At 45.3% G+C, this 281,973-nt stretch overlaps 22 protein-coding genes across 31 annotated transcripts; 12 read left to right on the forward strand and 10 right to left on the reverse strand.

Moving 5' to 3' along the window:
• Positions 1-6,632: 6,632 nt before the first annotated feature.
• tesk1b (testis associated actin remodelling kinase 1b) lies at positions 6,633-30,944 on the reverse strand. 2 transcript variants are annotated; one of them, XM_079185117.1, is made up of 11 exons: positions 30,881-30,944; positions 25,027-25,731; positions 15,432-15,553; positions 15,233-15,281; positions 14,253-14,399; positions 13,267-13,349; positions 10,552-10,642; positions 9,965-10,048; positions 9,048-9,134; positions 8,700-8,796; positions 6,633-8,597 (listed from the first exon to the last, which is right to left on the reverse strand). In XM_079185117.1, exons 2-11 carry the CDS (start codon positions 25,258-25,260, stop codon positions 7,468-7,470), a joined length of 2,124 nt encoding a protein of 707 aa, XP_079041243.1. In that variant the 5' UTR covers positions 25,261-25,731; positions 30,881-30,944; the 3' UTR covers positions 6,633-7,467. The 2 variants fall into 2 exon arrangements, with proteins under 2 accessions (XP_079041243.1, XP_079041242.1); XM_079185116.1 differs by lacking the exon at positions 30,881-30,944 and adding an exon at positions 26,595-26,822.
• Positions 30,945-33,885: 2,941 nt separating this feature from the next.
• On the forward strand, positions 33,886-38,849 carry faah2b (fatty acid amide hydrolase 2b). Of its 2 annotated transcripts, none has more exons than XM_079185118.1 (11): positions 33,886-34,173; positions 34,727-34,809; positions 35,243-35,379; positions 35,497-35,706; positions 35,897-36,016; positions 36,159-36,294; positions 36,502-36,619; positions 36,706-36,825; positions 37,362-37,479; positions 37,738-37,926; positions 38,027-38,849. In XM_079185118.1, the coding sequence occupies exons 1-11, from the start codon at positions 33,979-33,981 to the stop codon at positions 38,200-38,202; spliced, it is 1,602 nt and encodes a 533-aa protein (XP_079041244.1). In that variant the 5' UTR covers positions 33,886-33,978; the 3' UTR covers positions 38,203-38,849. The 2 variants fall into 2 exon arrangements, with proteins under 2 accessions (XP_079041244.1, XP_079041245.1); XM_079185119.1 differs by having other exon boundaries at positions 37,362-37,473.
• Positions 38,850-39,017: 168 nt separating this feature from the next.
• nelfa (negative elongation factor complex member A) lies at positions 39,018-44,503 on the reverse strand. Its single transcript, XM_079184736.1, has 11 exons — positions 44,036-44,503; positions 42,889-43,060; positions 42,540-42,701; positions 42,331-42,420; positions 42,075-42,199; positions 41,909-41,978; positions 41,714-41,814; positions 41,464-41,572; positions 40,979-41,310; positions 40,320-40,419; positions 39,018-39,860 (listed from the first exon to the last, which is right to left on the reverse strand). Exons 1-11 carry the CDS (start codon positions 44,243-44,245, stop codon positions 39,676-39,678), a joined length of 1,656 nt encoding a protein of 551 aa, XP_079040862.1. The 5' UTR covers positions 44,246-44,503; the 3' UTR covers positions 39,018-39,675.
• A 146-nt stretch (positions 44,504-44,649) lies between these two features.
• On the forward strand, positions 44,650-47,318 carry nicol1 (NELL2 interacting cell ontogeny regulator 1). The gene is made up of 4 exons (XM_079184429.1): positions 44,650-44,873; positions 45,088-45,220; positions 45,714-45,802; positions 46,458-47,318. The coding sequence occupies exons 1-4, from the start codon at positions 44,763-44,765 to the stop codon at positions 46,527-46,529; spliced, it is 405 nt and encodes a 134-aa protein (XP_079040555.1). The 5' UTR covers positions 44,650-44,762; the 3' UTR covers positions 46,530-47,318.
• A 7,456-nt stretch (positions 47,319-54,774) lies between these two features.
• On the forward strand, positions 54,775-66,353 carry nat8l (N-acetyltransferase 8-like; the record flags this gene model as incomplete). Its single annotated transcript, XM_079184999.1, has 3 exons — positions 54,775-55,078; positions 56,293-56,457; positions 65,986-66,353. 3 exons carry the CDS (start codon positions 54,775-54,777, stop codon positions 66,351-66,353), a joined length of 837 nt encoding a protein of 278 aa, XP_079041125.1.
• Positions 66,354-74,876: 8,523 nt separating this feature from the next.
• poln (polymerase (DNA directed) nu) lies at positions 74,877-100,974 on the reverse strand (the record flags this gene model as incomplete). The annotated part of the gene is made up of 22 exons (XM_079184592.1): positions 74,877-74,969; positions 75,337-75,398; positions 75,694-75,761; positions 76,162-76,240; positions 76,408-76,518; positions 80,101-80,232; positions 82,154-82,236; positions 84,038-84,149; positions 87,381-87,453; positions 89,315-89,377; positions 94,504-94,569; positions 95,473-95,529; positions 95,782-95,838; positions 96,075-96,170; positions 96,347-96,430; positions 99,170-99,234; positions 99,389-99,449; positions 99,545-99,613; positions 99,799-99,935; positions 100,076-100,188; positions 100,299-100,468; positions 100,573-100,974. The coding sequence occupies 22 exons, from the start codon at positions 100,972-100,974 to the stop codon at positions 74,877-74,879; spliced, it is 2,253 nt and encodes a 750-aa protein (XP_079040718.1).
• Positions 100,975-106,166: 5,192 nt separating this feature from the next.
• haus3 (HAUS augmin-like complex, subunit 3) lies at positions 106,167-110,227 on the reverse strand. Of its 2 annotated transcripts, none has more exons than XM_079184419.1 (6): positions 110,163-110,227; positions 108,110-109,128; positions 107,768-107,977; positions 107,439-107,671; positions 106,921-107,206; positions 106,167-106,664 (listed from the first exon to the last, which is right to left on the reverse strand). In XM_079184419.1, the coding sequence occupies exons 2-6, from the start codon at positions 109,112-109,114 to the stop codon at positions 106,437-106,439; spliced, it is 1,962 nt and encodes a 653-aa protein (XP_079040545.1). In that variant the 5' UTR covers positions 109,115-109,128; positions 110,163-110,227; the 3' UTR covers positions 106,167-106,436. The 2 variants fall into 2 exon arrangements, with proteins under 2 accessions (XP_079040545.1, XP_079040544.1); XM_079184418.1 differs by having other exon boundaries at positions 108,110-109,133; positions 110,163-110,214.
• Positions 110,228-110,327: 100 nt separating this feature from the next.
• On the forward strand, positions 110,328-114,049 carry LOC306714450 (prostaglandin reductase 1-like). Its single transcript, XM_079184484.1, has 9 exons — positions 110,328-110,446; positions 111,028-111,154; positions 111,242-111,287; positions 111,378-111,437; positions 111,844-112,011; positions 112,460-112,733; positions 113,068-113,173; positions 113,477-113,595; positions 113,714-114,049. The coding sequence occupies exons 2-9, from the start codon at positions 111,049-111,051 to the stop codon at positions 113,822-113,824; spliced, it is 990 nt and encodes a 329-aa protein (XP_079040610.1). The 5' UTR covers positions 110,328-110,446; positions 111,028-111,048; the 3' UTR covers positions 113,825-114,049.
• Positions 114,050-115,168: 1,119 nt separating this feature from the next.
• LOC306714857 (thioredoxin-like) lies at positions 115,169-117,542 on the forward strand. The gene is made up of 5 exons (XM_079185017.1): positions 115,169-115,307; positions 116,238-116,342; positions 116,505-116,570; positions 116,920-116,985; positions 117,150-117,542. Exons 1-5 carry the CDS (start codon positions 115,275-115,277, stop codon positions 117,213-117,215), a joined length of 336 nt encoding a protein of 111 aa, XP_079041143.1. The 5' UTR covers positions 115,169-115,274; the 3' UTR covers positions 117,216-117,542.
• A 539-nt stretch (positions 117,543-118,081) lies between these two features.
• Positions 118,082-120,349, forward strand: LOC306714909 (thioredoxin-like). The gene is made up of 5 exons (XM_079185087.1): positions 118,082-118,228; positions 119,147-119,251; positions 119,444-119,509; positions 119,758-119,823; positions 119,995-120,349. Exons 1-5 carry the CDS (start codon positions 118,202-118,204, stop codon positions 120,058-120,060), a joined length of 330 nt encoding a protein of 109 aa, XP_079041213.1. The 5' UTR covers positions 118,082-118,201; the 3' UTR covers positions 120,061-120,349.
• A 137-nt stretch (positions 120,350-120,486) lies between these two features.
• svep1 (sushi, von Willebrand factor type A, EGF and pentraxin domain containing 1) lies at positions 120,487-191,164 on the reverse strand (the record flags this gene model as incomplete). Its single annotated transcript, XM_079185067.1, has 49 exons — positions 120,487-120,710; positions 122,308-122,401; positions 122,566-122,661; positions 123,482-123,577; positions 124,698-124,868; positions 126,173-126,355; positions 127,130-127,306; positions 127,432-127,605; positions 128,047-128,110; positions 128,571-128,726; positions 129,022-129,256; positions 129,420-132,148; positions 132,306-132,978; positions 133,089-133,256; positions 133,438-133,629; positions 133,776-133,860; positions 135,189-135,365; positions 135,491-135,610; positions 135,740-135,913; positions 136,189-136,359; positions 136,447-136,576; positions 136,679-136,803; positions 136,968-137,143; positions 137,280-137,478; positions 137,597-137,754; positions 137,915-138,116; positions 138,300-138,413; positions 138,873-138,986; positions 139,217-139,313; positions 139,501-139,589; positions 140,642-140,803; positions 141,200-141,361; positions 141,598-141,759; positions 141,875-142,108; positions 142,239-142,430; positions 142,536-142,641; positions 142,731-142,852; positions 142,960-143,151; positions 143,342-143,473; positions 145,395-145,502; positions 146,882-147,011; positions 147,470-147,588; positions 149,905-150,099; positions 151,944-152,123; positions 153,929-154,108; positions 155,097-155,255; positions 170,612-170,788; positions 171,882-172,137; positions 190,628-191,164. 49 exons carry the CDS (start codon positions 191,162-191,164, stop codon positions 120,680-120,682), a joined length of 10,875 nt encoding a protein of 3,624 aa, XP_079041193.1. The 3' UTR covers positions 120,487-120,679.
• Positions 191,165-207,612: 16,448 nt separating this feature from the next.
• Positions 207,613-223,393, forward strand: slc7a8a (solute carrier family 7 member 8a). The gene is made up of 11 exons (XM_079185079.1): positions 207,613-208,195; positions 212,877-213,081; positions 215,407-215,558; positions 218,383-218,508; positions 219,138-219,291; positions 219,665-219,788; positions 220,007-220,110; positions 220,366-220,462; positions 220,584-220,733; positions 220,837-221,014; positions 221,435-223,393. Exons 1-11 carry the CDS (start codon positions 208,063-208,065, stop codon positions 221,587-221,589), a joined length of 1,578 nt encoding a protein of 525 aa, XP_079041205.1. The 5' UTR covers positions 207,613-208,062; the 3' UTR covers positions 221,590-223,393.
• Positions 223,394-223,949: 556 nt separating this feature from the next.
• Positions 223,950-225,444, reverse strand: nedd8 (NEDD8 ubiquitin like modifier). The gene is made up of 4 exons (XM_079185088.1): positions 225,308-225,444; positions 225,154-225,201; positions 224,972-225,054; positions 223,950-224,497 (listed from the first exon to the last, which is right to left on the reverse strand). Exons 1-4 carry the CDS (start codon positions 225,323-225,325, stop codon positions 224,371-224,373), a joined length of 276 nt encoding a protein of 91 aa, XP_079041214.1. The 5' UTR covers positions 225,326-225,444; the 3' UTR covers positions 223,950-224,370.
• A 358-nt stretch (positions 225,445-225,802) lies between these two features.
• Positions 225,803-229,800, forward strand: gmpr2 (guanosine monophosphate reductase 2). Of its 2 annotated transcripts, none has more exons than XM_079185081.1 (9): positions 225,803-225,845; positions 226,348-226,477; positions 226,681-226,800; positions 226,889-226,972; positions 227,061-227,234; positions 227,343-227,424; positions 227,983-228,089; positions 228,401-228,603; positions 228,713-229,800. In XM_079185081.1, the coding sequence occupies exons 2-9, from the start codon at positions 226,391-226,393 to the stop codon at positions 228,900-228,902; spliced, it is 1,047 nt and encodes a 348-aa protein (XP_079041207.1). In that variant the 5' UTR covers positions 225,803-225,845; positions 226,348-226,390; the 3' UTR covers positions 228,903-229,800. The 2 variants fall into 2 exon arrangements, with proteins under 2 accessions (XP_079041207.1, XP_079041208.1); XM_079185082.1 differs by having other exon boundaries at positions 225,812-225,849.
• A 21-nt stretch (positions 229,801-229,821) lies between these two features.
• Positions 229,822-231,856, reverse strand: LOC306714903 (uncharacterized protein). The gene has a single exon (XM_079185080.1). It carries the CDS (start codon positions 231,700-231,702, stop codon positions 230,188-230,190), a length of 1,515 nt encoding a protein of 504 aa, XP_079041206.1. The 5' UTR covers positions 231,703-231,856; the 3' UTR covers positions 229,822-230,187.
• Positions 231,857-233,543: 1,687 nt separating this feature from the next.
• On the forward strand, positions 233,544-235,088 carry homezb (homeobox and leucine zipper encoding b). The gene has a single exon (XM_079184593.1). It carries the CDS (start codon positions 233,566-233,568, stop codon positions 234,847-234,849), a length of 1,284 nt encoding a protein of 427 aa, XP_079040719.1. The 5' UTR covers positions 233,544-233,565; the 3' UTR covers positions 234,850-235,088.
• Positions 234,879-237,208, reverse strand: cideb (cell death inducing DFFA like effector b). The gene is made up of 5 exons (XM_079185084.1): positions 237,060-237,208; positions 236,652-236,766; positions 236,203-236,361; positions 235,874-236,064; positions 234,879-235,658 (listed from the first exon to the last, which is right to left on the reverse strand). The coding sequence occupies exons 1-5, from the start codon at positions 237,083-237,085 to the stop codon at positions 235,514-235,516; spliced, it is 636 nt and encodes a 211-aa protein (XP_079041210.1). The 5' UTR covers positions 237,086-237,208; the 3' UTR covers positions 234,879-235,513.
• A 782-nt stretch (positions 237,209-237,990) lies between these two features.
• Positions 237,991-242,147, forward strand: tinf2 (TERF1 (TRF1)-interacting nuclear factor 2). Its single transcript, XM_079185077.1, has 10 exons — positions 237,991-238,306; positions 238,560-238,762; positions 238,892-238,999; positions 239,181-239,276; positions 239,416-239,526; positions 239,621-239,744; positions 239,833-240,661; positions 241,091-241,149; positions 241,259-241,338; positions 241,714-242,147. Exons 1-10 carry the CDS (start codon positions 238,279-238,281, stop codon positions 241,831-241,833), a joined length of 1,758 nt encoding a protein of 585 aa, XP_079041203.1. The 5' UTR covers positions 237,991-238,278; the 3' UTR covers positions 241,834-242,147.
• Positions 242,148-242,287: 140 nt separating this feature from the next.
• On the reverse strand, positions 242,288-244,719 carry dhrs4 (dehydrogenase/reductase (SDR family) member 4). The gene is made up of 9 exons (XM_079185083.1): positions 244,536-244,719; positions 244,099-244,214; positions 243,621-243,798; positions 243,423-243,524; positions 243,257-243,327; positions 243,111-243,162; positions 242,882-243,016; positions 242,710-242,765; positions 242,288-242,627 (listed from the first exon to the last, which is right to left on the reverse strand). The coding sequence occupies exons 1-9, from the start codon at positions 244,545-244,547 to the stop codon at positions 242,513-242,515; spliced, it is 837 nt and encodes a 278-aa protein (XP_079041209.1). The 5' UTR covers positions 244,548-244,719; the 3' UTR covers positions 242,288-242,512.
• Positions 244,720-245,040: 321 nt separating this feature from the next.
• On the forward strand, positions 245,041-253,614 carry efs (embryonal Fyn-associated substrate). Of its 2 annotated transcripts, XM_079185073.1 has the most exons (8): positions 245,041-245,148; positions 245,659-245,879; positions 246,653-247,933; positions 248,102-248,236; positions 249,174-250,097; positions 250,274-250,345; positions 251,134-251,391; positions 251,509-253,614. In XM_079185073.1, exons 2-8 carry the CDS (start codon positions 245,868-245,870, stop codon positions 251,692-251,694), a joined length of 2,868 nt encoding a protein of 955 aa, XP_079041199.1. In that variant the 5' UTR covers positions 245,041-245,148; positions 245,659-245,867; the 3' UTR covers positions 251,695-253,614. The 2 variants fall into 2 exon arrangements, with proteins under 2 accessions (XP_079041199.1, XP_079041200.1); XM_079185074.1 differs by lacking the exon at positions 245,041-245,148 and having other exon boundaries at positions 245,603-245,879.
• Positions 253,615-253,949: 335 nt separating this feature from the next.
• Positions 253,950-271,589, forward strand: acin1b (apoptotic chromatin condensation inducer 1b). 5 transcript variants are annotated; one of them, XM_079185071.1, is made up of 18 exons: positions 253,950-254,111; positions 255,527-255,592; positions 255,903-256,014; positions 256,171-256,244; positions 256,519-257,094; positions 257,185-258,030; positions 258,139-258,212; positions 262,132-262,252; positions 266,384-266,429; positions 266,651-266,796; positions 267,309-267,455; positions 267,546-267,717; positions 267,855-268,000; positions 268,893-269,000; positions 269,147-269,254; positions 269,398-269,755; positions 269,860-269,960; positions 270,054-271,589. In XM_079185071.1, exons 1-18 carry the CDS (start codon positions 253,977-253,979, stop codon positions 270,408-270,410), a joined length of 3,693 nt encoding a protein of 1,230 aa, XP_079041197.1. In that variant the 5' UTR covers positions 253,950-253,976; the 3' UTR covers positions 270,411-271,589. The 5 variants fall into 5 exon arrangements, with proteins under 5 accessions (XP_079041197.1, XP_079041194.1, XP_079041195.1 ...); XM_079185068.1 differs by having other exon boundaries at positions 256,519-258,030; XM_079185069.1 differs by having other exon boundaries at positions 256,519-258,030; positions 269,863-269,960.
• A 135-nt stretch (positions 271,590-271,724) lies between these two features.
• On the reverse strand, positions 271,725-277,746 carry ajuba (ajuba LIM protein). The gene is made up of 8 exons (XM_079185076.1): positions 276,154-277,746; positions 273,953-274,054; positions 273,719-273,786; positions 273,554-273,616; positions 272,685-272,815; positions 272,479-272,530; positions 272,334-272,402; positions 271,725-272,224 (listed from the first exon to the last, which is right to left on the reverse strand). The coding sequence occupies exons 1-8, from the start codon at positions 277,706-277,708 to the stop codon at positions 272,093-272,095; spliced, it is 2,172 nt and encodes a 723-aa protein (XP_079041202.1). The 5' UTR covers positions 277,709-277,746; the 3' UTR covers positions 271,725-272,092.
• Between the last annotated feature and the right edge of the window lie 4,227 nt (positions 277,747-281,973).

Genomic DNA, 281,973 nt, shown 5'->3' on the forward strand with positions numbered 1-281,973 from the left:
ATCTACAATTATAACAAGACTTGAAACAAGCCTAACAAAGTCACATCAGAAAACACACACAAAAGTTCAGCTAAATTAAATCCACATCAGTGGATATTTTCAGAGAATCTACTGCAAATAGCAGAAATGAAAAGAAAAAAGGGCCGACCATGTATCAGCTCCGCTGTTGTGTAGTCAGGTGCTCGTTTTGCACAAGCCAGCTTTCTTGCGTCATACATTAATCATCTCTCCACAAGCAAAATAAGCACTAAGCTTATAAATAAAAGCCATACACACTGGCTTATACATGGAGCTTTGGATGACCCCCAAGGTCTCTGTGGACTCTGGAAAAGGTAGAGAGGGGAAACAAACAACGCCGGATGGCCAAAAACCCAGATGCTCCCCAATGTTGCGGAAAGAATGCAACACCAGCAAAACAGAAGGCAGAAAAGCGAGATGTCAAGATGTTTCTTGATGTCATGCGGGAGGGCAGGATGAGGCGTCGGTCACGGGTAAGAGGCAGCGAAGCTCCAATGGGGCAACTGTGAGTCAGAAAGACCAACGAATGATAGAAAAAAAAACATTCTCTGTTATCTCCTTGGGGGACGAAGGAGCTGTTTGCGGCACGTGGGGGGTCAGACGTTCTTGTTTATGAAGCTTATGGTTTGGACGGGCCAATTGAGAGTCACTGGACCTCAGCACAAGGAGGCAGAGGGGGAAGAACCGCAACCAGATTTAGATTCTTCACTGAATCAGTTGTACATACACAGAAAAACAGCTCCTTTTGGACATGTAAACTACAATAAACTATTTCTGCTTCATTGGTGACTCTCACTCACCAGTCGATTTCTCTGACCCTCTTCGTGCAGCACTCTGACTCATATCGGACAAGCAGTCAGGGGAACGTGCTTACACGTTTGAAACGGGGAGCCACATTTCTATCACTCGATGGCAGACGCCACTAAACAGAATTACAAGAGAGAGAGGTCATCCGGTGGCTCTCAATACGGAATTCAATATTGGGTCGTGACCTTCTATCTGGCTGGTAATGGACCCTCAAGAAATGTCAGAGGTCAGGGGTCAAGTACAGAACAGCATCTTCAGAGCTGGAAGGGATCCATTAACTTGCTCAAAGACATTTCAGCACGGCAAGCGTTTTCTGTAATGGGGTTTTGAACTTTACAGAGCGACACAGTGGCCCACTGAAGCTCGAGATATGGAATCAGCCATCATCAGAATTGGTGGAATAAACTCCACTGATTGTTTTGGATGAAGCAAGACCATTGCTAGATTTGTTAGGCAGATGTGATGTTGATATTTGAAAGTAGCTCAGGAAGTCAGCAAATGCACCCTTCTTCTTCCGAGCCCCATCCTTTAACTCTTCCTGGTGAATCCCGAGACATCCCAGGCCAGATGGGATATGAATTCTTCCAGCGGCATCCAAATAACTTCCAGGACCCAACTCAACTGTCTCCCTTCAACACAAAAAAAATTATTTGGGCCGCTTAATTGGCTTTACCCAAAGTTTATGACCATGGGTAAAAAAAAAATAACATCCACTTAAATTTAAAAAGAATGACCATGATATGTTCTGAGCGAGACATTTTTGGTTGAAAAATAAACTTGTCCATACATGTACTTGTGTTCTTAATCACGCATTTCAAGTGGACTAAATTTAATAACAGTAATGTGGTGAAACCCGGCCCTTCAGACGCCCACTGGCACATACCTTTAAAGAGCAACACTCACAGTAATTTGGCTCTCAGTCTTTAAATCTCTCAGTCTCCATTTGTCGGGTCCTTGCTCCAGCTCAAGCTTCATCCCTCCGCTGTCCCAGTACGCTGCACCCGAGCCGGGCTCTTGATGGAGGGGATCGCTGGTGTGTGTCGAGGTCTGCTCTTGTTTAGAGGATTCTATGGAGATTTGATCGTCGGGAAATTCCAGGTGGATGTCACATGGGTCGATGGGGACCGAGGCGAGGGGGAGCAAAGATACTGGATCGTGAACGGGCGCCTCAATGAAAGAAAATAAAAAAATGAAGATGAAAAATCGGTCATTATAGGCAGTGGACTTTGTATTAAAAACACAAAATAAAACGTACCGGAATCTTGGGTTGACTTTCAGTGGTTGGTTCAGTTTCGCTTGGTCTTCTCAGAAACACAGTGAGAAGTGGAAAAAGCAGCAGAGACGTCAGCCCGATTCCCAGAAACAACGCCGGCAGCAGTCCTGAGGAGAAAACACAGTACAGGTTGAACAAATCGCTGCCCCAACAAACATGCAATACTGCAGAATTTCACACACACACACACACACACACACACACACACACACAGGGTGAAAAAGATGAATCCACAGTGAGGCTGCAGAATGAGCCAGAGCCCTTTGGACTCTGCACAAAGTCCTGAACATTGCTCAGCATCATCTGAACCGACCGCACTGCAGTGGTGAGCACACAAAGAATGATTGTCCCTTTATTGAGTTTGAATTATAAACTAAAACTTGACCAGTAATTCACAAGAAAAAGGTCAGATCTTTAAATAGTCTGTGGGAGTGTTCAAGGACAAATGTTTTGATTATTTCATTTTAGGGTATTTGTGTAAGGCCTAGATTATTTTCCCTTAATATCTTTCCAGCAGAATGTAGGTTAAGCTATGGAAGCCCATTGCCGCCAGCAAAAAAAAAAAAGAAATCCACCCAAAAAAAAAAATTATGATGTTTTTTTTTTTTATTTTTATTTTATTTAACCGGAAAAAAGTAAAAAAGAAAAAGAAAAAGATCATGAAGTTTTTTAAATTTTTTAATTTTATTTAACCGGAAAAAAAGTAAAAAAAAAAAAGAAAAGATCATGATGTTTTTTTTTTTATTTTATTTTATTTAACCGGAAAAAAGTAAAAAAAATAAATAAAAGATCATGATGTTTTTTGGGGGGGGGTTTTTTGGGGGGGGGGGGGGTGAAAAAAAAAAAATAGAGATTAGAAGTGCGCATGCACTTCAGTGACGATCTCCTCACAGGTCCCTTCATCCCCTCGCCAGTCTTTCCATGAAAACAACATGCAATTCTACACAAAGTAAGTATTACTGGTGACTTTTGTAAATGTTAGATGTTATATATCATTATAAAGTCTTTCAATCAGTCCACTGTTGCAGCTAAACACATTACAGGATTGCTGTTAATTTGACAATAATGAATGGGCTTCCATATTAAGCAGATAGTTATGCAATGAGCAAAACCATTTAGGTGTAATATCGTGTGTCTGACTGAGTGTTGTGATACAAGGATCTGAACAACGCAAATTATTATCTTGTGTTTACTGCAAACAAAACACACCTTTTAGAAAGCTGAGCTGAAAAAGATTTAAGATTAATGGAAATCACTCACACCTTTAAGAAGATGTTGAACGCCTTTATAGAGCGAGAAATTCAGATATAGTTTTTAAATTTAAGGCCTGAACGGTTTTGAAAAAAAGACCTTAATTGCGATTAATTGGAGTGATATTACAATTACGATACGATCTGCAATATTAGAGGGTATCATCACTTTTACAACATCATTCTGTGAGCAACAATGATCTATCAGGTGCTCGTTTGTTGCCCTCTTAAGGTTAAATTGTGCTCAAACTTGAGGGCGCTTCAGGTAGATACTAAAGGTCATGACGGGATTTAACGGCTTTAAAGCTTCAAAAGTTAAAATGTGATTCGTCTTCAGTTTTCCTCCCACCTGACTTGGAAACGGTCTCGACACACTGAGGGGCAGATTTCGGGGAAGCAGCCATGGAGAAGGTCGGGAAGGAGAAGTTGGCCACAGCACAGTAGTTCTGACCCGGAGCCAAACCAGAGAACTCCACGTGGGACACCACCTCCTGGGTCCAGACCGTGCGGCTCTGCAGGATCACAGAAATGTAGAAGCAATTCACCGTCACACTGGAGCAGCATCCAATTCTGTTTGTTTGCTCAATGAGAACTCTAACTTGTAATTAGATATGCCGGTTATTGATAACTTTACATGTAAATATCAACATAACAAAAAGCATGTCAGACCTGGTACTCGGATTGATTGAGCTTGTTGTACACAGTTACTGTGGTCCACGGGTCGATCAGTTCAGAGATGGGACAGCACCTCCCCAGAGAGCACCTCCTGTTGGCCGCACAGGGGAACTGCACCTTCACCAGGAGCTGGTCGTCTTTCAAAGAGGCCGAGACAGACGGAGGACTGAAAGCTGGAGTGGGATAATTTACATATTTAACATTTTTTAAAAAAGAGGTTATTGTACTTTTAAAAGAAACAATTTCAAACCAGGTGCAACAGAGAGAGGGGGACCTGCAGGCTCTCTGTACACAGGCTTATTAAACAGGAACTGCAGACTCTCACTGACTGAAGTCACTGTAGTCAAACTTGCGTGGCTTCATCCAGACGGTGGAGATGGGGCTGAGGTGGACGCCCAGACGAACCATGTTGTACAGCTCAAAGTTTGAGAAGGCGTGCGAGACGTCACAGCTGTGGGACGAGACCCAAACACACCACGGTACGTCCTGCCAGGGGTCCCTGTATACACACAATACACACAAGAGTACACACAGTCCTATATGTAAAAGTATGCGCATGAAATATACTATCCTCCAATCACAGGCTTTCACACGCACATGTCTGATCAATGTAATGCATTCAGCAAAGAACAATATGAGAGACGTTTTCTTTAAGACTGATTTTCTTATCAGGAGTTTTTGTCGAAATAATGTTGATTTTTTTCAGCTGTTATGCTCGTTATTGAAATGTCTTCACCTTCCAATATGGAATTTTACTTGAAAAATACTTGCATATTGCTTGCTTATTCTAATCAGCATTTGATCTAGAGGAATGTAAAACGTGCAAATAATACTACAAAACCTTGTTTGTCCCCGTTTAAAGAAAGTATCCCTGTGCACCTACAGTATCTATGCATCTATGTCGATATAATAGCAATTTATTTCCCTTCCTGTGTGAAAAGCACATTGCTTCTTGCTTTAAAAGTAAAATAGAATTTCTTATCAAACTTCATAGTCTTATTATAATCAGTACTAAATCTAAAGTAGTGTACACATTTAATGATCTAACGCACAAATAAAATGTACTGTTATTGATCCCACACAGAGGTTTTTAGCAACAAAATGAAAACGTAAGAACTAACAGGATTGTCTCGCTCTCTTTCACACACACACACACACACACACACACACACACACAGTCAGAAGGACTTACCCTTGAGTCTTTGTCTGCACGGTATAGGTGGTATTAGGACTAGCATGGGGACAATCCCACTGCAGGAGGCATCCTAAGTCCAGTGATTCCACAGCAGTGTAGCAGACTGATCCAGTCGACCCTGGGAGGTTGACACGAACCACATACACCAAAATAGCACCGTTACGTCTGATTGTCTCAACTTTAACACTTGCAAGCACGAGCTCTTGCAGAGGAAGGAATGACTTACAGAAACACAGGAAATATAAATCAAATAAAAACACTTTTACCGATATTAACTTCAGTGCTCACCAGTGATCAGCAGGGCAACGGCGACACACAACCCCAATCCCACCGTGATGACGCCTGGTGTCTTCATGGCAACTTGGTGATCTGGATCAAGGGAGATTGTGAGGGTCTTAAACGCAGCCTGTACTGCACAGCGCTGTAGGTGACGGACTCCTTTCAAAAGGCAAGACAACGTGTAAAGCCCCACTGAGGAGGAGATGCAGTAAGCTGCAGGGAGAGTGATAGACTGAAGTTAGCAGGGAGGTGGAAGGGGTGGAGAGATAAGGATTCAATTGAAGGCCGGTGATTTTGTCAAGAGAGCTGGAAGGCTGTAATCTACTTAGAGGACGAGGAGAAGTTTGAGAGACTGAGACGGTGACAGGCCGAACACAAACTTGTTTCATGATTTAAATATATATTTAGTTATAGACATTGTTTTTTCAATTCATGTTTTACTGTCCCCGTTTTAACTTTTACCATTTCTCTTACCAGAAAATGTTTATTTTTTTAACTCGTCAAATTGGGATACATGCACAGAAATAACTCAAATTGCTGAAATCTATCTGGTGTGGGGGGGGTTTGTACGTTTTTCCCTCTAAAGTTAGTATATGTTGAGGCAAACGCTGTCTTTGTTGCATCAGCTAACCAAATGTTAAAAACGTCAACATACTCACATTGACAATGTTAACACGCTGAGCGAGTAGAAGGTTTACGACAACCAGCGTCTTTGTTTAGCATGTTAGCATGTAGATAACACAGCTGGGGCTAGTGGACACGTCATTGCTGTTGCAGGTAGTTTGGTCATAAACCAAAGTATGAGACAAATACAAATTCTGATGTGATGGAGGAAATAGGCACAATTAAGTTATTACAATTAATCCAAAGGGGAACGGGAGCTTCCTAATTAAATTTCATGGCAATCCGACCCAAAGGTTGCCGAGATATTTCCCTTAAAACCGCAAAATGTGAACCTCACGGTGAGGAAAAGTCACGAGATAATCACCACAGTCCTCACAATTCATCATCCGGGCACCACGGGGTGTCTCAATGGTTTCATACTAAATCCATTAAACAGTTGAGATCTCAGTCTGGATCGCTCACAGCCATTCAAATATAAAAAGCGGATACAAGTCAGGAGAACTGCATTCTATCATTTTATTCAATGCCATCTTTAAATAATAAGAATCTGTACATCTCTTAAGTCGGTCTTTGACCATTCATTCCAAAAAGTAATAATAATAATAATAAACAGTTTCCTTATTAACAGTAATACAGTTGAAGTGCTTAACCAGGCGACCCAAAGGGCCAATAGAGATCATACAGCAACAAAATGGTCAAAAGAACGGTGTACAGCACACTCTCTTGCCTTTCCACACACACACACACACACACACACACACACACACACACACACACACACACACACACACACACACACACACACTCGAGCAGTGCACCATACACCCTCTTGATAATTAAATACATTAAAGCAAAACAGCCTGTTCATTCAATAACAGCACCAAACATCAAATATCATTGCAGCAGTAATAATACTAAGCTTAACATTCCTCATTTTCAGCATCATCATCATCATCAGTCATGAGAATCTTAACATCTGTGAATAATATACAGGGTCCAACCCACTGGGCCCCAAAGTGGAGTGTTTACATGCTGAACGGTTCTGGACATTGTCAATCATCAGTCGGGTCGGCTCGTCGCCCTCAGCCCAGCAGAGGGCGACGAGCAACAATGTGCCGGCAAAGACACCGGTTCTTTGTCCCACAGCTTTCATGGAGAAAGTCAGCCTGGAGTGTGTTTTAGTGAACCGATCTGCACCAAAACGTGTGTCTGGAAAATAAGCAGGGTATTGCTGCGTTAAAATCTGTGCAACTTCTAAGACGACCCACTTATTAATGTCCAAGGGAAGAGGTTCCGGTGCAGAGCTTCCTCGCCATCTTTTCTGTGTGTATTTGGTGTTTAGAGGTTTATGTCTGCGCCACCGGTAAGGCGAGTCCCGGCTCCAGCCTGATGGTGGTGGTGGTGGTGGTGGTGGTGGGGGGGGTAGGAGAGGGCGCCAGGCCCTTGGGTGCCGGACAAAGCAGCCCACGTGAGGCTGCATGGTCCCCGTTCAAGTTCTTGTAAGGGTTTCTGCGCGGCGGAGGTCTGAAACACACCGAGGGGAAGCGAAGGCCCGCGAGGCAGCAGCCGGGACAGGAGATCACCTCCTCCTGGTCCAGAGAGTGTCTGCTCCCGGAGCCGAACGGGGACGAGCCGGCGGGGTCGCTGGGAGGGGAGTGGTAACCGTTGTCGTTCGTTGTGGTGGCGCTCCATCCCGCGGGTCGACTCACGACCACGTTGTTGTTGTCCAAATGGGAGAGGGGAGGCAGGCACGGGGGCCCGTTGGAGATGGCCGAGCCCCAGCCGTTTGAGATGGGAGGGGTGGAGGACTGGAGGGGAGTCGAGGAGTGGGCCGGAGTAGGGGAGAGCTTGGAGTAAGGAGATGAGGTGCCGTCTTGTGTGTTCGGGGAGCTGGTGCAGTCCATGGGCTCTTCCTCCCCCCCACCTTCCTCCTCCTCCTCCTCTTCATCCAGCAGGTCCAGCGACAGGGGCTCAAGGGACAGAGGAAGACCAGAATCAGTCTCACTCCCCTCCCTGATCACATTCTCTTCTTCTTCTTCTTCTAACAGCCTCTCTTCTTCACTCATTCCGTTAGTCTCGCCATCCAGCTCAGTCGTGGACTCCTCGGTGAGGACCGTCTTCGGCGCCGACGTGAGGTATGGAGGAGGCGTACACGGTAGCGAGTGGCAGCGCCGGTGCCTCCTCGGTAGCTCACAGCTGTCGATCTCGGACCCGGAGGGGTCCTCGCAGTCTGGCAGAGGGGGCAGGGTGAAGGTGAGGGAGATGACGGACTTGCTGGGCGTGTCGAACAGCTTGGTCTTGCCACCCTTGAGGTCCTCCCTCTGAGAGAAGGGGTTGATGCGAGCGGGAACTGCCGTGGTAACAGAGGGGGGCGTGTCCGGAGGGTGGAGCATGTCAGATTTGCTGCGGGAGAGGCGAGGGTCTGACAGGATGCAGAGGGAGCGCCTCCGCAAAGGGCCAATTGCTGGAGAAACCGCTTTAAAGAAAAAAAAAAAAAGAGTGAGTGAAGCTTATTAATCTGCAGGATCAAACACGTTCAGCATTTGGCGCCTACAATCACACAGAACTGATGACTCACCTTTGACTGTTTGTTCGGCCTTCTGTTTCTTCTCAGCCTGTCTCCTCTCCAGCTCCACCACGATTTGGGAGAAGGACGGACGGAGCGTTGAATTCATCTGAAAGAAACAAAGTCGACAGATTGATCAAGAGCATGAAGGAAAGACACCGTGTACACCGATCTAAAACCAAAACAGTAATATACAAGAGTCCTGCAATAAATGTGTGTGTGTGTGTGTGTGTGTGTGTGTGTGTGTGTGTGTGTGTGTGTGTGTGTGTGTGTGTGTGTGTGTGTGTGTGTGTGTGTGTGTGTGTGTGTGTGTGTGTGTGTGTGTGTGTGTGTGTGTGTGTGTGTGTGTGTGTGCCTTACATTACAGCAGGTGAAGGCCAATTCCAGGAAGTCAGGAGGACAGTCTCCCACCATCTCCTGAAAGGTCGCCTCGTCCAAACCAAAGTCCTGTACAAAAACACAAATGTTTTAAAAAAAAATACACAATTTACATTCATGTCCGTGTGTGTGACCTTTGAAAGAAACGGTCCCATTACACCCAACGGTTACGCCACCATCTGTTTAATGTTTAGGTGAGCGCGTAGTGACAGACAGCTGAGTGTAGTACTATCAAATGGCCACCAGGGGGACAATGCTCTTGTCTTAACTTTAAAGGCTTTCAGTTTGGGTTAACTGACGCGTTGTCCTAAATATATGCTGTTGCACAAAGAGAAAGCTAAATGTTTGGTTTGTTGAATTTAATACTTTTGTTTTATTTCTGGAGCCGTTTCTCCACAATTAAAATGTATTTGCAGCTTTTTTTGAATATGCATTGTGGGACAACAGCATACTAAAAAATAAAGCAGTTTTTATACCAACAGTTTTGAATTTACTAAGTTTTGTTGCTTATACAATGTGTTTAAAATACACAGATCATAAAGTACTATGTGTATTTTGAGAACAAACATTTTTAGGACATGCAAACTTGTCAAGATAAGAAAGTCAGCTTCCTGTTTGTTCAAGATGACAATCAGCAGTTAGATTACAAAAGGAAAAGATTCTTTAAAGTCATCTCTGAAATGGTGAAACTGTTGCTGCTTTCACAACATTTTACAATTCTGACAGACTTCAGGCTGTAATTGAATACAGGAGCTGTCCTTGACTGGTACATTATCAATAATGGTTTCATTATTCACGCAATGATGTATTAAAGGGCTCTATGACATGAGACGTGCATGAGAGGATGAGAATGTGATGATAAGGGAACAGAGGAAATATTAATGATGATAACTTGGTACCACAGTGCGGGGCAGGAAGTCTGGGTCGGCTTGTATCCTCGCAATAGTCTCACACAGGATGATCCCGTATGCAAACACATCCACCTGCAGAGAGGAAGACGAGTCGATCACAGAGCGCTACACATCCAAGTCATTCAATCATTTTACATTTTTTGATAAAACAAATCTAAATCTATTTATCTTGTAAGTTACAATTGTTTATGTTTTTTATTGTAGACAAGAATGTCTGAAAATGATGTACATTTGTTGTATAATTCACTACATTCTGGATCTGGTTTATACTAATTTGTAGTTGCACATGCAGGCTGCATAACAGAGAATGTCATCATCAACTTTGAAATGCAACCCTAACAGGCAATACGGATGTCCATCCCAGGAAGAGGAAAAACACAGGCCAAGCACCTCTTATATAACTACATTCCTGTTTGCCTTCTACATAATAACTGATTTATTAAATATTTATTGCTCGACTTAAATTCCCGGGAACTGGCTTTTATTTGATTGGCTTTCATCACACCCACTGTGGACCTTGAACTCTGGCAACAACCTGCAGCTGAAAGGTACCGAAGACAGCGTTCTGTCAGTACCTTCTCATTATACACCTCCCCTCTGAGAACCTCCGGGGCCATCCAGTAGGGGGAGCCGACGACAGCCAGAGGCTCCTGGTCCTCTTCGTCACTGCAGAGACGGAAGAGGAGAGAGAGAGAGAAGCTTCATGTTAAACCAGCACTTACTGGAGGCTCTCATGTACGTTTTGAGATTTCTGCCCTGATCTTGTGATAATTTGGAGAATAATGTTACTTTAAATAATAATAATATAAAAAGAATCATGCCTTGGGATAAGGCAATAAAGCTGAAACAATAGATTAAGCAATTGCCCAGTCAACAGAAAGCTTTAATGATCAACAGGCTCAACAGCTTTATCAGATATGCAGATACGCGTTCGCTCGTTTTCAGACTTCACCGAGATGACGACAACAGATAAGCAAACGGTCGGACGAGAACATCAGGTAAAGCAGGCGTCACGCTCCACTTCGTTGACTCAGAGCCCAATCAAGAGGCAGAGAGAGGTTTCATGAGGTCAAACACGGCTCTGTGAGGGTGGCTGTGTGCAAAGAAGCAGTTCTGTGGAGATATCGTTGAGCAACTTTAGCTGAATAAAAAAAAAAAGGAAGGAACATAAGAATGTGCAAGTGCGCACACACACACACACACAGCTTGCAGATACTTCCTTTCTGTGCTATTTCCATCTGCTACTGTGGGTTATGATAAAAAAACAGAGCGAGGGAAGTGATGGCAGAGGGAAAGATGAGGAGCCGAGACGGCCGTGGCTCCCAACGTAAACACCATTTGGAGAAGTAGAACGACAGAAATGAGAAAACAGAGCGAGTGCAGAAGGCAACGGAGGGAAAACGGCTCAACAGAAAACAGTAAGGACACCAGAGGAAGGACAGGAAGGACTTGTTATACGAGGGGCAGCAGAGATCCAGGAAGAGCAAAAAGGACTGGAATAGTTTGACCTTATTTGGAGTGCTTCTCCTAATCCCCCTTCCCTCCCCTCCACCACACGGACAGCAATCCAACACAAACTTTTCAAAAGGGTTGTCAACATCACTCATTCGCTGTCAGCGCTCCGCTACAGGATACAACAGTGTTTGACTAAAATATAAACGCAAACATGACCTTGAAGAGGAAGGAAGCGCAACTCACCAGCTGCTGTTGAAACAGACGCTAAAGCAAACAGAGGCTTCATGTTTGAAAGCTGCAGGCATGCAAACAAACACACACACTGACACACTAACACCCAGGTGGAAGGTGTAAAATATCAACTTCTTAGCTTTGTTTTTAGCTGAACGGACATGCACGCAACTCATTTAGTCAGAAGCAGTGACAAAGACTTGTGTAAACACGAAAGGTGGCCGGCACAAACTGAGCCAGCGGGGGGGGACACACACACACACACACACACACACACACACACACACACACACACACACACACACACACACACACACACACACACACACACACACACACACACACACACACACACACACACACACACACACACAGAGAGAGAAAAGGGCAGGCCAGGTTACAGTGGCAGCTGTCTCATGTCAGCGAGACTCGTGTGTTTACTAAACGACTTCAGAGAGAGGAGGACAGGATGGAGGAGCTAACGGGACGTAACTGTGTGTCGAGTGTGTGTCCACACGTGTGTGTGTGTGTGTGTGTGTCTTTGACTTACTGTCTGTCGATGCTCTGTATTGTTATCATTTCACTGTTTGACTGTTCATTAAGAAGACAAACTGTCTCATTTGAGTCGTGGACTTAAATTGACGTTGAGGAGAAGTGATATCAAGGAGAGGATGAACTGGGGACAAGAAAAAGTTAGTTTACTGAAGTCATGTAGTGAATTATAGTTTGACCTTAGTGGTACTTAAATGGAATATTTCCATTTCTGCATTTTGGGAATTACACTTATTCTCTTTCTTGCAGAGAGATCGATGAGAAGAGTGATACCAGCCTCCTTTCTATTCATGAAAGTGGCTCAAATCAATATTTAAGGGCATGAAAGTCCAAAGTCCGGAACTAGAGAAGCATTATTTACATACTGGAGCTGATAAACTTTATATTTTCCAATTTTGGAGATCTTTGTTATTTCCCCATTTAAAATGTTGGTCACAATGAACGCTGCTACTTTATATTCTACCATTTCCTTCTTCGCCTTTAAGAATTCGACCACGCATCGTTAAGGGAGACATGATGTCACTGGAGAACCAGCTGAAGAAAATAAAACTTGATCGCCGTAAAACTCCGCTGGTCATTTACAGTCGGCACGAGCACAGTATTGAATTGATGGCGGTGAATAAAATGCGCCACATAAATGTCAAAGCAGATTAAAAAAAAACAACGCACAGCTGCGAACACAGTCCGCGGCCGCCTTGAAATGAGGCGTCACGATGTTAATAAAAAGTTCCCCAAACAGTGAGTGGTGGTGGAAAAGAGAGGGGGGGGGCATGACATTCGATGAGGAGGCGTCATGTGTCTTATGCAAACTTTGGAAAAACCTGGCCGTGCTGATGTGTGTGAGTAATGCGTCTCTTTCTGTGTGTGTGACCGTGTCTCGTCGGAGGGAAAAAGAGAAGCTGTGGGAGACATTTCGCGAACACTCATCTCAGACAGATACGGCCCGAGGGAAACGTACGACCAAAAGGGGAGAGAAGTGGAGGAGCGTGATTTATTGAGCGCGACTTATCTCATCACAGAGCGTTGATAGACGTTCTGATGAACGGACTGACCTGTAATCTGGGATTTTCTCCGCCAGGCCCAAGTCTCCCACCACGGCCGAGCACACGCAGCCCTCCCAGCGCACCAGGCAGTTCTGCACAGAGGGGTCAGAGGTCACACATCACCATTACTGCTGTTAAATGTGCGTGTGAGCGTTCCTATATACAGTGTATATATATGGCTGCCTGTGGTCCCTTGTTTGCATTTCCACAGTGATTGAAGTGCTTTTTCATTTGCTGTGAAAGCTTTTTAGGAGACCATATTAAAAGAGGCAGAACTGCTGATGTTTCCACCTCGCTTGAGATGAACAGAAACGGTTTCTGAGCCGTTTTCCTCTATGAAGTGATTATTTCACCACAATGTCTCAAGTCTGATTTGCTAATAGCCAACAGTTTCCAGCATGTCAACATTTCCTTTTGTAGACTTTGTAAATTGAGATTTCAGACACTCGATCTATAAAATATAAACAATAGATGGCATCATCTTTTTTTCCTCTGGCTTTCTTAATGTTAATGTTTCATCTCCATGTTTTTGTTCTTCACTGTCATCAGGCTGATTTCTAACTTTCCTCTCCTTTCTCTGACGTCTACCTGCGAGCCAGGACCTCATCTTCTCAGCATTAGCCGTCTGCTGCTAAAGACCACGCTGGTTTTGGTCAATTTACCTGGAAGCAGATTTTAGAGTTTAGTCTGTTTCAGTAGTCTAACGTGAACTCGGATCCTTTAAATGTAGCTGCATCCACGACGCAACATTTCCCACAGATCCTTTTTTGTTGACGTAGTTGTGACGCACCGGCAAAGCCTTTAAATCTGCAGTTACACGACTCTCATTGTTGGAACAACATCTATGTATCCGAGTCTTTGTGTGCATCCATAAGTAATTGCAGTGCGTGTTGTAATACACACGCATCGCTACATTACGAGCAGACTCCCTGATGTTCAGTGATGTGTGTGTTCTGTAAACGGGCACAGACACGTGTGTGTGTGTGTGTCGTTACCTTGGAGGTGAGGTCCCTGTGGAAGATGCCCTTGCTGTGCAGGTACTGCAGTCCCCGGGCGATGTCCAGGGCCAGGATGATCCGCACGCTCCACGACAGATACACGTCGCTGCCCAACAGCTGCTCCAAGTTACCGCCGTTTATGTACTGGGTCATCGGGATAAACAAAAAGAGTTCATTATTAACTCACAAATCAACGCACAGGGAGTTCATTCCATTTTGTAATTGCTTCAATATTAATACAACCGGGACATAAAGTCTCTCATTTATGGGCAGCAGTAATTAACTGTAGGATTGTGCCACATGAATGTTACCGTCAGTCATTAATAAATATCGAGTCTCTCATCAGCTTTTATCGCCTCGTTTCATTGATCGGTCCAAAGTATACTTTAACGCTCCTTCTGAAGGCGACATGACGATTACAAAAGTTCATCATTTGTGGCGTCTTTGTTCAAATTATTTTTAGGACGCCGCTTCTAAAATGTGAGGATTTATAATCACTGTGAATTGAAGATGTCACCTTATTTTGGGGGGACAGTGACAGAAGAGATAGAAACAGGAAACACAGGCGTCCCCTTTTCTAACATTGTATCGGCTAAAAGATACAGAGAAGTGCATTCGTGGACCATAATGGTGATTTCACCCTCTATCAGCTAAAACACTTCCTTTTGAATCCCTCTATAAACCCGATGACCCTTTTAAATAAATGCAACACAATGACGTGTCACACAGATTTACATAAGGAGTCCTCTTAACGGAGCCATGTTTCTACAGGAGCCCAGAGCGGACAAACCAAACACTAGTGCTAGATAGGGCCGCCGTAGTTCTCTTAAATGCTTTACAACCTGTCCCGTGTCAAGATTTGCTTTAAATTACTGTGTTGTATTTATGGAGAGCTGTTTGTCTGGCGTGCAGTTGGCCGTTCTAATATACACAATGTGTGCTTCTCCTCCTCCTCCGCAGGTTAATGAGCGTCTCACCTCTGTGAGGGCGTGGAGCTGCCCCTCGTGGACACACACTCCTATAAACCTGGAAACAGAGCACACAAGCAATTAGCAACAGAAGGAGAACAACAGTCGAGGCTTTTTGGAAGAACGTTATACACAATAGAAACAATAGGCGAGGTAGAAGAGAGAGAGAGAAAGGACAGCATGTCGTGAATCAAAAGGTTTTAGTGACCTGAGTATGTTGGGGTGCGATAGTCGGTTCATGAGCTGGACCTCCCGGAGCATGTTGGCTCTGTTGCTGGCCAGGATGTTCATCTTCAGAGCCATCACCTGCCCGGACACACGATGCTGCACCTGGACCAGACAACAACAACAATAAAACATTTTATTTTGGTTCACTAATGTCAGAGAAAGGATTTCAAAGCTGTGGCTGTAACGCGTGTAGAAACAGAAACCCCAGGAAACGACGCAGCAACAAAAAATGCACTTTTATCACAAACCGATCGGAAGTAAAATATTAAAAACATCCGACGTACACATGAGCACATATAACAGAAGAGGCCTTCAGCACGGTACCTGTGAAGATAAATCATTACAAATACATAAATCACATCAGTCAACACACATCTGAAGTAGTGAAGCGATGCTGTAACTCAGCATTCTGCTGCAGTAACACTCTGGTACTTTTGGAAACTGGCCATAAAAAAAATGTGCAGGTCAGCAGAGCTTCTGAGATCATTTCGGCTGCTTCTGTTCCTCGACCTGCTGCTATGGCATTAGCGTCGTCTGGTATGGTAACCATAGTGACGCGACATGCCCCCCCCCCCCCCCAATATTTGCTTGGCGAGTAGTTTGACTTCCAAAAGAAAATAAACAGAAGCAGCAGACGAGCACTAACATCTCTGGCAGTATGTAGAGAAGAAGAAGTCAGAGGTGTTTCTGAGTCTGTCTGACTGTGTGTGTGATAATAGTGTTAGTGTGTGTGTGTGTGTGAGTTAATAGTGTGAGAGTGTGTGTGGAGTGAGAAAGCTCAGTACTGCATGTGCTGATTACCAGCGTTAGATACTGTAGAAGTCAGGGAAGGCGAGACCGTTGGCATTATGCAACAACAAGAAAGGACTGCTGCTGTTTATTTTACTTTTTTAATAATTGTATATATTCTACAAATGCTTTATAGAGCATCTATAGCAGTGGTGCAGTTTGTGTGATTTGGCAGCTTTAAGGGCCTGTAATTGTTAAGTTTTTGAATATATAACTTAAAACCCTAAATATATATTTTAGATCAAGGGATCAAAAAGGAATAATTTGTTATCGCTACCAAAAACCTCACCCTACTTAAATGTCAATACACTCGGGAATAATAGCAGGTTGCAAACCATGTGTTTTGCGTTTCGGTCGTTGGGGCCTCGCTCATGTTTGCATTTAGGATCTGCAATCAGCCTTTCAATGCCCGACTGCAAACCACATTTCCTTCGAGCTAATAATAAAGTTGAACCGGCTCGGGAGGGTTTCAGGTTGGGACTTCATTAGTGGCATGAGTGTGCAATGAAATAATGAAGGGGTGAGGCGAGGGGGAGGGGGGGGGGGGGGTGTGTGTGAAGGGTCAAAGTCTGGAAGTAAGAAGTGTTGAGCTGAAGTCACACTGGCCTGAATGCGAGCTGGGCTCTGGATCAGAGTGGTGATGGAAACAGACGACAAAGCCTATTAGAGACGAGACTATAGTGCAGCGAGCAATGCTATTAATACACACAAAACGCACACTCTTCCTCCTAACGGCCGGTCAATGAGAGTCAATCTCTGCTGCTACAGAGCCACTTGAGGACTTCAGCCTGTGGCACACATGTAAATCACACACACACACACGTGTAATCGTGTACAGTCGTTGCTTCTCCTTGCAAAGAGGACGTTGGAGCAGATATTCAAACAAGCAGCAGGAGTGTGGAGAGACTGCAGGATTTATCTTGATCTACTAACAGCACTTAGAGGATGAGGCAGACTCCTGTCGGCTGGTGGATGGAGCTCTGTGGCCGATTAGAAGGTTTCTTTACACACACACACACACACACACACACACACACACACACACACACACACACACACACACACACACACACACACACACACACACACACACACACACACACTCCTCCTCCAGCTTCCATTAGTGCAGATTTATCTGGCAAGCAGGACTGTGGGGCTCGGCGTAGCTGTGGATTTACATCACACTTTACATCACACGCTTTTTCCCCCGCACACATCTGCCTTCTCACTTAGTTGAAGAAACTCTTGCGTGCTCGTCTGGTATCCCGAGACTCTGAACAGTGACACAACACAAACTGTATTTTAGGAATGTTACAGTGCGCAAACGCGAGCCAACTGCTGATGCCGCAGTGGTGGGAATTGCAACGCTGCTTCACTGTTGTCCCGGCGGTTTTAAGCCTCCAAATAAATCTCACTCATCATTTTTAAAGGGCTGAGAGTCTGTCTGCAACTTGGACAGCATTATCTCAGGTTTGTGTGTGTGTGTGTGTGTGTGTTTGGCATCGGAGAGGATTAACACTGCAAAGACAACAAGAGGGAAATGTGTGGTGTTTTTTTCAAAACTTCTTTATGCCAACCACTTTACTGGTCATCTCCATGGACTCGCCACTGGAATGCCAATGTCCACGCCTTCATCAAGATATGGAGCTCTCTCTCACTCACACACACACAACAGACTTTCATGCATGCGGCCAGACACACCCTAAAGCTCTCCTTCAAAAACACACTCGGCCTTGTAAAGTGCTGCAGTCAGCAGAGGAAAGGTCGCCAGCATCTTTCGCTCTGTGCCGCCAACATGTGCAGTAATGTCTGTCATTAGCCGGCGGCCCGACGGGGCCGACTGATGCAGAGCGAGACCAGAGAGGAGGAGCAGGAGGAGCAGGAGGAGGTGTCAGAGACTGCAGACGGAGGACGCACACAGGGGCAAAAAAGAGATGAGTTAGACCTTTTAAAGAGCTGTGGTTTTAGGCTACTAAGATAGAAAATATGAGGAATATAATAGAGAAATTGCAAGAAAATGTGCTTCAGTCTCACACAGTCCAAACCAGTAGTTTAATGGATGAAATTAACTAATATAAACTAATATAAAGTATGTGAACTTCCTCAATGGGAGCTACAACCCTGGGTTTGTTCCATGTAGGTGATGACTGATACTGGAGTGTTGCAGATGTGGAGCGTTGTTGGATGACTTTGCCTCTGGGTCGACTCTAAAAACCTCTTTTCTCTTGTGGATTTCAAGGTTAATTCACAACTTCCCAATGTTATAACTGAGGGGCACCAAATAACCGATGGACTCTGCAAAGCAAAACACTAACGTATAAAAGTTAAGTTGCGTTATTGTGGCATATGCGTGATAAAGCATCTTTACAGCCCTACTGGTCTGTAGCCAGGCACATTAAAACAGAATCTACCCGTCAAAAACAGAAGAATCATCATTTAATGTGCAACTTCTGCAGCATTTTTTTTAACCAGACTAAAGCAAACATTTGCCTGGAGGGTCAGCTTTCCAAGCAATCGCTTGAAGACAAAAAACAAACAAGCTTCAACCAATTTGACAAGTGAGCTTTGAGCTGAAGTGTGATAACGGAGAGTGAAAAGTCCCTGAGGGGGTGAACTCCACTCACTCTGTACGTGCGTTGGAGAATTGAGAAAATGAGTTTCTCCTACAGAACAACTCGAGGCTTAAGCCGCCGCCCGAGGCTCTGCTCTCAGTTATGGCGTGAAGAAGCAAAAAAAAGAAGAAAGAAAGAAAGAAAGAAAGCGTGAATGCATGTGTGAGGGCGACTGAAACGAGGCACTCAGCCATGCCGGGTCCATCAGTGAGCACGCAGGGAGGTCCCCCCCCTCCCCCCCCTCCTCACCCTCTCTGTGTGTGGACGAGCCGGGCTCAGAAACACAACCTGATCCAGGAGGCGAACAGTCCAGGTAGCAGACAAGCTGACACGCACCGGCTCACTCTGTCTGTTGCACAACAGCAACACGGCGCTGACCACGCCCCCCCCCCCCCACCTCACCTCTTCTTCCACATGCATAGCCCTAAACATGAGGAGTCACTCAAGACATGCATGCAGAAATACACATGTTACATCACTGACCGGATGTCCATCAATCACCTGTTCTTTATCTTTTGAATGAATTAAAAAGTGAGTAAAAGGTCAGTGGAGGTCCTGCAGGAGCAGGTTAAAGGCTCAGAAAGCCCACATTACAAAGTTTGAGACTGGGTGTTTGAATACGTGGGCATTTACCAGACAGAGAGGGTATAACAACAGACTGCATTGTGGGAAATGTAGGATGCAGTATTGTTGGAGCTTGAAGACTTATCTCGGCCTCTGCCGTCACTTAAGTGCTCCTTTAATGCTCCGGCTTTGGGAGATGAGTCTATTAAAAAACATCTCGTAACCTGAGAAGAGGTCTTCGTTAGAAAGAAGCAGAAACAGGGACACGGCTTCTGGGAAGAGATGGTCCCGTTCAAGCCTTAAAAGAGGTAATTCCAAAACCACAACTAGAGATAACACAGTTCATAACGTATACAGACTCCTTAGGAAACATGATGTCACAGGGAAGTGCCGATAAAAATCAACAGAGTTCTGCTGCGCCACAAAAACATTTCACCATTTCTGCGATAACGACTTGACACACACACGCATGCAAACACCGAGTGTGTTTACCTTCTTACAAGGGGAGCGGCCTTCCTCGAGGTTTTTAAAATCGACCACAGTGCCAACATGTGGACGGGAGGAAACGCTCATTGTGCGCTGATGTAAACACACACGCACTCTTGAGATGAACTCATAAAAACATTGGGAACCATAACCGGAAAGGAGGAGGGATCTGAAAACAGTTAATTGCGAAACTCTTGCCCAACACTTCTCCATTTCAACCTGAAATACTTTTAAGCAATCAACATGGTGGGCCGAGTGAAGATGGGCACGCTCAGCGCTTTTTCGTGTTTGTGCGGCCGTGCGGAACATAAACAATGCTAAGCACTTGTGCGGAGAGTGGCAGCATGCGAGCAGGCCCAGACTGGAGCGAGGGAGGAGAGGAATAATAAAGGGAAGAGTGCTGCACTAAGCTGCTGATGTTCAAGTCTGCACTGGCTCCGCCATACCAACATTCAATAGAAACACAAGACACACACAGACACACGGAGCCTCCTAAACCCAAACACTGAAACCGATCACAAGCACAGGTGACAGCCGATGATGGATCGTGGTTTGTGCGCGCATTGCAACTTCTTTGTTGTCGTTTTATCTTTCAGGAGCCGCCATTGTTCAGGCAGCAAGGCTTTACTGAGTCACATCCCAACACGTCCTGGCGGGAGAGTCCCACCATCAGTATCTCTTTCTCTCATGCACGTCGTTGCTCTTTCAAGGGGAGCCATGGCGGAAAATTACCAGGAGATGAGAGAAGAGATCCCGTCTCGTTCAGAGAGATCATGTACGAGATAACCAACGTAGTCCAAAGGAAGAGGACGAGGGTTGCAACCAACGCTTCTAATTATTTTTGGTTTAGTCTTTAAAGCCCAAAGTGACGTCCCTGGTGGCCTAGGGGTCTGCTGCAATTTTGATAATGAAATGTTGACATTAAAAAGTTATTCTGCTGCAAAATAATGGCAAAGATTTGAATATTTCCTGGTTGTTTCAGGTTTCTATAATATTAAATGGGAGATTTTGGGGCTTTTGGACTGTTGGTTGGAGAGTGAATAAGTTATATTTGGTTCTGGGAAATGACATGCACTATACACTTTATTCTGGACTTATTGTTTTCATATAAACCGAATGATTAATCAAGACAATAATGGTCCGGTTGATTGACAGGCGATACGGCAAAGTATGCAAAATTACATAAATAATATTATGAGGGTTGTAGGTTATATTTTAGAGACAAATATATTCACACATGTAAAATAAAACTTCAATGACCAAATTTGTTATGTTTTTTTAACTGCAATTTAAATACATGCAAACCTTAAATTGCATTTTTTCTAATGATACAATTTTACTGAAAGTCAATAAATGATAATTCTGAACTTTTCTCCGAAATGAAAACTGGACACACACACACACACACACACACACACACACACACACACACACACACACACACACACACACACACACACACACACACACACACACACACACACACACACACACACACACACACACACACACACACACACACACACACACACACACACACACACACACACACACACACACACACACACACACACACAGCAGTGTTTGGCAACCCATTTCCTTCACATTAGCGCCGTCACAAGCAGCTGCCACACACTCACAACACCATCATCTTCACTCAGGTTGACAGTATTTGTCCTTTGGAGACTCCAGTCTGTTTCAAATCCCCTCTTTATGCAATTACTCTCCATCTTATTATCATCATCATCATATGTGAGCATACAGCCACTCTAGGCGCACACACACACACACACACACACACACACACACACACACCTCCAGACTGTAATCTTGCTAAATCACAGCCGTTATGATAATTACCATGATGACTGGTTTTGTAATGGGGAAATTCTCACGTGACTCATGTTAATGTATTTGTATTTCAGTTTTACCTCCCACATTTCGCAACCATTACCAAGACAAACATTTGTCATCCGACCTGAAATTATCAAGAAAATTGAGCTACAAGCCAATCAGACTCTCTCGACCTGTGCAGTACGCTGTTGAGCTAAGCACACAAGCCAGGGTGTGCCCCGGCTAACAGACGCTTCAGGACCGAAGCAACAGAAACATTTATTTCTAAAAAGTATTAAAAGATCTTAGTATGTCACTAAATACATTTGATCCCGGGAAAAAACTCTGCACGAAATAAGTGTTTTTCCCCAAACTGCTTTGAAAGCAGTAAAAGCCTGCTGGTGTGGTAACAGTACTGATCCAAACATACAGGACTTCTACAAGAAGTCACAAACTGGGATGCTGAGGAAGCTTTTGAAAACACTGTTGTGAGATTTCCATGTCTCATGTAAATTGTGGAGAATGTAATGAGAACCAAATCTGATAAGAAGCCTACGTTTCCTCGTTCTTAGACAGCTGTGCATTAGCAAATATACAAATCCATTATCAGAACGGAAACAGCTGGAAGACGTCACAGTAATCCAATTAGAAATCAATCCAACTTGTTCGTTAAAAAAACAAAAAAACAAACAAACTGCAGCCTGGAGAAACACACAGAATACATTCATGATTACTTCCTGTCGTTAAAGAAGCGTTGAGTGACGATGCAACGTCTTTGTGAGTGAGGGGCTTCATCGCTTTCATGTTTTTAAGAGTTTGAGGCTGATGGGGAAAGAAAGGACAAAAAACAGAAGCGGGAGTCTTGCACAAGGCCACACACACAACAGGAACTCTCCTTTGAAGATTATTAAAACAGAAGATGAAAAACATTTTTTACAGGTTACACCATTACACAATGGAGAGGTGATTGGCTGCCTGTCTGCAACCTCCATTGATCTGCACTGAGGACTGCACACACACAACAGGAGGTCAGGAGCCTTTGTAGCAAAGTGCAGGAGATCCATTTTCAAAGCCTCAACTCAAGTAAATGCACCATACGCATTTTAGCGACAGCTATATTCAAGAGCAATTCAAACAAAACATCCAAGAGAGTGTTTTTCCTGCAGGACATCAAGGACCTGAACTGAACCAGGATACAGGAACAATCGCAAAGTTTTTAATGCGACCGATAGCCGTGGAAACAATTTAGCATTTATACGGCGCTATCAAAAAAGGGCAAGCTGATCCAAACCTAAGTGGCAATTTGACAAGCGCGCAGTAAACACGCTGACATTTGCATGCTCATTGGCCATTCAAAGGGCAAAGCTGAGGGAGTGACTTGATAGACTGAGCGGAGCACAAAGCAGTAAGAGTGAAGTCGCAACACAAAGAGACTTATTCAATGAGGCGAGGGTCGACTTGGCCGTGCAGTTTTAAGACCGGACGGTTCAGAGTTTTTGACTTTAAGTTGATGAAATGTCAACGTCTCAGTACTACCAGGCTTAACTATGGTAGCATGAATCCTTGAGGTTGTGTTAGTGACTCCACAATGTCCATTTTTATGTTTTTTAACCTCGGACGGTGACGGTGGATGTTTATTTACTCGTCATGCCAAACATTTAGCCCATCCCACACAAGAAGCCCAAGCATTTCAGATCTCTCAGTCATGCATTTCACAAAGTAGAGCTGAAACAGTTCGTCGATACATCTATTAGCTGATGAACAGAAGATCAATCTGCATCCATTTTGGTGGATTACTTGTGATTTTTCACATGTGTAAATGTGGCTACTTGCACATGAGCACAATAGAACCAGAGTCACTCCTAGCAACTACCTTTACATGCAACGGGTGATTATAGGAAGTATTGTACTATTATTTTAAGGGCCGCAAATAATCATCTTCATTATGGATCAACAATCCAAAACCAGTAAAAGTAAATCAATTTACAGTGCAATAATACGAAAACACAGAAGAGCCGTAAATCCGCACACTTGAGAAGCAGGAAACAGTAAATATTTACGATTAACTGATTATCAAAACTGTTGATTCATGTCTGTCGATTGGTTAACTGATTAATAGTTTCAACACTTTACGTGACGTTCAATACAGTCATTTAAAAAAGGTTGATACGTGTTCTGACTCATCTACAGTAAACTTATGTTGGTGGACTAATCACACCAACATCACCACTGTGGTGTCCAGTGATCCTGCCTGACATAAAACATGTGTAAATGTAAGTTTGGTGGGAATATTATATGATCAAATAATGGTTTTAGTCACGTAGTCAAGCAAAAATCCCAAAACATGCTCCGTTTCCTGGATTTGATGATTTTCTTTCTTTCTTTCTTTCTTTCTTTCTTTCTTTCTCTCTCATATATGATTATAAACTAAATATTTGTAGACAAAATGATTAAAAGAGGAAATAATCGACACATTAATCTTGAATGCTCAAGATAAAGCAAGTTAAACAATGTCTTCCTTTAACGCATTCCGCATACCTAGAAATCTAATTAATACCAATGTTTTTCTTCATTAAAAACAAACCTTATCACACAAGTTAAATTCTCAAATTCTCAGTTTGCTCCCTGACAAACCTGTCCTTGTATCCTGACATCTCTCACACCATCACACTGTTCTGGTAGAGCCTTCAGTAATGAGGCGATTGTCAAAATTAGCCTCTATGGAAGTGAACAGTGTGACAAACAGGGGGGGGGGGGTGCTGCTGGTCTGAACAGAGATGGACAGCATAGAGTTACCTACACGTGTGCCAGATCTACCTGTCCTGACCGTATCCACTTACACCCCAAAAACGCGTGTTCACGTGGGTCACTGCACATGTGGAGAGGAGAGCCTCATTGGACGGCACAGTGAGGTGTACATGTCCACCATAACATCATACTTTGCAAAAAATAAAATATAACATCGCCAACTTCCTCCTGTGATTATTCAGCGTCTTGGTATTTGGGTTAAGGATGCACCGGTTGCCATAGATACTACTAATCTTAGAGATCAAGCAAGTCAACAGGAAGTCAACAACTCACTCAGAGCTGTCAAACAAAGTTTGGTTCAGTTCACACTCTTGTCTAATCATCTTAAATCAACAAAAACTGGACATAAACTTTTTTTTGTATAGTCAAGATTTTGTGTAACCATGGAGACCTGCAGGATGCGCACGTTAAACCTCGCGAGTGTCCTCAACGAGACGCCAAACACAACTTAAAAAGGAAGTCATAAAAAACACGTTCTCTCACCTTGAACACCTCGGAGAAAAACCCCGCGCCGATCTTCTCGCAGCTGAAGTCGTCTAGGCGGGCCAGGCTGGACACGGCGCTGCGCAGGGCCCGGTACGAGGACGGTCTGGTCCGGTTGGTTCCGTGGACGCTGTGCATGGGCGGCTCTGCCTCTCCCTCATGCTCAGACTCGACCCTCTCCGTCTCCATCTCGGACGCCCCGGGAAGAGGAGGGACGTGTGCGTAGTTTAACATCCAGCCCGACTACTGTTTACATTTCCCATGTCCGCCACAAGGCCACGGCGCAGGGCTCCCCGGAGGGGAGGAGTGACAAACTCTCGGTGGGGAAAAACAAATGCCGCAGCTGCGGTCAGCGACCGGGTTGGTTCCAATTCCTCCTGTTAAATTCCTGCACACCTCCGGGACAGGCTTGTTTCTGCCTGAGTCTACCAAACTACGCTGCTGCAGGGCTGCATCCTGCAGAGTCGGTGCGCAGTTTGGGTGAAGTCCCTCGTGCCGTGCAGCAGAGGAGGCTGTGCCGTTTTCTAAACTGCGCAGGCTGCTACTGCTGCTGCTGTCTTGGCAGCGGCGTCTCTTTTTCGGTTTCCTTAACTCTGCTCCTCCTGCAGTGGAAAAGGCCGGGGCTCCCCTTCCCGGTTCCACCAATTGAATCCCGGGTTTCCAGTGCGCACAGAGCTGCCTCAGTGACGCTGCAGCCTATTAAAACTGAAGAGCGAGAGAGAGCGAGAGAGAGAGAGAGAGCGAGAGAGAGAGAGAGTGAAGAGAGGGGGGCGGAAACAGGGGCGTTAATTCGCGAAATCATAAAGTGTGTGCATCGTATGAGACTGATATGACACTAAAACTCCTGCTCGCACTGACTGAGCTACAAGAGTCTGGCAACAACACGCAACACATGCTGATCACAAAAAGCGATCTGACGCACGCACACTGCTCGGAGGCGTGATTAAGCTCGTTTGCTGCCTCTCAAATAGTGTTTTATCTGCATTACCATGAAGACGAACGGGATCGCGTTTGATCTCAATGAACACATGATGCAAACAATGACGGGATGAAGAAGAAAACAGATTCCATCAGAGAGTTGAACGTAAATGAGTTCGCTTGACGCGTTATCTGCTCGCAGATAACAGCCGTGGATGCATCGCCTCTGCTGGTTTTTGCCTGCACTTTGCACACATACACACACACACACACTCACACAGGCGCGCTTTACTACTGACCCGATCACTCGGGCAGTATTCGTGGATGCACTAATGGACGCTCGGTCACATTGGGGGTCTCTGGACACGCGCATGCCCGCCTGCATGGAGCCTCCTGACGCTCTGCAGGGAACCAGCGTCTCGCGGAGATCCCCAGCCTGACTGCGGCTTGTAAATTATGGATGCCAAACTGTGCCGAGTTTGTGAGCTCGTCTGTCACGGACTCAAGTCGCCTCCGGATACGGATGAACGAACGCACGCACATTTCAGCTTCATGATTCAAACTGGAGGAAGAAAAAAAAAAAAAAAACGCTGACGCACAACTGCACCGACAGGCACGCGTGTCCTCCTGCGGAGGAGGATCGGACTTACCTGGCCTTCTTCTTAAAACGTAACCTCCACATGTATGCGCCGGTGTCCTCTGCAGAGCCCCGATCAGCCCGGTAACCGGAGCTTTATTTTTACTAATTAATCATCTTTGTGCGCCGCATTCACACACACACAGACAGACACACACACAGAGACAGACAGACAAACACACACTCACGGGCTTCAGTGGTTTCGGTTTACGTCCCCGCGCTGCCTGCCTCGCTGTGGGTTTGGTTGCATGTAGGAAGGGGAGCGGTGACTTTTGCTGTGCTTTATTGGAGGCGGCGAGGCGGGGCGGGTCCACACGTGATCACCGCAAAAATGCACCTGTGGGGGCGTTTGAGGCGGCCCAGTTCTCACCTTTAGGGGATGTCTGGTTGTGTATCTAAACTATCTCTATCAGAGATAAGCCATGTACTTCAATAGTAATGTGTCATATGTATGCCAAATGAATGGTGAGACTTTTAGGAACCGTTATACTGTGTATGTATATTATTATCATCATTATTATTATTGAATACATCTTCCCTGAATATTAATTCAGTGATTGTTTTAGTCTGGTTCATGAGGATTTAAATGATGTTCTTGAATGGTCGGGGTCACACGGGACAGATTAGCTCGTGGGCACCATGTTTACCTCTGCCTCAGTTAATGGTTGTAATTTACAACATATTCATGATTATTAAAATAACATGATATGCATATAGAACCTGCCCAGTTGGTCATCCCAGGGGTCGCAAAATAAATCTGAGTGGTCAAAAGATGACATCAGAAAACACTTCTATTTACAAGAGTTTGACCTCTTGCAACACGTGAAAGGCTGTGAAGGGTCACAGGCTAAAAAGGTTTGACACCAGTTTACCACATGATGTGTTGATAAATAGTTTGGCTAAAGTGGGATATATTCATTCGAAGGCTCCTAACTCCCCACCCGACTGTCTATAAACCTGCTGAGTGTATGTAGCTGCTGTATATTGCACTTTTATACATTTTTTTTGCCAAAGAAGAAAATTATAAATGGAGATTTAGGTTACAAGACACTGGACCAGAATGAAATAAGTCAAACCAAATCCTGTACTACTAGCTTAAAGAAATAAAGACAATCCCAGTAAAACTCTCAGATGAAGCTATGTTTTGAGGAGAGATCACAAAGATGATACTCAGAGGTGGATATTTATGCTCTCGGCAGCTGATCATGAACATTGCGTGGGGAACCCAAAAGGTGCTGTGTGCCAAAGAGCCATAAAAAAGTGTGTCGTACAGCGTGAAGCCATCTCACACCTCCCCGCCACATTCTCAGAGAGATGACACACCGTTAACACATTCAGCTGGAGGTGTGGAATGAGCTTTAAGTCGTCCTTGCTGCTGTCTCTCACTGCATTATTTATCAATCAGTGTATTGGCTCCGTCCTAAAGCCAAAGGGAAATCACTAAAGTCACACTATTGTTGCCGATAATAATGTGTACAATGTATTATTTAGAGCTGTTGATCACTTATTCATCACACTGACTGTTATATCTGTCCAGGTTTGGCTTCATTGAGCATGCGTGTGAGGATTATGTGGAAACATTCATGCATGGGTGTGCGACAGGAGATTATGTTGACTCCTGCTGACCTTTCAGACTAGTCTCAGGGTTAATTTATCACCCGGCAGGGGCTATATAGTGTTGGGCAGAGATTTTCCTCTGATGGCTTTCTGTTGTCTTTATTGACTTACTGCTCAAATAACTAAACTATGTGTGTGAAGAGCAAACAACCAAACTCTCCTAACTTTATGGACTCCAATGGCTAGATAGTACTCCAGATATAATGTGGGCATTTTAATTGGAATTTAGTGTTCACTTTTTCTATTAATTGATATTTGCAAATAATGTTCCCTTCAGCCTCAGCTGTAATTTGTGTTTAGTGCTAATAACTAAATGTTAGCATGCTAACCCGCTAAACTAAGATGGCGAACATGGAGGTCATTTAGCTATAACCATGGCTGAGACTACACGTTTTTCGTGTCGGTAACCGTGGTCCTCCTACATGCTTGGCACGTGGGAGAAGTTTTAGTTAGTTGCAATCTGCAACCTCACCACTAGATGCCACCAAATACCACACACTGCACCTTTAAAACACCCGGGACAGTGATGGGACTAAATGATGCGTTGCCAATGAATCAAACCAAGCCAAAAACCCTCAAAGAAACCAATTCACATAATTAAAAGACTCAACTCAAAACCTGATTTCAACAGTCCCGTATCTGTCTTCTACCAACTGAAGGGCTGATTAGTATTTATCTAAGCCGGTCATCTAGGAAAACAGTAGAGATCTTAACTACAAAATCCTCTATTACTAATAATATTGTTCCCATCATAGTAAAACTGGGCTTAAAATCAATGTGAGTCCATCTTTCCTTCTGGTCTCATGAGGGACAAAAATGTATTTTAATGAGGCTGGCTCTCGTTCAGATCCCCGGGCAGGAAGGGAATCAATAACTCCTGCTGCATCCAACACCTGAGCTGTTCAGATCCCCTTCGCGAGACAGATCAATCCCCATACGGAGCACAATAGCAAATGTTGGACTAGAACTGATCCAGGAGCTGTTAGTTACAGTGATTGAGAGGACGCTCTGCTCAGGCCCCCTGCTCTCGATACGGTGTACAATGTAAATAAAACATACAAGCCCCTCCTGCATCTGAAATTCCAATTTCCACCTATACATCCAGGTCTGGACAGTAAAATCTATATCCTGAGCCTGCTGTGTCCCGATGGTGCAGCCCCACATTAAGACTCATCTGTGGGTGCTAACGAACACGCTCTCCCCCTGCTCGGCCCTAACAGGCAGCCAGGCGGGGGGCCAGGGGCCTTTATAATTGTTTTTTAGAGGACACCAGCTGTTTCATGTGCCTGCACGCCTGTCTCCAAAGGAGGAGCAGAGGGGTGAGCGGGGTGAAGGGGAGGGGTGAGGTAGTGGAGTTGCCACATGGCCCGCCTCTCCATCCCTTCAACCTCCCCCCTCCTCCTGTGCTGGATGAAAGACTACTGCTGAGTAGACAAGAAGAGGTGCTGCTGCATTATAAAGCACTTTGTTTTTTTTATTTATTATCAGGAACAATAATGGTTTTATTAAAACATGTCCTCGTGATACATTCTTACACAGCGGATGGGAGTCAACTTGCATTACTAAGCAGCTAAACACCCCTTAAAGAAAAAACGTATGAAACGTGATTTATGGTGAAAAAATCCCATTAAATTGTACCTGCTTCTTCCGCCCTGCAAATAATATTGTGGGTAAATCATTTTCACTAATGAAAATGGTCACTTAGGTGCACAGACAACCACAGAGACACATACACACACACAAACACACACACACACACACACATGCAGTCAGCTTTTCCACCTCAAGGGACAGACATATCAGCCTACATTGGTCTCCAGGGCAGAGTGGAGGCGCTGGAAAGTGGATCCCGTCCAAGTAAAGTAAATTACTGTCCACTCAGAGATGACTGGAACCAGAGGGGGGGGGGGGGGGGGGGGGGGGGGATCTCATTAGGAAGATGAAATGCCTGGATAATACTTTATTGTTTCCAAGGAGAACGGAGTTTAAAATGACCCGAGAGTCACAATAATGAGCTATAGGTAGATGGCATGTGGCGTATATATCCCGAGACAACAGAGGCAAGAAAAAAAAGATGTAAATCAATACAAAGGAGCCCGAAGCCATCCTCCTGTTGTTCACTGACCCCGTATCATTTTACCCTGAAGGGCTGCTTTCACAAAGGCTTTACGGTTCCCATAAAACACGCAGGGTTTTTCAATGCTAAAGACACGACATAATCTCAAAATAATGGGCAGTTAATGAAGTGCAGTTACATTTGCTTCGTGCACTTTTCCCAGACAGCAGCGTTTGTCCTGCAGCTTCACACAGAGATACAAACACTGCAAATTGTGTGTTTTTCCTCTGGTTTTCCCCTCCTGTCTCAACATGCCCGGTAGTTTTCTGAGCCTCGGGTTTCACCTCACAGGTAAGGAATGATTTGTTTTTCTTGTCTTGGTTTGGAATGTGATATGTTTGTGTGATGTTTTTTTTCCTCCTCGAGGAGTATATAAATATCTTTTAACTCTGTGACCGTCACTGTATTTTGTCGACAGATGACGCTGTTTGTTTGCTCAAGCATTGCCTCTCAGCGACGTGTTAATGGGTTAATGGGCTGTAGGTTAACGTCCGTGAGCAAAAGGTTGCAGAAAGACATCCCCCCCCCCTCCTGTATTCCTTTGACAGAATATAAAGTGCACTCACCTCGTCCTGGTAGAAACTTCCTGCCTCTGAGCGTCATCTCTTCATCTCAAAACAGGCCGTGAAATTAGGTCCCTCCTGAAAAAAAAGAGGATCAATAAATAGCTCAGCAGGGAGTTGCCGCCATTCTGTGGATAACACTGATTTCACATTTCTTTTATTCAAAGCCATAATGGGAAGTTGTCAACTAATAAGATGAATGCACACACCTCCTCTCGTTACACACACTTATCAGGCCAATTAAGCAGCTTTTTAAACATTGAAATAAAAGACAGGAGCTAATATTTAACATGTGAATACCATCAATACCATCAAGCTGCAGAATAATCTGCAGTGTAACTACAGCTGTCAGGTATTGGAGTGAGATTATTTATCACTAAAAATGTAGCTGAGTAGAAGTCAGGAGTAACATAACATGTACATATTCAGGTACAAGTACCTCAGATTTGTACTAAATGTACACATGTAAGGGTCTTTTATTTTCACAGTACAGGACAGCTGTAGAGAAATGAAGCAACATATACCAAATAGATAAAAGGCATCAGAGGTTGTTTTAAATAAAGTATCACAAGCTTACAGCAAGGTGTGTGCAGGGTGTTCATTGTGTTGGTGGTGCAGTGTAACTCACTATGGATTCTCCACTAACCCACTGACCTGCATTGCAGAGGCAGGTTTTTTTTTTGTGCTACGTGCTCTGTTTGTTCAATGACAAATGAAAGCAGTGAACATTACAGCCTTTAGCAATGCTGCCCTCTAGTGTTGACAGAGCATTACTTCACTGGAGCTTATTTGATCCGTGTGGGACAAGAAATACTCCTTTCTGACATGAAGTCAAACGGCCCATTTCAGAATAGTAATATTATATTATTAGAAAAAAATGAAGAGTAACGAATACCTAAAAGTGTCAAATATTAAAAAGTACAATATGTCCCTCTATGGGTGTGGAACGATGCCGGACTCTGCGCTCCAGCTGGCAGGCTTCCAGCTGTGCAGCGCTCTCCGGTAAATCGAAGGGTGGAGGAATCTGTTTCCAGATGTGACAGTGCTTCTGCAGCACTGCTCTCCTCGTATGGAATCTTTCATAATAAACTCTACTGTACTGGTCGGTGTTTACATTCCACCGCAGGCCAACGTGCTCACCGACCAGACACAGTGTGTGGAGCGGACTCTTTGGTTGTTGTCCTCGGTGACTTTAACAGAGGAAACCTCAGCCATGAACTCCCCCAAATACGGACAGGTTATTCAATGCTCAACCAGAGAGGCTGTGACGTCATACATCAGCTTCTGTGAAGACAGCTGATGTACAATCATTCACCAGGGTGAGTTATAAACAATGACAAACCCTGGTTCACAGCTTAACCCAGACAGCTACGGTTGCATAAGGATCGGGCGGTGAGAGAAGCTAAACGACTGTACAAGTGACTCTGCTTCTGTCTGGAGAGGTCTGGGACAGATCACCAGCTACAAGCCTAAAGCCCCCCCCACACACACACACTCCATGAAGGGCCCCCGCCTGGCAAACAAGCTGAACGAGTTTTACTGTCGCGTTGAAAGACAATGGGACACGCCTGACCCCATCCCCCATCCACCAGCTCAGCAGGGGCCCATGCCTCTCAAACACCTATCCCAGTGCCCCCCCCCCCCCCCCCCCCCCCCCCCCCCCCCCCCCCATCATCATGTGGCTCCATCATAACCCAGGACCTCAAGCTGAACATCAGCTCCCACATTATTGCACATATTAATATTTCTCTATTATTAAATTATGTCTTGATTATTGCACTGTGTTTATTTTTAAGCACCATTCACCTGCCAGATTCCTTGTATGCGTCACGTACTTGGCAATAAACAGTTCCGATTCAGATTCTAATAAAGCAGAAGTAGCACAAAATGGAAATACTCGAGTAAAGAACAAATACCACAAATTGTACTGAAGTACAATACTTGAGAAAATGTTGCTGCGGTTTCTTTGTTTGTTTATATTTTTATATCATTAATCTGAATATGGTATGTAATTATAATAACTAAAGCTGTCAATGTAATGGGGTAGAAGTATATAGTCCATAAAATGGAAGTATCTTGTATATTATACTTAAATAGTACTTGAGTAAACATTCTCAGAAACCTTTACTTGATGTAGATGATCAGAAGAAAACATAGTTAAAGTAATATATATAATGTGAGGTTCTTAATGTCTAGTAACACATTTTTTGGGATGGTGGGGTTGAGCTGCAGTATATTATATATTATAGTATTTCTTGATCCTGGGGGGAAAAATCATGGGAATTTTCTGTGAATTTGATTTTACATAATTTTGCAATAAATGGCCGACTCAGCATGTTAATGACTCTGGAAAAAAGAGCTACTCACAAAACCAAACTAAATCACTTGTTAATCCGGAGGTAAAAATGAACTTTGATACCTCGGAGGACGATATAGGTCATCATCAAGCTAGACAAAATAAAGGCTCTATTCCGGTCATTGTTTTCAAAATAAAAGCTCGTATTTGAAAGTCTTACAAGTTCAGATTTAACTTGAAGGGTAATTCTGGATCCTCATAATAATGACCAATAGGTGAATAAATACATGAAAATCTTAATTTAAGATCGACTTACTATGTTTTTTGGGCTCTTTTCAACCCATCTCATGGTCTTCTTCTAGTTCTACTGATGGAGATTGTGACAGTTTTAACACTGTAATTTAACAATATAGAACACAAAGCAGCAATGCAATACGTATACGAGGCCTACTAATTACTGAATACATGATAGACCTATGGCCAACATTGTGCAGGGCTTGCAGTAAAAAAAAAAATATATATATATATATATATATATATATATATATTTGTTTTTATTAGAAATATTTCTTCGCTAGTGAACATTAAAAAAAAACACTCATAATAGTACAGAGATTATTTAAAATGTGTAGATAGAAAAAAAAAGAAGCAAAACGTGAACTTCCGGTTCTGTCCTTACTAACCTGTGTCAAAGTGATGTAGCAGGTTTGTGTTCTCACTGTATCAGCCGCCGTCAGCTGGGAGGAGTTCAGTCCGGCGTGACCACCACAGCCGAGCGACCACCGACCACCTCCGTCCTGCAAACATGGCACTGACCCGTCTGGAAAAGGCTCAGGTATGGCTCGCCAAGGCGGTCATGGGGGTCTTCTACATGCTGTTTCGGCTCCTGTCCCCTCGCGGAGCAGCAGAGGAGTCGTTGAAGAGGAAGCTGCCGCGCGTCATGAACCCTCTGCTCCTCGTGTCAGCGACGCAGCTCGCGAGGAAGATCCGGAGAAAAGAGGTGTGTACCCGGGTCAAACTACCAGACAAGCGCCGCTGGACGGGACGAGATTTAGCCTGGTTAATTGGCTTATAAATGGTCAGATCTCGTCAGTACGATTATTTAATGTCTCACATCCCTGGAGCTCGCTTTTAGCCTTATTACAGCCAATAAGACAGCAGCACCTGTGGAATAAGAACAAGTGTGGCTATTAATACACATTATAAAGTGGACACGATGGTAACAGCTGCTCTATAATGTCCCTGCAGCAGTGTCTTCGGAAAGTTATGTTGAAATGTGAATATCTTCAGTTTTACATATTATAAACAGGTTAATAAAAGGTTAATAAAGAAAACAACCAGCACAATAATGTATAATGCAAAATGCAACCCAGCTGTACGGCCGTGCCTTAACACATGTTAGCAGAGGAACACAACAAGTAACATTATCACTATAAAGGGTCTTCTTTCCCTCTCTTGTCATGAGCTCACCTGGAGGAATGCGCTGTAATAGTTGTATCTAATCCTGACAGCATGTACAGCACCTGTGTAGTCTACCTGTGGTGTTTCTGCAGGTGTCGAGTGTCGAGGTGGTGCGAGCTTACATTGACAGGATCCAGGAAGTCAACCCTTTTCTGAACGCCTTTACTAAAGACAGGCAAGAAAGAATCTTCTGTCATCTGATATGTTTATTGTGCTATAGAGCTGCAACTTTTGAATACAAAAAGTGCTCTTTTTTCCCCACTATTGTAGGACAATGCATAGACAATGAATCTAGAATCAGATAATAAAACAATAGTTTGTTCCAGCCATATTGTGCTCCCATGTTTGTTTTATTAATACATATTCCTCTTTGTTTGGAGCTAAATTATCATTTATCTTTAACTTTTTACCTTTACCCCTCTACAATATGTACTCCATCATCTGTCATATTTGCACTGAAAAGCTGTAATTTGCCACTGTGAATTGTTTCATAATTAAATGGTAAGACCTGCCATGTTTACAGCTTCCACTATGATGCATAATCTTAAAATGAAGACCCCCTTTAAACAGTTATTAAACATAATTGGGTGAAATAATCCTCTGCCCAGGTTCGACAGCGCCCTCCAGGAGGCGACGCAGGTCGACAAGCTGATCGAGGAGGAAACCGGCGGAGAGGAGGTGCTGGAGGATCGCCTGCCTTTACTGGGAGTCCCACTCTCTGTCAAAGAGTCCTTCGCCCTCCAGGGTAACTCCCACAAACACTTTACTTTACTTCACATACATCCAATCACTAGTATCATTTGTACGTAACATGTTGAGGCAGCTTTCTTGACTCTCTTTAGCTTTGATTTCCATCTCGCAGGTATGCCCCTCACCGTCGGTTTGGTCTCCAGGAAAGGAGTCGTGGCCACCGTCGACGCCGCTCCGGTGGCCCAGCTGAAGCGAGCGGGTGCCATCCCGATGGGCGTCACCAACACCAGTGAGCTGTGCATGTGGTGGGAGTCCAACAACCACCTCTACGGCATCACCAACAACCCGTACGACTTCGAGAGGATACCGGGAGGAAGTTCAGGTTAGAAACTGTTCAAACTAAACTGTGAGTTTAAGGCTGCACCACTTTTACACACAGAATCAAAATCTGTTTACATGTTTTGGAGGTAATACTGCTACATGGGAGAAAGTTGAACAAGATCAAGCAGATCCACTCACTTACCTCTCCTCCCTCTCTATTTACGTCCTCTTTCCCCCCCGGCCGGCCTCAGGTGGGGAGGGCAGCATACTGGGAGGAGCAGGCGCAGTCATAGGCATCGGCTCAGACATCGGCGGCAGCATCCGCATGCCCTCTTTCTTCAACGGAATATTTGGCCATAAAACCACACCTGGTAAGAGAAACTAAACGTGAAATGCTTAGTTGTACCTAAATACTAATACTTGTGTTTACAGCTTGTTTTCCGCTGCACCTTTTTATAGTTTAAAGAACACATTACCCCACCGTACTTCACCGTGACTGATGTGTGTCTGTAGGTGTCGTGTCTATTGTGAACCACTACCCTGCTTGCTCCGGCAGACAAGAAGAGTACTGCAGCAGTGGTCCCATGTGCCGCTACGCCGAGGACCTGCTGCCAATGCTGAGGATCATGGCGGGACCCAACGCTCACATGTAGGAGCTCTTATTCGCAGCAGATGCGTCTCTCTTTGCATGTGCAGTTATGATATTGACATAAGAGGCTTTCTGGCATGCAGCCGGTTTTATCAAATTGCTGAGATGCAAATATGGCAATCATCAGGAGACACACACACACAGATCAAATGTCTGAGGTGCCACGTTTGTCTGATTTGCAGTATTTCTTCACACATCTGTATTCAGGTTGTCCTTAGACACAAAGGTTGACCTGAAGAAGCTGCGGTTCTTCACCATCCCCCACGATGGCGGCTCTCCAGCAACGTACCCAGTCAGCAAAGAGCTCATAGAGGTTCAGAGGAAGGTGCGTCTTAACACAGCTTCCTGTCTTTAGCCTGTAACAGGAAAAGGGTTTTCTCAGAGTTCAAATCCTGCCGTGATGTTCTCCAGGTGGTGGAGCGCCTGGAGGCCGACCTCGGCGTGAACGTCCAAGAAGTGCGTTTCCCTGAGCTCCGCTACGGCTTCCAGATCTGGGACGCCTACATGGGTCTTCCTGACAAGGAGGGCAAGGTAGCTCCTCCTCATCCACGTGTGTCTGCACAGAGCAGTGTGTGTGTTTTTAATCATTTTTCAGGTCGTAGAATGAAGGATAACAGAAGATCTAATCAGTGAAAGAAAGCAGGCAGAATAACGGCACCTATTGTCGTCTGCTGCCAAGAAATGCTTCACTAATCTGTTCAGCTGCACAGGCACAGCATGACACACACACACAGGGGCAAACCCGCTTTACTCTTCTAACTGAAAATAAGAAATCCACAGCATGTACACATGTGGTATTACTGCAATTGACAAAACCCTGTGAGATTTATCAGAGGCAGATTATAGTGACACAATGACGTCTGTATTCTGGCTGCTTTCTTCAGATGCACGTCTCTCTTAATATGTTGTGTGTATTAGCTGTTCGCTACTGTTTGAAGTCACTAATGCAGGTTAGTGTCAGCAGCCTGAACCACACGTCTGTTGCTAGGTAGCACTAGCTGCAGCGCTGCTTTGTGTGACTTTGTGAAAGACAACATAACCAAGTGTAAAATGTGTCCTTTCCTTAGCCTCCGCAGCCGTTCGCTGAGCTGATGGGGGAACCAGGACAACCCGCGTGGCCTTTTTGGGAGCTGCTGAAATGGACGATGGGAAAATCAGAGCATACCATAGCTGCTATCGGTAAGAGTGGGTAAAAATACAGTTTATTTTAACTTTAATCACCACCCAAAGACTGCAAAAATCATCAGTTATATGTTAAAACAAAACAAAGAATGAGAAGATAATCCTATTGGCAGTCATGAAGTCTGAAACTGCCGTCATTAGACACATTTTAAACAATAGTGTACTTATGTGTAGCTGTACAACTCATGAGATATGTAGATGTCTTAAATATGCAGCTGCACAAGTTTCCATGAACTCTGTGTGTGTGTGTGTTGTGTTCAGGTTTGGCCCTGATGGAGATGGTCCGCGTTGCCAAACCCTCCGCCTTCCTCACGCAGCAGAAGGAGAAGCTGCAGAAGGAGATGGACGAGCTGCTGGGCACCGACGGGGTTTTTCTTTACCCGTCTCACCCCAGAGTGGCTCCCAAACACCACCACCCGCTCTTCAGGCTGAGCGACTGCGCCTACACAGGTCAGTCCTCGTCAAGAGTGCACACAGGCCGGCCTCGAGTGTTCAGCGCAGCTGTGAAAGAAAGTGCTTCAGTCTTATTTCCTTCCTTCCTTACCTCCAGCTATAATCAACACCCTCGGGCTGCCGGTCACCCAGTGCCCTCTGGGTCTGGGCGAGGAGGGTCTGCCCCTGGGGGTGCAGGTCGGTGCCGGGAAGCTGCAGGACCGCCTGACCCTGGAGGTGGCTCTCTACCTGGAGAAGACGTTCGGAGGCTGGAGGGACCCCGGGGCCAACTAAAAAAAACACACAAAAAAAAACACAACCAAACACTCATATGCAGACAGCGATTACCAAAACCTCCGGACTGGATCGTGGTAATCTGTTCCCTGCCTGGCTGCTTGCCGTAGTACACAAAGAGGCACAATCAGTTTAAATGGAAGAGATGTTTGCACTAATGAGTTGTTCCAATAATATGTTTATGATTTACTCTGTTCAGAGACGATTGCATCATGAGCACAAGCTTTAAAAGAGAGATTTTATATATAAGTGGAAATTGAGCATTAACACACATAACAAGGCTTTTTGTGACTGAATAATCTTAACATGGTGCTAGTGACGGTCAGCTGGGTCCTGTTGTTCTAAGACGTGCGCTCAGTGGAGCGGATGTTTACCTGACTCCATATACACTAAACTAAGTGTGGTCAGAATAATGAAACACCTGTGTGGCTGTGGAGGGTTTAACTACGCAGGAACAACAGTAGACAGATGACACAACCCTAGTTGTGTTTTAATGTGAATGCTGCAGAACAGCAGTTAATCAATAGTGGAGTCTGCTTTATGTTTAATTTCATTAAAAAAAAAAAAAAGTGTGCGAATACTTTCTCTCATTTATGACTTCTCATAACAAAACACTATTTCTGCAGCAGGTCAGGTCAACACTTGGTTGTTCCTTTTTTGGGGGAAATGGAAAAACACAACCTGGCTATTGTTTAACTACAGACTAAAGTTAAACCAGTTCTCACTAAACAAACAGTGTATGTGTATGAAGCGTACACAAACAGGAAATCCGGATAAATTCCCTTAAAGTGAGTAAGACAGAAACATCTCACTGGAATCTGGTGTCACTTTATTTTCTTCCCTTCTTTGAAAAAAAAAAGGATGAAAAAGGGATAAAACATCCACCAGAAGGCTCCAAACAGAACTTGTCAGCATTGAGAACTCAGCGCTTCTTCTTTATTTTTTTGGTCACCTCTACGTCGACATTATTGTTCTTTTGTTAATGTCACAAACCCTCATTCTGTTCTGAAGGGTAGAAGATAGCCTGCGAATGTGACGTTCATACAGAACTCTACAGACGGCCCCGTCCTCCGTTTAGACATGCTTGTAGCTCAAGAGCACAAAATGCTGGAAGGTGACCTGCCGTGAGAATAACTCCTCTGATCAGACTCGTATGAATCTCTGACCACAGCGTTACTCGGGGGGCCGGCGGTGACCTAAAAACTGAAACAATAAAAAGGGGAAACAACCGAACAGAAAGTACAGAACTATTCTTCAAAGACTCCTGCAGTCTGGCGGTGCAGGAACAGGGAGGATCGTTCTCTCCTTGACGACTTCTCGACCGCCGGGTGCTCGATTTGGCCCAAATGTGAATGCAAATACTTTGTAAGCGTGTAAACGTGGGTTCTTTGAAGTGGATAAGAAATTTTGGGTGTGTGTGTACGCGTGTGTGTGTGTGTGTGAGATTATTTTTTGTTGAGAAAGTGAAGCGCCTCAGGAGGTGTTGGTGATGGGTTTGTATTTCTTGAGGCGGGTCCACTGTCCCGTGGAGTAGTTCATTTCAAAGACGGTGTCCACCAGCATGGTGGTGCTGCCGGTGCCGTCGGCTTTGGGCAGGACCTCCGTGTGCTCGCTCAGTTTGATCTGGATGATGTCCCCCTGCTCCGGGCACGGGTTCTCTGCAAGACAGAACGCGGTTGTTATCTGGGAGGATTAGTGTCTCGTCATGCAGGGCGATGTGGTTGTTAACGCCTGACGAGCTGTCCAACTGCACCGACAATCGACGCACAAACTAAAAAACTAAACCCACGTGGCGGACGTCCACTGAGAGTTTGTAATACTGAAATGTCTACGACACAACCTGACCTGCTGTTTAAAGTGAACGCGGTTAGCTCAGGCTCACTTAAGGTGGACCAGCGCCGACAAGCTGCTCCTGAGTTTCGCTCAGTTTTTCTTAATTTTCAAGATTTCTCGGTTAATTATTAACATCCCGAGGGACAAGATGGATTACTTATGCTTGCACATTTTGACAATGTGTGTTAGTCACTCAGTATCAGAAGGGCGTTGTGAGAAAGAGGAGATCAAGTTTACTGGGACAGAAAAAGGCGGTTCTTCTTCTAGTGAGATTACTGCTGTACCTCTGGATCCAGCCATGAAGCCCAGGATCAGGGCCTTCTCTGGTCTGGTGACCTTGTTGGCCGTCTTGAACATCTCCTGGGCCGCGTACATCTGGTCTCTCTGAGGAGCAGTAACAGCAGTAACAGAATTTAGCTAGCTGAGAGGAACACTGAGGAGCTTACATACAGTTACAGTCATACAGAGGAGGAGCTTAAGATAAGATAGACTTTATTGTCCCGAAGGAAATTTGTCTTGGAAACATACATACAGTGTCTGCTGTTAAAACAATACAAGTAACATATTGCATACATACATTACATACACAGACTGTCTGCAGTCCACATACCCGCACACACAGTACCTACTGTACATGCAAAAGACTACCACCAGCCAACAAATACATTTCACACCTGTAGTGTATAGTTAAGATAATAAAAATACAAAAATGAATTTAAGAAAGAAAAAAAAAATCTGTGTTACAGGGGTTAAGCTCTGGCTAGCTTGCCATTTAGGGCTTTGATGGACAAGGGGACAAAGGAGTTCTTAAAGCGGTTGAGCCTGCACTTGGGGACTCTGAAGCGTCTGCCTGAGGGAAGAAGCTGATATTCAGGGTGGAGGACATGAGTGGGGTCTGAGATGATCAAAGACGAAGATTAAACGCTCTCTGTTTCCATCTTACCGTGAGTGATAGATTCTTTTTGGGCTGGGGCTGTGCCGGCATAGGGGTGGGCGTCGTGGTGGGGGTCTGAGGTGTGCTGGGGGGCTGGGTGGGGGTCTCCGGCTGGCTGGCCGTCGCAGCTGCCGGGGGCCCGTTGCTGGCCGGGGTGGAGACCGGCGTGCTGGGGGACGTGGGGGTTGCGGGGTTGGCCGTGTTGCCTGCGTTGTACATGGGCGTTCTCTGTTTGTACTGGCCCGGTAAGGTGGCGGTGGCGCCGGCGCCGGCCGTTGCAGACTCCTCCGGTTGGCGAGCAGACGACTGCAGCGTGTCCCGTCCAGAACCACCGGCGTTGGCTTCAGAGGAGGTTGGTGAAGAAAAGACATTGTGAGTTTGACATGAGGCTCTGCTGACGTTCTCTCTGCCTCTTTGAACTAATAAATGCATGAAAGCATTGCGCCCTGGCTGCATGCCAGCCAACAATACGAAGCTTTGTGGCTTTGTCTCACCTGGCTGGGCCTCGGAGCTGGGAATGTAAGAGGAGGAGGGGACCATGCTGGGTGTGGCGGGGAGGTAGCTCGTCGACGGCAGAGGATTCTCGTTCAACGCCCCGAGTTTCTGAAAAACCAAAAACAGCATTTGTTACGATAGACCCAGAGAAAAGCAGAGCGGGACAGCGAGGAGGGGGGGGGGTGATATGAGAGGAAACGGGAGAAATCCAGAACGTTTGAGTGACGTCAACAATGTGGAGTCAGGCACCTGTGCAGAGACGAGGCCGGCGGCGTAGTCGGGCGTCGTGTTTTCCACCACCGCTGCGGCTGCGGCTTCTTCTTTGGCTGCTTTCTCGACAGCCTCCGTTTCTAAAGCAGAAGAAAACATGAACACACGGACACTCATACATTTCATGGTGGAGCTCTGACACTTGGGCGGATGGAGGGATGGAAATGCATTTACCCAAAGTCTTTCTTCTCCTCTTAGCCTCTCTTCCAGCTCCGACCATATCCAGCTCGGAAATATCTAAAAGCTGAAAAGGACCAAAAAGAAAAAAGCACAATTGTAAGAAAAATTCAAACCTCAAGCACATCAATTATACAAATAACTGTGTGAAATGAAAAATTACCTTGACCCCCCTCTCTTTACGCAGGGGCGTCCGTGCTGGGGCGATAGGCGTGCGGTTACTGGGGGGGAATATACTGGGGGCAGTGGGACTGCGGAACGGGGCCTTGGGAATCCCCTTGAGAGGAGCTGTGACGCAAATATTGACACGCGTATCAGCAATGGTGACACAAGTCAGAATACAAGGTTTCCTGGCCACAGCTGGAATAAGCGATGATGTATGGTACATGGTACATGTGTGTGATGCATCTTTAACTCACTAGTAGTGTCAATCTTTTTGACCAATCCTCTCCCTTTGGCATGAAAAGGCACTCCGGCTGTCTTTTTGAGCTGTTGGGCCGTCTCTGTGGCTGGAAAATAAAAGATAAAGAATGCACCATTGAAGATTCTTGAATTTTACTTTAAGGGGAAACTCAACTACCTCCATGGGAGAGTAAAACTTTTGTAATAATTGAAGTTTCTAACTTACATTTCTGCAGCAGCTCTGCTCTGAGGGTTGCACTCTTGGGCTTCCTCTTCAGCTGGAAATGTTTGACGGGGGGTGTGAGGGGTCCCACCAGAGTGGTTAACGCACTCTTGTTCAGGTACTGGCACTCCAGAGGAAGCATGGCAGAGGCCTCGCACTCGCCCACTGGGGAGGGGAGGAGAGGAGATTAACCGGCTATTTACCACAGGACAGATTACTACAGAGTACGTCATATCTCCGTCTGTGGCTGCTTCAACACTCACTTCACAACCCGACAATCAGCATATATGTAATGTTCGGGAAATACATCACTTGCTAACGGTATATGCACCACAGAGACGCATCCTCCTACCTTTCTCCCTGAGCTCTCCAAGAATATCCTGCACATTTGGATTCTGCTCCTCCAGGTCCAGATTGAGAGAGCCGGTCTCTGGGAAGGACTTGAGGATGTCGGCGACCATCAGCACCCACGGCTCTGAATCCACCGTAGCCAGCTGGATGATCTCCGACAGCGCCTCCTTCATCTGGGGAGAAGAAGACGACGGTGTTAGTGAAACCACTTTAAGTAACAAAAGAGAACGTCTTATGCTGCCTGAGAACAACTTATGACTGTTTAACTAACTATGTTTGTCCCATTTGCTTATTTTCTTTTAATATTTTTTATCTTTAAGTTCAGTTGTTTGCAATTTGAAGGTGTCACCTTCATCTCTGTGATGGACCTTACAGGTTTAATAGTGAAGAGACTAATTAGCAGAATAATCAACAATGAAAACAACTATTTATTGCTGCCCTCATGTCAAGTAGTTTAAATTAGCTCCACTTTGAGCAGCTACAACACAGTAAATAATCAGTAATACATAAAACAATATATATAACTCTCCGATTAGGAACAAGTCAAGTTGTTTTATCTTTATTATTAATATACATACATTTCTGTGTAACACTTGTGCACTGTGCAGAGCTTTTACTTGTAATTACAACGAGGTTCTACTGCTTTAACTAATTACAGACTAATAACATCTCAGAGCAGATAAGACTTTAGTTTGTTTATAACAAACTGTCTGAATATGCATGAATATTACGATAAGATAATCGTGATATCTACATACAGTGTATTCGTTGTGTTGCACAGTGTATTTATATTGCACAATGTTGCGTGTGGTCTACTGGGAGCAGTTGTGCATTATGACGGGTTTTAGATATGCTGGTACCGCCCTCCAGCTCAGTCAGCTAGCTGTGCCCATCCCACCATAATGTCTGCGGGAGAACCTAGAGGCTAATGTTTCCTGGTGTACACCGCCGCTGAGAAAACGTCTGTGTGTTAACCTCAAGTAGTTAGTCGTATAGCTACATATATATAATTCGTATAGATGCTGTTCTCCACAAACCGAGGTAAAAAAAAGCCAGGACCAGTCGCAGGAATAACAGCGGCTTTGTGTTTCTTGTATTTGAGGTATTAGCCTTTTTTAGCTGTCGTGCTAACAGCTAAGCTAACCCACCTCGTCAACGGTCCGCCGGGGGAGATGCAGCATCCCGAGCAGAAGCTTCAGCTTCACCGGCGGCGATAAGCTGGAGAAGCACAGCCGTATGTTGTCTATCACCGACACGGTGAGGAGGGAAGCGATGCTGGGAGGCGTCCACAGCTCGTCCGTGGATCCCAATTTGTTGTGAAGCCACAGTCCCGTGTCGCTGTCCTTCATCGACGCCATCTTGGAAAAAGAAGTGTTTTTTTAGTTCGGGCATTTTAACGGGCTACCTAAAGACAACAGTTAGGACCCCGCCCAGTATGCAGAAGGTCGGGTCATTTGAAAACATTGAGCCATAATAAAAGAAATGTAAAAAAAAAAAAAAATAGGTATAATTCACATTTTATGTTTTGTTTGTCCATATGTTTTATGTTTTGTTTGTCCATATGTTTGTTTTTAATAAAGTGAAAGAAGGGTGAATTTGACTTTACAAATGTAACTGCGTGGGTAAATTAACTGACAGAAAGATGCACTTTATAAACTGATCCTATGTTTGGTATGTTAAATCATCAAGTACACTATTTGACAGCAAATGGAAATACAAAAGCAAAGTACAGCACTTGATTAAATGTACTTATTTACTTCCCACATTTGATAATAAGCTGGTCACAAATCCATAGTCTGTTTTAGTTTCACTTTTGTCGAGGCCTTTATTTTGAACGTTTAAACCGGAAGTCTTGACTCTGGTCCCCGAAAGCAAATGTTACGCGAGCCACACGCATGCGCACTGCCTTACACTACATTAAACAATCCTAGGTGGGCATCTTGCGCTGATCTGCGCGTACGGAAAAATATCATCGACCGATTCACGGTAGGTTGACATGCAGCTTGTAAAATAAACTAATTAGCCTCCTTCAAATGTATTTTGAAATAAAATACACATTTTTAACAATACAAACGGGAGTGTTTTCTGAACAAAGCCTGTGGGATTCTGTTATTCCTTTAATTTGCGGTCGACTCGGACATTTTTCCGTTGTTGTGTTTAAACACACACATCCGCACATTTTGTTTCTAATTCCTCAAAGGTAATTGACCGCATCACCACCATGGCGTCCGGTGCATATCTCCAGGCAGCGGTGCTCCTTCTGGCGGTGCAGCTCCTCTGTCTCCGTGCAGCCGATGCGGATCAGGACGCTGGGACTGTCATCCCTGCAGAAAGTAGGTGGATTTAAATGTGACATTTGTTTTTTTTTGCATGTTCAGTGCAGTGTTTTTTTCTGCCACAGTAGATGTGTTCCTAGTCTAATGATAGCAGGTCCCCACAGAGATAGTGGGAATTGTAGGTCACCCTAACTGGGTGTATGCATCACAACATGAAAAATGGGCCCGCTCTGCTGCTGTGCGACCCATTTTATCATCTCCACTGGGTTCAAACAATGTGAAGGAGTAAAGGACACATCCGTATGATTTGGTACTGCAGCCACCATTGGTGAAGATTGGAAATTTGACCAGGGACAGTTTTAATTACTTTTATCAAGATGGAAATATGACATATTAGTAGATCTCCCTTAAAATGAATACAAATCTATAAATAGCTCCTTAAAGCAAGACTTTGCACATTTAAAAAAAAAAGAGAGAAATGACACAATAATAGCAACGTATTCAAGATGTCACTGACTTAATGACCTGATGTGAGTCTCTTTATGTCCAGGTCGCCCATGCGTGGACTGTCATGCGTTTGAGTTTATGCAGAGGGCACTGCAAGATCTAAAGAAGACCGCGTTCAACCTCGATGCCCGGGTAGGTGACGTCTTCTTCTCCTTGTGTTATTCCCTTCTCGTGGTTCAAGCTGGAGAGACTTTTCACCTCCAAGGCTTTAAGTGTTAAAACGCTCATGATGAGTGTTTCATAGAACAATAAGTCTGCGATAATGATCATTGTTTTTTTTAAGATGATGGCTGGTTATTGGAGTCGTTTTACATACATGGTATTTAACGTGATCTTATGTGGGAGGTTTCACAAGGAAGTTAGGTTCTTCACAAAAGTATTACGAGTTATAAAAAGTGTTATTTTCTTTATTTATATAAATGTATCTAGCAAATAATAAATTAATAACAAAAAAAGCAACATAAGTGTCTCCATTGTAACAGACCCAGTAATCATTATAGAAATTAATTTCCTTATTAATAGAGACCTGATACTTTGTTGATTAATATTATATTACATTAACTGTTCAATGTCAACAATGAACCTTTAAAGTCAATAATGTTTTATTGCATCTTTACCACTAAGAGCACTGCATTTTACTGCATCATCTTTCACTGATGATTAGATTTGAATTATCTGCAAATAAAAACAGCTAAATAATTGTACTACCCCAAAAATACAGCCTTGAGTCGTGTCTGCTGTGTTACTTGTGAGCTGTTTGAACATGTTGTTGTTGTTGTTGTTGCAGACGGAGACGCTGGTGCTGAGGGCCGAGAGGAGGGCTCTGTGTGACTGTATGCCCACCAACTCACTGCGCTGATCACCCCCCCCCCCGACACAGAACCCCGATCCAAACCTCTACTCGTGTGCAGCGATTGTCATCTTAACTTATTCAACGCATTAGGCACTTTATTTTACTTTCTCTCATATCACTGTTTGAGTGACGCTTTGGGTTTGGACGTCACGCATCAGGCGATTGTTGTTTTAGCCTTATTCAAGACGACTTTTATACCACTGATGTCTGATTGTTTTCATCGCCAACGGGGAGTCGGGTCGGTCCTCATCCGTCTCCCATTTTAAGCATAAACTATTTTTTTGTACTTTTTAGTATTTGACTGTATAATGTAGATACAGTAGAATGCATCGATACATTTCCTTGTTGTATGAGATTAATGTTTACAACGATTATACACATCAAACTGTAGCATCACATGGGATTTATTTCACTGCTCAGAATATTTAACCGTTTTAAACTGATTTTCAGGCTTCTTTCTCCAAAAGTAAAAAAAAAAAAAAGCGTTGGGTAACTTATTAAAGATTATTTTCTTTGTGATAACCGTAAAGACTTTTCCTTGTAAACAAATCAGCAGAAAGAAATTCAAACAAATATTTTAATAGTTTTCTTTTAAGGCGGAAAAAGCCTTACTTGTAGATCTTGATTTAGCGCAGCACTGTAGCATGAATTTACAGCACTTTTTGTTAACCTACCGTTCACGTAGACTGTATGTATAGATTCTGTAAATGTGCACAGGTCGTATCTGTCTGACGGAGGTGTGTATGCAAGAAGATAGATGAACGATTTAGTATCCAATGAAGCGAAGGGGGGGGGGGGGGGGTTGAGAGAATGCTGGCTGCAGCAGGGGACACGGAGATAGAAATAATAATCGTCTTATTGTTGCTCGTTCATGAACAGTGTTCTCTGTTAACAATATGTCACACAACACCCAGATTATTGTCTTAATGTTGTTCCGATCAATAAAAACAATGAATGATCTGCAGTGTGTGTTATTTTCTCTGGCTGGGATCATTCTCACAGATCATGAACTGGAATAAAGATGCAGGTTGTGGGTTTGTGTTAATAAAGACACAAATTCATAAATTCAAACAGTGTTTACGTCGGTCTGCTGGTGTAGCAACTAGAGATTCATCTGCATATTATTATTCTTGATTCATCTATTTAATGGCTTGTTCCATAAAATAGACAAAGATATTTAGTTCATTCACTGTTATGAATCTTATTTCCTCGTGTTATCAATGATAATATTACGACCTGCGCCCATACACACAAACACAATATATTAAAACCTCACAACCTACATGTATGTTGACATATATAAGTGTATGAGTTGTAGATAAAAAACTAAAATCCAATTAATCATTTAAGTCATTTTTTGAAAAGCATTAAATACTCTCTGGTCCCAGCTGTGTGAGAATTTGCTAAATGATAAATCTTTTGAGTTTTGGACAAAACAAAACCTCTTAAAATGTCACATTGACTTTTTTTCTCTTCCTTGACATTCGATACTAAAACATTCATCCAATAAACAAATCTGACGGATTCATTGACGAGGAAAACAACACATTCGTACACTAAAATAAAGTATCAAGTGTTATTTAAAGAGTTGGGAATGAAAGCAGGTTGTATACTGAGAAGGTAGGGCTCCTCTTCTGTTCATATTTGACACAGGTTATGTTTTAATATGTGTCCAACACTCTGTAAGAGCAACACCTTGAATAACACCGTTCATTTATTGAAGGAGCTCGCCTGCAGAGTGTGTGTGTGTGTGTGTGCTGCGAGTTACATAAGTGATGTTTTGCTGTTTTAGCTGACCTCATCCCCTTCCACACATACACACACATTTATTTACAACAGGGATTACAGCATGGGTGGGGGGGGGGGGGGGGGGGGGGGAATAAAAAAACCTGCACTACCCGTATCTACACCAGCAGGAGGAGCCCAAAGTAAAGGCATGCAGCCAGCTGTGTCGCAGCAATGCAGCACTCTCCACACTCCGAACTTCCCCCGTGGCTGTAAATGCAGAATGGGGTGAAATACTGAAGGGAAGCTGAGGCGCTACATTGGCCGCTGAAGCGCCTGCAGTGACCTGGCAGGGATCTGAGCCCCCAGAGGCTCCGCCGTGTACCGCCAGAGCTGGAGAGGCAAAGCCCCTCATACTGCACCACAAGTGCACAAAGCAACCTGATTACACGGGACACTACAGTGCTGTTTGCTGAGGCAGCTTTAATAAACCGACCAGACTTTTTACTGGTGTTGAGGTGGGACGGAGAGGGTTGAGTATGCCGGGACACCGAGTATACGCTGAATCACTCTGAAGAATCCTTGTTGTCAAGCAGCCTCCACTTTCTTCCTCCCTCACTCCCTCTCCCACTCACTCACTCACTCACTGGCTCCTTCTCTCTACAGACGCCTTTCCACTTTCCTTTCATCTGCTCCTGGAGAAGCTCACTGAATCGGCTCACCCGACTGTGGGACTTATTTGACACCGCAGAAGGCAAACCCCCCAAGCCATTTACACTCTTATTTTGAGTTTTAGTTAACTATTTGAACTCTTCATAGAGGACCTTTATCTAATTGAACTGTTTGTTGATGACCTTTAGCCAACTACAACAGTTCAGACTTCTCTGTATGCTTGTTTCTGACCTCAGCGTGAAAGAGCAGAGCAGACGGGGATGGAGCCGGCTATGTGATACCAACATGTCGTACTGAGGGTGACCTTGTGGTATTTCGACAAATAATCCACCAAGTGGCCACCTGATGGCTCAAGTAACATCCCTTTTGGGATAATGTGTAGAATGGTCCCCCGAGACTCGATGCCAGACGACCTATGTCGACCGTAACCGCTTGACGTCAACGCCTAACCTCAACCAACCTGCGAGAGTTTAGCAAAATCCAGGGCCGCCATCTAGACCTGCATCAGACATCTTGATATTGTCCCATATTAGTGGACGGGATACCTCAGATCCTGAGCTCTGGTTATTTCTTTCAGTCAAGATATTTAGATGTAGCTGCCGATTCACGGACCGTCTTTTTGGTCTGTGAAGGAAAACAAACGTAAAGTACGAGCAAATAACGCAAGTTGTAGCAGAGATTAGTCCTAACATTGGTCATCGCAAAACGAGATGCTAAAAAATGAGATGCTAAAAAACAAAGACCAGCAGCTGGTGTGAGATGAAACTGTGAAAGAAATAAAGCTGTTCACCAGCTGGTGACGCCTCCGATGAGGAAATAACACTAAAAACAAACCCCACACGATTCAGTCACCACTGGATGACGATTAGATCAACACGTCACCCCTTCGGCCTGGGAGATGTCCACTATCAGGAATTAATGGGAGGCCTGACGCACATGCTAATTCATGCACTTACCGGTATATGATTCAGAAATTGTCAAAACGTGACTCAATCCCCTGCAGATGTTAATGCGAGTTAGTCTCAGAGTTTGAGGAACTTCCTGAGCTGTGAATATTCTCAGTCTTCTTCATATATTTGTATTAACAAAGTACTGAGTCTTAAACACATCTGGAGTCACAGCTAATATTCCGGTATTCGCCCCTTGTTCTAATTATGTGCTGAGAATTTAAACTCTGTGTGTGAGAGATGCACACATTTAAAAGTTGTGTAACCGCTTTCATTCAGTGCATCTCGGTGTCGATGGCCTGCAGCTCCATACCGGCGCTCTGTTCAGTGGGAGGCAACAAGAGGACGCTAGAGAATTTGCCAATGTTAGCAGGGCACCATGAATAAGTGATGCGCGTGATAATACATTCATTATGGAGATGAATATATTTGAGCTGGCCCACTATAGATAACTGATTACCTATAGATCACAAAGGTTAACAATTAAGAATGTTACGGACTTCATTTGGGGAGAAATACGTGTTGGGAAAAGATTCACAAACACTTTTCTGACAAAGTGTCACGAAAAGCTGAATGTTTTAAGCTGTTAAAATAAGATATATTACAGGGCCATTGTATTGTATTGCGTTTAATGTAAACTCAATACTGTAATAACTCTATAATAACGTTATTTACTTATAGTACAGCTCTCATCCGTGTTTAAAACCACAGCAGTCTCGACCCAACGCTCAGGGCGAAGAGGTGAACTTCTTTTATTTTAGTGCTTCTGCAGAAGTCATTATTACTTCTAGTGAAACTTCTGCTGCTACTTCTTTTAGTGCATCTATAACTGGTTGTAAACTGCTGTTCATAAAGCCTTTAACTGGTTGTATTGCTTTGTGAACACTACTAAATCCCTTCCTTTAAAATCACAGTATTAAAAGAAGTCTGTGCCAGATAGTAACTGTAGTGGTGCCTACAACTATTCCATTTTTGTGTTTCCTGTATCTAAACTCTGTGTAAACTCTGAGTTAAACCTCCTTTCCCACCCTAAAGGCAAGAAACTCCTCATCCTTTAACAACAGGCCGTATTCATGAGACATCTTGATGCTGACATCATCCATCGCAACGAGGTCAAAGGGAGTTCCTCCCATTAGTCAGGGTTCTAGCTTCATGTGTGGGTCTAGAGAGAAAAACGATTAACCGTGAACTAGAGAGCCTATTGGTGGAATAACTGGTGGTAGAAAAACAACTCATGAACGGCCTCAGATCTAACGCCTCCATTTCGTTGGAAACCACTTCAGGTTCCAGTTTTGTGCTTCAGACCTGCGACCACAAGAGGGAGACAGACCTCACACACACACACACACACACACACACACACACACACACACACACACACACACACACACACACACACACACACACACACACACACACACACACACACACACACACAAGCACGCACGCACGCACACACACTTCGTCTCTCTTCCACATCTGAATCTGTGCCTAAATGTGGAAGAAGAGAGATCTAAATAAGCTATTTAGTAAAGACTAAATAGCTTATTGCCTCGAGGCCTTTACACAGCGGGCGTAAAATACTCGCCTGTGAGTATTAAATGTTTGTGGCTTTTACTGTGAAAGGTAAGAACATAAGTGGTGGTTGTGGTCTGCTGCATTTGTCAAGGTTAAAGGAGTAATAAAGTTTCACTTCAACTCGCTCCACACGACATAGTTGGAAAAATCAACAGTGTTCCGGAAAAAATAAATGTTGCTCTTTCGCTGCTTAATATTCGCGTTCTGTGTATTCATGACACAAACGGTTGGAAAAAATATATCGACGTGTAAATCACTATTATAATTTCTGAGGAAACTGTACTTGCAATTGTATATACAAAATAAACTGTATGATCAGTTGTTACAGATTAAACTATTATTAGTTCCACTCTCTGATCAGCTGCAACAAGGCATTAGTAATAATAAGACTATTTAACACACGTAATAATGGAGTACCGTGCATGAGTATTTTGACTTTTTTTGGATATCTTTCTGGTAATATCTCTATACTTTTACTTACTACTTTTTGTATACTTTTACTTGTAATGGAGTAATGTTTCTTTTATCAAGGAGAGTACTTCTTCCACTACTGTGTACAACACTGTAGCAATGCAAGTGAAACTAAACATTATGACTACAGCATTATGATGTATAATAAAAGAGGAACCGAATGAATGTAATATCTATATATCTTGCATTAGAGACGGTATCTTGCCGCCCAGTCGCTGAAAAGGGTCGAGAGGTCACGGCAGGAGCAGAGGAAGGAGAGTAAACAGTGGCATGATGAACTTTAGAGAGAAGGGGGGGGGGGGGGTCCCTCTACTGCAGGAAATCTCAAAGTGTCAGAGGTCACGCTAAAGTTTAATAGAACAATATGTGGGGCTCTGTTCATGTGGAGAATAACTGATGTACACTGAGCAACTAGAGTATTAAATACTGTAGTACACAAGACTTCTGGACTCATTTACGCATGTTGTGTAATTATTTTCTCGGGTGAAGAAAGAACATAACTGCTGGTGTAATTTGTTTTCCCTTGTAATTTATATAACATACTGTGATTTACCTACACTGTAGAAAAATACATCAGCCACGATGCTTTAAGCTGAATTATTAGCAGACACAGAGCGAGCAACACCACGCCGACATTGGACGGCACCATCTCGGCAGACATGACGGACGAGTGTGTGTCATGTGTCGATGCCAGCTCTGCACAAATAACACAATAAGACTGCCAACGCTGCACTTTTAAGCTTGACATCTTTTGGCATCCTTGTCATCTGCAAACCCCATGTGACCAATCTATGGAGACCTTCTCAGACTGCCAAGTCTCCCAATTGGAGAGAATATATATATATATAGATAATTTCTTTAATAATTCTATTATTTGCTTTTCATCCTCGAAAATGAGATGTTTTTAAAACTTTGCCGTTTGTGTTCTCTTGGTTGCGACATTACCGACAGCACCTGAAGGCTGCACTGCCAGGAGTCAATCACAAAGTGAACACTGCGCATGCTCCCGGAGCATCTTCCCACTGCTCGGCATGGTGAGATCCGCTGCAGAGCAGGTGCTGACGCGCAGAAAACAGTCTTTTCGACGCATTTTTGCAGAGCAAATGTCCGGGCTGAGCAGAGTGTGTGATGACTTTTCAACTCTGCAGGTTATCACCTGACCTCCCCCTCCTCCTCCCCCGACGGCGGCCCTATGGTGGGAGGAAGAGGAGGAGGAGGAGGGAGTGGGGGTGGATGCAGCCTTATCAATAGCAGGTTGCCTCAGAAGATCCGGTTCGAACTAGTTCTGCTCGGCTACGTATGCGACTGTGGCTCTGCCCGGTGATCCACACTTCCACAAAGAATCACAAAATATGCTTTTAAATGTTTCGGACTTAATATTAAAAACATGAACTCTTGTTTTCTTAATTACGCTGCCAATGACATATTTATTGCATAACATTGAAGGGATTTCACCATGTGGCAGTGCGTAATAACGAGGCTGCAGACGTTATTGGAATAATTGTATTTGTTACTAATATGAACACATGGTCTAACCATTGCATCCTTATGTATATTATCACCGTCTTTGACTGGTGGTGAAACTATTGACATTACCTGTAAATGTCAACAGTTGCCTCGTCATTATATCGAAGCTGTCACAAATCACAGCAGCACTTTTGTTCATGAGACCTTAAATGTATAACAGTCGCGGTTGATTACAGGGAGTGTCGGGGGGGGGGGACACAACAACAACAAAGGGTCGGATGCAGCATCATATCGCCGCCACGGTCGCGCGTAAAAGCCGCTATTGTCGTCGCTGGAGCTCCAGCGAACGGTGCAGGTCGCCGAACAAATGGGCTAAATGTGGGGGGGCTGAAGATGCGCAGCAAAAGGCGAGATATAATCTCCATGTGGAGACTGGCGTGGGACGGGAGCAGGGTGACAAAGCATAGGGAAGCCGCGGAGGAATCACTGCAGTGCAGCAGAGACTGTCAGTCAACACGCAGAGGAGGCTGCCCACCAGACCGCTGGTGCGCCCCGCAGACATTAGCGCAACTACCAGCTGAATTTAACCAAAAAAAAACTCGTTTTAATGTCGATTCATATCAGGGTATGCATCTTGATGTCTGGATCTTTTCCACCCACTCATTGTCTCAGTCTGCGCATCGATGGGACGCATCTCAAGGCACACAATCAAACCTTAAATGTAATTATAAACCCACATTACGAGCTTCGATTTTGGTTATGAGCAGCGCGAGACGTCCCGCATCGTCCCCCGATTTACCTTGCGCGCACCTTTTGTGCATGTGTCCTTGGGTATACCTCAACAAACCGGTGGATCCTCCTCACTAGAAAGACACTATGGAGACAAACCTGTTTCAGAAACAACCACCCCACGCAAATCTCGCAATCACACCCCCTCCTCGTGGGGCTGAACGTCCCCACAATGCACTATACTTCGCCGGGCACGCATCACGCCTGCTCAGATGCAGAGAGAGAGAGGGAGAGAGAGAGAAAGAGAGAGAGAGAGAGAGCGGCCGTGTCCGTCTCTCCCTCCTCCCTCGTCCATCAGCATTTAACGGCGCACCGCGTCCACCAATCTGTGCAGTGAGAGGACCACCCCAACCCCTGAACCTGAATCCACCCAACCCTGCCTGCTTATAAATACTGCTTGAATCACGCCGGCAAGTCTTGGTCGTCAGAAACGCTCAGGGTTGCGGCAGAACATCCCCCTTTCGTCTTAACCCCCCCCTTTCATCGTTTCTCTGTTTTTTAAGACAATCTCACGCATCATCCATTTTCACTCCCACACTCTCCCCCACTTTTTTTTGGTTTCTTCTCCCCCCGATCTGTAGTGGTTTTTGCGGCCAGTTTGCATGCATTTTTCGTCTCCCAAAATGGTTTGCGAGACTAAAATTGTTGCGGACGAACACGATGCTATACCTGGGACCAAAAAAGAGTCGATGATGTGGAGCTCTCCTCCGTCCAGCGCGGCTATGAACGCCGCCGAGGCGAAGGATGTGAGGAAAGACGCGGTTTTTATCCGCGAGTTCGAGTGCGGGGATCAGGAGGAGGTGCAGCGCATCTTTTATGAGGGTATAATGGAGAGGATACCCAATTCGGCGTTTAGGGCGATCAGGCAGCAGCCCAAGACCCAGTTTTTATATGCTCTTCTGACAGGTAAGTGCCCTCATCTCCTTGCATCGCGCATCCTACACCGGCTGCTTTATTCCCACGTTCTAGCTTTCAAACCCACTTTTCCAACGCTGAAGAAAACTTCAACTTAAGCCCGAACATGAGTTATGTATATACGAGTTGTTATAGGAGTCTCTGTTGCGCTTTCATTTGATGGTTTGCATCCTAATGTGATTTATTTGAGGTCTTAAATCCCACCAAAAATAAAATCCAACGTTGTCTCTGCACTATCCGGCCCTGTAGGCGACGCACAGTTAAGTTGAAATCCGTGACTTTGAACAATCTGCCGGCGCACACCGGCATGTTGCTCATCGTGCAACAAAAGGCATGGCCAGCTCGCATGGTGCACGTGTATAACCGGCCGGCCCCGCGCTGATGATGTGATGACATGCCGGTGTGCCGTGAATGAACGAGTGAATGAATGTGAGGATTGGCCCACGGGGTGCGCGCACGTACCCAAAAAAGCACTCCCCTCCGCGCAACCCCACGACCCCTCCGCCTCTGCGCCAGTCATGCACTGATCTCGTTCGGCTTGTGTTGACGTGGTCCGCCGCTGATTATTAAAGCCACCGTGCAATCGTGACCGGTTTGCCGTTACTGCACGTTCAAAAATCAAACAAGCTCGAGATCCTTTGGGCATTAAAAAAAAAAAACTTACTGTGGCTTACTGTGTTCATTTGGCGTTAATTAGCCCGCAAGAGCCAAAACACGAGAGTCCTGCCTGTAAACCGCCCAAAACTAATTATATTCAATGAGTCGTAAGTCTCCATCTTCTACATTTCAGGCTGATGTTTCTCACGCGCTGGAGTAAACTAACTGTGTTATTGCATGCACACGCAACAACACGCTATGCAGCATCCAGCCTGCTTGTGTGTGTGTGTGCGTGTTCCACTGTGCGCCCCCCAGCGTTACATCCCGCTAATGACACTAATGTCACTTTCCTGCTCTGATGAATTCTATTCTAACGTGTACTCTCTGGTGAAAGTTCCTACATGTTGTGTTCCCGCAGCTACACTAATGTGCCTTACTTCACAGTTTGTTTATTACAGATTTTGTTTCACTTATTGATGAATACAAATGTCATGTTGCCTCTTTTTTTTTTATTTCTGTGTCTGTGTGGGTGTCAAATTCCGCCAAAATCAAACATGTGATTCTCTTTTCTGACAGGTTTCGTTTATTTTTCTTCCATTTCTCCATAGTAATGTGCTTTTTCGTGACCAAATCCGTCACGCTGACCTGTTGTGCGCCCCTCATTCTCATGGGCACGCGCTTCTACTACAGCAGGACAGTTATCCACAGCTATCTGGACTGTGCCCTGCACACGGACATGGCTGACATAGAGGCTTATTACATGACACCCACAGGTAAGACGAGGGAGAGACGCTGTTCTCCCCTGTAGTGTGACTAAAGAGATAAACTGTCTGGTTTGTCGGTCGGCAACGCTCCACCACCGGTGTTTATATTAAAAAGGGAATCACGATGAGGTCTAAAAACTTTGCTGCAGCTCAAAAGATAAAAGACAACAAAACACCCGAATAACTATGTGACTTACTACTTGAAACAGTAAAAGTAGCTGAGTCTAGAGCAGGCAAACCAGAGGCAACTCATCAAATATGCAGGTCCTCTCTCTGCTTTCCTTCTCCTCCACCCTGCCCCTTTCTCCTCTCCTTCCCCCACTTGCATCCTCTCTGAGCTCCACTTGGTCACGGGCAGGGAGGAGGAGGAGGAGGAGGAGGAGGAGGAGGAAGAGGGCGAGGAGGAGGAGGAGGAGGAGGAGGAGGAGGAGGGCGAGGAGGAGGAGGGGTTGCATCGCAGGGCTATTGATCGCACGGAGGAAACTGCTGATACATTTTCTGCAGTACACTCGGTGTCGGCGAGGCTCATTTCCTCCACTGAAGCTTCGAATTGAAAAAATAAATAAAATCAATCCACCTCTGGTGTCATCTCAAACTATTCGTTCTCTCCAAGAAGTCGACTTTTGGATGTGAGCGACTTCCAGTCCATAAAACCACACGACGCACTGCCCCGTAGCTTCTTGGACACATGTATCCCCTGTTAACCTAAACCACGTGGCCAATATATAAAAAGCAGGTGTTAGTTAAGCCAGTCAAACCCCCCCCCCTCACCTCCCCCCATTGTCTCTCTCTCTCTCTCTCTCTCTGACATTGTGCCCTCTGGCCTGGTAGTCCACTGGCCTACACAATTGCAATTTAGCATTCCCATTATTGCTGCATGGCCGAGATGGTTTAGAGGGGGTCAGGCACCACCGCTCCTGGACAATGCTCATGATTATATCCGTGCAAACTGAATGGGCCCCCCCGGGGGACCGACACCTGGGCACCGGCACCGCCGTCCTGATGGGAGAGGCATCGCTCACGTCACCGCCGTTTATCGCGCTGTGTGATGAGTGGACTGTGTACACGTAGGGGTGTTTCATTAGGTCGGGGTCCCACACGAACACACGGTTTTCTACCCAAAATTAGAACAGTTTTGGTTATTTTCTTCATTTGAGATTGCTGGTTTTCCTCTGCGCTCTTCTCAAATGTAAACGTTGCAAACTACGGCAAAAGTGCGGACAGTGTTTACCTGAGGGGGGAACCGGAGGGTGGGCGCTACGCTTGTGCATCAACGCTGTGACGGCACACTCACTTTGTAATCGTATATATTTAAAGCAGAGAGAAAAATCGTATTTGAAACCAAGCTTTCAGAGCCTTTAAGCTTGTCAGAGGAAAAAAAAACAACTAAAAAAAGGCTACTCTGGGTATCGGCTTTGCAAACAAGCTTCCATTACAACAAGTAGCTAAGTTAGCTAACCAGCTAGTACAGACCGTCTATTTAAAGGTGTGTGTGTGTGTGTGTGTGTGTGTGACAGGGAACATCTGGGAGTTTGTGCATGAAAAAGTTTTTGCGAGGAAGCAAAATAAGGACTGTGTGTAGGGTGTGAATGTGTGTGTGGCATTGTTTCTTTTAATCAGTGTTTAATAACCGAGATGTCTTGGTGCGGTGGATGATCAATACTATTACAGAGTATGAATGTTGTACAGCTGCAACCCTGCAGTTAATCAACTGGAAGCTTCTTTAAATGCAGAGAGGAAGAGAGATTTATAGACGGGGAGGAAGGGAGGGAAAGAGAGGACCCTTGTGTGGCCGCTCTTTACATGTTTGACGGTTAAACAGAATGTGAATTGAATAAACGTTAGTTTAATAAGTGGACACTGACCACAGACTGCTTTGGTAACAGAAGAGGTCCAACTGAGCTGACTGGAGCTACCGTATCCTCGTACACATGGAACGACTGCACCGATCAATACTCTTATCTCCTCTCTCTCTCTCTGTGTGTGTGTTGTGATCACTCACTCTGCTGCCACTTACGACCAGCTGTCACCTCTTTCATTTGCCACATTATAAAGTGTGTGTGTGTGTGTGTGTGTGTGTGTGTGTGTGTGTGTGTGTGTGTGTGTGTGTGTGTGTAGGCAGAGAGGCTGTAAGGCAAACTGAACAAACAATGGCTGGAAGTATAAATGTACGTGGCTGTTGAAGAAAAGATAAAGCTTGTGTCTTTAACAAAAACAGGCGCTGCAATGGTTTAATTGATTCATATTGAATTTAACTTTCAAAGCTCAAGTCCATTATTCAACTTCAACAGTTCAATAAGTGTTTGACGAATTCAAACTGATGCAATTAAAACACAACATCTGCTGGCACGAACCTCTTCGTCCACTCTGACTCCTCCTGCTTTCCGTCCATCTTGTCGCTGTCCTTCCTCGGTCGAGATGAACCAACGATGACTCAGTCGGGCAGTCGATACGTCCTCCAACAACTACAGCGCAAGAAACCGTAAATACAGATAAAATACTTTTCAACTGAAGGTCTTTTATTCTCATTTAGGAAACTAAAGCAAAAAGTCTCTGAACGTATTTTATCTGTGAGCCTCTGACCACACATGTACACGTGTATTAATCCATGTGGATGTGTTATCAGACAAACGTCTCACTTTACTACACTAAAACTGCTACTGAGTCACACTCAAGCTAGTTTTATCAGATGCTGGTCTTTGGCTTTGTGCCAAACTCGACCCCCCATCTGGAGGATTGGAGTTAGTGGTTGTGATAAAACATGATTTAGGGTTTTTAATCTGAAGAAGCTCGGGCGGACGAGCGAGCGAAGCTGAAATATTGAAGCCTGTCTTTGGTTCAGACACTTTCCAGGCAACAGTAACAAACTCCAGCTTCGCTTACGGCACCTTTACGCTCTCGTTCATCTGCACCAGCGGGTTTCTCACTGTGTCACCAGGCCTGGTTCATGTCAGCGCTCATCGCATCAAACCGTGTTCACAGTGAATGTCGGGGGTAACAGCCACCATTACCAAAACCCTCAATCACTGAAGCCCATAAGGGCCAGAGGCTTTTAAAAACAGCTCTCCCCTCATGTTCCTACCTCCCTCCCTCACACTCTTTCCTTGCTCAGTCACCATAAGTCACTCTGAAGCAGCTTAGTGCCTAAAAAGTGAATGTAACATAATGAGGGCGACACCAGACTCTGAGACAAATCCTCCCCGGATTTGATACCCACTCAGTAATACTGTCTGTTTAATGAGGCGCCGCGACCACTGCAGGGTCTCATCAAGGCAGGCGACACTATCAAACCTGCCGGCCAGTCTCATTGTGGGTCTGTGTGTGTGTGTGTGTGTGTGTGGGTGTGTGTGTGTGTGTGTGTGTGGGTGTGTGGGTGGAATGAGTTTGAGCTCGCTCTGTTCCAGGGGAGCGAGCAGCTTCCTCCACCGGTACCTGCTGTGCTTATTTTAGAACGACAGAGAGAAAGAGAGAGAGAGACAGAGAGAGAGACAGAGAGAGATGGAAATGTGTGGAGGGAGGGAAAGAGATGAGTGTTAGATAGAAAACGGGGGCATAAACAGTATATATATATATATATATATATATATATATATATATATATATATATATATTTTCGTGTGTGTGTGATGAAGAAAGACACATAAACAGTTTGCAGTTTAGCACAAACACACACAAAGGGATTTCCTGGGAATATTTCTGACTCCTCAACACCTGCCTTAATAATAAGGCATCCTTCTTTCCTTTCCTTTCCTCTCCTCTCCCTCCCTGCTGTTTGAGCCACAGCCCTATCTTTCTCTCTCCCACCTGTATCGCTCCTCCTCTTCCTTCTCCTCTTCCTCTCCGTTTCTCATCTACACTGAAGGCGCTGCAGTGGCCAACCGGGTTATCCATCATCCTGGCACAGAGGAAGTGATGCTTCCTCCCAGCCAAGGAAACAGCCTTCAGTCTCCTACAAGAACTGAGAGAAATAACAGAAAACTTTACTTTTCATTCAGTGGCAGCAAACTATCACACCACTAATGTTTACACTGTAGGTACAAAAGGTTAAATTAACACACATATTATTGTACACACACACAAACTATTTCATTCACAAAAAACTACAATTAAGGGCTGAAACAATAAGTCAATTAGACTCATAAAAACCCTTTATCAGCTTTTATAATAATCAATTAATCGTAATTTTTGTGTACCGCTTTTCTCAGTTTTATACCATTGTGAATTGTTGGACAAAACAATGAATTGTTAAATAATCAACATATTATTCAACAGAGAAAGTTAGTTGGAGACACAATATTAGAGGATCGACATCCCCGTGGTGTTTGCAGTCAGTTAGCTTTGCTTAGCATCACGACTGGAAACAGGAGGAAACAGCTAGCCGCGTTGTCTTTCACGTCACCGGTTGAGTCTTCTGTTCCCAGTCTGTACATTCTGAGGAACCGGAGAACTCAGCCGTCCATCACTTTAACGGTCCGCTGCCAGAACACGAACACGTGTACCTCCCTCGTCTATTCAGCGTTTTTTCGACGAAGTGGAGCCGATCATTAATAATGCATCGCAGTGTCACATCCCTCTGCCTTTGTTTTCTCGTTCTGCTTAAATCAATACCGTAACAAAGACATCCGCCAGAAAGAGCAGATGACGCGTCAACGGGCAGCGGCATTAATTGCGGCATTGTGCATTTTCTCACTACCGTGACGGACCAATCAGCGAGCCGGACTACTTGTGTGCGCTCTATGGATTAGAAACGATTCCTGCAGTTCGAGCGCAAACCTGCTCAGTCTTGATTTACACAGGGAGTCTGGATGTAATAGGTTAGAGTCACATTTTGCATGTTGGTGTTGAGGCCCAGCCTGATTGATGGGCCTGAAGGGGATGGGGGGGGGGGGGGGGGGGGGGCTCAGGCTGTAGCAGCCATGTGAACAATAACATGCACACAGTAAAGTGTAGCATGTGTGTAAAATGTGGCCATGCACATGCCTGCTTGCATACAAAACAAGCGAACGTGCGTGGACGCGTTGATGGGCAGGAAGGCAGTAAAACCAGTAAAGGGTCAGATAATGAGTTCCTTCCCAGCTAATGGAAGCACAACAGCGCGCGAGTTAAGTGTGACGACACACAGGTCAATGCGTCGATGCTGCAGCTTGAAGGCCAAGTTGTTGGTAAAGGCTTCTTCTCCTGTCAACGCGGGCTTTGATGCACATGAATTATTCATTCTGCTACGAGTCTGCGTGTACGTCTCCTCTCAGCCTCATTCGTCCGTGACGGAGGAAGAAAACCGCTGATGCGCAGGTTACGCATGAGAGGCTAATCCATACTCCCAGCATGCACTCTGACCCGAGGAGAAGGGTGTGTCCGTGTGTGTGTGTGTATGGGAGGGAACAAGGCCTTTACTACCTGTTAAAGTATCACTTAAGGATATATTATAAAAGAAATATATGAATGATACATACATTTATTTGTGTCTATTGATTCCATTTGAAAGCCAGCCCCAGAAAAGCACAACACACGTGTCTATTTAGTGAATGAAGACCCAAATCTGTGGTCAAAAGTGATCTCTGGGATATAAAATCAAGCTTCACTCGTCTGATGTTGCGCCACATGTATACTAGGTGGAAATATCAACACTAGCAGCGATGCCTACTCGCCATTTAACGCCTGGCAGGGTCAGATTATTCATGCAGCGATGCAACAGCGTTTGACTCAGAGCCACGACTGAAACGAATCACCGGCGCGCTTCACGTGCCCCGCGACGACGACGACACATAAAAATGACCCTAAATTCAGTTTTGAATTATTAGAAACACACGAGAGACGCAAAACACAAGAGGGTAGATTGAAGCCACTTTTGAGCTTTTGTCAGGGCTTAAGCCCTCAGACGGCCCCAGTGAGGCGGCGTCTAGACTGAACGCCTATCGAATGAATTATCCCTCTAGGTTTCATCTGAAGGAAAAGAGAATAATCTTATTAGACACCATAAAAACTATTCCTGTGTGTGTGTGTGTGTGTGCGCTCCTGTTTGATTTTGGGAAGGCATATTAACATCCCTGGGAAGTAGAAATGAGATCTGTCGCATTAAGAATAATCCGATTTTTCGCTCGTGTGAGAATCGTTATGCTCTTCTCTCTCCGCTTTGATTTATTTCTTGTCTTGAGATCATCTTCAGGTCCCCTCCCCCCTCTGTAATAATGGGAGATTTTCTGCCCCCCCCCCGTGTTAGTATGACCAAGCAGCAATAATGGATCCTTTCAGGAGGCTCATCGCTATTACTGTTAACACAGATGCCTCCCTCTGCTCACTCACTCTCTTTCAGAAAGAACAGCTGAATGACTTCTTCTTCTTCTTCATCATTGTCCCTCTTTCCTCTCTTTTTCTGACTGAGTAAGCTCATTCATGGCTCTTTCCAGCCTCAGTAACACACACACCCAAACATGAGCAGCGCATTGTGCACACGTCGGTATATTAAGCTGAACTCTTTAGCGACGAGCTGCTGCGTTGGAGCAACAGGAGGGTCGGTGCCTTCCTCGAGGAGCACAACAGGAACGTGTTTTGGGAAACAGTGTCGTATTCATTCGCTCTCTCTGGACTAAGCTAGTCGCTTAAAGTTGCTAATAAACTCTAAACTCAAAGTACAGCTGAGGCTGATGGGAATCACGTTGGTTTTGCAGGTTTTTGATCATAAAAGTCTAAATTAGGAACTGAGGATGAATCTATATAGAACGTAATAACATCTGTTTGTGTATCGTGGTAATCCATACAATAGCTGATGAGACTTTTCACTCCCAAATGTCAACCCGCTGGTGTCACCGGAGGAAAGGAAATCCGGGGATCACCGAAGACATTTAGATTCATCTTCTGGACAACATGAATGAAATGCAGCTCATGATCGGTCTGAATGACATCTCCATCCCCAGAGCCGTGCCGCTAGCGTGCTAAAAAGCTTTAATTAATCCATTCCATATTCCAGAGTATCGCACACAGCTTCACTGAGACGGTTCGGAGTTAAGGGCCTCGCCCCCAAAAAAGTGAGCGTCACTCCTTCGCTGTCCTCACAATTTTCCAAGTCAGCCTTTTTTGGATGAAACGTAACGTTTCAGTTGCGGATCTGCAGACTCGATGAGAGTCAAGAACCTCGTAATCGTGGAGCCTCCTCCTCCTAACGGTCTCTCCCTTTAGTTGCTTCCATTTCTCCGCTGCTTAGCTTTCACGGGAAGAGTCAGAGGGTCAAGGGGAGATGTAATATATCCCTGCAGCTCATTGTCCCGCGTGGTCCGAGTGTTTTCTGAGACACACACAGTAATACACACAGTCTGACAGGCGGAGGGGAGGTTGGTGTGCGTGCTTTCCTGCGCTGTCCTCGTTCCTGGCACAGGCTCAGTTCAGACAGATGGTCAGGAGGACTTTATGGAAACGTATTCCCCCCCCTCCGAGTCCAACACACACACACACACACACACACACACACACACACACACACACACACACACAGAACCATAATAATGCCGGCAGAGTGCTACAGGAGTTGACACTGTAGCGTTAGCATCTGCCTATAATAAAACGTAATTCGTTAGTATTAGCGAGGGCCGCGTTGCACCACTTAAATCTGAGTCGTACAGAGAATCATCCATCAAAGCTCCCCAATAGCAGCAAGAGATGGCAAACTGAAGGTTGTTTTATGATGTAATGTTAGTAAACTTGATGCCTCTTACGTGTTGATTATCCAGGATGTTTAGCACTTCAAGGAGCTCGGAATCTTCCCCACATAATTCAAAATCTCAGCTCCCCGATGGGATTAGTGAACAGCGGTTGCAGAGTCTCCTGGTGATGCAATACCCCCCCCCCCCCCCCCCTCCCCCAGCTATGAGGGTGGGCAGCACTCGGGGTTCTCCTGTTGACGCAGCAGCCTACGTATGCAGTTGTTTGATTCAGCAACAGAAGCCTCCGGGTGAGCTTACCGCGGACCTGCAGGGGCATCAGATCACTCCGAAACACACGGGACTCCAGCAGAGGCATCGTGTTAACGTCACGGCCCGTTTGAGGGTGTGTGTGTGTGTGTGTGTGTGTACGAGTGGGAGATTCAGCAGAGATAGAGGAGAGAGGAGGCAAGGAAAGAGAGAGGAAGGAGGACAGGGAGAGAGACTTAGGATTGAGAGCTCATGGACAGACTGGTTTTTTGTTTTTACTGTCTGCAGGTCCGCCGCTGCCAGTCAGGGAGATTTATCTGTAACAAACAGATGGCATTTTAGTACAAAACCATGTAACCACTGCCAACACATGCCATAAATACAGCTGACATTGATGGAGAGGCGGTTTGAGCATGGTTACGTAATAAAAAAAAACAGTTGAGGCTCGTTTTCTTTGAAAGATTACGATCGGTACAGGAAATGAAGCGAGCGCATGCACCGAAGCGTTTTTATAAACTGCCTGATTAAGATTCAAAGAACGCGTTTCAGAAGAAACACGCGCGTCAGGTTTTTAACACCCGGTGAACGAGGGATTCTTCCAGCACAACGGACTATGAACTGAAGATTTCAAACGCGTTGAAGCTGTTGTCGCTCTGAAGCTTTAAGTAAATAAGAGAAATCTAGACTTACTAGATAACTTACTAGTAACTGCTGAAAACGCCACTCAAAAGCAAAAAGCTAAAATAATTCACAAGCATAATCACTGTGTGTCATGAAGAGCTTAGAACCTGCAGCACAAATATAGATCGATACTAAAAACGGGCTGATATTGGAGCTCTTAGCGGTACTCTGATGGAGGAGCATTGTCTGCTGACATTTTTATCTGCATTGGTCTAACCTTTGTCTCTCTATGTGTGTGTGTGTGTGTGTGACCAGTGTCTGATGAATAAACTCTGGGACACAACAAGTCCCTACGAGCTGCTGTAAAAATGCCAAAGTTATTTTTCTAATCCAACAAAACCTGTCAATCAATGTCTCTGCTCCACTACTCTGTGAGCCCCGAGTGACCTTTAAATCAGCAGCGTCCCACCGAGTGGCTGATGCCATTAAGCACCAGTCAGACACTGGTCAATGTCCTCCTCATTCATCTACTCCCTGCATCTCTTCTTCTACTCTCTCCCCTCTCGCCGTTATGACACGATGCAACACGCTGCTAATGGAAACACAAGACGTTCATTTTTTTATCTCTGGTTATTCCTTTCATCCATCATGATGCATATTTTGTTAAATAACCCGAGTGTGAATGTAAGAGCATGAATTTCTCTCCAGAAAGTAACAAACGTTTCACTATAGAGTCAGTGTAACCTTTAACACCTCTACATTAAACATATATTTCATTCATCGCAACAAGACTGAACCAGTGCAGTGATGAAACTACTCGACAAACTTTACCTTCGTAACTTAAAGGAATAGTCTGACATTTTGGGAAATATGCCTATTCACTTTTCTATATTAAACAATATATAGGTAAGCTTTAGAGGTGCAGGTAGCCCGATTGGGCAGATTCAGATGCCTGTAAGTGATGTAAACTAACCCTAATTTAATCAAAGGTATTGTGTCTCGTGTCTGCCAGGCTCCTGTTTCTGGGTGGCGGTGCTGGACGGGCGCGTGGTGGGGATCGTGGCGGCGCAGGGCCACGAGGAAGACAACACGGTGGAGCTGCGGCGCATGTCGGTGGACTCTCGGTACCGCGGCAAGGGCATCGCGAAGGCACTGGGCCGGCGCGTTCTGGAGTTCGCCGTGCGCAACAACTACGCCGCCGTGGTCCTCGGCACGACGGCCGTCAAGTTGGCCGCCCACAAGCTGTACGAGTCGCTGGGCTTCCGCCGAACGGGCCAGAGCGAGGACTACAGGCTCCCCGGGATGAGCCGCTCGCCGCTGGAGAGGCTCTTCTTCCAGATCCGCTACAGCCGCTACCGCCTGCAGCTCCGTGAGGAGTGAGAGTTGACAGGGAGAGAGAGAGAGAGATGGAGAGATGGAGAAAGAGAGGGACAGAGAGAGAGAGAGAGAGAGAGAGCAACAACCCTCCTTCACCCGAGCGCCCCGACTGCGTCCTCTCCTCTGACGGCTTTTATTTATTTCATGTCATTAGAGATACCTTTGAGTACAACGTAACACTTCTACTACTTCATCTTTAAAGTCACTAACGATTTCATCACTACTAGGCTTTTGTTGCTGTTGTTTTTGTATTATACTTTCACATTTTTAAATAAGAGTTTGTTTCTTTCCCTCTATTTTATTAAGCTATTTTTTTGTACCTCTACCCCTCCCTTTTAATTATGGGAGGAAAAACAAGTCTTTCACAGAAGACATCTGACTGGCACCCCAACTAGGAACCCTCCCTGCCCCCCTTTTTCGGTTTAAAGATCATGTGACTGATCAATACTCCCCTTCATTACGACTCCACAATGCCCTCTTTACCCCTCCCCCATTACCTCCAGCACTCCCTTCCCTCCCCGCATTGAACTTCCCCAGCAGCAGACGTGCGTGGCGCTGCGGAGTGCACTGAGACATTTGCATTCTGTGCCATTGGATGGGGTTGGGAGGGGCAATTACGGCTTCCTGGAGAGCAAAACACACACAAAAAGAAAAAGTGGTGGTGGTGAGGGTGTGGTACACACTCTCTTTTACAAAAGCTCTTCAATGTGACATTTTGTGTGTGCATTTGTGGACAGAGCGTGTTTGTCACGCACACACAAACCCAAGTCATTTGGCTTTTAGCCCCGTCTCTCATGACACCATATTGAAGCACAGAGTGTGTTACTGACCCCCCCCCCCCGTAGTGAGGGAGGAGGAGGACAGGATGGCCGCAGGAATACGCGCTGTGTATCCTGGTACCTAGACGGGCACGGATCAGCGCGGTGCATCTTCCTCACATCCCCTCCTCTTCACTCTCTCCTCACCGGTGATTTCGATTGGATCTCTCCTTCCTTTCTATTCTTTCTTTTTCTTTCTTTCAAATCACTGCTTTTCTCACTTGGAGCTGTGGAGAGGGTCTCTGATTGGTTGAGGTGACAGGAGGGTGGAGCTTTCTCGCTGACAGACCCCATGATACACTACAGCTGCATGTCCGAGCTTGTGCGTGCGTGTGTGATTGTTGAGAGTATGTGAGTGTGTGTGTGTGTGTGTGTGTGTGTGTGATGAGGTCATGGTCAGACATTACAGACTATATGCCTCAACGTGTGTGATGAATTACATTTTGCGTGGACAGACGCGCACCGTTTCTTGCTATGAGTCAAGTATTATCTAAGTAACTTTCTATGTGTACTTATAAACTGTTTACAGATTGAAGAAATATACAGTCTAACATTTTGAGTTTAGTATATGACTGGTAGTTAGTCATTTTATAACTTTAAACACATGTTACCACATTGTAATATGCAAATTGTACTGTCAAAACGACGACAGTTACAAAGTAGCTGCAGACTACACTCCACGTACGTAATCCAGGTTATTTGGGGAACAACTTGGGTAAAACATGACTACTAGCAATACTTGCAGACCTGCAGAACATAACTGAGCACAAACAGCAAATAACTATTTAAACCAATATATTGGCATTAGTATTCCCCCCCCTCCCCCATGTATTTATATCGTGTATACAGCCAAAAACTCCTGTAGCGAACCCCACACTCCATCTCTCTCCATCTGCATCCTGTGACCGTACAACCAGCAGTAGATTCAGCCATCCTCGACTCTGAGCCTCAGTTACGTCATCGTACCATTTGTAAAAAGTAAATTATAAAGCGAAATATAACAAAAAAAAAAAAAAATCACATAAGATTAAAAAAAAAAAAAAAAAAAATTGAATACAAAGTGTAATCGTCATGAAGTTAGCAATGACCCTCCTTTGCCTTGCCACCCCCCCCCCCCCCCCCCCCCCCACAAACTCTCCCGACTCCCCCATTCATGAATCTGTCTGCAACCCTGGGCTAGACCCCACAGCTTCCATCTGAACCCTCCACTGACCTTTCACCTTTCCCCCCCTGGCCACACCCATTCCCCCCCGCCCCAATCTCTGCATGCGCCACAGAGCCTTGCTGCACTGCTTTTATTATTCCATTTGAAGCTTGTTGGACCAGCCCGCCCCCCCCTTACTCTGATGTCATCTGGGCAGTGTGACTGCTCCGCGAGAGGGGACGGGTGATGCATGGTTGAGTTAGTATGGATGCAGAAGACGCAGAAAGTGAGAGAGAAAGTGTGTGTGTGTGTGTGTGTGTGTGCAGATACACTCACCAACTGCAGCACTGTCTGGATGACATCACGCCTGCCAGCCAACCAACTGTAGAATGCAAAAAGCAATGCAAGTGTGGCATGCCTCTGTACCCGGTGTGTGTACGGTGCCTGCCCTGGAAAAATATAGGAAAAAAAACAACTAATTTATATATATGTATATATATATACATATATATAATATAAAGAAAATAAGCTTCTTTTTAAATGAACATGTAAAAGAAATGTGTTTCTTTGTTTGGAAAAAAACTAAAACTGTATCATTTGCATGAAATGTGTCTTTGAATGCAAAAAAAAAAGAACATTTAGGGAAGAAACTACTAGCACATGGCATACAGTGGAACCACAGACTTTGTTGTATTTTAAATGATCTTAATTCTCTAGGAGTGAAATTAATACCAGCCACGAGCCAGTGCTCATGAATCCCGCTCTAAGAGCCTTGAGGGCGGCTGTTGATAGTCAGATTTATCCGCCGCTGGCTGGAGGACGAGAAAAAGTTAGTTTCCATCCTTGATCTCAGTGGGAGTGAGTGGTGTACATGACGGAAAGCATCAGACGGCTTCTCTTATTGAACCAGCTTCTGTTAAGACTTTGCAGGACTAAGATCATCGACGGGCGTTTGACGAATGATGAAAGAGATAAACACGTATTCCCATGGCGTACATAGTGCAAACATCCTTCATCCATCAAGTCCTTTGCCAAGTTTATCTTATGCAGATGAAGGCAACACAGGCGGCAAGATAGTGTGATGCAAGACACAAAGGCACTGAGAGCATCGAACGGCACTGTTTGATGAGATGTTTTCTTGTGGGGGATGCCTCACACCGCTTTGATGCATCTCGCTTTGAACATTAGTTGTAGCCGGAGAGTGCAAAGAGGATAAGACGGCGTTTTGTGACAGTTCTGGAGCAACTGCTGGCCCTCATACAGTACTTACAAACCTCCTACTAAAATATTAGGTAACGGGATACAAACAGGCAGCCAAAATAAACAGGAACACTGATTTTTTCTCTCCAGTTGTCTATAGAGTCAGGCTATAGAGCAGACAAGTCAAATCTGATACCCTCCCCCTTCTTTATAAGACGTGGGCGTTTCGCTCTGGATTTTGTGGGAGAACGTGAAGTCTGTCGATGCTGAGCCATTTCTGCCAATCTCAAATTTTTATCCACACCGATACACATTCTGAACGAAGGTAAGATCCTTCTAAACGCCTTCGCCAAGGCCTTATGCACTGAAATCAAACGCTGGAGTTCAAATATGTGTTGGACTGCTTTGCTTAAGGTAGTCTTCTACTTCATGTGAATGCTACGCCCTGTGAAGTCTCACCTCCCATTTAAAACCGCTAACGCGTAGTTCATGTTGGAAAGTAGTATTTAAAAACTGTATGCAACTTCTACCAGAGTGTACATTTAGTTACAAACCATTCCTCTGCTGATGTACAATCCAAAAACAACCTCACACTTTTTTTTTTTTTTTGTTATTTGGTTTTCTGTGATTTCTTTGGGTGCGAGTGTCCTACTTGGTTGAGGTTTGAGAAGGTATGCTGCATTTAAAGGCCTCTCCTGCTGTTATTTAGAGCGCTTTAGAACCCAAAAATGACCATCAAGCTCCAGCAGTGTTTAGAAATCCTAACCAAACGGTTCAAAAGACCAGTATTCGTCACCATCAATATATTTAATTCGGTTCCTCGACTGGTGAAGGAGCGTAGAATTCAAAACTGCACAAATGTACAGATCCTGTGGGTGTGTTGTGTCGCTCTGATGGTGTGTGTCCATGCTCGACAGCCTTGTGGGGGGGTGAACACTCACGGGCATGAATGTAAACTGCCAACATGTTAAGGTCTTAGAAAGATTTTTATGTTTTAAATCTTTGCCGGTTGCTTTTTTACTTTACGATAGAGAGGAACAGGAGGAAAAGCAGCGATTGGTTCCTCTCATTTCTTGACTACACCACTTCATTAGATGTTTTGTGTGATTGTAAATAGCCTTATCTTTTTTTTTCTTTATGTATTATTGACGGCAACGTGTCATCCGTGCTGGTTTGAACCAATCCTGGTGGAGTTCATTTCTTTTTTGTCTCAGAAGATGGCTGTCGCTTGGAATGTTCCACCTAACGAGGAGGGCGAGGGGTGAGGGAGGAATGTGCCACATTGGCAGTTGAATGGGGGAGGAGGGGTGGTGGGAGGAGGTCTGCAGCAACAGAGCTCCACAGCATGGACTCCCTCTCTCTCTCTCTACCTCCGCTGTGGCAAATACAGAAGGACTCACTCTGGACTGAGGCCACAGGTGCCAAGAACACATAAAGCACTTGTAGCACAACTGTGTCTTGTTTTGCTATTACAGTACAGATAGTTTTGATTTTTTACATTTCCTATGAAGAATATGGATAAAGTTTCTCTTTCTCCTGTGTTGTCGACTGTATGTATCGCCAGCGTATATACAGGACACGACACTGTAATTCGTACTACGACCCCGTGGCTCATTTTTGAGGTGGAAATTTGCCAAAGGTGACGGTAATTGCTGCATTTGTATTCCTCATGTGGCGACATTATGTTCAACACAACCCTGTACTTACTTGGTTTTATCTGGAGAAAACAAAATCCCGCCCACGTGCCATCTAATCAAGCAATAAATACAAAGAAACCACAACAATTACATACTATCAACAATGATTTTATCAAAAACATGAAATGCTGCATTGTCGTTTTATCCCTTATACTGCACCAGTTAGTGGCAGAGACCACTCATCACATGGAAGCCTGAAGAATGGTGATTGATTGTAAACTGTTTCTGTTTTTTGTATTTTTCTTTACAAAGAGGTGTCCAAGACGTGTTTTTGTTTTTTTTAAACTCAAAGTACACAGGTGTACCTCTGCATATTTGTACAGATGTCAATAAGGAAAGTGGGGGGAAATGACAATAGGGGGGGTGGGGGGGCTAATGGATGCTGAAGAATGAGCAGTTCAAGCAGACAGGAAAAAAAGATGGCGTCGCCACACTCTGAAAGTGCAATCTGCTGTAAGTCTCTTTCACTTGACCGCAAAGACTCGTACCACGGAGACATGCACTACAACTTCACTACCCCCGCTCCGTCAGTACAAAGTGAATATAATCAATCATAAAAAACAAAAAACAACACGCCGCAGCTGCCAGAATCTCAACTCTCAATCATGTTGACTTTTCTCACAAGTGAGATTCAGAGTCTTTTCTTTGAATCTGCTAGTTACTTACTGTAAAGTTGTAAAGTATATTTTACTGTAAATAGCCTCTGGGGGTTCATTTTTACTCCTTTTGTAACAGAAACTGTGGATTTAAGATATTTAAAAAAAGAAAGATATATTTTAGAGATATTTACAGCACTAATATAAAGAGATTCTACAGCGGCGCAGGTGTCTGCATCTGGATCGCCTCATAACGCTCCCGCGCTGACTAAAGGCTGCAGCTTTCAGAGGGCGACACAGCGCGCCATCTTCTCCACGGTGTCTCTGTCCCACTCTGACGGGTTCAGACACAGCCTTTCCTTGTCCCGCCTGTCTGCTTGGACTCTTCAAGTCACCAGAAGAGAGCCTTAAAAAAACAGCTCTGTTAGCTTAGCATAGCACACACACACGCACACCAGCTTTGGGTACCAGTGGCTCTGGACTGAGCTATATGGAGCCGTAGCGAGCTGCTTTAAACGCAAAAGGCTGCTCTCTCTGCCCTGGAGCCCTGTCATGGCTGTTGTCTGTTGCCAAGAAACCGACCCCGCACAAAGCACAGCAGGGGGTTGATATGCAGCCACACTGTGGGGAGGCGAGGCAGGTCACCATAGAGGATGGAAGGAGGGATTGATAGATACATGGATGGATGAGGTGGATGGGTTGGGGGGGTTGAGGAGAAGGGTGCTTTGGCTACGGTGAGGAATTTGGGAAAAGAGGCCCTCGGGCTTGTAAAAGAAAGGCAGTGGGGGAAATAGTGGGAAAGAGAGGTTACAGTGAAAGAAGGAGAGGAAACGCAGGGTCCGAATTAAAGACAAGACACTGATGTAGCAGATTTAGTGACGGTACTTAAAATGAGTCCGTCGGTCCGGCCTCAGTGAGACTGCAGTGACTTCAGTTCCCTTTCTGCCATTCCTCTGAGACAGACTGCTGTATTCCCACAACAGGATCACTATTATTACGCGATTATTAACCTTTTCTTTTTATACTGACAAACACCTGGTACACTGTATAGATGTAAAGATGGGGTTTCCTGCATTATGACGATGATTGAAACATGGATGTACATATGTTGTTATCAATTAAACATGATGATGCATTTAAGCTTTTATATGTCGCAACAGGAAACTGATTTCTTCTTCCTACTAGAGAAGCGATACACACACACACACACACACATACACATGGGTAACTTGAGATAAATATTGGATTTGAAGAGACAATCACAGTCTACTTACACATCTCACAGTCGCCATGGCAGCTAGGGGAAGCTCATGCTGTTGCCCTTGACAACTGGAGTCTTCGGAGGGACCAGGCTCCTGTTAATGGTACGGGTCATTAGAGTCAAATTAACTCAATCATGAGCTCATTCGTCTTTAAAACAACACCAACATTCAAGAAAAACATACATTCTCCATCATGTTTTTAATTAGTTTAGTAAACTAGAAGACAACTAAATCAGTAAGTCACGTCTTGACCATTTTAACGGCTAAAATATATAAAAAAAAGAAGCTGGAGGTGGAGCTAAAGTGCAGTGTGAGCATCCTGTATGTAGTAAACAACTAAACAAGAGTTTAAAAAGCACTAAAAACAGCTTTATTCATGGTTTTACGTCCACACCTATACACTCCAAAAGAGCAGAGTGCCCTCTCTTGCACATACCAGTCTCACGCTCCCCTCTCAGGGGGGGGGGGGGCCTTGCACCCTTAAACCAGGGACAATGAGAGAATAGAGGGGCAGATTTCCATAACACTGTCCCATCCGCTCTGGCACTGAACTGCTTCACAGCGACCTGGTGAGAATAGCTGCACTCGCATTCATGGTCAGTGGGTTCAACAGGCAAGGTGAAGGTCTGCTCCACTGTAAAGAGACAGGAATGTAAATACAGGACAGGACAGATGACAACCTTTGTACCAACCTTAAAAAAGGTGGCAACTCCGTTAATTAGCGGCCAGCATGAGATGAGGTTTTAAATAGGTAATGGGGGTGAGGCTTTGTTAAAAGACCCTTTTTGCAGGCTTAAGGGGTCTTAATTGGAGGACAGTATGAAAGGGGCCAGAAGAGTGTCGCTGTGGCTGCCAGAGACCAGGAAACTCGGTCAGTGTGCCTGGAAGCCGGTGGCTGTGAGTGTGCGCTGGGCGTTTCTTAAATGTGTGTTTGCTTGTGTACGAGCATTCGTGGAATGTATGTGTATGTATGTGTGTGTGTGTGTGTGTGTGTGACAGAGGCACCAACAAGACAAAGGGGAGAGCGGGGTAGAGCCGAGGGAGCGGATAAAAGATGAGCTGCTGGATGCACACGGCTGAGCAAAATTAGATCGTCTGCTTTCAATCAGCTGAATGAAAAAAAAAGGTGACGCTTATTAGAGACTCTATGGCATTACCATACTAGAATATCTGCTAAATACGCCTGACTTTTTAAAAATGTAGTTAATAAGGATTAAGGATTGATAAAGTTGCATGAGAAAATGAAAGTGGGTGAGAAAGGTCAGCTGGTTTAAGATCCTGTAACAAGACGATTTATTCAGCACGAACAAAGCATGAAGACAATAAATACATGAAGTCTTTCTATAGAACACAGTACACCATATCACAGGTATATGTATATATATATATATGTATATATATGTATATACACATCAGCTCAACGCCTTTGATAGAACAACAAATATCATGCTCTCAATTTCTTAAGAAACAAGGCAGAGAAAACAGCGTTGGTCTTAACAGGAGAGTGTGAAAACGGAGGAGGAGGAGGAGGGATCAGGATGGAGGAGAGTGATTTAGTCTGTGGCTCCTGCCGTTGCCCCCGGATACGGATGGAGTGAAAGCAAAAGGAAGCTGCAGCTGCCTGGGTTTCCATGGCAATAAGGATGCAGGACAAGCGAAGTGAACGAGGGAGAGAGAGAGAGAGAGAGAGAGATGGGATGAGAATATGAGAAGGTAACGAGGAATAAAATGAGAACAAGAGGGAGAGAGAGAGAGCAGAGGAGGTGAAGGGGGGGGGGGTAGAGAGAGAGAAAGAGAGGGAGGAAGGACTCAATGAGAGGGACAAGGAGACATTGTGGGGATATTTAGCTCAGACATGGATCCCCAAGACTTGCCACTGGAGACCGCCACCTTCAGGGGGACCTGTAAAACACACACACACACACACACACACACACACACACACACACACACACACACACACACACACACACACACACACACACACACACACACACACACACACACACACACACACACACACGTATACACACACACACATATACACACACACACACAGGGAAAGGTGTCAGTGTGTCGTTCATAATGACCTACATTGATTTTCACTCACATAACTTGCCGATCAGAAGAGCAGCAACAAAACTGACGGTGATTTAAAATCACGAATTAAAATGAAAGCTATTATTTTGAAAATCTTAAAAAAATAAAATAAAAAAACTGACATTAATATACGACTGAATCACTTTAACTTCTGGTTCCCTTTACACACCTGAAGACGGACTCCTAGGTGGTCTACGTGCTGAAGGGACTCCATGGTGCTCCTCACCAGACCTGCACACCAAACAACATGTATGAATTATCATAGCAGTGACCATGGCCGATGCATTGTGGGTAATGTAGGCACGGGTAAGCAAGCAAGAAGAACGTGTGAAATAAAAAATGTATCCATCATGAGTCAGACTTATACGAGTGCAAAACAAGCTCTAATGTCCAAAACAAATGTACTTCTTTTTAATATACAGTATTCTTCACTGTACAAATACACGGTGTCATAGCTACAGAAGATTAGTGTCTTTGATATGAGTGAAATAGTATTGGAAACTAATATTGGAAATTGCAAATTCACCTGCAAACTGATCGAGCTGGGAGTCCTCCACCTCGTACAGGAGCTCATCGTGGAGCTGTGCTACCAGCCTGCAGTTACAAAACACATTCAGAGACACATCACACATCAACCACTGCTCGACGATTCCTTCAACTGCTACTGAAAATGTGGCATCTTCATTCGTCCCTCCCTTTGGCTCCTGGCTTCGAGTGTGTTTACGCGAGCTAAATGTTTGGCGTGTAACAGCAGCGATCATTTGAGAAAACTCAACGCTACAAATGGAGTTGGCTGGGAGAACAGTGAATGTGGTTCACGTGCTGCTCTGGCATGACAGACTCAGTCAGCTCCTCTTCATTACGACAGCACTGTGCCGGTGTGTTTTCAGAAGGGACTACAGTGTGAAGAGCAAGGTGTGTACTTTGTAGTGAAGGAGACGGTGTTTGTAATGTGAGCGTCTTCAGTAAGTAGCGGCACGTTTAGAGGCTGTACCTGGCAGAGAGCGAGCTGGAGGAGGACACCAGGTTGAAGATCCTGATCATGGCCATCTTACAGAGGTCAGCAGCAGAACCTGCACACACAAACAAAAGGATGAATGGAGTCAATGGATGAGATGCATGTTAAAATGATTTACAATGATTGATTTTATCCACAAACGGATCATTTCTATCGACTCTACTCCACTTCCTGATCATCAGAAGTAAAATATTTCGGTCACAGACCTGTCGGTCGTCCTACCTTGGACCACAAAGTTGACTGCTTGCCTCTCCGCCTGCATGCGGACGCTCCAATCGGATGAGTGGATGTTAGGGAGGGTCCGCCGACGGCCCATGATGGAGAGCACGTAACCTAAAGAAAAGGTTAACAAAAACAAAATCAATAATCATCATTCTGAACACAATACATGTTCAAGTTTGATCAAATCTGTCCATAAGCGCAACCAAGCTTGAACTACAGCTATGCCACTATATAATACTGTATATATATATATTTATAAAATATTTTTTTTATTTAGAATCAAACAGAAGCCAAATACAAGTTTGAATCTGAGGTGTCACAAGATAATTAACAGGTATGTTTACATTTTTAGACATTTTTCAGTTTAAAGGAGGATGCTTGTTCAAAGCCAAGACAAGTCCAGGTCAAGAATAAGTAATAAAACAAGTAGAGAAACTGTGTTGGCCTTTGTACTACTTCTACGACTACGTTTCTGAACCATCTCACTCCTTCCAGTCAGTGTGAGTCATCCACAACGACACGCTGAGAGCAACTAAAGCCACAGAGTGACGAGAGGAGAAGAGTTTCATGAAAAGCCGTTCGTTGATACAGCGTTATAGGTGGTAACAGCAGGTTTACGATGACACAAGCGTACACACACACACACACACACACACACACACACACACACACACACACACCCTGTTATCCCCATGATTCACATACAAAAGCAAAGAGAAACACCCCTCACATTCCCAGTACAGTCAAACAAACACACACTGGAAGGCAACACAAGAATGTGCAGTGACGTGATATGCACATTATACACACACATGATCAAATGCAGGTATGCCCCCCCCCCCCCCCCACACACACACAGTGGACCAGTACATTCCAGTAGCTGGACAATGGAGCGGGCTTTGCAGCTAAATCCCTCTAGTGTCCCTCACGATGAGGAAAGCCAACTAGGGCACGAATCCTGAATGACCCTCTTCCCCAGAATACACACATATACAATCACGCACACAAGCATTAAATGCATAGGAAATGAGCGCACAACAGATAAGTGACAAAGACAAAAACATTTCTGCTCGCTGTGAAGTGACCCATGACACATGCGTGTGACCTTTTCACCAGGAATGTGACCTTTGTTCTGGGGCCCAGTGACAGGGATGTGAGGTCTACAACGTGCTCTCCAGCTATTGACAGGTATGTGAATCACACACTGCGTGTGTGTGTGGGTGTGTGTGTGTTTCAAACATACATCGGTGACACGGTGGTGTGAAGGCCGGTGTTATAGTGGTCGTACATGTGACGGGCAGCAGCACTAGAAACTAGGACGGGGAAAAACTATTCAACAGCACATCATTTATAAATGTTCGGTTGTGGCGAATTGATGAGATTGTTTTAGTTTATTAAGTTTTACAAGCAACAGCTTGGTGCGGAGTAGTGTGCAGTTGGGCTTGAGAGCTTTTTTCACTGGAAATAGCTGCCTGCTTGCAGCTGAAAACGATACTATGAGAGAAGAGAGAGTGAACACCTGAGCAGTGGCAGCTAAACGATGACTGAAATGACTGGCTACAAAGCCAAGGGGAGCCGCAGATTCAGGCGTTATTGTAGGAAAATCGATCAAAGTCGTCCACGTAGCTCAGTTCCATATGTGCCGACCGTTATCCATGACACGGCATAATTGTATTGTAACAGCTGAACAGCAAATCCCCTTTTCTTTTATAAATGACAGGCCTTTGCCAGCTCCACTGTGTGCAAAAGAAACATCTGCATGTGCACGGACGATTTGACAGTGCATGAGAGCCAGGGTCTGTGAGTGTGAGCACAGCAGGGTGTGTGCAGATCTAAGCTTCCCCGTGTCTGCTGTGGCCTTCAGAAGACCTGTTCTCATCACTGTGATTCCCCCTGTAATATCCTCCTTCGATCCTGGTCCTTTTTATCTCAGGCAGTCTTTACAAGTGAAGGTACGGTATTCATCTCCAGAGAGAGGCTTACCCAGAGCGGTATCAAGGACTGCGGGTGTGGATCATTCAGAGAAGTGCGGCCATGGCTGCTACGTCTATGAGGGGATTTTTTTTCTAGTTTATATAATATAAACCATCACAATAATCTGGTTTCAGTCCTCATCTTTGTCCCATTCCTTCTGGGTAGTTTCATTTGTATTCTCCTTCCTCCCTTAAATCTACAGACGTTTTCCTCTTTTTCTCCTCTCTCTGCGATTACACCCACACTGTGATACTGACCTCTCCTTCCTCAGCCTTTCCAATTAATTTCCTACAAATATGACAGTAGCTGAGGCTGCACTGTTCACCTCAGCCTGCCAAGCATCCAGCACAAAATATCGCCGTATCAAATACCAATCAACTACAGACTCAGGGAGGTGCAGAGCGGACATTAATCTCTGCTCCCTGAGTCACAGTACAGATAAAACAGCCAGAGAGTCTGGTGTGCTACTGCAAGTCTCCAGAGGACTACTTTAATCTGTCAGCTACTCTACGTTTCTGCTGTGGAATGAAGGGAGAGCCGAAAGGAAAAGAGGTTTAAACAAGAAACAAAGAGAACGAGTGAGACAGACAAAAAGAGAGTTGGGACGAGCGGGGCGGATGAATCCCGGCACCGTGTCAGATGGGAGGAGCTGAATTAAACCCGACTGTGTGGCGCAGCATCACTTCCGCGGCAATCTGTGCGCAGCATTTTGGAGGAATGAGTCCATGACGGCAATGACTAAGCAGCTGTACCTTCCTTATTATGGGCAACAAGTGGCTCCTTCTCACAGATTTCAGGAAGGCTACACAGCGACTAATTGGATTGGGGTGTAATCGGTTTATACTTAAACTGTTGTCTCTTTAAGTGCTTTTATTAGGATGGGAAAAGCAGATACAGAACACATAAGATAAAGTTCAGATGGGCATTGTAGATTTTACCTTTAAGTTACTTTAAGTAAAACCGTTCTTTGTTCTTTGTCAGGCTATAAACTTGTTGATTTCTGCTGTATTTTAACATGGAGGTGTGTCGGGATAGACTCAAGTGGCCATTTGAAGAACTGCAGTTTTTGGTGCTTCCACGTTGGCTTAATTTCTCCGAACCTAAAGCTTTGCGGCTTGGTCTTCACCCAAACACGGGCCTCCAGGGCTGAAGGTTGGAGGATCTGTTTTGGCGCAGACTGACCTCATCACTCGGCCTGTCGACACTGGCCTCATGTACGGTGTGCAATGAGGGTTAAAGTGCAGACTTTACACTATTTTGTGTGAGCTTGTTTAAGTCTCAGGTGTGCTGTGTTGGCTGTTCGGTCCGAATATAAATAGTGTCCTGTCTGAACTATCAGCCCTGAAACCCCCCAACACACATACATCTACCTCGTCACCCTCAAGTATTGACCCACGGCAGTTTGTCTCATTCCTGCCAATGCAAGCACATCTTCTTCTTCTTCCTCAGCCAAACACACACAGGAACACAAACCCATAGAGAGCGTGGGTGCAGGCCCAAACAACAGACACACACACACACACACACACATTTTCGCTATATTTGTGGGAACATTTAGCTGACTTCTGTTTGTAATCCTTAACATTAACCCCTAACTTCCCTTATCTTAACTTTGACCCTAATCTATAATCCTATAAATAAACATGTTGCTAGCTAGTCTAGATAACCTTGAGGTAATGCTTCATGGGGGAGTCAAAGGGAATTTGAATGTACGCAGACCTTGCTTGTGGCACTGCTGGATGGTCCTCTGGATGAAGGCCTGGACGTCTCTGTAGGTCTGCAGGAAGCTGTCCTGGAACCGGCTGGCCTGCTCAGCACTCACCCCGAGGATCCCCGACAGACGCTCGCGACCTGCAGAGAGCAAAATGTGACTCACTTGTATTGAACTATGCAAGCCGACATCATGGAGAGAAGTTACAAAGGACACATTGATCAAACAAATGTGATATAACTTAGTTAATTAGCGAGTTTCGGAGGTGGCCTTCGGACAGAACCAGGCTAGCTGTTTCCACCTGTTTCCACTTTGTGCTAAGCTAAGCTAGCCGGCTGCTAGCGGTATCTTTAAATTCCTCATACAGATACGAGGGTGGCATCAATTTTCTCATTTACCTCTTAATCTGCATTGTGAATGACCTCATTGCTCAAGACCTTGAGCTGACAAATGAGCAACCAGCGAATCTAAATGGAGCAAAACTTCCTTCATCACGACTGATTGAAGAGTGTGAAGAGAGATGGGAGAGGCTGGAGGAAGAGAAGGAAAGTTGAAAGGGGGAAAGTGAACAGAGGACAGACTTCACCAGAGGGTACAAGAAAGGAAGAGAACCAAGAGCCAAATGAAGGGTGAAGGAGAGAGGAGACAGAAGAGGACAAGATAAAAGGAGGGGGGACAAGGATCAGGGCAAGACTGCAAGAGCTGTGTCTATGTGTGTGTGTGTGTGTGTGTGTGTGGTTTGGAGCTCTGAGGGGTGTGTGTGTTCATGATGTGTGGTTGGTGAAGAGTATTGTCATGCCAAATAGTCGAGAGCTGGTGGGAGGGTTAGCAGTACTGTGTGTGAGTATGTTTCTGTGTGTGTGTGTGTGTGTGAGTGCCCCCCTCCCTGGCCTGATTATTGTCTCACAAAGAAAGCTTCCTTTTAGTATCTGGTATCCATGGCAATGCATCCTTTCCATGAAGAGCTGTCTGTCTCTGCTGATCAGGAGGCCCCCCCCCCATTACTCTCTGCTCCACCACCTCCCCCGTTCTTCTTTGCTTCTAGCCCACGTTTCCTCTCTCACTCCCTCGCTCTCCTTTACTTACTCCATATTTTCTCTGCATGTTTAGCTCTGACCCCCCCCCCCCCCCCCTCAAATGAATAGCTTGTACACATTTGCCTCATTGGCTGTTGAAGGTTCATTGAGTTTCCTAGGACCGACTCATTCATCAGTGTGTATGTTTGTTTTTCTCCCGCTGAGCTGTAGAAACACCACAGAGCACATCACCAGCTTGAGAACATCACATTTCTGTTGAGCTCTTGAACGCACACACTCGACCCACAGGGAGCGATGGCCGCTGCGCTTTGTGCTCAGAAGAAGCTGTAGCTCCACATAAACCGGCCACTGGCAATAAAACCTGATGAAGAGTGCAGACTGCCCGTAAAACCCTCTCTTCATCACACAGGTGAAAGCACGAACGCACATCTAAACACACGGCCAAACACACGTCCACATCTGGAACATCTTAAACCCACCACCAATGTCTACTCCACTAGCTGGCCCAGATATCTACCGTGTGTGTGTGTGTGTGTGTGTGTGTGTGTGTGTGTGTGTGTGTGTTCACCACAATATGCACATACATGTGTGAGAAACATAAATGGGTCACCGAGAAGTATCTTTATGGGCCACATGGGCGTAGTATACATTCATCTTCTCCGCTCTGTTTTTCTATTTTTATCTTCTCCCGCCCCCCCCCCCCTCGGAATCAGGAATGAGATCAAAGCGGGAAAGAAATGCTGTCCCCAGCAGAAATCACCGGGGCGTCTTTGCGTGCGATAACCTCAATCTTGTGGAGGAAATTCTGTTTGTTTAATCTCTGAATTATCTCCTCTGATAATGCATTTACCCTCTTCACACAATGAACCACTTGTGGATCTGAACCAGGTGCTAAATGACACTTAGACCCATTGGTTTGTCATTCTGAAACAATACAGGTCAATTGTCCTTCTGACTGATGAATATCTGTGTCTCCATTACGGTAAATCAATTACTAAATGCCGGTGTGTGCGTTTGTGCTCACCTGCCCCGTACACAACAGAGTAGACGATGCGTTTGGCGTGTTCCCGATCCTCGGACGTCACCTCGCCCTCACTCACCCCCTTCCTGAGTGATGAAGATGAACACAATGAGAGAGACAGTGTGTGACTCTATGCTAAAGGCAAATATACAAACATACAGTAGTTTATAGTGGGCCACAAAGTGGTGTAGAGGTCCCAGTACAATCCAAAATTAAGGTGTTTTAAAGGGAAACGTGCAATTAAGGTCCTTGCTTCATAAAATTTTAACATTTTCACTCATCTGATTAATATTTTCGACCCTTAGGGAAGGATTTCCACAGAGAGTTGAGACAGAATAGTGTGGAAACAGTTGCAAATGCAAGTATGATGAATGTGCATGTACGATAATGTTACTCCCCTTTGATTGCTGTCTGGTGGGACAAAGAGAAGCTAAAATGTGACACAGAGGAGGCCGAAGAGGACAGCAGGGATGTGGAGGTTAAAAGGACACGAAGTAATAACTGCATTCAGAGACAAGAGTAGAGAGACAGAGGCCGGGATGGACGGGCGGAGACAGTTACGTAATGTGACTGGTAGTACAGGGTGGGATGGAGCGTCTGCAAAGTGGCATTTCTAGAGGGGCTGACTGGGAGCTGCCACTGCTGATCAGTGTTGAGAGAATCTCCTGAGCATGTGGTTGATGGATGTCCACACTGGATGTTCACTGCCCCCTGCTGGAGAGGCATTCATCCACTGGAGACGTGTTTAATTGCCTGACCTCTAAATGTCATCAGGTACACTAACGTTCAAGAGTTTGGAGTCTATATTTCTGAATGATCTTCCATGCTTTTATTTTGTGGAATGTCGTCTTTACAAACAGATGTTATTTTGTATGAAGGGAGTGTTTTGTACATGGAGAACATACAACGCTGTACAATGGTTCAACCAGACTGACGATTGAAGGGACAGAAGCCTAAATGTCACATTTTGGACATGAAACAAGCTTCTACATTTGTCTTTGGCTTCCATACAATTGGCTTGTTGCTGTTATGTGTTAGCGATTGCTACTGACACCAGTTTACTACAATGTAGGAGTCTGTTTTTAATCAAAACAAATGATATTCAGTGTAACAAAGAATATATTTTGAAGATGGCAGAATGCCTCTGGCAACACAGATCATGAATAAAAAGCTTTTTACGGAGTGAAATGAACATGTTAAAAGAGGAATATGATGGGAAATGGGAGTAAGAGGGGAGATGAATTGTTCGAGGAAGTACAGAGAGGGCAAGAAAAAGACCAAATGGCAGCGATGAAAGGAAGGAAGGAAATAGGAGACTAGGAACAGAAGGTCCAAAGGAAGAGAGGAAGTCACGGTGATCCCAGCAGAGCTGCAGCGACGCCACTTAATCTGTTTAAAAGGTGAAAGAAATAATGAAAGAGAGACCATGTAGAGCCTCAGAGGAGCTGTTAATGTGGTCTGTGTGTGACCAGGTGATCTGTTTAACCGGCCGCCCTCTGACGCACACACACTGACGCACACTGACACACACACACACACGAAGAGACAGAGCTGTGTGTAAACACCGACACACACTGGTAGCCAGAGAGAAGGAGAATAACACCCAGGGGTGCTCTGCCTGTGAAAAAGAGAGAGAGAGAGAGAGAGGATGAGGCAGTTGGCATGGTAGTCATGGCAACAAGGTTATTAGCATTTGAAATGGGGGGGGGGGGGGGGGGGGGGGGGGTTGAGGGGAGGAGGACTGGGGGAGTGAGAGGGGAGAGAAAAACCCTGTGGAGCGTCAACACTCACCTTTGCATGGCGATCAGGGAAGAATCAGAGAGTGTGTGTGTCTGTGTGTGGTGTGTAGGTGTGTGTGTGTGAGGTGTGTGTGTAGGTGTGACCTACCACTGAGAGGCCAACATGGTAAAGACGTCCGCCTGTGGGTTGATGAAAATGCGGAGCAGCTCAGGGTCAGAGGAGAGGTGAGCCAGCAGACGCAGCTCCACCTGGCAGAAGTCTGACACGTACAAACACACACACACATGTACACACACACACACACACCTTAATGACGCACAACTCTAATGTCCCCTCCAAACTCATCACGACACTGGCATTTTGGGAAAGAGGCTTATTCGCTTTCTTGCCCGAGAATTATGTTGGTTTGGTCAATATGTAGCTAGAGTCAGCAGCCAGTTAGCATAGCTTAGCATAAAGACTGGAAACATGTGACCTCCAGGCAGTGACACAGGAAACACACTATAATGAATCTAAGACATTTGGGTCATGTTTTGCGACTACAGTTTGGTTGCGCTCGCTGTTCCCTGAACCTGCTATCTTCACTTAATGTAGTGACTTCCAACATTCGCCAGGATTCCACAGAATGACCCACAGAGAGCGGGTGAGAAATAAAGTAGCATTCAGTTGTAAGTAATACATGAAGGTGGGGAGAGCAATGGCAAACAGCGATAGTAAGAGCTTCCAGTAAAGGAAGAAAGATGACAGAAACGGTCTCTGCCTCCTACATGTTCCTGTCTCCATCATCAAAGAACAAGATAAAAAAGGGTTTTTTAAACCCCTTCCTGGTTGAATTACATTGAAAAGAACATGAATTATATCTTGAATCCTTGTTAACGTCGACATGACTGTACTGATTTTAGTTTGTCAAAAAGCTCACAATAGAAGCTGACCCTGGATCACCGAAGTGACGCAGGTTACAACCACGTCACTGCCTCTCCTCCACATTATCCTCCATCTTCTCCTTCTGCTGTGGAAAATTGCCGTGATTTGTATCTAATAGGCGACATCCGTCTTGCAGTAAGCGAACGCTGCTCACACATAAATCCATGTAGAGCTGAGTTATTAAGGAAAAGTCGTGTAGCTGTTATTAAACCGTGTGACTATTCAGATTGAGATAGGACAGGAACTACAGGACAGACAGTTTGAGGACAGACAGAAAAACACCGGCTCTAAAAAGGCCTCGGAGACCAAATATTCTCATAAGTTTTCCGAGGCCCGTACATAAGGAGAGAGACAACCAGACGCTCTGACAGACACGCAGCCAAGCATCTTGGAAACAGGCAGACAGAAACGGTGTCTCACCTCACTGCACACTATGATACGCCTGCGTTTACAGACGACTCTGTCAACAGGAATATGGACGGACACATCGAGAGAGAGAAGACACTGACGGAGTGTCCTGAACTGAAACATCTCTGAAGACGTAGTCACACACACACACACACTTGTATCCGCACTCACAAAGCAACTGCAGTACATTCTATTACTTTCCATTTCACACATCTCTTCCTCCGCTCGGCAGCTTCAGAATCCAATTAAACCCGGAAAAGAACGACTTGAAACGGACGGCGGGACAATTAAGAGATTTTCCTCTCTGTGAGGATGAAGCAACCCGGCTGTAATAGGTTTCTCCTCGTGTGGGAAGCGAGAGGACGACTGGCTAAATCGGGACATTTTTTACAGACCATTCAGATCATTGAGCTCTACTGAGAAGACGAAGGAAACCAGAGTCTGTTCGGTTCACAGCGCAGGTTAACACCAGCTACCGTTAAACCCAGGCAAGCCAAGGATTGCAGAGGGAGGAGATGAAAGGGACAGGGAGAGGGAGGAACGAGAGAAAAGAAAGCAGAGTGGAGGGTGATGGGGAGGGAAAAAGTCTGGTTTTTGGTTGAGATGAGGTGAGGAAAGGGAGCTTCTAAAGATATCCTCCCATCAATGTTTTATGAGTCAGATCACATTTCCTCCAGGCATGGCCGGCAGCTCCAGAAACATATTGCTGACCAGGGTGTGTGTGTGTGTGTGTGTGTGTGTGTGTGAGAGAGAGGGAGAGAAACAGCGTGTGACTGAAATTGAAAAGGAAGAGAGGAAGAAAGAAAATGTGTGTTTGAAACAGAGTATGAATATGAGACTACACATGAGAAGGTGTGATCTTGAGTTTGAGAGTGTGTGTGTGTGTGTGTGTGTGTGTGTGTGTGTGTGTGTGTGTGTGCTCCTTGCATTGATCCATACAGGAATAACTGTGACCAACAGTCACCTCCTCTACAGATTAACCCTTAAACCGGATCAGTTCACTGCCATTAATGCTCTTGCTTGAGACTGGACTAGAGCCATCAGAAACAGTTGGTTCTGGCTCCTGCAGTTCTTTGGACAGCGCGCTAAGACACCGAGGGGACTAAGCCGTGCCTCATGCATATTTAATGCAGCCACCCACAGCACCCCGAGCAGCCCTCACATGCATAAACATACTGTACGGCAAAGCATGACGCTCACGAGCGCGACTAAGACCTGTGCATTGAGAATGTGAAATGTGGGATGTGGTTGGTCTACAGAGGCTTCCAGGAAGGAGGGTTTAGATTTAGGTTAAACTGGACTGTGAGAGTCAGGTCTACCATGAGCAATGTATGCTGCATGTATTTTTTTTGTATTGTCTGTTATGGACTAAATGAAAAACATTGAACTAAAACAAACTGGTTTTGAGTAAATTAGGTCTGCGTTTGTTCTCATTTTGGCTCGACTCTCTGTTTCCTCTTTTCAGCTCCAGCCTCCACACGAAGCACACGTCTCCCAAAAGAAAACAACATTGACTATTGCAAATATTTAAAAAAACACACACACACACGCACACACACACACACACGCACACGCACACGCACACGCACACACACCAGGCACACGCAGGTTGCTTGAGGAGAGGGAGGCTGTTCAAAATGCACTGTAAAGAGTTTTATCTTTGGTAAAACAGACTCGACAGCCGTGAAGGTTTTACTAAGCCTTGAATTGGATTCTTTTGAGGGTAGTATTGATAAACAAGACACACACACACACACACACACAGCAGGTCCAGTTTGGGAAGGACATCGAAGGACATGACTTGGCGATCGCTCCCTAGGAGGGGCTGTTTTCATGACAGCCCGGCCTGAGTGCAGGTGTGGTTGTGTGGGCCTGCGTTGGTGAATCTCTGACATGTTGTGTGTGTGTGTGTGTGTATATTTGGGATCCTTGCTCTCCCGTCCTGCTGCTGTCCTCCCACTAACCCTGGTTTGTCTGCCTGGTTACGTAAGTGACACACACACACACTGTCACACACTGTCAGGGCCAGCAGACACTCCCAGGCTGACAGTGTCCCAGCTCTCCACTCGGTCTGTACAGCATGGCCCCGCGTTAAGAGGGATCTTTAAGATTCAAACTGTTAACATGTTAAGCCAGACAGTCTGCCTGATTGTGTTACCTGCAGCGAGAAAAGTCCATCCATCCTGAGGGATGAACATGGCTCGAGGATGAACAGTCACCACCTCCTCCTCCTTTCCTGCGGGGACCAAACACAACCTCAGTCGACGCTATTTCAAAACCATCATATGAAAAGCTTGTGATTGTGTCTCCATCACTTCTCGCTTCTGTTATTAGAAGCGCTGGATAGAGGCCGCGCAGGGCTGACGGTAAATTAAATTGACCTTCCACAAATAAGCAGCATACGGACGTCTTTCACAGCACATTTTAAAACTAATTTACAGACCAGACGTGCAGCGTAGCGCAGTGATGTAGCTCTGATATCCTGAGCGTGTCTGACGGAGGGAAAGAAACACAGACAGCGAAGCTGTGGGGGCCGTGAGCAGCAATAAAGAGAGATAACACCGACATCTGACTTAATGAGGAGTTAAGTTATGAAGCCACAACGCCTCATTTAGAGGCAAATCACAATCCAATCAGGATCAGTCCGTGGCTGCACTCTCTACTATGAACAATGAACCGTTCACACGTGCACTCGGTGTAATCAGTTGTGACGAGGGCCTCTCACCTCAAGACACAGAGTGATAACTAATACAGGCAAGACAGAGAGAGAGAGAGAGAGAAGGAGGGAAAGAAGGGAGGGTAGAAGGGATGGAGCCGGGACAGAGAGAGAAGATTTGATGACGAGGAGCTTTGGGGATGTGAGTGAAGAGCACAGCCTGTATAAAATACAAATGTATTCAGAAATAGAGCCATAAAGCCTGAGTGTGGCACCACCTGGCTGTGACCGACAGCAGAGTCAACGTGGCCCCGGACGTGCCGACAGACTTGTTTTGATGTTTTATTCACCCCCACCCCAAAAAAAGGAGGAAATGTAGTTTTTGTGTCCTGTGAATGGGACACACTGCCAGTGAGACCATGACAAAGCATTCCTCATCAGAGGCCGCGACGGACTCAAATGAGTCACAACGTTGTCGTCGTATAACTGAGGCGGAGCTCTCAAGCAACTGGCCCACAAAACGACGAGTCAGGCTGTTTTTATCAAAGTGTCCGCGTGGCAGTTTTTTATCAAATGATGACTGTGTGCAACAAGGGCCAGCAGAGGTAATTAAAACTTTATTCAAAAAGGAGGAAGGATGACAAGAGAACAGAGAAGAAGCGGTGGGGAAATTATCATATCTAAGATTGCCAAATTGATGCTCCATATGGATAATGTTCTCCCCAAGCTGTAGAAAACCTTCTTCCTCATGAAAGTAAACAGAGATGTTTGCTTTTGCATGTTTTGGTACTTTGCTGTTACATACATGATCAAGGAAGAACAGCTGTTCTATAACGGCTCATTTTCACAATGAATCTTGGGACTTCCGTGATCATTCATCCTCCCCGCCTCTTTTTTTCCCTGTCTTTTTCAAACTGGCATAAGCTTATAGCAGCTTCCGGTTCTAATTTAAAACACATTATGTCCCGCTTTAATCTCTTTAATCCAGCTTTAAGTGTCATCTTCACATGTAAAATTGTTTTGAGTGCAAAGGCAAAAAAATGGTTGATTGATGGTTCGTTATTTAATCTTGCATAAGCAGGCTGAGCAGTAGGCCAAATGTAACATATTTCATGACGTTTTTATAGCTATACACGCTCAAATGGGTGCAACCTAAATAAAGTACATGAAAGAAGAAGCCACAGTAGATATGGAGGAGACCCTTTTAGTGACCGGCCCTTTGCCGCTGCACACTTTTATGCTCCTCATAAAGCCTCTTTTACTAGCTCGCTCCTCATCACTTTTTGTTTGCCCTGAGAGACGTCTCCCTCGCCCACACACACCACGACATTTATCACTGCCTCATTCTCTGCAATGCGTGGGAGGAGTGTGTGTGTGTGTGTGTGTTAATGAGTGCGTGTGTATGTGTGTTAATGAGTGTGCGTGTTTGTGTGCACATTACCTTGGACGTACTGCTTCCTGGTGATTTGAAGTGGCTGTCTCGGCAGAGCCTGGAAGTTCTAGTTAAGGAGAAAACACATTTTGAAAGCCTGCTGGAGTACAGCGTGTAGTTTTACATAGTTGTACTGCAACAGTGTCTCATTACTCTACAGAAGCGGGTCTTCCCTCAATGTAGTGTTTCGTACAGATACACTACTCCCTACTGCATGGAAACCTAAATAAACTAAAGGTCAGATGTATTTATCTGCAGCTACTCCCAAAACAACATATCATCTTTGTCCTCATTGCACCTCTGGAAATTGCCCAATATATATGTATATATGTGACATTTACTGTAAATGGCAATAGCTACTTTGGAGAAAGCCACCCCCAGATATACACCTTAAAATAGGAGCAGCCTGATGCTCACAGGGCTCCTGGCTCAGCCTGCATCGACCAACTGAGTAATCCAATACGTTTCTTATATAGACACACACACACACACACACACACACACGCACAGAAAATTACACGTATACAGCATTTTTCTGCCTGAAGGAGGAAAAACAGGAAAGGTGATAAGGCACACCAGCTCTCTCTCACACACACACACACACACACACACACACATTATAACAGAGGGAAGACAAAAATGGTTCACACTCAGCGGTTCCATTTTAATCCCCGTTAATCCCACTGTATCCACCCTTTCAAACACACATGCACACTCAACAACTCAAGGTCTGTGTGTGTGTGTGTTTAAGGATGTTAAAGGTTACTATCAAGGACTTCCAGGATCCATTAATCACTGTGTACATAAAAACACACACGCACGCATTTTGCCTCATGGTCAGAATTGAAACACGCATGTGTTCGATTTGACCCTACAGTGGGTGTGTATGCTCGTGTGTGATCCAGAGAGAGAAAACAGCTCTCTGCTTTCACCACTCATTCATTATTCAGCAGAGGGAGGGAGGGGAGGATGAAAAGGACAGGACTGCAGTGGCAGGGTGTGAACATCAGGGACCAGGCGCGCACACACACACGCACAACTACAGTACATGAGATGTGCGTTTGGGGCGGAGTGAATGAGAAAAGATGGGGGTGTGTTGCCCTGTGATGTGACAGGTGATTCAGTGTGTCAGAAGCGAATGCTCAGCCTTCCCATCATGCACAGGGTTGCAGTGACGACAGCATAAATCAGTACGAACGAACGAACACACACACACACACACACACACACACACACACACACAGAGCATTACAGAAGGTCCACAGACAATACATTTAGTTGCCAGCTCTCTAATTATTGTCAACAGCTTCTGTTGATCACTGTTAGGCATCAGTGAGTGTTGCCCTGTGTTTTGATACGCAATCAAAACCTCCAGAAGCTTCTAAAGAGAAAAGTCAGATGTGAGCATGTGAAAGGAGAGATGGGGAGAAGGGAAAAGACAAAAACAATCAAAGAGATGAAAAGGAAAACAAAAGAAAGACGGAGATCAAAAGAAAAGAGGAGCAGGAAGAGAGTCAAGAGAATGGAATAGAGATGTAGACGACAGTACGTGCGTCACTGCAGCTTGAGAGAGAGTGAGGATGAATGAGGAAAATTTAAAACATGAAATAGTCCGGGTCAGCTTGCTCGGTTCACTGCTGACTGTACAGTTTAATACACACACACACACACACACACACACACACACACACACACACACACACACACACTGTATATAGCCATAATAACGCTCATGGTCAATACACATAAAAATCTCAACGCTTCAATGCACACACACACCAACGCAGAGCACCAATGTCAACAAATATACCCAGCATGGCTAATAATCAATAATTAACCTTTAAGTATACACACACACACATTGCACTTTGACGTTGTCTGTATTTAAAATGAATTAGTATTAATGAGCAGAAGTGTAACTACAGACTGATGAAATGTCGCTCAATGATCTGTTAACACAGCACTTCCTGTGATGGCATCATCTACTGCACTGAAACATTCACGGCATCTTATATAACCGAAGCATGTTAGCGTGCATGTTAGCAGCACGATAGCGTGTCAAACGAACCACTAAATGAAAAATAACATCAGCTGTGAGTTACAACCCTACGACCTTGTGGGAGTCACACAGAGAGTCTGGTTCAAAGAACAAACCCACGAATGTTCCTGCATTTCATTTATTCTGCTCTCGAAATGTCAGACTCACTTGTCAAATCTGGGAGAGGAGTTCCAACACTACAGGTACCAAACACAGACGACAAGATAGCACTCACACTGTGTGTGTGTGTGTGTGTATGGCAAATGCACAGACATATATATATATACACACATATACATGAGCACCGGCACAGGACGGGCTCCATTAAATGGCGGCTGATGTTGTTGTTGTTCCTCCCCTAATTACATCATCGTGTGTGAATTATAGAGACACAAATGCTTGCATTGCCCTCTTTTGCACACACACACACACACACACCACACACACTTGCACACACACACACACACCATACTTGAAACTATGCCAGAGCCCTCGACAGCCGACCACACATGCTTGTGTTTTCCTCTCCCGGGCTCATTGACTCTGAGGGGGCCACTTCATCATGCAGATGTGCGTGTTGTCTTTCCACTCCTGACTATTATTCTACATAACAACCTGATGCTTGTATTCCTTAATGCCCCCCCCCCCCCCCCCCCCAATGTGTCTCACAAAGGCCTGATAATGAACCTGCAGCGGGGCTGTACGGACCCCACAAGACCCAAACCACCTGTTAGCACGGTTGACCCACGGATTCATGTTTCGGACTCGCATTGGTTGAAACATTCATGAGGGCTTGGGTTAAGGCTACTTCATTTGCAGGTCACCACACAATCATTTAAAGTATCAATTAAAGGGCAGGGTTTTTTTTTTTGCACACGCATCGTCAGATCAAATTGAATAAAAGGCACAGTGTGTGTCGTCACACACATAACTCTGTCCCAGCGAGAGACGGAGCGACAGCCTCAGAGGAGACGCCGCCTCGTTAAAACAGATGGGGACGACTGAAGCACTGCGCCGGTGCCGGTTAATTTAATCACACTGCGCCAATTTAACAACTCCAAACACAATGCACACAATACAGACACACACACACACACACACACGCATGTCTGTATGCACACTGCAGCTACAAACAAGTGTGTGTGTGTGTGTGTGTGTACTACACTGCCAGGGAGTCAGCACGGAGGATGACACACACTTCAGAGAAGTGCTTAGTTCAGCCTTGGGAGGACTTTCTGTGGCTGCAAAACATTTAACGACTGAATGCAGAGCAGTCTTAAAGGAACATTAAAGTCCGAAAGGAAACATAGTTTGGGAACAGACACGGCTGTGACAAAACACACACAAACCTGACATCGATAATGTAATAAGGCGGTGTTCTCATATATTGCTATGTCAGCTTTTTTAGAAAAATGTGATCAGTCTAGAGTAGGAATTGTGCAACGTCATTGTAACCTGCTGCAGGCACTGAGTCAATCATGATAAGAGGGATTAATGGGCACAATTTATGAGGAAAATTGCTCAGTTGAATTTTAATTTTAAAGATTTTCTATCTTGCTGTGGGAGGAAGTACACACAGAAAAAAGTAAGAGAGGGAGAGAGAGAGAGACAGAGACAGAGAGAGAGAGAGACAAGAGGAAGTTCAATATTATTTGTCCTCTTTGGTTGCACTGCGACACTATTAAGGGGGTAAATGTGAGGAAAAGAAATAAAGCATCATGTAGAGAAGGGAAGAAAGACCAAGAGAATGAAAATGAAACTTGAGAATGAAACCAGAGATAGAAGCTGCAGTAGATGGAGAGCAGGAAGCTGATATTGTTGCTCCTTGCAGGTATAAGAACGGATGAGGCAAAGCTGCACCTCCAAACTCAGCACCGGTTTAGCTTTAATCCAGGCTCCCCTTTGTTGCTGCAGCCTGGCTTCACCTCAAATGAACCCACAACAGATGAAAGCTAAAACCCTCTGCAGCACTCCTCATTTCAATATGTGTGTGTGTGTGTGTGTGAACTGTACCTGTGTGTGAACTGTATGTGTGTGTGTGTGTGTGTGTGTGTGAACTGTATGTGTGTGTGTGCAGAGTGGTGAGTGCAGCTTTAAGCGGTGGGATGCGACATGTTAGCGATCACTGAGTGAGTCGGCACATTGTGATGAGAATAATTATGAACTTGTGAACTTAACGTAATAAAAACACAATTCATGATTTACATTCTGTCAATCCACGAATCAAATATGTATTTCAGCTCGGTACAACATTTACCTGCTACATTTATTTTCCTTTGTTGTCATACTTGTTAAACACCCAAACAAGCTACTTGTTTGTTTGTTGTTGTTTCTCGGCCACTAAAGTTCAGTCAAAGGTATTGTGTAAGTAAAACAATCCAACAAATCCACAACCACATAATTCAGTTTTAACACGAGGGACGCACTTGGCAGACAATGGCAGTGAAGAAGCAGTGAACGTGAATGCTACGAGAGATTCGAAAAGTTCAATGTCTCCACAGTTATGTGTGTGTGTGTGTGTGTGTGTCAGAGTAGTGCTCAGTGACAGATCCACTGGACCCTGACAGCTAGGTAATGTCCAAATGAGCTATCGACCGCCCCATACTGAGGAGACAGAGACAGAGAGACAGAGACAGAGACAGAGAGAGAGAGAGGATCTGTTTTTTGATTAATGTTTTTTGCAGTAGCCTCACATTGTTCTGCACGCTTGTAAAATGTGATGAGTCATTGTGAGCTTAATAGGATCCACGACCTCAGAGACACACTGTATCCTGGAGTAGACCTGCTATCCTTCTCTCTTACTTCAGGGATGAACTTCAGCAGATTGATTTTACACATACGCGTAGAAACACACCCACATGGCAGAGAACGTAAAAACCTTCTGTCAGACACGAAACAGGACAGCCTGCTTCTGTTGTGTGGTATTCTCCTATCAGACGTTACTCATCACAGTACATTTAGTTTTACTTAGTTACTTTAAAGCAGTGTTTTTGAACACTTGTGTCCACTTTCCACACAGCCTGAGGTTCAGCACCACGGATAGCTCCGCTGAGTGAACCGTGTTGTCCTGCTGACTCATTATGAGATCACAGAAATAATGAGAAATAGAAGAAGACAGAGGGAGATGTGTCGGACGGAGGGCGGGTCATACTTACTGGGTGCTTGGCTGAAATCCTCCCCGTCACCGCGCTCGTCTGGTTCCATGTAGAGGAAACGTAGCTCTGATGCGTTGTTGACAGAGACAGAAAGAGAGTCAGAATAATCAGAGAATCACGATTAGATACTTTCATCAGATAATATACACGTTTCCACGAGTCAGCTATGTGATCAGTAATGTTTCTATATAGGCGATTCCTATGAAAACAACAGCTGTGCTCCTCATCGCCGTCGTCGCTCCGATTCTGCTTTTGGACCGACGGCCGTCAACAACGCCGCGCGACAGCTTGACGCCCGATTTGAACAAGCTGTTTGTAGAACGTGGTGCCGGGTTGAGTTGGTGCAATAAGCAGGACATGCACCCACACTGCTGCTGCTCTATTGTGCACTAGAGCACGAGTGCAATCCAGCTGGGATTGTTGTCTAAAAGACCATCAAATAAATCACCTAAATCACCACCACCAGAAGCCAAACCAGCTCTAGAGACAGACGGACTCAGAGACCGCAGAGTTGAGTCAGCACAGGTTTGACAAACACACGCTGCTTCTTCAACACAGAGGCTAACAGAGCCCATGTGGAGGGACAGGTGCATCGTCAGTACAGCAGTGGAGAGAAACCGGTGAGATGTTCCTCTATTACGTCACTACAGTGGGAGCATCCAGGCCTGAGAGTGTTCTCTGCTGCAGGGGTAATGCAATCACACCTTTTGAGGCAACATGTACCTGTGTGTGTGTGCGTGTGTTGTAGCTGTGCTAAACAAGTATGAATAGCCCACAGCATCACCCTGCTGTTCGCTATTGTAGTGCTGAATAACAGCAGGAGAATGGATGACATTCCCACCAGCAGGAGCAACGCAACCTTTAAGGAGAAAAGTCTTGAAAAAATCCATATTTCAGTGTGAGGTCTTGTTTGCAAGACATTCTTGTTTGTACTGTGAATACGTTTACATTCTACTGCTGTAGGCTCACCTTGCTCGCCATGCATGAGAGAATCCCGTCAACAAAAGTGGACTTGATTTTGTGAACCTGGGGGTTACAATGCAGACAGTAATTAAGGCGCTCTACGAGTGCACACTTTAGACGAGGCTTCAAAAGGCAGAGCTACACACTGTTCCTCTTAAACAGATTATATATGACATGTACTGACTATACAACTCTCACCGTAACATTGGATGTTCAGGCATCTTCAGGCATTGATAAGTAAAGCAAACATTTTGCTAAACAGTGATTTTCACCATCATGGCGCGTGATTAAAAAGCAGCTGAGAACATGACGGACCTGCCTGTACTCTAGAATGATCTTTGGCAGCGGGTGCAGGTCCTGAAGCTGCAACAACTGGAACAAATAATACATTTACATAATAATTTGGCAACATGCGTGTCTACTCATTGCTTTGGATGAACTTGGCAACTGTTCATTAAATACTGAGACTCAACGATGAGCCGTGATATGAATTGGATGAGCAGGTGTTTGTATTTATGCGTGTGCCTCTGAAACTTTGATTAGCAATGAGCTGTTTCTTCTTGGATTAAAAGATTAAATCAACATATGTGTGTGTGTTTGTGCCGTACTGCAGCTTCTGACGTTGACTGCTGTTGTTTGTTGACGGTCTTTGGAAGTTTCTTGTTCTCGCAGCGCTCATGGAGGCACAGCTTCTCAAACAGGACCTTCAAACATTGTAAAACCCACGATATATCCACAAAACATTGAAACAGACACGCAGTGCAGAGAAGTACACATAGAAACGTGTGCATACACACACAAGCACAGGCACGATATGGAAAGATGAAAAGCATACACACGCATGCTTTGACACACAGATGTACACATAAAAGCTACACACTGTTCGTAGTTGAGTGTTGCTGGTGACCAGGAAGATCTGTCCTGCTGCTCGGTGAGCCTCCTGCTCCAACTGCTTCATCTTGGTCTGACAGAGAGTGAGAGAAGATCAAGGTTTATAAAATATATACTTTCAAAGGTTCGTTTTAGCCATGGTACCAGTACTTTCTTACTATTCAAAAGGTCTACACCTCAACTTTTTAAATAATGTCAAAAGAATTCCACAAGGTGCGTTTCATTCCATCACGATATTTCATATCTTTGTCAGACCTTCTGCAGATTGGCCAGTCTATCACTCAGCGGATGTGGAGCCAAATTAAATGTTGGGAGACAGCGGAGTCTATTTATGCCAATATGATGAGATAACTCACTTCTGTAGCCTGGTGACTGTTAGCTTGCCAACAACTTTTCAGGCAAAGTAAATTACTGCACACATTTTGTCAGGCCTGGGTGTGAACCCTGCTGTGAAGACGGGAGGTTATTTGAGGAGAGAACTGTTAATATGTGTAAGACAGAACTCGTTTCTCCTTCCTGTCAATGGCCAACGGCAAAGCACCCTGTAATCAGTCACACAGACAAACTAACACACACACACACACTTTCTGTCACATTCTAAGTCCTTAACACACGCAGAGAGTGAAACAGGGTTTATTTAACGACTGCTGTGATAATCCAGTCTCTCAGGATGGTCGACACAGGCCGCATGATGAACCCAGCGAGGGAGACACAGCATGGCAGAGGGCGGGACAAGGGAAGAGAAAGCATGATCACAGGAAGGAGAGTAGATGAAGAGGAGGCAGACAGATAAAAGAATTCCTGCTCATACATTATTCAGCCTAAACATGAACATTTTGGGGGGGTTTTTTCCTCCCACTGGGGTGAGAGTCACACACCAGCAGCTCATTACAAGTCTGACTGAAGTAGAAAACACTTCTTAACAACTTGAGAGGCGAAGAAGAGAACGAGGGAAGAGGAACAGGGGCAAGAAGAGAGAAGGGAGGGGAGGGCATGGGGGTGATGAAACGAGAGAGAGAGAGAGAGAGAGAGAGAGAGAGAGAGAGAGAGAGAGAGACCACAGGCAGAAAGCAACAGAGAGAGGAAAAGAGTGAGAGATTTGTGGAAGGGAGAGAGAAAATTAAAGGGTGCAAAGAGTTGATGATGAAAGTATGGCAGCAATAGATGAGGACTCGGCGGCCGCAGGGGAGAGCCGTGGCTGGACCGTAATAGAAAATAGCATTTGAAACATTTGCGGCAGGGACGGGCGTTAGAAGGGCAGGAAGAGCGATGAAGGAGAGAAAAAGAAATGAAAGAGGAAAAAAAAAGGTGGAGGAGCTCAAGGCTGACATGTACCAAAACTCCAAAAATGTGTACTTCTCACTCTCAGCCCAGAGCAGCCCCCAGACTGCCTCATCAATATTGGATGCTAGCCCTTTGGTACTGTGTTTGACACACAAACAAACACACACACACACTGCAATATTTTGGATGAATCGCGGCATCAAAGTGTGGACTTCTCATCCTGACGCGGTAGTTGTGCACAGAAGGACGTCTGCCTGTCTGATCTGAATAGCGATGTCTTAAAAGCACAGACAGAATGCGAAAGAGGTTTATTAAGCGACGTTTGGCCGACTGAATTGTAAATAATGCTGACTGACAAGACAAAAAGAAGGAGCTCGTTTGTGAGATGCAGGTTGACAGACGGGAAGGGATCCTCTACTCGCTGTTCAGACGCGTGCACTTGACAGCTCTGATAGAAGAAGAATTCAACAGGACATGCGTGAGTGCACTCACAGGTACGTATCACAAAAACACAAGCACACACACACACATAACTCTGCCGCAGTCCGTAAAAAAGTCAGTGCCTCAGTATGTGTGTGTGTGTGTGTTGTCAGACAGTGATGCTCCTTCCTGCAGCTAAGCCTCCTGAAGGAAAAAAGACAGACTCTCCATCCTATTTATAGTAACCCGGCAAGATACCAACACTTCCTCTACACAACAACACCCCTCCTGGCAACTTGCAAGAAGTTGTAATTGGGTTTACGAGTGTGTGTGTGTGTGTGTTTGCGAAACTGATTAGGAACGTGTGCGTATTCCCCGAGCATGCACGTGTTCACAACATCTGTATGTCTGTCTTTGTGTGTCTCCAGGATTGGTTTTTATCTGTATGTAAACAGGACAGGTCCCGGAGGATGTCCACCCATCACATCACTAATCCGACCCACCAGAAGGAAAAGAGACATTATATTTTCCTTTCCGTTTTTTCCAGAGATCTCTCCTGTTCCTCACATATCCTCCCACTGTTTTCTATCGCAAAGAGGCTTTATTTCCTGGGTTCCGGTGTAGACATCGGATATCCAGGCCATGGCTTTCCTCTGTATAGAATCTGATTAGCAACTTGAGAAGCGAGACTGCAGTTGAGAGTTGAGAGACGACGTGCAGATTCTTTCACAAGTTGCCGGTTTACAAGCTGCTTTTAGACCAATTACAGTTCGATCAATGCGTTTCGCCTCTTTTCGTGTCTCCACTCAGACAAAAAATGGAAACCAGAACGCTTCAGATCCCAGAATCTTCTCCCTTTGCCTACAGAATGTGAATGCAGGATCTGTTGATGGAGATTACCTCTAGTGGGAAATCAACATTCACCGTGAGGCGAACGTTGATAACTCCTGGCTGAGAGAGATAAGTCGACTCTGCCGTCAGCCTAATGAAAAAACTGTTTTAATCAAACTGTTCCGCTCTATTTATTAATAACAATCACAGGGAAACTATAAAATACAGTAGCCGTGACATTTAATGCCCCACAAAGGTTGTTGACGTTGTGCCTCACCCCCAGCAGGTCTGACGTCCTCTTAAGAGCTTCTTTGTCCACGTGGATGCGATGGCTCTCCATGGCTGAAACAAACAACAAACTCCAAGTTTATTTTGCTTATTTCGGCATATTTCTTCAAGAAGATGGCGCTGCACAAGGCTGACAACTAAAAAGGTTCATAGTATCCCAAAAAAAGTGCTCAGTGACTACTGGAAAGAAAAGAAAAATGGTTCCCACCTGCCAGAACAGAGATCATGTTGAGCTCCATGCCGGAGTACAGCTCCCACAGCCCTTGGCTCTAGGCACACAAAGAGTCGGTCGGGTGACGTGCTGCGTGTCTATACGGTGTGTACAGGTGTGTGTGTGTGTGTACAGGTGTGTGCATCAACTGACCTGTAGTTTAAAGCATAGCTCCTTGTTCAGCCAGTAGAGCGAATAGAGACCTGAGATGACCTGAGAAACCTGAGAGAGTGAGACACAGACATGGATTTACATCTTCCTCGAGTTCAGGGCTTCGAGGCGTACCAGACAACGTGCTGCCCTTCAAGACAATTTAACCAAACCAGCTCCAAGAATGTGTTCTGTAGGTCACCCTGACGTCTTAGGAGGGGATTTGACCTACTTGGATCCAGTATACCTTCACTCACCTTCTTGGTTCCCAGGCTGGGTGTCGTATGGGGTCTTTTGCTGTGTTTGCAGAGAAGGTCCGGGTAAGAGGAGGAGGGATTTGCAGGATCCAGTAGCCACCCTGACACCTGTGGGTCCTGGATGCGACAGCCTGCCACTGGAGAGAGAGAGAGCACAGCTCGTTAGGCTGTTGAGCAGTATTCAATATGCTGTGCTGTGCACTGATGAGAGGAAACATCTGGAGATGCTGCTGCAACTATTGGAATTTAGACATGTTTCTAAGTGTGTGAGTTCTACCTTGTTTACAGCTGAGCTCTAGTCTGTAAAACTGCAGAGCTGTACGAAGCAAATCCTTGGCTTTATAACACACCACCAGTTGAGATCTCGATAGCACCTGTAGCAGCATATCTCTACGGAACACACACACACACACTTATGTACTCAGTACAAGAAATCAGTACGAACCCCTAAGCTTCTTTTTTGATGGAAGCAAATGCATAACACACACACACACACACACCTAGTAAAGAGCTCCTGGCTCTGGTGTGTGTGTTGCTGGGCCCATGCAGGTGTGTGCTCTAGTTTTAAGTAGACCAGACTGTCGCTCGGCTCGAGAGAGTCCGCCGGTGTGCCGCCGTCAGGATTGTTCTTCATCAGTACGAGGAGGCCACACACCTCTGGAGCGAGCTTCTATGTTAAGGATCAGAGAGGGAAATTAACACGAGCAGCAAACAGTTAATAAGAGCAGTGAGCCACAAGAGTGAACGGTTTACAGATACCTGAGCTCCGCTCACCTGTTCTGGGTCTAACTGAGTCGTTCCATCTCGGTACACCAAGGTGAGCACCAGCGCCTCGGTCTTCGCCGCCCTCTCAAGCGTTTGCATTTTCTCGTCTGGGTTCATCTTCCCAGAATCCTTCACTCTGGGGTCAGAAGTCAGGGTTGCGGTCAGAGAGACAGCTTTAGATTGGTTCTGGGGCTCGTTACCACCGGCCTCCTCGTGAGATATCTTTGGCCCATTTATTTCCCGGTCAGGCCCACATTTGGCCCGCTTGTGCTTGAGTGGTTTGCCAGTTACAGGCGATGGGGTCCGTTTGGAAGCTTTCCTAGCTGATTCATGGCAGCTGTGTTCCACCTTTCTCTGCCGAATTTGTCGAGTTTGCTTTGGGGCAAACGAGTCTTCATGCATCTCTGACATTATTCCTGATTTATGTGAAGGACTGACTTCATTCTGTGGCTCTGGGGGTTCAGGGATACAGGTCTTGGACCTGGCTCTCCTCAGCTCATCGACTCCTCCTTCCCTCGCCTTTTCTTGAGAAGAACGAGGTGCTTCCCATTTCGGATGCCGCCTGGTGAGGTAGATTTTAGGAGGACGGTCTGCATACTGGCGCTGAGGTACTTCATGCTTCCTCTTTAAGGGGAAGGAGGGGATGAGGGGAGGATGACGTGAATGAGTTAGGGAAGTAAGGAGCTGGCTGTTTGCTATCTCTTTGCTTGGTTTTGTGGCAGGTGAAGCCAAGTCCTGTACCGAGGAGGAGTTCTGTCCAGCAGCATCAGCGCTTGCTCGGCCGAGCACCCCACTTAAGCTTCTTCCATTAGCGGCCTGCAGAAAAGCAGAAGTCAAATGTTCCGGTTGCACATAATCAGCACAGAAATGAACGCATGTCTTATCTAATCGTTCACGTGTAGAGGATACACAATATGTGAGAGAGAGTGAAAGCTGAGAAATGAAGCAGAAGGGACACTGTGCAGTGGGAGCATGAGAAAAGAGATCGACAAGTTTGAGGCCCGTCTCCCAGAAGTATACCCTCACCTCCCTGTAAACCGTCCCAGCATCTTAAACACATCCATTATTCATACCTGGAACTCCCATCTCTGTTTATGCAAAAGCACCGAGCGTGTGCACAGGTGAGAGTTGAGAAGTTGTGTATTCTGAGGGTTTTCTAAGACTACGTGTGAGTTTATGGATGCACAGGATTCTGTATGTCAGCAGCGGGCTGAGGGATGGAGGAATTCCTGTGATTCAGCTCCCCGAGGAGAGTCTTCCTCGTTTGGATGTAAACACAACACGCTTTCCTGCTGACAAAGTCATGAACCCCCCCCAGGGTGCTGTGCTACAGGATATAGATAGAAAACAGAGGCCGGCCATGGCCCGCAGCCCAGTACTGGGTGCAGGAGGGAGGGAGGGAGGGAGAGAGACAGAAAGAGAGAATGGATCGGTGTGTTTGCTGCTGATTGTAGCAGTAAAGGTAAACCCTCTTTCTATCCCTCCTCTTCTTCTCCATCTTTCAGCTTCTCCCCCTGCATCCTTCCTCTATCGCTCTCTCCCACACCTTCCCTCCATCTCTCCAGCTCCCTTTACGGTCCTTTGTCTCTGCTGCTCTCTCTTCTTTTCTTCCAATATGTATCGTGGGCTCCTTTGTCAGGACTTTTTTTAGGTTTTTATTTTACTTTACGACTCACTGGGGAGCTATCACTTGTCACACAAGCCAGATTGCTTTCTCTGTGCATCGGGGGAAACAGAAAGCTAATCCCTTTGAAAGCAGCTATTCTACATTTCAGAACTTTTTGGTGTGTTGCTGCTGTGCACACGCTGCTGCCTCTGCTTACAGGGATTACAGAGTGAGAGACAGATGAAAAAAAGGAAACATAAGGATTTCTGAACTAAAAGATAAGTCAACTAAATCCCAGCAAGCGAGGCAAACTTTCCCCCCCAATTAAAGTGTCTGAACTTTACTCATATTGCTGCCTTTATGTATCTGAGGCATGCTTTATGTAACGTTTAAAGTATAGCCGTCATGTACTGGTACACACTCGCTCCATAGACTCACTTGGTCGAGACAGGGAGCTCTGAACCTCGACCTTTTGGTCCTGCACTCCTGGGACAACGTTGCCGTGGAACGACTTCCTCTACCTGAGTCCTCTAGAGGGGGGAGATGAGACGAGAGCATTTCTATCACGTCATCACTTTTCAGACACATCCTCCATCAACGACCCCCCCCCCCCCCCCCCAGCTCTCTTATGTAAGCATGAGTTTGACAAAGCATGGGTGGACGCTGACACAGTGAGACCTCAGCAGTGTGTGACAGGACAAGGACATTTTTTGTTACGACACAACAACTTGTGTTTGTAGCTGCGTGGTGAGTCGACTCAGCGTTGTCTCAGCAGCTGAGACTCAAGTTTTCCTTCCTGCGGCTGTAACGCGAGCCGTCACACAACATCCCTCGTCGGTGCTGCGGCGGCTCCGTCGTCGCCACTCCGATGAAAGAAAGATGGCTGAAAGCCACCGGCATTTGTTTGACACAACATCAAACGCTTTTGCTCCTCCGGCATCAAAGAAAGTCTTCACACTTTGAACTGAACTGACTGTAAGTGTAGTTTTATAGACTCTAATGCTGTAGTCGCTGTAAGTACGTTTTCTGGTAACATAAATTAATCTGCTCCTCATTAATATAACACAGCCCCAACACTCCGACGAGTATCATTCTAATGGTTCTTTGAGTCGCTCTCCTCTTTAATTAGGGAGCGTTAATAGTCCTTGAGTTGTTTAACGAGACCCAGCAGCTTTGGGAACTCTTAGAGCGACAAGTTGACAACAAAAATAAAACATGCTGTTTGTATTGGAGTGCATTGACTCCAACAGTTATGCACCTAAATAGAAAAGTATTCTAGCCCACTCTAGTGGTGATTAATAGAACTATACATGTGGGAAAAAAGGTGACATTCATTCTAAACTTGACATACTGCAAACTTTTCTACTATTTTCTGAAATATTCTAAAAGCTAAAACTACTTTCTACCATCTCAGCCACCTCGAATACTCTCTGGCAGAGTAGAATTACATTACAACAAGTTGTAAATGGAATATAAATACTACAGAAACCATTCTAAGATGATCACCTTGTACAAACTGAGAACAGCATCAATAATCCTGCCCTTACCTGTAGCCGTGCTCTCATTTTCTTTGTCCACAGGTGTCCTCCCAGACTCGTGTCGGTCTGCCCCCCTCTCTTCTGGCTCTGTGTCTCCTCCGGGTACCTCAGTGACCGCTCTACAAAGGTGCTGCTCTGTCTCCATCTTATCTTCAGTGCTTGCATCAATGTCTGCGCTGCTCTCCCTCAAATCTGTTCTTTCCTCGGTGCTTCTCTCCGGGTTATCTGCGGCGGCGTCGCCCGGGACTAATTCGGTGGGCTCGCGCTTCATCAGTGGGTTTTCTGTGGGGAGCTCCTCTGCTGGTTCGGTCACAGTGTGACTCATATCCTGAGGGTTTGCAGCGTGGCTCACCTCGTCTTGTCCCCTTTCTACAGATACTGAGACTTTTTGGGGACTGCCAGTATGAGATATCTCTTTATCCTCAATGCTAGGTGGATGTTCAGGTGTATTAAGTCTGTACTCAAAGTCAATAACCTCCTTCTGCTCAGACTTTGCAACCTCAGAATAACAATAGAAGCTTTTGTCCACATCACTTGTAAGTATGGAGTTCAAATTCCTCTCTAAACTAGTGTTCTCATTGGTTCCCAAAAGCAGAAGTCCCTCCATTTCATTGGCTGGTCTTTTCTCATTTGACATCTGTGCTGTACCAGCCTGCATCATATTTTCTGAATCCACTATCTGCTGTCCCTCTTCCTCTGACTGTATGCCTCCATCTTTTCCTCCACCACTGACCTCTTCAGTAGGGTTCAATAGAGGAAGCCTCCACTCAGTGGTGTTTAGCTTCTCTCCGGGGATACTCCAGCAATCTCTGTTTTCTTTCTGTGCATCAGCTGTCTCTTCACTTGTTTTAAGGCAAGAAGAAACTCTGTAACAAGCCAATGCATGCCCCTCTTTGCGGGCACTACGGTGCCCGCTTGTGGGGACCAAAACATCATCAGGGCCCTCCTCGTCTGGAGAAAGATGGATGAAAGGCGGCCTGATTTCTTCAGTTGAGCTATGGAAGTAATAGAGTGCCAAATTTATAATGCATGCTTTTCACTCACAAAACCAGCAACAGATCATTAATGCATGCTAAACTTCACAATGCTTTCTGTTACATACATAAAATACTCTCAAGCATGTTCTATGCATACACAAATGAAGACACTTTGTCTTCGCTACGTACTCTCTCCATGGTGTAGCTTGTTCAAAGATTCTCTCTGGTATTTGGAGGGACAGGGCGGTGCATCTGTTTCTATGGGAGGACGATGCTTCCCTCTCCTCCTGCTGAGTGAATGACACGGTCTGACTGGACCGGCCAGCCGGGGGATCGGAGTACTTTCTGTGGGACTGAACCTGTGAGCCCCAATAACGAGACGTCTGCCTTTGGAGTGAGGGACCCCAGCAGGAGGAGGTCTGGGATGACGGGGAGCGGTCGGGCGTCTGCGAGTACCGATAACAGGCCGAGGTCTGAGAGCTCTGCCGCTGGTCGGAGGCGTCGTGGTAAGAAGTGGGCGAGGACGACACCTGGAGGCTGGACCACGGTCTGAGCCATACAAGGGATTTATTTTACTTTTTCTGTTTTACACTTGCATTAAGTACATTAGGGATTATATTATGGCACCAGTATATAAAATCATGTCTCATTTATAAACATGAACTCGTGACTATTACATTCAAAATCCAGTGTGAGGTCCTTTTACTAATATACATTAAACTGCTGCAGATTACACCGCAGGCCGAGATGCTTATGTTCCAATCTGCTCACGTTAATGACTACAGCATTGCTGCTACTTAACCCGACGCACCGGTCTGTGTCTCTCTCTCTGCTCTCCTCCTGACTCGTGCTCATGCCGCTCTGAGCCCACGGCTCCCTCTGGCTGCCATTACTCCTCTCCACTACATACCAAACAAAGGAGATAGCGATGAACTCTCTGGTTAACTCAATATATATTAAGTATTAAATGACTTTATGCTCTATGCTTGCCCCCTGACTGACTTTGCCTGTGATCGTAGGAGAAGTTGTGGTTGCGTCTGGCTACATGGAGACTCTGGGCCCGAAGAACAGCCAGGATCTTCTGGGCCGCCTGGGACAGAGGTCCTGAGTACAAGCTGCTGCGAGACTGCTCCATCTCTCCCCTGTCAGAAAGCCTGCTACTCTCTCTCTCTCTCTAGCTCAGGATATCCGACTCTTCAACTGTCAACGGCCTAAACAGGACAAAGGGGAGAGGTCAGTTACACACAGATCTGGTTTAAACTGGCACCTCAAAAACACACATCCCACTACAGAAATAGACTTTAATCGTCTCAAATAAAACAAAACTTTCACAATTAAACCTCCACAAAGACAACATTTTACTTTATTTATCCGATGACAAAAAGAAAACAAAGACAAGTATTTACAGGACAAAACAAGACACTAAATTCTCTGATTAGTTCATGTAAAAAAACATTTAATCTCAATCACCATATGCAGCATTTCTCATATACAACCACACTTTTGTCCCAAAAATGAAGACTCAAGGGATTGATCTCCGTCTCTTGCACAAACCAAGTGAAGGTGCAGATTTTGAGGAAGTTCATACTTGTACAAACTGTACCAGGGCCAGGCTTACTAAGTAAACCTCCTTACAGCACAGTGTACTTATCAGACATCCTCAAGCTTTATACCACAGGTTGACTCGCTTAGCGCAACTGTACGTTGAAGTTGAAGCCATCTATAAGCGCTCCTCGTTCCTTCTGGCAGGCTTCACTGTTGCCCTCTCTTCGCAGTCATTTTGCCCTCCAGATCTTCCACCACTTTCTTCAGCAGCCGGGCATCCAAGTGGAAGTAGACGTACAACTCCCTCTCCCGCCTGAGGAGGGCGTTGCGCTCCAGCTGAGAACGCTTGACTTTAACCTCCGCCATGATTTCTTGCATTACCTGCTGCAAACTCTGCAGCTGAGACTCTGCTTCCACGAGCTTCACCGTCAGCTCCTGTAGAGACACGGGAAGAGGGAAGAGAAATGAACAAAGAAACAAAAACTTGAATCACACAGTGCTTTCATACCCAACGTGAGGCCTAACATTGTGATATTTAAGAATAATGTGCAAAAGAAAAACCATATGGTGCTACCAGCTTCCCTCACCAATAGTGACGTCATTTCAAATTCAACTGACTCACATTAAGGACTGCTTCTGAAAGGTTGGCCGAGCATGACTGTGCATAAAACCGAAAAGGAATCAAACCCACCTGTGCATTGGGGCAAAGCAGCTCCTGGTCAGTGATGGCCGTCGGACGTACCTGCGGCCCTAAGATCAGCTGCTGGAGCTCTGTGTACGTCGCCCCGCGGAGCGCCTCACAGTCGCCGTAAAGACGAGCGGCCGTGTAGTCCTGCTGGCGGCCGGCGCCAGCGAGAGCGTCTCGGGTCACCTGGAGGTTGCCCGCGAGGTCGCGAGCGGCGTGGTCCAACGCTTCATATGTCCGGAAAGGCTCCGATCGACCGTGGTCTGAGTCGTGGTCGAGGATCTGGACCAGCCTGAGCAGAGAGGTGCAGACTGAATTACACTCTGAAGGGAGATAGCCAGCTTTTAAATAAGGACAAAGAGTGTCATGGGCACAAAGCAAGCAACATAGCACCACAGTATACAGAACAGCTAGGCGCTGCAGCTGCAGCAGCTCTGAATATTCACTGCTGATTACTACCGAAGCTCCAGAGCCATTGATATTTGGGACAGCCCCAGTCTACAGTACAGCTCGAGTCTTCTTACCTGCTGAAGGCTGCATCCTTGCAGCTGATGATAGGGTTAGGCCTGGGGTTGATAGCCAGGTCCGGGTGTGCCAGGGACTCCATTCTGAGGGTTGCCGCTTCGCCTTCCTTTACAAGTCTGCTATTTACGTCTTCCAACTGCTGAAGACACTTCCTCCACCTCCTCAACTCCATCTCCTGACCCAGGAGCACCAGGTCAAAGGACGCCTTTTGGCGGAGTAGGTGGTCTCTAATCTAAAACAATAAAAGTACAGTTTGTTTTAATATGGCTGCTGATTCATATTTCCACAAAAAGCAAATGGGATGAAATGGGTGATGACGCCATCTAACCTGATCCTGTCTGGAGGTGTAGTAGTCCTGCCTGGCTAGTTGCAGATCCAGGTCTCCCCTCACTACCGGCACATTGAGCAGCCTGGCTGACTCTCTCAGGGCAGCAGGTACTGGTCCATGCAGCAGAGCCTCCAGCTCAGCCTCCACCGCCTGCAGCTCCTTCCTGGACACGGCCTCGCGGACATGCAGCGAGGAGGACATGGAGATGCTCTGGTGGAGTGAAGAGATAGTTAAGAAGGAGAGCTCAACACGGGAACGGAATAACAACTGAACACACTGTGAGAGCGGCGATACTGTTTGTAGGAGATAATAAAATTCCCAGTTTCTGTCTGCTTGCTTTACCTTGGTATGAGAGGACTTCTCAGAGAGCCAATCCAGTCCAGCCATGACGCTCTTCTCCTCTGCCATGGCCTGCATCAGTTGGTGCTGGGCCACAATATGTGACCACTGAAGTCTGGCCATCTCTGTCCTCCTGCCATCCACCATTTGCTTCTCACTCCCTCTCCCCTCGTGTTCAATCTCTTCGCCCTCTCCCGCTTCACAAGAACTGAGGTCGAGGAGCTGGAAGCGCTCGGAGCAAGAAGTCTCAACAATGTCAGAGATGCCCTGGAAGAAGTGCTTCTGGGTGAAGACAGACAGTGTTTTAGTGTTGAGCTCCTCCTGGTGCAGGTAGGGATCCAAGGGCAGCTGCGAGAGGAGGACAGCGGGGCTTTTGGGGATAGAAGGGTTTAATGAGGTCACAGGGTCTGGCTGAACCGGGAGATATGAAGCAAGCGTTCTCACCTCATCCGTTAGGTTTTGAAAGAGAGCGTTTGTGTCAGCATTCTCAGCTGCAATGGAAGCACTGGCCTCCTTTAGCTTACATGCAGCGCTCTCCAGCTCCGCAGTAAGTCGGAGGTCAACATCTGCACGGGAGGTGGCCGCAACCTGCAACCGGTTATACCGCCGTTGCTTCAGGTCTTTTTCTTTACGCAGTGCCTGGAGCTCCGCCTCCAAGTCCTCTACGGCCACATCCCCCTCGGCCGCAAACACGGAGGATGAAGATGAAGCAGAGGGCCCCAAGATGCTTGCACAGCTCCCATCCGAAGGTCCGATGGTTTTAAGGACCTCGCCCAAGGCCGCTTCGTCCAGACACGGCTTGCCGGACTTCCGTAGCTCCCGGAAGGCACGTGCCTCCTCCGCGGTGAGGACGTTGCTCTGGTTGAGGGTCCGACAGACAAAGCGCAAGAAGTGAAGGTTCTCCGGGGCGCAGTCAAACAGCCAGTCGAAGTCGGAGCCCTTCAGTGATGACGCACCGGGATAACCTAGACGGCCCAAGGCCTCCACAAACTGGCCACCGTTTAACATGTTGGTTCAGAGCTCTGTGCTATTCAGTCACAAAGCAGCACAGTGTGGATTGTGGAGGATGAGGTGGAGACCAATACAAAGAGAGTGAGAGCATATAAAGCACAGCATATTCAGGGGTAATCCAGACACTCGGAAATCTAAGATCACAGCTACGTAGAGTCACATCTGCTCTTTTTGTTGGTTTCAGGCACTCCAATTGTTATAAACACCCTATTGAACTCTATTAAGACACTGGAATAATTTCCGAACATGCAACATAGTGAGAGAAACACAAACCACACAAAATAAACAGCAGCAGATACAATTAAGGGTACCTCAGAACACATTTGCTCTCATCTTCAATAAGGTTATAATGATTTTATACACACAGTTATGAAGAGAAAGGGTTTATGGTCATTTAGGGAAATGTAGTTTGTGGTGCTGTTGGATTGTATTGTGTTTCTTACGTATTGACCACTCCATTCATATCGATTAGACTTAATATTAGAAAGAAACACCATTCAGTCAGTAAAACATAACATAATTCAACAGGACCAAAATAATAGCCTCCTTTTATAGTCAAAAATGTCCCATCACAACAGTGACATTTATTTCTCGATAGATTATGTCAACACTAAAGGAAGTAAACAATACATTACAGGGAACACTTACTTTCTTAATACAGAACTATCAAACATTTTTTTAAATGCTTACTTACTTTAATATGAACATTTAGACTAAGTATGTAGTTGCCTAATGTAGGAAACAGTTCAGGACATTCCTGTTTGTCCAGTGTATTGATAAATCTCTATTACAAATGGTAGGAATACAGTTAATTCTAACCGAGATGACGTAACGCTGTAACGTCTTGTGTGTTGCATGCAAACAGGTCCGTCACAACAGTTAGCTTTACTTAAATTAGCTATCTTAAGCTAGCTAGCTAACTAGCCGGCTACCGTTAAACGCTAGAAAGTAGATAAAGTTAGCCTGCTAACTGCCACGGCTCGTGTCAAAAGCAATGTATTCGCTTAGCAAAAAAAAGTGAAACAACTGTCACTCCGATACTTACATTTATATTCAGGAACCCCGTTATGTTAGCATCCAGTCTTGGGCGTTCGTCCGCTCGCGCCAAACATCTAAACTGACGCAGGGACGACGTGACGTGCTCCGTCATAACGCTAGAAGCCACGTTGACCTCCCGACCAATCAGGTTGAAGGGTTGAAGCATGGTTCCCGCCTTGTTTTGACTCGACTTGTTCAAGAAGACCCTCCGCTGCCTGCTCCCATCCTCACGCTGCTCTGTGCTCAGTGACTTCACGACTTCTTCCATTTCTTTGTGGATAACGAGAACAGGTAAGTCCTACAGATACAGTTGATGTTGATGATGTAAAATAACGAACTAGGTCACCTGCTAATGTGTAGGAGAGGTGGCATCAGTAAACATACGGGCGACTGGGAGTTCACGTCCCACTCATGACTTTGTAATTGTATACTCTTTGCTCTTTAAAACTATTAACTCGTGTTGTCTTACTTGCAGTTATATTTATACCATCACATAGTAGACGTGTACTTACTGTCACGTGCATAGCCCGTATTTAGAACCATTGAATCATTGTTTTCCAGAGAGAAACGTCTTTTAAATGTGTGTGTGGTGAATATCTATATTCCTCTTTAATTACAGTTTTGCATTGTAGATTTTCGATGCACTTCAACAATGCACATACAATTGTTATAACTAGTACAGCTGACTTCACTCTGTGCTGCTTTAATAAGCACTTATATTGCACTCCCCTTCATGATTCAAGCGGGCTTTGATGAATAAGTGATTGTAACCTTCACTTGAATCCACTTTTTAGTACGTGGTTAATACATCTAAATGTGTTGTGGTGCCACTCTCAGTTTAATTCTCGGAACAACTGCTCCGTCTCCCACAGCTGCCCCCGAAACAAAGAACCATGGTCCAAGCTAAGACCTGGATCCTGACCAAGTACTTTGACGGCTTCCCGAAGGACAGCGACTTTGAGCTCAAGTTGGAGGAGCTCCCAGCGCCCAAACATGGGGGTAAGCTCTTTTATTACAGAAGAGGAAACGGTCTGTTCGTGTGTAGAGTCCACTTGTTTTGCACTGACTGTCTCCTTTTTGTTGCAGAGGTGCTTTTGGAAGCGGTGTTTCTCACTGTCGACCCATACATGAGGTGAGTGAAGAGCAGCAGCATCGTCGGAGTTATTATTGTGAACGCTCTCTTGAACGAATCATTATAAAGTAGTACTGTTTGTCTTTACAGGCCGTTTAGCAGGGTTCGCATGAATGAAGGCGATGTCATGATTGGATCTCAAGTGGCCAAGTAAAGAACACACACACACACACACACACACACACACACACACACAGAGGAAAGTCTTTACCGACGTGCATGCACTGATGTTTTAAACAAAAACCCGTCCTGCACCTGCTATTAATTACCAAAAGCCTTTGATTCACAGCGACTGGAGCGTCTGAACACTCAGCCAAGAACATTTCAATCTGTTTCAGTGGGAACGTTCTTGACGATAAACATGCAGGATAAATCTCTCCGTGACCAAACTTTACAAACAACCTCAAAGTGGTCCATTCGAAACGCACATGTTTCGTATTTTCTTAACTCTGTCGTGAGCCAAAAGTGAACAATGCACATCTGCCACATGGTTTGACATCATACTGTTGACATTACTTTTCTTCTTATGTGTGTGTGTGTGTGTGTTGTCCTGTAGAGTGATTCAAAGCAACAATCCAGCATTTCCCGTTGGGAGCCATGTTGTTGGTCGCTGTGGCTGGAGAAGCCACACAGTCTGTGACGGGACGGACCTCGTCCCCATCATGCTTGACTGGCCGCAGGACGTCTCGTTGTCCCTGGCTCTGGGCGGCATCGGCATGCCCGGGTAGGACCGATGTTTGGTGGCCTCCATAGGTAGAAATTGAGTGCAGAGGAGTTATATCTGCTATCTGTAAAAGTACAGTTAATTTCCCTCAAAGACAATTAACTGTGACTTGTTTTTCTACCTTTTAACAACAGTGACGGACATGAAGCTGTCTGAGCTGCTTGAAAAGTAGATGGTTGTTTTTGGGCTAATCCTATGTTTAAACTACTATGCAGAAAGGGAATAACTTACCCTCCCTGAGTAACGTGTTTCCATTTCCCTGCTTATGTTTAAGGGACAGAGTTGTTTCCCTCAGCAGAGCAGAACAGCTGACTTCTGTCTTTCTTTGAGTAAATAAACGAGCGAGGTTCCAGATGTTTTGTCCTGCCGGAGAGTTGAAGTCATCGTACAAACACTGATAACCTCGTCGTGCTTTTTTGTTAGATTTGACTCTCTTTTTCCTCTCCAGACTGACGGCACTGTACGGGATAGAAGAGGTCTTGGGGCTCCAGAAGGGCGAGACCCTGCTGGTGAATGCTGCAGCGGGGGCCGTGGGCTCCGTGGTGGGCCAGCTGGCCAAGATCAAGGGCTGTAAGGTGGTGGGTTCGGCGGGCTCCGACGCCAAAGTGGCCTTCCTCAAAGAACTGGGCTTCGACGAGGCCTTCAACTACAAGACTGTTGGTTCCCTGGAGGAGGCCCTGAAGAAGGCCTCTCCAGACGGATACGACTGCTTCTTCGAGAATGTAAGCACATGTGGTGGAGCTCCAAGCCCGTGAATAAATAAAATAAAATTAATGAAATAGAATAAAATTAATGAAATAAATTAATGAAATAATAATAAAATTAATGAAATAAAATTAATGAAATAAAATGAAATGAATAAAATATTAAAAATTAAGCAGTAATGCGAGCTGGCTTATAAGGGGTTAACATTTATTCTATATATATATATATATATATATGTTGGGGCCAGACCCATACGTACTTTTTTTTGATCAGTGTGGGCTAAATGTGTAAACTTGATTATTGCTCTCATTTGAAGTGGTTTAACTGACGATTGTTTTTAATTTATTTTAGGTGGGAGGCCCTTTTTCCAGTGTGGCCATACATCAGATGAAGAACTTTGGAAGAATAGCCGTGTGTGGATCTATTTCCACATACAATGACACCACGCCCCAAACAGGTGTGTACATCCCGACTTAATCTTTTAATGTTTATTTGTCTGCTTTGACTTCATACATGCTTGTGAAAGAAATGTATTGAAATGCGGTTAAAACTGCGTGTAAACAAGTTCTTCACCCTTTTACAACTTCACATGTTCAGATGATTTTAATTTATTTCTTCACTAGAGGGCGACGTTGTGTTGCTGGAATGTTGGAGTAGACTATAAACAGACCTTTGTGTCTTTGTCAGAATGTTTTCTTGGACCACCATTGAAAGTCTCTCTCTCTCTCTCTCTCTCTCTCTCTCTCTCTCTCTCTCTTAGGCCCATACCCTCACCTCACCATGATCTTTAAGCAGCTTAAGATGGAGGGTTTCATGCAGACCAGGTGGGAGCACAAGCACCCCGAGTCCCTCAAGAGGCTGATGGGATGGTTGAAAGAGGTTAGTGACTACTAAAGAATTTTTGTGTGTTTTCTTCAGGAAAGATTTAATCTCATTTAGTAGAGTTGCCCCACGGTCCTGCTTCAGCTTCATTTCTGTGGTTTTATTCCTTCTGCAGGGCAAACTGCAGTGTCGGGAGCACATCACCAGAGGCTTTGAAAAGATGCCGGCTGCTTTCATGGGGTTGCTGCTGGGAGAAAACGTCGGCAAGGCTATTGTCGCAGTCTGATGTGGATCGACGGAGAAGAATCAGTATTATTAATAACCTACACGTAATTACAGAATTCATACATGAAGGACTTAACCATAGAGACTAATAACTAACCTGTTTTCAAAAATAAACATGTGATTTATAATGTTTAGCATTAGTTCAGGGGTTATTGTACGACGGTCCCATTTATTCTTTAATATTGGATTTTCCCTCATGGTAAGGAACATTTAATAAATAAACAAATGGACAAATCAATTGTGTCTGAGTGTACGGTGCATCGTCTGGTAGAGATCAGAGCGATGGTCGTGTTACTCTAAGAGGACAACACAAGACAGTCGGTCTGCTTTGCCATCGAGTACTTGGATGAGATGTGTGGATCTGCTGCTCATACATTCGTACATAATTCACTGAAACTAAATGAACCATTGTGCTTTGCATTTAGTGACAGCTTTTGTAAAGGTAATAAAGTTTGGGGCATTCTTTCACATTTTCAGTTGAAATCATGGCAAAGCCTAATGCCCCAGTGACCAAAATGGTGTTATTGTGACGCTGTTATAGCAAAGTATCAAAACATTGGGTTCAGTTTTTTCTTTTAATTTAAAATATAAGGTTGGAAATTTCAGAAAACCGTTAATTTTATTGAGCAAGAATATATACATTTAGTTAGTGTAGACTTCATTACGTTTGGAAATAGTCACGGAACCTAAATGTGAAGGTTAAAAGGCAGATAAACAAATCGATGGGGATGACGTAATGACGGCATGTGTAATACTACACGGACGGGAATTGAGCTGCGCCGACTCAGTCGTTTACGGTAAACCAAGAATTTGTCAAGTCATTGTGACTTGAATTAACTTTTTTCTCTGCAAGTATCGAAATAATAATATGTTTTAGTGAATACATAAATACACAGAACAAAGTGTCATACAAGACGATATAGGCCTAATTGGTTATTAAAATACTAGTAATCATCGCCATGTGTGAAGTCAGCTTTTTCTCTAACGGATGTTCATCCAAACGATCAGAAAACCAATAAAATGACGTAAATAAATTCACCGAGACACAACATTTTACATGAGCAAATTCACGCACCATCTATTTGGGTTGCTGGATGGAAAAACCCCGTCAAAACCGAAAAATATTACCTTACTGAAAACCTTCAAAATAAAGGTGTTTATTAGAAAACGCTTTGCACTGCAAAATACAGAAATAAAGCAAATAGGATATTAATTGTGGAATCTGTAGGAAATAGAAATGCAATTAAAGTGCTTTTCACAGCCACAGCATAGACCCATTGGCGTAACAATTACAACAGCTTTTATTTTTTAAAGTACACTGATTTCCGCTGTGGTTCGGACTGAGGTTGAGTAGCTTGATGCAGCTGCCATATAAAACGCGGCGTGTCGTCCACTTCAAGTGATTCACAAAGCTTGGTTACTTTTTGTCCACCTCGAGATACCCAAACAAAATGGCCAACGATATTCTAGAACCGACAAATTTGGTAAGTTGTTCATTCTGCAGCGTTTATCAGTGATCGTTGTTGAAAGCCGCCATTGTAAGACGTTAATGATGTTTTCCACTAACGGTCGATTCTTCGCTTGCACTGACGACACCGGGCAGCCGCGCGCGTGTCCGCGTGACACGTTCTCCACATTAGGAGTTTATCTTCTATTTTTCAAGCAGTAGTTGTAGAGTAGTAGGTGGAGAGTTGGATAAATATGACTTGAGTAAAGCAATAGGCTCCGATTTTCACCTGAATGCTACACGACTGGGTGATTCAGCATGAAACCCGCTATCTTCCACCACACGGGTGTGTTACATAGGACTATTACCCACAAACCACCACGGGTGTGTTACTGAGGACTTTTACCCACAAACCATCAGTGTTACGCTGTCCGGGCAACGCTGGTTTGATCGCGTGCCAGCCATCAACAGTAGGCCATATGTGCGTCAGTTTACCTACGTAACTATTCGAAAACCATAATTACGTAGTTTACGTCTAAAAGCTGTTGCGCACAGTCCTGGCTTTATAGGACCGTGGTTTTGGGCCTCTTTGGGCCTGCATTGTCTTTAAACGTAGCTGACTGCTAGATCTAAATGGAGACTGTCTAGCACCCTGATAAAGTCATTTAAAAACATAATCACAATTCTACCTCTGGTGTTAAAGGCTATGGGATATGGGAGAACTTCAGGAAGGGCGTCAATGGATCTTCCATAATGCAATATGTCTATTTTTAATACAGACTAAAAGGGAAAGTGATAGAATGAGCTACAATGCGCAGACTGTGTCTAAGTTGCACATACTGAAAGGGAAAGCTTTCAGATTTAATGAATGAAATATTGGTTTTGCAGTGACTGTAATATCTGACTTCAGGTTAGTTACTACATCACAGCTTGCTCATGTCTTGTTTGTTTGTTTCATTTTCTGTAGGCGGAGTTCAAGCAGATGCTGAAGGATGCTGGAGACAAGCTGGTTGTGGTGGACTTCACAGCCACCTGGTGTGGCCCCTGTAAAATGATCGCCCCCAAATTCCATGTAAGTGTACAATTAGGCCGTTCGGGTGTTGTTAAAACCATAGTTGAATGGTTGGGAAAAGATCATGTTTGTTGTTTTCAGCCTTAGTGAAATCACAGATACAGAGAAAGCGCAGGCACGTTTATTTTGATCATTAATGCTCGTCGATCGACTCTCTTTCAGGCTCTGGTGTCAAAGCCTGAGAACAAGAACGTGGTGTTCATGAAGGTGGACGTGGATGAAGCTGATGTAAGTGTGTTTTCTGTTTTAAGTCTGAAGCACAAAGACCTTCTCATGTACAAAATATCAACAAACTCATCTTTTGGGAGTCTTAAAGGAATGTCTGGTGTTGTGTGAGAGAAGGATTAAAGTGTGTGTGTGTGTGTGTTCGTTAATTCTCAAAGCAATGTGGACTATTCATGAAATCCATTTCAGCCGGCTCATGTGACCGATGTGCAACGTTTTTCTGTCCATTCTCAAACATGAACCGAGTCATATCGTCTTGAATCCCTTTGTTCACACATGTAGGGGTCTCATCCCACTTCTGACTCCGCCCATTCATCTCACTGTTCTCTTTTTTTCTGTTGCTCTTTTTCAGGACGTCAGTAAAGACTGCGAGGTCACCTGCATGCCCACCTTCCACTTTTACCAAAATGGAAAAAAGGTGAGCATGACAATAGACCGCAGAGCTGTAAACGGTTGCTCATCTACACGCTCCAGCAGACACGGAGCAACAACAAAGATGTTGGTCGTTGTGTCTTGGTGTCAACTCCTGAAGGGAACTCTCTTCATGCCGTCTTTAACTCTCCGGTCTGCGTTGTCTTTCAGGTGGACGAGTTCTCCGGCGCTAACATGGACACGCTGCTCGCCAAACTGGACGCTTTGAGAACATAAAATCCCGCCGACCGATCCACTGCCCCTCATCGTATTAACGCCGCCGTCTCCCTCTGTACATGTATAAGAAACTCCAGTTACTAGTGGTGTAACCATCAGATCTCCTATTCCACACAGGCTACGGTCATTACTTCCACTCATCACGTGTTGGTGACATGCTCTTCGTCTTGTTCAGTGTGCGTCTTCACCGGCTGAAATTAGGATTGAAACCCGACGACCACTTTTAATTCTGTTTTTATATGAGATTGGCTTTGCTCCTGACTCCCTCCTGATCTTTCTTTTGTACGTTCAACACGGTGGGTTTAATAAAAAGATGAGTTACTGGAACTGTGTACTCTTCTCATTCACATTTTTACATTCACTGTTGAGTCTCTATATGAAAAAATACAGCTTTATTTTACAAAATGGTTCTTGCGTTGCCTTCTGCGGAGATGAGAATGAATGGTCTACAAGTGTGTCACGAAGTAAATTAGACTTTATTACTAAAGAGTCTTATTTGTGCTACAGATTCAAAACTCGATACTGTCTCCTACCTCTAACCTTTATTACGCAACATTTAAGATCACAGGTTTTTCTACATTCTCAAATATGCTCGTTTTCCAAGTAAAGATGACTCATCACTGATTACCCAGAATGTTCTAACATGCACGCTAGTATCCAGGTTGTGAGTCCTACCCTGGGTTTGGTGACGTTCAAGACAGGAAGTGCACACTACATAATGCTCCCTCTTAAGTTTTCTGTGTTTAACACACTTTTCTGTCCAGCACCTAGCACTTATCGTGTGTATCCTGTCCTAAGAAGTTCAACAGGAAACCTGTTTTATAGTTCGCATGTAAACCAGTCAAAGGTATGAATGCAATGTGTGGGTGTGTCTGTGATCACTCCTGAATTTACATGCAGCTGCCGTATAAAACGCGGCGTCTCGTCCTCTTCAAGTGAGTCACAAACTTGGATACTTTCTGTTCACCTCGAGAGACGCTCACAGAATGGCTATTCAAGAACCGACGGATTTGGTAAGTTGTACTTTGTTCGTTGTTTAGAGTTCATAGTCACTGCAAGAAGCCATTATAGTGTTAATCGGGATCCGCTTTATTGGCCAGGTATGTGCACGTATACAAGGAATTTGACTCCGGTTTCCGCGTTGCTCTTAAAACGTGCAATAGAATATACAAATAAACAAGAACAAAGAACAGCAACTGAGCACAAACTTTTAATTACTATATACAATATGAATATATATATATATCGAAGAATATATATGAGCATAAAGAACAATGGATTTGGGATATTAGTTTAAATGGAGGGGCAGTTTTGTCTGAGTTATTGTTCATGAGAGACGCTCCTGTGTCCGGTGGTTTTGGCGTACAGCGCCTACCGGAGGGGAGGAGTTGGAACAGGGTGTGAAGGGTCTGCAGTGGTCGTTTCTGCCAGTTTCCTGACTCTTGACAGTCCGCTGTAGTCTGTTCCTGTCCCGTTTTAGTGGCCGATCCAAACCACACAGTTGTGGAGGAACAGAGAGCAGATGATGGGTGGAGCAAAACCGGATCAGCAGCTCCTGAGGCAGGTTGTACTCCCTGAGCTGGCGCCTTTGGAAATTGTTTTCGTTTCGTTATTACATCATCATCAGCCAATCCTTCTGCTCCCGAGTCTCTCTGCGCGTGTGTCCACCCCCGACCAGTTTCTCCACCAAAACCCTGACCTACTGAAAGTGAAAGCTTTCCCATATAATGAACGAAATGTTGGTTTTTGCAGTGACTGAAGCCATTGACCACTGACCAAATAAATAACTGCAGCAAGAAGTTAAACAAATTGCATATCAACGATATATATATGTATTTTTTTTACTTTCCAAATATAAGCTGCAATAACTGACTTCAGGTTAGTTAATACATCACAGCTTGCTCATGTCTTGTTTGTTTCATTTTCTGTAGGCGGAGTTCAAGCAGATGCTGAAGGATGCTGGAGACAAGCTGGTTGTGGTGGACTTCACAGCCACCTGGTGTGGCCCCTGTAAAATGATCGCCCCCAAATTCCATGTAAGTGTACAATTAGGCCGTTCGGGTGTTGTTAAAACCATAGTTGAATGGTTGGGAAAAGATCAAGTCTGGATGTGAGGTTTATTTCGTGGCACAGTCGTTGCAGCCTTTGTGAAAACAAATGCATCGGTACGGGCGTCATGCACATTCATTCTTTATCATTAAATGCTCCGTCGATCGACTCTCTTTCAGGATATGGCGTCACTGCCTGAGAACAAGAACGTGGTGTTCCTGAAGGTGGACGTGGATGAAGCTGATGTAAGTGTGTTTTCTGTTTTTATTTCACTTGTCATGTTTTAAGTCTGAAGCACCAGTTGGTTTACTACGACCGCCGTAAGTACGAAGACCCTCGCATGTCCAAAATATCAACAAACTATCTTTTGGGAGTAGTAAAGGAATTGGGGGTGGTTGGGGGTGGGGTGGGGGGTGTTATCCCAGTCAGGAGGTAGCAGTGTTTCTGACTCCGCCCATCCATCTTACTGTTGTTCCTTTTTGCTCCTTTTCAGGAAGTCAGTAAAGACTGCAATATCCAAAGCATGCCCACTTTCCAATTTTACAAAAATGGAAAAAAGGTAAGCATGAAAAATGGGGGGGGGGGGGGGGGGGGGGGTGCTTTTAGGAGTCTCTGTGGCATTCACCAGTTTTCTTGGATTTCTATTTTTTTTCCTTGTATGAAAATCTAATGCTTTTAATGTGAATGAGTTGGTGCCGTCTGTAACTCTCCGGTCTGCGTTGTCTTTCAGGTGGACGAGTTCTCCGGCGCCAGCGAGACAAAGCTGCTTGAAACAGTGGCAAAGTGGAGATCATAAAAACCCGCCGACCGATCCACCGTCTCCCTCTGTACATGTATATGAAACTCCAGTTACTAGTGGTGTAACCATCAGATCTCCTATTCCACACAGGCTACCATCATTACTTCCACTCATCGAGTGTTGGTGACATGCTCTTCGTCCTGTTCAGTGTGCGTCTTCACCGGCTGAAATTAGGATTGAAACCCGACGACCACTTTTAATTCTGTTTTTATATGAGATTGGCTTTGCTCCTGACTCCCTCGTACGTTGTGTTCAAGGTGGATTTAATAAATGAAGATGAGTTACAGGAACTGTGTACTCGTCTTATTCACATTTTAAGGGCAAAGAATCAGATATTTAAAGGAAGAGCGTTAAATGGTATTTTATGCTTTAATACAAATGTGAGAATAGTTTACACATATACATTGGGACAATCACATCAATCGTTTTTACACATCGTACAAGTATATAGCAGCATATGTTTAATACTGTCGAGTCTCTATATGAAAAAATACAGCTTTATTTTACAAAATGGTTCTTGCGTTGCCTTCTGCGGAGATGAGAATGATGAATGGTCTACAAGTGTGTCACTTAACTATACAAGAGTTCCCTTCATGAGACGATTCACACGGAGCCTTCAGAAGTGATAGTATCCCGATTTCCTTTTCCTGCAGAGAGAAGAAACTAGTCAGGCTTAGTCTGTAGCCCTGTTTATGAAACGGTTGACTAAATACGAGCAAGGAAATACAACTAACTAAAAACTCCTGAGGAAGTAAATTAAACTTTATTACTAAAGAGTCTTATTTGTGCTACAGATTCAAAACTCGATACTGTCTCCTACCTCTAACCTTTATTACTCATCAACCTTTAAGATCACAGGTTTTTTTCCATTCTCAAATATGCTCGTTTTGCAAGTAAAGATGACTCATCACTGCTCTAACATGCACACTACGTTCACGCGAGATAATGCTCCGTCTAATTTTTGTGTTTAACATGCTTTTCTGTCCAGCACCTAGTACTTATCGTCTGGTAACAAAAGGAAACCTGTTTTTTAACTTGCATGTATACATAAAGGGTTGGGTGGTTGGTGGATGACTCATGGGACGTCCTGTAAAGCTCATTTGTTTAGTGTAAAAAAGAGGAGCGCAGAGGGAAGATTCTGCACGTGTGACTGCAGTGTGCAAGATGGAAGCCTAAAAATGTAAATGATCTGATAAATGTTTAAATAGAAGCCAGAAGGATTTAGATTTATCAGTACATGTGTGTCTGCCGATACGTGTTTTCATGTCAGCCTTATTATCAAGTCTAAGCAGCTGTCGTACAACTGGCCATTTCATTTGTACGACAGCGTATCAGGGCCAGACAGAAGAATTGTTTTTTACATTTTTCGAGATTAAAGTGGTACATTTATCAGAAGAAATGTCAAATTTACAAGATAAAAAAATCAAATGAGTATCTAGTTTTCTTCTGCAAAGGCCCAATTCACTGCAATGTCTCTTTAAAGTCTGCATGCTAATGATAACCGGGTGATTCAATACTTCCTTATTGCTAAATTTGTGTATTTTTCTCGAAATTTTACATCTTACATCTCAGAGTATACAGGACTGTCTCAGAAAATTAGAATATTGTGATAAAGTTCTTTATTTTGTGTAATGCAATTAAAAAAACAAAAATGTCATGCATTCTGGATTCATTACAAATCAACTGAAATATTGCAAGCCTTTTATTCTTTTAATATTGCTGATTATGGCTTACAGCTTAAGAAAACTCAAATATCCTATCTCTAAATATTAGAATATCATGAAAAAGTATACTAGTAGGGTATTCAACTAATCACTTGAATCGTCTAATTAACTCGAAACACCTGCAAGGGTTTCCTGAGCCTTGAAAAACACTCAGCTTGGTTCAGTAAACTAAATCACACGTATGGGGATTATCACAATATTCTAATTTTCTGAGACAGTCCTGTATATGATTTTGTTTCTCGTAAATTTACGACTTTAATCTAAGTTATTTCTCAGAATATGATCCCCCCTCCCCCAGCTCCTTAAATATATATATATATATATATTCCCCACAATGGCCCTTAGACGTTAGTGTATGCAGTGTATATATGCAATTATATTAAAATCAAATCTCAGAGTATGAACTAAATGAGTCCCTGATTTCCTTGTAAGAAATACACATTATAATACAATAACAGTTACCGTGTGTCTTTTAACACATGTCATTAAAGAACGTTTTTGTTTGTTCGTCTCTAATCACCTGGAGCAGTCGTGTCCGCTCCAGCCGGGACTGCAGTGACATCTGTTCGGCCTGATGCATCGGCCTCCGTTCAGACAAGGTGATGAACACACAGCTGTGGACACAAAACACAGCACGGTCAGCGTCCCCGTTTCTGCTCATGAAGTGCCAGGAAGAAGGAAATATGATGCTGGTGTTACTACATTCCCTCAGGACACATCGGCCTAAACGAGTGAAACCATCGCTGACACACACACACGCACACACACGTGAACTCACCGCTGTGACAGCGTGTGCCGCTCCACCCGGTGGGACACTCGCACTGGTACGGTGCCACGCAGCGGCCTCCGTTCAGGCACGGCAGGATGCAGATAGCTGTTATTGAGGAGGAGAGAGGAGGAGAGTGAACGGGGAGTCATTTAAGGTCATCAGTCCACCCTCTCTTTCTCTCTCTTTGTTGACAGCAAAAACATTTGAGACACGTTGGAAATTCAAGATCTTCGTGACCGCGGGCTTGGGAGAAGCAGGTTTTTGTCGTGATGCGTCTCAAGTTTCGGTGGCTGCGTGAAGAGCACAGTCAGCGTAGGACTCTAAAGCCCGAGGCCATCGTTTGTTTTGTACAGTAAAGTCAAACACAAATATCTCTATCCAGACGATTAGGAAAAAACTCCCATGGTATTCAATTTACTTTACCAATAGAAAACATGGAAAACCGGCAAATCCTTCAATTTGAAAAGCGGGAATAAATGAGTGTTCTGCTTTTTAACTCGCTAAAAATGCTGTTAATTAACATTCTGTTAATTAGTTGACTGACAGACTGTTTAAGCACGACAGTATTCAGCAGAAGTCAGAGTTCATGCAGAAATGATAAATCAGTTGTTTTGGTCAAAGTCAACTAAGAGTTCTCAAGTTGATTAGGTTTTTGTACAAATGTTTTTTCATGCTGAATTACTTATTTCGAAGAAACTTATGAACACATCTCTGGTAAACACTAGATTTAAAGTTGTGCTTTTCTTTGTGTCTATTGCTCCTTTAGTTTCTGTGCCAATACACGGTCTGACATAGAGAATGCCTCTCCACGCCTCAGCTGAAACAGCTTTTCACTCCGTTATGGGCGTCTTCGGGCACCGTAAAAAAAACCTGCTGAGCAAGCTGCTTGGGTTCACGCATGTGTTTGTGACATAAGGATACTTACGCTCCTCACACAGTCGGCCCATCCAGCCCTCGGGGCAGGAGCAACTGTTGGGCCGCTGACACACACCGCCGTTCTGGCAGTGCAACCAACACACCGCTGAGGAAGAGGACACACACAAAACGTATATTCTATATGCAGAAAAAGTCACATTTTTATACTTCACACACACACACACACACACACACAGTAGACAAATGTCAATATTCAACCCTTTCCAGCAAATAAGAGGACACAACAGTTTCAACAACTTCATGCACCAGAGCAAAGGGAGCGTTCACGAACAGCTGATTCAATTCCTCAACGCAAACTTATCAAAGACTTATCAGAAACCCCATGATTGTGTGTGTGTGTCTGTGAATCTGTGTGTACGTGACCGGAACATGAACTCAGCAGCTGGTGAGGAAAGCTTCGCCTGGATCCAGCCTTTATTTCTAATATTAAATTTCATGTTGCACGAGATCTGCTGCGGATGGCCAGAGGCAGAGTCAGGTCAGACATTTGTTTCCTGTTCAAATGACAGCTCTCTTTCTTACATGTTGGTCTTTACACAGTGTTCACTTCATAGTTTTGCATGTGGTGCTTGTGCTGATTGTGGAACAGAATTTCTCAGTCCGTCTAATCCACACAACATATCTTAAAACCTGCACTGCATTCTGATCAACTGAGCTTATTGTAAGACGGACGATATATATAAAAAGTCTCAAACGAAGCCACTTTGATCCTGAAGGCCATAAACCGGCTTTTCTATAGCCGAGAAAAATTACAACCAGACTATTGTCGATGCTTTTTTTCTTCCTTGAATGGGGGCTGGTTGTGTAAAGTACTCGTATATATGACGACACAGGAAGAGGCATCGGGCATGGTACAGCCAGAGGGAAGAGGCTCTGTGGTGAAGCTGCCTTTTTAGTTCGACCCTTTGAAACATATTTCTTTCCCAATGATGAGGACACGGCACAAAGAACCCGTGGCGAGATGTCTTGGCGACTAAAACCAGTAGGAGTGGGCGTTAGAGGACAGACAGAGCAGGCACAGAGATGTTAATACCATCCAGAGAAAAACTATCTGTTGAGCAGCAGTCCAGAGAGGAGTTGAAAAGCGAATAAGCAGCATGAGGTCATGCTGCCAAACAAAAAGGCACAGTCAGAGGAAGCAGGAAGTGTCCTGAGAAAGGGGAGCGTCCCCTTCTGTGGAACACAGAAGAGTCTTTTCTCTCTACCTCTGCATGTGGGAGGCGGCGTCCAGGTGCCGTTCTCCAGACACCTGCTCCTTCCAACGCCCTCCATGGCGTAGCCGCCAAAACACGAGTACGCCGCCACGTCCCCAAACTGGAACACCGCCCCCCGTGCCACCCCATTGGCCACGTGGAGGGGGGGGCCACAGGACACCCCTGTACCGGATGGAACGACCCACGGGTTACTCACTACACGTTTTCCGTCTGCCTCAACATGCCGCTACTTTACTGAACTTTTTTGACCCAAAAATATTCTGTCTGAGCAGAGAGGAAGATTGTCCACAGGGAGTGGACACAATAAAAGAAACACCTTACAGTACAGAACAGTAGCAGCTTCTTATGCTCATCCTATCTTGAGACTGTCAGGTGTTTATAAAAATGGAGGCCTCCCAGTGTTTCTCTTTCCTGCTGTCATGATTATTCCTCCTGTCACATTACAGCATTTTAACGTATTTTACACTCATGTACCAGCCATTCAGGAAGTGACTGTTGACAAAACATATTGGATATGAAATTGTGCACTGCAGAGTAAGAAATCGGTGTCCATTGGATGAAATCAAGCTGTGTTCCCTGTGTCCCTCATTCATGCAAAATATCCAAATATGCCAGATACTTCAGTTGTGTGGCTTGACAGTCGGTGGACTACCTCTTAAAAAAAACACAAAAAAAGGACTAAAGGGATTAGAGGGAACATGCATATAAGAGAATAAACACCATGCAAATACAAACAATGAGCCATGGCAACGTGAGCACAAATGTGTTGCATATTCAGGACGACTGCACGCAAGAAAGATCAGAGGATTATCTGACAAAGGTTGCCATAGAAGCTGCAGAGGTGCCCCTAATTAGTCCAGGCAGACAGGACGCCGACGCAGTGTTTGATGCAGCCCTGTTTGTTCTGATGAAAGCTCAGCGAGAGACAGACGACGACAAATAGAAACGACGCTTCAGCTATTAGGTGGGTTTGAGCCGACAGCCATGCAAGTGTAGGGAAGTGTTTGAAACAAGACGAGGGGAGCATGCAGAGGTGCGACATATCAAATACACACTTTCTACGTGATTAACTCCTGGATTAGGACATGATTTGCTAGTTTGAGTACATATCCACATCTTTACTTGGTTGATTTCACCAAACATGAACTAAATCTTATGACCTGGATCTCAAACTGAGCAAGAAAAAACAAAAAAAAAGTGAGATTTTCTTACACTAACACTTCCATAGACAAACATTGTTGGCAATTGTCTGTCGAGACTTAAAGTATTGTAACAAATATGTGTAGTGGGAGATAATAATTTGCCGTTGAACAATAAAGTTAACTATCAAAGATAGTTTTCAGCAGTAAACCTCACTGAAAATCAAGTAATCTTAATAACTATAAATGATCAAAAATAACCATAAATAAAAAACAAACTTACATTTTAATAAATCAAGGCCAAAAAATAAAGTTAAAAACACCTACTTTCACACACGGAGCTGATGGGGCTCCAGGTCCGGTCAGGCCTGCAGGTGACGGTGCCGCTGCCTTTGATCTGCTGACCTTTGGGACAAGTGACACGGACCGACTGTCCGACAGGAAACTCCTGCTGGGACCCAAATCTGCTGCTGACCTCCCTCCAGCCTGGAGGAGCCGGGCAGGACTTGGCTGTAAGGAACAACGATGTGGGATTATTGCTTAATAGATACAGACGCACTGTATCGGTTAGTAATAATAAAGAGTTGTTTCCCAAATGCAAAACAACAATATTTAATAGCTAATATGGCTGAGATCGTGCCGGGGTACTGGTACTATAACAGAGGTTTGGATGTGAGACAGTATAAGGAAGTTTAGGGGAGAGAGAGTAAGTATGGACACCAAAACTTTTAATATTTTACATTTCTTTAATACCAATAACATCTAAAAATGAAGCTATGTTTTCGGCTATACTTGGTGGTATTCTTTTTCTCTGTTTATCTAAATTGAGGTAGATAATCCATTTACCATTGCAATACACCGCAAAGTCACAAAGAGAGTATTCAAAATGACATTATTTGCCGTCGTAGTTTCTATTTCTGTGCTGTCATATTGTATGTGCCCGAGCATTATTTCTACTTTAATGAGTTATGTATTAAGTTATTTTATAACAAACTTCGTTGCAGCATGTAAATGTTTCTCACATTGCAAGTTTCCTTTTTACACAAGAACTAAAACATGGGAGTATTCCAGTGAATAGCTCTGACTCAAACTGATTATAAGCTATGTGGAGGAACATGTTGCAAACACGGATCATGAAACTGTGGGTGTTGCAAACATTCCCTTTGTCTCTGAAAACGCAATCATTACAACAGCGAATGTGTTGACAAGCTGTAAAGAAGGAAGACAAAACATAACAGGAAGTCTAACAAACTGCCCGTCAGTGTTTCTGTGTGTGTTTCTCACGTTGGCAGGTGGGGAAGCTGGAGCTCCAGGTGTTGCCCCCCATACACACCACCAGAGAGTCTCCCACCAGGTTGTAGCCTTTATCACACTGGAACTGCACAGCGCGCCCCGTGTTCAGGTTGTGCTCTTGCACTTTACCGTACTGCATCTGTTTCGGGCTGTCGCAGCCTTTGACCGCTGACATGAGAGGAAATGATGGAGGTTAAAAAAAGAAAATCCTGATTCAGAATGAAACAGTACGCAGGCAGAGCTGTCAACAAAATCAGCTTTGTGTTTCATTGCTTCCTGGGCATTTTCCATACCTTCACACGCGGGTGCCGGCAGGCTCCACGTGCCGTTGGCTAGACAGATGAGAGTCTTTGGGCCGACCAGCTGCAGGCCGGTGATACATGCATAGCTGGCATTGTTTAGGTAAGTCTCTCCTGTCGTGTGGACCTGTGCATGTTGTACTGCGGGAGGAGGCCCACAGGATTGTGCTGAGGAGACAATAGACGAGCGTGAACGTATGGTGGGGTTGATTCGTGTGTGTGTGGGTGTGTACAGGTTGCACAACATTAATATGTAGCAGGATGCACGACATGGGGCATTGTAGTTTTTAATACTCTTGATGTGTGTGTGTGTGTGTTCCAGCTTTACTGATGAGACATTACAACAATATCCCTTTTGAAACGCAGCCATTTGGACATGTTATTGCAGGGTAAACCAGGGTAATAGATAACTATTTATGGCCCTGTTGTATTTAGGTTGGTTCACTGGAATGGCTGTGACACACCCAGAACAATGGAACCATGAGTCATTTGATCAATTACACTTGTGTTTATCCTGCTGTCACATGTCAAAAATGGCTGCTGTGAAAGGGATCTGTTGGATTAAATCTGTTGGATTAAATATTTGACAGTCTGTGTAAACAAACCTACCGACACACACTGGCTGGGTGCCGCTCCATGTTCTGTCTCCCTGGCAGGTCTGGATAGAGTCTCCCTGTGACAAGAAGAACAACGTGTAAAGATACAAGAAAAGTAGTCATCCTAAAACGCAGCAAAGTGTAGAAATAACAGCAAACATGATATAACATCCATAAGTCTAGCTGCTATGAAAGTCAGCAGTTTGTCCTCTTTGTGTGTGTCACCGGTGCAATAAAAGGAGCTCATTGTGGCGAATATTCAAATTGCAGAGGCGAGCATATCAGTGGATCGGGAGTGACTCAGCTCCTTCTGTTCGCTCTGTTACCGTACACTGCTATTGATTTCTGAGGAAGAAGTCACGTGACTTTCTGTAATCTGATGGTCAGCCATTAGCTCAGCCTGTTGTTTAAAAGCACAGTGCAGGAAAGGAGAGGAAGCCCTCGGTTTTACACTCACTAACTCTTAAATGTTTTCTAATCTCAGCTGCTGAACTACTAAAACTCTACAACAGGAAAACTTGGCCTGATGAGCATTACCTTCATGTCAAAGCCTGGCAGGCACGAGTACATGACAAAGTCTCCATAGTTATAGTTGTCCACCTCGGCGACACCGTGAAGAAGAGGAGGGGGCCTCTCACAAACCACCACCTTGCAGGAAACGGAGGAGACGCTTGGAGCCCAGCCTCCACCCAGCTGACCGCACAACACAACAGACAGGACAGGAAAGCACTACATTATTTATGGTTTCTAATTGACACATTTAGCGGAAAAGAGATGAGACGTGCAGACCTATAATGGCTACTGCTTTTGATCACAGTGACGGTGCACACAGTCTATTACAGCAAACTGACTGAAACATTTCTGCAGGTCACAACTATTTGTTTGCATGCACATAAAGTAGCCAAGAACATCTTGTTAACCATTACTCAACCAGGACGTCACACACAACATGAAGAATTGAAGAAACCTGGACTAATAATTGACCTACCTGACACTCGGCTAGTGCTGACCCCTGCAGGTGAAGACCAGGAGGGCAGGAGAGGGTGACGGTACCCTTGACAGGGGTGAGCTCCTTGCCGGTGATTACCAGATTGGGGATGGAGAAGTTGGTGGGGAGCAGGCAGGGGGTCGGGCTGCACCGAACGCTGTGTCTGGACCAGGTGCCGTCACTCTGGCAGGAAAGAGAGCCCGTCTGCGTTGCTAAATTATACCCATCCTCACACCTGGAGAGCGAGAGAGAACGTGAGAAGAGTGGGGCAAACATGGGATTGGAACTGGTACTACTGGACTTCTGTTTGCACAGGCACTGTGGTGGCTACTGCCAATCAGAAACAGCAGAAAAATAAGGTTTTTAACACAAATGACAGTAAGAATTGCAGTGTTTACCTGTATTTGATCTGGTTTGGGAAGGTGAAGGTGTTTCCTATCACCTGAGCGTGGGCCACAGTTGGAGGTTTCCCACAGTTCATAGGCTCACAGCTGATTCTGGGTTCCCCCCACCTGCCGTCTCTTCCACAGGAGAGGTTTGGATACCCCCTTGGCTGGTAGCCGGGCCGACACCTGTATATAACTGTGTCTGTGAAGGTGGCACTGCCGCCCTGCAGGACAGCATTCAGGACTGCAGGCGGGGCGACACTGCACCTCCCCCGGCTACACACCGGCACCCCGGGGCTCCACACCCCTCCTTTCTCGCACACCGCCTGAGAGGGACCCAGCAGCTTGTGGCCGGCGTCGCACTGGAAGTGAACTCGGTCGCCGCAGGCGCGGTCGCGACCGACAACCAGGCCGAATTTCACCACCGGGGGCGCACAGACGCATGGCCGACACTGAGGCACCGCGCCCACCCAGAAGCCTCGAGCGGAGCACCGCAGGATGGGATCCCCGACGACCTCGTAGCCGTCGAAGCAGACGTACTCCACCACGTCATCGTAGTTGAAGCTGGAGCCGTTCAGGAAGCCGTGACTGATGTCCTCGGGTGGATCGCAGCTTATGATGTCACAGCGAGGGGCAGGTTTGTCCCAAAGTCCATCTGACTGACATATGTGCGTTGGATCTCCGTTGAGTGCGTATCCCTCGTCACATTCATAGCTCACCTTGCTGTTGACGCCGAACTCTGACCCCAAAACACGGCCGTTGGGTATTGGTGAGGGTTTGCCACAGTGGGCAGGGACACAGGTGGGAGAGCCGTGGCTCCAGGTGCTATCAGCCTGACAAACACTGATAGATTTCCCTCGTAACAGGAAACCGGGCTGACAGCTCAGTTCTATCTCATCGTTATAGCTGTATTTCTCTCCTTTAACAGTGATATCAATGGTGACTTTAGGGGGACCACAAGATACTGGCTCACACCAAGGCTTCTGTCCATTCCACTTCCCGTCTGCCCGGCAGGCGATAGTGTCACTGCCCTTTAGGACAAATCCAGGACTACACTCATAGTGCAAGACCTCAGGATACACAAAAGCACCGCCGCGAGCTGTGCCGTTAGCGACAGCGCCTGGGTCGCCACAGGAGACGGGCCGACAAACTGGGGCGTCATTCGTCCACAGTCGTCCTGATACGCACTGCCTCACAGGCTCCCCCTCCAGCTCGTATCCGTCCTCGCAAGTGTACGTGACCGTACTGCCGAAGGAGGTGTCGGTCACATTCACCCAGCCGTGCTCTGGACCGGGTGGCGTTTCACACTCTGCGAGGACGCAGGACGGGGCCGTCCCGTTCCAGCCTCCGTCCTCCTGACACACTAACCTGGTGGGGCTTGTGATGTCGTAGCCTTTGTGGCACCGGTACTCAATAAACGTCCCGTGAAGGAAGCTCAAGTCCATGGGTGAGGCTAATGTTCCAGTGTCTTTAGAAGCAGCGTCGTAGCTTCCCGCCAGCTGCGGCGCCCGAACATATTCCCCAAAGTCAATGTGAGGAGGCAAGCCGCAGTCCGAGGGCACGCAGACGGGAACAGAGCTAGACCAGCCGAACTCCTCACAGGTCAAATGGTCCAGGCCTACTAGCTGGAAGCCAGGAAAGCAGCTGTAGAAAATGGTGACACCGAAACTGTGATCCTGGCCCTCGACGAATCCGCTTTCGATGGGTTGCGGTGGGGTGCAGGAAATCTGCACGCAAGCAGGTGGGTTAATGTCCCACTCCCCACTGGCCAGGCACTTCAGAGTCTCTGGGCCTTGAAGACGATAACCACGACGGCAGGAGTAGGTGGCACTGTGACCGAACTGGAGTTTTGTATATGTTACTTTTCCATTGGCTGTTTGTTTAGGGATTGAGCATTCAATTGGGCGGCAGGAAGGCACCCCTCCAATCCAGAGTCCCGTCTCCCCACAGAGGACGGTGGAGTTGCCCACTAAATTATATCCAGTCTTACAGCCGTACAGTGCTTTGCTGAGGTACATCAGACCCTGGACATCAACGATACCGTTAGAAATCTCCACAGGCTGAGGGCATTCAACGGGGATACACTCTGGGTAAGGACTGCTCCACTGCCCGCTAGCCAGACATGAGACAGCGCCTTCTTTTCTTATAGTAAAGCCATCCATGCATGTGTAGCTCACCACGGAGCTGAAAGAGAACGGAGACGAGGACGAGGAAGGCCCACCAAACGACACTTCAGGCAGCGGGCCGCAAAACACCTGCTTGCACACTGGAAAGGTGTCGTTCCACTCCTGGGACGGGGTGCAGCGGAGGATCCGGGCCCCCTCCAGGACGTAGCCGTCCTCGCAGGATAATTCCACCGTACCGGAATCGGAGTCCAGGCCCTTCAGCACCAGGTGGTTCTCCTCCAGCGGCGGCTCCGGACACTGCACCGGTGAGCAGCGAGGACGCCTCGACTTATCCCACCTTCCGTACTTCAGACAGGTCCAGGTGGCATCCCCGGCCAGCTCGTAGCCCTCATCGCAGACGTACAGCACCTTTCGGCCCACCTGGAAATCAGACCCCCTGTAGTGCCCGTGGACGATGTTGGGAGGAGGCTCACAGGTCAGAAGGACACAGGCAGGTGGGTCGTTGTTGGACCACAGGCGGTTGGCTTGGCAAACTCGATCTGGATGACCAATCAGTCTGTATCCTGCGTTACAGGCGTATGTCATCTTACTGTTGAAGGTGAATCGACCTCGGCCCTGTAGGGAAATTAAAAGGGATATATCATTAAACATACTTACAGTCACTCATAAGGAAAAGGTGTGTTTCTTACTGGATGAACACTATATTTCTAGAAAGGTTCCTGGAAATAAAGATGTAATTTGGTCGTAATTTTAAAAGCAGTACGTGGCTAACCTGGATGTATCCGTTCCTGAGAGAAGGAGGTGGAGAGCAGGAAACAGGTACACAGGTAGGCAAAGCTCCTCCCCACTCTCCATTGGCCTTGCAGGTCCTCCTCTTCTCCCCTCGGATCAGGAAGCCTTTATCGCAGCTGTACGCCACCACAGCTCCAAAGCTATAGTTTGTCCCGCTCACATATCCCCGGTCGATGCTCTCAGGCTTGGAGCACCTCACCGGCACGCAGCCGATGTCATACGGCGAAGGCTCCCACTCTCCTCCCATCAGGCATCTCAGTGTGGCTGTGGTGTTGAGCATGAAGCCCTCCTCACATTTATAGCTCACTTCAGTGTTGCTGGCATATTTGGGTTTGTTGACTGAATCTAAAATGGCATGGGGCAGTTCAGGTGGACGTAGGCAGAAGTTGGCGATGCAGCGAGGGGCCTCCGTGCCGTCAGGCGGCGTCCATACACCCTGAGCGTTACACACCATCTTGGAGTTGTTGCCAGCAGTGTATCCGTCGGTGCAGTAGTAGTTCGCGGTGTCTCCAAACAGCTGGTGGCTCTCGTAGGGTTCGGCGTGGTCGATGGCGGGCGGGGGGCCACAGGAGCGGGGGACGCACTGGGCAGAGCTGTCACTCCATTGGCCACTTGGCAGACATTCTCTGGTCTCTGGGCCAATCAGAGTGTAGCTGTGAAAGAGAGCAAAAGAAGTCACAGCTCAGTATAACGTGATAGCAGAACGTTAACATGTCAGTTGTAGTTTGAACATCAGCATTAAATCAAGTAGAACCACATTTACCCTTCTTTGCAGACATAGTGCACCTTGTTTCCCAGTTCAAAGTTCTCTCCTACGGTCACGGCGTCTCTCAGGGCCGGCGGCTCGCTGCACAGGACGTTCACACAGCGGGGCAAAGGCCTGCTCCACTCCCCCGTCGCTTCACAAACCACCTCCATGGAGCCCTGTGGCCTGCGCAGCAACACCACACTTAGTTTACACACATGTTACAAACTTACACAGTGTAAAAAAATATACATTTATACAGTCACTGGACATCGCAACTGCATTGTGCAGACATAACTGAATCAGAGTTAACAGTCTGTACATGTAACATGTAACAAATTAAACAGTGCAGATGACATTCATTCACCTGTATCCCTCAAAGCAGGTATACGTGACAGTGGACTGGTAAGTATCCGTGTTGAGATTGTAGTTGGCGTTCCCGACAGTGGGAGGGCCCCCGCAGGTCACTGGGTGACAGACAGGTGGCGTGCCGCTCCACCTCAGACTAGTGAGACACTGGAACTCATAAGGGATCTGAGGCAGGAAGCCCTGCATACAGCTGAGGAGGAGGAGCAGGAGAACAGAGTGAGGCACAAACTCCACTCAACTTTTGTAGCGTTTTCCTTGACGCGTCTGAAACACCTTTTGTAATATTTCCTCCTGTCATCATTACAACATGGGTGTCGTAGGGGATGCAAATGATACCTGAAAGTCACCTTGCTTCCAGAGGTGAAGTTGTTTCCCTTCATGACGGAGTTCTCCGGGACAGACGGCGTCGGGCAGGAGAGGGCTGAAGTGCAACAACACAGGGATGATTAGTGTCTGATGTTCCACCAGAACACATGAAAAGACTAAATGCAAGAGGAGAGACAAAATTACAGACGCCTCTCAGTGTTAATTCTTCTTCTAGGGTTAATGCCAGATTACATTTTACACTAATAGGATAAAAGAGCACACAGGAAAGTGTATACATGGATAGAAGCCAAACAGGCCTGACTGAGAGGCATTAGTGAATGAAGGGGAGAACTTATTAAAGGGGCACTTCAGGAATTAAATATTGCACTTCCATAAAGTTGAAAGATGTACAAAAAGTAAGGACAAAATTAAAAGCAACAGAACCAGTTAGAGATAAGTGACGCCAGGGACTCTACCAGTCACACGCCCACCACCTCATACTTTCAATACTCAGATGACACTGCAGCACTTGCACTCTTCAATAACAATGGAAGATGGATATTTGCGAAAACCTGCTAAAAAGCTGAAGCCACATGTTGAACCGTTAATGTGTCATCGAGTCTAATGCAACATCAATTATTCAACTTCCGTTATTGCCGTCTGTAACACACAGGGAAACAGTTCTATTGTTTTGATTTTGTGCAGATGGGATCACGCAGTTGTCTTTATATATTTCAGATGACAAACTGAGTTTTACTTCACAGTCACACAGCTAATACGGGTTGAACGTAACAGATTGGGAAATCTGCAGGCGCAGAGCGAGTCAGTTCCTCTTCCTCTATGAGGAAGAAAGTGGCTGAGAGCCAACATGGAGGTGCTGCGGCGGTCGGGCCTTTCAGCCCGCTGCACAGCGGAGGACAAAAAGACTGCTGCATACATAATCAGCCCATTGCATAATGTGATGTACATGCGTGTGTATTAGTGCCTGCAAATGTTTGTACTATTTGCTTTTGTGTGTGATATGCAAAATAAAAAATAAATATACAATATATATGTGTGCTTTTGTGTGTTTGCTGAAGTGTATCAGTACTTCTGCTATCTGCATAGTAATGAAAGACTGATTACATCTGTGTAGTATTATTTGATCCTATTGGCTCTAACAGCTGGATGCTTTGAATAGGAAACACCTTTATCGTGTAATGAATCCCTTTCCATTGAGCTGCTCAAAATGTGATCGTACATCTATGTCTTATGCATACGAGTATATCAATGTTTCATGTAAGCCTTACATCAACCTGTGACATTTGGGAGTGCTGCGAATGCAAAACTTTATTAAAATTAGAAATGTATGCGGGTGTATTTACATCGGCCACCATGAGACCTGCTACTTGCTACTACAGCGGCTGTACAGTGTTGGCATGACATGACCACTCAACCCCTCACCTCTGCAGTATGGGCTCGGCTCGTCCCAGCTTCCTGTCTCCAGGCAGTGGAGGCGAGCCGAGCCGATCAGCTCATATCCGTTCTCGCAGGCAAAAACGACCTCGCCGCCCATCAGAAAGTTGCTGCCCTGTCTGTGACCGAATTCTGGAGACCCGGGGTTCTCACACTTCACTGGCGCTGGGGGGAAGACAAACGCGCACACGTTACAAATGAGGTTATATATGGAGAGGTGAATTGGTTCACAAAGTGTCTTTAATGGCGCCTTCTCCGACACGAATGCTTGTGGACCTGTGTCTTGTTACCTGTGCAGTTTTTGCCGTCTCCACTGTACGGGTGGGTACAGGTGCAGGTGTACGAGCCGTCAGTGTTCTGACAATTTGCGTGTTCATCACAGTCAGATCCCAGAGCACACTCATCCACATCTTAACACACACACACACACAGGAGAATGTACAGATAAAGATATTTTCTTCCTTGTCAAAACAGGATTTTTTGTTTCTCAAATATCACCAGTTTTAAAAAAACAAAAACAAAGTTATTTAATGAAGTACCGAGACAGGCTGGTGGACTTCCTCCCCACTTGCCACTGTTGGTGCAGTGCACCTTGGTGTCTCCCAGCAGGTAAAAGCCGGCGTTACACTGATAGACCACGGAGCTGCTGGCGTGGAAGTCCGTCCCCTGAAACAAGCCGTTCTCCAGAGGACGAGGAGGCCCACAGGATACTCCTGCAACACATATATCATTATATATAATATCATCTCACTCCTACAGGCTGTATTATCTTTTTAGTGTGTCAATGTACAGTACGGTTGTACCGTACATCCGTCTCCTGCAAAAGGAAACCAGTCAAATGTTTTAATTATTCTTCAGAGATTTACATGCTGAGGATATTAAATCACAACAGACTGACAAACACATCCAATCAGGTGAAGAAACACACAGGGTAGAATATGACTCATTAACAATTCTAATGAGAGAGCAGTTTGTGTCTCTGCCTTACGTTCGCAGCTGGGCAGAGGATGGCTCCACTCTCCTTTATTTTGGCACTGTAGCACCGGCTCCCCCAGCAGGTAGAAGCCGGGATCACAGGACAGCTGGACCTGGGCCCCGGGGCTCACCTCCACAGTGGAGACGTGCAGGTGGGACACGGCGTTCTCCAGCTTGGGGCAATCTGGAGGGACCAGGAATGTTTTTTACTGTGAGGTATACTAACTGAAAAATCAAGGTAATTCATGGTTTTTGCAGAAGTCTCGCTTACCTGCACAGAAAACGCTGCTGAGGTTTACTTTGACTCGGCCCACCACTCCGCTGAGGAAGTCTGGCCAGGCGAGGACGTTCCCTCTGTGGGTCACATGGGACGATGGACAGCTGCTGGCCAGGACCTTCACCTACAGTCACACAACATTCCAGTTTCATGACTCTGTTACGTTAAATATAATATACATGGGTTCAAATTTGACGAAGACTGTTTTAATTGGAACACCAATTACCTGTTGCGGTGTGAGGACGCGATCCCAGATGTTGAGTTGGCTGACGGAGCCGACAAAGGATTCCACAGGGTTGAAGCCCTCGCCCCTCTGATCCTGGTCCTGACCCAACACCAGCGCCCCACCACCTACAGGACACAGGTTAAAGGTCAGAGGTTAACCACAACTCACTGAGAAAGGATTCTCCTCATTCCACTTGGTTACGGTGTTCATATATAAAAGAATACGAGCATCAACTGTAGATTTGTTCAGAAACAAGAGACACGTAAACAGGTCGAGGATAGCACTACACCTGGGATAGTGGTGCCGACCGACAGGCCTTTGCCTCCGTCTGAGGGCTTCCCATTGATGTAGATTCTCCAGTCACCATCCCAGCTCCTCCAGGACACCCCAATGTGGTACCATTGACCCGTGTTCACTGCAGGACAGTCAGTGATCCGCTCCTTACCATTTACATACAGCACCCACCTGTAGGGAGAGAGGAAAGACAGTCAATAAAAACCACACAAAGCATTAAGAGAGGAGAATAATTAAGCAGAAAGGTACTTTTTATTCCTCTAAGTTAAAATCAACAAAACAGTGCTTTTATATTCTCTTCACTGACCCGTTGTAGTCTATGAGGAGGAAAGCGTTGTCGCTGCCCTCCACAGCGTAGGAGACAGGTGTGCCATAATTGGTGGTGTCTGACGACCTCATCCAGAAGGTGCAGGTGATCTCCGTCAGCGCCGGCATCATTCCATCCATCATAACATAACCATGGATACCAGACACCTCAAAGTCCAGGTTGAAGGCAGAGGACATCTCTGATAGGACAGAAAAAAAAAGTCTGTTTTTTGTCGTTTATTCACTGTATACCAACACAAAATCTCTCTTTTCCTCCGCTGGAGACGCCATGATGATGTGTCATCTGTCCTATAGTACCTGTCTCGCACCTGGTTCCGTTGAACCCAGGGAGGCATCGGCAGGTGAAGGACCCCAGACCATCCAGACAGCTGGCACCGTTCACACAGGGGTTAGGATCGCACTCGTCCACGTCCACCTCACACAGCCAGCCGCGGTAGCCCTCCACACACTGACACCTGGGAGAGGGAAGGACGACGCCGCACAATACCACCAAGAGTTACACATCATGAAGCACATCGACATACAATGTTTTCAATGAACCTATCCTTTGAATACCGAACACCAGCTATTTGACATTTTGATTTGTAACATTCCTCCCATCAGTGTCTTTATTACCTGAAATTGTTAACAGCATCCAGACACGAGCCTCCATTCAGACAGGGGGCGCTGTAACACTCGTCGACGTTGACCTCGCAGCGATCCCCTGAGAAGCCGACGGCACAATTACAAGCGTAGCCACCCGTCAGGTCATCACACACGGCTCCGTTCAGACAGGGGTTGGAGAGGCACTCGTTTATTTCCAGCTCACAACGAGATCCTGCAGAAATCAGAAATGTTAAAAATGTTTCCCTGTTTTGTACAGCAGGGTGTAATCTTATATGCAAACCAATAATCTGCATGGATAATTATCTATTGTGTAACAAGTTCAACGGTCTGATGAGGGAATCAAATGTCACACTGATTCCCAGACTGAAATGTAACCCCGGTCCTTTTCTCTGACCTGTGAAGCCGCCGGCACAACTGCAGGCGAACTTGTTGACCTCGTCCAGACACACACCTTCGTTCAGACAGGGAGAGGAGATGCACTCGTTCACCTCCGCCTCGCACAGAGAGCCTGAGACAAGAGACAAACAGAGATGGAGAATAGGCACAAGGTGAGAACAAACTTTGCTAAAATCTTACCGTTTAAAACATGTATAAAACGTTTAAAACAGTCTCACGCTTGCGTTCTAAGTGTTTTAAATAGTAAGGCTTTAGCAAACAATGCACGTGTTTGGGAAGTACTGAGCATAAGAGTGGATAAATGAGACTGGGATTGTCCTGCACTAGTTCTGTGAGAGACTTGTCTCCCTTTTTTGATTATTTCGTTCCCAATGGAGGCACGTGTGAGTATTCCAGGTAACACGCTGAGTAATTGATATGCAAATAATGATCATTTTGTGAAGTATTTCTGAAACAATAGCATCTTTGAGATCCTAAAACCATTTAGTTTCCCGTTGGCGAAGATCAAAATGATTTAGAAGTCAAGCTAAAACATTAGCACATCAATCTATTTCCTCAAAAGGTCCCTTACCTAAGAAGCCAGGTTTGCACTGACACTGGAAGTCTCCCATACCGTCTTTACATAGGCCTCCATTCTGGCATGGAGCGGAGTCACACTCATCTATGTCAATCTCACACTTGGCACCTGAGAGAGAAATATCAGAAGCTGTATCAAACACTCGTAGTGACAATGTCACATACAACACAGCTGTGGCTGAAATGAACGTCTGTTGCCATGAATGTCACCGCTCAAGCCACACAAACCACTAATGGTCATCTTATTTCTGCTGTTGAATGCTTAAAAGTCCCCCTTCGTCATTAAAAGTTGTGGATACATAAGCACCAGACCAGGTGAGTGTCAGACTGCTGGTATACCTGTGAACCAAGGCATGCAGGTGCAGACGTATCCCGCCCCGACCTCCTCACAGGTCCCCTTGTTCTGACAGGGATTCAGGAAGCACTCGTGGAAAACCTGCAGGAGCAGCCAATCAGATCCATCCGTCACACAGATTAATTGAATAATGCATCATTGTATAAAGTGCCATCATCATCACCGGTACCACTAGTAGTATCTATAACGTGTAAAAGAAGTGCCCTGCGTTGGATCTTGGACACTTGAGAATTTGTAGACATATCGTTAGTTTAGACGAGATAATAACCTGACTGCTCGCTTGGTAGTCCTCTCTGACCTCCACCTCTGGAGCCGCAGTTACACTCTCCTCTTTGGGAAGAAAACTGGAGCCAAAACCTGAAAATGACACCCAGAGAAAATACAGACAATGTAAACACAGACAGGTTGGAAAAAAAAATCAGCTCAGGATCTTTCCCTCTGCTACCAGACTCGCAGACGGTTGTGATCTGTCTGAACAAAAGCCTGTATTCTTATTGAAAACTGGCAGCGTGTGCTAACCGCTGTTCCTTCCCACACTTCAGGCATGCAGTGTTATTCATTTCCATTCCGCATCAGAGAAATAAAACTCATATTATTTCCATTTCTCTCCCGATCCCGTGCAGTAAGTCCTTTGAGCTGTCACAACACAGATCAGGACTCACACATCGGGAGCGATGGCAGAAGGTTTTCAGACTGGAGAGAAGCTGTCACACAGAGCGGCCGACACTGAACAGGTCCATTTATTTTGCACTCTGCTGACTTCACTTTGGCACGTCGTGTAGAAATTTAACATAAGTCATTTTTCATGCCAACTCAACACAGCACCATGGTGCTAAAATAGAAGTCTGCTTAATTTAAACGTGAGCTACCATAGTGCAGCTTTACTTTTAATTGATGATCTTAAGAGAAGAGTCCTTCCTTCAACACACCAGGAAATACACTGCTTACTGTGGCTATTATCTGCTCAGATCGTGATCCAATCCAGAATGTATGAAAGTCACATTAAATCTTAAATGTTTTTGTTCCAACAAAGCTGCACATTAATCATTCTAAAGAGGGCTGACATTGTTTTCATACATTTCCAATGAAGCCTTTAAGTCAGTATATGTAATTTAAGCACATCTTTCACTAAAAAGTAACTTTTTATAAACAGTGTTAAACAATCTTTCTGCGATGAGTACACAATGTTGAGTTTATCTCAAAATCAGAACTTAAGGGTGATCTAAGAAAGCCCCAAAGATGGTAAGAAATCCGCTTTTTTATCTGAGGAACTACAGGACATTTAGATAATTTGTGGTTGAGATCAGAGATTTTTTTTTAAAAACAATTTGACTACAACAACAAAGCTCTTCTAAATTCTCCCGGACCAAAACAGAGGTGTATGTGTGAGTCTAACTCTGGTCACTTACTGGAGCAGTCCTGGATGCTGTTTGCACCGGTAATGGTGGTGGTTCCATAGAAGGGACAGGAGAGGCAGTAGGAGCGGCCATGTTCCGGCTGGTAGTAATCGCTGGGACACGGGTAACAGGGAACCAGACCGGTACGGGAGAAATGGCCCGCGGAGCAGGGAACTGCAGGAGGGAAGACCGGAGAAGATCAGAACAGAGGAGCACCAGAAAAAGAACGAACGAAGTGGAGGAATATTTAACGGAGCAGGATCACCCAAAAATATTCACAAAAAGTGGGTTGATTTAGATTTTGGTTGACATTTTAAAGGAAACTCAGGTAGCAAAGATATTTACAGTTTCCAGATTTTAACTTTAAAGAGTAATCATAATACATTTCCAGTCCTTTCTGATATAATTACACCTGAATGGAAAATACTAACAGACACATCTTTGTGTAAAGGCTGGAAGTATTTGTTTTTGTTACCTAGCAGCGTAGAATGATCAAGGCTTTTCAAATTCATAATAGGTAAGTTGATAGGACATTAAGGGCGTGCACTCCGCAGTGTCAGACTGTATCACCTCCACACTCCATCTCGTCCACTGCTCCTCTGGTGACAGTCGAGGTTTCGTCAGGACAGACGAGACACTCCCTGGCGCCAAAACCAGCCTGGAAGTGACCCAGCGGGCATGACTCACAGATCTCCAACCCATTCAGAGAGTTACTACCAGGCTTACACTGCCCTGCAAACACATGCAAATCACCACAGCGTGAGCAATATTCTGACCCAGAAAGAACATCAAAACGACATCAGTTCTACAATTAACAAACGGTGCATTTATATGAATTTACATCTGAGGACATGCATGAAATTCAAGCAATATTTGTATTTATTTGATCCTGGCTGTGGTGCCAAATGAGCAGGATAGTCAGCAGTTTATATTATCAAAATGTACCAGATATCACCAAAGCATCTAACCTTTGCACTCAGCGTCGCTGCGGGAGTGCAGGTAGGCGGTGGAGGTTCCCTCAGGGCAGGACTTGCACTCCAGCTGACCCTCCTGGTCCTGGAAGGAGCCCAGCCAGCAGCTCTCACACTCGTTATATTCCAGAGAGAAGTATGTCCCCACCGGACATTGGACTGCAACGGCACAATTAGGGATTTAATGATAAACATAAAACCTTTAACACAGTATTAGAGTTTCTCTGTTCCACAAACTGAAAGGTGGTTCGATGATTGGCTGTACTTCACTCACCGCACATCCTGCCTTTGAGCACGGAGCCCGGCCTGCAGAACAAAGAGGGCTTCTTGCTCTCCAGAGATTTGGGATCAGCGACAATCATCTCCGAGGTCACGTGGAAGCTGGACAGCGGCTGCTTGGCCAGCGTTCGCTTCAGGCGATTGGTCAGTTGTTCCAGGGTCCGCAGGAGTCTCTTCTGATTGGCCACCTCTATTGAGTCGTTCCTCCACAGGGGCAGAGGGATGCTTGCTGGGAGAATGGACAAAGTTTAAAAAGGACTGACAACGAACACATAACATATATAATAGACATAGAACACAGACCATAACACATACATATATTCTCAGCACGAACACACAGGACATCACATTTAATATACCTGTGATATTGAAAAAGATCTGGATCTTTTGGTCTCTGGTGGGACCTGTGATCTTTCGGTGCCTCTTGGTGCGGTGGTGGGGTTGCATGCTGCCGTCTTGCTGCTGCCGGGTGCCCGGGGCGAAGCCTGACTCAAAGTAGGCGTAGTCCTGGGCGCCCTGAGGACCCCAGCTGTTGCTCCAACCCCCCGGTGCTGATTAGACAGGGAGAGGGAGAAATAACGAGCGGATAAGATGCCTCCATTACAATATAGGTGGGATGTTTAGTGAGGGTGTATTTCGTGCGCGTTAAATCCTACCGATTGAAAATCCGTTGTCGTAGTCGTAGTTGTACTCTAGACAGTGACCCTGTGACATCACCTCCAGCTTGCAGGTGACATCACCGCTGCTACAAATGTTGGGGAGCTGTTGAGACGATAGAAAAGAAAGCAATCACGTATTTGACAGTTGAATTTACAGCAGATCCATGTGTATGTGTGCCTCTACATCCTCACCATGCTTCCCAGTTTGGTGTTGAACTCCCCAGTGAAGGACTTGATCAGGTCCACATCGTCACAGCGAGACGCTTTAAACAGCATCTCAAAGGGTTTGAGCCCGTTGTTTGCGATACGGTTCACTGCGAGAGACAGAAAGGGAATTTACACATGTATGTAGGTAACACATGACAGTAGGTCACAACATATTTAAAAAAGATAAGTGACACAATGTGTGCGCTACGCTCACCTGAGCAGTCAGGTCTGTCTGGAGAGTAGGGCGGCTCCCACACGCCGTTGTAGGCGCAGAAGTAGCTGTGCACTGCTTCCTGAGTGAAGCTGTAGCCGTCTTTACAGCGAAGAGTGCAGTTAACGCCCTCCTCTTCTTCAGAGCAGATGAACTCGCCGTTCACTGGGACGTACGGCTGCTCACAGGCCGTCCCTGGTCAGACACACATAGTGTAGAAAACCTCACGTTGGAGCACAATATCTGATAATATCACCATAAACATACTGAGACGATTCTACACTGAAGTTCAAAAGGAGGAAAATATTTACACAAATTAAACAAAAAAACAGTACATTTATCCAGCAATACAAGTAATTTAAAAAGCCATGTGTCAGTTTTGTACCTTGCACAGTGATGGTGAGGTTGCAGGTTCGGCTGTTTCCCGCAGCATCAGTAGCTGTGTACTGGACCAGAGTCTCTCCTTCTGGGAACACAGAGCCTGGAGTATGGCTACTGGTCACTGTGAGGCGACCACCTGAGAGAAACAGAAAAGTGTTGGTTATAGACATGCAGACTGTAAAACAACATCATCATCACACTATAAGTGTTACTAGCCAATAGAATGCAAACATTGCAAGCCTACGCATCCATGTTCAATGATATGGATGTCCAGCTAAAGTGTAGGCGGACTATCCAGAGTCAAACAGTTGAAGGATGGCCCTAAAATAATCAGGAGCATCATTCCCAAGATGAAATATGAATGAATATAATTTTCCAAGTTCAGAATCTTTTCTTGAGTCAGAAGTGTTACTCCAGTTCTCCTGCAGAGGGCAGTCTTGATCTTCTCCCCCTTTTTTCCCAGGACTAAATGAGTCACTCCTGGTAAAAGGTTATGTTAAACAATGATACGTTGACATGGGAATGGTGTGTCTGGGCATCACACTCTTGGGATTGGTGACGGAAAACTGCTACAGTCTGGCTGGCTTCAAAACAAAAAAATCGGAATGTGAAGAGAGTGATGCACAGAGCCTCGGGAGAGGCGGCGGTGATGAGAGGAGTGTGTGAGTGTGTTTGCATGTGTGAAAATGTCTAAGGTCGACACTAAGGCTGAAAACAGAAGAGAAGAACTCGGAAAACATCTGGACTGCAAGTGTGAGAGACACGTACAAGAAAGAAAATGGGAAAAATGACTGATTGACCTTTTGTTTCACTCCAACTCCATTCAGGGCTGACACACGTCTGGCCTGATGGAGTCTGGTGTCTCCCCTTATAAATAGCCTGTGTGTGTGTGTGTGTTTGTAAGTGTGTTAATGTGTGTGTCTACAGAGTCACAACTATATATATATATAGCGCTGGCATCAGGGTGTGGGCCTGGAAAAACAAAGCACTGACGTCGAAGCAGCGCTCGGCTGACGTCGTGCGGCCCGAAGCAGCCGCAGCAGCAGCCTGTTATTACAGTGTGTGTGTGTGTGTGTGTGTGTGTGTGTGAGAGAGACGAGTGCGTGGTCGATGGGGGTGCACCTCTGCAGACAGGTAGGCAATGACCTGCCTACATATCTCTACACACAAACACATATCTGAGCTGTGTTAGTGTAATTCATGTGTGTGTGTGTGTGTGTGTGTGTGTGTGTGTAGAGACAGAGCCAGGGAATTACACGGGTCTGGCTGTGGGCTGGTACCCTGGAGAAGTCTGGTTTGTTGCCTGTCACCACCACGGCTGTTTGGGTGCAGCGAGAGCGCCAGGAGAAAGTCAGCCTGCGCTAAGATATTTAGTCTATTTGGCAGAGTGGCATTGATGCACTTCTGTAGAGCAGGATCGGTCTGAATTGCTTAGCATCAACATAATGAACCCAGCAGGGTGAAAAGAGAGACTAACGGGTTGCATATTAAATCCTCACAGTCCAGTGTGAACTTCCTGACCTCTTGAACTGCTCTTGAACAGGAAAAACACTGGAATAAAGTGATCGCTACGTGGTCCAGATTCATTAATTGGAGATAGAACTGCCTCACATGACTTCATGACTTTCATGTCTGAAAAATGGATGGAAAGAGAGCAAAAACACCTGCTTGTCTCTGCTGCCTCTGTCTGTTTTAACATTAACGACATTAACAGACACTGTGACAACTTCATCTGTCCACTGGTCCATTTCTATCTCAATCTGTCTTTGAAACAGACACAGAAATGAGGCATTCATGCACACAATTGCAATCCATCCTCTCACCATTGGGCCATATGTCCAGTTGGTGTCTCTCCACATGAATCACACACACACATACACACACACACACACACACACTCAAAGCCCTCTCCTGATCCCCTTTTTCCAGTCACCAAACGGAAAAGATCCTGTATAACCAATCATCAGTGGAGGAAGAGGGTGGAGCCGAGTGGAACAGAGGAGCAAAAGAATAAACCACCTCCGGCGCTGCCGTCTGAGAACGGCGTCGAGACATACCTGAGTTGTCGGAAAACTGTGGCACCTCCCAAACGGCCGCCGTCTCCGCGTCTGTGGCCTGGACAGTGGGCGGCGACCTGCACCTGTCGATCACCGGGGGCTCCGTATCTAGAGAGCGATACAGGGTTGTTAACTGCGGGTGTAATGACCAGATGGAGAACACACAATAAAAACAGCACATTTGTGGACATGAAACGTATCTTAAGACACTTAACAATTCATAAACACACAATATCTCCCAAGACTGGACTAGATTACGTTAGAGGAACACGTCGTGATGTGACTTTTTCTACACAGCAGTGCAGAGTGTCAGAGGGCACCAGTTAAACACATGTCTCTAATAAAAAACCACAACGTTCCACCGCCATAATAACATATGGAAATGTTCACGGCTACCATGCTCGAGGTTTTTCCCTCCGACTGTTGTGATTATCGAGCGGTTGACACGGGACTCCCCCCGTTTTTTTCCCCTCTCAGCGTTAACCCCGTTCGGCACCTGCTGGAGGCGGACGTACTCCCCTTTACTGGTGAGCGCCTCAATTAAATCACAGTTTTACACTGAATGACAGAAATAAGCTGCAGAGGAAGGCCATGGAGAGGCTGTCCCGCCGCCGGTTCAAACCTCACAAAGGTGAGTGTCCAACACTTAAAAATTGAAGTATGTATAATTAGGTTTACTCACATTCACTCAGCAGCTGATTAAAAAGTCTCAATATTTTTATTTTTTGCCATTACATGTGACACAGTTCTGTTTTCTTCTACTCAGTATTTCAACTACTGTCACCGTCAGCTGATGTTTACTCTAGTCCTCTGGAATAGATGGTTGAAACCAATGACTTTTAAAGGGAAAGCTCACCCCGAAATCAAAAATACTTATTTTTTCCTCTTGCCTCTGGTGCTACATACATGTACATACTGTATATAGATTGGTATGAGTTGCCTAGTTTTGGAGATATCGTCCCGAGAGACGTCTGCCATCTTTTGAATTATAGTGTGACTAGATTGCGCTTGGCTTGTGGTGCTCAATGTGCCAAAAAAAACCTCAACAGCAATGTCTCTTTACAGAGATCATAAACCCGGTTACTCACGATAATCCACAGATCTTGTTAGCGGTTTCATGAACAAACTATTTACTTTCAACCATAGTTGAAATGTATTTAAAATGCTTAAATTACAATTTGTCAGCACTGCCACGGACAAATAAATATTACATCAATCATGTGAAACATATTGTATACAGAGCAGCACATCTGTGTGTACTTGAGCCAGCAGAAGACAGAACAATAGATGGAAAGCCAAAAAGCTAATGGGACTGTTTTTAGGGAGACGCCTCGCGTCAGATGAGAGGCCTTGATGTCTTTTTTTGATGTCTTTAAAGACGTAGCCTTTAAAGACACTATGGGTCGAATATTTATGTGGGAATAGCGTCGAAGTTGTTGACGCAGACATTGTTTGCATTGATGCGGTCTCCGGAGGAGTGAACCCACCGACGACAGTGACAGTGAAGGAGCAGTTGGCCTGGTTCCCCGAGCGGTCGGTCCCAATGTAGGTGATGGTTTCCTTCCCAATGGGCAACAGCTGGGGGGGAGTGTACACTGGCTTCACCTGCACCACCACCTGAAGGAAGGAGAGACGGTAAAAATATATAAAGAACTGGACTTAATGAGTTAAGTGCTGATGATGTGAGATACTGTTGTCCTGTGGAAACAAGAGTGAGGTTTCCTTGTTGTATTTGAAGGAATTTTAGGAACACAAAGTGGTACAAGTATTCAGTATTTCATAAGATGTATTGCAGAAATTATAGAACAAAATAGACATAACCTTGTTCTATCCCCCCCCCCCCTTTAATCATTGCATCATGACCCATCAGACTTATCTTGGGTCCCCTTAGGATGAACCACAGGGCTAAATCCACGAGTCCCTTTGGTGACTGAGAAGTGTTAACTGGCTAATATTCAACATTGATTTTCAACATTGGAATATATTTTTTACAATTTCCTAACATTGTTCCAATATGAAAATACTGTATCGTTGCACCCTACTACTGTACACTCTGTTTTAGTAAAGTGTCCAACCTCTTCTTTAGAGTTGTCGGTGGCAGTCGGGACGTTCCAGCTAACGTTGGCGGTGCCGCGTCGCTCATCCGTCTCTGCAACAATGTTGCCGGGACACTGGATCCCTGGTGGTTCAGCATCTGAAGAGACACGGAGACAAAAACTAAAACCCCGTGTTTCAGAGAAAGCAGAGTCTGGTCACCGCAAATGCTTCATCTGATTCCAGCTAATTTGATGACATACGGTCAGATTTAAATACGGCAGATGTTCCCTCCGTATACACCGACCTCAGCCTGCTCCTTGTTATCACTGAGGAAGCGGATGTGTGATGTCATCTGACCTCTTTAATCTCAATACATCACACACTCTTTATTGGATTTTACTGAATCAAACACAGAGTGCACCTCTGTCATTGTTCCAACGAGACCAAATACCACTGACGCTACATTTACACTGTACGTGTAACTGTCCCTTAACTCTGTTCATCTATTGGCTCAACATTAAGCCACAACAGACAGCAGGGGTTAATGGAGACAGAAGTGATGATGCTATATGTTATTGTGAAAAGGGAAGCTTCATCTTGGATGCATTACATGTTTTGGTCTTGATAATCAGTACAACATAATATTCAAACTTGTTATTGTTAAATCCAACAAGAAGAAGCTGCGGCCTCCTTTACCTCTGGAGCTTATTAACCCAGCAGGGTCCCGTTAAGCAACTGTTTAAGTGAAGCTTGTACATAAATGTATCGCCATCGATCAACACATTAATAGCTGCTGGTTATAACGAGCGTAATGAGGATGCTTGGCTGTAACTGGTCCACGTGTGTTTTTATGGAAATCTGAGCAAATGTTGATCCACTGAATTCACTGCCAGGTACAGTCAACAGCAACGGGACGGAGTCATCTGCAAGGTCCCAAACAAGCAGGACAAGTCTGCCTATGAATACTTTCACTTTCTTTAACGTTGCGATTGATTTGCCGTTGAACACGGCTCAGAACCCCTCCTTCCTTTTTTTTTGCTCATTCTCAAAAGCTGCATGTTGTAACAACAGTTCGGTTCAACTCAGTCCAAGCCTGCAGTGAATGAGCCAAGCCTCCGAGGGTTGAGTCTCCCATCGATCGGCAGCGGTCATGCCTGTTGCGTCGTGTCAGAGAGTTGCTCCCATCTGGACCTGATGACCCATCCACTTAGGCATCCATCTCTGCTAAACACTAACACACTCAGCTCCGATCGGCTCCATTCATCTTCATAACAAGGGGAGCAGCATTTCACTCTGGGTGTCATCGACGTGAAGTGAGAGGCGAAAGAAGCCAGAAGCTTACAGAGAGCACTTTCAACTCCGTAATGACTTTCTATTTCTTGATCTCCTCAAAGTGTGCCGCCTACGCTGCAGCAGCACTCCATCTTTCTTCTATCTCACCTATATTTTCTTTATTTTCTTCCTTTCACTCCCCTTCCCTTCAGACTTGTGCCCCGAGGAGGATCAGAGAAACTCATCTTCTCTCCAGCACCCCATTATAAAACACCTACAGATGACTCATCCTCCCCTCTCACCTCCCCGTCCGCCCCGCCTCTCCGTTCGTTTTCATCTTCATGGCACCTCTTCCCTCCCCTTAACGACGGCGGCCCCTTCATTAGCAAAACTTTCACCGTGAGGAAATGAGGGGATTGAAGGACAGAGCTGCCCTGCCCTGCACCACCTGTTTCACCTGCGAGGCATCTGGAGGGGCTGCAGTCCATTACGATGATCTCCAGCCCCGCCGGAGCGGAGGAGAGAGTCACGAGAGCTCGGACATGGTATGGTTCGAGTTAGCGACCCGAGGCCCGCTTCAAAAACAGGGCTAGCGCCATTCCCACCATTCACAAAGCGGAGAAAAATCCAGACAGTGGGAACAGAGAATGGAAAAAAGAATGTATCCCTCCAAGTTTCCTGCTGTTTTCTTTTTATAACTGCCTCCCTGTCCACGTACTCTGTATCTTTCTTTTTCATTTAAACCCTGTAAAGTTAACTGTAAGTGTTGTAATCAGCTTTAACGAACTACCGAAGGAGGGAAACCTCTGGCAGGTACAACCAAATACAGATGTGACTATTCACTTTTACGAATCCATTACTTTTAGTTTTTTTTTAGATCACAACAGTTGCAGGTTGTAACTCCCCATAACATCTCAAACCTTTCACGATTCTGTTTGTGTGCAGTATCAACGAACGCCAGATAAAATGTTAATTACTGGGCTTCGGGAGTGTTGATAAGTGGGTGTAAGTTGATAAAGCCAGGCTAGCTTTATGCTAAGCTAATCACCTCCCGCCAGAGCGGTTTCCATCTTCTCATTTAACGGTCGTCAAGAAAGCAGAGAAGCGTATTTCCCAAAATGTTGAACTATTGCTTTGAATATAGCCTGACCTAAACTCCAATATATAAGACACACACACACACACACACGCGGTCCGTTACCTGTACAGATGGCTTTGTGGACATTAGCGGTCCAGTTTCCAGAGCTCATGCACACCGCCTTCCTGTTCCCCTGGAGACTGTAACCTTGACGGCAGGTGAGGAGGCAAGCGGAGCCCGGAGACACCGTCCTCTTCCCGCAGGCGGGCGGCGACAGCAAGATGTTCTTCAGAGTCCCGATGGGGGGACAGCGCACCTCTGGGGAGAAAGTGAGAGAAACCAAGAGATGAATCTGATGTCGTTTATTTTGTCCCTGAACAAATATCTGCAGACCAACAGTCGGAGTTGAACTTTATTCAGGACTCTTTTTGTTTGTTGTTCACTATCAAAAGGAGCTAATGAAGTTTTGTGCATGACTGTAATCTGGCTTGCTGTCAGAAAAAGAAATCTATTGAGTATCAGAGGATATGGCCCGTCTGAGCATAAAAGAACAGAACAAGCAAATAAACCTTTTTCCTGGATCACAAGCGCGCTTCCTGTGGTTTTACCCAAATGTGATAAAATCGTACTTTCAGCTGGCTCAACCATAAACGCCAACAATAAAGCTATTTTCAGGGGTTGAGTATCAGAAAGTGGCTCAAAAACAACAAACATTTGGTCGGGAATCAACCGAAGGAAGCACGAACCACAGGACTCATACACTGGAGGCCTTTTGTGCATTTTTGGGATGCAGGCCAGTTGGGCTCTCACTTGATGATGGATAGATCTTATTCTCTCGCTCTCTAACTCCTGTTTCATTGGCTTTAGCTGTAGGAGCTATAAAGGGGGGAAACTCACTGAGAGGGAGATTTCAATCAGAGGATAAAATATCTCAGCATCCTCTCAGGGGCAGCCGAGGCCGAGATCCCGTTTCACAACAAGGGAGACGGTCAAACAAACAAGCTGCAACTCAGTCAGCTGGAAGTTATCAATACACGGGGAGAGTTTCCCGGAAGCAGACCGGTCGGAGTTTTTAAATAGAGCAGCTAGCTGGTTGGTTGGAAGTGAGTCAGCGCCGGCCGGAGCACTGAGGCCGGAGGTTTGTGGCTAAACACTCTCACACTGTCCCTTTTTTGTGTGTTGTGTGTGCCTGACCCGGGTGCTCCTGTGGTGGGCATGAGTGTGTGCAACTATTTTAACTTAACTATCAGTTCTGAAGTGTGTGGGTCATTTTGTGTGCCCCTGCGTTGAAGCAGCGACTGTAGTTTGTTGCTGTGAGAAAGCAGATGTATCTTTCTCTGGATGATGTAGAGAGGCTCTGTGGTGACAATACGGACCATGTGTTTAACCGCCGTGCATGTGTGAGTGTATGTTATCATGCGTGTTTACATACGTGTGTAACACCACATGTTTTTATATCGGAATACCCGCGATAATCTATCTTTCTGTATCCTCAGCTGGACAGGAATCAGTGAGCGAAAACTACAATAATATGAGTTTACAGTTAAATACACGGCAGGCTTTGAGAAATCTATTGTGTGTGTTTATGTGAACGCAGGTCTGCACGATTTATCATAGAAAATATTGTAAATTGAATACCAGAATAAAGAAATCTAATTCAACTCTGAACTGTGAGCCAGTGTCACCTTATAGATTTCGACCAGGATGTTTGCCAAAAAGGCTACATGTACAATAAACACACATATTAAAAAACCTGCCATTGAAGAACTTATAACCAAACTGTGATTGTTGCACAAAACAGATGTTTCACTTGCTATGCCTCAATTAAGATGCAACTATGCTTTGTTTCCTCTTCAACTTCCTAAATGCAGTCATCACGACTGGCTGCTCTGCCGTCTCAATGTTTTCTTCCAGCAATGGATCACAAAGAGTCCTTTGTTTTGGATTCATATTTTACCTTTAGATATAAGGTCAATGTGTTCAATACTGCATGCTGATACAAACCCATGTGTGCCACAAAGACAAATACACAAAAATGACCACACGGCTCCAAAAAGAAACTTTTATGGAGTTTCTTTTAGAGAGTGAAAGATTAAAGGAAGAAGCAGCATCAGAAGTAACACACGGGGTGATGTAGAGGTTTGGAGGTGATGCAGGCTTACCCACACACCGAGGTTGGGATCCACTCCACTGGGAGTCGGCCTGGCAGGTGAGTCTGGGGTCTCCCTCTAGCCTGTAGCCTCGCTCGCAGCCCACCTGACACTCCGCCCTGTGGGATGCGACGCCATCGCTGCACCTCAGGAAGCCGTGCTGGGGCCGAGCGAGGGGCGAGCAGGAGCGCACTGCCGGTTGAAAATAAAAAGAAATAAACATGAGGATCCACTCTCCCAAAACAGAAACAATGTAATATTTACATTGCTACATGTCACTGGATCCATGTCATGAGTTGTGATAGAAGACGAGAGGCAACTCCTGCTCCCTCAAAATGACTAAAACAAACATTATTCAGTACTGTGTAATTTTATGCTAAATATGAGGTGTAACTTATAAACACATGCACTGTATATAAATCACAAGAGGAGCAGAAAGCAGTAAATCAACAGCAGGAATGCACAGCACCATTATCATCATCGTCGTCGTCTACAACCTGGGACCTATCATTTAACCCCAAATGTGAAAGTCCCTATGAAATAAAAGTCAAACATCCTCATGTGTGCCTGTTGTGAGTTATGATGAGGTCTAGAAAAAGGGTGTGTGTAGTGTGTTATTTCTCATCACCACCCAAAAGACAGACAGGCGGGTTGAGAGGAGACCCCCTCCCTCAGGGCTTCACTAGCTGGGAGGTCCGACAGTATGCGGCGAAGACTAGACTTAGTGTAACACATACAAGCAGACATATGCACACACACTCAGAAAATATATACCCAAAGCCACTACTATAAATCTCCAACACACACCCTTGAATATTCAACGTCTTGGTATTTCTATGAGTCACACTGTTGCCGTCTTTCGGTCATTTTCCTCATTATCTCTTCACGTCTCCAACTCCCTCTTTTCCTTTCCTTTCCTGAACTCTCTTGCTTCCTTCTGCACTATACCGTCTGTCTTTCCTTTCCTTGTATCCTGTCGGTCTGTTCTCCCTGAACTCACTCTCACTTTCTAAACTGATTCCTCCCCACCTCCCTCCCTTCCTTCTAACATCTGGCCTGGCAGAGAGCAGTAGTCTCCCAGCAAATGTTGATTCCTTGTTCAGTCTAAACACATGTGATCTCAATACACGGCAAGGAACCTTTACACGCCGCCACACACAGACTCCCTCGAGCTCGTAGGAGACTCGACAACGAGTTAGTACAACTAATACCCTTTATCTTGATATGTTAATTTAATGCTACGTAAATGTTTATGAGGGTTCGCAGAGATCAGAGGGGAGGCGGCAGGCTGTGAGGACTTTGCAAGATACTCTTCAATAATGTAAAAGTTTTCTGAAAAAGGCAAAAACACACAATAGAAGGGCAGAATTTGAAAATACAGCCCTCTATAGCTCTCGTCTCTCTGTCTTAAGGATGTGCATATGCACACATCATCCCTATCACGATGGAGATTCTGATGCTTAACTATGAGCAACATTTTCTCTCCATTTCTGAAACACTTTGCCGATGTCGTCAGACTTTATATTCACGAGTCTGTCATCTGTTCTTGGGGTTGCTTTGCAGTGTCGGCACGTTGCCGCCAGTGTTGGAATAGAAACTTTTCCTGCAGGATTTTCTGCCACTGGATCAGGCTTTCAGCGTCTGAAGGGATGTGCACACATACCAGCATTCATAGCAACAGCCAATAGAAACTGGATAGAATCTGAAGTGACCTGTGATTGGGCAAAGTCTTTCTTTTCAAAAGCCAGAAAACAGAGCCAAGAGGAGTTTTCTCTCAGACCAATATGCTGAAAGATCATAATGCCCAATAACAGCAAAAATAAACTGCCTACCCAAGCATTAAGTCCTTTTTCAAGTAAGAAAAAAGCAGAAATTCTCTGGTTCCAGCTTCTTAAATACAAATAAATCTTTGGGTTTTGGACCAAACAAACAATTCACCCCTCCATCTGGGATCATTTTTATTTTATCATCATGCATCGGGCCGGCTTCCTGCTTACCTCTGCAGCTGGCAGGTGTCCCTGACCAGATGCCGTCAGCCTGGCACAGTCTGATGCTGGTTCCCTGGAGTTCATAATCTGGTTGGCATCGCACACCGCAGGCCGCATCGAAGTGGTTGTTACATACATTCTGGACGAAAAAGCCATTTTCTGGAGGAGACAGTGCTGGACAATACACCACTGGAAGAAGAAGAAGAAGAAGAAGAAACATTTTGAGAAATCCTGAATTTCATATTGTAGCTAACAGAAAAGGGCATTCAACACACACACACACACACACACACACACACACACACACACACACACACACACAGTCTGCTGGTGGGAAATGCTGACACAGTGGAAAGTTTATATTCCTAACAAAAAGGATAACAAAGTGTGAAAGCAAAAAATTACAGGTTGTCAAACATCACCGCCCCAATCTACTCAGAGGGGGGAAGAGAAAGCTAAACGCCGTCCAAGAAAGAGATGATTAATGAACGTTGTTGTGTTCAGAATGAACTGCTGTGGGGAAATCGCTGGCTCATTCTTCAAGGAATGAGAAAACCACTGAAATTACTGGAAGCAGATTCACAATACACAGTACGCTCTGATAATAACCTCATACTTCTGTGGAATACCGTGTTTCCATTCCAGTTGATTCACCGTCACGTATCGCTGCATTTTCACTATCCTTAGCGGCCACAATGTCTCCCACACCGCTACTTTATGAAACATTCACGTGTCAAACCCGATATACAAACTCACGAGGACTGGAAATCACACTTTTACATAAAGTCTGCAATCGGATTAAGATATTCTTCATTGTCTGAGTCATGCTTAAAACTGCATTATGGTTCCTAGAAGTCATTAAAGGGTCATAAAACATGCTCCGCCGACAGACAGGTTTAAGTATAATTAATAATGTGATGCCTTTTTCTCTTGATGAACAGTGGACTTGGCATTCAGCTGTTAAGAATTAGTAATGCTCAGACTTGTCAGTTGGAAAACATTTAACGTTTAAAATAGTAAAAATAAAAGATGGAAAACCTTTTGGGAATCACTCATTTGTTTTTATAAAGCGTCAAAAGCGATTTTCTGCTGAAAGGCACACCAGTGTCGGGATTGAGACCCATCGGGCTAAATGAAATCGAGCTGACGGTGCAGTTAACAGATTAGTGACTCTCACCCTGGCAGGTCATGCCGATTGGCTGATAGCCCGGCTTGCAGACGCAGTCGCCGAGGGAGGTGCTGCCAGGCTGAGAGGTGTGCTGCGAGTCGGGGCACGACAGGCAGGTGCTCAGGCCTCCTGGTGTTCCCTCTGGTTTATAGGTGCCCGGTGGACATGCTGGGAGGAGCAGAGGAGAGGAAAAACACTGCAGTCACACAACAATTGCACACAAAAATGTCTGTTATGGACACCCAGAGAAAAAGACACAGCTGGACGGAAAGACGGAATGATGGACATCTATAAAAGCAAATTATGTTGAGATGAAAAGCTGAAACTGAAAAACAGATTTATGAGGAGACTTTGATCGTATTCAGGCCTGGACATGAAATGGCGGAAAAAGTTGCATAATTGACAAAATGATCTCTCAAAAGAACGAGTTCAGTTCAAGCGTCTTAATTATTCCAAGCAGTTTGACTATTTCACAAAGAAATGCGACAATCAAAGAACATTATTAACATCTAGAAGCAGTTACGCTTCGCCTGTGAGCACACATGGGCTGGATTAGGAAACCGTTTCATCACCTGCACGCGCACACACACACGCACGCGCACACACACACACACACACACACACACACACACACACACACACACAGACGCACAGTAACAGAGTGTGTTTCCTATTACCGTCACCTGAGTCCGATCAGAGGACATGCTGCAAAGATGAAGCAGCATGGGTCATATGAAGGTCCTCCAACATTCTTTCATTCGCCATCAATCAACGTCGTCTCAGCGCATCACTTTGCGTTGCAGAGGAGTACAAATGAATGACCGAACCCCTCGCGTGGTCTTATCTGGGTTTAAAGGTTACTTTCACATGGGATCGCTCATAAATTACGGATTAACCGATTAAACCTGCGATCCGCTGAACTATATTCAGTGACGTAACGTGCCTTTAATTCTGATATCGAGTGATCTCGTACGTCTCTGATGTTTTTTTCATTAACTACTTTGAATTAGCTCCAAAATTCAGATTATGATTATTTGAATTATGTTATTATCAGGGACAACAGCCCTTATCAGCCATTATACGGGTAGATTCACACAAGCAATTTGCTGCGCTGGTAATTCCCATAATTCACTGTGATAACTGGTGCACTTTGTGGAGGAAAACGCTTTTAATCAGTTGCTCCCCAAAGTTTAAGCAATTTTCTTCTGCGCTGTTTTTGTTCCTGTGTATTCAAACCACTTTAAAATGACGATTATCCAGCAGCCACTAACTTTGATGACTGCATGTACAAATGAATCACACCGACTGTTTTCCCGTCACGTCCACAGTCGGAGTTTAGAAAACTCTCTCAGGAGTTTAACTTACGGTTGTATCATCAATTAATCCTTTGGTCCACTGGATGTCAGAAGGTAATTATGAAGGCGTGTTGTGGTTTCCCCGGGAGCCCTGGGCGGCTTTTCTGGTGACTTATTTGATTTTATCGGTAGTCTGAAGCCCAACGATACTCAGTTAACACATTTGAGAACCACTGTGGAGTAACCGCTGACATTTTAGCTCCATAAAGAGCCAAAGTGAAACCAGAACTGCTCCAAGAGTAAGAACACCTCATTCAAAGTCCCACTAACATGTGTTACTACCCTAATAACTAAAGATACAGCTTTGGAGGAGAGTATGGTGCTCCGTATGTCTCGATGAGGACGGTAGTTTATTGAAAAACTTTCTATTTTCTAAAGGTCTTTAATGAACAGCATTTCCCATAATCCCACAAAGCTTCATCGGCTTAAAGTTACAGCTCGAGTCGAAGGAGTCGCTGCAAACTCACAGATGTCTGAATCAGATCAGATGTCTGTAATAACAAGGACAGAGACGAGCAAACCTTTTTTAGACAGCAGAGATTACGGGTCATGAAATAGAAAAATATGACTTTGGAAGAGTGTTGGTGAGTTTAAGGACATGGGAGACACAAAGACACGATAACGCAATTATCTGTTAAGGATTCGTTTCTTCCATAAGTAACAATGAAAGACATGTTGAGTGAGAGATTACATTAAGTAATGAAGCTATAACAACAGAGGCTTCACAGGACTTTGGCTCTCTATCTACTGTATAATCTGATTGTTTTCTGGTCCACCTTTCAAACAGATGCAAGTCTGAACATACATGTATGAGCCACTCATATGAGACTGCTGTTGTGTGCTAAAAGTCCAATCAATGACTCCATGACTGCACCCAAAGCTTCAGAAACATAACTTCTAAACCATAGAATCACATTGCATGTGGCTCAAATAAAGTTAATTCGTTAACAGATTACAGTCGGGCGCTGCACTGTTACTCACGTCATCCTCTATTCAAGCAAATCCAAAGTGTTGTTTGCATCAATTTGAAAAACAAACCCACAGTATCGACTACAGCGGGCTTCCAAATCAGAACCGGCTCCGGAGAGAAAGGGGAGTTTCAGACAGCTGCTTTCAGACAGTTTAATTTGGTGTTGTGCTCTTTAAATGAGGAAATCATAAACTTTCTCAATCCACACCCACACACACACACACATCATTGAAACACTTGCAATACATTTGAAGAAATACGCAGAAAAGCTGGTATTCACATGGGACATGTTCAAACCCCCTTTGGTGTGAGCAGCAACCAGTTATGAGAACATACGCATTATAGTTTCACGTCGGTTATATCAATGTCTTTGTTGGCATCAGTTCAGAGGGCTCCACTTTATGACATACAGCTTAAGTAAACTGTGATTTTTTGTTTTAAAACCAGGCAGGTTGACTTACACGCCGTCCTGTACGGTAGGCGCAACAGAGAATCCATAGTACTAATATTCTTCACAAGTCATTTACTCGCCGCTAAGCCAGAGGCCTCAGGCCAGGTGTGAGTTTCCACTGCTGAGCCAATGCCAGGCTGGCCTCTCACCACACAGTCACTCCCTCCCTCAGCTGAAACCCGGCAGCAGGTCAGCCAGGAGATGTTAAACAACTGTAAAGCAGGCACTGGCTGCTGGCACTCAAATGCACCCAGTAATCCACATCAAACACACACATACCACACACAAACCATGTGGTATATACCTGCTCTGGTGCAGACAGTGAGTGTGTGTCCGTCTGCATTTGATAACAAAAGCAGCCGATGGAATTTTCTCCGTCCTTTAAACTCAGAGGAGGCATCTTGTATAAGACGGTGCGACAGCTAAAAGTGTCCCCTCTGTTCAAGTCCTCGGGAATCTGTTCTACAGCTTCATTTTAAGGTTTACAGGAAGCCTAGTTAGTTTTAATGTGAATAATAACTCACCCAAAGCGCAACAGTGGAAAGACTGTATATCGCAAAGAAATATATAAAATTTCAAATTCCTGGCCGGTTGCACGTGCTGGCAGGTCGAAATGTACACAGACGGATATGCGAGGTCACACACATAAACACAAACACACACAGAGTTTAGAAGGACCAGACATGGCTTCTGGCGACGAAGGAGGGAGGGGAAGGATGGACAGGAAGGGATAAATGATGAAAGAACGAGCGGCCGTGAATCTAAAATAAAGAAGGAAAAGCTGGAAGGAGAACGTGGAGAGAACCTGTGGGGAATTTCCTTTTAAAATGTATCATTGCTCCACGACTGGAGCCAAAAGTCAGACCCCAAAACTGAAACTAATTGTGTTTGGACGCGGCGCTGGTCTGAAGTACGCGGCAGCCAATAGAATTGGGTCCGTGCAGTTGCTCTGCTGCACTGCACCCTTCATTTAGAGAGGAAGTTGACTGTCAGCGGGCCAGATGACCATAAAACAGAAAGCGCCTGCTGTGTCTGGGCTGGTAGTAACCGTACGCAGGGAGAGCAGCTGGTCAAAGAGAACTACTGTACGCAGTAATGACCTGAGGAGAGGAAAAGAGCCGGCCTCTGTGATCAGACGCTATTTATTTTAAAAGCTAAAGCAATATTTGAGCAATCCTAATGACTAATAATGAAGTTAAATGATGTTTCACAACACCACCGGCTTTACTTTCTGATTCTTACAACATCCTTTCGAAAACAAAGTTTTTTGAATTTTTTTAATATATCTACATCAGAGTGAAATATTACTTTAAAATAAAAGACGTTGGTCGGCCAAACAATCATTTTTGAGAGGAGATTAGAAAAACAGAGTAATCAATTTGGATGTCGAATTTTCCAACAAGGCGTCTCCTCCTGCCGACCGACTTTGACTCTCTTAACCACTGACCTGAGGTCTGCTCTTAAAGGACAAGTTCACCATCATTGCCTGTGCACAGTAGCCAAAGCTGGTATCGGCTAATGTAGTGACATTACTTGAGGCCATTTATCTGATTTTGCGCAGCTCCCAAGGAGCCACAAAACACTTAATACAACCATTTCCCCGTATGCAGGAGGCCTGCAAACAGCTTCTGATGTGTAAAATCTGTGCAGTTCCCCTTTAAGACATTAACTCAAAGTTTAAAGCTCTCCTTTGGATTCAAAGACTAACTAGCTTAGCTGTCCATAACATTTGACACACAAAAGAAAAACACAAGAATTCATTCTTTTAGGATTACATAGGGAGTCAAAAAGAAAACGCAGCGACAAAAGCCAGTTCATCTGTTAAAGTCCTTTCTCTTAATATGAAGTAAGTCATTTAAACTGGCAGACACGTCTGGCCCGGGAGCCAAAGTTACTATCACAAGAGAATCTCTTGAGTCTCCGGGGAAAAGGCTGCGTTCGATTAGCCGGGCCTAAAAACAGACTGGGACGGAAACGATGAAAGGAGGGCGAAAGAGGGAGAGCGAGAACATCTGCCTCCTCAGCCACAATGACGAACAGAGGAAGAGAAGAGGTTTCATCTGAGAGGGACGTATTCCGCTCAGTCCAACAAAATCCACAAACACACAATCCATTCAGTCCTCATACACTGCTTCCCACATGGTATATTGAACATACATATATACACATATATATATATATATATATATTGTTCTGCAACCGTGTCTTTATCAGACATCCATAAACACTCTTCTTTCTTTCTTTCTTGAACAACAGACTGCATTTAGAGTTAAGGAACATAACTTGTCGCTGACACAATGAGTAGCGAACATTATGGGCTTCATGTGCAAAGCAGACAGTAAAAGTAACAAATATTTCTGCGGCCCTGTAATATTTGCTGCGATGCCGTGACCCAATTCTGTCCGTCTGTCATCTTTAAAGCCAAAACAATGGAGGCTGAAAGACGTTCAGCAATATTGCGAATGGGCTGTTGAATCTGGACAGGGGCCACTTGTGGTCGAGGGCCCTCTCACACGAGGAACGTTGTTAAGTTGGGCCTTAAATTCCTGGGTGTTTCACTGCGAAAACAATGCTCACATGCGAGGAAACTTCCCCCTCTGAACTGAGGCTTCTCGTGCGCGTTTGAGGAGCATAAATAGACAACTGCAACGGACAATTAAAATGTATAGTCTAGCCCTCAAAAACAAACATACATTCACAAAAAAAAAAGGCCTGACGGAGGCATGAAGAAGCTGGGGCTCAGTTTGAATGATTCAATTCAGATAAACACAGTCTGTATATACATTAATTCTGAGCCAGCACTTTATATGCATCCCACCCGTTTATTGCAGTTATGGTAGCCTCAGTGACACGCCACCATAAAAAGAAAAGCACGAGCATCTGTCCACCATTCAGCAGTTTCCCAAAGTCCTGCTGCACTCATGACCTCATGAAGAAGAGTGAGGATGAATCTGTGACGTCCTGGTTTACCAATGAAGTGTGCGGCATCGCCACAAAATGAACAAAACATAAATTCCCAGCTCTAATTAAACAACTATTTCAGCTATTTGTTATGGAAGCTTTCAGCAGCAGATTTCAGACTTCCAAATCCGCTGAGGAAAAAGAAAGAAAACCACACAGCTGGCCTGCAGACTGCCGTCACCTGGTTCACTTTTCTGCTCCACTTGGAGATACATTTTGCCGTCATAGAATCAAAGACTGGAACCAAGAAGTGTCTGCGTTTGCAGCGATACGGGTCACAAGAATTTTCCAACCTCAATACACGGGTCACCTGTAGCAAAAAAAAAAAAAAAAAAAAGAAGAAGTTTGGGAATCACATCCTCCCAGTGGAATGACAGGATGCTCTAAATCACACTGACGGAGTCTCATTGAAGTCTGGTCTGCTCTCCAGCTGGATTGTGGAGTGAAAAGGGGGGGGGGGGGGAGATGTGGCTGCAGCACAGCTGTCCACCTACACAGCCTCCATCCGGGTGGGAGTGGGTGGGTGGGGGGGGGGGGGCGGACTTCCCCATCCCAAGAATGTGAAAGTCCTCTTTGGAGAGGAAACTGAGGAAGTTCGGTGGCTCTTCCAATCGCTGTCTGCCTGTTTATTATTCCATCCCTATTCCCGAGGGAAAATGACTTCACCGCAATTGCTAGATACCTCTTATGGATTCCCAAGGACAGAGGGAGACTGTCCTCTCTGCTCGCTTATTACAGACTCCCGGGATTCAACGGGGAGAACGAGGCAAACCGCTAGACAACTGTGCAAACACAGGTTGGTCTCCGGTCTGGGGTGCGCGATTAGAGACGTCAGTGTGCTGAGAAACGTTGCGATATGACGACGTAGCACAACACCCGTTGAAGAAAAAGGCTCGTTTTCATTTCCTTTTTCGATTGTTATGGCACCGTTCCACCAAATTCCAAGGATGAAGGATGCACATGCACACATACAGTACCACATTGCGTGTGCAGAAAACACCCCACCACACATGCTCATGTACATACATGGACACTAATCCACTACACACACACACTCCACAGTTCCCACAGTAGCCTCAGGCTTGGTGTTTCCTCGTGGGATTGTGAGCTCCGGGATGCACATAAAGTACATGCTAATCCAAATGAGAGTCGCAAACAAACTGAAAACAATTGCGGTTCTTGTCCCGTCGTCCTGCCAACTCTCCACACCCAAACATCAGCTCACACCACGGTCACGCACACACACTGTTTCTACGTATAAAACAATTTGTTGGAGTTGAAGAAGCCGGACAGGAGCTGATCGGTGGGTCAGAGAGCGAGAGCAAAAGAAAAAGACAGATGCTTCTCTTCCAGAAAGCTGGCAGCTGCCGACTTCCTCCATCCTTAGCCTTGTGACCTTCGACGTAGCGCGTGTCCCTCTTCATCACCTCCCACCGACTGGAGAGATTTCAGTCAGCAGCACACACACACACACAGAATGGGAAGATCAGAAAGTGAAAGGAAGTAGGAGGGTGCTGAAAGAGCGCTGAGGAGGGTCGGTGGAAATATCCAGAGATGGATGGGGGTCACAGAAAGGGACAAACATGTTGGATTTGAAGAAGGGCAAAGGCCTTGGAAAAGACACTGGAGGAAAGCACTTACGATGCTAAAGGAGAGAGTCATTCCACCTTAAATTCCCAAGGGCACATTTGTCAGTTTAAATTATGTGTGAGAGAGAAGCACAAAGAAGTTAGAATATTTGAAGTGCAAAAAGTAAATTTTTTCTTTGTGCACGTTGTCAGTCCTGGGTGATGTTGGCACACAGGATCATGATTAAAATAAAGCTTTTAAAAAAGTTAAAATAACGTTACAGTGTGAGTTAATAAGGGATTCACTACTGATTCTTTTGTTTATGAATACTTTATGCAGTGTTGCAAGTTATTATACTACTAATATAATGATGTATATTTGCCCCGACATCTTAAAAGTATATTACGTGATTATTTTTGCTCTAGACTTTCACTAAATGCATCAATTCACCAGAATCCTGCAACTACGAGAGTATTTCACTGTGTTTCATAATAAAGACTAATGACATATTGTCAATAAAATAAAATAAAATCTAAACTACCATATCTTAGTTTCACGAATAGAAATGGTTGCACACAGACAGTCAAGAATACGTGACTGAATCCTCACACCGTGAATCTGATCAGAACAAATGTGACAAAAAGGTGTTTCTGCTCCACTTACTCCGGCTCTGTAAATGGCTAATTTACATGCGGTGCACCTGGTGACACGGTACAGTAGCTGGAAAGAGGCTCGTAAAGATGGAGAAGAAGAAGAAGGGGGAAGCTGTGAAAGAAGGGGGGGGTAGCAGCAGTGGAAGGCACAAGGAAAATAAAAGAGAAATTGACTAGAACGATGGAAAGAGACGGAGGAGGAGGAGGAGTGTTAATGACAGAGCGAGGCTCTGCTACGCATCGCTGCCTGTTTCACGGCTCCTTGTTTTTCATGCTCTCCAGCAGAGAACGGTCCTATTAGGCCCAGTTTATAGCCTCTCTGCCTCCTCGCTCCTTCGTCTCTCGTCTTATTTTTTCAAACACACACACACACACAGAGAGTGGCCGCAGTTTACAACACGAGCCGTGTCTGCTTTACGACATCCTTGACCTACAAACGCGGCAGCAGTAGTCATCAATTAAGGCTTTTCACAGACCTATATGTGTCGTTTAATGAGGGGAGGAACGGTGGAACGGGGCTGAAACATGTGGCGTTGAGGGACTAATATGGATTTCAACACTGCCTGTACTTTAAGACCGATGTACACAATCTGCTCTCAAGCTAAAGAAAAAAGAAACTTCAAACACCGAATGACATGAAAGACTGTCCGAAAAACACCTGAGGGCAGCTCACACACTGGGCTCTGTTGAAAGCTCTTTCTATGCACGTTTGGTGAGCTGCCAAATTCCCTTTCAATTGCTGAACTTCCTGTTACTTTGTTTTTGTATTTCACTTGGTAAAGGATTACTTGTGTTTATTGGAACTTGGGTTTTGTTTGTTTTATAACTTTTACCATCACCTCTACCCGCGTGAGCCACTTTAATTTGAGTGACACTATTTTGTTTCTCAGTAATAATCTCTCACTGAGAAACAAATGACTTGTTATTGTAACGCATTTATGAACCCGTCACGAGGGCGTCTGGTTTAATTGCATTTCAGTGCCACGAGGCCCGAGGAGCTGCAGCCGGTCCTCTTAAGGTGTTCGGCTTTCACAGGTAGTTATATACAGGATGTGTATACATAAACAGTTTGAACCTTTTATTCCTCTGTAATCACATTTTGATGTTTTATTTGTCTGTCTTTTATAAACACAACAGACTATTAGATATTACATTACGGGTTGTAAATCCCTCTGCAGTTATGTTCCACATAAATAATCTTTATTACTGAGCTTGTTAGCGGTAGTATTTCCCTCTCTCTCTCTCTCTCTCTCTCTCTCTCTCTCTCTCTCTCTCTCTCTCTCTCTCTCTCTCTCTCTCTCTCTCTCTCTCTCTCTCTCTCTCTCTCTCTCTCTCTCTCTCTCTGGCACTGAGCCAAAGTCTGATCTTTGCCCAGTCACTGAAAGCTCTCCATCCATCCGCCACAAAAGATGCATGGCTCCGGGGTGAGGAATCTCCCTCCCTCCCTCCCTCCCGTCCTCTTTCCACTCTCTGCTCCACCAAAGAAAAACACAAACTTCCATCCAATCAGCTTAAGCTATTAATGGGGGTTAGGGGAGTCAGGGTGGTGGTGGTACTTGACCCCCCCCCCCCCCTCTCAAAAACCCTCCTCCGCTTGTCGTCGCAGAATCCCAGGCATTTGCCCCCCCCCGCTCGTAACGAGACCAGAATTCATGTTGAGCAACTGACGCTTTTATTTTCGCCACAAAAATAATTGAGAAACGAGGAGTTGGACCGACGCAGAGAAGCTGTACAGAAGCAGACAGTCTGCTGTGGTTATTGTTGCTGCGGGGATTAAGATTTGTGCAGTTGGAGGAGTCTTTATACGCATGTTTATGTAACATGTTGGATGAGTTGGACAAACGCTAGAAACATATTTACTTTTGAAAGCACTGAAGTGCAAATTTTAACGACTGAGCAAACAGAAGGCCGGTGTCGAGCGTTAGGCGGCTTTCACCCGTCTGCTGGCAGAGGTGCTAATGACATTTTGGTAAACGACAAGGTATCTTAAGAAAAACACGGGCTGAAGTTCATGACATCTGCTGTAAATATTCAGAGTCCCCAGATGTGAAATCGTAATGGGTTTGACCTCCAGGTGCCGTCATCAGGCCACATCGCTTCCACAACATATCAAAAGTTAACGGGCAGTTTCCCATGACATCTGCTGAACATTACTTAATGCTCAGCAATAAAAACCATCAGCAGGCTCGTTAGTGCACCGATGCTGATAAGAAGAGCAAAACCATCATTACATTGTTTTTATTGGGTTGTATTGAAAGTAGACTTTCTGTTGTGATTTTACTTCGTTTTAGTATAAATCACCTCTTCAATTAACTATTTTAGGGATTATTTATTCAAATTTATTGCTAAAAAATATTTTCTTTTTAAAGCCAAGCGACCGTGCGTTCATCAACGTGTTGACAGCCGTTGTAAGACTGGACAAACCATGCATAAATGACTTTTTCCAACAACACACGCTGATGAATTTGAGTCTTGGCAGCGAGAAAGGAGCGCACATTGATTGACTGAGACGAGATTCTTGGCAGCGAGTAGGCTTCGGTAACAGTCGCATCACAATTCAACCACTGAAATCCTATGAGAACATTCATTTCCACCCGGTTCCATGTCAAAACGTTAAAGAGTTTGCCAATGTACACCATTTAGAATAATCTTAAACGAGAACTACAAGCAACAATCGAAACAGATTCGACCACACTTATCGTGCCCGAATCAATAAACCTTTAATCCTCGTGGCCAAAGAACATAAAACAACATAAACAAAAAGAAATTAAGAGCCAGAGCTACTGCACAGCTGAAACTGTTAATCCACTGCTATGTTTACAAAGGGATAGAAGTCTTAATATAAGTGTATGCTTTAGTGTGCGTTAATGTCCAATGATTTAAAGGCCCAATGTTGTAATCTATTATGACTCCAGTATGTAGTGTCTGTACTCTCTCAGGTGATATAAACAGGCTTGGCTCTGCGCCGTTGCCAGACATCTGGTATGTGTCAGATCCTTGAATGTGGTATATTTTAATGGCTCAGAGGTGTGTGTGCATGCAGAGCACGCCACAAACACGCGGCCGCGTGTGTGCGTGTGTGTGTGTGTGTTGCTCCCTGCGTAGTGTAAACCTGTGTGGAAGCGTGAGGGAGATGAGCTGCACAGCGTTGAGGACTTAGATGGAGATAAGCACCAACAAAAAGACATTTAAAACTGGAGACCTCTGCAAGGGAGGTGGGGCCAGAGAGTGAAAGGAGAGAAGAAAATAAATAACTATTGCAGCATTCCTCCCATTTCGTTGTCATTTTAATTCCTCCGTTTAATTTCAGCCCGACTCGAGGCTTCCCCTCCCGGGATCGCTCGGTCGTTCACATCCAGGCCGCAAATATTTATAGTGCAGACCCAGAAGGCCTCCTCCTCCTCCTTGTTGCAACAAACACAAGGAAACGGACGGTCCATCTACTCAGAGAGACGGATGTGTAATATGTTCAGGGTCGACTTGAGGCTCATTGCTGCCACGTGTCTCCTCTTCGAGAGGCCTCTATCGGCCAAATACTGTAAACATTGAGCAATGTGTCCAGTATCAACTCTGAGGGGGTTTGTTACACTCACAGCGTTAGAGTCAACAGCTCTTATCTTGGTCAAGTCAAAAGACGAAATATTGTGAATATTTTATTCAGTGGAACAGAATCTACTCTAATCTAATGTAAGGGACTTAGGGTCTTAATTATTACTGGTTAATCAATCAGTGTTTTACCGGTTTTTAATCACCGGATCTGTTTGTTTTGACCTCTGCGGATAATTCGGCTCCCGTTACAAACCTCCTGCACATTGAACACCGAAGGAATCCTGACCGGGAGAAGCTGACTGCAACGATGGCAATGGTGGTGAAGAGAACAACTCCCATGATCCCACACTACCTAACTCCGTCTCTGGTCATTGTTTTTAATGAGAGATTGTGTGGAAGAGAATAACACGTTGTGCGTTAAAGCAACAAAGCAAAAGATGAGAAAGATGAAATACAGGACGGTGGAGTTTGAAACAGACACACAGGAACATACAAAAGTCTCTATCTCTGAATCAGCCTGCACATATTTGATCCAGATCGTTTTTCTCTGTCATCTCACCTGCCTTGCTTTATCTCTCTTTGTCTCTTTCATGCCGTTCTTTCTTTCTTTCTCTCTCTCTCCCCCCATTCATCCCGGGCAGAGCCGCTCTGAGCAGAACAAAGGCTGCGCTGCTGACACCACATTAACACAGTCCAGACCTCCTGTCATTCTCTCAGGCTACAGAAGAGGCTGATAAGCCAGAATATGTGACAGGAGGAAAACACGTCGCCCCCCCCCCCTCCTCCCCACTTCTCTCACTCCATTTACCCACTTCCCCATTCCTCTGGTGATCCTCCGTGATGCAGATATTGTGAGCTTGCGATTGGAATTTGAACGGAGACGACAGTGTCCCGTTTGGAGTAAACCAAACTGCGCAGGAACCGGGTTCATCATCCGCTTCTATCTGCTGGAATTCCAGTCGTGTTTTGTGGAAGAGGCTGTTTCACTTGGCCGTCGACAGATTCATAAACAAGACTGCTGTGCACTGTGGGGATTTGGATAGTGTTTCCAACTTAGCCCTTCAGCCAATGATAATAATAATCCACTGACAGGCCTACGGTTCGGTCATATTATTCTCAGATGTGTCAAAAGACCGTTCGATGTGAGAAAACGAATAAAACCCTCTCCAAACCTTCAGTCTAGACAACAGAACCACCTGAAGACACACACCGACTGTCAAGCTTACGCAAGCCAGAGCAACGTCTTAACTCTGGAAGCGCCTGTCTGCCACTCAAGAGCCCTGGCAGTGCTGACGCAGACGGTGCGCCCATAATTCACCAAACACCTTCTTTCAGCCAAGCCCGTTGAGGTTAAAGCAACAGAATATCAGGAGAGAGATGCTGGATTTCTCTCCGAGAACAGCGGGAGTTTGTTGAGTTTACTTGTATGTTTCTTGGTTACGTACTGCTCTCGCCACAAATCTAATTGCTTTTGGAGCCACTACTGCATCAAAAGAGCCTCGTAAGTTATTAGGGAATAAAACCTTCAGTAAATGTAGTGTTCAAAAACATATATGAGGGTATTTTGCACCACTTAACAAAACCATAATTGAGACGAACAAGGCTGACCGTGTCTTAGCTCGCCAACGGTTTCGCAAACGGCAACTCCGGCGACAGATGTTCCCTGGGACGGCACACTGTGGGTCCATGTCAGCTCTGAAGCATGAGGATGACGACTCGTAGGCATTCAAGTGTCCGCCACAGAATAGCCGACTCCTCTCCCATGAGGCTTTTTTTTGTTATGTGAGCGAGCGAGTGAGAGACAGACAGAGGAAGCGGTTCTCGGTTGCGGTCGCAGCGCCTCGCTGTGTCCCTTCCTTCCCCCGAGCCGGCTGAGCCAACTCTGCAGTCTGCTCCCTGCTATTAATTAAACCATTAAAACAGATTAATAAGCAGAGCGGGGCTCCAGTCTCAACAACATCTGAGGAGGATTAGCGAGGCGTGCTTTTTGGCACGGTGACCCCGATGCCCTTTTTCTTTTGGCTCTCACGTTAAAAAAAACCCTCCTCCCTCTGCCACTTTCATTTCTGACTTTTAAAACTCTGATCTGAATTATTCAAACTTAAAACGGGCTTCTCCCCTCCTTCTTTTCCTGTTATCTAATTCTGGAGTGAAAACATGTGGAAAGCAAGAACTAGAGGGATGACGGCCCATTGTTTCCCATTATGAGAGCCGACCGCCATTCCACATTTCTCTCGCTGTTTCCTCCACAAAGCACACTTCTCACCTTGGTCCCTCGTTCCCTCCCACCTGCCTCCCCTGCACGAAGGGTGCAGCTGTCAAACTGACTGAGGTTTAACACATGCAGTTCCTTAAACAAAGACGCACACGCCAGCCAGTGCATCTGCTGGTCGTTCCGCTCTCCAACAATCACACAGACTGCTATGTCTGTCTGTGACTTAAGTGATTACATATTCTGTACAAATAATGGATCAACCCCTCACCTTACAGCTTAATGATGGAGACCACCTGCATCAAACTGCAACATTACACTGTGAACACTAGGAGATTTAAAAAAGGACCAGAGAATGGACATTTAGAAGACAAATGAATGTGTCACTACTGCTGGCAAATGTTGTAAGTCGACTGTCTGCGCTGTTGGATTGATTATAATCTTCACACTCCAGTAAAACACGATTAATACGTTACAAAAGTTCATCTCAATTCTGCAGTGGGACTTTTCAAAAGAATTAAAGGCTGAATTTGAGGGTTTCCCCGTAATAAAGAGGAGCCATTGCCTCACCTCATCTCAGCACAGACATTTACATCATGGGGATCGTTAAAGATGCATCTCTTCTCATCGCATTATCTCATTTACACAGATTGTGTCTGAGTGTAGGAGAAATGAAGAGTTTAACACATCACGGAGTTCATTAAAATAACATATTTTGAGACTCTAAAGGAGATGAGGAGAAGACTCCAAGGAAGGTAATTCAGGAAAGATAAATGTTTGTGTTTAAGAGTAAGGAAAGCCCTCCTACATCCCATATTTTCACTCTCCATTTCAGTCTGTTTATGGCTTTCTTAACAAATAAGTGTCTATAATTATACATTTACATTGCTACATTTTATATGACTATAATTTCTCCTTGAATTTCCACTTTATAATTTTCTGAGCCCAGGGAATGTCTGTACGCTATATACGCATGAACATGCCTACGTTTGCACTCAAGATTATCTGTTTATCGTTACGCAAACACACACACACACACACACACACACACACACACACACACACACACACACACACACACACACACACACACACACACACACACACACACACGAGTGCAACCAACTTTCTCTGCAGATCTTATCTTCAATGACGTTTGTGTGCAACCGTAAAATAATAAGTCCAAAAAGCCCCGACATTATAAATAACCAGTAGTAAGGCACAACAGGGTAAAAGCTGGAGCACTCTGGCAACAGATGAAACAGATGTTTTTGTGTTCCTCAAATGGATACGTATGAAACAGAAGAGGGAGGCAAAGCAATAAGAGAGCGCCACAGACGCACAAAAAAAGAAAGGCAGTTAGTTTTAAAATGACATTTTCGGTGCATGTAGAGAAGAAAGCGACGGATGTTGGAGATTAGATTTAAAAGGAGGAAATTGAAGGTGGAGGAGCGACGACACACACAAAGACGTCTCAGTGCTCCACCTCGATTGCACATTACTGGGCTTGTTGATAGCGATCTGCCCTGTGGACAGCTTCCACTGCGTTAAGTGGACAGGCTGCTTATTTGACTTTCGCCCACAGTGAGCTCCTCATGATTCGGAGGAGAGACGCTGACAGGTAAAGGAGACGAGGTCAAGAGAAAGAGAAACTATAAGGAACTCCAAATGTCTGTCTAAAAGGCACAAAATGTTCTTAGCTTATTCATTTTTCACTCATATAAAGAAACCTTTAGGTCGGTGAGTGTACAGAGAAAACACGGTGGTGTGAGAGTCCGAGGCGAGATGGAGCCGTCTGTCCTACCTGTACACTCGTGCTGCAGGCCCTTGCCGTAGTATCCCTTCTCACAGATGCAGTCGTACTGCCCCGTGTGTGTGCCGCACTTGCAGCTGGCCATCAGGTCGCAGCAATCCCGGCCCGCTTCACACAGCGAGGAGCAGCGCGACAGATCTTCCTGGATGTAGCTGCCCGTGGGGAGGTCTGAGGGTGGAAAACAAACACAGAGAAGCGCAGGTTGCAGTCGGATCAGATTTCACCGCCTGGTGATCGGACAATATAACGAAAGCGTTCCGCTGTTACGATAAAAGTGTGGGGGGGGGTATGCCATTGAGACTGGCTACAGGCTGAATTAAACACAGACTTGTGACGTCCTTTGTTCAAGAAATAAGAGAACCTTCACCACAGAAATACAGTAAAAAAGTGCCTGCAAGCCACAAATAAAGTACAACTCACTAAAAGCAAACACCATATCCCTTTTCCCATTTTACAAAAGAATTTGATCAGGGCTGTACCTAGCAGTTGAGACTGAGGCAATAACTGGCTTTCATGCTGGGCTGCAAGGAAACTTGAATTTCATTTCTGGAAGTCAACCTGTGTGTATTCTGTGATTTGGTGCATGACCATGTGAGAGTGGCTCAACATGTGGCTCCATGTTTGAAAACAGTATGCTGTCAGCAGAGGCTGCGAGGCTGAGCCGATAGCATGGCGTGTGTTGGCTTCCATTCTCATGGTCTCATCCTTGCGCTGATCTCTACTACTTCACTCACTGTCTGGGGTTTCAGACGCTCTTTGTGCGAGTGGGCATATACAGTCTGCAAGTGCATGTGAAGGATTTATGGCTCTCCACACACCGAGAGCCGCACTCAACTGTGATATTTACGGTGATATTTTAAGTATAAAAGCCATGACTGAATCCCTCTTTTCACCAAATTGTGGGAAGTCCCCCTGAAGTGTGGGAAAAAGGGCCTCAGTCTGTCCGATCTCTATGGAAGTGAAGCCTAATGGCTGTTGGCAGTACACAACAGAAGGGACCATGTGAAATTTACGTTGTCAGATTCCATATGAAATATTACCAGCTTCGTTTTAAGTAAACATTGAATTGTAGGGTAAATTCCTTCACTTTAAGAAGTATTGCTAAAGATCAGATGGCGATGATGGGAGCACTGAGGCTTCAAAGAGATGAAGAGTAGCTGCGGTAGCTTCAATTTACCAAAACACGGGGTTTGATGAAACTCCTTTTGAAAGATCAGAACAAAAAGAAGCTGTACATCAAATCCTCATCTGCGCTTCATACCTTCATGCAGTGCATGACGAGCCAGGGCCTCAAACTCGGCGAAGTTGTGCACCAGGTAGCAGTGCTGGTCCTTGGGGTGCGAGGCCATGTCGTGAAGCTCCCGGATGTTACCCTGCCAGATGCCCAAGGTGAAGATCTCCACGCTGCGTTCCCTCAGAGCTGCCGCCACCGGTCGAGGGTCCCCGCCGTTGGAGTAGCCGTCGGTGATCAGGAAAATGGCCTTGGTGGCGTTGGCGCGGGAGTGACGGAGTATTTGCTGTTAGAAAAGAAAAAACGACAGCTCGTTAAGTGAAGGATTTATGAATCAAACGATATCCGATTCATACCACTTCTGCTTCATGTTGGTCGGACTCGTGAGAGGAACTTAAGTTGCTTCCGAGTTAATGCAGTCATGCCGTTACTGTTTTGCAAAGGTTGACCAAATACACACACATCTTATTGCTCTGCCTGCCAGCACGCTACCAACACAGCTCCAGCTTTAGTGACATGGCTAAACTGAACAACGAAGGACGTCACACACGACCACTAAAAACAGCCCTCGATTCTAGGGTTCCTCAAAACCCGACATCAGCACGACGGGCGACGAGGGCACGGTGGGGGAGGAGGGACCGAAAAGAAGGAGAAAGCTCTACAATTGTAATTATTTCTCCTACAGACGACGCAGCTGCTTGCCAGTGGTCTGAAACCACCAGAGAACACTGGGCAGCGCAGACCGGGCTGCTGCGTCCGCCCCAGACACCGGCTACAGTTCCCAAACTAACTTTAGCCACCGTTTACAATCCACCACATGCAATTAGAAAGGACATTAAAGTCAGAAACATGTCTTTATTTTCTCTAGAGTAAAGAAAAACAAAAGGACCATCAGCTTGCGGAGCTGTGGAGGCCAAGCTGACAATGTCGAGGTTTGTCATTATGTTGTTTTAAATGAGGTTATGTGGCTAAAACCCGGTGAACAATGGATGAAGAAGAAGAAGAAGTTCGAGCAACAAGGTAGAGAGAAAATGAAAGAAATTGAAGAAGCAGAAGGAGCCAAGATGAAGTCAGTGGGACAGATGTCTGCTTACTTACTAAAAGCTAAAAATGTCACGAGTATATCATAAAGGAAATTGAGAATGAGAGGGAAACAAAGGATGTGTGTTGGGGGGGAAGGAGGAGGATTTTTCTGTATTCTGGGTCCAAACAGGACGTAATAACTAGCCTACAGAAGACCGTAAAACACGAGAGGTGAAGCGAGAGGAGACACGCATGGGTGTGACCAGGGAGAGAAAGCTCTGGTCTTTATTGTCTAATTGGCTCGAACTTCAAGCGGCTCTGGCGGGAGCGGCGTAATTACAGAGCCCGTGAAGCGAGGGAGCAAAAAAAAGAAAGAAAAGGAGGATGGAGAGAGAGAATAGAAGAGAGGGGAGAGCCTGGTTTCACTGATCCTTCAAAGCTCCAAGGTTTCCCAGAGCACCGGGGAGCTTCGCTTGGGCCGCTCCCAGCTGTCAGACTGCAGCATTTAAGGCGAGAGGAGCAACGACAGGGAAGAACAAATCGATGCGTGCACGCTTGCTGATATGCGTTCATATTGCATGCTTCATTGTTTCAGGGTTGTTTCAAGGTCTTTTATTAGGCGTCTGCTCAAAGTGCTTTTGGGCCACAGTGGTTTTCTGCCTTCAGCCATGAGTCAGTGGCTGGTGTTAGCGACTGCGGGGATGCCACCGGGCGGAGCATATACGCATGCATACCCACTAATAATACCCTCCCGATTCGCCTCTGCATACTTTAGGTCAGAGTATTAACATAGAGGCGACCGCAGGAGTCAAGAGTGTGGGAAGGGGCTGTCCTGCAGCGTCAGTGTTCAAGGCGCACAGTACATAACGATGCGAAACATGGCATTTAACAAATAACGGTGACAGCGGGAACGCTAAACACACTGTATGCAAAATGCACACAAGAAGAGGAGAAAAGAAGCTGCTGACTGATTGATTAGAGAATCCTTACAGACTTTATCTGAACTACACCTGTTTTTGATCATGGAAACATGTTCACTCTGATCATTACAGCAGGAAAACAGAATGAAATCAGCCATTCTGTAATAACAGAGGGTCAAAGAAAGAGATTCAAGAAGAAGTGGAATTGCTGCTTCAAATGGTGAACGGACATGTTTGAGACCGAGCCAACACGCTGTAAAAACAATGGCAAGGAAACTCACTTATTATCTCGCATGAATTCTTAAAATTAATTTCCTTCCTTAAACCAAGTAAAAATCGACATAAAACAATGGGCGAGAACTATGTCATCTCTAACAAATAACTTGCACCGGCAGATTTATTGTTATTATTCCTGAAAACTCTTGAACTCAACTTGAAAGACGTTGATTTGCACTATTCTGATCTGATGTTTAGACTCGAGATCACCTATAATCGGGCTGGGTCAAACGCAGCGAGGGGAAATGAATGAGGTGTCGTTTGTACTTATTTAAGCTATTCATCTCACGCGGTACGTGCACCTTGAACAGCTGTTTGTCAGCTCGAGGCCTCTACGTGCCGTACATCCCATGCATTTCTTCAATTACGCACTTGGCGGGCGCTTCAATGCCGGCGAAAGGTCCAAAGAAGAGATAATAACCCCCGCAGCAGTGGGACTGTTTAAGTGTGTGCTGTGTGGAGCCGTCGATATCTGTCAAAGCAGCGGTGATGGTGCAAGAGAACCAACAGGCCTGGAGGGATTAGTGGTAAGAGCAGCGAATCTATCTCCGATCCAAAAAAACGCAGAGCGAGAGAACATTGCTCTTGGAGAATAATAAACGGGAGAAGTGATAAAGAAGTCAGTAAGATATCTGTAATATCTTAGGATAAACTCCTCTCGCTCATTTTCCGATCCCCCTGATGAGCCACCGATAGAAATAAACCATGAATAAATAAAACCATGAGTCCACTGATGAAGACCTGGATCCTCGTTCTGACGGACTCTCCGTCTCCAAACAGATGCTCGTATGATGAGAACTTCAAAAGCAGGCACCTCGTTGCATTTGGCAGAAGAGACTGGGAAACCTTTCCACACCTTGAGGGGCTAACGGTGGTGCCAAGGTGCCCCAGCTGTTAATCAAAGGCTCATATATGCATGGCAGCTACGCTGAATGCTAAATGAGGACCCGTCTCATCCGCACTGCTGGCCTCCCATCGGCCCCTCCTGTGACTTTGATCAGAGCCCGAACCCACCTGGCCTCCAAGCAAAACTAGTTAATGATTATAGTTTCTTTCTCCATTGAATAAAGCCGTAAAAAAAAAAACATTGACAATCCACATTAGGGTATCAGTCAAATGCTAACTTCTGTTTTTGAGTAGTTCACTATCTTAACACACAGGGAGAACTTTGCACTTGCACTTTTTTTTGCAATGGGACGTAAACGTAGGAGCTGGAGACCAAAAGATCAATGAGATTAAGCATGTAAATGACGATAAAGTAATGAGTATAACACAATGCAATTCAACACAAACGTCTTATTAATAACCACAGACGGACAGGCTCAATACAAATGGAATACAATACCTTGAAACTAATGGCAGCCGATTTTTTGTGGGGGGGTTGTATTTGCAATCATCGTACAGTATGTCTGAGCCCAAACACATCAACGCTCCGTCACCCACACAGATCAGTCAGATCAGGGATCAGATAAGAGCTCCAGCAGCTGGGTGGGCCTTCTGTATCAGCACCGTCACGTTAATGAGACAGGGAGAATGGTATTCATGCTCGATAAGCTGTAATATTGAATACATTGTACATTTGGAATGGCTCGTAGGTATTTGTGCGTGATTTGACTTTTCTTCAAACTTCTTCTTTACCGACATTGAATGGAAGAAAACACACCACAGCTTGAAGGACAAGTCTGCCTTCTATTCTCTTACAGGGTTTTTCACTTCCTTGCTGATCCACCTTCCAAAAACAAAAAAAATAATTTGCAGGCATTCCAGAGCGGATTAAAAAAAAAAAAAACTCAAACCTAACGGCATCCGTTCGGAGAGCCGTCTCCCCATCGGTCGGAAGCGAGAGCGCTTGTTTTGACAGGCTATCTGCTCTTGGCTTGGGTGGTAAAAATAACAACAACAACTCGGCAGGGGCTCAAAAGAACAACACGCACAAACCGAACACACAACGGCAGACACTCGACTCCACTTTTGGTATTATTGAGCAACAATCTCAGGAACGCATTTACTTTGGATATTCCAGATAAACTAGGTCACTTGCAGAAGGTCAATGTGTTTCCTGTTAGGATCGGTGACATGCCACGATTCCAACAAACATCTTGTTTTTGTTCCTCCTGTACTGCATGTAGTTTAACAATATCTTGACTTTTTTTACTGTGGTTGGATCCTATTTTAAAAAGCAAATGAAACTTTAAAGCACATGTGAAGCACATGCGTTTGACTTGACAGTGATATATATATCTGAACGTTTGTCTTCGAGCTTTGATTCCTAACTCTATTTCACAAAACTTTCCCAGCTCTTGTTTTGCTTGGTGAGCAGCCACAAGACTGACAGTGAGGAGATTGGTTTCCACAAAAGGGCCACCCAGGAGGCTGAGGGCCATACAGGTGGCTTTGCATGCTTGTGTTCTGCAAATCCTGTAGGTATACACTAAACAATCCGTAAAGTAAAGTTATTAGATTGATTTCCAACCTCTCAGGCTGTCAGTTGCTGTGACCTGACAGTGTGGTATGCAAATCAACTTGTAGATACTTGAAATCTGCCTCAGATACGGCAAACAGTCCATCGCATGAAAGTCAGGTCATCTCTTTTCTTTTTCCTTTGACAAAGTAGTTTACCGTAACCTGCTAAAACAAGCTTCAAAACTCTCCCACAATTTAGGATTGGCTGCCAAAAAAGCATCGCCCTCAGAGGTAATGTGGAAAAAATGCTCCTTGTGTTGCAAAAAGGTAGATGTTTGCAAGATGTTTTTAAAGCGGTCTGTACTCACTGTGATGAGAAGCCATCAGAACTTTAACTTCTCAGAATAAAAGAGAAGAATTGTTTTCCTGTGATGGATTATATAAAAAAAAAAAAAAACTCATTTGCTGTTACTGGACATCAACAGCAAACCCACTAATCTTGCATTTTAAAGTTTCCAGTTAATTACTTCTCCCACCACAGCAGGAGAGACAGCTGAACACCGTTTATCGACAGCCATATGTGTCAGAATAAAAAGAGACAGCTACACAACCATGGCACCTAGTCAGGATAACACAAAAGTGAGTAGAAGTAATAAACCAGACAGCGTCTGATCTCCATTATCAACACTGCGGACTGACTGCTTGTTCACGCTACAGAGCTGAGCTGGAAGCTAACACTGCAGCAGACACTTGCTTAGTGTTGCTTCCAAGTTCTGGTGAATGAAAACATGGCTCGACAAGTGTGGGACGTGTGAGCATTTATACCAGAAGCACGTACTGTAACAAATCAAAAACATCATTGTATGGTCTTAGACATCTCCACATCAATCAACCCGATGTACGGCGTCCCATCCCAGAGAAGTTCTGGATCTGCACTTTCAGAAGGAGCGAGACACAAAAAGCAACAATATTTGGAGAGAGGATAATTCATCAATCATTATGCTTAAAGTGGAGGTTCTTGAAACCACAGAAGATGTTTTTTGGATAATTGTTAACCTGTCTGGGGTGTAGTTGGCGACATTTTAGGGATGGAAAACTATTCCTAGAAAAGAACATTCATTACCGGAAAACGCTCCCAATTTGGCCACCACTAACTTACTTACCACTACCGAATGATTTAAAAAAAAAAGTCCTCGCTAACGTCTGAACTGTGTCGTGTGGATTTCTGAGCGTAGGCCCAAGCTGAGCCCGGTTTGACTGAGAGGTTGCAAACGGCATCCAAAGTGTCGGAGAAGAGTCAGTTAATTGCCAAGCGCCGCAGGCTGGACGGCTGTGTGCGTTAGCGCGACGGTTTCTGTCACAACACCGCTTCGTCAAACTCAACAACCCACCCAGGAACGACGGGAAGAGAGAGAGAGAGAGAAGCTGAGTCCACGATGTGATGCCAAGGGGGGGGGAAAGGCCATCTTGGCTGGCAAATGAGAAACTCATTCAATTATCCACCCCCCCTCCCAACCCCCCCCTGCTGGTGTCTGGTGCTGTGCTGGCGGAACGAAGCGCTGAGAGAAACACTTAAGGCACTGACCGTGTTTCCAATCGGACACGGCATTCTGGGTAATTGGACGAGGCGAGCTGGTTTGACTGAGCGGGAGGAAGAATAACAAAGAGCCAGTCGGACGATAGCGGGGGTCAGACTGACATGTCACGTACCTTGGGGGGCTTTTATTACATTTCCTTGTCTATGTTCATGGCATGTGTTTGACATTTTACAATATGTAAATATGTTTCTCTCAGCATATACTGTACAGAACATCTTTTTTTTTTATTGCATATCCGACCTCATCCGTTTCATTTTGACATTTTTAATGTTCTCCAACTGGACGTACAGTCACGTGGTTTGCACAATATGTCACATGTCACTGAGTGCATGGTGTGGTTGACCAGATTTAAACCAGTGTGCTTTAATATGTTACACATGTATTAGGTTTAATAAACTAACACAGCAGATTCCTTCAGCTACATATATCCAGCCTCAGATGTTATTTAATTCTTATACGTCATCAAAGCAATGTCCAGGAGTTATTCTGTGATTTAGTAGTGATTCATGTATTTCTTCTTCAGTTAGTCATTTTTAGATGTTACCTGTGAGGCCTTTGAGCAGCAGCAACGAGGTGGTGAGAGTGATATTGAATTTCAGTCTACTGAAGCTGCTGTTAGTGGAGAAACGCAGCCTCTCTTCTGACAGATTGATCCCTGTATGATTGGTCAGACACAACATTGATGTTTTACACAGCTGGAAGCGTTGCTGCCACTAAACTGTATCGTGGCTGTGTTGGAAACGATCTAAAATCGACATAAAATCAGTTTTCAACAGAATTTACGTTTTCAGAGTGGAAGAAATCCAAACGAGTTATAAAATATTTGTGACATTCACGGGTTCGTCGCCTCGCTGCCAAAAGCACAGAAGCAACCGCAGCAGCATCTCTAAAGGGCGAGCTTTGATTTTGAAATAAACAAAAGGAAACAGTGTGGTGAAGCGCGACGACGTTCTCGACTCCAGACTGGCGTGTTGAAAGTGCTTACACGGGGGGAATGATTTGGGGACTGTCGCTGGCTTAAAGTATCCATGAGAACGCGTCCCGCCTCGTCCAGACCACACTGTGGAGACGAGACGCAGCATTTTCCTTTGTTGCAGTGTGTTGACTGTTGTTGCTGTAGTTGCATTTCTTCCTCGCGTGCCTCTCTCTCTGTCCTCCCCTTCTTTCTTCTCCAGAGGAGTGGATTTGTCTTGGCACCAGCTGTAGGTGCAGCGCTCCTCTAATAAGAGTGTTTGTAGTATATGTTAATGCTGAGGTTTCAATTTATTGTCTTGGGCCTCGTTGATAAGTTATATTAGACCTCACAACTTCGAGAGGGAGTGCGAGCTGGGAGGTCATTTGACGAGGACACAGTTTGGGATTGCGTGGACTCTGTGAAAGCTCTAAAGCTCGCCATAAATCACGAGCAATGTGGACCAGACGACGATGTTGCACTTGCTCGTTCTCCAAGAAAACTAAAATACCAATACAAATACTCTGTTGCTGGGAAACACCTGCATTTAGTGTTTGGATACCCTGAACTGAAACGGATTATTTGTGTGCGCTCAGTTGGATGATTTGTATCGGGTCCTGGCGGACGGGGGTTTCTCGCCAACACAAAGCATTTCAAACATGAGCTAATTAAAGCTGAGGCGAGTGCATATTTTGTCTCTTTATTTGGTTAAATCACCTGGAACAAGGTTTCTTACCGGAGGGTTGAAAACACAACTAAAATCGATCCAGAAACTAAAATCTTGCACAATCAAGACGTGGAGAATGTGAAATAAATCACGTTAAGCAAACAAACAAAGACAACAGGATGTCGGCATATTTGTGGGTTTCCATACATGCACCAACTACCTACTTATAGTAATTATGACTAACGGAGACGTACAGACACGTACACACTCACTCACCAAAGAAAACAACTCGATGGAATCTGGCACTTTCAAACGCTGCCCTCCACACAGCAAGTGGTTTACTAATAGACCTCCGCGCCTGAGCCCATAAAAACATGTTATTTAGTGTGCCACCGCTGGCTCTTTCAAATAGTTTTGGTTTCTTCAGGTGCCAATCTATGAAGTTTTTGGGTAAATCCTAATCTGAAGATGCCAAAGTAAATCCTCATGCTTACAGAGTTTGTGTGATTTGTGTCCCTAATCACAAGAGACGTGGACTCAACCGATGTTTTGTGAGAGCGGAGCAGCGTTTCAGAGACGTGATTGATTTGTACTGTAATCCACTCATCAAACGCTGTTAGTTTCTTTATTGAAAATGAGTTTTCCTCATTGAATATCAGAGATAGCAGATGTTATAAACCCTTTTTAGCTGATGATGTCACGGTGGGGCAAAAACATGACCGGGGATGGACCCAAATGCAGGTAGAGACGACGATAAATGACGACTTTAATCAAGAAATATCCAAAACTTACTCAGCAGGTGAGTCCAAAAATGAGTGAATGAAAATGCAACCGGCGCAGGTAAAGGGACACGTGCACAAGGGATACTAACAGGAACACAGCAGAGGAACCAACACAGAGACGGGGGAACACAGCATCTGCAGATTCATTCCATACACGATACGTTCTGATCTCTTTCCAGTGAGATCTTGAAACCGCAGTGTTCATAATGATATTCACCGTTAATACGGCATTAAAGCGAAGGGCACCGAAGCGGCTGAAAGTCGGTGCCCGTCACTGCTGACGCCTCCCTGACCTTTGACCCCGCCGACAGAGTGTTATTCTACAAAGCCTCCTCAGCACCACACCTTTCTGAATCACACATTTCCCTCCGTACCCTCTCCACCTCAACACCCCACCCCCTCACCATTCATTTATCGCTTTCTCACACACACACACACACACACACACACACACACACACACACAGCTTCATAAGGCTGGTGTCAGCAGCGCCTATCAATCGCTGAGCAGTATTTTAAGTGAGCAGGAATGTGTGTGTGTGTGTGTAGGTGTGTGCGCGTGTTTATGTGTGAATGCACGCTCAGCGGAAAGAACAGGGTGTTAGGTTAAGTGTGTGAGCACGATGTGTGTAGGAAAGTGTGTGTTCACAAGCATGTGTGTGTGTGTGTGTGTGTTGGTAAAGCTGCAGATATTTTGTTTTTGCATCCAACCGTTAAAATGTAATCGAAGCAGTTTTTTGTAATGTTGCATAAACTGCCGATGAGATGCATTTCAACCATTGGAACACGCTGTGCAAAGTGCCGGGTAGGTAGAAACTGCTACTGCAGCTTTTAATGTCGACTGACGGTGACGTGGACGGGACAAAAAAAGTTAATAAAATGAAAGTTTAGAGAGTGAGTGTTTGTGTGTGATTCATGTTTGCCCAGCGGGGACCGAAGTGGTGAAATCCGCCCTCATAAGCTCGCAGCAGCTCATGGAGACTCCCCACTTTGTAGATCTGATTTTTTTTATGACAGGATTTACACTCCTCCTCACTGCAGTCATTAAAGTAAAAAAACTCATCTCGGGGGAACAATTAACAAAAGGGGGTAACGCGCAGAAAATGACACGGTGACGGATGCATGCGCTCGATGGAGAAAGGTCTGAAGTTACATTTGTGTCCGTCGAGGGGATTTACTGACATCTGTGTTTTACAGAGCCGGGAAGTGTGAAGATCGCCCTCTCCGGCCTCCCGTGCTGAGCTCATTCCAACCTCTCGCTTCTCTAAACCGAGTGAGAAAAAAGGTGCAGAGGACAATTGTGACTTAAGAGCTGCAAGTAGAGAGAGTTACTTATTTTGGGCCTGGGCTTGAAAGACGAGGTGGTGGGCGGTTATTTACCCTCCGATTCCTGATGTCACACTGTGATTCTGATAAGCATCTACAACCGCAGAGCCACAGTCATTTCCACTTGGCGACGGGTGAACAAAAAGGGTATCAATACTTTTGCATAAACTTTTTTGGGGACATGCTCGCATTACACACACACACACATTCCCTGTTGTTTCCACTGGCCTCAGTCACCTCATTTTTATTCTCATTTTAATTCTTTCTCGAACTGGAGTCGCTGGTTTTGGCCGGAGCAGAAGCCCAGTTATTTGACCGCGGCAGCTTTCGCCCCGAGGCCAAGTGGGACACTGTCCACAACATCCAAACCGGCGCATACTGACTGTATACACTCACGTCTACTGAACCCAACAAAAAAAAAAAAAAAAACGCTGGAGCAATTCCTCGAGGCAGGGAAATTAGGCGCGAGGGAGAAGCGGAGACAAACTGCAAACAGAGAGAAGTGAAGGAGAGAGACAGATGGACGGACTTCCTGGTGTTCAGCGAAAAGCAGACGGTGATTGGAACAGCAGTCGAGCAGACAGAGGGCGACCGTCTCAGCAGCTTTTGCAGAAGACAAATACGTAATCAGCAATAAGTGCAGTAATTTACAACCTTAGCAAAGTCTACAACAACAGAAGGACCGTGAAACTTTTCAAGCTGTCTTAATTTTCTACACGACACACATTGGACACTCGGTTCAGATCCTCTGCAGACATTTGAGATGAAATCCACCAATGGCTCTGCTTCAGTGTGTACTCACCAACGCAGGCTAATGAATTGTAAAGTAGGCACACGCGTGTGTGTGTTTATCCACCGGTGAAAACGAGTTGTGTGAAACCTCAATCGGACCAGCTTGTTTTCCTGAATGCTTAACAGATCAACACCAGGATTTGTCTTGGCAATGAGATGGATGTGAAAACTGAACCTGGGTTTTCCGAAATTTTAGTTGGATTCTGAGTGCTTCCTAAAGGGGGTAAGATGGCCGATTTCCTAAACAAAAAAAAAAAAGGATACGAAGGATAAAGTCGGCAGTTGGAGGATGTAGCCTGCCAAGTCTACGGCTGCTGCAGTGAATACAGACGGGACCAGGATGCTCCGAGAGTTGTTGGAGGAAACTAGCGACCTCGGGTTGGGATGTGAAAAAGTCGCACGAAGCCAAGTTTTTTTTCCTCCAAATGAGATATCCACATTTTGTTGGTCGACAAAATGGCTCGTTCACAAGATAATCAGCCTTTGCAAGAACTGTTTAATTACTTCCATAATAAGATGTTTGTCTGAGTCTAACTGGAACAATAAGACACGGCAGCATTCCTCGTTGAGACCACTTCAAAGAGATCTTTGTTATCCTCCGGTATTCTGACAGGTTGCACGTATTATTTAACCATGTTCTGCCTCTTTGGGTTTTTTTTTTTACTGCGCTACATGCATCGACCCTGACCGCTGAACTCAGCTGACCTTTCGGCGTGCATATCTCCGCCACAGCTCGCCGTCTGTCAACACTTCTCCACAGATATGTGACAGTCAGGGATCTCAAAGGGTCCAAAAGGTAAAGGTGAAACAGAGGTATCAGTTGACCGCGTCTTCGTGAATACACTTATTGCTTTTCGGTCTGAGGTCGGTCGCATCGGGCCGGCTTTTGCACGTTGTGTTTGTGTGAGACAACGGTGAAGGAGGAGGCCTCGGGGTGCTTCTAGACGCTCAGAGGTCGGAAAGTATAGGCCCCTGTTTCTGGAAAATATCTGGTGTCCATTTCAGAGAGGAGGGCAGGGGTGAGCGGAGCGTGACGAGAGACGGAAAATGAGTGCACGGGCCACCGTTGAGTAATAAAGGCGGTTTTGAAGTCATGGCTAGTTAGTTACGCAAACATCCATCTTTATAACGGCAATAACTGACAAATGACTGACACAGCAGTTACGGAGCAACTTAATCATTTTTTTTTTGGAGTTTTGTTTCTGGTGGAACATGCAAATGTAAGTCCAACATTCACTGATTTTGGTCTCAACCGACTTCTGAGGGAAATATCTTGTTGTTGAATGCTCCTCTATGTTCACCAGCTGCGTCTGTCTGTCGTCTGGTGCTGGTTTAGGTCGTGTAAAGTGGTGTTTTAGAGCTTGTTTGACTAACCTAAAGAACCGAAAGACAAAGAAAAGCTGCAAACATTCCCATTTGAACAGCTTGAGAAGTGATTAGATCAATGAGGAGTTGATCTGAATAAAAAAAGAAAACCCTTCAAGGCTCACTTTTCCAAACAGAAGTATCAATGATGACGGAATGGGGGGAAAAAAATCGCTTTGCGAAAGCATCGTGTGAGAAAAATGCTCACATGAAGCATATTTGAGGTTGATGGACAAAGTTGTGAAAGAAGAGAACGGAGAATATTCTGTCAGAGTGAATCAGTGTGAGGAGGCCCAGAACCCGAGACTAAAGCATTTCTTCCTCCTAAACCCAAGACAGACACACACACACACACACACACACACACACACACACACACACACACTAGTGTTGAGTTTATGGTCTCCATCACCATGACAGTGTAAACTACACCCTGAGCATACACACGGCAATCAGGTAACCCAGTGAAGTGGTCGGGGTTCACCCTTTCACAATAAGATCATTTAGAGGAAAGAAGTTACTCCGATGACAAAATGATTTCAGGCCACGAGGGTAAAGTGTGTTATGTTATTAAGTCAGGAGTTATATTAAGATATCTGCTTTCAACAAAACATGTACGTTTTTTAAACTGACTCTGGGGCAGCACCTACTTTCCAAAACCAACAGCCGATGTAATGAGATCCGTTACACATTCAGTCATTGTAGAACTAAATGTGTAAGAACAAGTTTAAGAGGAAACAGGAATACAAGAACCGAATGTTGGTAACAAAAAGTATTACTAGTGCTGCTCCTCTCACCACTTATCTTGTTTCTGGACAAAAAAAAGCAATGTTCGGTATTTCAAATCCTTACTTTAGTGTCCTGATAAAAAAGATTTCACAGATATATGAGGTGCTATGAACAGTAATGGTCGGGACCCAGATCCCACTGCAGACTCTGTGCAGAAGTTTTAAATCTGTTGCCTGGTGTCTGTGGACGTCCCTGTCTGGCCTCTCGGTCTTATCGGGGCCTTTCTGGCTGGTAGGTGGGCCAGCCTGTCTGCTCCATCCTTCTGTCTCATTCAACCCCGCCGGAGACCCTCCGACACTGAGGAGGAGGAGGGAGAGAGGGAAGAAGCAGACGGACTGAGGGGGAGGAAATGATTAAGGGTGAGATGGCGGGAAGTGGCGGTTACACAGACAGGAAACAGAGACTTTTCTTATCCTCTTATCGTGGCTGAGTCCAGCCTTTAGGGACCGGATCAAAGAGATGCACCTTGCTTTCATTTGTTGCAGTGGGCACTTGTTTGCATCAGCTCTCTCACTATAACTGGAGCAGTCTTCTCTCTTTCTTTACAGTCCTGCACTCCTATTTTAGGGAGGTTTTAAGGGGGAAATGGGTTTATTCTCTTGGTGAAAAAGCAGCTCTCCGTGTTATCTCCCTGCAGTGTCACTTCCCTGCAATCTTATACTGTAGTGAGAGTTTAGCTTGAATTTAGTGCTGGTAAGAATTCACCGGCTTGTTTAATAAAATTTCCCCCGTGACTGAGCCAAGAGAATTAAAGAAACGCTCCAGTAAGCAAATGTATTTTCTAAAAATGAAATGGCCGCCTGAAAAATCAGCCGGCGTGGACAAAAAAGCTCCCAGCGTTCAGGTGATGGATGGTGTTCATTTCCCACCTTAATTTGCTGCACTCCACATCTCATCGTCGGGTTATTCAGAAAGTCAGGCAAAGGCTCCGACCCTCACACAACAGCATCAAATGCAAATGTGTGTGTGTGTGTGTGGCCCCGAGTGAGTGAGTGTGTGTGTGTTAGTGTGTGTGTGGCACTTCAGACAGGCCAAGAATGCACATGATCTCTACTGCACGTCTCCACAGGCAAAATATAAGCAACTTGCACATGCCTCATTTAATCTAATAGACAATGTTTTGAAAAACAACACGGCATATTTGGGCTGTAATGCGTCAAAGCTGACGACAGTGGCGTTCCCCCGTCTGTCCGCGCTGCTGGGGAGGTCTGCGGAGCGTGATTTAAAGGCATGGAAATGGGAGAAATGGAAGAAACGGCTCCGAACCCGCTGGAATGAGACGGGGGGGGGGCCTTCGATATTTGTCTCGCCTATTTGTGGTCTGGCAAAGCTCAACGAAGAACGACATCGTAACAAGTAGAGCTGTATGAAGTGTGATTGACAAGCATTCTCCTTCTCTGAAACGTCAACTTGGGACTAAACTTTGTATATTTCACTGGACAAATGTGGGCTGCAATTCAGGGTTTCCAACTGGAAAAAAAAAAAATGGCGGCTACTTGAAGAGCTGCCAAATTTCTGCTTCGCTATCCAGCTAAATGTTTCTGAATAATATTTCGGACTAAAATCAAAGTTTGAGAGATTTGGGTCGAGGACACAAGCACAAAGTCTATAAATGCAAAGCACATACATTCTCATGCACGCGCTCCCGTTTACAGTCTTATAACGTGACCTCTGCGGGTTATATGAGGACAACCATGTAAAGACGTGCAGCTGGTCCATTAACTGTGTGTGTGTGTGGATTTGTCTGTAATTAATGAGTGTGTGTGTGATCGTTGGAGGAATCAGAGGAAATTAACACACCTGCAGATTTCAGTATCAGAAACACAATGGCTGGATGAGCAGAGAGCTCCTTTCATTAAGTGGCTGAACACTGCTGTAAAGTCTGATTTGAACCAGACTCAGGCCGAGTCTAACCAACAGTCAGGTAAAACCATTACAGTGAATAACCACCAGAAAGAGCCACATTCTTTCTGTCAATCCCCTGACCCAGGGTTCCCCCCCCCCACCCACCCCCTCTTTCTTCCACTATTCTTTCCTCTCATTCTTCCATCTTCCTCCCACCGCTCTTCACACGCTGCCCATCTGTCTGCGTCTTATGCAACTGTGAAGGCCGACTTACACAGTGAAGCCGCCAAGTCCAGTTTAGTGGTCGGGGGCTTCTTTTGCCAAAGCCGGGCCTGCCTGCAGAGAGCAAGAAGGGGGTTTTTATCTGGCAATGCATGGCAACCCAGGGGCGAATCTTCCGGATGAAGACAAATGATGAGACAAAAAACAAGTGATGACGGTTGTTTTATTTTTAACTGGCTGATACAGACGCAGTCCTTTCTCTGCCTGCATTTTTATGGCCGACACTTGAATCCAAAGCGAGCTATAATAAACGCAACAATGGAAAAAGCCATAATTCCTGGATCAACAAGATTACCAGCTACCAACAGAATAAAACGAAGGGCCTTGAGACATATTCCCCCCCAAAGATATTTGGTCATGTCAAAGGCAAATGCATGAAAAATAAATTAAGCTAAAGCTAAAAAAAGAGCAGGAAAACGGATTGACTCTTTCAGGGCAATTACAGTAAGTAGAGAGGAAGGGAATATGGTTCAGTTTTGGAGGAGGTGGTGGGAACTACTTCTGTCTCAGGTACAGGTCAGGAGGTTACTCCCCAGAGAAAGCCATCAATCAGCTCCGATTTTGCACGGCGGTCATGAAAAGTGCTGGAAAAGTACAGTGAGTGATGTCATCAGCTACCAGGTTCATCATGTCAGACGCGAGGTTGAGGAGAGACAGATCCTAAAATAAAATGAGGGACGGTGAATCATCGTGACAAAGTGCCGCAGTCTTCATAAACTCATAGTGGAGGACATTTATCCTCATCTACATTATTTCAAACACACGGACACAGAAGGACGAGCTGGTTTACGTCAGTAAACTAAAGAGAGAGAGAGAGAGAGAGAAGGGCTCGACGCGTTTTGAGTGGCTTTCTAAGTGGAATCTAGGGAGCTGCATCCGACTAGTCTCGGTGCTTTCCTGAAAACAAACAAATCCGACACTTTACGCCGCGATTGGCCCGTTCTCTGCGGAGGTGTGAAAAGTGTGCGGGGCTCGTCTCCCAAGCTCTCTTTTTGTCATTCTTTCTATTACATTTCAAGTGTAAACCCGCATGAAAAACCACGAATGCCCTCAAGGAAAGTCTTCATCTCGACAATTAATTGCATCTCACCGCTTTCGTGACTTCTTGCCACGCCTCTAACGTTTAGATGTGGTCGGAAAACACTTTGTACAACAAATTACATCACCGTGAGAGAGAGCTGGAGAACGGCGAAGTGACATATTTGGCTACAACAATCCTATATTACCTCACTTTACTCACTATACACTATAACGCTTATTAGTTCCATTATTCTCAATTAAATTGACCTAAAATAAGTGGAAATATCAGAATCAGAATTCCCTTTGGAACCAAACATCGATGCTTTAACTTACTGTGTGAAGTATTCGGGGGAAAGAGAGACAGCAGACAGACGGACGGACAGACAGCAGAGACAGAGTGAGACAGAGATGAAGAGTGCTGGAGGAGAGCCCTGTCTCTACATGCACGGCTGGTGGAAAAACGTCTCTCTTAATGGATCCCAGCTTTCTACAGCACTTAGAACAGCCAAGACCAGCCAAGGGAATAAAATACGGCATTATTATTATTATACTGCAATTATCAATTATCCTCTCTCTCTCTCTCTTACATTCTCTTTTTCTTTCTAACACATCACACACACACACACACACACACACACACACACAATTTTCCCCTTGAATCCTAGGATTGATACACAAACACGTGGAGGCACGTGTACGGGGCAAACGCGCAAAAACACAAATGATACGCACTCACACGCACCGCAACAATTCCCAATTTGACACACAGACAGTCGGTACGCGATGACAGGCGGATATGTGCTTTGTGGATTAGTGTTAGCAGACCCATCCTCTGCGCAGCTAATGGAAAGAGATGACAAAACGCTCCTTTTTTCTCTTTCCAGTCAGATTCAGACAGGCGATAAAATAACGCAGATCTCACGCGATAAATCACGGACAGGCCTGCTTTTTTTCTTTCTTTTTTTAACATCGCTTCCTCGCTCATGTGAAGACGCGGTAAACGTCAGACTGAATCCGACAGGTGTGGGGTGGTTTCTGGAGCAGCGGTCTGTATCTGCTAGGCTCATCTATCTTTCCAAAAAAGGTCTCGGCTCTGTGTAGGCTGCACGGCGCGCTCCCATTACTCATACCTCGCTTCCGGTCAGCCATACGGACGCTCACCGTGCACAGACGCCGTGCTGGAAAAGAAACACGGCGGGGTTTTGCTGGCTATGACGAGTGAAACACAGAATGAAATGTAATCTTTCATTTTAAATCAGACTTCTATTCGATAGCGATGTTGGGGAGCCAACTTCAGAGCCCCGAGCGGCCATCTTTGGCTGATTTAGGCTGCTACATCACTTGATAAATCACCCAAAACATTCTAAGTGTTTGTGAACAACGATAAAAGCGCTGAAGTTCTCCCAGAAAGCCCTTTTCTGGGTATTGTTGTGGTCTTTAGCAGCTGGGATGCAGCCAGCGGTCTCCTTATCAGCACTTAACTGAGGAGGGCCGAGCTGAAAACCTGTCCTGAGGGCCAAGATTTCAGCACTAAGCCGGAGGATACATACGGTCCGAGGCAATTAGCATTGAGCAGGGATGGACCGGAGGGTAAACCTGTCACAGCTCAGCTTACCTCTCTCTTTGTAAAACTAGGCTGACATAGTGCGGGTTTGAGAGCGATCATTTTCTGAATAACTGATGGTTTTGTTCTTCCTCGCACTGCAACGACTTTTTTATCCAACACTCACACATTTAGCTATTTGGACGTCCATCAACAGTTTCATCACATGATTGTACTGACTTCAGTGCGCCCAGTCTTTTACATCTATTATGTATTTTTGTCACCAAGCCATTTGTCCTTCCAACAACTATCAGCAGACTGCAAAATAACATAACGTAGCTCAATAGGCTGCAGAGTTTCTACATTTGCAGACGCCAAAAGCACCTGAATCTGGTCTTGTGTGTAATTCAACATAATGCTCCCAAAGCTCCTAAGTGAAGGCAGATCTGAGGCATGAGCCGAGGTGTGTGTGTTTACACAGGACCAGCCCCTATACCACCAACACAGCTTTTACAGCTGGGCTGTTTGGACTTGATGGATGAACTGTGCCATATGTCCTCGGTGTGTGTGTGTGTGTGTGTGTGTGTGTGTGTGTGTGTATGTATGAGTGTGTGTTGGGTGTCAGGCAGCTCCAATCAACAAACCATAAACAAGCTCACATTTTGACCCCTTGTAATCCCGCAAAACCGCCAAATCCCCGCCTCCAAAACAAATTCAGCCAGACAACCGGTGATGCTTCTGTTTAAGAGACACGTGTCAGGAATAATGGCATTAACACAATTCACAGCTTTACTTGCATGTATGTGCCTTGCTCTTTGAAAAAGCCTATTGCTTCAGTGTTACATGCGTCTGCACATCACTCTTAACGGTATTTTTATGACTGGAAACTCCTGAACAATTAGCCGGCGAGCGGCTTCCCCTCTGGTGTGTAATTTAGAGGAGGCAGGAGCAGCAACAGCAAGGACACGCAGGGCCTCATTAACAGCCTTACCAAGCAGACTGACTGACACACACACACACACACATACAGACACACAGCTGTCTCACATACAAAAGAGGTTTATGAAAAGCAAACTCGGGCTCATTAATAAGAGACCAAGCGAATTAGCAAAATTCAAGTAAATAGAACTCGTGAACGCACCTGCGGGCACATTTACGAAATGAACGTTCTGTTTATGTTTAGGTCTGACTCACCGCTGCCCTCTGGAAGGCTCCCTTGGTGTAGGTGCCGCCTCCTCTGTAGTTGATAGCCGGGATCTCCTGGTTGAACAGGGAACACTTGTGCTGGTGGGACTTCGGCGCCGAGATGTGGTCCACCCTCGTCACCACGTGGGTCTTGGACGAGAAGGTGACCAACGCCACCCGCGTGGCCTCGGGCGCGACGGGAAAGTCGGACAGCATCTTGCGCACGAACCTCAGCTCGCTCAGGAAGTTGTTTGCCCCGACGCTGGACGACTCGTCCACCAGGAAGACCAGGTCCAAGCAGGAGCTTTTCTCTCGCAGCTCTCGGACATTTCGCTTGAACGCCTGGCCGAGGCGCTCCACTTTGCGCTCCGCGCTCTCCGACAGGTTGCCGGCTGACGAGGACGAGGTTAAGGGTGGCATCTGCCTGGACTGGCGGGACTGGGACTGGGGTTGGGATTGTTGGGCGGCGGTCCACACATCCAGGATGCACAAGACCAAAAGGCAAGAAGTCCATGATGGTGTTAAAGAGTACCTTTGAGAAAACATAGTGACAGTCAGCACAACACCTGCACAGAAGAAGAAGAAGGAAAAAAAAAAACGTGGATCCTCTTCTCAGGAGGAATTCAGTGAATTTAAATATTTCCTATGCCTGTGTCAGCATCCAGGAACATGGCAGACAGCAACAGTTCAGTGCAGAGTTCCTCAAAAGCATTGCAGAATGAAGATGAGGATTCTTCTCTTGTGATTCAAAATGTGCCTCCGTCCATCTGCTTCTCTCTCTCTCTCTCTCTCTCTCTCTCTCTCTCTCTCTCTCTCTCCAGTGGAAGAAAACTCCGGTCCGGTCCGGTCTGGAAAAATGTTTAAGCTTGCTTGCTCGCAAGGTATCTGCCTTGTCTGTCTACAAAAATGAAATCTGTATATCTGGCTTTCTCCTTGCTTTGAGCCCAGTCTGTGTATTTTAAATGTACTGCTTGTTGAGAGTCGATAAATCTGTACGTCCTTTCTCTCTCCTTCTTCCTGCCACTTCTGTCTGTAAGTCAATCGTTTAGTCCCAAGCCTCTTCAATCTTCTTCGGTCCCGGTGTGCTGCCCCTCAGGCTCCTGTTTTCCTACGTGACGCTCCTGCCTGCACCGTCAGCCAAGCACTGAACGCTCGTTCCCCTCTTCTCCCCGAATCATTAAAAAAAAAAAAAAAAAGAAAACACACGGCGGAGGACGGAGGAAAGAAAGTTGGGAGACAGAGAGAGGCTGAGGGGAGAAAAAGGGGGCAGTCCAGTCGTGGCCGTGAAGTCTCTCTTTTTTTCCCCCTTCATCTCTCCTCCTCCTTTTCTCTCACCTCCCCCTCTCTCCCTATCTCTTGTGTCTCTCACCCTCCCCCTATACTCCCCCCCCCCCCCCCTCTCTCTCTCTCTCCTCTCGTCCTGACAGTGAAGTGAGGTTCGATGTCAGTGCAGAGCCTTGCCTGTCAACTTGTCAACAGTCCCCAAAAAAAAAAGACAACATCAGCTTCAGCCCCTGTGACCGATCAGCTCCACGCGTCCACGTGACGATGACATCGAACAAAGTGAGAATGAGCGGTGGGATGAAGGGAGGAGAGGGCAAAACGCTTTGGGGTTTAAGAAAGTAACATCACGCGGACGCGGAGTTTGGCAGAGTTAGGAGGAAGGTCTGAAATTTCAATCTGTCCTTCAGAGTTGGGAAGCAGCTTAAGTCTGCTCTGGACACGTGCTTTGTCAAATCATCACTCTGTTAGCTGCTGTCATTCCTCCTTCTCTTTGTGTGTCTTGGTCAAGAAGTGGAAACATGAGGGAAGAAACTCTTTAGATTTGTCTGCAGTATTTCTTCCTCCACCACAGGGATTCACACACACACACACACACACACACACACACACACTCTTTCACTGTGCTGTTTCTCTACATCTATTCAATCTCATATAGCCTCTCTCTCTCTCTCTCTCTCTCTCTCTCTCTCTCTCTCTCTCTCTCTCTCTCTCTCTCTCTCTCTCTCTCTCTCTCTCTCTCTCTCTCTCTGCTGTCATGTTTTCCTTCACTGATTTTTATCTGTAACCAAAACAAAGGCAGCCGGTGTCACAGAGGCACACTGCGCCTATTAAAACCCAAGGCCGGAGATTTACAGCAAAGAGCTGACTTCACAAGGAGCTTGTGAAGAAGAATGAAGAGAGACAAAGAAACAAAAACAAAATGAAGAAATGAGGGAGATCCACACGGGGACCAACGTAGAAAATGAGATGCACTACGTGGCCAAAAGTTTGTGGACATGTGATTGTAGATTGTCAATCTGCTGCTATAACAGCCTCCATCGTTTGGGAGAAGCTTCCCGCAAGATTCTGGATCCTGGCTGCAGAGATCGAGGTATAGGGCCCCGCGGTCAGCGTTTAAATTCATACCAAAGGTGTTGGATGAGGCGGAGGTTAGCGCTCTGTGCAGGCCAGTCGTGTTCCTCCACGCTAAGCTCAGAAAACCCCTTTCTAATGCCGTAGCATCAACATTTCCCACATAGCTGAACGAGGGCTGCAACCAATTATGTTCTTGATTAATCATTTGGTCTGTGAAATTTCAGAAAGATGTGAAAATGTCCCAGAGCGGACGGAGACGTCTTCGAATGTCTGCATAAGACCATGTCCTATGCCAGAAGCCGAAGAGATTAATTTACAATCACATGAGAGGAGGACATGCAGCAACTCATCACAAGGGAGTAGCTGGAACCAATTAATATTTGGTGTTTTTTTGTTGAAAAATGACTAAAATGATGAATTGATTTTCAAAATAGTTTGACATTGATTTTCTGATGATCAGGTAATTGTTTCAGCTCCTCTCAGGTCCTAATTGGTCTGGACAAAACTATAAAATAGGTCTGTCAGCAGGGAGGTCTGCATACCTTTTGGCCAAATAATGTTTAGAAAGAGAGAAGCTGAACAAACAGCTAAGGAAAAGTGCAATAAGAAAGAGAAAGCGAAGAAATAAAGAAGTAAAGAGCAAGAGAAGGCGACAGAAACTGTAAAAATAAAAAGCAGAGTTGACAGAGAGAGAGTGTGTGTGTGTGTGTGTGTGTGTTTCCACCACAGCAGTGCAGTGCAGTCAGTCTTCTTAGACACACAGCTCATGCTCACAGTGTTTATTAGCCTGTATAAGCCTCTCTCATTTTACAGTATACTGGAAACTTCTGCACCAAAGAGGTGGGAATATAAATTAGCGTCATACTGGCCAGAAAAACTGACTGACATAAAGAGACAGAAACACACACACACACACACACACACACACTGACCCAGACCTACACGCAGATACAAACACACACTCTCTCACATGCTGAAAGGGGGATGAGCACAGCTGTGACTTCCTGCTTTTTGGCACTGGAGACCCCTCACCAGACTTTCGTGGGGGTCCCAAGGGGGTGGTGGATGGAGATGAGTGTGTGTTGATGGGGGGGGGATTGTGTGTCGGTCACACTGAATATTCAAGCTCAGTCTATCAGGGAGAGTGACCTGTATGTACTATGTACTATATGAAGATATCTGCTCATTTGGAGTACAGCTTTAAATCATGTTATGTTTTTACAGATAAAAAAATAGGTCAAAGGTCAAGATTTCAGTCACAAAGCGGAAAGACGTTCTTCTTCTTCGGTGTTAAAGAGTGCAGCTAGGCATCACAAGACGTACAGCCACCCATTTAGCAGTCTTAGCCATTTAAAATCCAAATAAAGCAGGTGTTGAGAGATATAACATCAAACAAAATACAGAAACGACTGAACAAATAAGCACACATATGCTCATTCAGTCTGCCGCGGTTCAAATTTAATGTCTGCCTTTCTAAAATTCCAGCCAATTGAAGGCCCTTTTTTTAGACCTGGACTTTCAAAAACTAAAATTAAGACGTTTTTTTTTTTTTAAGGATCTGTGGGAAGCGTGTCAACACAGGATGAAGGATGTGTGCACAGTGCCACATGCTACGTCTGCAAACGTCCACACAAACACACAGCGAGCAAACAAATATCGGAAAACAGAGAAACAGAAAATTGTGTGTGTGTGTGTGTGTGTGTGTGTGTGTGTGTGTGCGAGTCACGGAATCTGTTTTTTTTTTCTGTGGTTTGCACTCTTGAGGATGCTGACGCCGTCTCTTTGTCACACACACACACACTTAGACAAAAATATCATCCAGCTGCTGGCAAAGTGGCCAAAATGCTTGATCCACTTTATAGTCTATCAAGATTAAAATGTGCTGAGCAAGAGCTAGACGGTCAGACACTGAACACTTACTTACTTCTTCTTCTTCTTCTTCTTCTGTAAAAGAAAAAACACTCAGATGTCAAAGTTTGTACGGTGGCAATAGATGTCAAATGAGAGCTTCTTTATTCCCTCTCATACACAGTTCAATACAATGTGGCTTTATCGGCATGAAGGTTTCAGTGAGAGCAATGCTGCCAAAGCCGAAATATGAATATGAATATAAACACAACATTCAGACAACGTTTCGACTGTACATTCACACCTGTTCTCTCACCTGTCTGGAGCAGCAGACACAGAAGCAACAGGTGATCGCCCATTCCTCGTGTTTCTTGGCCTCGAGGATGAAGCACATATCTCAGCGGGACGACCTTTCAAAACACATTCCTTCACAGCTCGGTTTGATTTAAAATCAGGTTGAATATTGTTTTACTTGTGTGAGCTCAGAGAAAAAAGGGTTTGGTTCTCCAGATAAAGTGGATTTAAAGTAGAGTACTATGTTGAGTTTACTGACGCGTTTGTTTGAGGGTTGTACATATGTTGTGTTCATTTCCTTTTATTAGATACATCACAACAATAGTGATCATTGAGTTATCGTTATGGACATATATCAAGTACAAACACTCTGTTTTTAGCTTCTCAAATGTGAAGATGTGTTTCTTTTTTTCTGATATAGGTTAATATATTTATTTATATGCAATATATTTAGGTTGTGGGCTGCTAGTCAGACATATAAAGATGTCATCTGAGGTTTCAGGAAAACTGTGATGGGCATTTTTCCACAATTCATGGCGTTTAACAGACAGATTAATCAATTTAACATATCTATATTTTGATTTCCAGATGTTTTTTGTGTTGCTTTAATCCTCAGTTTGTGTGATATGTTGTGTCTGTGGAGCTTGTTTTTGGATTGCTAACTATTGGGAACTACATTTCCCATGAGCAATTGCAAGAAGACGCCCAGGTGAGCTCTATTTGAAGTCATTATTAGATTTGAGGGAACTTACATTGAAAGATAAATATATATATATATTGTTGTATTCAAGGCTAATGTCATCATTTGAAAATGTTAAGACACACAAAAGAAGCAGCAACTTTAAAGCTTTCTCTGTTTAACGAGCCCGTTTTAATTAGCGTTAATTAGCTTAATTAGCTTAGCAGCGTCGGGCTAATGTGAACTCTACACAGCCTGAGTAACCGGCAGTAACTAAAATGAACTTCGAATAAGAAACCTCACCGTTTTGGTAATTGTATCCATGCCTCTTAAAACTAAATTAAACTAAATTAAACTAAAGCTCACATGTATTTTACTTCTGCACGAGCCTCCTCTCCAGTCGGTCCACACGTTGTTACAGAGTTGTGTCACACCGCCCCCTGCCGGCGGCCGCACGCCAGTACAATACAAATGAGACGAGGAGTCTAGTACACACTACGACCGCTTGATGGCGCACTATTATAAATGTGTGAGGGAAACATTAACCATTAAAGGAAAGAAGTTATCAAAACCTTTACTTAAGCAATTAAAACATCCATACCACTATGGAATAATACTCACTTACCCATATCACGGACTACAAATCAGAATATATATGGAATACTGAGTACCCCTTAAAGTAAAAACTAAAAAACTGAAAATGCACATCAATAAAATAGAGTAACCATTATGCAGAATGACAATGTTTTTTGTTATTGCTGTACTATCATTACTTTAAGGGTGTAGCTGGTAGAGGTGCGCTGTTGGGTTGGGTTCATCGGTTTAGTTTTTGTAGCTTAATTGGGTCACAACAAATAATGTTGTTGAGTTATGTGATAAAGTTCTGTAAACATGTTTCACAACCTTAATGATGTCCAATAAAGTGGATGTGGGTGCATTAAAGGGAATGTTCACCAGAAGAGGGAAGTAAGACTGAGCACCAGACGTCACATTTTGCTTTAGTTGGTAGTTTCTTAAACCGACTCAGCAGCTTGTCAAGAGTTACAGCGTCGGCGTCTCATTTCCTTCAATACTTCTGTTCCCTGCAGAGTTGTGTATCTATGGTATATAAAGTACGGAAGCTCATTCATGACAAAACTATTGAGAGAGAACGTGGCAATCAAACTGCGGTTCCTTGTGGCTGACATGCGACTGGGCCAGGTTCCAACATATTCAGTCCTTTTTTTTTTCTCCACGGCTCCAATGTCTGAGTATCACTTACCTGCTATCAGATCCTCTGGTCTATTAGGATCAGAGGATCCCTTTCAAATTAACTCTACATGGACGTCTGTTTTTCCAGGGGTCAGTTTCAGATGTTTATCTTCGTGGATCCAAATGATTGAGCTTATGCACTGCTTGTAAAAGCACCAGATCCGCAGGTTGTATCCTTAGGATTCAATTATTCCTAAATAGTTTTGCTCTTGTTCATTTTTCGTATTTTATATTTCATATTTTGTCCAGCGTGCACCGTGAAACAATGCAATGAAATCACTGTGATTCACCTTATTGATGTGCTTTCCTCTTGGGAACAATAAAATGTTCACTGAACAATTAGATAATAGACTAAACGTGTCCATAACAGTATTAGCACTCCCCTTTAAAGCTTATCAGTCACATTATTTACTCTTGACAGCTGAATCAATTAGTAAAAGCAGGCTTTACATGCATGAACCTGCTCCTGCAGGCTCTGCGGATTGATAACAACTTAAACGTATTTTGCGTTCGTGTTCGCTTGCTGGTTTTTGTCATTAATCATTAAATCTCCACACAGACAGATGTGGATGCTCAAGCTTGGCACAGAGACAGACTGCAGCTTGCCCTGTGTGTGTGTGTGTGTGTGTGTGTGTGTGTGTGTGTGTGTGTGTGTGTGTGTGTGTGTGTGTGTGTTTGTGTGTGTGTGTGTGTGTGTGTGTGTGTGTGTGTGTGTGTGTGTGTGTGTGCGCTCCTGCACAGACATCCGGAATATCAATATACGTCTGCATGATCAGAAAGCAGCGTGCATCTAGCCTGTCAGTGAAGCCGTGCATGAATTTATATCTGTTTATACCTGAATTTATATCTGTGTTTGTGGGTGAGGTGTAAAGCTGCGTCAGATGGAAGTGGTCATACCAGCGGCTTTATGTTTAGCTACTATTTATAGTCCAGGCTGCACTCACACGCAGCATAAATATTTCATTTATCCAGCCAGCCGGCAAGAAAGTGACGTCCTTGAGGTAGAAAATCGACCGGCCCACACTCCGATTCATCGTCCTTTACTGGATAACCTCTCACATCACAATCTATAGCCGTAACCCCCTTAATAACTCAAGAGTGCAGAACATTTTATAAACGGTGAACAATTCAATGAATCATTTTTTTTTCTGTATCGTGTCATCCGCAGAGCTCTTCAAGATGGCCCCTAAAGCCAGTCATCAACCATAGAGCCGTCGCACAGAACCACACCTGAAGCTCAATTAAATGTGAGGAGATTTGCACGCGAACATGTTCTTTAACCTTTAGTTTTCTCTTCACACAGCCACACATGAGTGCGACAGCTGTCTCCTGCAGGCCACTGAGGAGAATATGAGTTACGAGTGTTGCCTAAGGGCACTTCAAGATTAGATAAGATACAACTTTAATAACTCACAAGGTCATTCTTGTTCCAGAGATTGATCAAATATTACAACAGAAGAATAATAAAATACAAACATACATAAACAGTAGAGCGATAAATATTAAGTACATAAAAGCGACACCATGTGCAAAATAGAATAGCAATACGAGTAAGATAGATAGAAAAAAAGACAGTTAAACACACACACACACACGCGCGCGCGTACGTTAGAGACCGAAGAGAAGCGTCATCGTGGGAAAGATCCACAAAGACGAAAGGTGTCAGATTCTACACCTTCACAGGGGCGGCCGATCATATAAAACACACACACACGCACGTTCGTACACATCAGCACACACACAAAATCAAACAAATGCAGACAGTCAGCCTACCAACAGCTCCTCTCAACCTGCTCCTACACTGTGAAATGTGCCTTTACAGTACGACGTTGTGTTCCAACACAAAAACACTCAGAAAACAAGGTCCGGTCAGAAGAGAGGTTCTGTTAGAAGAGAGATCTCTGCTGTCAGTCTGATGGAGGCTTCACTCTTCCACAGGTTTTGACACAGAGTCCATCTATGAGACAAGATCTCCAGATCACTTTCAGACGTTTTCCATTTCTGTTTTATGCTGTTTATTTGCCACACAGACGTCTGGGGCACTGCCCCCCCCCCCCCCCCCCCCCCCCCCCGACATCTGGACGTTTTGTACATCTGCACAAAAAGCGTTGCACAATGCGTGTCTGAAATCACAAGTATTGTTTCAGAAACACCAAATCAAAGCTTGACACAGTCCAAGCCAGTAGCAGCCTTCTCCCTCTGTTTCTCTCTTTCCTCTTTCTCTGTGAAATGAGAGGAAGCAGGAGAGGGAGGGAGAGAAAGAACAGAGACGGGAGACAAAGGAGAAGAGGGACAAACAGTACGAGCAGAGAGAGGGGAGAGAGGGGAGAGAGGGGTCCAGTGAGGTAGATGGAGGTGGGAGGCATGGAGGAGTGGGAGAGACTGAGATGAGGAGGTCATTTCTTGAGGCAGTGTGAACTGGATTGAGCCAGACCTCATAAAAACAGTCAGGGAGGGGCTGGACCGAGGGGGGGGGGGGAGTTAAAAAGGGGGAAATGAATACGAGAGATGTGCACACACACACACACACACACACACACACACACACACACACACACACGCATGCAGACACTCGTGGAAAAGAGGATACTAAATGTGCTGCCTCGTGAAAAACACCCCGTCAGTGGTTCTCACCCCTCCTCACCCTGACAGAGGAAGTTGTGTTGAGGACCTTCAAGCACACAAACACACTCAGCTGATCAGGATTACTGCTCACAAAAACAATCCCTTGTTATTCTTCAGGGCTGTCTGCCGGAAGTTGTGAAATAGTGAATCAGGAATAAGATATTTAAGGCAAAGAACTAGTTTCTTTTTGTCTTTGTCTTCTGTTTTCTTACTAACGAAACTTGACTGTGTACGTAGTTATTTAAGCATAATCTATTGAGGGAATTGTTGACATACATACGTTCAGATAAAGTAGCACTCTGGTTTACGGTTCACAGGTATATTAAGAACATGTGTAAACACAGAGCCGTGTGTCAGCTGTTTGGAGCCGTAACTCTGTGCGAGACGAGCAATAAAACGGGAGACAGACGAGTTCGGACTGGTCTGGAGTTTTGAGGCACAGGCGTACACTTGAGAAATCACAAACATGGATCATTATGTTCTAGCATCTGTTTATTTACAAAAGGTTTTATATAGAGCAGCTGACGGGTTCTCCGGATACGTACGAATTAATGACATCATAGATGGTCGCAGATAAAACCATCAGCAACAACATTAGAAACTCTAAAGGTAAACGGCAGCCCTAACACTAATAATCATCATCCTGATTAATAATTCAATTATAGACTTTTAAATAACCATAGTAACACAGTAATAATAACAACAATACAAACAAAACTGGCTCCTGACGTCAGAGCTGACCTCCTTTTATTTTATTGGGTGATTGTTTATTTTGGCATTTCCTGCACGGAGAGACCAAGTGTGTTGAAGTCTACACTGCGTTACCTCATAACAAGAATGCATTTGACTGGTGTGATGGATTGCACAACTTAAAGCTGCATTCATTGATATTTTCTGGGCCACTTGGGGGCAGCACAACAAGACGCAAACACAATATCGACACACGGTCGCCTTATGAAGTTGATTTAGTCAGCGAACATTTGCTCATTTACACATCCAGCAGACATGAAGCATTTGTTAGCGTTCATTCCTTTTAGCTCTATTTTTGCTCTCCACCAGCTTCTGCGGGACGTGTCCTGTCTCGTTAGCTGCTAATTGCTCCACTATGTTCACCGGCTAGTCGCTAAGTCTTTGTCTTTGGGCGCTGGGCCGGTTAGTGCACGGCGGGTTCATCGGCCGCCATGCTGTGGCCCAAAAACAACGGTTAAGTTGTGGCCCATGAAACCAAGAAACATTGAGCTGAATATTTAAAACTCATCCACCACATCTTCTCTACATCCCGTGGAGATTAACTTCAACGTTTCCTGTTTACATGTTATGTTTAAAATCAGCTCCCAAAGTGAACAACTTTGTTTGGGTCGTGATCGCAGCGTGTTTCCTCGTACACATTGTCCTAAGAACTCATATGTTTCTAGGGACACGGTAAACACAAGGCTCGCATTACCATCTCCAATCCCACGCTCACACGCCCCTTTCGCCCACCCCTCCTCCTCCTCCTCCTCCTCCTCCAGCCCTTCAATCCCTACTGTCTAGTACCTCTCTTTCCTCTCTTCACCCCTCGGCATTTTTCTCCAACTCTCACTGTAAATTCACACATTCCTCTCTTTCTTGCAGAGGTCACAAACACATCTCCACTTCCCAAACCTTTTCCCTCCCCCTGACCTCTTTCCCTCTCTCTTCACAGCACGCTCCTGCTCTCACACCTCCATCTCCCCCCCATCTCTGTTCCCCCTCTTGTGCAACCCCATCTTATGTTTCTGTAAATAGACACTTATAGCCATAAGAATAAACTGCATGTCACATTACGGGCCCACATGCCTGAATGAACATATGCTCCGTCGGGATTGGAAGACGAGGACATTTCTTGGAAAACAGTGGGCGGGGACTCGTCGGTCGTCATCGCTCTCTCCTTATTTGGTGTGAATATGCAAAGTGCTGGTGTTTCTAAGAACATGCTGAACAAAACCTTTGTGCACAGTATGTTTACACAGTATTTACAATAAATCAACCAGTGCCTTTAATTTCATGAAGTTGCATTTTAATTAAGTATTTAATTATTATTATTTACTGTTCTATTATCATATATTTCAAACATGAGGACAGCTTTAGATGTTTTTGATTCTGTGCCATCGAACACAGCTGTTTCCATGTTTGTTATTAAAACTTGACACAATGTTCCCTTCTTTTGGTTGTGATATAATGACTGTGCCTCCTCCTCCTCCTCCTCCTCCTCCTCCTCCTCCTCCTCCTCCCCCTGATATCGTCCTTCAGCTGGTTTGTTAGATGCACAGGACTTAATGCTTTCTTCCCCTTCACTCGGGCAAAATCAAATTACAGACATGCAGGACTATTTTTCACACAGCATTTATTTTGTGCGTGCAAATCTGCAGCCTGTTTTTCGAGAAACTCAATAGGCTGTTCAGCAAGGGGACAATTGGATTTACTGTAACCAGAGGAAACCATAGTCAATCAACAACGAGCAGAGACGCAGTTAGATGAAATAAAGGAAGCAAAACATGATTTAAAAGGAGACAATACCCAGATACAAAAGGGCCCTTCCCTTCACAACTTATCTCATTAAAACCATCACAGTCTGACAATAGCTCTCTGACCCTTTCATCAGACTTAAATAAAGGAGAAGCAACACCTCTCTGGTGGAATATGCAAGTGATCAGCAGCTCTTTGCACTGTTGTATGATTTGATTTCCTAAATCAAACACTCCATTAATTGCCTCTTGGATCCCTTTTTCTTGGTCTTTGTGCTAATTCTTTCTGATTAACAGCACAACATTCTAACTAAGTAGGTATGAGATTAAAAACAGCAACACAGTAAAAGAAAAACAATATTTTGCATGAGGGGCTGTACAAAAAGTATTCGGGAGGCAACAAAAGTTTAGATTTATTATATTCTTAAGCTTGTGAGATATATTGTGGGGCAAATAGAAATAAATAGATTGAACAGTTGTACCTCTGGTTCAGGGTGATCTGAACCCACACTTCTGTTCTTTCACACGTAATCGAAACATTTAGAGCTTAATCTTGTGGATCAAGTAGAGTCCAAAGACAATATGTCCACTTAAGAGTTCCTCACAGTGACTTTAATCATCATATCACAGTTTGAGAAGCTGAACCCACTCATGACACTGTGGGATATGACCCAGTCAAGGAAATACGCTTGAAAACAGAGACTTTGTTTTTCTGTGGTTTGGAAAAAAAACACTTTCTAAAAACAACCTACAATCACTTCCTGACGGTGTTTCATATATTGCACGCCGGGTGAAAGGGAAATCTAAATGTACCGACATGTCGAAAAAAAGACCCGTCCATGTTTGAGTGTTCAGTAAGAGGAGAGCAGAGGATTAGTGAGGTGACTCTGGACCACTTCCAGGTTCTGTACTCCCAGTTTATCCGGAGGGACATCAGCATAATTCTTCTCCCAGCTCTCCTCTGAGAGAACCCGGTGTTGTGTCATATTTGGTTTTAATAGCAGTAATCTACCCTCTTTCATCTCTCTTTTAATTGGCCGCTAAATCTGAGTCCCGGGCAGCTCGGGGGCCATGAGAAATGTTTTTCGACTCAATCTCAGATTTCATCACATCGTCACCGCGCAGAAGTGAATTAAAAATGAACTCTCTGTTGTATCACCTCTTTGGGCGAGAGCAACAGGTTTAGCTTAGACACACGCGTTCAGATTCAGGTTTCTGTGATAAATAGTCTAACTCTTGCCATTTTCTTGTCACATCTGCACGACTGAACTGTTGTCCAAGTTTGGTTACCAGCTCTGTTTCTATGCAAGTGGTATTTTTGCCCACATCAAACTAAAGACTCATGACTGTTGGTGTTATGGTCCGGTCCTCGCGGTGTGCCTGCCTGGCACCACAGCCATTACCTCCGTGTTTGCATGTTATTGTTCCAATTTTCCAGCCACTGAGCAGCAAACAACCTGAAAACAGCGGGGTTACTCATTAACAGCCTTATCTGGTAAAAATCTCCTTGCCTTTCACTGCCCGATCTGTCACCTGCCAGGTAGGCAGTTAGTGTGTGTGTGTGTGTGTGTGTGTGTGTGTGTGTGTGTGTGTGTGGACGTATATGCTATGTGTGCACATATGTTTCAGATGATTACGTCAGCTTCCATGTGATGGAAAGATAGAATGTGTGTGTGAGAGGAAGAAGGGCTGCAGAGGTGCATCCGATTATTAAATCTGCCTTTTGGGAACATCTATGAGGCTGAGAAAACCATACAACCAAATTGTAACTGAAAGAATAGTAGTGTACTGTGTACACACACACACACACACACAGCTATGCACATGTGTGTGGTGCTATCAGAGTACAGGCCCAGGGTCAGCTTTACCACAGAGATAAACTCCCAGTAACAGCTGACTCAGGACATGCCTGTGAAGTTCAAACCACGCGGCACTCCTCCATTGTCTGAAAGTCCCATCTCTTCCTTTGTGTGTTTCTCAGGATTTTTCCCACAGGGCATCAATTCCGACTCTTGTACGAGTATGACAAATGTCTTCAGGTATGAGTCGTGTCTGAATCTGGGGCGTCAGTGCTCTCCTCCTGTTGAAGAACGCTGTCCTGGGATTCAGGATTGGGGGTATCAGAATATTAAAATACTGTACTTTGTACTCCCTGTGACCTTAGGACCTCATGGCCGGGAAATGTCTTCCTTATGGTAGCGCTAGAAAAGTCAAGAGGATCCCCTGGAATGTAAAGTCTGGGATCAGGTAGAAAAAAAGGATCTTTGCTATCCATCCAGTATCAACATATATGACACCAACGTGGTGGACCGACCAACCAAACAGACCTGCAACGCCCTCCCTAAAACCCTTCTGCTAGCTTAACTACACTATTCATCTGAAGTGGATTCAAACGCCCTCATATCAATCATCTATCATATCATCGCTGTAGTCCAGAGACAACCCTGAACGCAGTGCACATGCTCAGTAGATACAGTGCGATAAGCCCTCCCTGTCCATCTTTCCCTCTGCTCTTTGTCCATGTCTCCTGGGTTTTAGCACGTACACCTCTTATCTCTTTGCTCAAATGGTCCAGTAAGCTAATTACACACAGACGCACACATGAACTAAACTCAAGCTATTTATTGATGGGAATACCTGTGACCTCTGCAAATAAAGACCCCCCCCCCCCCCCCCCCTTTAAGCTGTTGAGTGCTTGAGTGACAAATAAAACTAGAGGAATATAACGTAATGCTGGCTTTTTTTTTTCATTGATACTGAAATATTCCTAATTTAAACCTGAAGGGCCGGAGGTATAAATTAGCTTTTGAATTATAGTTCTGTGAGCAACGGTGCTAGCATGTTAGCATTAGCGGCTGATTTCAGTGCCACAGGAGGGAGCCGAACACGGAAAACTGATAGTTAGACTCATAGACATTATGTTCAAATAAAATAGACATGTCCTTGGTGTATTTGCTGGGAAGTTGAAGATTTTAGAAGCCTTGGTGGAGTTGCATTCACCATATTTTGGGTATTTTATAAAGGGATTAGAGTGTTTTTAGCTCAAGATATTTCAAATTCAGCAAACATTGGCCAATAAATAAGTAAATATGTGAAATATTTAGCTTAGAATCTCCTTTTGCCACGTTCAAGCAACAGTGATGCAGTCCATTTTCTGAAGCTATTACCTCGTCATTATCTCATCAGATCCCTTTATCCTGCTGTGAATGACGCAATCAGAAGCAATCAGATTTAATCAAGCAAACAATGCCAAATGGAGGCTGTTTGGATTCAATCAGTGTGCTGGGAACCGAAACCATTGACACCGTCAGAGCCAAAAGGGTCATTGTATTTGATCACAAAGCCTTCCGATGGACGTATTGATCAGCAGAGAATGGCGAGATCTCCTGACATCAGGTCACAAGAAGACAACATTCATTGTTTCGACAAAGGACACCTTTTAAAATAAGAACTACTTTACAATTACATGAGGAAATTCTGGTTTTATGGTCTGTAAATGTGAAGGAGGAACCTCCATCACGTCAGCTGTCCCTTTAAAAAAATCAAAAAATCAAAAAAATCTGCATGCGAGCAGCATTTTGCATGCTGCTCGCATGCAAAATGTCAACAAACTGGCCCACGTACCTGTTCCAGCACGTGCACTGTGAGTGAGCGGTGTGTACCCCTTCCTGCTTCACTGACCAGGTACATTCAGGATCATTTTGCACCGCAGAAACAAAACCTTTCCAAAGACTGGAATTGTGCCGGGACAAAGACAAGAATCTGGGTCAGAGTGGGTACGGCTCAGCTCAGTGGCACCGGCATGTTTCAGTGTAGTCGGAGTGTGTTGAGGTGATTCAGGTGACCTTGTTGTTCTGCCCGCTCAGCAGAGAACAACACTGGTTTTGTTGAGATTACAAGCCGATGTTATGTAACTCTTGCATTTCGTTCCTGCGCTGACTATCATGGGTCAACAGTTGTTCAGGAAGCTCCGGGGTCTCTCAGGTGAATCTGGGGTTTCCTATGAAAGCACAGGAGATGATGATGGAGCAAAATGTGTTGGACATTAACTGAAGGACTCAGGTCCAAGGTCCCTGCGAGCATCTGTGTGGCCTTGAGCACAAAACTAATAGTGAGTAAAATCTACAACACCAGTGCTCTGAAGGATCTGATCTTCCAGAAATACAGACTCAAAAGGACTAAAGTAGGCCGCACATGCATGTAAACAATAAATACACGCAAGTTTACATTGTTCTAAGTGTTGATCAATTAATTACCTGGTTTTATCGTTCTAAAGTCAAACAAAAGATGACAAAAAAAGTGTAATTAATGCTATAAACGCTGTGCCTGTTTGACCTGCTTTCTGTTTGTTCTCTCAGTAAAGAATGAGGAAATAAAGTATCCTCTTTCGCTGTGTATCCTAATTTAAAGGGAAAGACACTTTGGAGCTATTCACGGAAGTCAGAGGCGTTTTGTTTTCAACCAGTTTACTTTTGCATCATTTCTGAGTTCAACAAGCATTTGGGAAGCTTTAGTTGCTCACAGCGTGGATGATAAGCACACAATGGATAATAAAGATGATGCCGGACACACTTGAGGATCTTCTGCAGGGATTAAACACTTGCTTTCAGACAATATTGAACAATGGCGAGGCCACGATACCAGACACAATTATGAATACTCCTATTGATGTTCGTACCAAATGTGAAACCTTTTACTAAAAAGACAGTTTTTGACTGCATGCTGGCCTTGAGTTTGAAGGTGCATGTTGCGGTTTGATTTTTGGGGAGGAAACAACTTACGAGCAGCGTGGGTGAGCGTACAGGATAGACACACACACACCAGCAGTCTTGCATCAGATAGAGTGACATTGTAGTGACGGGGCTAAATATAGACTTCTGCTGCATCATGAATAATAAGTGAGAGTGAGCGAGAGCCTCTGCTCCTCTGCGTGTGTGTGAGTGAGTATAGACGGTGAGAGGAAGTGTTTTGTTTTTCATGCATAAGCTGCCTTGTTCGGGGATGGATGGATGTGGAAGGTGCACAGAGCAGCAGCAGCAGCAGCAGCAGGAGGACAGCTGATGGTTGGGAGGGTGATGGGAGGGTCCTGGAGAGGAAGAAGGAGGAAAAACAAGCCCAACGCTGGAGTAGGTGGGAGGGGGGGGAGGCGGGAAGGAGGCGGCGCTACTGTACTAATATGAAGGAGACCATGTATATTAAGTCAAATACAATCTCTCCTGTCCAAACTAAGCACAGGTCGGATGTGTGTGAGGCAGAACCTGAGCGGCTGCTGGTTTTGCGCAGAGAGGATGCTTTTGTCTCTCCAGCTCACACCTGGAACAAGGAAGCAGTGAGAGCTTTTTGTAGTTTTTGAGATATTTAGTTTTTACCCCCATCGTTGCTTACATTAGAAACAAATAAGTTATTTTCCTCGCGTGACTTTTTTAAGGAATGACACTGGAATATGCGCTTTTTGCTCGCTAGACGGACTTGATGTGCGTTTAGACACCAGACCTGTAGCGCCACCTGTGACGAGCACCAAAAAAAGGCGTGTTGGGTGTCAGCTGTGCTCATACCTTGAGGAAACGTTACAGTTGCAGCTGTAGTCAGTCATCTGCGTTGTGACCGAAGGGCACGTGCTTTTTGGCACAATATTTCCCAACGGCCTGCACCTATTTATTTATTCATTTGTATTTATTTCTTTTTTGGTGTGCATATATTTTTGCTTGATTCGTTCAGTGTCACAGGTTGCTGACAGCGCACAAACTTTCCTCATCAGATAAGTGCGGCACGTCTCGGTGTTCGTGCGCACACAGGAGACTCAGGGCGAGACGAGCGCACGGGCAGCTTCAGGCTCCGTGTGGCGTGAACTAAGATTAAACACATAACCTCCTCCAAATAAAAAAAAAGTCCAGCCATCAACAATGACGGACGGCGCAAGACAACGGAGCAGCACGTCGGGCTCCGCCAAGGATGCTGCCGGCGAGGGGGACTCGGGAGGCGGAGTGGCGCTCAAGAAGGAAATCGGGCTTGTGAGCGCCTGCGGAATCATTGTTGGTGAGTGTGTGTGTGTGTGTGCGTGTGTGTGTGTGTGTGTTACTTTCGTTTAGAGCTGAACCTGCCATGTGTTGCGACCAGTTGTCTAATGCGCTCCCTCTTTAGTGCACCCCAGATTGTGTTTTAACAGCCTGCAGTTGATTTTGCGCGTCTGAGAAAGTATCCTATAATAAGTGTGTAAGAGTGGGAACATTACAAATAGGGAGGATAGGAAGTGTGTGCTTTGTTTTAGTGTATAGGCCTTTTTTTTAACGGGATCATGAAAGCTGCACTGGGATCAGATTGCTTCATTCAAAGAGGAGTTTATGATAACCGTGTGGGTGTGATATTACCACGCCCACATTTACACAGACAGTAGTTTGTTCAAATGTAGCTGCAGTCTTGAGTCAGTCCTCTGAAGTCATCATTTCTTTGTAGCCTGGCCAGTGATGATGATGTCGTCACCCTCATTCATCCCCGATGAGAGGATTAGGCCCATACAGACATGTTTGCCTCACGTGACTCACATGATTTGACATAAAATACAAAATATTTAAGTCAGACTTCAAACTTCAAAAGTGCACTCTGCTGATGTCATCAGGGTTATTTGGGATGTAGTAGTGAATCACTATATCAAAGTATCTCTACTTTATACAATGCTATTACTGTTGAACTCAATTTAAAATTAACTAGATAAATCATAAATCAATCATTGCATTACAGTCATTTAGCAGACGCCTTTATCCAAAGCGACTTACAATTCAGATGCTATCACACCGTAGGCAGCTACAGGAGCAGTTTTGGGGTTAAGGGTCTTGCTCAAGGACACGTGGACATGCGCCTAGCAATCAAACGTAACATTCATTACCTTATCTTTATAACAATGGGGGGGTAAACGACACAGATGCAGCAGCGGGGCCGTACGGAGGCCGATCAAAGGTCATAAATCATTCAGTACCACAAACAAGCACCAGATAAAGCCATCAGACCACAGGTAGATCGATACAAGGGACGAAATATGGCACAGGTTGACAAGGTGGGTGGGTGCGGTCTGACCTTGACAGGAGGAAGAGTAGAGGGAGGGAGGGGAGGGGAGGAGAGGGGGGTGACTCATTCGATCTTGCGTTTCTATGGCAATGGGAGGACAGAAGGGAGAGTTAGTGAGAGAGAGGGATGAAGAGCAACTTTGAAAGTGTTTTGATCTTTCTCACTTTGTAACTTTTCAGCTTATATTTTTTTAATTTCTGCTCAGAGTAACACAAAAGTAAAGCCAAACCAACTTCAAACTCAACTTACACACATTTTTTCTTGATGGAATAATGTCGTCCTCTCAGATCACGCTCTGAGATGATTGCAGACAGATTATTAAATTATCTTCAAATGTTGAAATCACAAACTACAAAGGAGTCCCTGTGCATGCCGCCAACACCCTTTCTCTGATACCCCGCACCTGAGCATATCTATACAGCAACACGTAGATAACACAACTGATACAACCTTTTATTGTCACTCTCCATTCATCAGCCCACTGTAAAGAAACAGGTTGGCAGCGGTAAGCCACTCATGCCATTTCAGGGGATTACTTTACGGCCGTCCAGAGTCCATACGCCTCGCCGTGTAGTCACCAGACTGTTCCTGGCAGCTCCTTTTGTCCTTGACCAAGTCACTCATTCATGCTCATGTTCAGCGCAGTCAGGTGACTCGTCTGATCTTCTCGTGGTGAACATGCCCCGCTGGGTTTCCATGAAAAAGGGGCCGAGCACACGAGGACATCAAACGGGTTTTATGGCCTATTGTACAGTACAGACATTCAGCCCTCACACACACACACACACACAAACACACAAACACACACATGAATCCAGAAACGTGCAAAACCAGGAATTGGGATTAGAAGTGCACTTTTGGCCACTTGGAAGAAGGCCCTGCCCCGATAATGCTGTTTTTATTAGCTCGCCTGGCTTAGCGATGTCTGAGCTATAGTGTGTTTCATAATTGAATTGCTGCACAAATTTCACATCACTTTGATTAAACGCGTGCGCTCAGCTCTATGCCATCGCAGTAGCTTTATGTCCTTTAAACCCTGAGTTGGCAGAAGTAACGATGACGGCGAACCCTCCTCTTTCTCGGGAATTGCCTCGGTGTTGGAGATTGATTTGGTGGAATAATAACTCACACACATGCGTGCACTCAGGGCCTGCGGGGTCTGCACGGCCTGGCTGAGGGCCAGGCAGCAGGTTGCCTCAGCTTGGTGGCTGTTTGAACAAAGATTTAACGCCGGGTGGAAATGCAAGAACTAATCTCAAGAGGGATTTATGGACGGCTGATTCGGGTTATATCATAATGCTGCACAAACACACACGTGCTTGTTAATATTCATAGTCTGCTGCTGCTGCTGCTGCTGCTGGCGTCTGGCGCCAGCGTTCGATCATGTGTCATGGAGGCAAACAAACAACACAACAATTCGATTCTCTCATGCACGTTTGGACTCCACTTAGGCTGAGAGCATCTTAGACCAAATGATTATATTGATGATGATTGATGAACAGATGACAATGAAAATGCTTGTTTGATTAGATAGCAGCCTGAGTGAATGAATGACAGATTAACGACATGAAACAGATAAGAAACATAAAGACATGCAACAAGACGAACCCCGGAGCTCTGTTAGGTAACTCCCTCTGAAGTGGAGCCTCGGGCTGTTGCTGTCAGAAGGCATCGAACTAAGAAATGTGAGCATGTGAAAGACCAAGCCTCTTCCTCTGTGCAACGACAATCCCATAACAAAGAAAATATCCTGTGATAAAATGTCATGTTCTCTCTTGGCCTTTTCTTTTTTCTTTTTTTTAAGACTAAAGGATGTAAAAAAAAACACAAAAAAAAACCCACAACGACAAGAACAGGAAACCTAAAGATATTCCACACAGTCAGCACGTCCCGCGCGGCTGCAAATGTCACGAACACATAACGTGCAAGCGTGCACGTTTGCTCACCCTGATTATAAAAGTCTTTATATGAACTCGTTCAAACCAGAACACCGGCGTGTTGCCTTTATCTGCCTCTGCAAACCTTAAGCACATCAGGGAGTGTGAGGATAGTGCTGAGTCAAGGCATACTCCCCCCCCCCTTAGATGTCACAGGTCATGCACTGAAGACCTCTGTGGCCATAAAGATGTCAACATAATCAGGGGTTTGACGTTTGTTTGTCGTCATTTTTTACCTTCTACCTGCAACTGGAGTTACATAAGCGAGCGGCTGTCCTTAATCACTCACACGGATGCATATGGAAGCTGTTCAAGTTGAACCAATTGGTATGCCGTCATGCTTTCAGCTGACATGTGTTTGGCATACGTTCACAGTGTGAAGACTGACACTTTTTAGCCTTTTTCTGGATCTTGCCATATTAACATTTCAATGCATTTGTCTGCAACTAATGACGTTTTTTTATTGTTATAAAAACCTAATCTGATGATTTGTTTTATTAATTGATCCATTGTTCTTGTTCATTGGCAGTTGTAGCAGGAAAAATGATCCACACAAACTCCGCACTTTGTTTAACTCTGCAGGCAAAAACGTGACGGTATCACTCGCACCTTTGACTTTTGTACTGTAAAATTGCAATCTCAGCCTATCATCCAGTCATGATTCGAACCTTCAACTTTTGACCCCGCCGCCTTTTTATTGCCCGCCGGGTTTCAAGCTCAGCCGACCCGGTCAGCTGAATGTGATTGGAGGATAATCTCGGCTTCTTTTATGTTGCACCAGAACCCCAAATCGTCCGTCCCGCCATCTTTCAGCTCCTGTGTGAAATACCTGGCACTCTGATGCTCATTGAATCTGCCAGGGCATTATTCCCCCCCCCCCCCCCCCCCTGCATCTACCTCTCATCCCCCCTCCTCCCTCTTTGCACTCTTTCACCCCGCTCTGACTCGTTCCATCTCCTCCGAACTCTGTGCAAAGTCAGCAGATTACAGGTTCCTATTATGCCTGATGGCTCCGCTGCTTCATCTCAGCCGTTCAAACTGTGCAACTAGCGGTCTCTCATTAACATGTTGTATCCCATTAGTTTATTTCAGTGCACAAACAGGAATGTCAAAATGACATTTTGGGGTTTTACAGTGATTTCGTAGAGTCTTGTTGTCTCAGTTTGTGTTTGAATGAAAGAAACAAGGAAAAAACTAGCCAGTCAGTGAGCTTTAGAGGGGTTGGTAGTTGGTAGCTGTTTCCAGTCTTTATGCTAAGCTAGGCTAATTTCCTCCCTGTTCTTGCTTACATAATGCACAGGCGTGAGAGTGGTAACGATCTTCTCCTCTAACTCTAAGGCTGGCGGTCTTGCAAGAGACACATTGACTAAATAATGGTCCAGCAGATCCGGAGAGGTCCTGATTATTATTTCCCAAAAATGGGTCAAGCTCCAAAACACTAATCAATCAACGTGTTCAATGCTATGCGATAACAGGTGGCTCTTGGGTTATTTCCTCTGTCTAGACACAGTTTATCCAGAGCTACAGTGATGCAGCGATGATGTAATGTGTCCAAATGGTGGAATGCCTCTAAACACGAATGCACTAAAAGCAACCACCATAAAAAACACTATTTTGCTTTCACCTCGTAAACGTAAACCCCGCTGCTTCTCCATGCCGACAACAACCAATCTGCACTGAAACCTGACACCTCACTCTCTCTCTCCTCCCTCCACCAGGTAACATCATCGGCTCAGGTATCTTCGTCAGTCCGAAGGGAGTGATGGAGAACGCCAGCTCCGTGGGCATGGCCCTGATCGTCTGGATCGTCACGGGCGTCATCACGGCCATCGGGGCGCTGTGCTACGCCGAGCTGGGCGTCACCATCCCCAAGTCGGGGGGAGACTACTCCTACGTCAAGGACATCTTCGGAGGGCTGGCCGGGTGAGACATTCAGTCATCTACTCATAGTTGCAAAATGTTCTAAATGTTTTATATTCATTTAGCAAAAAAAAAAAAAAAGCTTTATCGTCATTAGATTATCATTTTATACACCAAAGTGAAATGCTATTTTTCACAATAATCACAAGTTACTTTAAGGCAAATGGTGGATTTATTCATGATATATACAAGGCCCCAGGTCGACAGTGATGTCTATTAAGTATGTGGCCCCGTTTTCTTTGAAGAAGGGGCCTCCCAAACAATTAAAGTTAATTTGACATGGATTTAGGCGAGCATACCAACATAACTAGATTCTTCTCTTCATCCCGGTGGATGAGCCTGCTCATGGCGGTCAGACATCTTGGTCCAAAAGCAGGATGTCTATCGTCTGTAGTCAAGTGCAGAAATTAGACGAATAAACAACATCAAACCTGAAGCAAATGCACTAGATTCACAAATATCCACAAATGGTTAGCTTTAAGGTAACACTGCTCACAGTACACGCTTGGGAACCACACTGGTTTAATTTCCAAGGAAAACAATACCGTTTGTTAGCGTGGATTTAACACACACTGTGCCTTTGCCCAGACGGTAAACACAGATTAGACCATTGTTTTTTTTTCAACACAAGGATACATATTATCAGGGTCTTTTGGGAGAGGAATTCAACCAGACAAAACAGCCAATGATTGTTTCTATCCCTTTCTACAGTAGCTATCAATACACATCAATGAACTTTTGGGTTTGAAGTGTCGGGGGCCGCACCGCTTCCCTGTGCCCGCTGTCACAGGATAAATAAACCGTGTTCAAGCGGTGTTTGTTTTTGTTGTCCTGCTCCTTTTCATCCCTATGTGCGTGTTTATTGTGTAAGTCGAGGACCGCAGTAACGGAAATACTCACATCAGCTTGTCGCAGCTGGTTTCGAAGGCGAGCTCGTAGAAGAAGGGGAAAGAGCTCGTAACGTCGTACGCTCAGACGCGACTTGAACGGACGACGTTTCAAGTACAAAGGCTCTTTGTTATGTCGGACCTGTGTCTGTGGACCTCATATGACCTAATGAGGGTTGTGATACACCCATAGTATGCAGAATATAGACTACTATAGAAGCCACAGGAGGGAGTCGCGACTGTGAGATAAATAAAATGGACTTATACCACAAAATCCTATTAGAATATTTAAATAATAAATGATCATCAGCCATATGTGATGAAGTATCAAGTGTTATCATTTATTGATACATTAACCTGCAAGGTGCATTTGATTGTTTGTCCACTACGATACTTTTTGTAGAGTTTTAGCTTTGTTTAATCTACAGCAGTGCATTATGTAATCTCATGCATGTTAAGCATACGACACCCAATCTACCAAGTGCCTACAGCTGTGTAAGGTTGTATGAAATATACAGTAAAACTAGCGAAAATGAAAAAGAGATTACTTGACTAAATGTTACTTTCACCCCCTGGTGTCTACACACAGAGGTTTCAGCATTTGAACACACAGATTTACATTAAACACACACACACACACACACACACATTCCGGTGAGACACAATCCCGTTAACGCAGTCAGGTGTAATGATCCCTCTTTAAGCTTTCAGGGAATTCCATGGAAAAAAAACATTCGTCCGGTTTCTCCTGCTACATTCAGCTAAACCCTCACCCTTCATCTCATCTCACCCTCCACTCCCCCCCCCCCGGTGAAGCTCCAGTGACAAATCTGTGTCACTATTGACAGGGCGCGCCTCAGTGTAGTGCGACTCATGCTGTCAGTTTGTAACACAGTGAACACACTAACACTAGTCACGTTCTGCCATGTGGGTCACTCCGGGACAACAACTAGTTAAACAGGCTGATCGCGGTTTTAAAGGCTGCATTATTCACCTCACTTAGCCGCTACACTGGAATTTGCTCAATTTGCTCTGCGGTGACAGCTATAAGGGATTATTAATTGTACTGTCTTCCTTTGTCGACTGTTTTTCGACTTGCTTTGCCTGTAGAATCTCACAAAATAGCTAAAAGTGCCCACCATGGTTCCTAGGGGACGTCTTCAAATAGTTTCATTTGCTGACAAAACTACAAAGATATTCAATTTGAAAAGCCAGGCGACAGTGGATTTGGTTGATGCTATGAGAGGTCAAGCATATCGAGTCTTCCACCTGAAATAACCTGCTTTGAATGGGACTCAGTAAATGGAAGGATGTATGTGTGCCATGTGCCTTTGTGATGTGTTTCCTCCTGCTTACCCCCCACCCGTGTGTGCTCCGGACACCCCGCTGCGTCTCCCATGCCTCTGTGTTTGTAACCGTTTGTAACCCCTGTTCTGCTCAGGTTCCTGCGTCTGTGGATCGCCGTGCTCGTGATCTACCCGACCAACCAGGCCGTGATCGCGCTGACGTTTTCCAACTACGTCCTGCAGCCTCTGTTCCCCACCTGCTTCCCGCCGGAGAGTGGCCTGCGTCTGCTGGCCGCTGTCTGCCTCTGTGAGTGAATACAGATGTTTGCACACAAACACTTTGCGGCTGTTGTTGCGTGCAGGACAATACCTGTGTGGCTGGTATCGGTGGTGAGCTGTGTGCATCAGCCGTGGTGAATTAGAACAATCTTTTAACAGAAAGTTAAGCTCTCTGTTATTTAAAATATTTTCTCCTCAACAGTGTTTCCCTTAAGACAAACCGGTCTTTGACTTAAATGTTGCTTAACTCCACATGACGTGAAAACACTCTGTTTGAGGTAGAAGGAATTAAAAGTGAAAAAGACCGAAACGTTTTACAAACAAAACTCTTTCTCCTTCAAGAACACAGATTCCTGGTGAACCAGCTGACAGCTCTGACTCCACACAGATTCAGTGTTGATTATGTAGAGACGAGAGAGTGCAGATAGCCTAAAGAAGTAGAGCTGTTCTGTTTTGAGGGTGCTTGTTGGGACAGGCCCAGATGTTGAAAGAAAACTGCCAGTAAATCAAAGATTGTCCTGATCTGTCCTGTAACTGTAAACACAGACATTTATACATTGAGGGTTGAGACACCAGTAGCTCATACTGTGTAGTGCAGTATATTTAACATTAAATCACATGTTCCACTGCAGCAGTATTCACTTTGTTGGTTTCAGTTACATCATCAAAGCTGTCTTTAATTTGCAAGTTATTTAAAAGCAGTCACAAATTGGCTGAATTAAGACTTGATTTATCCACTTCATGTCCCAGTTTCTCCCCCTTTCTTTGTCTGAAGCTCTTTCGTTATTTAACCCTCAGTCAGAGGTCATCTATTACGCTCGAGGAGTGTAGCACCGGGCAGTGACTCTGGGAAGACAAATGGATGAATGTGTTGCGGCGGACATGACGGTTGTTGATTTGAGTCCCTCAACAAAGTTCGCACACACGGGCCAAATACTGCAGGCAGCCTCCAGATAGAGAGACACTGGAGAAGAGTGTGTCTGTGTGTGTGTGCCAAGGCTGTTGTTTTTCTCCTCGACTTGGAAGGCACGTACTGTGACATGCTGTCCACCGGCAGATGCGCTCAGCCGGCTGCCCTGTTTGGCTTGACAACGTGGAAATCTCACTTCACAAAGGCACGCACAATAACACACACACGCGTTTGTACTCAGTGCAGCCAGAGATCCACTGCTGAAGAAGCTGCGTCGGCCCTTAACTTAAGCAGTGGATATCTCAAAAAGCGTTTAAAGAGATTTCATCTGCAGTTACTGTACATTATGCAATGAGGTTAGGTGTTTCCCTACCTAAGTACAGGACTGAAAAACTCAAAGTCTGGACAAATGGTGCAGCTATCTGGTCAAGTCTACGCCAAGAAAACAGTTCCTTAAGCGTCACTTCACTTCTGTTGACAGGCAACCTCTTTGGCGGACGTTACAACAAATCTACAAGAAAGTACAACCCTTGGCAGAGCTTTGTGTGTTCGGACTAGACAGACTGACCTACAGTTACCTGTCTTTGTTGTCGCACTTCTAAGAAACGCCTGAAGCTAAATGTGTCTAGTTCTGACGAGAGCTGCTAGCATTCATAACTCATAACAGTTTTTCAAGGTGTACCATTTCAAAAACATACAAAGGGGGGGGGGGGGGGGGGGGGGATATCTCCCTGGGGTCCGTCTCTTCCCGCAGGTGGCAGAGTGCAGGGTCATGTTTTCCAGCAGGCCCGTGGTTAACTCAGCAAGTTTCCATACACACATTTTGTATACTCAGCTTACGGGACAGCTGAGCGGCCCCTCGGCTCCGTGTTTTGGAGAATGTGTCCGGCTCCAGGTGTTTACTCGCAGCCTGTCAGTCAGCGAATAGGGGAGTAGCGGGGGAACACATGTGTTGGTGCTGTGCTGCAGTGTGATCATCTAGTTCCAAAAACAAACGTTGTGTACTACTAACTTTAGAGGGTTAAGTTCTATTTATTATTCAGGGCGGCAACAGTTTTTATTTTAGTTCGGTTTCTCATTTCCTGTTTTTTTGTGGGGGCAGAAGCAGCAGCCGCTCTGCGGCTCCTCTCGTCACTGCAACTGTTGTTCTGTCTGCTGTAGTAATTTGTAGTAACGTGCAGGAAGTTTAATTCAACCCCACCGCCAACCTAAAAAACCCCACAAACATCTCTGCAAGAGCTGCAAACAAACCCACTCTCTACACCTGTCACTGTATTTGAACCCAACACACACACACACACATCTACAGTATCGCTGCATGTCTGCTCATGTGCATCTGCCGTAGTTCGCCTGCAGTGGCAGCTCAGCTCGGAGTTATTTAACGTGATGAGCTTAATCCCACGGAGTCAAACAGTGCTATTGCTTAATGACACCCTATTGGCCTGAACCCAGTGGCCTGTTGCTCTCGGCAGAGCAAGACAAAAGGTGCACTGTAAGAGATAACGGATAGAGTTCAACGCAATGGCAGAGTCAAAAGTCGCCACAGTGTTACGACGTTAAGACACGTCACACGTGTTCGAGTGTGTAGCTTTTAATGTCTTTTTTAGTCTCCACTCGCTGACCTGAGATCTGACTTCTTCTTCTCTGGAAACAATCTGAGTTTTACTTCTACAAACAATGCAGTGACAGTTCCTTTACGAGAGCAATACAACAGTCGACTCATAAACCTTTATCTACCAAATTCACTCACAGCGTCGACACTGTAGAGCTTGAATAAAGAGTTGGAAAACGCTAATACCAAATGTGATAATGCCAGACAGTGTGAAATAAGGGGATTTTACTAATCTAAAAGCCTCCTATAAGAGGAAGCACAAAGGGAAAACCGGTGTGAAATGAATGAGCATTAACTCTGTGTTTTACTGTGTTTTGTTTGTGCATCTAGTGCTGCTGACGTGGGTGAACTGCTCCAGTGTGAGGTGGGCCACCAGAGTGCAGGACGTATTCACCGCCGGCAAGCTGCTGGCCCTCGCCCTCATCATCGTCATGGGCCTCGTGCAGATCTGCAAGGGTAAGCTAACCTCACCGCATATGACCACAGTCTGTGCCACCTTTGTCTGGTGTCTCTGTGTGAAAGGATGAAGGTGTCACACACACACACACACACACACACACTCGCGGTCACCGGGTTCATCTTAAGTCACTCGGGACAGTGTAGACTCCCCGTGGACTCCGCAGGGGTCAATGAGTTTCTGGGGCCCCCTTTTTTGGTTAAAACTCACATTGCTAATATCAGCACGCCTGTGTGGGTTTGCTGTCACAACACGGCCGAGGGCCGGTTATTACAAGGGGGCCACGGAGAGTAGGGCCCCTGAAACAACCGAATGGGGATTTCTGTGCGAGCGTTTGAAGTTATATGAAGAGTCCGGTGGCTGATTTGATGGGAGGCTTTGGGTCATATATGAGGGACGGTATGTGAGAGTAGAAATACTTTAACGCTGTCTGAAAACATGGCTCAACGGGGGGATTACAGGAAAAAATGTAATGACGAAGGAGAATGCAAGAAGATCCCTAAAGATCGAGGATGGTTTAGACATTTTCTCAAATTAAAAACTTGTATTTTTCTGATATTATATATATATATATCTTATATAACTAAAAATGTCCCCTTATCTTTTGCATTATCTTCTCCACATGTAGGAGAGTACTACTGGCTGGAGCCAGCCAACGCCTTCGAGCCCTTCCAGGAGTACGACGTGGGTTTGATAGCCTTAGCCTTCCTACAAGGCTCCTTCGCCTACGGAGGGTGGAACTTCCTCAACTACGTCACAGAGGAGCTGGTGGACCCTTATGTGTAAGACGCTTTATACTGGTTCTCCTATCTACGGTCATATTTTACATATAAAACCACCTTCCCACAGGACAGAATGGCTCCTCGCTGTAGGATCGGCTGGTTTTAAAGCTTTATTCGGTGATTAGCAGCATTTTTCGCCATCATTCAGGCCACTGACCTAGAAAAACATTCCGGTATAATTTCATGGTTTTATTTCTTCATTTCCTCTGAATTTTCTGTCTTTTTAACAATCCCACGTTTTAATAACCTTGGTATCCGTTAATGCACCTCCCCTAAGGTACAATTTTTCATTTCCGTCTCTAAACCCCCCCCCGTACCTCTCTTTATCTCTTCAACCTCCCTACGTAACATAGCTGTTTCTATTCGTCTCCAGGAACCTTCCTCGCGCCATCTTCATCTCCATCCCCCTCGTCACCTTCGTGTACGTCTTTGCCAACATCGCCTACGTCACGGCCATGAGTCCCCAGGAGCTGCTCGCCTCAAACGCCGTTGCCGTGGTGAGTATCTCAGAGCGTGACGCGAGGCGGTCCTGTGACTTCACACGCACGTTTGGTAGTAGAATGACGCCCTCTAGTGAGTCAGATGTGTTGACTGATAGCTTTTGGACCACACGATGGTAGTGAACACGTGATGAAATAAGCATCTAACCGTCTGCCTCCTGTCCCTCTCTTTCGTCCAACCTCTAACCTTCATCCTCCCGCTCCTCCGTCACCAGACCTTTGGGGAGAAGCTGCTGGGAGTCATGTCGTGGATCATGCCCATCTCTGTGGCTCTCTCCACCTTCGGGGGAGTCAACGGATCCCTCTTCACCTCCTCGCGGTAAGTTGGCTCGAACACAACTTCCAGTATATGGGATCTGCTATTTTGTGGGCACCAACTGCAGACAGACACACCTTTTAATTATTGCAATGAATATACGTTGTAGTGAAGTGGTTCTCTGGGTGTGTGCTCTAAATTTAGACCTCTCCATTGCATGTTCTAGTCTTCCATTTTCCTCATGTAACATGTGGATGTACCGTAGACTTTAATATCGTATATAATATGCCGTAACTGAATGATTTCTTTCCTTCGCAGGTTGTTCTTTGCTGGAGCCAGAGAGGGCCACCTCCCGAGTCTGCTGGCCATGATTCATGTGAAACGCTGCACTCCCATCCCGGCTCTGCTCTTCACCGTGAGTAGCTCGCTCGCCGCCACACTCCTTTTAATGGCATCTCCTCTCGCGACACTCGGATAAACCCTGAAAGCTGCAGACAAACTGTCAAACTGTCCTTTCCTTCTTCGTCTTCCTTCAGTGCCTGTCCACGCTGCTCATGCTGTGCACCAGTGACATGTACACCCTCATCAACTACGTGGGCTTCATCAACTACCTCTTCTACGGAGTCACCGTCGCCGGGCAGATTGTCCTGCGCATTAAACAGCCCGATATTCACCGACCAATCAAGGTGTGTTTATATAACAATTCACAATAGAGAGAAAATGACAGATGCAAAAAGTAGAATTATAATATGTATATAACATATAATATGTTTGTGTTCTCTCCTCCAGATCAGCCTCATCTGGCCGGTCATTTACCTCCTCTTCTGGGCCTTCTTGCTCATCTTCTCCCTGTACTCTGAGCCCGTGGTGTGCGGCATCGGCCTGGCCATCATGCTGACTGGCGTCCCCGTCTATTTCCTGGGAGTCTACTGGGACAACAAGCCACAGTGCTTCGACGCCTTCGTTGGTAAGTTTGCTGTCATGTTAAATGTTCTTATTATTTAAACTACAAATTCATCATATATGTCTACGGAATGGGTCAAAAAATATGTTTTGATTGATTTCTTGCCAATGGTTAGATGAGAAGATTCAGACCCTTCACATGTACGACAATTTGTGGTTTTAGGGGGAAGCTATTCTTGTTAGCATATTTATGAACTAGCCGAGCTAGCTGCTTCAAGTCTTTATGCTAAGCTAAGCAGAATGGATCTAACTCTTGACAAGAAAATGAATACAAGTATTTCCAAAAATGGCAAAGTATTCCTTTGACACAGTACTTGATTAAAAAATGTTTGTATGAAACACGGTTACATTTAAATTATTTGTCCTAATAAATAATATGTCATTTGAAAGCCAATCACAGCTCTTTGTCACTCTCTTCTTCCAGATAAGATGACGTACTTGGGCCAGAAGTTCTGCGTGGTGGTTTATCCGGCCATGGGTAAGAGCGTCGCGAGTGGAGAGGAAGGAGAGGAAATGAAGGAGGCCAGGTCTCCTCTGTCCAAGGAGGACGGAGACAACCACAAGTCAGCGGACTGCTAAAAGTCTCCATCTCCCACCTGCCCACCAAAATAAACAGACATATGCAGACACACACGGGTGTGCACACACACACAAACACACATGCAGCGAACATACAGTACACCACAGTTTGTAGTCTATTTACACTTTGTCTTAAATACTTTTTGTTTGGTTTTGTATCAAATCAATAATTTCTGTGCCAAATACAGCGGGAGATATTTTGAGTAATACGACCTCAAAGCTTTCTTTCAAAAGTGCAATAAAGAAAGGTTAGCGCCTTCTCAGTACATGCCTGAACAGACTACTCTTCTTCATCATCTTCATCCTGCTTCTCCTCCTCCAGAACACTCCCTGCACACTCCTAGTGTAGTCGTATTTGTTTTTTTTACTTTTTATCAAAAGACTCTTACTCTACTGTCATGGCTACGCATGTAAGGGATGTTGCTCTGTCATCCACTCAACACACCAAAGCTGTATTTTGGGTATTTTAATTTTGTATTTTGATTGTCAAAGCAGAAAATCCGATCAAGTCATTTCATGTAGTGAAGTACACTAAGTACGGCGTTGTTTCGAAGGTGACTGTGACTCCGACATGTTTTTTTTTTGTAATTACGATGATTTGTTTGTATCACTTGATGTATTTTGTTGTTATTTTACTTTTAATATGTTGATTTTAGTTCTGTTTTTTTCTACTTAACATCATATGCCTATTTTTCTTTTTTTTTACTCTTGCGGAGGCGTACACCTGCCAGCTGATGTGTGATCTGTACTTAGTACCGGTAAATGTCTCACAGTTCTTGTTAATTGCCTTAATTTAGAAGACCTAAGAAGTATTTGGGCGCCTGATGCGGCTCAGTTTATGACTGATGCCTCATACTTTGGGGGAGTTTTTAAAATGTTTTATGGAAGGAGCAAAACAAGAAAGTGGATTCTTGTATGAACACCACGCTGGTAATTTACCCGTTAAAACGGCAAGTCCGGCATGTGAACTAGAGCGAATAAATAGGCGAGACATGATGATGTTCACCACCACGTCCGCATTGTTAATGTGCAAATCCATACACCGACACGTGAATGCCTGCCTGATTTCTTTTTTTTTTTTAAACGAGGCATTGATTGTCTTACGTGTTTTACAGAAGAAGTATTTTTGTAGCTTACCATCTAGCTAGTGTTTGAATAATTTTGTTCTTTATTTAGGTTGTAGAAATGTAGAGCTTTACATCATTTTTTGATTCATACAATTCACTAGAAGAGACACTAGAATAGGCACCAGCAAATACAGAACACGCACCCCTGAATGAACCCATTGTGTGTGTGTGTGTGTCTGGTGATAGTTATGCACCTATACTTATAGTAAACAACACTCCTGCACACATAAACACACATATACTCTTAAGTCTTTCTATAATCCATCAGTGTCTCAGGGCATCCCCACTGCTCTCTGTTTACACACAGCACACTGCCTAAAACCTCCAGACCACCAACACTCAACAGATCTCACTGATAGCCTGTTTGAAATCCAGTCTGTTAGTGCTAAATGTCTGTACTGGTGCTTTTGGATATTTATTTCCCCGGGAGACACAGAAAAAAAGATGAGAAGAGGACGGACGGCAAGTGAATCGTTCAGACTATCAAGTATCGCTAAAGTTGGGCCAGTAAGGTTTCTTTCGTTGAGCTGTAAAGGGGAACAGGGTGTCTCGGACGTCTTTACGAGTACAATGATTGTGTTTTTGTGGCTGTATGTTTATTGTGTATTTACAGAGTATACACACAGATGTCTGTATATTGTCTCTTAGCAAATAAAAACCACTGACTAAGGTTTGAATTTGTAACTCAAGGCCTCATTTATATTCTTTATTTTGATCCCGCTGTGCCATCGTTTCGCTGCGTTCAGTCATCTATTTTTCTCAATTCTTAACGCGCAACATAAACTCTTACTGTACGTGAATGAGGCCTGAGAATGTTCCCACCTCATGAATCAAATGCTGCAACTTTATGTGATACGGCGATGTAATCTGTGCAGACTCAGAGCTTCACCATCTTGCTGTAATTCAGACCAAAACAGGCCTTCAACATGGTAGAAATATGAAGTTTTCTATGTTGTTCTATGTATACTGATAATCTAAGCAATACACCATCGCACTGCAACACACTGCCTGATAACAATGTTATTTCTAAATCATTTTGACTGAAATATCTCTCAAACTTAAGTCTTTTTTTTGGTGTAAAAAAAAATGTAAATGTACATATTGGTGGCGAGTGTGTGCCCAGAATAAAAGAATATTAGAATTTTCAACCTCTCCTTTGTACAGCTGTTTTGAAAAATGTTAAAATTCTTTATGAAGAACACAGAATGGTGAACGGAAAGTGAGACATTTTAAGCATCAACGTAAGTTTATTGTACAGACAAACTAATCCACAGCATCGGTCCATCATGTACACACTGCAAACTCTGTGCTACATGATTAAGAATCAGCAGCGGTGGCAGCTTTTTCCTTCACTTATAGTTTTCACTCATTAGATAGTTTGTGTCACACTGAATGCAAATACTGTAATCCAAGGATGGGTCTCCCTGACGTGTCGTTACGCTACAATTATCTCATCACTTGTGTGTCTCGACCATGCCAACGTTACAGTAGGGGGGAGCGTTTGTGGCCAACACCAGTAGAACCTGATCTAACTCCGTCTCTTGCCTACGATGCCGCCAGGTGACTCCGCAAACACACTGCTGCGCGTCCTCGGCGTGTCCTCTTAGTGTAGGCGTCGCGGAAATAAAAGCCGAGGCGTGAGTTCAAGCGGCGGCTACAACGCAGACTTGGAGTGTCGGCTTCTTGGAGGGTGGAGCCCCCGTCCTCCTCGCAGAGCGAGCACCAGATGGAGGACAGAGCCTCCCTGGATTTTATAGTCCGCTGCGGTTTTCTCATCGTTCCTGGGAACAGAGACAAAAAAACATCCAAACAAAGATAGGAATCTTTAATAACGGGTCCTGGATATGTAGTTTTTAAATAAAGACGTGATGCTGTGTGGTCTGAAACAAACATTATTAAAACTAGACGGAGTAAATAGTGCATTTGTTTGGGACTATTTTCAGCCGCCAGTATGGTGACAATATGTGGAATGGACTCAAAACAAACGTACTGAAGGGAGATGTCAGCCAATACAACAGTGTGGCTCAATGATGTGTTTTTAATTGTTTTTAGACACTTTCTCTCTCTCTCTCTCTATCTCTCTGTCTCTCTCCCTCTCTGTCTGTCTCTCTCTCTCTGTCTGTCTCTTCCTCTCTCTTCCTCTCTCTGTCTGTCTGTCTCTCTCTCTCTTTATCGTGCTTTAGATACACACACAACACTTGTGGATGACTTCATTGTTAGTCTTGTGATGTGTATATAGTGCATCTTATCCTTACATCTGTTTTCCACTGTAGATCAACCTCTGCTGCTGCGGAGGGATCCCTTCTTTCTCCTCCACCCTTTCTTTAATCCGCTCCACCTGGAGGTAAATGTATGTAAACCATTAACACACACTGAATAACACGTTTAATTAGCAGCATATACAGAACATATGAGCAAATAACAGATGATTATATACCTTGTCTGTGGGCTCGATGTCAATCTCAATCTCTTTGCCTGTGAGTGTCTGATATTTAAAAAAAAAATGTCAGGTTATTGTTGAGCAAATTAGGAGACTGTACACAACTCGGTATGAACAACTATTAAAATATTTAACACTCGCTTTGCCTCACCTTGACTTTAATCAGCATCTTTGCTGCCTTGTCTTTATCAAACGAAGTGGAGCGGGAACGTTATTGTACGACAGTGATAACAACAACACGAGATTTCTGTGAGGAAACTTGATATTCATTCCCTTCCAAAATGTAACGGTTGTTTCCTGTGTGTCTCAGCCGATCCCTCCGTACCCTCGTGTGTGTATGTGTGAAAGGTTCCGCTTCATGTTGATTTCGGACCGTTTCCGACTTTGCTTCATTTTCCCCGTCGAAGAAGCACAACAATTTCCCCTAAAATATCTTACATTATCGTCCACAACACAACACAAAATGTATTTCCTGAATAGCAATAATAAACAACCCTTTGTGACACCAGTGCGACGTGGCGTAAAGCAAGCCTTGCCTTTTTGTAGTTTTTCCCTGCCCACCACCTACTAGCTAAAGCCCCTTACAAACTACAAGTTGGCTGTCAGTTGGTGTCCGCCCCCATAAAGCTTCCCCCGCACACCGCGGATGAGAAAACCAGCCGCACGGACCGAATCACCCAGACTTTCCTGTAGGTAAATACTTTATTATTGTTAAATCTAAAAGACAACTCATTCGCTGACTAATGAAGAAGTGTGCTTCTGAAGAAGTGTGCTTAGGTAACGGCCTGGAATGCTAGCGTGCATCAAGTTGATTGACATTTGACACTTTTAGCATTGCTAACCTTGAAGTTTGACATCGTTTAGGGTGAATAGCATAGTGAATAGCACTGTCAGCAGCATTTTTTACGGATTTTCAATCTGCTAGCTCGCTAACAAGCTGTAACTAGCTTGTTAGCGAGCATAATAAATAGCCTTATTACATCTCCACCAAGTAGTAATTACAGTTATGGATACTTTTGCCTTATCTCTTCGAATGATGTTTATCTTTAACGGGTTCATTTCAGACCCCTACACTATGCTTGGTGTAGTTGATGGCATTTGAAGCCCATGTGTGAGTGTGTGAAGGGAGGAATAGACCCAGCATCAAGCATTCACGCTAAGCTCTGATCTCACTCTCTCTTTCTCTCACAGATTCAAAGCCATTTCAAGTGCTCCATTTCACCCTGTTTCCAAAATGCCCCGCATTGAGAATGACATCAAGCTGGACTTCAAGGATGTGCTCCTCCGTCCAAAGAGAAGCACACTCAAGTCAAGGAGCGAGGTAAGTGTGACAGCTGAGGGTTCTTCTCCACATGAAACCTGACTGAAGAGGTTTCCATGAACTGAACCTTTTTAGTTTATTTGAGTGAACACATTTAGAGTTATTTAGAGGATTCAAGCAAACCTGCATCTACGAAATACAGGCTCCTGCTGCCCATAAAAGTATTTCGTACGCTAACGTCACATTGTTCTTGCCTTTCCCAGGTCGACCTATTGAGGAGCTACACTTTCAGGAACTCCAAGGGCAGCTACAGGGGGATCCCCATCATCGCCGCAAACATGGACACCGTGGGGACCTTTGAGATGGCCCTGGCTTTGCACAAGGTAAGCTATCCATTACACGGGATGTGTATACTTATCACTTATTATTTTACGTTGTTTTCAATCTGCTTTTCTTTTTCTCCTGCACTAGTTCACTCTCTTCACCACGGTTCACAAACACTACTCCGTGGATGACTGGGTGGAGTTTGCAAAAAAGAATCCTGACTGTCTGAAGGTACTCAAAGTGTTATGATGGTTCCTCTGGATCAGGAAGTGTATTAATGGGAGTATTTAATTGTTCCTCTTCTCCGTTTATCTCTCAGAATGTAGCGGTCAGCACGGGGACCGGGGAGGGCGACTTTGACCGGATTTCAGCCATCTTGGCGGCGGTGCCACAGCTGCAGTACATCTGTGTGGACGTGGCGAACGGCTACTCCGAACACTTCGTTCACTTCGTCAAAGACGTCAGGGCGAAGTTCCTCTCTCACACTATCATGGTCAGTAGATGTCTTGCCTTTTTAAACGGCGGCGCGTGTGGGGCTGAAATAAAAAGGAATGGTTGTTCATTGAAACTATTTTTTATGACGATTTTTTATTTGGCTCAGGCAGGAAACGTGGTGACAGGAGAGATGGTAGAGGAGCTGATCCTGGCTGGCGCTGACATCATCAAAGTAGGCATCGGACCAGGTGAAACTGCAAAAACACATTTCTATGTCTACATGTTATTTATATTATATTAAAGTTAGTACGAGGAACTTTTCGCTGGTTAGGAAACAGTCTGTGTCACCTTCGTAAGTAAACGAGACAATCAGCGAGAAGATTGTTTATTTCTATATCATTTTTCTAAATGGTTGTCATCCGTGCCAATAGATTTAAATAATGGCGAAATCATGCAGGTTCACCAGACACTACGCTGCTGGAGACCCAGGCCGTATTGCTGGGCCCGCTTTAGGAAAGGGGGACACGGGAAAAACCAGAATCAGGACTGAAAGAGACTCTGATGCTCGGAAACACTACCGCTTTTGTCCACAGGGGCCGCCAAAAGGTTTCTCGTAGTAACTTTAAAATAACTTTCACGTAACTTTCCTGGATGGGTATGTGCTATGTGGTCACCCTTTATTCATTTGGCACATACAGATCAAATAAAGCACAAACAATGCCTGCACATTCAGTTTCCTGTTTTAAAAGGAGAAAGAAACAAGAGGGCGAGAAAGTCATCTCTTGCCCCTGTGTCTTCCTCTACAGGCTCTGTGTGTACCACCCGCAAGAAGACCGGGGTGGGGTACCCCCAGCTCAGCGCTGTGATCGAGTGTGCCGACGCGGCCCATGGCTTGGGGGGCCACATCATCTCTGTGAGTGACTCTCTCCTCTGATCATCCAGTGATTTGTGTAGAAATAATGTGATAGTTTTGGGAAATAGGCTCATTTGCTTACTTGCGCTTCTCGTGGTAGAGAGCGGTGTCGATCATCTCATCTGACTCGAGGCGAGCAAGAACTATTCCCTCCTGATAGAGACTGTTGCTCATTCATCTCTTCTTTTCCCACAGCCGGTGTGGCTTTGGTAGACATTTCACCCTGAGAATGCGCAGCCTTATCTTTTGCTGCGATAAACAGAGGGACTCTTCTCACGTTCTGTTTCGCCGTGTCTCCTCTTTTCACACAGGACGGGGGATGCACTTGCCCAGGAGACGTCTCGAAGGCTTTCGGTGCCGGTGCGGACTTCGTGATGCTGGGCGGTATGCTGGCCGGCCACTCAGAAAGCGGGGGAGAGGTTATTGAGAAAAACGGCAAGAAATACAAGCTGTTCTACGGCATGAGCTCCGACACGGCGATGCAGAAACACGCAGGAGGCGTGGCTGAGTACAGGTCAGGGCCCCACAGTTATGTTGGTGTATATAAGGCAAAAACGTTTGATTTGGGTGTGCGTAGTGGACACTGTCTCTGAGGATAACCCCAGTGTGTTTCTCGCCTCCAGAGCGTCGGAGGGGAAGACAGTCGAAGTCCCTTACAAAGGCCCGGTGGAGGTGACGATACGAGACGTCCTGGGCGGGGTCCGCTCCTCCTGCACCTACGTTGGGGCGAGCAAACTGAAGGAGCTGAGCCGCAGGACCACCTTCATCAGGGTCACCCAGCAGCTCAACACCGTCTTCGGCAACGACAGCTGAACGCGCAGCTCCACGCTCCTTTCAGATGGAGCCACGAGTCTGAACAGACATGAATATTAATACTTAAAAGTGCTTTTACTATGCTTATTAGTTGTTAAAGCTAATGCAATTTCATCTTATTGGGTTTTGACTTCACTGACATAAACAGACACATTAGACTCTGATGTTACATTTTACAGTTTTAGGGTCCGAGTGCTTCTAGAAAGTAAGAAGTAAACTAGAGCAGCACATCTCCAGCTCTTCGCATGTCTGCTACCTCATCATTCCAATGCGAAGTTGTTCTTTTTTTACATGTATGCAAATCTGCAGCTGTCTATCAAAAGGATCCACAACATGTGTTTATGCCCTGTGCCGAGATCATACTGCAAGCCATTGTCTCACACACACACACACACACAATTATAGCAAATGTCTTCAATTGTCTAATATTTAGTTATTGTTTCATAGATATGTTATGGAACTACAGTGTCTATGTAACATTTGTATTATAAAAAGTTGTTGAGTTAGATTGTGAGAGAATTTATACCTGGACCACAGTACATACTGAATGAGTGCAGCACCAGAGCAGATAGCGATGAAGTGCTGAAGTCCTCACTGAGGTGTTATTCAACATAAAGATGGATGCAGATTCTTCTGTTCTCTGGTTCCAGCTGCTCCTGTTCAGTACCAAAAGTTTGTGTGGGCTTAATGTGTGCATTTAAATTAATTTATGATTCACTGCATTCCTTTAAATTAAGTTGTTCCTCAGAGGTTTTAAAGTATTGGTCTCACTTCACACAGTGTCTGTAGTTACTCCACTTCAAGCTGTTCTCGCATGATCTGCGTTCTTTCATTTTCGTTACGGTTTTCGAAAACACTTGTTTTAAAACGGTCAATAAAAACATTCCACGTCTCACGATTTTACTGATTTTTTATTATTATTGATTTACAAAATGACCTTACGCTGTGAGATAACTGTACTATGTGAGAGCGAAGATGCGTTCACCACCAGTAGATGGAGACAAACATTAAACTGGCAGACAATTCATTAACATCACCACAATCTAAAGACAGACGAAGATGTTACATTTGCTTTAAGTGTATGATGTTCATATTGTACACTAAAAATCCCAGCATTGACTTTTAACTAATATCTGCACTAGAAGCACTATTTATAGATTCAACAGCAACTTAACAACAATGAGATTTATACTCGTCCAAAGAGACGTTATCACTGTAGATATTTGTAGCTATGCACTTCTTAGATTTGTATTATGATTTGCAATGATCAGCAGTATCCCACCCATTACTGAAGTTCACAAAGCACCTCTGTGGTGCACATGTCACCAATGCTTGCTCCACCAACGGGGGCGAACCTTTTAGATACTGTCATTTTGCAGGACTCGGAGATCATTTGGGTATTTTCCTTTCCTAGTTGAACAAAGGGGGCCAGGTCCCAGTTGTTGAGGCTCATCTTAATTGTGATTATTTCTTCCCTCTGGTGCTGTCCGGTTCTGCTGAAGAAGGACAGTGAGGAAAACTCAAAGTTCCAAAACACCTCCACCACTTCAGGTCGTGGTACGGCCTCATCTCCGTTTTTGCCCCGATGTGTGATTAACACAGAGGAAACCTTGTGTTGTTTCTTTGGTATGGTCATGAAGTTTTTCTGCTTCTCAAAAACACTTTTTGACCGCTCAAGAAGATCTTCTGAACTGACTGATGCATCTGCACCCTCGTCATACTCTGTCGTGAGAGAGCTGAGCTGGTTACCTTGGCAGCACAGACCAAAGACATGTCTGTCCTTTAAGTTACGTATAGGCTGTTTGTCACATAAACCGACGGTCCAGTCAGAGTCTCGGGAGAGACTGACCGTCCACCTCTGAAAGTTAGGAGCTGTCTGGATACTACGGATCAGAAGAGTGGCAGAACATTGCCCCTGCCCACTACTGTAGAAAACCTTCCTTTTGTCTTTGGACAGCGACATGCCAGGGCTGAAAGTCTGTGGGTCAAAGATCAGGTCTGAACTAGCAGCAGTGAGCTGCTGGTGGTTCTCTGGGTCAACCAGAGACAACAGAGACCCACAGAAAAGGCCCGCTTGCTTGACCATTTTTTCACCGTTCTCTCTTATCTCCTGAAGCAGTTTGTCCCGCTCTCTGCCGGGCTCCAACCCTTTTCTCAGATCCACAGCCTTGGCCTTCTCCACATCCTGATGCACCTGGGAATACATCTGCAGGAATCTGAAGGTGTCCTTCTCCTTCTGTGCTGCCTGCATGCTGCTCTTGCTGGTTTTGATCGACACCATGCGGGCAGACACTGAGCTCTGGACAGTGGTCAGGGCAATGTTGCGCAGGCTTGTGACAGCCTCGATGAGACGCACGCTGGAGCGACCCAGCTTCTCTCTTTCGCTCTTCTCCCACTTTTCCAGACTCACGTTTTTGTCGTCGGTTTTCACCAGCATGGCCTGCTGCTCGGCGTTGAGCTTCTCCGTGAGTTCTTTGTGGGCTGTGGAGAACGTCTTCATGTTGTGTATGCGGTGCTGGTCTTCAATGGCGCAGGAAACACACACACAGGTCATGTCATCCAAGCAGTAGTACTCCAGCAGTTTGCCATGTTGGGGGCATTTACTGGTCCCACATAAAGCCATCGGCTCAGTCAGAGGGTGGGTTTGTAGTAACACAGGAGTGGTGAGGTGGGCCTGGAGGTGCTGGACGCACATGGAGATCTCACATTTCATGCAGGTCTTGCGTGCCGGTTTCCTGTCCTCCTCTGTGCACATGTCGCACAGGATAACATGCAGGTCCTTTTGTAGATTTTCCGACATCTTTTCAAAAGCAGGAAGTCCTGATTTTCTTGAATATCATTCAGTGTTGCCCTTAGGATCCTGCTTGTTACTCTTTGATTGAGTCTGTTTGGGCAGAAAACTGCAAATGAAGTAAGATTTTGCTGTACTTTGTAGTTGACCCGTCTCAGATCTTTCAGTCTCTGGTCTGAATGCTCCACCACAGCAGCACTGCACATCAGTTTCGATTCTACGAAACCAAAACTCAAGGGGGTGGAGCCATGTTGTTTGGCCTGGTTAGGTTAGATACGTTTCATTTCATACAATAGAAATGAGCAACATCCATGGGAGTGGGAATATATTATATTTTCAAAACATGTCGGTGTAACTCTGGTGTAAACATGTGAAGGATTTATAAACCCAATTTAATCTAGCACAACATCTTACAATTCATTCATCACAGCATATTTGCTGCAAACGTAATGCAACAACAGATTATTGCTAAAATATAAATACTTTATTTCAATTAAACTCTGGTTAAAGCAGGACTGACTTAGTGCCTACATCAGTCAGCATTAATCTATGAATGCATGTGGGTGATTCATACAGTATCTGCCTTCCACAGCTGCTTTGCAGGCTGCTGACTATTTCATAATCACCCTTCGATCTATCTAATCACCACACATGCTGATCTATATTCACATTCACCCAGTATGTTGAGCTGAGCTGCTGCACATAGCCTACATGAACCAAAATAGAAGGTGCGCGTATTTCAGGTAGAAAACAGAGGGTAACTAAAGTTACAGCCTTCAGAATGAACATTAATTTGGAAAAACATCTCTCTGTTAAATATTTTCCAAAGAAGTTGAACATAACCTCGATGAAGTTTGGATTTTATTACTGCTCTATTACTCCATCAGACTGCAAAAGTTTCAGCCAGGTGTACCAAATAAACTTGATAATATGGGTATACTTTAATAAATAGACTATATTTTCATCATGCATTATTTCACTTGTATTATGTAATAAGTTATATAATCAAATTGAGAGGATGTAGAGAAACGTTATCTGGATCCACTGGGCGGTTTTAATAGACTAAACCAGATCAGCAGAAAAACATCTGTCAAACTCGCACAGGACTGTTGTGCTCTTAAAGGTACGTTTGGAACTAAAACCATTAACTATTTAAAGTTAATGATCGTATAAATGTCTTCTTGATACTGCCACGGAACGCATTGATAATTAAAACTTCAGTAAAAGTAGCTAAATTTACTGTATTATAACAGTTAGCATCACGTTACTAGCAGGCTAACACGTCCTTTTCGCGTACAGCAGTGAGGTACCACGCAGACTAGCAGGCAAGCTAACTAGCAGGTTAGCTAATTAGCAGGCTAGCTAACGTTACGGCTAATGCTAACAAACCGATAAACAGGCCGCAGCCCAATCAATCATTGTAATCGATGCCATGTAACGTGACTGCGCGTTACTCTAAACTCGGTTGTCCCTGGTTCTCCATGTTAGACGAACATTAATTACCCAAACATGGAAATAAATGACTCAACGTCAGACTTGAGCGCGAATTTAGCTCTTTGTCAATATGAATTTTTACCCAAATTAAAGCTAATTAACCGCCAGTGTAACGGTTATTCTCTGAGTGGTATTTGCTCAATGATTTAGTTAATTAAATTCTTCCATCACTGTTAACTCTGGTAACAAAACAAATATTGATCTTTTATCATTTTATATTGTATGTTTTAAAGTATACTGTATATACTAGAAACATATGAAAGTGCGTTCAGATGATTACCTTTCAGTTTTTATATTTTATTTTATTAATGAATACATATTTTCCTTGGTTATCAACACTCTCTGTTTGTCTGCTATTTCCAGGGGTCACTCCAACAGATGAGGAAGATGAGGCAGAAAGCTGATGAAGGACTCCTCCATCTCGGACAGAAGACACCCAACGCTCCTGAACAAATGAACGCTGCCCGGATGGCTTTCCGTCTGAACCAGAGCAGTGTGCTGTGTCTCCCCCTGGTCTCTGACAGCCAGAGGCTTATATGGGTGTCCTCAAACGAGTTCAGCCTGCAGCTGGATGGTGCAGCCAAGCTGGACGAGGCCTTCAACCGGTTTCCGTACCTGACCCAGACTCAGACAGCTGCACTGGCGCAGCGCTGCTCTCTGCACCCGGACCAGGTGAAGGTGTGGTTCATGGTTCAGAGGCTCCGCTATGGCATCAGCTGGGACTACAAAGACATCCCCAGTGTTCGGTCGAAAGTAATGTCAGGTCGGGGAAAGGAAGGGTCGCAGAACAGAAAGGGGGGAAAGGTAAAAGAGGATGGAGGAGAGAATAAGAACTGCAAAAGGGAGGGTGAGAAGAAGGCAGGAGAGGTTCGGGAGGAACAGAGTGCAAGTGAGGGAAGGATGACGGGAGAAAACGTGGGGGCGACGGAGAGACCGGAAATCGAAATTAAGCCGGAGCAACCAGTGAAGAAAGACGAGGACAGAAAAGGAGAAGAAGACCAAAGGAATGAGCAGAAGAAGCGCAAAAGGACGACAGCGAAGGACAAGATGGGAAAGAAGAGAGTGAAGCAAGGTGTTGCGGAGAGAGCAGAGGGAGGAGAAATAAGAAGTGAAGGAGCTGAGAGGGAGAGTCAAAAATCCACCCAGACGGAGACAACACATTTCGCCAGAAATAAGAAGAAGAAGAAGAAGAAGGCAAAAGCGGGCAAAAGTTTACTGTCCGTCCAAGCGTGGCCTGCCCACACGATCTTTGTGGTGCCTGATGAGAATAACCTCGTTGCGGACGGTTCACCCGCCGTGACCCAGCAGCAGGGCTCTCGTGCGGTGGACACACACACACTTCCCAGGCGGGTCCGCTTCAAAACAAAGACGCGGACCCAGTTGGCGATGATGAAGGCGGCCTTCTCCAATTGCCAGTATCCAGGCGTGGAGGACTACAACCGACTGGCGATGGCGATTAACGTCCCCCGCTACCTGTTGGTTCAGTGGTTCGGTGACATGCGCTATTACGTCAAGAAATCCAGACCGGGCTGGCTGACTCAGGAGCAGTACAGCAAGGCGCTGGCCAACATCAATTACCGGCAGTATTTGAAAGCGCTGGTGAAGATCGAAAGCGTGCCGGCGCCTCCGAATGACGCTTTGAACTTAAAGACAGATGTTTGATAAAACGTTGCTCAAATTAAGACCACATGCTTGAGACATTTTCTTTTATGTTGTTGTTACACTGTTATTGTGATTACTTAACATGCATGTACTGCCTTTACAAAAGATCCCTGTGTGCCGTGCAAATGTTTTCATTGTCAGTAAAATACTTTGATTGTTCGAAAACACACAGCTCCTCTTGTGATTAGTTACATGGAAACATTAATAAACTGACTAAATGAACTGCAACTGCAATATTTCCTTTTTTCAAAAAAGACTGATGTTTCAGATCAAACAGGGGTGTGTTATCACCTGTAATGTCAGAGCAGATAGTTCACCTAATCTGCACCAAATTAACAAAAAATAAAGTACAATGCTAGAATATTATGTATATATTGCACAAAAATAGACAAGAAAACTACATTAATACCAATGACACTCATTCTCATGTTATCCAGCTACATCACTAAGCTCTGTTGTTACTGACATTTATTATTCTCTGTTACATTCTTTTTATAACCTGAAGTTCATATAATCACCTCGTTTAAGACTATCACTGTTTGCTTATACAGATTCTACATCCACACAAAACAATAGTTACCCAATGAGATTCAGACCTTCCTACAAATCCCGATTAAACAATGAGACCAGGTGTTTGAACTGGATAGGTCTCCCTTGGCTCCGTCTAGTTCCATCTGGCCGTGTACTCCGTCGTCTGTTGCGGCTGCCACAGCTCAGCGCCTTCGATGATGCGGCGGATCATGGAGGCGGAAGTGATGAGCAGGTGTCCGGCGGCGTGCAGGAGGGTGGAGGCTACACGCAGGGCTTCTCTGAGAAACAGCACAGAGACAAAGTGTCATCACACGCCTGTTTAAGTCACATTTAATGTCATTACTACGGCTTCATCACTGGCACTGTGCACTAAATGTGAACTTTTTTTTTCTTTTTCATCTTTCCTTTCCCATCAATCATCTCACAACCCGCCACGATTTAACTTGTGGCCCTTTGAAAAAGCCCCCTTCACCCTCTTCACCCTCTGACTTACCTGAGGATCTTCTTGGGCCCCAGACATTCAAAGTTGGCGCTCACAGAGTACAGGCCTTGAAATGTGGCCTTCACATTCAGGGAGCCAAAGACATCCTTCGGGCTGATCCTGTAGAGGTCAAAGGTGACGCGAGCTATGTCTCTGCCGGTCCGAGGCTTGTTGTGCTCCTGAGATTTGGACATGACTGCACCCTGGTGGATCAGGGACAACACTCACATACTAAATATTGCCATAATAGTGCGTAATGCAAAGACAAAAAAGCCTGTGTGAGGCATATCATAAAGTACATATAACGGGCTATGAAATAAATAACATTTGGGTAAACGTACCGGCTGTGGTCTCCACGTCTGTCCAGGCTCCAGGGCCATGAGCATGGTGTTGTCAGGCAGGGTCATGAGGAACTCGTCGGAGTCCACCTCCGTGCCGTCCTCCTCACAGGCCAGAGACAGAGACAGCGCAGACAGGGACAGCAGCAAAGCCTGGCACACCTGCAGCACAGATTCAAGTTAGCGCACGAGAGAACAAAGAGCTTCAACGTCATGAATAGTACACCGACCTGTTGTGTGTGGCAACTATTTTATTTGGGGGATCCAGTTACACAGAAAATATTTTATAGTATATATATAGTATTTCCTTTTACCATTAATTGTCATTTTACATTTTTTCTTCCTTATTTTTATTATATTGTATTATATATACAGCAAGCAGCTTCACCCTGATCAGAACCTTTTCTGTTATTTTTTTTATTTAAGTTTTTAATGAATTAATTTACTCTCACCCTCTCTTTCAGCTCCTCCAGGGTCCCGGCCGTGATGCCCTTCCTGGTCTCCCTGTCATGACAGCAGACTCTGAAGGGGCGCTGTGGTGGAGACCACACTCGCTTGGTCACAGATCTGAAGAAAATACCACACAGAAAGGTATTTACATTGTTTAATGTGTGAGTCAAAAGTCAAAATGTCTTCCGTCTAACAGGCTCTCTAACAGGCCAACACTTGAATATGTCATAAGATAAGATTCGGCTTAAAATGACATCTTACATTGAGTTAATTACTCACTTACTTAAGTCCTACATTGATTTTTGGAGCTCTAACAGCCGCACAATGTTGTTTGGATCGTTGATCAAGCAGACGGATCATGAAGTGAATCACTAGAATACCAACAGGCCCAAAACTAATTGTCCACTTACTTGATAAATGAAGATGTTGTATCCATGCTCGTCCGTGTCCTGGTGTCTCTTCTCTCAGACTTGTTTTTTTGGTGTAGTTGTTTTGGTGTAACAAATCGTGATACTGTCAGTACTACTTGTGTTTGACCCAGCAGATGGACTTTGCCCCAATCCTGGTGATAACTCAAATACAGAGCATCACAGAGCAAAGTTCATCTGTGTGTGTGTGTGTGAGAGACTTCCTTTTATCATCTGACAAGAGTTAATACCTCTACAGCCCGAATGATAATACCAGTATGGATATTTGAGAGTTCAAAAAAATCTGATTGTATAGGAAAGTATTACACATATAAACAGTTTTTATAAGGATTCCTTATATTTGTTTTTTTATTTCTGCACTACAAAACTTTTTGGCTCACTTCATAGAGATATATACATTACAACAATATTAATACCTTACAATTTTAGCAATTGTATTCTCATTGTAGGGATATACACTCATATTGATACCTGTCATGGTTTGTATAACAGTTTGTTTCTTTAATTTTCTAATTTTAATTTGTTGGCCTTTTCTCTGGTCCATTATCTTAGTTTTAATTCTCACATAATTCGTGCCCAATGCTCGTTAAAATACTATAATATTGTTCACATCATTACCTACGAATAATGTTGTTTATTATACCATTATAACACATTAAAGCAGTAAACTCCATAGACTGCATATGTTAAAATCACAGAAGTAAAACAGATAGGACCAACGGCTGTCGGATCTGCTGCTACGTCATATCCTGTTAACATCGATGGGCGCGCTTGTTTTAAATATCACAGTGCACGCGAGGGCGGATTTTTTAGTCCGAGCCGACAGTCTTTCATTCCAAATGCGCGTAAGCACCGCCCACCCGGTGCAGACGAATGAGCATAAGAGAAGACCGACGTCGTCCAGTGAAGGCGGGAGGATGAGAAGCAAGAACTTTTGACGGAGCTTTGTTTCGGACGGCTAAACAACAATAACAACAACAATAACAACAACAACGACAGGCTACAACGACAAAACTAAACACAGTGCAGAGTAAACATAACCTCAGCAGCGTTTCCTTGACAACTTTGTTAAACTGTTACTTCCGCGTCAGCTTGAAGTTTACTCGTGCAGTAATGTGTCTAAGTTGCTAAGCTAGCGTTAAATGAACGTCAGTTTGTGGTCAATTAGTGTTAACCTCCACAGGCTAGCTGTTTCAGTGACATGGCTACAAGAAAACGCAAGGAAAATGGTGAGTATTAATAGCCTTTAAACTGTTATAGTGAACCAGGTTTATATTGAATGAGGTTAGTTATGTTAATTTAGGTTGTGGCTGTCAGTGGAGTCATGCAGCATCTTGCCAGACACAGCTGGGTAGATCAGTCAGCTGATGGGAGACTCCAGCATCACTGATCGGGTTGTAGCCAGCAGTGCCACATTTTAAGTCACATTACTTGCTGTGAATGCACCACTGTTGTCTCATCTTCCCTTTGTCTCCTGCCCAGATGTCAGCCTTCCCTTTGCTGCCCTCCAGCTCCTGGCCCCGCCTGTGCGCCTGGTGTCTGCAGCCCTCTGGAAGGTGATGAAGCAGAGGGACGTGATGCAGTACGGGGTGGTGGAGGAGGTCGTGACATCCGCCTGTGAGACCGTCCCGGGACTGCTCACCGTGAGACACCAGGGCAAGCTGGCACTGGGGCTGAGAGGACGGGTGAGCTTCTGACGGGACTCTTATGAGACCTCTCCTATCTCTATTGTCCTGTTTTGATAGATGCACCATCACCATTTCAGTATTATATTCCTAGTTTGACTGGTCATCAACCGTGCCCTTTGTTTTCAGTTAATCTTGGAGCTGTGCGGTACACAGCCAGATGAAAAGGTGATCATGCCACACCTGCAGAGGATGCGTGCTCCTGCTGCTTTGTCATCCTCCTCTGCTCCTGCTATGGTAAATTGAATGTAATACTCAAAAATTGCATTGAGATTTGTGTCACTGTAATCACTTTGTAGGTTTTTTTTTTTTCCCCCTGCATACTCTTAATGCTCCGTTGCACATTGCTACATATGACACATTTTATCCCGTCACTCATGTATGGAATATGTGTAATTTTAGCTTTTTTTTCTGCTAGAGGAGGGATGTAAAAATCCTGAGCACAGTGGAAAATTTCCATTCATTGGTTCACACTCTGCTAAAAAACCCAACAGAGAGAGAGCTCTTCTTCAAGGTCAGTCCCTCTTCTCGTGTTTATTTGCGATCATCATCATACAGCAGCAGACCTGCTATCAGTCTCTATTGGGGTCATTTCTCAGTAGAGGTTCGTGTGGAATGTGAAGGCCAAACATTCTTCTTCTCTCCTCTCACAGGAGGAGTTTCCTGTGGATTACGGTCCAAAGTACGACCAGGAGCTGGAGAAGCTGCTGTGGGAGTTTTTGATTCGTCTGGACCAGTTACTTCCAGTTCCCAGCCTCGCTCAGGTAGTTGGTGCTTCCCTTTATTTGTCACTCACTACACCTCTCTTTTCATTTCAAAATGAAAGAAACAGTTTATGTATTCATCGTTTGTCTCCAGACCGTGTCGTGGCTCAGTAACGCCCCCCCTGTCCTGGAGGAGTGTGCGCGGGCCGCCACCCAACCGCAGCTCCTGAAGATCTTGCTTCAACATCAGACTTGTCTGGGTCACCTGGAGACTGCAGGTAGAACTGCATCACTTCTGAGTGTATCTTCTTAGCCAGAATGACTGTAGATCACTAATATTTCTCATTTGTTCTTTGGCTTTTACAGCATCCCTCCCTCCAAACATGGGAGACTCCATCCTAGCTTCACTTTCTCTGCCTCCCTCTGGAAGAATACCTTCAAATCCACCAACAGGAGCCCAAACGTCTGGAGTGGACCAGTCCCATGGCACACAGACGAGAGACAAAACAGCCTTTATTACGCCTGTTATCGGACTAATATCTAACGAAGATGTGCCACTTATGATCAGGACCAAAAATGCAACAAATGAGCACTTGCACCCCAAAGACAACCTGAAATACACTGTGGTTAAAGAGAGACACACACCAAAAGATGGTGAAGAACAAGTGGATGGGGAGAGGAACTCATCGAAAAGAAGCAGTGGCATGAAACGCAAGCAACCTGACGAAGGAAAAGGTGACACCGACGAGGAGGAGGAGGAGGAGGAAGTGTTTGGCCCGTCCCGTTCTGGGAAAAACAGGATAAGCGATAAGAGTTTGAGAAATGGAGTGAGCGTGCTCAAGCGGGACAGAGGTGACCAGAAGACAAATGAGAGCGAAAGAGACGGAGCTGTAGGGGACGAGGAGTGTAACAGAGCAACCCTGGAAACCTGCATGACCCAGCTGGGCGTCAAAACGCTGCACCTGCCCGAAGATCCGTTCCTCTGCTCCATCTTTGTCTCTTGCCTGAGGAGCCAACCCAGAGTCATTATTGAAAAAATGACTCCCGCCAGCGCTGACGGGGCTGATGGAGGAGGTAACTCCTTATACGTGAGACAGGAGACTCCGAGAAGGAAGTCACCGGTCAAAGCTGAAACACGGATTCACAGCCCACCTCTAAAGCCGGACTCGGATGACCCCGGCCTGGACGACAAAGAGTAAGAGATATGGGAATACAGCGCACATGGTGCAGAATACGCCTTCACGTTAAGTTCAAGTCTGTAGTGCAAAAGTTCAGCAACCAGCTTGACAAAAATTACATTATGTGTTTCTACTCTTGTTAACTAGCTTTTTCTCTGCCTTGGTTTCTTGTGTTCAGGAGTTGACTGATGTTTAAATTAGCATTGTTCTACAAATACAATAAAGCCAACTGATTTAGTTCCAATGTTTCTGGTTTCATTTGGTTTTTCTGTCTCTGTCAGATATTATTAGTGATTTAAGTATATATATTGTTCTTTTAGAATTGCAGAACTTATTTATGATTCCACTGCATTTCAGTGTTGCGTGGTGTTCTTAAGACTTCAATTATAATGCCGCTAGAAAAGCGGCTTAGTAATAGGTTTAATTGTGTTGTTTCTACTTGACAGGAATCTTCCTGTATTACCGAGTATAAGCAGCTCTCCGTCTCTGCTACGTCGTAACACAGGTGACTCAACACATCATGTCTCTTAAAACGCAGAGAATAGAAAAAAAGGATCAACAATGAAAAGTCGCCTGCACAGATCCTTTTTAACTGTGTTTTATTTTGTGTTTAGTGACGTCGGGCCTTCCAGGAGACGCTGACGACTACGTCGCTGATTCTGAGGACGAGGCGACGAAGAACTTCAAAGGCAGGGTATGTATCCTCCAAACATGAGAAAAAGGGTTTCCACCGGCGGGGACGATGCTTAAAAATAAGTACATACCTTGAATACTTGATTTATTTAAAAGAACATTTAAATCTGGCAAAATTCATCCTGATGACTTCTTTTGTAACATGATTGCAGGCTAACAAAGAAAGATTATTAACTCTTATGTGTAATTTCAAACAGATGTCACATTTAACCCTAAAACATAGCGACTTTAAACCTTTAAATTTAACAAATAACACCCTGACGGTCAATGAAAAGTGTTTTCAGTGGTAGAATAAATATGGCTCTCCTCACATTTGTGCTGATATTTCAATAAAGTTTAATTCATCATCAGTGTTTTTCCTAACTGTCTCCCTCAGCTGTTCATGAAGCGCTACTACAAGACCAAACACGGCACATACGTTCCCACTCTGAGGGAGTACTGGAAGCCCGGGATGACGCGGAGAGACTTCACATCTGCTGGAAGCAAACGCAGATGATGAAATGGATTTCACTGCCAAGATGGCTGGCCAGAAAGATGCCAGAGGACTTAAAACTGTGGTTACGTTGGGTTTTCTCCACCAGCTGCATTGAAAGAAAATCCAAAAATACTTTGGATTTTCACCAGCCACTGTGGCTGATGGACATTTATTATCGTTCTCTTGATTTATAATTTCACTGTAACTGAATCAGATATCAACTGTCAGTGGTTTGTCATTGTGGAAAATGAAAAGATTATAAGCACTCATCATGCAAACTTATGTCATTTTAAATTGTTACTGTGCAGTAAATAAAGAATATTTTAAACCCGTCGTGTGCTCAGTGAACAAAGTGTCGCACGCTCTTCTTGAACGGCTCCTGCATCCAATTAATGTGATGTGGAAGGAATAAGTGAGTCGTTTTCAAAACCTCCCACAACTGGGTTTGTCATCACATGTATATTTAAGTACGAATACATCACATAGGGGCATGTATCATTGACTGAAATCTTTCACATTTATTTAGAAATTGAATGTCATCTTATCACACAGACTGTGGAAATTAAATTGTCTGCTTATATTCGCTCTGGTATTAAGGTTTTTAGATGTATTCTGGCAGTGCTGTGTCCACACTTGAAGAGCAGTCAAACTATAATCAAAACGTATATATATCTACACAGGAACACACAAGTTTGTCGACTCAGAGTCGGCATCCGATCCCTCCGGTCACCGTGACGGTCTCTCCGGTGATGTAGGAAGCCTCCTCGGAGCACAAGAAGGCGATCACTCCGCCGACCTCCTCCGGCTCTCCGATTCTGAAGAGCACAATGTGAAATACGGTATTCATGTGTTCATTGCTCAGCATACTAGTGAGACACTTGTGACAATGGGCTGTACCTTTTAATGCTGAGCTGCTTTTTGAACTCTTCCACGACGTCTTCATTTCCCCATAACTGGAACAACACGGTGTATTAAAGAGACTTTAACATTTATTCGAGAGCAAAGAAAACACCCAGGTGGCAAATGCAGGATCTGAGTGTGTGACTGTGTGTGTTTTCCCCCTCCTCACCGCAGAGCTGAAGCGGGTCTTGATGACTCCGGGGGCCACGCAGTTGACTCTTATGTTACTGTGGGCCAGCTCGGGGGCCAGCGCCCGGGTCAGACCCAGCAGAGCGGTCTTACTCACGCTGTAAGGGCCCAGAGCCTGCAGAGACGGAGACACGGTGTCCTTAACATGCATACATTGGACTTGACCTCCTGTTTATCTTAATAGAAACGTTGTTTATTCTCTCACTGACCTGCATCGGTTGGTATCCAGCCACAGATGACACAAATACCACATTCCCCCCTCTAAAAAGGAAAATACAGAGCATTTGGGATTAAATATACAGCGTGAAGTTGTAAAGTCTTTGCTGTTTGGATCGTATTTTAGTTTGTCGCTCACCCCCTCTCCACCATATGAGGCACCACCAACTTCGTCATGAGGAAGGCCGATTTCACATTTACAGACAGGATCTAGAGAGAAAGGATCCCATATTCAAATAAATAAATGGAGGAAGAAGAATGATTTTTTTCAGAGCCACAGACTCATCTTCGTCTGTGGTGTGTACCTTGTCCCAGACGTCCTCTGTGGAGTCCATGATGTTTCCGAAGAAAGGGTTGACCGCTGCGTTGGACACCAGGATATCGATGCCTCCGCACTGATCCAGAGTCTAGTCCAAACACAGAATGAGACTATTAGTGAGGTTATAAGTCACATGAATCACTGACGACCTCGTAATTGCTGGTATTCAGCCATGTGGACTCACCGTTTGGACCAGTTTTTCTCTGTCTTCTCCCTTGCCGACGTTACAGGTGGTGCCAGTCACCTGGATGCTCTGGCTCTGCAGCAGCGCCACGGCCTTGTCCACGTTGGCCTGCCGCCGGCTGCTCACCACCACATGGGCTCCTCTCTTTCCCAGAGCCTGAGCTGCAGCCAGACCAATTCTGACGAGGAGGAGGAGGAGAGCATCTCAGTAATGGATCAAGTCTGTAGCAATTGTAGCTGTTTTACATGACGTTATTGTTTAAGATCATTGCAGGTGCCATCCATCGGCCAATTGAATGTAATGTAGTGACATTTGCTTTAGAGAGCGCAAACTTCGAACACAACACGACTGTGTGTTGCGGTTACAGTTCAGTTAATTGCAAAGCCGGTGAGGATGCTCTCAATACAAGCTTAATACAATTATCATCATATTTGTTGGAGAGTTTAGACAAAAGAGGAATTCATAATGTAATTCATACCCATCTGTGGAGGCAGTGACTATGGCTACCTTTCCAGCAAGGCTACTTTGAGACATACTTCTTTGGCCAGCAACAGGATTGGTCCTAAGGCACCTGAATACACTCCTCAACATCACCTGTGAACACAGAATAGTCCAATATTATTTGTATGAAAACACTGGGTATGTAGGTTAGAGGTCATCTGACAGCAGCAGTGCACAAGCTAAGTGCAGAGATAGAAGTAAACAACTAGTTAACAGAGTTGGAAACAACTTTTTTGATATGTCTCTTAAACAATGAATACACTTATTGATACATGGTGACGCTACAGCAACGATACACTACTTGATTGGTATTAAAGGCAAACTCAAGACAATTTAGTAAAAGTTTACGCGGAGGGCTACATTGCTTAAGCAACTAATGCAATTACGCAAATGTGATCAAGAGCATTATCTCACCCTGCAGTTCATGCAATACTGAATATGAGGTTGAACAGTGGAAGAATTTCTTAAAAGCCAAAGTCTACTTCTGGACCTTTGACTACCGACGATTCATTGTATGTTCCGGGTCGCGCTGTCAAAATAAAAGCCTACAGCAAGCAGCTTACGAACTTGCCTGCTCTTTAATTCAACTGTACAACCCAGTCCGTCAAAACAATGATACCATTTGTTCAGGGAATTATTCATGTTGCTGTACTGAACGGTGATGTACAAGCGTGGACCACATATTTAGTTTTTTTCTCAGTTCAAAGCATAGTTTACTGACTTGCTACAAAATCCGGGTGTCCCTAAACGCAACCCACAACAACGAGCCAATCATAACAGCGGAAACCAGCGCGAGCTCACACGTGTTGGATTGCTCTAAAAGCCTGAAGCCCACGCTCGTGCTATGCTTTTAGATCAGTGGACTGCGTGACGCTCTGAGGGGGGCGGAGCCAACGTTGTTGTCATCGCCGAAGATGATTGAACGCCGATGGCCTCAGATTTTCACGCCTGAGAAGAAGTGATTTTTACGTATCCTGGGACTGTACGCCGACGCGAAGTTTATGGGCGAAAGGATACAAAAAACAAGGTAACGCTAAGTATTCCATGATGGCGGCTTTGGGTGCTCACTTTTACTGGAAACATATCGGCTTAAGCGGGTTTATCCGGCGGTGCCATTGTTGTTTTGGACTGAATTTAGGAGCGAAAGGCGATGAAGATAACTACCTTTAACGTAGCTAGCTTTAGCTAGCAGCTAGGCCGCGGCTACACCGCTCGCGTTATTGAAGCTACCGTTTGCCCACACTTAAACGAACCGTCCTTTATACCTTGATAGCTATTTATAATTAGACACAATCAATATTTGATAGCGAGTGCACAACGCTTATTTAAATCTGGTGCTAAGCTAGCTTTAGTTAGCTTTCGCTTGGCATTTAACGTAACGTTACTGGGCGTGGAAAGGAGAGACAGGTGTTTCCGCTGCCCGCCTACCTTTCGCTTCACACGTGCCCCGCGACGTCTTGAGTTTGGGGGCTTTTGCTAACTGTCCTGTGTGTGTGTGTGTGTGTGTGTGTGTGTGTTTTATGAATGTGTCGTGAAGAAACCAGGGTCCGTGTGAAGGCGAAGACGACGAGGCGCCCGGACGAGTGAGATGTGTCCACCACCGACTCTGCCGTGCTTCTGCACCGAGTCTCTCCGGCGACCAGCACGTCCATGAGAACCGTAACCTCAGATCTAGATGGACGACCCAGACTGACCAGGACCCTGGAGTTATCTTCTAACTGAGACGTTACTGTTAACTTTGCAACGATGTCTGTCTCCGTGAGTACAGTATTTGTCTATTTTGTGTGAATTAACTCTCTCACAATGAAACTATTTTAAAGCTAGATAATGTATAATTTGTTTGACATGGTTTTTCCATTGTTTATTATCTCACCACATCTATAGTATTTGATCAGGATCCTCATTGCCTCCATTACTGTTTTAAAGGGGGTCCCACATGGCTCAATGGAGCCCAGTTGTCCCCAGGGGGTTGGTTTAGAAAATGAAAGGGGGGGCCTGACTCTCTGGCTTTAGGTTGGCAATTAAATCCTAAACAGTGAGGGACAGATGTGCCTCTTATCCCCTCCCCCTCCTCTCATCTTGCTCATTACCATTAAGCCCCTGTGTCCAATTGAACATTGATCCTCCCCGACTGTGCCCCTCTTTCTCTCTGCCTCATAATTATTGACACAGCTGTGAATTTTGTAGTTTGTCATGATGCTAGCTTTTAAATTTTTTTTTTCCCGTTCTTTGTGTTCACCCAACCTCTTCCTGTCCCTCCGTCTCTCTCTCGCATGGACATTTAACGAGATCTTCCCCATTCACTCCTATTCACTCTCCATTCAATGGCCCCAAACAATCGCCCTTTTGATACTCCTGACTTGGCATTGCCATGTCAATGTACTGGCTTGTTTGTGTTATGCAGATGTGAGACACTGGCTCGTGGGGAATTTAGGCTGTCGATTAAAACCTACTTTGTTGTTGTTTTGAATTAATGAATGGAAGTGGTCCGTGTTTACGATTTCTCCTTTTGTCTCGACCTCTTCTCTCAGACGGTTTTGGCAAAGGCGCTGTTTGACAACGCGGCAGAGAGCCCGGAGGAGCTGGCTTTCCGGAAGGGTGACATACTGATGGTTCTTGAACAGGAGCAGGGTGGCGGTCCGGGCTGGTGGCTCTGCTCCCTGCATGGCAGACAGGGCATTGCCCCCGCAAACCGCCTCCGACTCCTCCAGACCGCCCCGCCCCCAGGCTCAGACCCGCGCCGTGGCCCCGCCGAGGACTCCGTCTACCTGTCGCCTGTCCCCCCACTGAACCGGACTGCTGTCGGCGGCAGTGCGGAGGACATAGATGGAGTGTATCGCTCCCCGCCCGGTGTTGGTGAGGCACGAGGAGCTGCCTTGAGGCCCGGGGAGCTCCGCAGGGTCGAGAGTGGGCGCCCTCGCTCACACTCGAGCTCTGGCCTCCGGCCGAGACCTGACTGGGACTTGGGGGTGGCGGGGCGTCCGCGCTCACCCTCTCTGAGAGGCCGAGGTATAGAAATGACAGGAACACTTTATCAGACTCCAGTAAGTCCCATGTCTTCAGCAGCTCAGCATGCCAGACAAGCAGGAGCTTCAGAGTCCGTGTACCTCGCCCCCACTGGAGTTCCAAGGGCAGCCGAGGAACCAGAGGACACTACATATCTAGTTCCTAGAGAAACACTAACGACAGGACACTCGGACGACTGTTATTTGGTGCCCAAAGGTACGCCGCTCGCAGATGACGATGTTTACCAATCCCCAACAGGAGGAGTTGTGGGCTCTGCTGTGGGCTCTAATGGTACCCCCCAGCTGAAAGGGAGCCAGGACACACCTGGGATGTACCAAACACCCACCCCTGTGGGAGCAAGCCTCCACAGGACTTCAGCCACAGTTTTGGCCCACCAGCACCCATCTCAATTATCCCCCATGCAAGCATCTCCCAGACCTCTGCTCAAGGGAGTTTCACCCAGCCCCGCTGTTGCAAGGGGCAAACCCAGCCTGGCCTGTCACCGGGGGTCTCCTTCGCTGGTCCGAGCAGGGCAGGTCAGGGTTCCCGGCTCACCAAATTTCGCCCGCAAACCTCCTCCACCCGCACCTCCGGTGAGGGGAGTCACCAGGAAGGATGCAACGCCGTCATCGGCGGATTCTAACTCTGTCCCCAAACCCACCGATCACGTCACTTCTGAGGAGGACAAACAGAGGGGGGGTCCTCAGAGTAAGGAGGACAGGACGAGTAACGTCCTGGAGAAAAGCAACAACGCGCTGAACAAAAAAGGAGCCAAACGGGATTACTCGGACGACGTGGATGACCAGGTTTGTGAACGGCTGCTTCACCTACCAATTTAAATTGCTCCCAAAATGTATTTCATCTTCAGGGCTTTGTTAGTGGAGTGAGTTTGCATGTTGTCCACGTTTCATCGGCATGTTTGAAAACTTTTGATCGACCGAAACCTGCAGTTCTAATTTGGTTTGTCTTGGCAGGTGTATGATACCCCTCCCAGTGGAAGGTGGCAGCGCCCCGTCCCCTCTTCACTTGGTGGTGACGATGATGATGATGACGATGGCATCTATGACACCCCTCGCAGTGTCCCGCCACAAACTGATCCCGAGACAGAGGTAAAGACGACCCTTCACAATCCTTACTGAGCCACAGATCGACCCGTTTAGTTTGTACCTGTTTTCTAAAAGAGAATTTAGTTTCAGAGGTATTTAACCTCCTCTTACATGTATGACTTGTCTCATATTTTGGAGACTTTCGTCAATGACGTATCGAGGTTCTTCAGGTCGAAGCCTATAATTACAGTCAAATGACAATCCTTATGAATGTTGGAATCTACTAAGACATAGCCTGGGAACCGTGGGTAAACTGGTGTGTTAAATGCATGCCTGTACAAGTGAAGCACTTCACCAACAACAGATGACTATCATATACCCCGATACCATTTCTTCCCACATTCCACCATCAGCCTGTCTCCCTGCCCCCCCCTTCGAGGCGAGGCCACACCTGTCTCTCTCTGCTGGGGGAGCCTGTCTAACCAGTCCAAGTGCTGCTGCTATTTTCTCCCCGTCACACCCATCTGTCAGGGCCAGGCCACCAGCACCCTGCCCCCCAGTGGTCTCCCCTTTTAACGTTACTTAAATATATCCGCCAGCTGTTGGATTATCTTTTCCCTCTTTGCCTGCAATTACTGGACTCAGACGCACTGCTTTTAGACTCGGCTCTGTCAGGGGACTCATGTGTCTGCCCACGTTTGGTGGTTGTGGTGACTCATGTGACGCCATGTGTTTTTACATTTAACAGATCATCCAATGCATAAGACAGCTTTAAAGGAAGTCTCTAAAGTCTTTTAAACTCTCATGACACATGCTATTGTTTCAAACTCTGTGAACCTCCAGTGTTGTGGATGCACCATTGTTCCCCTCATTGACACAGAAATCCCATATTGTGTCACTGCACAATGAATACGCTGTCTCATAGAAATCATCCACACAATCATAAAGTGAACAACACGCATCATTTCCAAACCGTTCCCTCTGTCTTCTCCTCCACTAGGTCTATGACGTCCCCACCATCACTCTCAATCTGTCCACGTCGGACGTCCAGCCTGAAGAAGTCGACGAGGACGTATACAGTGTTCCTACTCTTCCAGGGCTGCCTCTGGGCCCAGGGGAGTCCACCGTCGGCCTCTCCGGCGAGGATGTCGGACCGGCCTATCGTGTCCCCGGATCTGAGAAACGAATCAGCGGCGGAAGTCACAACCGGGACTCTTCTGAGCCCGACTGTGGCATCTACGACATGCCCGCGTTGACCGCCGAAGTCCTCCCCCACTCTTTGTCGTCGTCCTCCACCTCTACCCGCCGCCTCTCCGTTTCGAGCAACGGCTCGGGCGACGTGCAGTGGCGAGCCACGCTTTCCAGCCTCGTCCACTCGGTGCTGAGCGCGGCCTCCGCTCTGTCGTCGCGGGACCTGGCCACCTCGCTGGCTGAAATCCTGTCGACCTGGAAAGCGTGTCATTCCGACGATCCCCCGCCGCCTCTTCAGCAGGCGTGGGCTCGTCTGTCGGACCTCCTGCCGGCGCTGTCCGCTGCCGGCGGCGCTGCGCCGTCCGAGGGGCTGCTGACGCTGGTCCAGCGCTCCCTGGAGGAGAGCGCCCTCCTCCTGCAGGCTCAGGGCCGCCCACGTTTGTCTTCCCAAGACTCGCTGTCCCGCAGGCCGCTGCCCGCGCTCCCCGTGCCCGATGGGAAGTCCTCGGGCGGTGGGATGGGCTCCCGTAAAGGTAGCTGGATCCAGGAGCGGCCCCTGCCGCCAACCCCTCAGCCCGCCTTCCCCTTGCCTCCCACTCTGTCGACGGTGACGCTGACGATAGGCCCCGCTGACGGAGAGGATGACCCCAGCAATGAGTACGCGGGGATCGGCTTGACTCCCATCCCGGCCCCTCTGCCTACTGGAGACAGCGTTGGATACGTCAAGCTGCAGGTCAGTTGTCATGATGAAATTGTTTTGTATTTTCTAAGATTTGTGTTTCTTTTGTGTTTAAACACATCTGTACTAACTGTCTTGAGTGCACATGAGGATTAATGATTTCTACGCTATCAAACATGGAGTCTAAATGTGTCTGTCAACATGCCTGACTGGTCTCTTTCCCACACTAGGGTAAACCTGAGCCACTTCCTGATATTCTGGGTGAGAATGGACACATGCATACCATCAATGCAGATCTAACGGTGAGTCTCTTCTTCTTCTTTCTTTATATAAACACAATCCTTCACTCCTGCAATCCCAAAGTATTTGTGGAACAGAAACTAACAACAAGTCTACACAGACGAGTCATTGATTCACTCCGTGTTGTTCCCTGTGTGCTCTGTTTACTAATGAACACTGTGACTCATTAATCCAGCCGGCTGCAGCTCTTTGGCTCTTGATGCGGTACAAACCCATCGTCAGTCTACACACACAATGTTTACCCAACACCACCTGACCTCATGTCACATCAACCCCTGATTTTATCTCTCATGAACCTCACGAATGGCTTGTAACCGCGTACATAAAGCAGAATTACAACGTGTCTGGTCTTATGTTATCTCTTAAGTTTGCTCTTCTGTTTCTTGACACTGAGGTCATGTTTTCTTACCGCTCGGTCTGCATTTTTTTTGTTCTACTCCTTGCTGGATTCCTTGGCTTCGCCATAGACGACCAACAAGAGGTCATTTGTAAATCTTAACAATCTTGCCTCACATAGAACGGAGGCTGCAGGACAATAAGTGACAGAAAAGCACAGCCATTCTTTCAGCAGTGCCACTCGCTGACGTACTGCATGTACGACTTTCTCTGGCTTTTAAGTTCGGTGTAAGACTCCGCCGACCTTATTTAAAAGAGGGTTGAACACAGTTATACTCACATCAATCAGAGATGTCTGCTTAAAGAAGATGATGCATTTAGTGCCAGAGACATATTTGACTCCCTAGCATGCCTTTCCCTTCCAAACACTAACTTCCTCTCTCACTCTGCACAGTTGACCCCGTCCCCTCCGCTCCCCGTGTCCCTCTCCCTGGAGGACTCGGAGCTGCTGTCCTTCTACTCGTCTCAGAGCCTCGCTCACCTCTCCTGCCTGGCGGACGCCATCGACGTGCTCTTCAGCAGCGTGCAGGGGAACCAGCCGCCGCGCATCTTCGTCGCCCGGGGGAAGAGTCTCATCGTGACGGCGCACAAGCTGGTGTTCATCGGGGACACGCTCTCCCGCCTTCTCACATCTGCCGACCTCCGGGCCAAGGTGTGTGGAGAGAGAACCCCCATCATGAAATCTAGCTGGTGTGTTGAGGAATGAATGCACCAAAGTTGTGTAATAACCATGTTTTTATGTCTTTTCTTTTTTTTTCTTCTTCTTCAGATCACAACCTCAGGTGGACGACTCTGTCAGGCCTTGAAGACGGTTGTCGTTGCAACAAAGGGCGCCGCACAAAACTACCCTTCAATATCCGCCACGCAGGAGATGGTGGACCGCGTCGCCGAGCTCTCCCAGCAAGCGGCCGGCTTCTCCACCCTGCTGCAGCGCCTGGCAGAAATATCTTCATGATATTTCACATCGCTTGCTTGGAAACTTTTGTTTACACTACTACACACATATATATTTTCTCTTTTTTGAAATGCCTTATTTGTCGGTAGACTCTCTTCTTGCGTTTGAACGGGATCGGAGCAGGCGGCGTTGGAATAACCTGGAATAAGGGTTACGCGTCGCTGCAGCTGTTACTGAGAGGGGTTGTGAGTGTTGGTTCTGTCCTCCGAGTGTGTGTTGGCTTGCCTTTTGTTTATATACTGACCTCTCCGTGCTTTGATGCCAAGCACACTTGTCTTTTTGAGTGTTAACTTATTGAATATTTGAAGCCCCTCCGTGGCTCTCTTAGGAGCTTTTGCTTTATTATGGTTTGCCATATTTTCTTTCCCTCACACGATAGCCATTTTCCTTCCTTCCTCTATTTATTCAGCCATCCCCCCCCTCCCCCCTTGTTCCAAAAATAGCACAGAAGATGGCCTAACATCCTGGTTCTGGCCTACTTTCCACTGTTAAACCTGAAAGGCCTTTTGTGTTGATCCTTCTGAAGCTGTTGAAGCAGCATATCGAGTGTTTTTTGGGGCTTAATATGGAAGACGTGGGAGCACACTGTGGAGTAGGAAGTTCGCCCGACTTCCTTTCATAAATCTGTGCAAGTACGTGTTGTGTTTGTGTCGTACCAGTTTCCACTAGAAAGCGTACAGCTTGTAACGAGAAACCTCAACGCGCGTTCAGTGTACGTACACGCAGGCGAACGCCTCGTGAAGAAGATTAAATCCTGTCTGACACAGAGATTATATTCGAGAGTCAGTTCTGATAGTTGTGGGAGGAGTTACCTAATCCTGTTCTTTCCCACAGTCACGTGGATAAGAAACCTGTTCCAAGCTCACCTGTCTCCACATGTCTTGTTATGATCTGCATGCGTACTTTGACTTTTTTTTTTTTCTTGCTTTCCATGTTCTTTTCCCACAAGATGCTCAACCGCTGTCTGCAGCGCTTACTCACTCCTGCTTTGATCGTTTCATGTCGGGTAGAAGCCAAGGCTGGGTGTGGATACACATAAATCAGTAATAATGTAAAGCAACGCAGTGGAACACAGTTTACACTTGCCATTTTTATATATGTGTACTTATTGCCCAGCCCTTGTAGGAACTGTGAAATGAAGCACAGCATAGTTTTAATAGGAAAGGGGGAATTTTGCATCTTGAATCCAACAAAACACCCATTTCCTTTCTTCCAGACATTACAGTCTGAGCTCCACCATTTTCATTTATACAAGTTATCCGATTTATTATGTTGGTCTGCGGGCAAACGGCTTATAAAACATGTCTCAACACTACAATGGTGCTCTACATAGTTGGGTTGTAATACTTCAGAATCGCTGTTACATTCTTTGTTTTTCCAGATCAAAGTCAGTGTCATGAGGGCATTGCGTAATCATTTTCTCTTGTGTTTAAATCATTCTTTGAGGAATACTTCGTCTCCTCTGCTGCAGTGCCACCGTGTGGAGGTTTGGAGTGTCACTTAATGAAACTTTGTATGTATGATGAGAGAGCATGATTGGCAAGTTACCTTTAGCAGTATATTTATTACTGTCAATTTTTATGGTCTTTGTTTTCCAGTTTGCATGGCTTTAATTTGCTTACATTTTTATATATGCACATACTTCGCCATTGGGGTGATATTACTGGGTAATTTACAACGAATACATTGTTTTTCCTGAAAAATACGCTACGTTACAGTTCAAAGATGTAGCTGTTTTTTTTTTCTTTTGTACAAGGACGTTTTCTACACTATGTGAACTCATGTGAGTATCTGTATTTGATGAGGTACAGAAGTGAATCTTTTGACTTTTCTCCCAACAGTAATAATACACCTCTTACATTTAACACTACATTTGATGTCTGTCTTGTATTCCTGTTCAGAATGCACAAATACATCCTTTGTAATTAAACAAATGTTTGGATTATTTATTTATATATAAGTTTATTGTAGTAGTCGCCAATTTTTGTCTGCAGGATATCTTTACTTACTTTTTTTTTTTTTTAATTGGTGTATTTTCTACTCCATATACCGTACTTTTCCGTAGACTAGTTAAAATCCGAATAAAACAAATAAATTAGATAAACTCGTCTTTAAAAGTTTGGCCAGTACCCCAAACTGCCCCAATAACGCTTCTTACGACTGTGCCTGTACTGCTCTGTGGTTCGGACAAAACCGAGCCTTTCCGGAAACTGCCGAGCTGTGACGCTGAGCAGCAGCCGTAGCGACGCCAGTTGGGAGTTTAGACAAGCGGAGGGAGGAAAATGGCGGACGAAGATATTACGCTTGATGGGAAACCTCTACAATCGCTGCGAGTGGCGGATTTAAAAGCCGCTCTGGAGCAAAGAAACCTCCCGAAGAGCGGGCAGAAAAACACACTCCTCAAGCGACTGAAAGGGGTAAGTTTTAACTCATGTTATGGCCGCCTATCGAGTCTGGTTTAAGTTCAGCAGGAGGCGAGAGAGAGACGGTGGGGGTTAACGTTAGAGGCCGTAACGGTGGAAGCGGGAATACATAAATCGCCTGGCGCACGTTAATACACGTCCACAACAGTTTTTTGTTTTCGGTTACGTGTAGCTGACGGTGCAGCGGAACGGTCCAACCGACCGAGTTCATAATTAATTCAGAAGTACACTTCGTGCACCGTGTTGCACACAGTTGAACTGTGCACCTGTCAAGTCGAGGCCTAAGCTGAGTGCACACGGTGTACAGTACGCGAGCGTGCCCGCGCTCGGGGTTACGGGTGCGCGCCTCGCCATGTAAACACAATTTTACGAGCTTCACCAACGAGTAATTTATTCAATTTGTAAGTTGTTATTTTATCAACACCATTGTTTTGCTCAAGACGTCCAGCCCATAAAATCCGTAGGTTTCAGGGCCATAGCTCGGATTTTATAAATACTGTGGTCATGAGTCTCAAAAGTCCCCCCTCCCCCAGAAAGATGTCTAAATCTGTCTTTTAGATTTTTAAAAAACGTTTTATTTTCTTAATGAACTGTTCTCTAATCGTGATTGGAATGTTTATTTTCACCAAATTAATGTGTAAATGCTGTTTCAGGAATATAGTGTAAAAAAAAACTTGTTTAATTATTTATTTAGTTATTTATTTTTCTAGGCTAAAAGTAGTCGAATATATTATATTATTTGCAATATTTTTTTCTAAAATATACTGGAATTATTATAACCAACACGGGGAGAGAGAGGGCAATGAAATGCAACAGATGTCTCAAATCAAACAAGGGATGTTGTAATTGGTTTGGAGATGTATTTGTCTATGTTTCTTATAGCTTAAACACACATGGTATTTGCTGATGAAATTATATTGAGTTTTTCATTAATTCACTGGAGTGCCTGGAGCATATTTAAAGTTTCTGTTGATGTAGACCAGTGACTTGCATACATTCATAACACATCCCTGCTTTGGGTCGGTGCACTGGCGCCATCACAGGGTAGTAGTTACGCACTGGTACAAGTTTTGTAATTTTTTTTTTGTCATTTCTGGATCTGAGTGTAAATTTCAGATGATCTGAATTTTATTAATAATAATGAAAAAAATACATTTGTATCCATTTTTGATATGAAATGTCCCATTACAAATTACAAATTGTCAGTGCCATTGCAAAACCAACTCGAGCCTTTCACAACAAGGAGAAATGTGTCTATAAAGGTTGGTCTTTTTGCTTTTGTGGGCATATTTAGTATTCATTTAATAAATGATCTGTTTCAACTGTAACAAACATTTATTTAAATATTGTTTTATGACTTATGATGCAGTATTTTACATTTAAATAATACCTCTCCTTATTCCTTGCAGGCTCTGATGCTGGAGAATCTCCAGAAGTCGTCGTCCTCTCACAGTGGGCTGCAGCCCAACTCACAGGTAAGAACAGAGTTTAATATTTCATTTTAATGTGTGAGGGCATTTTAAGCTCTGTAAAAAAACATTATTGTATTTATGTATTTTATTGGCTTGAGATCCAACCCATAGAATATTCCCTACAAAGAAAAACTCTTAATAAATACTTGTTGAATGTCAAATGTGCCGTTTCATTTTTAATTTAATTTAATTGTTTTTACTAGCAATACTTGCACACTTACATGCACACAGTCACTGCTCTTCTGGCTCTGTGGATTTTACAGCGCAGAGGTTTTTAATAAAGTGCCGTTCTGTGTACGTTACTGTGTTGCAGATAGGTGAGGAGATGAGCCAGAATAGCTTCATAAAACAGTACCTGGCCAAGCAGCAGGAGCTCCTTCGCCAGAGACTGGAGAGAGAGGCCCAACAGGAGGAGGAGGCAGAAGGTAATACATAAACACACACAATCACAAATCGGACAATAAACATGGTCTCTGCCGCATGAACAATGGTCCTTTTAGCTTAAAGAAACATGGATGTGTGCCATTAATCCTCACATTGTTGCTGACCTTTACCTCCTGCCTTGTGTCCCTCCCTGGCAGAAAGCCCAGCAGTGGTGGAGGAGGATGAAGACCACTCGGAGGACAATGACTGCTCTTCCTATGTCTCTGACCAGGTCCGTAACCTCCACACCCTGAATAGTCAAATGAGGAAAACTGAGGAGTTATCCCTTAAAGCAGGACACACTAAGATGCTTCACATTGATTAGATGATGTCTTGAAAATCCTATTTTTCATTCCCTACAATATTCTATTTACATGACACAAAATCTTGTGTGTTTGAATTGTTTTCCCATGGTTCTTGTAAATGTCTAAAACACGTGAATGAATGTATAAAACAAATCTAGGCATCTCGCCTTCTCTCAGACTGACTCCATTATTTTTGCCCAGAAGCATCACACCGTACCCCCCAAGCCCTCAATGACCAGGGCAGAGGAGAAAGGAGGAGATTCAGTGATGGGTCACGGGATGATGGCGGCGGCATGCGGCCCTGACGTTGGCCCCGGTCCTATCCACCCACAGGAGTCCATCGAGGCTCCAGGAGTAAGGATGCAGCGAGCCACCTTTCATCAAGGACATAAGGAGCCACCAGCCCCATCTCCTCCCCGCGCCGTAGCCTCGCTGTCGGTGCGCGTCCTGGGCCAGCCGGACCGCCAGGGGCTGCCCCCCGCCGTACCCCGAGCCCAGGAGAAGGAGGGCACCGCGCCGAGCGAGCCCGGATCAGCTCATCCCGTGCTCCACCTGAGCCGATCTGCCGGGGTCTCAGCAGGAGGTCAGGTCCACGAGGACAGTGATGACGATGACAGCGAGAGCGAGGATGATGAGGATTGGGGGCCCGGTCCTGGCGGGGCACGAAGGGGCAATCGAGCACCTCCCCAGCCGCAGCAGATGCCTCCAAGCGTCCCATCAACAGCTGCGAGGTCCAAACGCAAGCTTCAGCCTCCGCAGCACATCCCACCTCCACAGGTACACCACACACCAATGCAACTGCGCCACCCCACTCCTCCTCCCTCTCCACCTCCTGACTTGTTTCCCCTACCTGACACTCCCAAACAGAGCCCACCCGACACAGACGACCAGGAGGGAGAAGGCCCCGAGGCTTCATGCGGTCCGAGGGTGCCGCCCTTCCCACCTTCCACCATGCAGAGGGAAGACTCTGACTCAAGCTCTCGTTCCAGCAGTCCTGAGCCCCCTATAAAGCGCAGGCCAGGGCCCCTTTCTCTGCTGGTACACAAGATGGAGTCAGAGGGGGCTTTCCGTGCGGCAGAGGCCGCCTCTGCTGTGGATATGTCTGGAGAGGCTGCACACTCCACCGCTGGGCTCGCCAGTTCCAGTGAATCTCCACTGAAAAGGTTGGAGAGAAAGAGGCTCCAAGAGAACAGAGACGTGGCGGAAGAAAGGCCACTGAATATACTCTTACAGAATATAAAGGAGAGGGAACAACACGAGAAGCAAGAGAGAGAAAGAAAGAAGATCCAAGAACAGGAGAGAGAGAAGAAACGCTTGGAAGAAGAGAAGGAAAGGGAGAGGAAACGGCTGGAAGAGGAGGAGAAACAGCGTCAGAAAGAGGAGCGAGAAAAAGAGAGGAAACACCAGCAGGAGGAAAAAGAGAGGAAACACCAGCTGGAGGAAAAAGAGAGGAAACATCAGCTGGAGGAAAAAGAGAGAAAACGCCAGCAGGAGGAAAAAGAGAGAAAACGCCAGGATGAGGAGAAGAGGCGGGAGGAGAAACTGCTAAAGGAGAAGGACAAGAGACAAGAGACAGCCAGCAAAGGATGGGTGACTGTGACTGAGGCCCAAGACTCCGGTTCCTCATCAGATTCTGACTCCAAATCAGACTCCTCATCACAATCCTCCTCTTCCTCCTCCGGGGATAAAATCCTCCCTGTCAGAAAGCTGAAGGTCAGTGATCAAACAGGGTGTCTGTCATCCACTACAGCATTAATAGAGACGTTGGACCTGTTGTGTGTACTGCTATTTCTTTTTTACTATTTTTTAACTATTTCACAGAAGCCAGAGCACGACGCAGAGGATGAGAAAAACACGAACCTGAAAGGAGCAGAGAAACGACACCTTTCAAAGAGGTCAGTAACCATCATTAAAATACCGTTTATACCTCATTAACTAGTGGAATTAAGTCTTCAACACCATCTCAGTGACGCATGCATTTCTTCAGTGGCTCCCTGTAATATCTATAAACAATGATGTGTGTGGTTTTATTTCAATAAATTGAGCTATTCTCTCTGTTCTTTCTGGGTACCTCAACTTGCTAGAAGTGACTAATTGAAGCTTATACATTAAATGCGGTGATAAAATCACATAAGGAGCACTTCAACCTTGGACATATGTAGTCAATGTGGACTAAATCACTGGATTATTTGGATATCCGGGATGATGAGAACATTTTCTAGCTATGCGGTCATGCTTACATTAACTGTGTCCCTCGGAGGAAAAAGCAAAAGCTATTTGTATTTTAAATAAAGTAAGTTAAGCTGAAGTAGCACATGGTTTTTGTTTTATCTTTTTTTATGACTAGATGGCGGCTGTTAATCACATGTATGCAGTATTTAGTACTAATACAGAAAGAGCTATGTCTGCACTGAACTATTTTATTCACCAGTAATTTACCATTTAATATAATCTGCCAGCATATAAAGGCATAAACAATGCTGTTTAAAACATTGGTCACAGGGCTGACTCTAAACATGAGTCGGTTGTGTAGCGGTTTGTGTATTTCTTGTCAGGCGTTCACTGCGGCAGCCCCACACGCGGTGTGGCTGCTGCTGCTTGTCTCTTGAGAAAAGAGGGTCCTTTCTTTCTCGCCTTCCCTCGTTGCATTGTCCCGGTTGTCTTTTTCAAGTAATTTCCATTCGTGGCTGACAGTAGAGCTCGTGTTTTCATGCAGCGCAGTCCCTTGCTTGGTTAATATTTTTAGTTTAATCATATTTCGGGAATGCGACACGTTTGAGCATCGTAGCTTTTATTTTGGAAATCTTTGACCGGAAGATATTTCTTTCCCTCTCTCTGGCAGACTTGACACTGGTCTCGCTAGCCAACATGGCCGACATGCATGCATTGCATCCCTGATACCGACGCAGTGCACGGCTAATCAGCAGTAGAAACAAACCGCGACCGGATTTTTAATTTTATTTCGCGTCTCCGATTTCAAACCGACGCCTGACCGGATTAATCGTTGAGCGGCAGAGTGTCATATTTTATCCCCGGGGGTTCCCTCTCAAGGCCGGTTATAATGCTGTCCGAAGGCAACAAAAACGGGTAAGAGCGAGCTAGAGGGCGACTCAAGGCTTTTAGTGAGCTGGTTGTACTGTAACATCCGAAATCAACGTGTAGACATCAGCCGGTCGTGTACGTTGCGATGCTGATGAGCTAGCAGCTCCTTCCTGCCTGTTCAATATCATGTCATCAGTCCACACTGGCCTGGTTGTGAGCGTGTTCGCCCATGTGAGGAAGGACCGGGGGTGAGGATCTTTTGTTGGGTGAAGGAGCATGGAAGATTTTTCTTTTTTTCGGGGGGGAAGGGGGTCTCCCTTGTATGATCTGTGCCTAAAATAGCTTCACATTGGAGGAGCACATTGATTAATAAATAATGGGCTCAGATTTCATGGTGTGCTGTGAGGAGAGTCATGCGGACTGTGATTTCTCCCCTACTCTGTTATTCTGCTTGACCTCAACATCTCTCTGTGATGCCAGGTAGATGAGAGATTAAAGAGGAAATGCATTTTATTATTTAATGATGACATCGTCATTTTGTTGTGCCATTAAAGTTGATTTATGGCCACGCTGTACATGCATCTTGTTGTCTACGCCACAGATTACATCTTTTGTTTTGGGGTTTGTGTGGCTGTAGCTGTTAATGATCTCACTGTTATCGAGGGAGATCATTAAAGCAGACATCTGTTAGCTGTACAGTCAGTGTGAATGGACCCTTATGGTGTGATATAATTCTCCCAGCTGGCACCAGCGCTCACACTCGTCCCCCGAGAGCCCACTATCTGTCCGATTTGATCGGCGACGATGTGATGGTCCAATTTATGAGTTAGGTGAGTAGGACATGATTTGAGTAATTCTGTTGAGCTACCGTGAATGAGAACAGGTGCCTCGGGTCATACCACACTTATGGTCACTTATTGGAGATGCATTTATTTTGTGATGCGTTGTGATACTGTTCCCCAGGTTAGAGCTGTACTTCATACCCGCGTAGTCGTGTGAATACGACAGTTTGATTTGAAGGGCTTTAAGTGTTATTTGAAAGGAAAAAGCCAGCATCATGCAGACGCACTGTGGAGTCACTCGTTCTTTCATTAGGTGTCATTACATCACCTCAACCTGGGCTTTCCTGATCCGGGGGGGATTGTATTTCTACTAGACATCTGTCTCTCTTTATATGCTGCCCAGGTGTGTCTCTGGCCATACCCAAGAGCCCCCCCCCCCCCCCCCCCCCCCCCCACACACACGCACACACAGAGACATTGACATCCACACCTAGGGCAAATGAGGCGAGCCATTGTGGCGTGGAGGAGGGGCAACTGCTGTCCTCCTGCCTCCACTCCTCATCGACTAATATCCAGAGGAGGAGGCTGAACACTCACTGGTACATAGACCGGCATTACAGGCCTTCCTCATAAAGAGTCTTCGTCAGTGGCCATGTTACATGTGGAGAAAGAGCAAAGCTGCGGTTTGGTTATTTGAGCTCTTTTTACAGTTATAGGGCAGGTTTTTTATTTAAATCCAAAGGAAACCGAATCACCTAGTTGTAGGAGGGACTGTGATGAAGGTGACTCAGTATTTGATTTAGAGAGATTATTCTGCTCTGCCGCCTTCATCTCGGAGGTCACTCCACTAATCACTGTAACGATTGGTGGATTAATCAATCTGAGGCTCGGGGAAATTGTGATGTGCACATTTCACAGTTTTCTGATGGTTTTTTTAGACCAAACATCTCGCTGAATAAAGACAATAATCGGTAGATTAAAAACTGAAAAACAATAGTCACCACACAGGTACACTGAAAATGTATTATTTACTTCCTTATCCTGTGAAACGCTAACTTTGAAATGCAAAGCATCGCGTAACGAATCAACCCGTGGAGAATGTGCACTGTGATGGAGAGGAGGATGCTAGAAGATGTGGTTCTCCCACCTACAGGGCGCTGCCTCGGCGGTACGAGAGGTTAAGGAGGGTAGCTAAAAATATATAATGACATCTGCTCGGTTTTGCTCTCTTAGATAACAGCGATAAAATCCAACAACGTGAAGAAGCTTTTGGCTGTGTGAGGTCTGACTCATAGTAACTCTACAAAGCGGTTCTTTTATTGGCTGAGTTAGATTTCTTTCTGTTTTGATGATCCAGCGTGGATCAGATGAAGACCACACACAGCGAGTCAGCTGTCTTGCACTTACGAGTTTGTTTGAGGGGTGTTTGTGACCCTGGGTGTCAGTTAGCTGGTGAGTTATTCATAGCAGGAGTGACCCAGATCACTGGCACCCAGCACCCTTCCTCTGACACATCCCGGTGTGTTTTTCCCCGTCTTGTCCTGCACGTCATTTTGTCTGCTCTCCCATCATCCCACTAACCCTCATGTCGGCCTCTAGAGCTGAGCTGTCCTAAAGCTCCAGGTGTTGTCATCACATTGCTTGTTTTGTCTGGCCAATCGTAAACAACAGTCATGATGCTGTTATTTATGTCAACTCATCCTACTGTGAACACAACGGTCACACCCACTCTGAGGATGCTGCCCGGCCTCATCGTCATGGAGCGTATAATTGCAGTCATTATCGATCACTTCTACAAATAAGAGGCTTTGAAATGTTTAAATTATGCATCACCGAAGCTGAAGGAAACAATTGTTTTGGTTCATTAAAGACGGATCATTTTACTGAGGGTTGCTAAGATCAGACACTCTGGCGTACCGTTATTGACCCTGAGCTCGGTCACAGTATTTTACAGTCAAAGCTTATTTTCTCCCTCCTCACCCCCCTGCAGGGAGGTGTCGGAGCCCAGCGCAGCGGCAGTGACGGAGGCGGAACCGGACTCGGAGAGCTCCAGTGCCCAGCAGCCGCCCTCCGGGGCCGAGCCAGAGAACAGCGAGGGTCGCCTGGAGGAGGTAAGGTCACTGAGGGTGGGGGTGTCTTTGCTCTGTCTCCTACTAACCTGCATCCTCATTCATATTAAAGCATGTGTGGTCGACGGCACAAGTTCGGAAGGGTAACTTAAAGCCAACACAACCCCACGTATTTTAAAACCGCTAATTTCCTCGGCTCCTGTGGGGATTCTCTCCTCTCGATTCTGTCTCTGTACACGGTTTCTGTATCCTTTTGTAAATGCTCATCGCATTAATAGATTTAATGCTCAAAGGTGAACAAACAGGGGTTGAGTTGGAGTTGGGCCCCGGGGTAAATAGAACTAATCCACTCCATTAATGCAACTAATATTTCATAACATAGATGATCTCTCACACACTTGGCTTGTCTGCCTGCTACCTGCAGAGGGATGTTAAGTGTTGATGCTGCCGGGACGCAAGTAGTGACGGCAGTCCTGTGTTAAGTTAGACAATCGTGCTGCAGAAAACGCATGCTTCTCTCTCTCTGTGTGTGTGTGTGTGTGTGTGTGTGTGTGTGTGTGTGTGTGTGTGTGTGTGTGTGTGTGTGTGTGTGTGTGAGGAAGTGATAAAGAAAAACATTAAACTTGAGCGCCCTGACACATCAAGCCGATTATATAGCGTCTGTGGCCCTTGTTTTCATGATTTATCTGCCAATGTTGGCTCTGCTCTGATCAACATTTCAAATGATTGACAACTTTGAATCTGCTAGAAGGAGCTCGTTCAGCTTAGTGATGTCACTGCTTTTGGCCCAGTTTCACTTTATCTTCTTGCAACTTTTTTTATCAAACATATTCTCCATTTTACAAACTATAATGGGGCGATTAGATTAGAAAGACGGATACGTTATTTGGTGTGTCAGGGTCTCAGCCATCGTTGTATCGGACCAGAGTTTTGCATTTTTAGAAGCATTATTTACATTTACAACCTAATGATACCACAGAGTATCATTGTTGGAGCTCATTATGCGGCTACTGTGTCTGTTAGCGACGGCCTTGAGCCTCCACCACTTATTGCCACAGAAACCAGAGAACATACATTACATTACATTAACTCTTCAGTACCTAGTTTAGCTTTAGCGGGGGCGCTGCTATCCAAATCACGTTATTACGAGCATGTGTCTTCTTCTTTTTTTTAAGTGTTTGTGGGTTTTCTTCCCCGCCTGCGTTTGCATGAGTAATGGACTCTGACAGTGTGTGTAGAGATGCATCAGGGCTCGTTTCTGCTGTTTCTTTCACCCACTTTTCATTCTCTCTGCTCTCTCACTTGCTCCCTCCACACTGTGTCTCTCTCTCTCTCTCTTATTCACTGTCTCTCTCCCCCTCTTTGTCCCCCTTACTTTCCATCTTTTGCCTCTGTATCCCATCATGAAAGCTTCTCTCTCACTATATATATTTATGGTGTGATTGCTGTTTAAAACCCCATTGATTGCTTTGTTATGAAGGTGCCCATGCCTCTTCCATTGCCCCTAATGGTACCTGCTGCGTACTACTACTGCCGCCACCACCACCACCAACACCTCCTCCACTCCTCCTACTCCTACAACTCCTGTCCCACTATGCCCAAGTGCGTCGCTGTTACCTGAGTTAGGCCCAGAGTCTGCAACCCCCCCACGGCACTGAGTAAAGAGCCCGTAGCCCCTCCGGTGACGTGCTGAGCCAGCAGGAACCGGAGCTCGCTTTCGTCAGAGCACCGCCGAAAACAGCAGCAGTGGCAGCCATGGTAACTGCAGCTGCACACAGTTGCCATGGTAACCCAGCCTCAGTACTGGACTGTACTGCGCTGTGTTTTGGGATGATGAATGACGGTGTAAAGGAAGGCGATGGAGCTCTGTATCGCCTGTCCTCCGCCTGTTTCCCCCCCCCGTCCCCCATCTGCCATTCTGAGGGTACGCTACATCCTCAAAGTGGTGCCCCTCCAACGTCCACATGCCTCTGTCCTCCAAAAAAAAAAGCTCAGATGCAGCTCAGAGAAAAGACAAAAACTCCTCAAGGCTCCTGTTTTTGCTCTCACCTCTGGCTCTAATCCCACACTGCCCCCTGCTGGTAGTGTGGAAGAATGACTTTGGACTTCCTGCAGTAACCCTCACAGTGATCCGGACATGAGCGTTTATACGACCACTGTTCGGGGGTTTAAAGTTTGAGAGCGCACTCCCAACAAAGCAACTGAAATAATGATTGTGGGACTTTTTTTTTTTTATGGAACTCTTTGTGGATGAGACCTGCCTGTGACGTGGCGATATGGACTTGTGCTCACACTTTGAGGTATCTTCAACGCTGTGATTGGTTGAGCTTGTAAGGCCAACGATCATCCCCCGCCGGCCAGCCTTTTTAAAAGGCGTGTAAACTCTGTCATCATGCTGTGAACTCTTCCCCTGAACTCTGCACCAGTTCCACCGTAACAGAGACTTTCAAAAGGACACGGTGCCAAGGACAAGTAATCCGACATACATTATACACCAAGAATTGATGTGGGTCCAGAGTGACTGTGATCATCCACGCTGAGAGCTGGATACAACTCAACGAATCGTCGTCTCCCTTCCTCTGCAGCCGCACCGTCAGCTAGCTCATGTGTGTGATGTTTCATCAGGAAATGCAAAGGTGTTGACGCCAGCAAAGATACTCAAGATGATGTCCCATCGACCCTCATTCTTTCCTGGATTATAATCTAACAAAGACACATTCTTCTGGATTACTTTTTTCCACTTTTTTTATCATATTGAAGAGGCCTTCTACCTGTGCTCTCAATGTGCAAAACAATCTCAAGAACTGTGAAGCAACACTCCAGACACTCCCCACTCTCACAAAGGATTTTCTTTCTTTTTTTGGACTCTAACAAAGTATACGCTGCCCCCCCCCTCCCCCTGCCCCCCGTCAGAATCCAGCACAAGGTCAATTTGAAACCCTTGTCTCCCCCAAAAAAGACTGAAACTTGACTCTTTTGATCGATAAAGAAAAGTCCTCCCCGGCCCCGTTCAAGACAAAAGTCCAATCCAGTGGCTGGTGGCTAATCTGCATACTCTAATCGAGCCCTCACTCCTCTGCCTTCTCTGATTGGATCCTTGTTGCCTAGATACAGTACACACTGTCGTGCGGTTGGGCCATAGTCGAGCCAGTAAGGAATCAGGTGTCAAATGGTACCAGGAAATGACTTGTGATTATGCCTCTATTTAAATTTTATACAAATCTAAAGGATTAACTGAAAAAATAAAATAAGAGGAATTCATTTTGTTCCTCCTCGTAATTTAAAGCAAGAAATTGTAACTTGTCACATGTACTGCAGTTTTTACACCAAGATGAAAGTGTTGGTCGTACATTTGACAAACACAAGCTGTGTGTTGTTAAATGTGTTAAAGTCTTCACAGTGGATGTAAACTGCAGTACCCAAAAGTCCTGCCGAGCGGTCTTTGAGTCCTCGACACTCTGTCCTCCACCTCTGCTCCACAGAACTCCTCATCACTCACAACATTTAGCAACCTCACAGTGGATGAGCTTGATCTCATCATGTTCACCTTTTACTCTTTGCTTCATTGCAAGAGTTGACTGATGTAGTGATTAGTTCAGTTATTATGGCCGCAATAATTACTGGCTTGGTAGAGACAATATGCACTCTGGATGGATTTAAAATTAGTCACCCAACCTCCTCTAGAGAAAATCCATCCTGTCCAAATGGGACACAAATCTCTTAAAGTGACAGGATCCACTTTAACAGACACTTCACTAGTCTCCATTTCCCTTCACTCCTCAGCGTCCTCTAGTGGACATTATCTTGTAATAACACCGTGATATGACCCAGTTTGAGTTTTACACAGGCCAACTTAGAGTCTCACACGCACGCACACACACACACACAGCGTAATGGTTTACCTCAGTGTCTTTGAGCAGAGGTGGAAGGCGGGACATGTGTCTGGAGTCTCTCTGTATCGACCCAGAACTCTCTCTCTCTCCATAATGTGGTACAATTGGAGCCTCTAGGCATCCGTTTAACCCCCCCCCCCATCCCTCCCCCAAAACCCTCCTCCACTTTTCCTGTTTCACCTCCTCTCTGTTGTTGCCTGTTTGGGTTTTGACTCTCGTTTCTCATCTCGCCCCGCACCCCTGGGGTTTCTGTATTTTCTCTCTCTGTCTCTCTTTCCAGAGCACCACTCCGAAGGCCTTCGCTGCTCGCAAGATATCCCTGACAAGTGAGTATATATTCCATATATAAACTCTGTGAACTTTAATTAGCTACTGCAGCCGATGGCAAAACATATCTGGGTTAAAGTATCAAAGCAATTACTTCTGCTTTGAGGCTGTGAGCCTGCAGGAACGTGTTGCTGTGGCTCTGTTCAGCAGACAGCACATCATCCATCGGGGAGTTTCTCTCTTCTCGGTGATGAACCGCATCCTTTTGGCTCCTCCACAGGCAGCAAGACGTCTCCAGCCGCCACAGATGGAGGAGCCGGCGAGGCCGACGCGGGAACCGCAGCCGGGAGGAAGAGGCGGTGGGGCTCCAGCACAGCCGTCACCACTAAGAAACCATCCATCAGCATCACCACCGACTCACTGAAGGTACTGACACGGCACGTAGACCAGGACCAGGTGTCCATGCAGGCCTGGGAAATGAATGAGATGATTTTGCTTCTTTTAGTTGGAGCAATACGTTTTTGATTTTTTGTAATTGTAACTGTTTTGGTCGCCTAAAAATGTATCATTCAGCGCTTGGTTGCACTCGGCTCCACCCTCTCGTGTCACTTCTGGTTGCAAAAAAACAAGATGGCGACAGACAAATTGACAAACTTGAGGCTTCAAAATGGCGCTCCACTAACCAATCGGTGACTACGTCCACTTGTTGTACACAGTCTGCATAAAAAACATCTTTACGTATTGTGTAGTTCTGTGAGATGGAGAAATGTAATTGTTTCAACCAATGATTGATGATCTTACTTTAACTACAGCTTGGTTACATCTCCTTCCAGCTCTGTGTTAATGTTTTAAAAACATTAAAACATGTTAAAATATTGAAATATTTCTCTCCCTCTCTTGTGCCTGTCTTTCTTGTTTCCTCCACCATCGTCCTTCAGTCTTTGATCCCAGACATCAAAGTGAAGCAGGAGGCCGTGGTGGAGCTGCACCCAGAGGAGCTGCAAATGTCCGGGGACGAGGAGAGCCCGGACACCAGCCGGGGCGACCAGGACAAAGGCCTCAAGATCAGACGCACGGTCACACAGGTCAGAAGAGTCGTGCTGTCTCATTACTGTCAGAGGAAAACATTGTAGCTCCAAATGCTGAACAGTTTTTTTTCCTGCGTTCTTCTCCAGGTCGTTCCAGGTGACGGCCAGGAAAACGGACAGACGAATGAGGAGGAAGAGATGGACCAAACTGAGAAAGAGAAGCAACGCAGGACCTCCAGAGACAAAAGGAAGGAGAGTGTTTCTGAGGAAGCTTTGGAAACACAGACGTCTGTGAAGCTCGAAATGGAGGCAAAGAAAGGTGAGGCCTCGCTGTGACGTTTGTGGCTTTTTTTTAATTTCTGTAGATTGTCGGGTACAAATCTCTTTTTGCTGGCTTCTCACTTCCCTCTGGCAGTCCTTCATCTTCAGACATTCCTCTTCTCTCCTCTCCATCAGTTACCCCCAGCGACAGTTTGGTGCGTCGCTCCATAAGTCAACAGAAGTCCGGCGTGTCCGTCACCATCGACGACCCCGTCCGTGCAGCCCGGCAGCCCTCGCCGCCTCACGGCAAAGTCTCAAATATCATCCACGTGACCAACCTGGTGGGTTTGTAACTCGAGTCGGCGCCTTAAACTGTCCCCACAAACTAAAATTAGGTTCAGGGGGAAATGACTGTGCAGACGAATCCGGCATTTCAAAAATCTACCGACGGTTTTCATGAATGAGGCATATTGTGTGGATGCCAGTGGTAATCACCATCATTCCCATAATTAGAGTCAGGAACACTTACCCAGGTATTATGGCTGCGTTTCAAGTAGCACCTTTAAGTTTGGGACACACTGCATGACTAAACAGACGATGACAAGACTAGACATTACACATTTAATGACTAGCATTTGCAGATTTTTAACTAACTTGCGTCATAGAAGCGAGACTTCAAGTCATTCTTGGATCAAAGAGGACCAGATATCTAATGCCACCCAGCCTCGGTGATCTCAGAACAACAAACACGGAACGCAAACAAACAAGGACAGGTTCATCGCTCTGCCACACCGTGGGAGTCGGAGCATTTCTCTCTCCCACTGTTTGTACTTGATTCCCACTAATCTCACGCTCAATGACTGCTGGTAGTCTTCATTCCTTAAGTGCTGGATCGAGTACCAGCGAGTACTCGAGTCTATGCACGGATCCAATATCAGGTTATCATTTAATTCATCAGCTGATTTACATCAAACAGGAACAACAACATCGCGACACGATTTGTACATCCTGCTCGATATGTACTTCACATTTGCATATTAGTACTACACACCTGTGGTTAAACACTCCCATGTAACCCTGTTGACGCTACATTGTGAACAACAGAGGAGAGCTAGTTAACGTCAGCTGTTAAAAACAAATCAGTCTGTTATCTTGATACACAACCAGATCTTCTCTGCTCAGCTCTTATCTTGTCTAGTTTTTGCTGAGCCATGCTCCCCGTGTGTCCCGTAGGTGCGACCCTTCACCCTGGGCCAGCTCAAAGAGCTGCTGAACAGGACGGGCAGCGTGGTGGAGGAGGGCTTCTGGATCGACAAGATCAAGTCTCACTGCTATGTCACAGTGAGTATCAACAGTTTTATATTGTGTGCCGTCACCTCTGTGTTCTCATCCAGCTCCTCCTGCAGCAGTCTGTGTGTTTAATGAGATGTGATTACACTTTTAAAGGACTATTTTCAGCCGGATAACTTCCTTCCTGTCCTCCATAGTACGCTACAACAGAGGAGGCGGTCGCCACCAGAGCTGCCCTCCACGGGGTCAAATGGCCTCCGAGCAATCCCAAAGTCCTCAGCGTCGACTTCTGTGAGCAGGATGAGGTAACGCAGGAAATGCCACGTTTCTCTTTTTTGTCAGTTGGTTTATGGACCTTTTTTTGTTTTTAATTTGTCCATTACATTTTATCTACACACTCAAACTTTACCATCCTGGCTTTTGTCGCCTTATTTATTTTTCCCTGCAGCTGGACATTCAAAAAGGCATCCTGAAGCCAGTAAAGGAGGTGGAACACGTTCCCCCGCCAAGCGGTCCTCTGCCCCGGCTGCCCCCTCTGATGCCCGAGCGGGACAGAGACCGGGAGCACGACCGGGAGAGAGACCGAGGAGGCGTGGCAGGCGTGCGGGACCTGTGGGCGGAGCGCCAGAGAGAGATGGAGCGCCGGGAACGAGCCCGCGGCGAGCGCGAATGGGACCGGGATAAGGTCCGGGAATTCGCGAGACCGGGAGAGGAGGAGGAGGAGCAGCAACGATCCCGATCCAGAGACAGAGAGCGGAGGAGGAGAGACCGGGCCAAGAGCAAGGAGAGGAAGACCGATAAGAAGGGTAACGTCTGCAGCTCAGAGTTCAACTAGTTGTTATGAAGCGATACTTCTTAATAATATCTTCCACTGTTTGAAGAAATTCACTATTTTTATGTTTTCCACCAGCAGAGAAAGGAGACGAGCCTCCTGCAAAGTTGCTCGACGACTTGTTCCTGAAAACCAAAGCAGCTCCATGTATCTACTGGCTCCCCCTCTCTGAGGAGCAGGTCGGTCACACACACACTTACTTGTAAACACACTTTAGTTTAGAGTACTTCAGACTTCATTTTAATCCAACCAAACTGCTTTGTGTCCACCAGGCGGTGCAGCGGCTTTTGGACCGCACGGAGCGGCAAAAGGAGCGCGAGCGAAGGCGCAAGGAGCAGCAAGAGGAGGAGGAGAAGAAGTGGGAGGAGGAGAGGAAAGAGAGGCTGAAGGGCCGCGAGAAGGACGGCAGCGTGGCAGCGAGCGTCGGGGCAGCCGGCCGAGGGGCCGACCGAGGAGCCGACCGTGGAGCCGACCGTGGAGCCGACCGGGACCGGGAGAGGGACCGCGGTCGAGAGAGGGAGGGGGACAAGAAGAGGGACAACGGCCACCGGCCCAGACGACCATCGGTGGGCGCCGGCAGCGGACGTCGCTCTCATAGCCGAAGCAACCCCAGGGATAGACGCCGCTGAGGTGTCAAGGAAGGAAGGAAGGAAGGAAGGAGGAAGGAAGAGGGACGTAGCGTAGCTAGGGACACTGCAAACAGGAAGTCTTGGGAGGAAGTGTTTCCACTCGGAGATGCATTTCTCTTGCCTCGAGTTCAGGACTACCTGCCGCACCGTGCTTCATTTGACCACTCTTTGACGCCGGCGTTGTCTTCCACACACACCTCCCGCCCACCTCCCTCCCCAGCTCGTCCGCGTCAGTTTACACAGAAAATGTTGAGTACACGTTCTGTTAATAGTACCAGGACCGTCTATCTAGCTCCTGTCCTCCACTCTTCTGTTGTCTCTCCGTCTTCCAGAAGCATAGGTCGGTCCTTTCCCTCTGCAGAGAGCGGCGTTCCTCCTCCTCCTCCTCGTCTCTCTAGTGCCGGTGAAGAAAAGAAGCGAGAGAGGCCGGTGGTTTTTCTTGCTCGCCTCAGCATTTTGTCCCACTGAGGTTTGGGAGCCCGCCTCTTTATTTTAGTTCTGCGGGTGCACAGTTCCTTCCTTCTCAGAGCCCTGTAATAAAACAAGTCCAAAATAGATCCCCAACCTTCAAATATTTTCTAGGATCAGTTTTAGCGTTCTCTTCGGCACAGAGTTATTATTTTCCGTACGACTAGATTTGACTTTGTCAAAGAGAAGATTTTGTTTCATTGAAGTTTTATGAATCATGTTTTGTTTTTTTTCAGCCTTGGAGGTTTGTTGTGTGTTACAGCAGGTGATGTTTGTGTGAGTAATAACCTTCATCTCGCTCTCTCTCTCCCACAAAGATGCAACTGGTAGTCTCAACACTGTAACCTAGAAGTGTGTGATAGGAGGAGACGTGATGTGTGTGGTGACACATGCCCGAGTTTGTCTTTAGTGGATGTTTTTGGAGTCGAGGATATAAAGATTCTTGTAAAAGTGGTTTATTCTGTAATAATTACAGGAAGCTGACCTTCCCGGCACTGAAGTCTCAGTTTGAAAATCCCTCCTCTGACCTCTATCATATATATATTTAAGAGGTACAAATACAACGTTAGCCTTCTAATAGAGTAATGGTTACAATTTTAATATTTTATGCTTTTAGTTGGAAACAGATATTGTTGCTTTCTTTCCCTTTCCTGCAAGTGCTGAATGTACTGAGAATTTAAAAAAATGAATAAATCTAAATTGGTTATCGGCTTCTCTGCTTTGATGTTTTTGCATTAAACGAATATATTGGAGAACATTTGATCCATGGACGTGTGTGTGTGGCTGAAAAAAAGGTTTGTTTTACTGAACACAAATGAATATTTATTACAACATACAGAAATTACAGTAAAGTTTTTCCCCAAATTGTACAGATTCACGTAACAAATCTCTTACAGTAAAGTCAAATTTAAGTGCAAAATGTTTGCTAGCGATAATATATTTACAAAACAGTTTAGCAAAATCCCTTGTTCTTCTACAGCAAACAGTAGCCACATTGGGGTAAAAAAAAAAAAAAAAAAAGCAGTAGTTTCTTTCCCGGTCCCTTAAAACTATGGTACAGTAATAGTACAAGAAGTACAGCAGGCAGTACATGTGACAACAGGGGACTGAAGCGAATCAGTGGAAATGTCTGAGTTTCAGCAGTTTCATCGTATGACAGCATGTTAAGACCAGCTTTAAATAAAAAACAGGAAAACCTCCACAGCTGCTGATCATCAGTGTGTGTTGTGAGGGGGAATGTTGTGTGTGTCGCACGCTCTGCTCATGTGACAGGAGTGGCAGAGGAGATGAGAGTCCAGAGGGAAGCACTGCGAGCCGGGCTTATCAGAGAGCTGCTTACCACACTCCTGGGGAGGGGGGGGAGAAAAAAAAGAAAGACGCAGATAAGGACAGGAATGCACACAGGAAGTGAGGTCAGGAAATAAAGAGGAACAGAACGAGCTAAAGATTGCTCACCTCGCAGTGGTAGCACTCGAAGTGATAGTCCTTGTTCATGGACACGACCCTGAGGATCTCTTCGCTGCCCTGAGACAAAAGAAACAAACGTTCAGTCACCTGGAACGTTCTGCTCACACACACAATCACACTTCAGACTACTCACCTCGGTCGGTAAGATGGGCTGTAAACAAGCGGCGCACTTCGGGGCAAAAGTTCTGCAGAAGGACAGGAGAAAGTTCATCTAGCAGTAGAAACCAGCAGCACCCACACACAGTGGAGTAATGAAGGGATGAGTAACATGAATAAAATGATGAATATTAGGACGCCTACTGGTCCGGCCCTGATCAAAACAAAGCGTTAGTGTCTCACTTGTTGTAGTCGGTCACGCAGTAGATGTTGCTGTGGTGGTCCACGGTGAACGGGACCCCGTCCAGAGCCTTGGAGCAGACCACGCAGCGGAAACAGCCCGGGTGGTACGAGTTCCCCAGAGCCTGCAGGATCTGAGAGGGGACACCAAGACGCATTTAAGTCGTTAGAAACACGTTATCTCGCGGTGAACTTTTACCACAGATGAGACTGGATGTAGGTATGCTAGTGTGTATACATTTTCATCTGCCACCTTTAGCCTTAACGCTCTAGTAGCTGATCTCTAATGTAAACAGTGAATGCCTCCCATATTTAGCATTAATGATCATCATTAGTTCATCAATACACTTCATCTCACTGAGCAGCGTATTAATTGGTTCACCTGTTATTGTAATGATAAAGCTGCACGATCACCAATCCTTGTACCGTCTTACCAACATATTCTACTTTTAGAAAACTTACATTTGCGTTCCTAAAACGTGAACTTGGTGAAGCCGTTCACATCATGTGGTTCTCACACTCACTGCTCGCTTTCTATTTATGTTACACGTCTTGTGTGGTACAAATATGGTAAGAAGTTTGAGGCCGATCACTACAGAGACATATTTCTTAAGTTTATAAAAACAACAAGGCAAACATTCCACTGGAAACCTTCCGTGGGAACCCGAAGGAGGAGCCAATAAAAAGGCGTCACTGAATGTCTCAATCCTCTGAGGGTTCTTAAGAGACATTCTGGGAAACAGGACGCATGCAACTAAAAACTAAATTCACAGGGCAGGTTAAAGTAAATTACCCTTAAATCTAGCTTAAGTCTCGAGTATTGAGAGGTCTTTGTGCACGTCTTCGCATAACATGTTCACACACACACACACCTGTTCGAGGATGAGGTGGCCACACACGCTACACTTCTCAGCGGCAGCCTGGAATCCTGAAAACTGTAATTACAACAAAAGAGATTCCCATTAGAAGAAAAATCAATCCTCCGCCTCGAGAGTGCGAGACGGATGACAGAACACGCCCTGACCCTGGCCTCTCACCATGTAATCCTCTTTACAGTACACAGAGCCGTTGACATTGTAGAAGTCCTTGTTTCTCAGAGTGCGTCCTGCAGAGGAGAGAGAGAGAGACGTTAATGGTTAAAACAAATGTTTGGAAAAGGTGTTTGGTAGAAATTCATTACGCTCAACTGCTTTTAAATCATTGTTGTGTCTGTGGGGTGTGTGGAGGTGTGTGTGTGTGTGTGTGTGTGTGGGGGGGGGGGGGTTACTCACCACAGGACACACAGGTGAAGCAGCGTGTGTGATAGAGGCTGTCCTGAGCCTGGCAGGCGTTATCCGCCCCGTACACGCCTTTCCCACACTTCACACAGGCTCCTGCCAGCACAGAGAGAGAGAGAGAGAGAGAGCGAGAGAGAGAGAGAGAGAGAGATGGGGGAGGAGGGGGAGGAGGAGGGGGACACAACAGACACAAACATGCATTTAGTCGAGAGTAATGGCTTCGGCAGGCTCTTCACACTCCCGTTTACGACGCATTCCGAGGGGATGTGTCTGAAATCCAACTCCACACAGAGTGTCAACACTTGTAAATCCTCTCGTTCGCACCACCTCGGGGATTTTCACACAGTTGGGAGCCCGGCGACCCACGCCAGCCTGTGTGCTCCTCCACTCGAGTGTCTCCGTCGAAGCTCTGTTATTAAAAAAGGGGAAACTCCACCGGATCAGACTCCAGAAAATAGACCCTTTCAAATTTTGACTTCAAACCCCACATTTGGAGATTAAATGAGCCTAAACTACCCCGGGAAACGACATCGCTTATTACCTACATCAGCACCTTTGCTGCTTCCTTCTAGTCAATGGAAGACAATTGTTTTCTCCCCCCATTTAAAACTAAATTAAACAAATGCCTAACTGCCACTTTCTGGCCAAATGTTACCATCTTTCAGCTCAAGTCAAAATTAGCCCACCATAAAAAGAAACACCTCTAGAACATTAAAAACTAAAAGCCAGGCAAACTGCACAGCGACCCAACGTCTCCGTGTGTTCCTCATCTCACAGGATACAGTTTAGTGTAAGTACACGTTCAGCACTAGTCGGGGCACTAAATGTAAAGTGGAAAAGTGGCGACAGCGTTTCTGTGATCTATTTAAAGGCTCTGCCTGCGTTTTTTTTCTTCTTCCCCTTTCTAATGTGGCTGAGGGAGTGCCACACAAAATAGAGAATTCCTACACTCTTAAACAGTCCTTTCAATATTTAGGAACGGGCACAAAGTCCCAAAAACTAAAAACTAAAAAAGGGAAACAATGACTCAAACACGTCGAGCCATTAACTAAATATGAATTAGCTCTGAATCTAGCTTGTTTCTTGGTTCACGGGGCAATATATTTTTGTGTTTGTTACTTTCTGTTTTTATTTAATTGAAGCTTACACTTTCATATAAGTGTGCTGGCGAGTGTCTGCTGAGCTCAGAGCGTCTGTCTTCACGCCTCAGAGCTTGTGATTCCTTCCTAATGGCTGAGCGGTACAGTATTGGATGTCCCCTCCGGGCACACATACCTGAGCAGAAAAACAGGCTCCAGCACACCGCCCCTGCACACGCCAAGGCAGCATTACGCACACACCAGGACGCACACATGACTCACACACACACACACTGCGTTACTGTGGCCTGAAGTCACTTGGAAGGGGAACACACCCTGCCACAGAGAGACAATACACACACACACACACACAGATCCTGAGCCCTAATCTTCTGTGACTCACAGTAATGGTCAGAGCGGTGTTTATATGGAACCGTGTAATTTGTGTCTTGAGTGTTGCAGCAGAATTTTTGCAGTTTAACGGCCGTGTAGAGTCGCTGCGTTAGAGCTCCCATGTGCACCACGGGATCAGCAGACGTCGCCTGATGTCTCAGGCCACAGGTGCCAACGTGAGCGAGTACACACACACACACACACACACACACACACACGTACACACGTACACACACACATCTGTCCTACGCGTTTTTTAGATTCTTTCTTTCTTCTCTTCAGCCGAACACGTCTACTTGTCTGGATCAGTTTCTGCAGCCGGAGAGGTTTTTCTCTTCTCCTTTATGCTTGGCATGCTACGTCGCTGCGTGTCTCTGCAGGTTTCCCCAAAAAAAAAAAAAAGGTACCATCCATCCATCCATCCATCCACTCTTTCAACTATTAATCTGTCCGTCCATCCATCCATGCAACCCTTTCATTTAGAGAGAAGCCTGTGATCTGACACCAGGCAGCGAGGAGGACAATAATAACACACCGAGGGCGGATGCCGGGTGACCCGGCGCTCCATTAGGAATGCATGGGACGCCGCGCGTGAACAGGGATGCGAGTTTACAATCAAACGCAGCTTTGTTTAACTCGTATCTTGGCCACCTCTCTCCTCCCTTTCCTCTTTCCACGTGTGCCCTGAAAACTGTTAAAAAGATAAAAGAAAAAGGATCTCACCAAAGAACTCCTGGCGGTTCTCCGCGGCCTCCCTCCCACCTCCGACTCCTGGATCCTCCTGAGGTTTGACGGGCCCTCCGGCTGAGCAGGGCCCCATTGTTATTGTGCTGGGCTTGGAGAGAGCCGTGAGGGCCAGAGACTGCTCCTTCAGCATCAGGCCCTCCAGGAGCCCCCCGCCGGCCAGCGCAGCATCTCTCAGGAGAAGTCGGGTGAGCTCTTCCTGGTAGCGGGTGCCAGGCAGGTCCGAGTACCTGGTCCTGTCTCCCATCACGCCCCCGTCTTTGCCTCTCACTCCGGCCTGCTGCTCCACCCACCACTCCGGGCCGGCCTGGTAGCACGCGGCCCCTGGACTTCCAACAGCGGGCGGGTAGGAGTGTCGGCTATCGTGGGGCCCCGGACGCATCCCTCCATCCAAGTACTGAGTCCAGGCCTCCACGGGGGTCACCCCGGCCCGGAGCGGAGGGCCATAACCAGCCATGGAGCCCCCTGTCTGCATGGAGGGGCATTGCTGCTGTGGGGGGAGGCCCCCGGAGGCCGAGTAGCGAGAGTCGTAGCCCAGGCTGATGCCACTGGTCCGGTTGCTGCTGCAGCGGCTCCCCATGGGGCTTCCTCCGCCGCCGCCGCTGGCCGTGCTGGAGGCGAAGCTGGACCTGGGGCTGACCAGCACCGACTCCTGGAGGCTGAACGACGAGCACGGGCTCAGGGTGGGTCCCGGGGGGTAGAAGAAGCCTCCTCCGGTCCCATCGGATGTGCGGTGCGGCGGATGAGAGAGCGACGCGGGCCTGGGGGTCTCCCACAGTTCACTGCCCGTGCTCAGGCGTTTGTAGAACAGAGCCTCCTGGAGAGAGAGGCGCTTGTGCCTCTCGTGCTCAGAGAGGTAGCCGGGCTCTGCCAGGCCGCCTCTGGGAGCCGACCCATAGCCCGCGGAGGCCGGGTACGGCGGGGGAGCGGAGAGAGGCGGCGGCTGGGAGAGGAGCTGCTGTCGCCTCACCAGCTGCTGGAGCTCCAGGGAGTAGCGCCGCTGATTGAGGGAGGCCTTGGAGCCGAACGCCCCCAGAGGGTCACACTCGGGGCCCAGGCCGGACTCGCGCCTCAGGTGGAAGTCCACGCCCTCGCCCAGGTAGCAGGACGCTCGCTGCTGGGGGGAGCGACGCCTCAGCGGCGCCAAGGTGGAAGGGTGCAGCGGTTGCTCGCCATCCTGAGGGATGGAGGAGGAAGACGGCGATGGGGCGAGGAGCTGAGGGGGAGGCATCCCTCCTCCTCCTACCCCTCCTCCTCCTCCTCCTCCTCCTCCTCTCCCACTGGCTGGAACACATGCATCGCTTGTGGTCGACGAGGCAAGCGAGAACGGGCTGGGTCTCGAGGGTGAGGCTGCAGAGCTGGGAGCCAGTGGCAGACCGCCGCTGCCGCCGCCGCCCCCGGAGTTGCCAGTGTTGGCGTTGCTGTTGTTGGCGTTGCTGGCAGAGTCATGCTTTTTCTTTGAGCTGTTGAATTTCACACTGCCCGAGTCCGTTAGCTTTAACTTCTCCAATAACTTGCTTATCGGCCTGTCCATGATGAAGCCTTCTCGTGGTTTTTACCTGCCTGGGGCAAAGTCAAATCCTCCCCCTCCCTCCCTCCCTCCTTAAATTACAGATTAATGTGCTCAAATACAGTGTGGGTACACAGCAGAACAACACAGTTCAAGTAAATCTAGTCTTCACTACGACAGATCAAATGGAAGCTTTTCAACCGGTTAAAAACTGGCCTTGAAACCAGCACAAACCTTAAAAAGGGACCCTTATATATATACACACTCAATAAATACAACAGATAAATAAGACTTTTTAAGACATTTCAGGGTGGTTACATGACTTAAGTCCTCGCAGTCATCTGGTTTGCCTTCATGTGGATAATCCACTGGCACATGCAGGCTGCGGTGAAGAAGAATCCATTGGATTATTAGGCTAAAAGAGTTCAAGTCAATCCAGCCAGGAAATAAAAGACACATACATCCAGGACACTTCGGCGTGACCTATGGTCGTGGAGGGCCTCCTTTGTGGACCCTCATGCGGCTCCACATCTGCATCTTCTCTCCCGAGTTAAACCGTCTGAAATGCACTTCGGTGAAGTCGGTGTGATATGTTGGTTATCCAGTGCGGTGTGGGGGTGTCTCTCTCCGTTTGAATTTCCCCTTTTTTCTTCTTCTTTTTTTTTTTAAAACAACACAAAGCGGAGAGAGAGGTTCAGCGGGACGCAGTGCTAACAGTTATCACCGCTTCATGTGGGTCCAGTGTAGACAAGAGGAATAAATCCGTCTGTGCACAGATAAGTGGACTCACCCGACTTCTGCCATTCATCTCGGGGCGAAACGTGCTCGGAAAGAAAAAACTAAAAACAGCATTATTAACTTTAACTCAACGGGGGGAGAAAAACACACGTATACGGGGACTAAGTCTCCTCAGCCCGTCCGTCCATCCGCCTGGAGCTCGGCTGCTTTTATCATTCCCCGTTTTCAAAAAAGGAAAAAGTAGCGAAATAGTAGCGGAGAGAAGTTTTAGGAGAGAGGGAAGGAAACGAGGGGAAACTTGGAGCTCCGTTACAGTCACGTCCCAGCAGACCGGCGCTGGACTAAACGAGTCGCTCGAGATAAATAAAATCCCTCCCCGTGTGCATTGCACGGTCGACAACTTTGTCTTTCTTTCTTGCCCCTAAATAATTACTTACCTCCCCCCTCTTTTTTTTTTTTTGCAAGACTGTCAAGCCCGCAATGACGGGGAGACACACTTCCGGTTACACCCCTTCAAACTAAACTCATTACCGGCGACTGTTATATTTAAAAGGTAACACAATCGTATTTGATTCGTAGAACAACTTTTGTTTCGCTTCACATTGAATACTATACTTTTGTTTGATATTCAAACACTGTTTTATAGTTAGAGACTCCCAAATGGTTATGTGTTCACCCTCCCTTTCGAAAGCTACACATACATCGCTTTTATTTTGAAGGTGGAATCTCTGAACGACCGTTACTTGCGTTCCGTCGGGTTGTCCAGCTTGACGCATCACTGCTCCTTTATCAGTGAGCGGCGGCTCGTTTCCCCCCACAAGGTCCGGGACACCTTTCCACCAGCCATGACTGTTTCGTCATTCATACGCAAAACTCCCCTCAGAGGATGAGCACACTCCGCCAAGACCTGCTCTTTACAACAAAATAGCGATGTTAAATAAGAAACCTGCCCATGTAGAAAAACTACAGCCTACACATTATATTACTAGCTTATTAGTGATGCATTAAGGTGCATTATGGTGCACCAGGTAAAGTACATAAAGGCCTATAGGCTGCTGGATAGCTTAATTCGTTATAATAAGTCAGTGTGTATTGGTTAATTCATATTGGGTATTACTATTTGCAAAATAACTAAACTCTGCAAGTATGTATTGGATTTAAAAGTGCAATAGTCCTACTTCCATCTGAGGTAGTTGAGTAGAAGTATAAAGTTATACAACATGGAAATATCCAAGTATTGTACAAGTACTTCATTGTACTTAAGTACAGACCTTGGAAAGAATGTATTTAGTTACAAAGTTCTCCACAATAACAGATAAAGGAAAGATAAATGTGACTTTTTGATTTGGTGTTTGGTTAAAAAATGATCTGTGGGGTGTAGGAGCAGCACTTTGACTCAATACCTCAATATTTCTAAAACCCTTTTAACCGTTAGGTTCACATTTACTATGACTGTGCACTGGAGACAAGATGTACTCATGTGGCTGTGGTTTGGCACGAGCTTAAACGTTGGACTGACCACCAAGCCTAACCACCACTGTAAACAATTCTGTTTTCAGAAAAGCCATTATTTAGTTTTTCCTCATATAACTGTAACCCCCAAAACCAAAGCTGTCTCGACTATTCTGTTAAAGTTAGTTTTGTGCACCTTAATGTAAGATATAACCTGTAATGTTTTAAACCATGGTGGAAAGTAACTCAAGTACTGTGAGTACAACCATTACTTTACATGAATATTTTCATTTTCTGGTACTTTACACGTCTACTCTACGTGTAAGAAAGAAGTATTGTACACTTTTTACTCCCTTTTATTTACTTGACACTTAAACTTATCAGTTATTTTGCAAATTAAGATATTCCACACAAAACATACATGGTCATCTTATTAAATATTACACCCTCGCAGATTAATCTGCCAAACAGTACATAGATTAGTTAGTATCCACAAAATGCTGCCCACACAAACATAATAATAACATGTTTTATAACACCTTCCATATACTGAGCTCAATTTCAAATGCATGGCTTTTATTTATAATGTAATAATCTAACAGTGGCACTACTTAGTAATCGCTGTTTCTCTACATTTCACACCAACTCATTTAAAAAAAAAAACGGCGTCGTTCGGGCAACGGCACTACTTTATCGTTCCACCAGCCTGTGGAATGTGCGCAGGGACACCGGTGCGTGAGGCGGCGGGTGAATTTTTTCGGCGTGTCTGAGTTCTCCAAGGAAGATACAGAGTAAACATCCCGCTACTATTTCAGGACGTTAGTCAGCCAGCCCCGATTCCGGCTGTTTTTTTGGTGGCAGTTGGTGGACACACCTAAACACACAAAGCCCCGATAAAGTGACTGTGTTTGGCCCGTGTTTTAATAAGCTTGTCCTTCTTTCTGTGTGCCCTGGAGCCTCTACCCCCCCCCCCCCCCCCCCCCCCCCCCCCCTCCTCCTCCTCCTCCATATGGGAGCCTTTTCGTGGCCCCTGCGGTTCACCGGAGTCCCTGCAGCAGACTCTGGCGTTTAGCTCACAGGCTGCGAGTGGGAACTTGCCTGAAAAGCTAACAGAGAAATTCTTCTGGGCTTAGTAGCGGAGCACTTCATACAAAAACAATACTTTGAAGAGCGGCGCGGTGCTCTGTCTGCATAGCTGTCCCGTCTTTTAGGCCCAACAAACAGATACAACCGAGTCAACTCACCCCTCCTTGTGTGTGTTTGTGTAATTACGGAAGACATGCAAACACATGCGAGGCCTTTTGGTTTGGAGTAATTTTAGTAGAAAGCTGAGTTGTCCCAACTTGAAGCGGCACTTCAAGTATCTCACTTATTTAAACCTGAGAGACAGAGTACACAAATCATTTTCTCTCCTCAGTGATATTGTGGACCTCTCCAGACCTCTAAAGATATTATAGCCCCGATGACGTCACGGTGACATCTTATTCTCTTTAGCCGTGACAAAGCTCACCCCATAGCCTCGGGAGACGTTATTCAACTGTTGGCTGTGAAAACTACTCCTCGTGACGAGTCACCTGACTTTGACATGTGCAATCAGCGGAGAGCTCCTTCAATGAAATCTCTAATTGATTCTTTCCTTTCCACTATAAAAGCCTGAACTGCAGATCGTCAGCACACGTTTCCTTCACAGTAAGGGCAGTTTATATATTTAATTACAGGTAAACTTTGCATTAAAGATGCATACAGCAACAGCGGGTATCGTGGAGGACGAAATACGAAGAAAATGCAACAGCAACAAAGAGAAAAGGTGTGTTTCAATGACGGTGATGGCCGAAGGTATGTTCCTGTTATGGGGCCCTGAGGCAAAATAATTTGCTGTTGGGCCTCTATTGAACCCAAAAGGCCTCTACCACGTGCTGCCCTGTATGTTCCCTTCATGTACAGTGCACAGATTCAATATCTGTATCGCTTGTACTGTTTTTGTATCTTTGTTTGTCCATTGTAGAAATAAAAAACAAGATAAAAAAAACCCAGAAACACATCAACAACCACAAAACATTTGCAAAATCAATGTAAAAAAAATAAAATATATATATATT

Source organism: Pholis gunnellus, assembly GCF_910591455.1.
Source record: "Pholis gunnellus genome assembly, chromosome: 23".
NCBI classification, from domain to species: Eukaryota; Metazoa; Chordata; class Actinopteri; order Perciformes; family Pholidae; genus Pholis; species Pholis gunnellus.

Bases quoted from the DNA above. Each gene is read 5' to 3' on its own strand.
- gmpr2 (XM_079185081.1), top strand. From the start codon at position 226,391: ATGCCCCGCATTGAGAATGACATCAAGCTGGACTTCAAGGATGTGCTC. The intron at 226,801-226,888 runs GTAAGCTATCCA...CTCCTGCACTAG, and splicing joins TGGCCCTGGCTTTGCACAAG to TTCACTCTCTTCACCACGGT. The intron at 228,604-228,712 runs GTCAGGGCCCCA...TCTCGCCTCCAG, and splicing joins GGAGGCGTGGCTGAGTACAG to AGCGTCGGAGGGGAAGACAG.
- acin1b (XM_079185068.1), top strand. From the start codon at position 253,977: ATGGCGGACGAAGATATTACGCTTGATGGGAAACCTCTACAATCGCTG. The intron at 256,015-256,170 runs GTAATACATAAA...CCTCCCTGGCAG, and splicing joins ACAGGAGGAGGAGGCAGAAG to AAAGCCCAGCAGTGGTGGAG. The intron at 269,255-269,397 runs GTAACGCAGGAA...TTTTCCCTGCAG, and splicing joins ACTTCTGTGAGCAGGATGAG to CTGGACATTCAAAAAGGCAT.
- haus3 (XM_079184419.1), bottom strand. From the start codon at position 109,114: ATGTTAAACGGTGGCCAGTTTGTGGAGGCCTTGGGCCGTCTAGGTTAT. The intron at 107,978-108,109 runs GTAAAGCAAGCA...TCACTCCACCAG, and splicing joins AGAAGTCCTCTCATACCAAG to AGCATCTCCATGTCCTCCTC. The intron at 106,665-106,920 runs GTGGGTTTGATT...GTGTCTCTACAG, and splicing joins TGCTTTGCCCCAATGCACAG to GAGCTGACGGTGAAGCTCGT.
- nicol1 (XM_079184429.1), top strand. From the start codon at position 44,763: ATGTTACGCGAGCCACACGCATGCGCACTGCCTTACACTACATTAAAC. The intron at 44,874-45,087 runs GTAGGTTGACAT...AATTCCTCAAAG, and splicing joins ATATCATCGACCGATTCACG to GTAATTGACCGCATCACCAC. The intron at 45,803-46,457 runs GTAGGTGACGTC...TTGTTGTTGCAG, and splicing joins CGTTCAACCTCGATGCCCGG to ACGGAGACGCTGGTGCTGAG.
- dhrs4 (XM_079185083.1), bottom strand. The intron at 243,525-243,620 runs GTGAGTCCACAT...TGTTTGGACTAG, and splicing joins GAGAAAAACTGGTCCAAACG to ACTCTGGATCAGTGCGGAGG. The intron at 243,163-243,256 runs GTGAGCGACAAA...TTTCCTTTTTAG, and splicing joins CCTCATATGGTGGAGAGGGG to AGGGGGGAATGTGGTATTTG.
- cideb (XM_079185084.1), bottom strand. From the start codon at position 237,085: ATGGATACAACATCTTCATTTATCAA. The intron at 236,767-237,059 runs GTAAGTGGACAA...TATTTTCTTCAG, and splicing joins ACAACATCTTCATTTATCAA to ATCTGTGACCAAGCGAGTGT. The intron at 236,065-236,202 runs GTACGTTTACCC...CTGATCCACCAG, and splicing joins AGACGTGGAGACCACAGCCG to GGTGCAGTCATGTCCAAATC.
- nelfa (XM_079184736.1), bottom strand. From the start codon at position 44,245: ATGGCGTCGATGAAGGACAGCGACACGGGACTGTGGCTTCACAACAAA. The intron at 41,573-41,713 runs GTGCCTGACTCC...TTGGTTTTTCAG, and splicing joins CCGGCCTCGTCTCTGCACAG to AAACTCGGGGCGTTGAACGA. The intron at 40,420-40,978 runs GTAAGATGGAAA...ACTGCTCCTCAG, and splicing joins AAAAGAATCTATCACTCACG to AGAGACCAGATGTACGCGGC.
- slc7a8a (XM_079185079.1), top strand. From the start codon at position 208,063: ATGACGGACGGCGCAAGACAACGGAGCAGCACGTCGGGCTCCGCCAAG. The intron at 219,292-219,664 runs GTAAGACGCTTT...ATTCGTCTCCAG, and splicing joins GAGCTGGTGGACCCTTATGT to GAACCTTCCTCGCGCCATCT. The intron at 220,463-220,583 runs GTGAGTAGCTCG...GTCTTCCTTCAG, and splicing joins TCCCGGCTCTGCTCTTCACC to TGCCTGTCCACGCTGCTCAT.
- efs (XM_079185073.1), top strand. The intron at 248,237-249,173 runs GTAAAGACGACC...CTCCTCCACTAG, and splicing joins AAACTGATCCCGAGACAGAG to GTCTATGACGTCCCCACCAT. The intron at 251,392-251,508 runs GTGTGTGGAGAG...CTTCTTCTTCAG, and splicing joins CTGCCGACCTCCGGGCCAAG to ATCACAACCTCAGGTGGACG.
- faah2b (XM_079185118.1), top strand. From the start codon at position 33,979: ATGGCACTGACCCGTCTGGAAAAGGCTCAGGTATGGCTCGCCAAGGCG. The intron at 34,810-35,242 runs GCAAGAAAGAAT...TCCTCTGCCCAG, and splicing joins AACGCCTTTACTAAAGACAG to GTTCGACAGCGCCCTCCAGG. The intron at 35,380-35,496 runs GTAACTCCCACA...TCCATCTCGCAG, and splicing joins AGAGTCCTTCGCCCTCCAGG to GTATGCCCCTCACCGTCGGT.
- LOC306714450 (XM_079184484.1), top strand. From the start codon at position 111,049: ATGGTCCAAGCTAAGACCTGGATCCTGACCAAGTACTTTGACGGCTTC. The intron at 112,734-113,067 runs GTAAGCACATGT...AATTTATTTTAG, and splicing joins ACGACTGCTTCTTCGAGAAT to GTGGGAGGCCCTTTTTCCAG. The intron at 113,174-113,476 runs GTGTGTACATCC...TCTCTCTCTTAG, and splicing joins TGACACCACGCCCCAAACAG to GCCCATACCCTCACCTCACC.
- LOC306714857 (XM_079185017.1), top strand. From the start codon at position 115,275: ATGGCCAACGATATTCTAGAACCGACAAATTTG. The intron at 115,308-116,237 runs GTAAGTTGTTCA...CATTTTCTGTAG, and splicing joins TTCTAGAACCGACAAATTTG to GCGGAGTTCAAGCAGATGCT. The intron at 116,343-116,504 runs GTAAGTGTACAA...ACTCTCTTTCAG, and splicing joins TGATCGCCCCCAAATTCCAT to GCTCTGGTGTCAAAGCCTGA.
- ajuba (XM_079185076.1), bottom strand. From the start codon at position 277,708: ATGGACAGGCCGATAAGCAAGTTATTGGAGAAGTTAAAGCTAACGGAC. The intron at 274,055-276,153 runs GTGAGATCCTTT...CTGTGCTGGCAG, and splicing joins GAACCGCCAGGAGTTCTTTG to GAGCCTGTGTGAAGTGTGGG. The intron at 273,617-273,718 runs GTGAGAGGCCAG...TTGTAATTACAG, and splicing joins ACTGTAAAGAGGATTACATG to TTTTCAGGATTCCAGGCTGC.
- nedd8 (XM_079185088.1), bottom strand. The intron at 225,055-225,153 runs GTATATAATCAT...ATTTACCTCCAG, and splicing joins ACATCGAGCCCACAGACAAG to GTGGAGCGGATTAAAGAAAG. The intron at 224,498-224,971 runs GTAAGGATAAGA...CTCTGTTCCCAG, and splicing joins ATCTACAGTGGAAAACAGAT to GAACGATGAGAAAACCGCAG.
- LOC306714903 (XM_079185080.1), bottom strand. From the start codon at position 231,702: ATGTCGGAAAATCTACAAAAGGACCTGCATGTTATCCTGTGCGACATG.
- homezb (XM_079184593.1), top strand. From the start codon at position 233,566: ATGAGGAAGATGAGGCAGAAAGCTGATGAAGGACTCCTCCATCTCGGA.
- LOC306714909 (XM_079185087.1), top strand. From the start codon at position 118,202: ATGGCTATTCAAGAACCGACGGATTTG. The intron at 118,229-119,146 runs GTAAGTTGTACT...CATTTTCTGTAG, and splicing joins TTCAAGAACCGACGGATTTG to GCGGAGTTCAAGCAGATGCT. The intron at 119,510-119,757 runs GTAAGTGTGTTT...GCTCCTTTTCAG, and splicing joins TGGACGTGGATGAAGCTGAT to GAAGTCAGTAAAGACTGCAA.
- tinf2 (XM_079185077.1), top strand. From the start codon at position 238,279: ATGGCTACAAGAAAACGCAAGGAAAATG. The intron at 239,745-239,832 runs GTAGAACTGCAT...TGGCTTTTACAG, and splicing joins GGGTCACCTGGAGACTGCAG to CATCCCTCCCTCCAAACATG. The intron at 240,662-241,090 runs GTAAGAGATATG...TCTACTTGACAG, and splicing joins CCCGGCCTGGACGACAAAGA to GAATCTTCCTGTATTACCGA.
- tesk1b (XM_079185117.1), bottom strand. From the start codon at position 25,260: ATGTTAAACTACGCACACGTCCCTCCTCTTCCCGGGGCGTCCGAGATG. The intron at 13,350-14,252 runs GTAACGACACAC...CCCTCTGTGCAG, and splicing joins ACAGGGACCTCACCTCCAAG to AACTGCCTGGTGCGCTGGGA. The intron at 10,643-13,266 runs GTCAGTCCGTTC...CCGTCTCTGCAG, and splicing joins GAGAAAATCCCAGATTACAG to TGACGAAGAGGACCAGGAGC.